Source organism: Dermacentor silvarum, chromosome 1, assembly GCF_013339745.2.
Source record: "Dermacentor silvarum isolate Dsil-2018 chromosome 1, BIME_Dsil_1.4, whole genome shotgun sequence".
Taxonomy (NCBI): Eukaryota; Metazoa; Arthropoda; class Arachnida; order Ixodida; family Ixodidae; genus Dermacentor; species Dermacentor silvarum.
The window spans coordinates 300,453,996-300,700,264 of NC_051154.1; the positions used below are offsets into that span (position 1 = coordinate 300,453,996).

At 47.1% G+C, this 246,269-nt stretch overlaps 1 protein-coding gene and 2 non-coding genes across 3 annotated transcripts; all 3 read left to right on the plus strand.

The window, feature by feature from the left end:
* The first annotated feature begins 50,535 nt into the window (after positions 1–50,535).
* On the plus strand, positions 50,536–243,155 carry LOC119437249 (nose resistant to fluoxetine protein 6). Its single transcript, XM_037704289.2, has 4 exons — positions 50,536–51,135; positions 199,407–199,636; positions 241,113–241,227; positions 243,061–243,155. Exons 1-4 carry the CDS (start codon positions 50,676–50,678, stop codon positions 243,153–243,155), a joined length of 900 nt encoding a protein of 299 aa, XP_037560217.1. The 5' UTR covers positions 50,536–50,675.
* Positions 191,453–191,534, plus strand: Trnas-aga (transfer RNA serine (anticodon AGA)). The gene has a single exon. It is a non-coding gene; the product is annotated as a tRNA-Ser (tRNA).
* On the plus strand, positions 206,793–206,874 carry Trnas-aga (transfer RNA serine (anticodon AGA)). Its single transcript has one exon. It is a non-coding gene; the product is annotated as a tRNA-Ser (tRNA).
* Positions 243,156–246,269: the final 3,114 nt, after the last annotated feature.

A 246,269-nucleotide genomic window follows, 5' to 3' on the forward strand; every position in this document is an offset into this window, starting at 1 on the left:
AGCCGTGATCGCGACAATGAATCGCCAAGAACCCACCGGTGCCATTTTTTACGTTATTTCGGTGTTCGCGGAGCCGATCATTGAGGCAACGCCCAGTTTGCCCGATGTATTGCTTCCCACATGAAAGCGGGAAATTGTACACCACGCGGTGAACCCACTCGACGAACTTTTTCGGTCATGCTTAGTGCACTTATCGCTCTTCAAAAGAGCGGCTCGCTCCTGAGCGCTCAGGAGCGAGCCGGATCTTTTGAGCCGCTCTTTTGAAGAGCGAGGGAGCCGTGGTTCAATAAGTGAACGGCGGTTCTTTCGTTCTTCAGCCGAAGGCGAGGGGGTGAAGGCGACTCTTGCGAGGAAGGGCGGGAGGGCAGTTGCTTTCTCGTACCGCTAATAGATGGCGCGGAAGTCGCACCCAGCAGAAGACCCGGCTCTGACGGAACGCATCGGCACGGCTCTCTGAACGCGAGAGAACCGGCTCCCTCTCTCCAAAAGAACCGCCGCTCATTTTTACTGAACCACGGCTCACTCGCTCTTTAAAAAGAGCAGCTCACAAGATCCGGCTCGCTCCTGAGCGACCCATCTCTAGTATACGTGTTTCGATTTCTCGTGCTACTAATGTCCGCCTCTTCGAATAACCCAGCTCAACGATGAGCATTATGCTACCTGCCACAGGTGATTTCTAAAAATTCCGTAAAACTTAAAAATGAACGCCCTGTATACTAGAAGAGTGCAAACAAGTAATCAGAGAATCCACGCGTTCTGAATCTGTAGAAATAAAGGTTATTGAAGATGTGATGACTTAGTAACTTCAACTCAGTAAGTTTGGCGAGTTGGTAGGTTACCATTTTTACGTATATGTGCCGCGCGACAAGGACAAGGAATGGACGACACAAGCGCTGTGCGTCGTCCCTTCCTTGTCCCTTGTCATTGTCGCTCTGCACATATACGTAAAAATAGTAACTTCAGCTGAGGTATAGAGGTGGCACATGACGCTATGAGAATAAGACGCACAGTTAGATCTGTAGCAGTTCCGCGCGGAAACTTCCCGTTAAAACCGATATGCTTTTGCCATTGGGTACCGTTATTTCTTGCACGTGGAATCGAAAGTCATCACTCTATTGACGCGGCCTTGCCGCAACAAGCTGCTAAATATCACTTATATTTATTATTACCTAGACATTATTCAGATTTAGGTGATGACGTTAGCTCAAAGAAAAAAATTTGTAACGTGAATGGGGCGGTAGGGGTTCGAGTGAAGTGTTTTAATTTATCGGACCCTAACGGTTCACTATATCTGTGATCGATAATTATATCTCTTGACTAACGGGTCACTGACACATTTTCAGCCTCTTGTTTTAAAGTAATAGTAATCCGCAAAATTCACACGCGCGCTCACACACACACGCACACACACGCATAAAATGCACGGGGTGTCCCAACTATATCATGCACCAAGATTTAAAAATATGCAAATGCCACGTAGCTAGAAAGAACCAAGGTAATGTTGCTTGCCGTCGCTTGGCGATGCTCGGATTATTTTTTGCATTCCACCTAATTACATAATTAGTCCTAATTAATTATTCGTTTTCTCAAATATTCTAATTAGATAAAAAATGTCGATGCGAAAATTGTAGAGCCACATGAAAAATTTGGAGGAAGCTTAAGCTTCGCCTTTAAGAGTGTTACGCGATAGCATTCAAGGATCTCTGGCTGCTTATCAGGCTTCCCGGCCAACTGCAGCTTTCTTTTAAATGCGAAGCATTTCTTGCCGGCGGCTCTGTCTATTGTCTCGCGTCCCACACCCCCACAGCGCATGCGTGTCCCCTCCCCCTCTCTCTCCTCTCCTACGCTCCCCCTTTCTCTCCTCTAAGAATCCGGAGGCGTATTTACAATTGCTAGTAGGTACAGCGTTTGACCGCAGGCGCCACGCTGCGCCGCTCGCGCGTACCATGTTTCTAGCCGCCGCCGTTGGAACGGAGGAGGCGTTGATGGAGAAAACGCTGGGCGGGTGGTGACTAGCCTGCTGTTGGGATCGGTGGTATTATAAACGCATCACTGTTTTGATGATCCAAATATAATCTCACTATCAGGGAGGGAGCAGTCTACCTGACTGGAGCAGTATTTGTTTATTTGGGGTGTTGCTACGCTGCGCTCCGCAACACCCCAACGACCGCCGCTTCGCGTCGGCACCCGGTACCACGGCTGCCGCCGTGGCACCGGGGATCAAACGACCACGCTGGCAAAAAAAAAAAGCGTGATATTAAGACAAAAAAATTGTAGCGCAAGCGGGATTTGAACCAGCGTACGCAGGATCGCAAAGCGAGCGCCGTAGCCCCTCAGCTATACAGCCACGCCTCGAAGGGTTGCATTCATGCAAACCATATGATTGCGTTCGAGCGCCCTCGGCGACAGAAACCACCTAGAAACGCGGTACGCGCGAGCGGCGCAGCGTGACGCCAGTGGTCAAACGCTGTACCTACTAGCAATTGTAGTGTTGCAATCCGGAGTGGCGCGCTCGACAGGTGGTGTGACAGCTGCATACTCCGCTGGGGGCGCCACGGTATTTCCGCGGTATGAAACTCTCTCCAATGCAGCGCCGCGATGAGCGCTCAGGCCGCTGCCGCGAAACCATCTCAAGCTCAAGCTAACCATCTCCCCGCAGCTTCGCATCCATACATGGTTCCCTTTAGCGGGAGATAGCAGTAATTTTTTTTTCTTCAACTTAGCCTTCACGCGCGGCTGCCGAGGAGGCGAGTGCCATCATGATGGTGTATTTGCAAGGAACAAAGTGGGGCGCGCCGCTATATGAAAGGTAGAAATTTTGGAAAAGGGGTTTTTGTTTGAGCTTCGGCGTAAGAGAATTATGGTTTCTCGTATATTCCAATTACAATCCGGCGCTATCACGTCTCTAGGTTGTGGTTAAGTCGTACTTTACGATTTTTCTGATGAATGTTACTTTGAGAAATTCAATTTTGTTCTCTAATGCCATGCTCGGTCGGGGTGGTTCGGGATGATTACTTACGCCAACGACGCCGGTGAGCCCGCGATCTCGCCGACACCGACTTCGACGCCACATTTTCTGCGACACGGTGCCCTTAACGCTGTCGCGTTAAAAACTCTCGTAAGAGCTTTCTGTTTGTCCAGTGCGTGCTACATAAAAGTGTTTTTTCCGAGCGTCAAAGAAGCCCGCAAATACACGCAAAGTGCCTCGAGCGGCCAGTCGCCTGGCAATAGGTGACCCGTAAAATGAGCAATCGCAGAGAATTGTGGGGCGCGCCGTCTGCTAGCAGCTTCCGGTTCGACGGACGACGCGGCGGCATCGGCGGCATGCCCGGCGCACGTGTTTTCTACGCGGTTTCAGCTGTCAGTCGTGTGAAGCTTTCCATCTGCTTTGTTGACCAGCAATGCCGTACAATGCAGCTGCAATAGCAATGCAGCTGATTTCTAGGTTTCAGTTCATTCTGGGCGCGACAATGATGAGCCAAGAAAGGCAAGGATAGGCTTTTATTCATAAACGAACTCTGGTTTTCGTTTCGGCAGCCTTTGTTTGTTTCTACCAGGCTTAGCTCTACGACATTTGCCCCCGATTGGACGCACCATCACAGACATAGTGGAATATTACAGAAACGGGAGACAGAGCTTCCCCGAGCCACACCTCAAGTTAACGAGGAAGGAAGGAAGGAAGGAAGGAAGGAAGGAAGGAAGGAAGGAAGGGAGGAAGAAGGAAACGCAGGGAGGTTAACCAGTTCAGCACAACCGGTTTGCTACCCTACACATGGGAGCGGGATGAGGGGGAATGAAAGATGGGGAGGAGAGAGAGAGCACACAGCACAGCACACACATCGTCAGTCACAGTCCGTCACTCTTGCGTGGTACGTGACATCGCTGTCACAGCCGCTTGTCCAAGCCCGTTTCTTTTAAAAACCGAAGTAGTCCCTTCGTCGCCTTCAGCTGCGATGTCTTCTGTCGACGACATGTGAGAATCACTTCAACTGACATTGGTCTGTTGTCAAGGTGCGCTAGAACGGACGCCAGGGACTGTCTCTGAACATTATATTCAGGACAGTCGCATGGAATGTGTTCTAGCGTCTCCTCGCAAAGACAGGCATTGCAAACAGCGTTGTCGGCCATTCCAATCAGAAATGAATAAGATTTAGTGAATGCCACCCCTAGCCATAAGCGATAAAGCATAGTGGCCTCTCTTCGGCGGAGTCCAGTTGGCATACAGAGATGCATCAAAGAGGGGAGGTGGTATTGAGGATTGCTCAGGTTGGTCTGGCCGCTTGGTGTGCACCATAGAGAGAGCGTGATCTCCTGTGCAAGCACTCGAAGTCTGCTGGCTGCGTCGGACCATGAGAGTGGTATGGCCTCTTCCTGTGTGTCGTCAAGAGCTGCCCGAGCGGCAATATCGGTGTCTTCGTTCTCTATATATGACACCGCAATGACTTGGAAGCCACTGAAATGCCACGTGGTGTCCTTTCTCATGTGATGTATGGAGTACGTATCTAATATCGAAAACGAGCTGTTCGTATGGCCCGCAACGCAGAGCTGATTGCACAGATTGTAGGGCTGCCTTCGAGTCACTGAAGATTGACCATTGTCGAGGTGGTTCCCGATTGACGAAAGTGCAGCGCGAATAGCAGCTAGTTCCGCAGATGTCGATGTCGTTGGGTGGTCAGTCCTGAAGCTGATGGTAGTAGCTCTTGCTGGGACAACCACAGCACCGCACGAACACTGCAGGTTTGTGGAACCATCAGTGTAAATATGTACACTGTCCGCATACCTCTCGTGTAGAAGAAGCAGAGACAGTTGTTTCAGCACAGGTGACGATAGCTCAGATTTTTTCTTGATTCCTGGTACACTGAGATGTACTGGGGGGCTAATAAGACACCAAGGGGGCATCGATGGTTTAGATGCAGCGGTGAAGCCCGAGGGAAGTTTGTCGTTGTACTCGATGATAGTTTTAGAGAACGATGCTTGGCGCCTGTCTGAAGGTAGTGTTGCAAGGTGGTGATAGGGGGCACGTGTAAAATGCCTGATGTGCGTTCTCAGGGCTTCCACCGTAATGTGAGTTTGCATCGGATGGTCCCCAGCAATCGCAATAGTTGCCTCTGTTGACGTGCATCTGGGCAACCAAGGCAAACTCTGAGTGCTTGAGCTTGTTCTGCCTGCAGAACACGAATATTTGTCTTGCAAGTGTTGTTCAGTACACGTAGACTATATCTTAAAAAACCGAGAAAGAGGGCTCTGTAGAGTTTCAGCATTGCGTCTACTGACATCCCCCACGTCTTTCCTGTCAAGTATTTAAAAACTGGGAAATTGTTGTCAGGCGCCGTTTCATGTAGGCTACGTGCGGGCTCCAACACAGGTCTCGGTCAATGATTACGCCAAGAAACCTGTGGGTTCTGACATAGGAAATGGTCCGCCCATTGATTGAGATGACATAAGGCGTCATTGGTTTGCGAGTAAATGCCACTAGTGCGCATTTTTCTGGTGATATGCTGAGACCTTGTTTACACAAGTAGCTCGCTGTCAAAGTTGCTGCTCTTTGAAGCCGCGCACGTATCTGTGGACGTGTGACTGCCGAAGTCCAGACACAGATGTGTCGAAGATAACGAGGGAGCAGCAGACAACATATAGGCAGATCCAGACAGAGTCATTTTCCCACCCCCGATTACTAAACCGCATGTACCCGAGCCAGTACGGGCAAGAATGCCCCGTGTGTCACGAGCCAGGTACACTCCAACACATGATAGCAGAATGTGAATTTAGCCAACTACACCCACCACTCCTCACCAATCCTAACCCCAACATGATCCCCTACCCATCCAACCCCTTAGAGAGCGATGGAAGATCTTGCTGTCCAGCCCCGCCCTGGAAGACCAGCTTTGGCTCGTAACCAGGGGCCAGGCGGCGAGAACAGCATATGGATTCCCGTGAAGTGGGAACCACTTCCATCTGGCGCATGCGCTGAAAAGCTCATGAAATAAAGTTTTTCATTCATTCATTCATTCATTCATTCATTCATTCATTCATTCATTCATTCATTCATTCATTCACTGACTTTTCTGCCTGCGGTCAGTCAGAGAGATAAAAAAGCTATCTTTATCTGATAATTTATCAAGCGTATAGAAGCATTCTTCATCGTCTTTCTGGGATTTTACGTGCCAGAACTAGTTCTGATTATGAGGCACGCCGTAGTGGAGGGCTCCGGAATAATTTTGACCACCTTGGCTTCTTTAACGTGCACTACAACGCAAGCTCACGGGCGTTTTTGCATTTCGCCTCCATCGAAATGCGGCCGCCGCGGCCGGGATTCGGTCCCGCGATCTCGCGCTCAGCAGCGCATTGCCTTAGCTGACTGAGCCACCGCGGGGGGTATCTACAAGCATTACTTAAAAAATCGGGTGCGGAGGCGATGGCTATAGTAGCCTGGTAAATAATACCCTGTGATCGTCGCTGCAACCGATATCGTCAGTAACGGCGCAGCTAGCGTAATTAGACAATGAAGTGCTGAAAATGTTGGAAAACTGAGCGCTGTCAACGGCATTTATTGGACGAAACTCGAGGTTCATTTCAAGTGTTACATATAAGTTTTCGCTTGTTTGTCAACAAGCTGGGGAAATGGCCGTATCGCCGACGTATTGCGGCTGCACACACACACACACACACACACACACACACACACATATATATATATATATATATATATATATATATATACAAATGTGCGTGCGTTTTTCCGAGTGTGAAAGAAGCTCGCGAATATACGCAGAATTGCCGCGCGACTGGCCGCTCGAGGCACTTTGCGTGTATTCGCTGGCTTCTGTCATGTTCGGAAAAGCACTTTTATGTAGCACGTATTGAGCAATAGAAAGCTGTATCGGGAGTTTGTCATGTTGCTCTACAACTTTCTCATTGACACTTTGATAATTAGGACAGTACTTCTCGGGTTAGAAAATTAATTATAATTAATTAATTAAATCTCAGTAACGAAAAAAATACTGGCGGCTACTCCACTGTACTGGAAACAATACGCACTAGGTTTGCTTCGCGTAACGCCGTTCCTCTTTTTTAAAATCATGCTGCGCGATAGCTGGTACACCCTGTATATATATATATATATATATATATATATATATATATATATATCTGCGTTCACGGAACAAAGGTGGGCTAGCTGGTTACGTGTATTATGTATGTATCTCGCTGTGTCCCGTTTAAATTTGCGCCGTCAAACCTTGTTTCATAATACCTCTATATACAGGGTGTTTCAGCGAACACTTTCAAAATTTATTTAAGGTTGCCTGTGGCAGATAGCCCAATTTTAGTTAATGAGCTGGTCTACTCGAAGAGGTGGACATTATTTCCACAAGAAATTTAAATGCATAATCGACTAATTAACAAAAATTCACTCATTAAGTTTTCAACACGATGGCCCATATTGCAATTTACGAATTGTAGCCGTGAAGTTCGCAAGGCGGATCCACTTAGAATTAATTCGCAGCATGAAACCAGTTTTGAGATATTATTTCCCGAACTTTGCGGAGAAATGCATTGGCGTTCCAGTTAATTTTGTGCTTCAATGCAAAAAACGACGTTTTATTGAGAACCTAACTGGAACGCCTATGCATTTCTCTGCAAAGTTCGGGAATTAATATCTCGAAACTGGTGTCATCCCGAGAATTCGTTCCAAGTGGATCCACCTTGCGAACTCCACGGCTACAATTTGTAAATTGCAATATGGGCGATTAGGTAATTAGTTAAAACTTAATTAGTGAATTTCTGTTAATAATTCGATTATGCATTTCAATTTCTGGTGCAAGTAATCTCCGCCTCTTCGAATAGACCAGCTCATGAACTAGAATTGTGCTATCTCCCACAGGCAACCTTTAAGAATTTTCGAAAGTGTTCGCTGAAACACCCTGTATGTGCATGCGAGTACGGAAATAGCTAGTGTTGCTTGAGTCAATGTTAGAGAACGAAATATCTTGGGGAATCATTCCGTGTCGGCCCTTACACAGCTCACCGCCGCCTGATAAGTGGCACGTACTGTACAGTCTGTTTCACACTTAGGGGAAATCTCGGAGCGCATTGCATCGCGATGCGGCGAGCGCTGGAGTCGAGTGCCGGAAGCAGCTCGCGCAGGCGCAGACGGTCGAGGAGCGTTATCTTGATACCCCGTCGACTGCTACGGCGGCGCGCGCTGGCCGCATCGTCGGGAAGCGTGCTACTACCAAGGGCAGTTCATCGTTACTGCGGGCACTGAGCCGATAATGTTAAGTAAACGTTGCGCGCACATTTTTGTGTCTCCTTGTCGCTGCGTATTACGGTAGCACACGCAGTGAAGAAATCGGCGCGCACGCACTTAATATCTCGGCCTTTCGAAAGAACAAACAAAGCGTGCTGTCGAAAGAACTGTGTAGAAACCAATTTTTGCCAATGAAGGCTCAGAGGTTGGCGTCGCACAACATTTAGTTAACATTATCGGCTCGGTGCCCGCTGTATAACGATGAACTGCCCTTGACAGTAGCACGCTTCCCGACGATGCGGCCAGCGCGCGCCGCCGTAGCAGTCGACGCGGTTCAAGATAACGCTCCTCGACCGTCTGCGGCTGCGCGAGCTACTTCCGGCACCCGACTCCAGCGCTCGCCTCATCGCGATGCAATGCGCTCCGAGATTTCCCCCGAGTGTGAAACGTTCATTTTCTTTTTGTTCAGTGATGCTTCAGTTTTTAAAGTGGCAGCCATGCCTCTGATGCTTGTGCACAGCTGACTCGCAAGGAATGCTGCAAGGCATTAGTTACAGGAGTTTACCTTTAACGCTTGAATTTGAGCAGCGATGGCTGAACAGCCGACCATAGTTTTGCTAGGCGCCTGCAACCGGGTAATCTTCTACTGTGATAAAGCCGGACTGCAAGCGCATCAATAGGCTTCAACGGCGAAGCGGTGGTCGCGGCTGTGTTTCTTCGAACCGGAAACAGCGAGCAGAAGGCGCATCCCAGAATCCCTCGCTGTTTTGCGGGTCACCTATTCTTGAGACCGAGTGTTGGGGGTCACGTGATTTGCTGCGGTTGCAAAGGGCGAGACGAGAAGGCCGTGCCTTGATGCGCAGAGTCTTCGAGGGCGCGGGGTCAGTGTTGGAGGGCACAGGATCTGATGAGCTTCAGAGGCACGCCAGATTTAACAAACAGGAGGCGCGGCTGAGTGAAATGGCAAAAAGCACACAACAAGCACGCGACGTTCGCATTGGGACAAGCGCACGCGCGTTCGTCGCTGTCGGCACTCGTCGTCACGCCATTGTTGTGACCGCGAGCGGTCGCGGTCATTGATTGAAGTCTGCTCATGTGTGACTTTCAGCGGGTGACACCACGCGTGCTTTGTTAGTCATTGAATGATCATGGCTTTCATTACTGCGCAGAAAACTACGAGCCTCACGGCGTGTAATTTTAATTCTCATGCTTTGATATGTCTGCCAATTGTTCGTCCTTCGGATGAAGCTGCATATTTTTTTTTTTCTTGGTTACATGGCGACGGCGAACTTGAGGATGAGAAGGTGGCGTGTCGACCACGTCATACCGGCACCGATTTGGCAATGTCGTCGTCGGCGGCTTAACAGAAAGGACGGACACAGCAAGCCCAGTTTTAGGCTTCGAGCTGCGGTCGCGGTAAAAGTTATCAGTGAAATTATCATAAGAACAGGAGCTTTGAAGTCTGTTCGTGGTCCCACTTCCTCTATTTTTTTCCACGTGTTTACTTTTTTTTTGTTATTGTTTTCGTGTTTATTTCTTTTACTCATTCACCAGTGTAGGGTAGCAACCCCGAAGCTTCTGTTCCTATTAAAACCCCTGCCTTTGCCATTTCATTTGTTTCTCTCAAAGTTTGTTTTATTACCACGTATGCAAGCACTGATTGATCTCAATCTCAAATTTTACAATGCATCTTGATGAAATAAATTTTTAGAAAGTTTTTCTAAATTTGATGCTGTTCTCTCGAACTGTCGAACCAATAGTAATCCCGCATCAGCGCGGGCGCGCCATATTTCCGAGCGTTACAAATATTTGCTTTAACAAGCCCACATTGTAACGAGCCCATGACCGCCGTTGAGTACACTTCCTTGTGTAACGAGCAAATGCGTTCAAAGTCCGTCGGTTCTCTAAGGAAGAAAAATGTAAGTGGGCAGCTTCCACTGTCGGTGAAAAGTCGCGATCACACCTTTGGAAAATGAACCTATCTAACCACCTTATTTATTTATTTATTTATTTATTTATTTATTTATTTATTTATTTATTTATTTATTTATTTATTTATTTATTTATTTATTTCACTGTTTCAAGTTTAGCAAAGTACTGCGAAAAAGGGGGCGACCACACAACGCAGGCATACTGATCTCCTAAATTTCGACGGACTTTCCTTAATGTAAACCGCAAGGGATTTGTAATAGTCGAATTATATGGCCTCATCAATCTTTTTTTTTTTTTTGCAGCGTGAGTTTAAGCGAGCATACAAAGTCGCTACGGCTTTTATAAGTTTTGTTACGCTGTCGAAGGCGTTCAATGCGGCGGAATATCTGGATAATTTCTCTTGTATATCATGGATGTTTAGTATTTCATTTAACTCGGGAGAAATTTAATAATGCATTCGCCTAAATTGTTGCAGTACTTATCAACCAACTGATCAACGCTACTATGGTAATGAAGGAATAAGAGTACATCAAAACACGCTACCAGCACAGCAAGGATCGTGTTATTTGCACGGCTGAAGTCCGTTACCGTCTTTAGTGACGGTCTGCGGCGCTCAGAAGCGAGTTTTAAATTGACAGCAACCGCTTTATGGTCGGACAAACCTTTGACTACATGACACTCAAGCGCCTTCTCTAAGAGTTGTTGGTTTAGAAAATTAAGGTAAAGAATTGCATTTTCGCGTGTAGCGTCATGAGCAATTTGTCTTACATCGAAATGAAAAGTCATGGAAAGTAATCCATCACAGAAACCTTTGTCTCTACCTGCAGATTTAGGTGAGTTCCAATAAGTACATGGAACACTTAGATCACTGCATATCATTTTGTAAGAATCAAGCTTGTGTTTGATGATGTATAGTCACTAAAGGCAAGAGGTATGCTATTGCCAGAGCATGGCGGACGATAGATGATACCAGCCATCACTATAAAGCCGGAGAAGCTTCTCTTGCACTATACCCGATTCGGTACGGGAAGTGGTGATAGCATGCAGTGCTTAATGCCGTCTTTGATAAGTAATCCCACACCACCACCTCGACCATCTAGTCGATCACTCCTTAACACCACATACCCAGGGGGGCGCGAATTTTGTGTCTATGAGGCTCTTAAGTACTGGCGAAAGTAGTGTTCACAATAATTTACGGCAAAACTTTGCACCTTTCGTGTGGAATTTCTACTATAGGGTGCAAACTACTTGCTCTTCGTCGTCGTTCTCGTTTTCAACGCAAAAGCCTAGATGTTTTCTTTTCTTTATTTTTGGGGGCTACAAGCGGATTCTGCCTTAGGTACATTTAAAACACAATCATCAATATATAAGCTTACGATTATTTCCATAATCATGGCAGCTCGTGGTCACTATCTAAATTCTCTCGCGCTGGTTGCTGCAGTGAACTATCGGACGCTCGCCCTCTTATTGTCATCGTGCCTTGCTCGTTTCCTCTGTTAGCACCATTGCCTCGGCGAAAAAAAAAGATAAGAAAAAAAAAGGTAGGAGGAAGAAAGTATTTGAAAAGGCTTATGATTAGTCAAGTGAATAACAAAATGTAAGCTGCATTGCGCGAAACATTGAAGATATACAAATAAGCATAAAAACTGAGTGCAAAACATTCCGTGTTCTCCCGCCATTCCGATGCATGATGGCATAGCATGTAGTGGCTGAGTTCCTTCACTTTCCTCGCGCATCGTCAAGCTAAGAAACTCAAATCTTCAAGAATCATTTTCCCCATTTTTTTCTTAAAAATGTTTCCCCCTCTGAAAGTACACAGTGCGTGTCAGTGAAGTGTAGTGGAACGGCTTCGCAAACTTCCTGTTCCAGGGCCATTCGAGTCCAAAGCACCCTTGCCCACTTTTTGAATGCGCAAAATTTAGACCTTTCCTGTTTTTTCTCGTACGGCTCCAGAGGGAAAAGAAAGAGCCAGCACCGTCACCCAGCGCTCAGGCATTTGCCACTTTGATCGAAGGGCTGCGAGCGACAGTGATTTTAACGCGAGATTTATTTATTAATTTTAACCTATTCTATATATTTTCTTTTTGCTGGGACAGTCGCGTGTGATCGTTTAAGCGCAATCAGATGCAGAATATATACGTGGAGTCAGATTTAACACGCTATGCGACGGTAAAGTTTTCGAGTTAGAATTGCGTAAATTCAGGTTCGATGGCAAGCTCCATGGTGGTGACGAAATCGAGCCACGTTTCGACAACCCAAGGCGGCTTTTAAAGGCGAGATTTTATGCCGGGCTGTAGCAGCTCTTGAGAAGACGAGTAAAAACTTTTTTTTTCAAGGTGGACAAAGTAAACGGTGATAATAGTAGTCTTATAGTAAATTTTATGATGGGATTCATTCTCGATTTTAGAGGCAACAGCCGTGCTGTTATCTTTAGGTAACTCTGACTGAGATAACGGCTTAAAGGGCAACTCCGGCTAGTTTTTTTCATTTTTTTTCACCACGTCAAGCTAATAAAATATTTAGGTTTCCGAGACCCTCCTGTTACGCGCCTGATAGGAGAATGGTTCCGCAAATTCGAAAATAATTTAAATAACCAAAAAAAGCGAAAAACGATACCGAAACCTGACCAAGCAGCCGAGCGAACCTCTGCGTGTGACGTCACGAGTGTACCCCCGGCGGGGAAGGCACGCAACGCATGCTGGTCTCGCCCGCGGGGCGAACGAAACCGGTGAAGAGCAGACGCTCTGCTTATTCGTGACCGCGCCGGACCTTCGGAGACCTTCGGGTGACATTGTAAGCTGCACCACCCATTCGGATCTGTCAAACAGTGACAGTTATGATTCAGACGAACTCAACAGCCACGAATCGCCGTCCGCATTCGACCCGCCAACACTAGAGCCAGCGCCCATGCGCAACATATCGCGCTGCAACATGAAGAGCAAGGGTAGCCCTAACCACTGATTGTTATACGTGCTGCTTGGCTATACTACGTGTTTTACCACTTCTCAAGGAACCGCTTCGCATGTTCAATGTGGAGCACGGCTTTCGGCATTTGTATCCCGCACGAACGCCGCTGACAGTCCAAAGCACCGACCGGTCCATTTGTTTACATCGGCAGGTACAGCGACCACTCGTTCGCTCGCTCATCGGTGACATTAATTAATGTCAGAACACGCAGATTTTGTGCATGTAAGCACCGTTACATCACTCAGGGTCGCGCTGATATGAGCGACCACACACTTTCGAAAACAGCGAGCGGGAGACCGTAGTTGGGAAGCGTTGTGCAACCTGCTTATCATTCTTCGTATTTTCGCCACTGCACCAATTAGTGTTCCGCAAAGTAGACATAGAATAGGAGATTGCGCGTATGATCGTTCATTTAGAGAACGCATAGTTTTCTCGCGGAAACGCCGATGCCGCGAAGTATGACATCGTTGGCAGCTGAACGAGAGGGTTGTTCACGCATGCTGTATCGAAGGGGCCTCCGCTTGCTGCCCATTTGGGATACGAGGCACACAGTGCACCTCGTAAGCTAAATAAAGAGTCAGCATAACAATGGGTAAAAATACACCCATGGATGTCCGTAGTCACATTTCATTTAGGGAAGTGCCGGCTAGGGCGACTGGCCGCATTCGAGAACGGCAACGTATATACGGATGTTGATTGCGCATCGTGTCGTCGCTTCTAGCTTTTTGCGTGCGCACTGTGCGAAATGAGGAATGGTTTATTTCAAGTCCGTATGGTAAAAAAACTGAACTACAGAAGCAGCTGTCTTCATCCTAATGGCTTAATTAGCTTCATATCAGTCGCTCAGGTCCACCAGCAGCAGACGCACGAACTCGGCCACAGTGAGAGGCTTAACCTCGGCTGAACGCGATCGGCATCGGCTCAAACTGTGTTTGCGGATGGCGAGGCCTGAAATACGTGCAGCCAACAACGCAACACCGCCTGCCACCCCCCATTACTTGCCCGTCTACAGGGAATGCAACTTCTCGCGGCCGCAACATCTCACGCCAAGCACTAGCTCACGATCGTCCACTCCTGCACGCTCTCGTCCACGGTGGTGCTCTGGTCGCAGTCGGATGCATGATCCCGGCATGCTCTGCGTGGTACACTTCTGACGTCATACTCAATGTGGCCTGTAACTGAGGAGGAGGTAAGGTAGGGTGTTCGAGGCCACTAATTAAATTCGATTGTAAAAAATCTGCGCAACTCTCAAGCCTGCTTTTCTTTAGGACATGACAGAAGTGTTCAGAGGAACATACCCAGCGAATTTCATTGACATCCGTTGACATCGAGAAATCGCCGGAGTAGCCCTTTAAGAGGCAGATTTCGCTCGGGGACGCCAACGTAAATACATGGGAAAGGAGAAACTGTTTTTCTTGGCAACCACTGCACCAAATTTGATGAGGTTTTTTGCGTTAAAAAAAAGAGACAAAATATAGCGACTGCTGGTAGCGAAATTTCGATTTAGGTCGTCAATTTTTTATTAAGAATTGTTGAAAATCGCAAAATTTCAGAAAACGATACTATCAAGTTTGCAACTCTACCTCAGTAATGAAAAGCGATATGATACTTCTGTAAATTGCGTCTAACAGTACACCTAACGCGGACAAAATTGATGTATACATGGCTCTCAAGTATATATACCACATATATGTGAGTAGAACCTTTGCAAAACACTTGTAAACAATATAAGAAATTAATGTAAAATATAAATTGATGTATCAACTTTGTCCACTTCGGACGCTCTAACTGATGCAATTTATAGAACTGTGATATCTGTTCTTGGTGCAGAGCTACGAGTTTGTAAACCTCGTGGTTCTATTTTCTTTTTATTGCGATAGCAATTATATGGACACTTCAACCGGATTTCTGCCGTCGCCGTCGCCGTGAGGTTCCCTATAGATAAAATCTTCGCCGCGCGCCGTATGCCCGAGCGGAAGCGTGCGGGGACGCGCGCTATCACGGAGAGCGAACGCACTCAATCACCCACGCGCAAGCAAGGAAGCGGGAAGCCAGCGCCGGAGGGAGCGCAGGGGGGGGGGGGGGGGGCGCACTTCTACTCTGACAACAACCGCGCTCGTCGCTCGCCTCTATCTCCACACGGCTCTGACCTTTATGCGCCGTGCATTCGCCGCTCAGTTTCAGTTGAAGCGATAGACCGCACGTACCTTCGCCCGCTGCGGCGTATGGGCTCGCTGCCAGCGTTTTGACAGTCGTTGTCTGCAGTCATTCAGTGTGATCTATTCATGTTTGTTTGTGTGCGCTCACACCGCGCTTGTTCATTCAGTTAGTAATAGTCGGGCCACATTTTCCAATGCACGCTACACATGCAATGCTGCCCGGATCGGCAGTGCAGCACTACAGGTGTGTCCCTTCGCAGGCGCTGCCCACGGGAAGCGCTTCTCATCAACAACACCGTTTCACACGCGCCTTCTCGTGGTCATCGAGTCTCTCTTCATGTCGGTCTACTTACGCCGCAGCTCACCTGCTTACTTAATCAGCTCATGTTTACTACAATTCATATTGCTACCAAAGCCGCTCACCTTACTACGTATGACATTGCTGTGTTGCTATCGCATTCATTGCTTCGCCCTTAGGGCGAAACTGTGACATTTTTTTCAAACATACCGATTTTTGAAGATTCCTTATAAAACATTAAAGCCCTAAATCTAAATTCCGTTTCCAGCAGTCCCTAGAATTTTACTTTCTCTCTCGAATGCAACGAATTGAATTAAATTCGGACCAGTGGTTATCTCAGAAAAGTGTTTCTGCGCGTTACATGTATTTGAATGGGCGGCATCGAAGCTGGGCCCATGCTAACGCTTCATCTGATAGGCTATTATTTTACTTTTTCATTTTTTTTGCGATGGGAATCTTAGCAAGAAGGGCAAGAGGGGGTTGTCTCAGAATCTTAGCCAACAAAGAAGGAGTTAAAAAAATCCGAGGACACCTAAGCACTTCTTCATTAATGTCCTAAGCATTAACGTCCAACTGAGCGGTCCTTCGAGTTTTGCGCTGCAAGTAATATACCATAGCGGTACGTGCTGCTCGAGCCAACAAACAGCAGCACCTGTGGTGCCAAGGCTGCATACGACCGACGCGGCGATGCCATCTCCCCATCAAACAACACCTGGCGCGCTATTGCCACAGCAGGTGTCCCCATTCGCCCGCTCTGCCCCGTCGAGGTGCATGCAGCTCGTGACGTGGCGTCGCAGCCGATGGGAACTCCGTGTAGGCGCGCTTGTGACGTATTGTCGCAGCCAATGGCAATGCGAGTTAAGGTGCAGTTACGCTGCCACAAAAGACAGATGCCGGCTTTTTCGCTCAATGGGCCATTTGACGCTTCCGCATACAAAAAAAAGAAAAACTGGTAGTTTCGCCCGCAGGGGCGAAACTACCAGTTAACCAGTTATCCTGTTAAACAACCAGTTATTATAACCTTGACAGCGATAGTAAGGTTTAGCATTGCGCTTGAACTCCTTGACCGGCATTTTAACTGCACGCGTAGGCGACATGTTTTACGCGAAGAAGCACGCAAGGCAACTGCTGCTGGTCAGAAGAAACAGCGCCCTGACAGCTGCCGGGCGTCTCACGCCGCTCGCGGGATGAGAAGCCCCGCCAGTGGCTTTAGAAGCGTCGCACCTCGATATGGTGCACGATATGAGACCGATGGAATACCGTGGGCGTTGGTCAGCGCCTACGTGAAATATTAGATAGCATTAGCTTGACGTTCACTGCTCAGACCAGAGCATTCACGCAGTAGCTCAGCAGGAAAGCTTGTGTGCTTATAGTGGTGTCCACACACCGCCCGCGCCAGCGGCGGAAGCGCTGCCCTTGCTACGCCACCGAGGCGCATGAGCGTATAGCGTTTGTCGTTTTTGCAGCCAAGCGGCACTCCCAGTCTGCAGAGACCCTCTAATAACTCTCCGCTGTGCGAGCCGCGCATGCGCCCTTAACGGGGCTGCACGACAACGGCGGCGGCGGAGGCGCCGTTTACGTGAGCGCGCCTCGAGGATCCGTATAATTGATATAGTAAAGAAAAAAAAGAACATGACGTGAAACAAAATGCCGAAATAGTATCAAACGAGACCGTATACTAGTAGATTATGAAGAAACGCAATGGAAGAAAACGAAACAACGAAAATTTTGTGACAGAAAGACATGCGAGTGCAAGACGAGAGCATACAACTCGCGCTCTAAATGTAAACAAGACGTTACGTGTTCAGCGCTTGTGCTGAAAAGCCTAGATAGGTGCGTGCAAAGGGGCAGTCGTGCTGATTTAATTAAAATTAATTCGTGGGGCTTGACATCTTAGGAGGTAATCAGGAATACCGTAGAGGAGCTCTGCCAATTAATTTTTACCACCCGCGGTTCAGTGGCGTGAATTAAATCTAAGTAAACGAGCGTTTCTGCAGTTCACCGCCATCAAGATGAGGCCGCTGTGGCCGGGGATCGAATTTGCGACCTCGTGCTCCACAGCAGCCACCGCGATTGGTTAGTCGTGCGTGTTATGTATTGTCTAGTTTACTTCAGATATACAGGTAATATCGATAGGAGTGAAATTATGGGATCAATTCATAGGTAACAACAGCGCAGGGTTAGATGCATTGCTCTTTCAGGAAAATAAAATTGAATGGAATGTTTGCAAGTGCCGTTGAATGTAGAATATCTTTTTTTCAGGCAACATTGAGCGAAACGAGACACCAAATCACGGGGAAAAAAGTGCGTGCTGTCGCTGTTCCGACACTTTGGTAAGAACCGTCACCCATCGCTTTGGCTGCTAAAGGCTGGCGGACGGGGGACAGCCCTCTCAGGGATCGAGGTCATGCAGTTATACGGCCCTCAAGGTGCATTTAATAGCGGCTGTAAGTTCGAAATTAAAACGAACCTTCGAAACCCATACCATCTACGATTACCAGCGTATGGAATATTTTTTTCCTCACACATTTAATAAATATAATTTTCCTGAAGGTTCCCTCTGTGGTATGTCGAATAAGGACTTATTTTTTGTAATGCCATTGTCGTATAATTGTTCCTTATAGTTTTTCGAACCTCAGCTCTTATGTTGATTTGTTTGTTCGTCGTATTGTTAGTTACGTTTGTGCACAAAGTTTGATTAGGCTGGTTTGTTGATTTCTGTCAAGTGATCAGGCAGGTAAGGCCAGTCAAGCTGCTCAATCTGCGACTTCGGCTCGCTTTCCTCATCAGGAATTACACACTGTATACATTTCTGAGAAATAAAGTCAGTCAAATGAAGCCTCGGCGCAACGCAGAAAAGTTTTGATTTTATCTAGAGCAGCGATGAATTTTTATAGCAACAGGCCAGGGTTGGCTACACGTTCAAACCACTCTCCCATCTCGCGTATCCCGTACAAAGGCATTTTCAGTCGCCCCAGTTGAATCAACCTGCTTAATAGTTCCAGGGTTGTCAACTCGGCGTATTCGGAAACTGCGTAATGTTCACGACAGTCACGCGCTACCTATGCCTAAATAATCCGTTCGAAATAGTACTTGTGCAACCCCTTCTGTATCTAAATTCGACTAAGTATATGCCTCCTTCTCGCGATGCAAAGCCCGTCGATTAATATTGCATTTCACGTTTACTTCATGAGTCTTCATTCGTTAGTTATCGAAATAATATTCCTGTATTCCTGCCTCTTCCCCTTTTGTAGCAGCTCTCATTTGCTTCCTGGCACTTTTTTTTTTACATCTCTGTTCTATTATCTTTTATTCCACTTGCTCCCTTTCCCCAGCACAGAGTATACCCAGCCGGTCTGAGAACTGGCTAACCTCTCCGTCTTTCCAGTCTATTCCTCCTTCCTTCCTTCCTTCTCATTGGCTGACACTAAACAGTATCTACAGTTCTGCCGAATCTAGGACCTCACAAAAGCAAAGTAAATATCTTGCTAGAAAGGAAAGGAAAAAAACGAAATAAAACAAAACGAAAAAAAAAAGAATCCCCTCACTGTCCTATAGGCCACTTGGCAACAGTCAGCCTAAGATTGCTCGCTAATTATTCGCGCCTCATTTCGTTCGAAATTTTCTGATTTTTTTTGTGCACATCTTACTTTGAGCTGGTTGTCCCTCCCACGAAGCGCGATTACAGATGCAAATTGGCGGCTCTGCAAACAACGATCTCGCGAATGGAGCTGATGAACATTCTTGAATGTTTTGTGGTACTTTTTTTCGTGTGGTTAGGGCAAAATCCTGTGACGCCAGCCGGCGATTCATTTATGGCTTGAGCCCGTATTCACAGCTACGATTTGTGATGCGCGCCTGGTACGTTCAAGCCTACTTTAATAAGGTTTCGATCTTTTCTTCCTTTTTTTTTGGCGAAGGCAAGGGGGGAGAGGGGCAGATAATTTTTATCTTACTGCTTTGCTGTAACCTGATTCCCTAATCGGTTTAGGGCAGTGATTATGGGGGGAGAGCGACATTGTGAAATCAAGTTTTCTGAATTTGCAGCACGTTCATACATTAAACTTGGTGCTTCTATAAAACTTTAAACTATCTTGTACTGAGAAAGAGAATATGCCTATATTAGTAAATAATAATACAAGTATACGTAGAGCTCAAGTAGGAAATGATTAATACTTGAGCGTAGCCGCCGAAAGGTTTAAATTTAGCATGTCCACAACACTAAATAGCGACTAGCAAGAGTGGTTGCTAGTGGTTACTAATACTAATCAACTGCTGCTACCAAAGACCTGGCAGCCCATCACTGCGAATCCTTGTAGAAGTTCTCCAGATTGACAGCTGGTAATAAAGATACCCGGTAGCTGTTGAAGGTTATTCGTGAAAATGGTCTCGCATTAACAGCCCGGACGAGGACGGTCTTCTTTGCCGACTTTAGCGCACACGTTACTACATGCGGAGTGCAAAAGGTTTCTACCGTACTCTCTCTCTCTCCTTAATTCCAGACCAACTCCTTTCCCACTCTCGCGCCCCTCATCATCTCTATATACGACATCGCCAGGATATCCTGAAACTGCACTTTCTTGAACGGAACTCACTGCCAACAAGATTTCGCAGCGTACGAGTCAGGTGAAGAAAAGCAAGGCGACCACGAACCGAAACCGCGGCCATTTCGAATAGAACGTCATAATTTGGAAGCAGGAAAACGGCTGGGAACGTGGGTCTAAAGGCGAAAACTCTGACTCCTTTTCGGAGTTCGGGCGTCCTTTCGCCTTCGTGAAAGTGTGACGTTAAACGAGAGAAAGCGGATAGGGTGTCTTACAGCCGCCAGCCATGTCATGTCGATATTATCGGAGCTCGACGATCCATAATACCAATCTCTATCATTGCGAGTGCTGATGGTATGTATTGGGTACACTGTTAATTGCAAGAGTTTAACGAGATTGAGTGCATGTTGCTGAAAGGGATAGAGAAGCAATTAAACTGCTGGCTACAAGACCACGGGGCTATGCATGTTCTCCAGTTCCCTCGCCTCAGGCAACACGTAACATTCTATTTCGAATGTTCAGTTCACCAACACTTTCTGGCAAGTGGAATTCATCAACATGCATACGGAAGCGTCTTGCTTGCGAAATCTTGCCCTTTGTATAAAGCACACTTTGTTGACGTTGACCCCCATGTGTAATGCGAAAGGAAATATTTTCTCCAGACATAAATCAGAACACGAACTTTTAATGTACTTTGGTGTTGCTTAACAGTTAGAACCCCGAGGCTTGCAGGATGAAGAAATTACATTCGGTATTTTATTTCGGCTCTGGCAATTCGCCAACACTCAGCGGTCCCTCCTTCATTACTATAGCTTTCATCAGTCTCAGTGACTGCTGTTTACGCGTTGTTTTATTTGTTTATGCACTGTTTTATCCGGCGAAATATTTATCGACCGCAGCACCATTTCTAGCCTTTACCAGTGTAATGTGGGAAGCGGTGGCTTCAGTACAGTGTAGGCAGAGTTATACGGAAAAAACTATAAAAATGGACACGTAAAACAGTATGGATCCGTAAAACAGGATTAATGTCATTATTTTTGCCCGGCATATACCTGTGAAACGAACCAACTAGCTCAAAGCAAAGTTTTACTGCTTAAGTGTAAGGGCTTGATCACAATACGCTACCGTGTCATTTAATCACATGGAAGCTATACTCATGCTGATTAGTGCCAACCTAAGTGCTGATAGCTTCAAGTGCGCTGTGTTCTCGCCGCTTAGTCACTATGAAGCGACTAAGCGCTTTGAAGCTATGAAGCTATGACGCAACTAAGCAAGAAAGTGTGCTGCGGCGCTTTCTCCCCCCAGCGTTTTGACAGCGAGTGTGGGCGGTCATCGAAAGATATGTGATCATGTTTGTTTGTGGGCATGTGACACCATGCTTGCTAATTTAGTCAGTAAGCGAATGTTTGCAAGTTCATGCGGCCGATAAGTATACTATCGCAATCGATGCTGAGCCATTTGGACGAAACTTTAAGGTTTTTTTTGTTCAGTCTATACTGCGGTATGGCGGCTAGAAGAAAAGGTGCGTTGACCGAATGTAGATCATCACATCTCCGCATCATGACGCGAAAGTGGCGCTGCTATCGGCAGAGCGGTAACAGAACGATGCACTTGCGCGCATCGTCGTCCGTACGCAGCGTAAACAAGAGCCATGTATGGGGATATCGCTGCCACTGATTTAAGCTGTGATGTAAGCTTCAAATACCTTTCTGAGCAGTGCAAGCAAAGCAGAATGGGAAATTTTGCTATTGTCACAAAACACGAAATCCTCGGATGATTTTTCTAGCTTATATGCAAGAACCTGGCACTGGACAGCTTTAGTTGCTTTGAACATGTCCGCAGTTATATTGAAGCCTAAGGCTGCGAGCCAGTGGGTAGTTCTTTTTCGAGGGGGGGGGGGGGGAGTTACGGTGCAGCCAAGTATTGTTTGAATAAAATAAATTATGACGTTCAACATGCAGGAGCAATTAAGACTTTGTTTATGACAGACACCGCAGCGGGGCACTCTTGATTACTTTTTGACGATATCGGGTTCTTTCATCATCATCGTCAACCTATTTTTTTTTGGCCACTGCTAGGACGAAGGCCTCTCCCTGCGACCTCCAATTACCCCCGTCTTGCGCAAGCTGATTCCAACTTGCGCCTGCAAATTTCCTAACTTCATCATCCCATCTGGTTTTCTGCCGACCTCGACTGCGCTTCCCTTCTCTTGGTATCCATTCTGTAACCCTAATGGTCCACCGGTTATCCACCCTATGTGTAGCGAAGAAGAAGCGCCGGTTAGCCCGGCGCATCTCCAGCGTATGAAATTGAACGAAGTGCTGCTGGTCAGTCAGGCGCATCTGCAGCGCTTTACGCACGGAGCCGGTTCTGATTGCTCGCTAGCTTCTAACTGCCGCACCGAGTTCGACAACTCACTCCTTGCGTACCGTGTCAATAAACACTTTGACATATGCATTACACAGCCTGCCCTGCTCCATTTTTTTTCTCTTAATGTCCATCAGAATATCGGCTATCCCAGTTTGCGCTCTTATCCACACCGCTCTCTTCCTGTCTCTTAACATTAGGCCTAACATTTTTCGTTACATCGCTCTTTGTGCGGCCCCTAACTTGTTCTCGAGCTTCTTTATAAAACTCAAGTTTCTGCCCCATATGTTAGCACCGGTACAATGCAAGCGATTGTACCCTTTTCTTTTCAGCGACAGTGATAAGCTCCCAGGCCGGATTTGGCAATGCCTGCCGTATGCACTTCAACCCGATATTATTCTTCTGTATATTTTCTTCTCATGATCAGAGTCCCTTGTGATTAACTGATCTAGATAAACGTATTCCTTTACAGACTCTAGAGGCTGACTGGCGATCCTGAATTATTGTTCGCTTGCCAGGCAATTGAACATTATCTTTGTCTTCTCTATACTAATATTCAACCCCACTATTACACTTTCTCCGTTAATGCCATCAATCATTTGTTGTAATTCATCCCCATTGTTGCTGAACAGGAAAATGTCATCTGCAAACCGAAGGGTGCGGCGATTTTCGCCGTTGATTCTCACTCCTAAGCCTTCCTAGTCTAAGAGCTTGAATACTTCTAAGCATGCAGTGAATAGCATGGGAGATAATGTGTCTTCTTGCCTGACCCCTTTCTTGACAGGTCAGTTTATACTTTTCTTGTGGAGAATCGATGTAGCGGAGGAATCTTTGTAGATATTTTCCAAAATATTCATGTATGCCTCCTGTACTCCTTGATTACGCAATACATCTATGAGTGCTGGTATCTCTACTGAATCAAATGCATTTTCATAATCCATGAAAGTCATATAGAGGGGTTTATTGTTTCTTGATTTCTTGATTACCTTATTGATGACATGAATGTGATCCATTGTCGAATATCCCTTCCTGAAGCCAGCCTCATCCCTTGGTTGAATGAAGTCAAGTGTCGCCCTGATTCTATTGGAAATTGGTGAATATTCTATGCAATACTGAAAGCAAGCTAATGGGCCGATAATTTTTCGATTCTCTAGCGTCTCCCTTTTTGTGGGGTTCTTTAACGTGCACCTAAACCTAAGAGCATGACTGTTTTGCTTTCCTAGGAATGCGGCCATCACGGCAAGTAATTGAACCCGCGACCTCAGCCTCAGCAGCACCACGATAACCACTAAGCCATCACGGCGGGTTGAATCGTTTGGAGCAAAGAAGTTGGACTCGGAGCTGAACTAACTGCTCCCATACAATTTAGTGTTGATGTCGTTCACCTTTCCTAAAAGATCTTGAAAAACCTTTACTGCCTGGCGTAGCTGGCAACATTTTGTCTACTTTAGCAACACGCGAACTTACCTTGCCGGCAGAGCTATGGTGCAGGCGTCGGTTCCTTGCATAGAAACTCACACGGATCCAATCGAGCTTTATTGAGGTTGATGTAAAAGCCTGATTTCGCACAAACGAAAAAGCGGCTGCTAGAGCCTTCCACTGCCGTATACAATGAGCATGAGGCAACACGTTGGCGAGCTCCGCAAGCGCTGGCACTGGAAGCTTGAAGTCGTAGCAATATTTCAGCAGGTTCATTTGTAGCTTGTTGCTTTTTTGATCTCTCCAAGTGCTTCGGTCTTCATCACGTTGTGTGATCACAGTCCCTAAGAAGGCTTCGCTCTTCTTTTCTCGGGCATTATAGAGATGACCGGAAGCACCGTATCAGTTCATCTATCAATTGTTCTCTTAGGCGACCACATGCGTGAAATCGCACTTGCGGAATTGTTCTTAGAAGCGGCCTTCGCACAAAAGTGGTGTCTCCTGCTGCGCTTGTCGTCGCTGAGAACAATGCTGGTTTAGGCCTCCTGACTTACAGTTCAGCGCGAAGAAATAAGTCTGCGTGTTGATCTTTTTTTTAGGCAGAAATACCTCTGCTAATTGGTGTGGCCTCCAGTGATTCGGCCGCGGAGATGAGCTTCCGCTAACCTTGCCGCTATTTCTTTTTAGTCGTAGAAGCTTCCACACATTTTACCAACTTCCAAACACGCAATAAAAGAGACCCGTAGCTCCTCATTGCAGAAAATGACTGCTACAGATAACAATTTTTTGCTTTGCGTGCTTTATTTGTGGCGAGCCGTCTGCCGCTAGTATCCAGATGACAGGCGCCGCTCAGCACTGTTCTACTGAGCGCAGCGCCACTTTTGCCTCATGATGCGTTGAAGTGGTGAACTACGTCGGCCCAACAACTCCTCTAGCTACCATAACTGCAGCATGTACGCGCATAGGAGGTAGAAAGTTTCTGTTAAAGCACCCTCGGTGAACGTGTTTGTTGCCGAGTAGCACCAATATATTTCTGGCTACTTGCGTGTCTTATCCTGATATATTAGGGCCACAGTACAGTTAAGAAGTCTGAGAACATAAATAACCGTAATGAAAACTATAAAATTGTAGAAAAAAGATCAAAAGAAAACGCAGTGGAGAGGCGTCATGTTTTATTAACGCCGCCATTGAAGAAGTGATGTATACGCACTCACAAATTCAATTACAAGCAGAACACAGTGAAATGCGACACCGTAACAGCTTGGTGATGGATCATCCTGAACGGGCTTCCCGAAGTAAAAGCACCGTTCTTCGCGCCGTAATACTTTCTTAACGGTGCATGCTACGGTACAAGCAGCGTCGATACGATTATCGGCAAATCCCACAGTGGGGACGAAATCCTCCTTGATTAAAAGTACTACTGCTCTTTGCCCATCAATGCGATATGTCAGAGTAACGGATAAAGACAGAAAGCTAGAGAAAAAAAACTTATTTACGAGAAGATGCACAGAGGCTTTCCTCTACTTTAGAGCGTGCCCTGCCAAACTGACGCGCTGCGCGAAACAGAAAGAAAAGATAGAGAATCTGGAAATTGGAAAGGGAACTCTGCATAATATAGACAGTGAGGAAAAAAAAGGGATAAAAAGGCTGCCATCGAGCACTCGTGAAGGAGCCGATAACGATGTTTTCTGGAGGCACCGAAAAAAAGAACAATGTTGTAAATGGCTTGTCGACCATAGTGCACACGAAATCGATTATCATACATTGGCGACCAAGGGCTTGCGCTGCTTCGCTATTAATATTCAGGACCTATTTCATCCTTGTTTTAGTTCCTGGCTTTGGTTGTTATTGATTTGATTTTTGATTAGAGGAGAAAGAGAGAGCAAGAAAGACAAACAGAATGCTGGCAACGCAGGCGAGAAGGATGCGACAGCTTTTTTCGTCGGGATACTACTTTGCCTTCGCTGATTCCTTCACTTTTATTTGACGAACGACACTTGGATGCATTAGATTACAATGACACCGGGAAAAGTTTCCCTTCGTGCGGGTTCAACCTCACCAATTCTTACCTGACACGCTGTGCAGGAAAATTTGCGCACGTGATTTAATTCCCAGCCACCACATGCCCTAACTGCGTATACTCCGCAGCGTTAATATATGTGTTCTAACAATACGAATGAACTTACATTTATGTCAAGTATCCACATTTTAAATACCGAAAAGAAGAGGAAGAGAGGAAAAGACACGTGGCAAAGAAAACATTTTTTTAAGAACTTCGCAAACTTGTACAAATCCGAGCAAATGATAGATCAAACGCAGCGAAGCCGTACAACGGAGTTGTGACACCCTTCGTACGGTCTAGGGACCTGGTTTTCCACTGCCCCGAAATCTATACACAGACTTAAAAACGGTTCACTATGTCCGGTGCGAGTCCGGTCATCCGCTTCACTCTGTCCGAGCTTAGAACTTCTATACTCTCTGCTATATGGTCATGTATGCTGCACCTGTCCTATCGACATCGATGCACGTCTATACATTCCGACGACCTGGTCGCATACGATGCAGGCTGCGTTGCGGGCTGTTCTCAGCGATGGTTGATTGCCGTCGCCGGCATCCGGCTGCGAGCCTTCGTCGACGCCCTGGTCGTACATCTAGTACAGTGGGTTCTTAAAAAAGAAACAAGAGTAAATTTACACCAGCCTGTTCGACAAATGTAACAGGCTGCTCTGGTCGGACCCCGGCTTCTGGGCTCCGACATATATAGGCTGCGTTGCTGGCTGTTTTCTGGCTCACATTCGATACCAACCAAGACGCCACACGTTGTCGCCGTCGGAACTCCCGTTTAACAGCTTCGCTAGAAACCGAAACGGAAGAGAAAAAAAAAACAAAGAAAAAAAGTTTCGACACACAAACATGAATTCATTTTCCATCGTATCAAAATGTGGTGCAGTTTAAACAGAATGAATTTGAACATTAATAAATGCGTGCATGTCAGCTTCACAAAAAAAGTTCATAAACTGCGGTATCGCTACTATCTAGATAATAAAGTTGTTCGCCAGGAATCTTTGTACAAGTATCTAGAAGTGACTTTATCTGAGGATGGATCATGGTCCGAGCACATTGACTGCATTGTACGCAAGGCCGGAGCTTCACTTGGTTTCCTTCGAAGGAATCTCAAGCACTTCGGAAGTCACACGTCAAAGAGGCTGCATACAAAGCCTACATATAAGGCCATTACTTGAGTACGCCTGCCCTGTGTGGGATCCGTCCCATTCTGTACGAATTAAAGCGTTGGAGCACATAGATTATATTGCTGCAAGGTGTATCCTGGGGCGTTAAAATCGGTTTGATAGTCCAACGAAATTAAAAAGAAATCTAGGATGGACTCCTCTAAACGATGGCCGCAAGAATCTTCGTCTGAAGCTTTTTTACACTATATATAGTAATCAAACTGCAATCAAGGCCTCGACATATCGACGTCCTCCATATTACTTATCCGCCCGAAGAGAACATGTGTTCAAAGTTCGGGAGTATGCCCCCAGGAATAACCTTTTTAAATTTTCTTTCTTTCCGAAGACCATATCGGAGTGAAATTTGATACCGGCTGAGGTTGTGAGCCAAAACTCTGTTGATTTCTTTTATTCTGTATTATGCCCCTCGCAATAATGCCAATGGCGATGCGAGTTTTATTTGAATAAAGAATAAAGAAATGCAGAGGTATACTGCAACATTCCTGGACGCATTCGGCCACGAGTTCTAGTGCGTACGCTTCTCGGCCTGGTGGGATGTGCGCGTCAATACTCCGGCTCACCAATTTCGCAGAGCTCATCGAAGGCGAGTGCTCGTGTCAGTCAATTGGCATTGACAGCCAAGGCTACGTCTTGCAGAGTAGGGAGGAGGCCTCGCCCGTTGTCCTCCACTCGTCCTTTCGTGAAGCTCGCGCATTCTATCGACTTCGCACAGGGCGATGAGCAGCGGGCAATGCAGGGAGGGCTTCTTCCTGTTCGGTGTTCTTGTTAGAGGACGCGACCCACAGCCTTTTCGCAATGCTGCCCGCAGTTTTCGGGATAGAGCTATGGTGAATAGCACTGGCAGCTGAGGTTTTACAAAAAAAATGAAAAATTAATTTCACTGACGAAGTCCAAATTATTATCAATGTTTCAGAGCCAGTACAGATTTCCATGTTCGCAATGAAGCGAACATAGTGTCGTGGCCAGTTGATATGCGTAGCATATGTGACGAAAAGAGCGACTATAAGCTTGGGGCATACTGCCATCAGTGCGGCTGATAGTGTTAGATGTTGCCTGTATCAGTAGTGATTGGAGCATGCCTCAAGTTTACCTTTGCTCTCTTCGTCCCATGCTACGCATATAAACTCACTGCGACACTATGTCCACTGCATTGCGAAAAAGGATCCCGTACAGATTCCGAAGCATCAATATTAATTTAGACACTAACTTTTCGTTTTTTGTAAGACATGCTATCTGACCAGACGAGCTTTCGGCGAACTCTGGAGTATGGCAGCTAAAGAACACGAAGAAACAGTGAGGGTTATGAGGAAACACGCGGTGACTAGCGTTTCCTGCTACGCGTGAAATGGTTGCACAGTAAAAAAGCAGGTTACGTGGCAAAATGACAATGAGAAAGGAGGTTAACGTTTCGACGATTCTCACGCCTGCAGACGCAATTGCCGCAACGTGATGGACGAGTAACTCGCACTGTCGTCTTAGGTTAAGTACGCAAAGAAAACAGGAATAAAGGGGGGGGGGGGAGGTGCAATGTGCCGACGAAACGCACATGCTGGAATATATGGGAAACGAAGCTTTAGTAAAGCGGCTACTTAAATTCTTTTGAACTAACGACGATGCGTGCAATTTTGCTTACCTTCATCTTATGCAACGTGTAATATCATGCAATGTTCGTGTTTATCCGCCACAAAGGTCACAACCTTATGGTCACGCAACTTTTATGTTTGTGCAGTAAATCGCTCAGCAAGCTATGCCGAGATGCAAACTCCAAAGCCAGACACATGCATAAAATGGTGATGACAGGTGTATGCACAAAAAAGTACGACACGTAACAGGCAACATTTAGGGATTCTGTACCTCTTGTGTCCCAGTGTGACATACCCATTCTGGATGAGTAGCCATGAATGGGCACACACTCAGTGGCACATACCGAATGGCTAGATCAAATCAAATAATCTAGACTAAAGAATCGATGAAATACAGTTCACAATTCCATCAGCAGATTGGTGAGCTGGTGAGTCAGTAAACATTATAAGTTGAGGCTTAATGTAGCAAGTTATTCATTTGTTACATGAAGCAGACGTCCGCATACTTGGTCAGAATACAAAAATTATATAAGTCCGTTCGCTGGTACCTGAATTCATTCGGCGCACATTAACTTTAGTATAGTATATATCCACAAATATATCCACCAAGATACTGACAAACCCACCGTGGCTGCTCAGTGGCTATGGTGTTGGGCTGCTGAACACGAGGTCGCGGGATCTAATCCCGGCCACGGCGGCCGCATTTCGATGGCGGCGAAATGCGAAAACACCTGTGTACTTAGATTTAGGTGCACGTTAAAGAACCCCAGGTGGTCCAAATTTCCGGAGGCACTAGGCACTACGGCGTGCCTCATAATCAGAACTGCTTTTGGCACGTAAAACCCCATAATTTATTAAGATACTGACCAACACAGCAGCGAAAAGCATCCATAACATCCTACACAAGTGCTTTTCCGATGTCCCCCTCTCTGAATGCGGCCGCTGTAGCGGAGAATCGAAACCATGGCCTCGCGTTCAGCAGCACAGCGCCATATATGGGTCATTCCACGCGAAACGTCCCAGCGCAAAAACCGACCATCGTTGATTTTCTTGAAAAAAATTGGGTAGATGGCTATTGTGTGAATAAGGTTTCACCAAAGTATTTTGGTCGACAAAATTTTTTTGATCACGTGAGCGCTATTTGAAGTTTCCGCAAAGAAGCAATAGTTGGTTGGAGGTAAATTTTTTTCATTCAAGTTTGAAATTAGGTGTAATAACAAAGTTTATTTTAGAGCAGTCTAGGGGCATCCTTCTTTCATAAAATGTAATAACTGAATGCATTTCAAAATTTATCGCGTTTATTTGGCTCAGTAAAAAAGCAAGAAATGTTGCGTATTCAGAATGTTTTTTCGCACTACAATATTCTTTCTTCCTTTTTGCATGTTGCTATTGTGTATGCTAAAAATAATTTGAAATTCTTAAGGCATATTTGTTTTTAGAAAAACACCTCCAAAGTTGGCAAAAAGTTGATTTTTTGCGAGATTCAAGTCACATTTAAGCGTTAAGGCCCTCCAGATAAAAATATGTCAGATAGCTCAATAAGCGCACCGGCCTCTTAGCTTGTGATTTAGAAATTTTTATTCGAGTAAATTTTGTTTGAAGCGAGAAAAAAAATTTTGAAGTCAGCAACCAATATCACCAGTAGTCATTGCGTACGTGCCGCCGCTCCCCTCGTCGTCTGCTCGTTGTCCGCTGCGCGTCGCCGTCTGCCGCTCAGCAGACGGCGGCTAGTATATGAGGGATCATTTTTAAGATTTACGGAATTTTTAAAAATCGCCTGTAGCAGATATAATTCTAGTCCTCGAGCTGCATTGTTCAGAGGCGGACAGTACTTGCACGAGAAATCGAAACGCATATTGAACTAATTAACAAACAACTGCTAATTAACTTCCTAATTAATTACTTTACGGCGCATATTGCAATTTACGAATTGCAGCCGCCGAGTTTGAAAGAGGCGTCCACTTCAAATTATTTTCCAGGATGACACCAATTTTGAAATATTATTTCCTAAAGTGTGGGACGAAATAGGTGGGTGGTTAGTTTTGTGCTTCAGTGCATAGATGAGCATTTTGTTAAATAAATCACAGTTTCGACCGAAAGTCGAAGCATCGATTGCCATAGTAAATTAGTGGACAGCTATAGGAAGTTGGGAAATTTGCAGGCGCAAGTTGGAATCAGCTAGCGCAACACAGGGTTAATTGCAGATCGCAGGGAGACTCATCGTCCTGCAGTGGACATAAATATAGGCTGATGATGACGATGATGATAGGACGTAAGGATGGCGGTTTTATCGGCCGTATAAACTTGTAAACATAGGCATACTAAGTAAATTAACAAGCATGGTGTCACGCGTGCACAAGCAAACATGAACACATCTCACTCTATGACCGCGGAAACTCGCTGTCAAAACGTTGGGGTGAGGCAGCGCGGCAGCAGCAGCGAGCGAATTGACCTTCGTGCCGCCCGGAGTAGAAAGGTCCTGTCCTCCGAGTAGGGAGGGGGAACGTGTGAAGTAGGAAGGGGGGGGGGGGGGGGCGTTCTACTCCGGCGGCTTGTATTTTGAAAGGGATCTGCGTCGGGGACAGCCTCCGCCCTGCGCTGTGTTTTCGCAGCATAGTTCGCGTTGATGGGAGTGCCAGCAGGAAGGTCAATTCGCTCGCTGCTGAGCCGCGTTGCCTCACCCCAGAGTTTTGACAGAGCGTTTTTAGCAGTCATCGAGTGAGATATGTTCATGTTTGCTTATGCATCCATGACAACATGCTTGTTAATTTATTTGGTATGCCTAGGTTTACAAGTCTATACGACCTATAAAACTACTATCCTTACGTCCTATAGCTGTCCACTAATTTACTATGGCAATCGATGCTTCGCCTGTCGGGCGAAACTGTGATTTATTTAACAAAATGCTCATCTATGCACTGAAGCACAAAACTAACCACCCACCTATTTCGTCCCACACTTTAGGAAATAATATTTCAAAATTGGTGTCATCCTGGAAAATAATTTGAAGTGGACGCCTCTTTCAAACTCGGCGGCTGCAATTCGTAAATTGCAATATGCGCCGTAAAGTAATTAATTAGGAAGTTAATTAGCAGTTGTTTGTTAATTAGTTCAATATGCGTTTCGATTTCTCGTGCAAGTACTGTCCGCCTCTGAACAATGCAGCTCGAGGACTAGAATTATATCTGCTACAGGCGATTTTTAAAAATTCCGTAAATCTTAAAAATGATCCCTCATATACTAGCCGCCGTCTGCTGAGCGGCAGACGGCGACGCGCAGCGGACAACGAGCAGACGACGAGGGGAGCGGCGGCACGTACGCAATGACTACTGGTGATATTGGTTGCTGACTTCAAAATTTTTTTTCTCGCTTCAAACAAAATTTACTCGAATAAAAATTTCTAAATCACAAGCTAAGAGGCCGGTGCGCTTATTGAGCTATCTGACATATTTTTATCTGGAGGGCCTTAAGGCTTAAATGTGACATGAATCTCGCAAAAAATCAACTTTTTGCCAACTTTGGAGGTGTTTTTCTAAAAACAAATATGCCTTAAGAATTTCAAATTATTTTTAGCATACACAATAGCAACATGCAAAAAGGAAGAAAGAATATTGTAGTGAGAAAAAAAATTCTGAATACGCAACATTTCTTGCTTTTTTACTGAGCCAAATAAACGCGATAAATTATAAAATGCATTCAGTTATCACATTATATGAAAGAAGGATGCCCCTAGAATTCTCTAAAATAAACTTTGTTATTACACCTAATTTCAGACTTGAATAAAAAAAATTACCTCCAACCAACTATCGCTTCTTTGCGGAAACTTCAAATAGCGCTCACGTGATCAAAAAAATTTTGTCGACCAAGATACTTTGGTGAAACCTTATTCACACAATAGCCATCTAGCCCATTTTTTGTCAAGAAAATAAACGATGGTGGGTTTTTGGGCTGGGACGTTTCGCGTGGAATGACCCATATCTAATGAGTCGTCACAGCGGGATGTCCTGGTAACGTTCTTATTCTTTAGAGATTGGGCAAAATCTGGCTTCAAAAACTAAGCCTAACATCTCCAAACATCTTGCCTAACATATCCGAATGCGTCTTGGTCGACACACAGAAGAGGATCTGCTCTGGTTTCCCCCGTTTGAGAAGGTGCACGTGAGCTGAAAAATTGGCGAACATGGGCAACATTCTTCTATAGCTACGCTATACCTACGTCTGTGGGCATCAAAGCACAGCACGCCATCCTAATGTTATAGTTTTCGCCATGATGGGAGAAAAGCGAGCCTGAAGAGCGAGAAAAAATTGTGCCAGTACCTGTGTTCGCTGTAAAGCGAACAGCTTTGGTTTCACTTTGGCCCTCATTCTATCAAGGAAAGGTCCACAGATTTCCTTGTTTCTCTTGACTTTCAGTTTTTTTCTGCAAGCCTTTCCGCTCTAGTTCTTAGGTGGCAGGCTGGATGTCTGTAAAACTCCAACATCTTCGGTGGCGGGCTGGCTGCCTGTCTGTCCTTCGGTGGCGGCCCGGCTGTCTGCAAACTCCAAAACTCCGATAGGCTCCGACTTGAGCAATCTGATCTGATTCAATAGGCTTATGTCTGGCAGGCAATGTGGACATCTTGAGTCATGCAATCGCAAGCGGGAGGTGGAACAGTATTTACTTTTGGCCACTCATTTGCCTCCATTCAGTGCATCTAAAGGCACCCAGAGTTTTGTCTTAACATTCACCATGGCGAACCCGCTCTGCACCCGCCGTGATTGCTCAGTGGTTATGGTGTTGGGCTGCTGAGCATGAGGTCGCGGGATCGAATCGCGGCCATGGCGGCCGCCTTTCGATAGGGGCGAAATGCAGAAAACACCCATGTGCTTAGATTGAGGTGCACGTTAAACAACCACAGGTGGTCCAAATTAGTCCGGAGTCCCCCACTACGGCGTGCCTCATAATCAGAACTGGTTTTGGCAGGTAAAAATTCCATAATAAAAAATCCCGCTCTGCATGAAATTGACGAAGCTTTTCAAACACACTATATATATATATATATATATATATATATATATATATAAGCAATAAACTGTTGTGAACAACTTCACTACCGTAAGCGTTTAGGCAGTCTACTATCCTTCCGTCCCTGAATAAGCTAAATGAGCAACTTTATTGGTCAACAGATTAAAATTCCGCAAGCCGCCCACAATATCTGAGCCAAAAACAAGAAACAAAAAAAAAACGGGAGAATTGTTAGTAAAGCTGCACATTTTGTCGTAACCGGTGGAAACAAACTTATATCCTTGCATGCACCGTCATTGTTCGATTTTTCACGCCCTCGATCAGTATTTCCGGAAACTTCACATCTCCACGCAGACCATGCCAGCATTCTCTGACGGCTTTAAGACCAGCTCGGCACACGGCCGATACCCTCTTAGCTTCCCGCCGTGTGGAGACGCCCGCTTACTAAATTTTGCATGCGGGCGCTTATCATCATTTCTAATGAGTTACGAAAGAAGCCCTGTGTTTGTTCCGATGCGTTACGTGCGCCTTGTATAAGAACGGGATAATAGAATACGCAGTTGTCTATTGTTGCGTGTTAGCTGGCGATAACTAAAAATAAAAGACGCCGAAAAGTACGAAGTGTTACGAGGTCTACTCCTCAAAACAATGAACTCGCTTGAAGGCAATGCCCTGGCCGCGTAAGCTCTCCGCAGGGGCAAAACGCGTCAAAGGACTGTGACCGTACGCGGCAGCGCGTGTAGCCGACGCCACAGCTTCGAAGTGGCCGTGGGGGTGAATTTCACAGGATTCAATTGCGCGCACTGCTTTTCTCGCGGAAATGTCCGCTAAGAAATACTTGATAGTTTTTTGGTCGTTGAGACTGTTAGCGTTTGGAGCAGTGTTACTTGCAAAAACATTCGAATCGATCCACGTTAAAATTTGAGTAAGAGTGTATGTACACTGTTGTATACGTAAACTCTGCATCAAAGGAATGGGGGAGTAGGGCGAGAACCAGAAAAAGTATTTTCAGCTTCAAACACGGAACATGTTGGTACATACCTTATTCCCAAGACTCTCCTGCCTACCTTTGTCGTCTCCCTCGGGGCATCTGCATCCTTCAAGTCTGCAACTGAAGAACGTTTTATTGCGATAGCAATTATATGGACACTTCAACCGGATTTCTGCCGTCGGCATCGCCGTCGTCGTCGCCGTCGATGGTGAGGTTCCCTATAGATAAAATCTACGCCGCGCGCCGTATGCCCGAGCGGAAGCGTGCGGGGACGCGCGCTTTCACGGAGAGCGACCGCACTCAATCTCCCACGCGCAAGCAAGGAAGCGGGAAACCAGCGCCGGAGGGAGCGGGGGGGGGGGGGGGGGGGCGCACTTCTACTCTGCCAACAACCGCGCTCGTCGCTCCGCCCGCACCGTCTCTTATCTCCCCACGGATCTGACCTTTATGCGCCGTGCATTCGCCGCTCAGTTTCCGTTGAAGCGATAGACCGCACGTACCTTCGCCGCTGCGGCGTTTGCGCTTGCTGCCAGCATTTTGACAGTCGTTGTCTGCAGTCATTCAGTGTGATCTATTCATGTTTGTTTGTGCGCGCTCACACCACGCTTGTTCATTCAGTTAGTAATAGTCGGGCGACATTTTCCAACGCACGCTACACATGCAATGCTGCCCGGATCGGCAGTGCAGCGCTACAGGTGTGTCCCTTCGCACGCGCGCTGCCCACGGTAAGCGCTTCTCATCAACACCACCGTTTCACACGCGCCTTCTCGTGGTCATCGAGTCTCTCTTCATGTCGGTCTACTTACGCCGCAGCACACCTGCTTACTTAATCAGCTCATGTGTACTACAATTCATATTGCTACCAAAGCCGCTCACCTTACTTCGTATGACATTGCTGTGTTGCTATCGCATTCATTGCTTCACCCTTAGGGCGAAACTGTGACATTTTTTTAATTACGTATGCCTGCTATTAAACTTTTCTATTGTTGTTCACACTCCCACTCCTCTCTGTAACGCCTCACGACTTTGAGAATACCTGAATAAATAAATAATTAAGCACCGACAATAGAGAATGCGATAAGAATCGGGCGGTTGGTGGAAAAAACACGTTGAAAGCATCGGCGCCGTCGACACCGCACTGACAATGCTGCATAGTTTTTTTTTCCTTTTTTACACAGTAGCTGACATGATTCGCAACCGCCAAGTTCCCGATATAGCAGTGCTGCAAATGTAAAGGGGAAAACACTTTCGCTCAAATATCGTAGGTGGCATTCAGTCATTTCGCTGGTTACATTAGTTTAGAAGTACTTTTGGCCTCAGAGTTGATTAATCCTTGGCCGGGAACTTCAAAACTACTAGACTAGTCTAAAACGCAAAAGCCTTTAACAGATCAACTGCCTCACTACCTGCGGCTTCAACATTGATTTACACAAACACTTAACTCAAAAAGGGGTGTACGAAAACTATATTTCTAGGTCATCTCAAATGCCACGCTGCCGACACGTCAGGTAAGGCAGGAGCTTGGACATTGTCCAATTGAATGATGGGAACGAATACCCCGTCCCGAAACTTACTACACTGACCAAGAGGCAACCTCGCCATGATAACTCAAAAAAAATAAGGATTATGTATCAAATTTGTATATGATTGAAATATTTTCAATTAAAAAAATCTGGGGCCATCTGAAAAAGAAAAAAAAAATATTAGCATAACCCTTTCGCCAAACACTTGACAATATCCGGTTCAATAAAGCTATGAATTTGGACTGAATAACGCTAGTCTACTTAGACATAGCGAGTCTGAGAGTGCTTAAATGTGCACATGTACGAATTTCGCAACACGCAATAATATACCACATAGAAAGGAAGTTGCGCACACCACAAAGAACATAAAGGGACAACTTACTTATCTAAAGAACGTCTCTATTATCACAAAATGTAAAATAATCATGTTTGCAATCATGAGGAATTTAAGAACTTGCTCTTGAATAGTGAGCACGGTTTCATGAAAGTTTTTTCATTTGAGACTCAGCTATTATATTTAACTAGATTTTTCTAAGGTGTAAGACTGCCGCGTAATACGGAAATTATACTAAAGTTACACTCTCTTACACATCTGGGCCCTCCTATTTGCTTACTAACCGTCACAAGTTCGCGGTAGTAAAAAGTTAACCTGGTTCCTTACCTATGTTACATATGATGTACTTCCGTATTCTCGGACCCTTACTTTTTCTAATTTACATTATTGGTCTGGCCAAAAACATTCACTTCCTGCATGCAAATTAGTTTTTGCAAATGATTGTGTGACATTTGTGTAAGCTACTGAACAATAAATAGTTCACTAGGCCATCTGATTCTGCAGGATTACCGTCATCGCATTAATGACTGGTGTAACACATGGCTAGCGATGCTTAACTAGAAAGCAGTTCCCAAACAAGTATCTCGGACTAAGGAACTTTATCAGCCACTAACAGCCGGCGCACTGGACATATTCCGCGTTGACATATCTAATACAGATTGGTGATGCGAACACCGCGTATCAACTGTTTTTAGACACATTTTGTACAATATCCGAAAAACAATTTCCTTTTAAAGAAAAAAGAATCCATAAATGAATAAGAAAACCTTGGATAACCCGTGAAATACATGCTCGCATTAGAGATAAAAATAAATTGTATAAATTTTTTATCACCAGCAAAAGCATCACCCACCCGAAATGATTTAAGAAGTACAGAAATAATCTAAATAACGACATTCGAAATGCAGAACGGATTTACTACAAAAAATACTTTGAATGTGCTGTAAACCGTTCAGATATAGATAGATAGATAGATAGATAGATAGATAGATAGATAGATAGAGATAGATAGATAGATAGATAGATAGATAGATAGATAGATAGATAGATAGATAGATAGATAGATAGATAGATAGATAGATAGATAGATAGATAGATAGATAGATAGATAGATAGATAGATAGATAGATAGATCCGACGCGTAGAGAAATTTTGACAAACCCGCGATATAATCACTGACTCCAAATATGGTTTAAGAAAAAATCGCTCGACTGAACTTGCCCTGCTTCATCAAAAAGAATATATATTAGAATGTTTTGAACAGAGAAAAATTGTCTTAGGGATCTTTATAGATTACACAAAAGCGTTTGATCGAATAAATCACGATATCCTCTTTCTAAAGCTAGAGCTGTACGGGATAAGAGGTCATGCCTAGCTCCTCATTAAGACTTACTTGTCATCACGGACGCAGTACGTTAAAATTAATCAGTTTAAGTCACCTTACGTCGTGTTGTCTGCGGCGTGCCTCAAGGCAGTATCCTTGGGCCACTACTTTTTAATATATACATTAATGACATCGTAACCATTGATACAGTCGTCCCATTTATAAGATATGCAGACGAGACTAGTATATTTATTTCTAGCGAGAACTATAATAACGTATCAACTCAAGCGAATAACTTACTGCTAAACCTAGAAAAATGGTCTGATACTAACTTGCTTTCTGTCAATGTATCGAAGTCTACAGCTATAATTTTTCATCTTAAAAATAAACCTATGATGGTTTTTGCAAATCTTGTATATCAATCAGGTGTTCTTGAGATAGCACCATCTTTTAAATCACTTCGCGTATACTTTTCAGAAAACACGCAATGGGACGACCACATTAACCCTATCCTCTTAAAAACATCCCGAGTAGTAGGTCTTCTGCTGCGCCACAGAAGCATTCTGCCTCAAAAAGTAAAATTAATCATGTATAACTCTTTTTTTTTGTTCCTATTTAAACTACTTTACACGTGTGTGGGCCACGACCACAAAATCCAACCTACAGAAAATACGAAGCAAGACTAATAGAGAGTGAGGAGGGGCATTGCTATGCTATCTATGGACAGGTGGACCATTAGAGTTACAGAATGAATACCAAGAGAAGGGAAGTGCAGTCGAGGACGGCAGGAAACTAGGCGGGCGGATGAAGTTAGAAAATTTGGAGGTGCAAGTCGGAATCAGCTAGCGCAAGACAGGGGTAATTGGAGATCGCAGGGAGAGGCCTTCGTCCTGCAGTGGACATAAATATAGACTGATGATGATGATGTGTGCTGAACTCATACACAAAACTTTGTGATTCATGTACTGCTGGACTCTATTGCATTTATACCGCACATCTGGTGTTCTACTGAGTGCCATTTTTTGTGACATTATTCACTCTTTTAGCGCATATGTTTCCTTCGCTAAGTGACATGGAGTAGACGGTGCTGCCACAAAGGCGCCAACCTCTCCTATTATTTATTCATTTCAATAAAAACAAAACAAAAAACAAGTCAAATCTTTATGAAAACCGTGACTTCACAAAAGACCTATATCGAAATTCTGTCAACGTCGTCTAAAAAAATGAGAAAAAAATCAATGTCATCCAATGTGGAGACATTGCTTGACGAGTTTAACTTGTCAAATGAAGACGGGGACTGTGACAAACGCATTAGTGCAGCACGTCGAATTACTTTTGACCACCCGAATTTTCTTAACATTCACAAAAAGCACGGTATCAATGAGTGCTTTCGTAATGCGGCTGGGCGCGCGGCTGGGCATCGAACCCGCAACCACGGTAGCAGAGCATCATAGCCACCGTGGCGGGTTCGCGTGAGAAAAGAAGCTGCCCGCTTGTTAAATAGGTTTTAACACACGTGGCTTACTTACTGTCCAGTCACGAACCAAATTCTTATCGTAGCCTGCAGGTGCCTTAATTGTTACCTTATCAACGAACAGCCCTCTTCGCGCACGCGCGAACACAGACACACGCACACACACACACTCACACATACACACACACACGCACGCACGCACGCACGCAGCGGAGACGTTCAGAGGGAAGAAAAACACTAGGCGAATAAAACTTGTTACCGCAATGCGAAAACAAGACGGAGGGCAGTACACAGAGACGCGGAGATGCAGTGGAGTCTATAGCTTTGCTTAAACGTCCATGCAGGAGCGCTTGAAAAACCTTATTCCGGCAAAAGTGTAACAAGCTCGGGCGCAGCCCGCAGGCTTAAGTTGCACCGCGAAATGATTTGTGAAGCCGCTCATGCGCGGCGAACGTAAACAGATCAGTCTTTTTTTTTTTTTTTTCTGTCTCTTTTTTTTTTAGGTGGCGTGAATCGGATGCCCGTCCGGCGACAGTGGAATTAAATTATGACTGCGTTCCTTTCGCAAACCCCGCTCCTCGGACGGAGAAGCCCCTCCCCCCGTTCGGAGAACAAAGGCGCGGAAACAATACCAACACCGCGCCTCTCGCCGCTAAGACAGCAACAACGACACCGCCACCACCACCAGCAGCAGCATGCAGCAGAGGTATGCGTAGAAGCAACCCAAGACTGCCGGCTGCAAGAAAAAAAAATGAAGCAAGAAAAGCAAACGTATGAGACGAAGGTAGAAACTTTTCTGGAAAACATGGTTTTGCGGGGATGCGGATTGAAGAAAGGCCCGAGGGAAGATGCACCGACACGCGCAAGAAGAATGCGCGCGCATTTTTTTTTTTTTCTGCCGCGAGCGGAAACAACGCGCGGACAGTTGCTTCGGAAGAGAACGTAGCTCCGGTTGAAAGGGGTGTGCGAGGAGAGGGAGTTGTTTCGCGTGCCGCTGAGGAAGGCGGCTACGAATGTTGCGTTGTCTCACGCCCCCCTCCACTCCCCCTCTCTCCCCCCCTCCACTCCCCCACCATTCTCTTGCTTCCGCAAGTACCCGCGGATGAAGCTCCCGGCTTGCGCGCCCGACGACGTGCGCTTAAGCAATCAGTGCGCGTTTCTTTCCATTTTTTTTTTTTTTTTCTGTATTTCTGTTCCTTCTCTTTCATTGTAGAAAGCGGCGCTCTCCGTGGTCTCGCCACTGCCGTTGTGTTGCCCGCTGAGAACGGACACTGCCGCTTCTTTTGCCGAGAAGGAAGGAGGGACGGAGGCGGAGAAAATTGAAATTTCCTCGGAGGATTTCTGAGCGAGTAAAAGAGGCAAGGGTGGTGGTCGGCGTGTTTTCTTTCCATCGCCGCGCAGCCTCAGATATGGGTGTGGGAGACTATGCTTATAAACGATATTTGTTTCTCGCGCCTGCGCTGTATACCCTGATTATGGAAACTCGCGGACGCCTCGGGAAATTGCGTCTTGAAACGCGGTGGGATGAGGATTGCTTTCGCTGTGGGTGCGTTCGTATATAGGAATATACGAAGAGGAAATACGAAGCAAGACTGATGGAGAGTGAGGAGGGGCATTGCTATAAGCCCCAGTTGGGAGAAGAAAGAAAAATGAAGTAAATATTCAATCGTGAAACGAAGAAAGTAGAAAATAGACTCGCGCTGAGAATAATTAAAAGTGGAATGCCATCCAGTTGGTTACATTAAGGTGTAGCGTGTTAATTAAGATTTGATTAACCTCCTTTTAAGGAGTGACGCCATGCTTCTGCTTTACGTAAAGGCGTGTTTGGAATGAAGACGAATGAATGAATAGTGAGTTCTAGTAAGTGGCACACACAAGCTCTGCGCTCACAAGTCGCGGTAGCGTAGTCGCGGCGGCCGTCATTATAACACACAGCATCTTGAAATCGCCGAACATACCACCTTTTGACCATGCGCAACGGCCCCATTTCTAGATCCGTGAGTGTTCACACCACACGTGGAAACTATGTCACAGACACAGCGCAGACAGACACAGGCTTGGGGGTCGCTAATGTCGTAGCAGATGTAGCGCCGCAGCGTCTAGGCCGAGCGGTGGCTACTCACGTTAGCGGCGTCACGGTGGCTCCCTGCTGACGTAAAAAGTTATACGTAAAACGACGGTGCGTTATCGGCTGTTTACGTGCGTGCGTGCGTGGAGGGAGCGTAGGCAGGGGAAGTGTGAGGCGACCTTGATGGTGCAGCGTGGAGCCCAACGCAATCCGACGTTGGGATACCGTTTGCGATTTGCATTTAAGTCACCTGATCTAACGGCTCGTGTGATACGCTTCTGGGGTTCATGGTTCGGACTCGGGCGTCTCACTGTGGGTCGCTTGCCTACGCCGCCCCAGAGCACCTAAAACGTGTTAGCTGGCCTGCGCTATACCGGGGCGTTGCACTAAGCTGACTAACCGCACCCACGGCGTCGTCCGTCTCTATCGCCGAGAGCTGCTTGTTGGTGAGGAGATGAGGTCAGGAGGTTTCAAGGAAACAAATGGGTTTATTTTACTTATTTACAACTCACAACGCTCCACGGATATGGAAGCACACTCCATGTCGGAATACTTTACATGTCTGATCTCACTACATGTCTGAGCACACACGGCAGCACACGCATGTCGGCCCCCTAAATTGCACCAAAGATGTCCTCTTATAAAACAGTCGCTTTCCCTATAGATAACTAGACTATCGAATTTGATGACCGTGTCTTGCCCAATCATAATGGTCAAACTGTTTGCAAAACCCAACCCGTGGCGTCGCACCATTCCGCCGGATACGCCGGACTCCGCCTCCGATGTTGTGAGATCACCCCCGCATACGAATCAACCACGCAGCCATTGGGAAACTCACGTCGACGCTGTTCCTACGAAAGTCGCCGACGTTGGCCCCTTGCATCAATTAGTGGGCTTTCCGTGATGGTCAGATTATCGCGATGTGAAAAGTCTGGCCTTGATGGTCGTTACCGCTTCCACAGAATGCGACGATCGCTGTCACCTCGAAGGAAGCTTCTCTGTTGACCAGTCAAATAATAGCCGGTGCCGGGCTCCGCCGTCGTCTAGGCGGGCGCTGATCAGGTGGCCGCTTCGTGGGAAGCACCCAAAGAATGGCCATTGCCGTTTTGAGACGTAGCACAGCCGATTTGCAAAGTTAGAGAGAAATGGTGACTTCGTGAAGTTCCTTAAACTAACGTTCCGGGCCATGAAGCACAGTTGGCATGGCTGAGTTCAAAACTGCAAGCGCCTATATATATATATGCAGAGGTGGCCGTAGTTACTGAGCTGTACGTACTTAACGTCTCTCCCTAATTTCCATATTTGCGACTACTAAAATCCGCTTCCGTGGCATGCCGTCTGAATCAATAAAATAATTTCGGAGAATATGCATCTGGAGCACCGTAGAGCAATGTTCACTGACAGTTCTTTTTCTTGCCCCAGCATCTGCTGGGTGCTTTGTTTTGGACACGAACCCTTAAATACAGCGCATATGTGTATTGGACCGTTCCTAATGGTATACCGACCACAGAACGGTATAAAATCACGTGGATGTCTAGTACAGCGGACATTTCCCTGTATCTTCAAAATATTGATTGAAATCAACCACGAATAACATGAACGCCGAACTAGTAACTAACAACGCACCACTTTTTGCCGAGGCAGCTCCCGAAACACTGCTGCACTGCTTCCGAAACACTGCTACAACTAACGAGTGCTTTCTTCCGTTTTAGGACTTCCGTCTAGAGGAGAGGCACACCCTCAATATTCGCACGCGATAGCTTTTGGAAGTGGAGCAACAAACCAGAGAACAGGCAAGACGCAGTTACGCGCGTTTATTTAACGCTCGCCCAAAATGTACGTGTTTACGGGCCTGGGAATCGGGCTCATTGAGTCGGCGCACGCGATCTGGTGTGTTACAGTGTACAGAACGCGCACTATTCGCGAAATAGCCTGCTACGCGGTCGTTTCCCGAGAGTGCAGCGCGCATCCAACTCAGCCGAACGGTCAAAGGGAGTAAAAAAAGTGCGGAAAAGGGGGAGCAGAGTCGGTGCAAACTGCTCGAATGCACGCTTTGTACGGAATTCACCTCGCGCACGCCAGTCGCGTGCCAATCAACCATCTCGCAACTTGTAAACCGTAATAACGCTCTCAAGCAGCCGACATCCTTACGCGAGTATATACTTCGTTTCATAGGGAGTTTTTGCTAGAGAGATTTCAAGGGCGAGCGTTCTCGAAGCTAAAATACGCGCTATAATACCGAGTACGTGACGCACTGAGGCATGCAGAGAGGCGATATATAACTACACTTTAGTATAACGTTGACGTCACTAGCTTGGACAGCACATCGGGAGATGGTGAAAGGCGTATACGCACTAAAACGGGAGTTCTGGTGGTGGCGTATAGAGCTCTGGGCAGGGATAATGCACTGGTTCTATATCAATGCCCGTTCGTGTTCGCGCATCGCCAGTGGGCGGATTGACGCTCCGCCCACGTTTTTCACCGGGACATCGACCGGTCATGAGCGATGTATGATAGGAAAGGAATATAATCGAGCGATAGAAATTGTTACAATATACCGGCCCTGGTTTTAATGACCGATGCAACGTCATATTCAAACTTGCCCTCAGAACGCCACGCGGAATCCCGTAGCGCTTCTGTCATTATGCAGAAAGACCATAACAATGCTTACCTCAGCAAAGCCGCATGATGTGACAGTGGCCAAGTGTACGTCCTCATTTCTCTCATCCATGTCCGCTAACAAACAACTTCTGCAGTGAGTATAAGTTACTCACAGTCTGCGCAGAAAGAGAGAGGGAGAAAAAAAGAGAGAGCCTCCCGCCGTAGTCGCGACGCGGTAGTTCAACCAATAACGTGATATTAGCCAGTCCCTTTATCCTATCGACCGTTGCTCCTTCATTAAGCACAAGAATTGGTGTACGTATAGCCGGCCAAATCTATAGCTAGCTTATAGAAATGCGTTCTATTCTGCTGTCCAGTGCGTTACGATCGAAACGAACTTGCGAAACGGTCAAGGTTAACTAATGCTCACGAAGCTCGTGAAGATAGCATAGTCATTTGTTTGTTCCTAAATTAAGGTGCTGGGGCACAGAAAGTCGCTGCTCGCGCACGCTAGTTAAAGATTTGGGCGGCTGTACATAAACAAAATATGCACCCGATCGATTCCTTTGAAAAAAGCGGCGCAGCTACAAATGATACCTGAACGTTAAAATTAATTATATGATGGGGTTTTACGTGCCAAAACCACGATCTGATTATGAGGCACGCCGTAGTGGAAGCTAAATCTTCCATCGCGCTCGGGCTGATCTCCGCCTGGGCGCACCGCGCCAAAGTAGTCATCAGTGCCGAGAAGTCTCACTTCCTCTACTTCTCGAACAGTCATTCATCTTCATCTGGTCGCATCCGCCAACCCATTGTTCGCGTGAACGGACAACCACTGAAGTCTCGGACATCCATAAAAATTCTCGGAGTGGTTTTTGACACGCACCTAACTTTTAATGATCACCTGAATTATCTTCGATCTTCTTTCCTCCCGTCTCCTCCTCTTTCTCAGAATCCACTACTCGATGTCGCCATCTGCTCTTCGCCTTCTCTATAATCAGGTTCTGCTACCGTCTCTTACATATGCATCTCCAGTTTGGTGGCCGCCATTTCCTACTTCACAGTTTAAGTCAAAACTTCTATCCATTCAGCGCACCCTGCTATTAACAATCACCGGCGCATTCCGCACAACGAGAACGTCATCTCTACAAGTCCTGGCAAATACCTATACCACTCCCAATAGAATTAGCTCGTTTAAATGCTCAATTTTCACTATTTACACTCAAAGCCATTACCTCCTATGGCCCTACCACTTACTACCCGCAGCAAATCCAATTCCCTCTTAATCCCTGGGACATTCACCCCAGCCGGAAACACCGCTTCCTTTTTCATCGCCTCCACATTCACGAGGTGCCCACAGTAACATCACTCCCAGTCTACCATATCTACATGGATGGATCGTTCACGCCACGTTCCTCTGGTTCGGCATTTCTACTTCTTAACGTTCACGGACAGCTTACGAAAGTTGGCAGATACAAAATCATTGGCGCAACAAGTTCCTATTTAACGGAAACGTTTGCACTTCTGGAAGCTCTCACATACATCCGCTCTCTGTCGAACAATACTCCGGTCCATATATATTCTGACTGTTTATCGTTATTGACGGCCTTATCTTCTCTCACTACCACTAATCCGTACGTCTTTCAAATCAAACAACACCTGTTATCAATCAGTGCTCTCCGTCCCGTCGCTCTCTTTCACGTCCCCGCGCATCGTGGAGTTGAAGGAAACAAAATGGCCGATCACTTTGCGAATTCTGCCGCTTCGCGGGGTCTGTCCAGGTTCGTCCTCACCTCTCCGACCCCCATCAAATCTCAAATGCGCACCTCATCCTATGCGCAGTGGAACGTGGCGTGGACGCGAGACAACACGGACACTGAACTCTTTCGGTGGATTCCCAACATAAATAATATACCTATCTTTTTTCCGCCTAAAAAACCACTTGCACACTTCATTACCGCACATGGCAGGATGCCTTTTTACTATTTCCGATTTAACCTCTCCCCTCATAGCAATTGTGCGTGTGGGATGCCATGCACCGACGTGCAACACTTTTTTAATGAATGTCCTCTCACTAATCATCTCGCCCGACTATTAAAGGACAACTCTCAAACGCGAATAACACCTAATCATTATAATGCTTCACTCAATAATAAGCGGACGCGAGCTTTACTCATTCAACTGTACCACCTCATAGCCTCATTCACATTCCCGGCAACTGCGTAATCAGACCCTGTTCAAGCGAGTGCACTCCCCCCCCCCCTTTCTTTTTCTTTCTTTTTTCCTTTTTTTTGTATTCACTCTCAGCTTTCGTTACCTGCTGTCCTTTGTTATGCCAACAAAGGTGGAGCTTGCCTCCGGGGACAGTTGGGACGGAATGTCTGGTACATGCCATCATCATCATCCCCCTCTCTCACCCCTTTTTCGCTCATGATTGCTTCTTTGAGCCAAAAGTTCACCCCTGGGCTAGCCTTCCAGGCCTTCCATCAATGGAGCCAATGGGTCCTGCTCGGTGCCACGGGCCCGGACTGGCAGTACTGCTGATGCTTCATGGAAGCCTTCATCATGCACACCAACCGTGCTGTCTGGACTTTTCCTACTGGTGTTTGTTGTTGTTGTTTTTTTTTCTCTCTTCTTCTCTTCCTGGCTTTTCTATCTGTGTTATTGATTTATCTATTTAGTTCTTTATTTATTTTTCCCCTTTTCTTACTCTGTATGTATGTCTGTGAAATACGTGTGTGTTTACAATAAAAAGCTGAGACGCGACATGCCACGCCATGGCAGACACTTAGCTCCCACCTTTTGACAGGACTTGCCCGCATATTCTCCGCCTTTTGGGTCGGCTCACCCTCGGCATTCTTTCATGTTTTTTTTTCTCAATTGGCTTTTCCCTAAAAACCTTTTTGGGTTGTACCTATATTCATTTTCTTCTGTTTGGTTTCAGCCTGCGATACGTTAGTGGTGCGGGCTACCTTCATTTTCATTTAAGTTGTTTTTCTTGTTCAGAGGGACCCAAAAACAAGCCGTAGTGGGGGACTCCGGAAATATGGAGCACCTGGGGTTCTTTAACGTGCACCGAAATCTACGTACACGGGTGTTTTCGCATTTCGCCCCCATACAAATGCGGCCGCCCTGGTCGGGTTTCAATCCCACGACCTCGTGCTCAGCAGCCCAACACCATAGCCACTCAGTAACCACGGCGGGTACCTGAATGTCAAAGTAGATCATGCACTCGGGTAGCACGCCCAAGTTGTATACGCAAAATCATGCGAACGTTTCCCAGCCATTATAAAATGGCCTGGCATTAAAACGCGGAATTTCCACAGCCTTCTGTAAAGACACGCAGACGGCAGGGCACGCCACACGGCATCCTCTAAAAAAGCGTGAGGGTTTTCGTTGTTTTTGGAAGCCTTATCAGGGCATATTCACCGCTGAAGACTCGCATGTAACCATTATCAACTTTACAAGCGATCGAGTGTTCGGAAAGGACTGCTTCGTGGCTGCATTGAGCGTCGAAGAGACGGGCAGTGGCACAGAAGGTGATCTGTTGTCTCGTCACATCCGCAAATAATGCATGCGCAGCACTGTTGGTCAAGCCTGCTAGGAAGAAATAGGCATTCGTAAAAGCAGACGCCCAACTACGTTCAGCACAATAAAGTTGTTTTGCGACGGGAGAATTCGGGGGGTAGGCGAAGTCGCGAGTAAGGGTCGAGAGAATGGAAGTTGGTGAAGCACTGTCAATTCCATCGTCGAAATGTGATGCGGTGAGAAAGTGATTGAAGTTGTCGCGCGCAGCATTCATTCTGGGGGGTGTTATATAACCGCCCTCACGGGTCTTGTTTATGAGCCTAGTGCGCCGCGTTATCAGCGCTGTCGTTCTTGACGATTCAGCATATGCAATATGGCAATCGTTGCAACTGTCGAAGAATATCTCGGGAGGCTCAAGACATCGTCCGCGAAGCGCTCGGGTCTAGCACGCGGCGCATGTGCAGAAAACCCGGGAACGGGCAACGCCATAAGGATCTAACTTTTTGTTGCGAGAGCAGTAACGAACTGAAAGAAGGGTCAGCAAGTGTAACTTCCGTAACGCAGCCAGGCTACGAAACTATACTTCCGCAATGCATCCAGATCGACAACGAAATTGCACATGATCCGCCACGTCGATCGAGGCGGCCAAGACTCGTGACGCTCGGGTGATGGTTCCACCTATATACGCAGCGTCTAGAAAAAGCAAACGTCGCGACGCGTTTTCGTTGCAAAGCGTTTGCCAAGACCAGCGCCGTGACGGATGACGATCGCGAGACGCGATCGGCCAACATCGTCAACAACGGCTGAACTATTCGCTAGTTTATGTGCGCGATAAATTTATAACACCTAATTTCTGTTTTTTCTTTCTCTTTTTTTAGCAAGGCGTTCGAAGAGATTTGCTATGAACTGCTTATTTTACAGCTAAGTCTATTAGACTTGACAGTAGCCGCAGAGCTGGCGTAGTGGCTTTGGCGTTGTGATGCAAAGGCCGAGGGAGGAAATCTCAGCCGCGGCGGCCGCATTTAGATGGGTGCGAAATGCAAAAAAAAAAAAAAAAGGCCTGTGTACCGTGCATTGGGGTCGAGTTAAAGAATCCCAGATGGTCAAAATCATCCACAGTCCACCACTAAGGCATGCCTCATAATGAGATCGGGAGTTTCGGCACGTAATACCCCCAGAATTTAAACTTTTGAATTTAAACCTTCACAGTAACCTGCTGAATGTTTGCTTATTGCGTGTGCGTTGTAAATGTTTGCTTATTAACCGCTATGCTCTTGTTATGGCTAAAAGTCATGAGTCGCCATTGACCGGAGTTCGCTCTAGTGGGCCTCATCGATCAGTACTGTGACCCATTTTTTTTCTGATTTACATTATCGACCTACCATCTTTGTTGTAGTCTCACACTCACCTATTTGCGGAGATTTCGTAATATATCATGAAATGATTACTAACGGCGACACTAATGCTCTTCAATCTGATTTGGACTATACGTCGATGGACTGGCCGACGCAGCACCGGGCTCATAGAACTAAATATTAATAAGTGTAAAGTTATGCGTTTGCTCAGGAACACCAATACCCTTCCTACTTATTACCTTCATAGAATTAATCTGGAACCTGTTAACTCATACAAGTACTTAGGTGTCCATATTACTGCGAACTAAAAGCAGGCTTTGTTACTTACGTCGCAATTTTTCCAAGGCACCATCATCTTTTAATGTTACTACTTTACAGGTCATCAGTGTGGCCTATACTGCACCATACACTGCAGTTGTGGGACTCTTACCATGAAAAAAATTATTTTTTCGTTCGAGCTTATCAGAACAATTCAGTGCGATTTATATTTGTATATTATAACCGCACTTTAGCACAATCTCAATGAAAGTTAATCTAGCTCTTCCATCACTTGTGTCACGTAGAGCAATACTACATTTGACCCTGCTTTACATTACAAATTTATCACCATTCTTCCCTTCACAATGACCATTCTTCAAGCTCATTACGTATCGCGCCGCATCGATCATCTCCATAATGTCGGAATTCAATCAAGGAACACTAACACATTCAGTCACTCTTTGTCTCCCTTAACATCGCAGGAATGGAACCACTTTTCTCCAAGACATTGGCGCCATCGCCGATAACAAACTTTTCCGCCAGGCATTAGCGAACATTGTATAATTGGAAATTAATAATATGTAATATTGTTTACATTATTTCACGTATTTGTATTTCGTTGTTCTACTTCCGTTTCCGAGACGACTCCTCTCTGTAATGCCTTTGAGCCTTGTGCGTAACACAAATACATAAATTCGTGCACGCGAATTATTTCGTCAATATTTCCCGAGTTGTGTACAAAAAATATAAAAAAAATAAAAACACGGGCACTGAGTTGCGGATACAATGTGCCTTCTACATAACCACGTGACACCATTTTATTTTTGTACCAAGAGTATTGCGACGCACAGCGTTACTGAAGTACTACTACAGGTTCGACGGGATACCGAGGTGCAGCTTCCGTCAGAAATAGGGAAGGAATAGCTTTTTTCTTCCGCATAGTGCATGAAGCCAATAACTAACTTGTGCACGCACTTTAAACAGGTGATTCACTTTTCTTTACGAAAAACAAAATGCGACTTGACTGGCTGTGCATTGAAAGCCAAGGTGGAATTACTTTGCAATCACCAGGTCCCACTAGAAAAATGTACCAGAGATAGCGCTTCCACTCTGACTTTATTTCGCAATGCAGTCTGCAGCACCATGGAATAAACTAATGTAATTTTGGCACGCTTATTGGCAGTCCATCATAATTGGACTGAAGGAGTTGGGAGGAGCTCTTAAGACACGGTTCCACCACTTGCCGCCTTAGGGTGCGCTTTCTGGCACGGCAGCGTTGCTCGCGAGCGGAGCCAACTGTGCGGAAGAAGCGGCACGTTCAATCCGGAGCACGGATCCGTACGCGCTCACCCTCAGCGAGCGGCGGCGGCGGCGGCGCCGGCAGCACTCCTTAAAAACAGGTCTACGGTGCGGCGCCCGGACCAGAAGAAGGACACCAGCGGCACGATGCGCACCAACGCCACAGCTCAGCGCCGCTCGCCTCCCGCGGCCCTCCTCCGGGCGCCCGGATTGCTCCGAATCGTCCCGATGCCGTCGATGCTGCCGCTGCTCCTGCTACTCCTGGCGGCCGCCGTAGCGCTCCTGGCCGACACCGCGGCTGCGAACCCTTCCATCGGCGACGTCATCGGTCAGATCAGGGAGCGCGCAGCCGCCAACGCCGCTGCTGCCGCGGAGGACGGTGGCAGGACCACGTCCGCGCCTCCCAACAAGACCAGGAACGAGCGGATACTGGAGCAGTGGTCCAAGTTCGAAATTAACCTGCAGGACCTGGTGGATAGCGTGATAAGGAAGGTGCTGCCGACGGTGATACGGCGCAGCTCCGAGCTGGAGGTGTCTCCGGACTGCCGCGACGCCCTGCTCAAAGTGGTCTTCGGCATACGCCAGCTCAAGAGATGGGCCTTCCAATGTGAGTGGTCAAGTCGTATCGTAGTGTCACTATGAGCGCCGTTTGTGCGGGAGATTTTACATTTTACAGGATAGTGGCAACCATTTCGTCATGCGCCTTTTCTTTAAGAGCGAAGCTTTGTTTTTCTATAGAATTTTTTTTTCTTCTGAAAGAGCCGACACTTTCTTCGCTCATTACGCTGATGTTCAAGAGAAAAGCGCGTGCCGAGGCTTTCGGCACTCGCTTAACTCGTGCACTCGGTGTAAGCTTTTCCACTGAGCCCAAGCGAACCGCGGTGACGATTCGGGAAACGTATAATACCACACTTCAGCGCTCACACGACGCCTCTTCTCCAGGATGGCGTTCTGTGGGATCGGTCGTACCAAAACCGGCCCTGTGCACACAAAAGTTTGCCGTTGGCGTATTACCGCCGAGTCTGAAGCCCTGAGCTCGACTTGAACTCGCAGTTGCTCTAGCTGATGGCACCATGGGGCAAACATGTGCTGTACCAGCTGACGATGGCCTGCTAATGCGAAGACAGCGGAGCGCATTTAAAGTTTATTCCGGATGGCGTCACGCTGTTGGCCGTCACGCCACAAGAATTTCTGACTTCGTACGTATCGCCCACGTGAACGGCGGTTCGTGGCACCAGTTATGAACATTGATTTTATTCGTCGGGTAGTTATTCTGGGCTTATTCTGAGCTGTGTTTCTCTCTGTCATAGGCGACGCACAATACCGCGTTTTCGCCCTCATTTTGAGGACGATGCTTGACATGCAGGCGCAATCTGGGCTTTAAAGACGTGCACAGCGACTTCTTGAAGAACGGTACTCAGAGTCGTGCGCGTGCGTCTATACAACAGCTAACAAGATGTCAGCTAGTCTCATTATTTCGCGCATTCACGAACTGGGTACGCATGTTAAATGAACGTTTCGTGGCTGATGCCTCACAGTGCGAACACTACTGCACCAATTCTATAGCAAACCGATTCTGGAAGCCGCATAGTGGTGTATAGTAACTTTGCTTAAGGTTACGTAATAACGCACCGATGTTTGCGAACAGTTTTACAGCCTTCAGCACTGGTAAAAAAAGACCGCCTTACGGCGCGTACGTGTCAACGACGTTTAACGCATACAATGCAGCAGTAACAGGCGTAAAGCCTCCGTGACACCTTCCTGTATATATAGATCGTGAGAGTGATGCGTCATAGTGTGTTGGTTTGCCCGTCCGAACGGAAACCGCTCGTTCGAGACAGTTTGCGTCCGAGTGCGTGGCAGACCACCGCAGCAAGAGCCTCCCGATGTACGCTGCCTTGTACCGTTAGTCCTTATCGCTGTCTCTAACCTGCGTCCCTCAGCGCTTCGCCGCGGGTCACGAGACAGAATCACGCTTTAACGCAGCGCGTGCCCTATCACCTCACTGCAGCGGCCGCGTTCGTTTTACACCGAGAAAACCCGAGCAGTGGGTGGTGGCCTTCCCATCTGGAAGCCTGCGCGCTCAGTAACAACGCGTCTCGAACCGAACTACCACCGGCGCGAATGCACTCCGGAAAGAGACTGCTTCCGGCGCTCCAGACAGTGGCGACGGAGGCACTGCAGCGCTGGCAGCATTTCAGGCACATATACGAGTATCGGAAACAGTGCGCGCGCATTCCAGGTCGTTTTACGGACCGGCCAGAGAGCGCGCACACCTGACTACCGGCCGGCTAACCAACGTCGCGCCCTCTTGAGTGCAAGGGGACTGGCCTATGGGGGAGCGACGGGCGGGGTACACGCCGGTCTGCTTTTTTTGTTGCTGTTCGGTTGTTCCGAATATCACGTGCATTCCAGATCGCTTTTGAATATCTAAGGGGCCCGTGCTGTGTGACCTGGCAAACACGGAGCTCAGTGTGTCGAACGCAATACTCGCCGCCGCCGCCGAGGAAGTAGGCAACTAGGCTTTGTGCGCAGGCACGCCTGTCGAAATCGTCGGCGCGCGCACACTGCGATGGCATATCGCCACGCGGCGAAGAAGGAATCGATGGCGCCAGCCGTTTCGTGGGGTCGCGAACCGATATATTTGCGCCTTAACGCGCCTCCTTCCGCACACATAAGCCGCGCACCTGCGTGTGACACGGTTTAAAGATGGGACGAGAAGACGGGGCTAATGGGGGTGGGGGGATATCAGTATATGATGGTCCCCAGCCTGTAAACAAACAACAAAATGTATTGAGAAAGAAATGCAAGCGCCTAGTGACGTTGCAACGAGTGTTTCTGATTTCAGTTTCCATCGTAGACAGCAGTCCTTGCTTTTTCGGCATTAGTGTGACATAGATTGTGAAGCCAAATTTATTGTGCCGATAACATCTGGCGGCGTCACCGTTACCTATACGCAAGTGCTCCTTCATCACGGCGCACCCTCATATGGACGCTGTTGAGACAGGTACTATCTGGCAAGGCCGCGGAACTGGGTATAGAGAGGAACAACTCCTTTTTCTAGGCAACGCATTAGCCCCGGCATACGGGACGTCGCTAACAGTGCGGCTAACACTCTGCGAAGCGTCCCGGGCTGTCAAACTGTGTATAAGCAACTTGCACCAGCCAGGTGGCGCTGCGCGGATCCTTCACTCCAGTGTCGCCGGCACCAGCCGCTAGGGCTGCGAGGAAGTGGAGCAACGCTCGCGTTAGTGTTGCGTGCTACCCGCCGTGGTTACTCAGTGGCTATGGTTGGGCTGCTGAGCCCGAGGTCCCGGGATCGAATCCCGGCCACGTCAGCCGCATTTCGATGGGGGCGAAAACTGTCCGTGTACTTAGATTTAGGTGCACGTTAAAGAACCCCAGGTGGTCCGGAGTCCCCCACTACGGCGTGCCTCATAATCAGATCGTGGATTGGCACGTAAAACCCCATAATTTAATGTAAATTTTTAGTGTTGCGTGCTCAGCTCTGCCCATCCAAAAACTCCTGCTAGGTAATTTTCGTGGCAGCGCGTGCGAGCGCAACCATGGCCGGTCATCGCATCGCGGTCACCTTAGTTAAACGTTCGGAGAAGTCGTCCACTATTGCCTCGCGATAAGCTATCGTAGCTGTCGTCGCCAATGTGAAACGTGTCTTTACCAATTTTGCGTCTTCCGCTCGTTAGGCTGTGTTCTAGCGCTGCTGTCACTAGTGGAAAGCTTCAATGCAGGGGCCTTTACAGGGTGCCCCCCAGGTAACTTTTGCCAAAATTTTTCATGATGACCTACAATTTCCTGATTGGCAATTTTGCTCTGATTATAATATTTGAGAAGTTAATAAATAATAATAACTAAGTCAGTCATTAGGCGAAATACAAAAAATATAGTGTGACTTGCTCCAAGTGACGGCAGACAACGTTATCTTGGTTGTGTCCGCGGCGACGTGGCACTCGCACATTTTTTTTTTTTTAATTTTGGCACAAGTTACAAGTACACCTGTATATAGTCTGCGTACGGGAGCAGTGCCTAAAACTGCATGTGTGTCACGCGGTTAACAGAGATTAACCAAAATTAGGCCACAATGTCATCACAGGTTCACGACAAAATACGCAAAGGTGCATTGATGGATAATACTTAATCGGAAAACCGGCTTTTGGTTATGGGAATAAAAGCCCGATAGGGTGCCACAGTTATCGCTGTTAGTGCACCGTAGACTTACACGTGACAGTTACAATCTGTATGTAGGAACAGTAGGTTTTAAAAAGCTGAAGAATTCTAGCGGAGAGTCATCGAAGAAAGGAGAGGCAATAGAAAAGAGCTCGCTGCGCATGAGATTATGGAAAAGCTAAATGGGAGGGCAGGGGATTTGAAACAAAGAGGCCAAGTAAGAAAACGCATGGGTCGACTCGCTCGCCGAATTTGCGCGTCGCTGGGTGGCTTGAACGGTACATGAATTCCACGGCACACGTCTGAGAGATATCTTCTGGCGCAGAAATTCGCGTCGAATCTTCCGGGACGATACAAATGCCTGACCGCGATGTAAAAAGATCCATTGAACGTTTTCACAGTGAATAGGGCGTCCATCGAAACTCCCCCGCGTTAGAATGAAAAACGTGGGAAGAGGTGGAAGAAAATGAAAGCTAGATAGACATGGCTACACAGTTTGTGGCATGCGTAAAATTGCATTGAGCGCGCACCCAGAATGCATGAACACGAAAAACAAGGCGCAAGCAAACGAATTCAGCGCTGTTGTCTTTAGCGCGACGCGCAGTGCAGTCTATTAACTTGAACCTCGAGGAAACAAAAAAAAAAAAAAAAAAAGGAACGACAGTGTAGATTTCAGCCATTTCTTCGACTAAGAACTCATTTACTGCGACTGTATAGCGGGCCTTCAGAGCGGACGCCGCCATCTTCTCAAGAAGAACTTGCTAATTCCGATGTAACTCAACGTCGTCTTCGTCCGCTATCAATATTGCCCATGGTTGCCTCCGAAACGCGTGCACAGCCGCCACCAATCTCAGAGTCTACGTTGGGCGCAATCAAAATTACCAATCCCCAAAAGCAGCGTAATATGGCAGTGGTATAGCACGGCAAGCTCCCAACTGCACATTGTCACAGGGGCGGAGATCAAAGTTCCAGTGGCGATATTTGTTTGTTTTTTTCTTCGTCCTCCGCTGAGGTTGGAGCTGAGGATGTGGCCTGACGATGACGACAGGATGAGGACGACTGCCTAACACCGTCGGCATAACGGACAGGACGGACACATGCAAACCCAGTTTCAAGCTTCCTAACTGCCGTCGCAGCGGAAAAAAGTTCCCCGACAGTGACCGCATCAGCCTAATTCGAGAATACGAGAATGCAAGGCTCACACAAACAGCCTATCGCAAGAAACCAAAGAATAAAAAAATAAAAAAAAACTAAACAATAATCGAGGAGAAATGACCGCCGCAACAGCTGAAGAATGTTTTTTTTTTTTTGTTTAATAAGTTTTCATATCCCGTCTTGAGAGCAAAGGACGGAGGTATCTCGCCGCGCGCGCGTCATGCGAAGATGACGAGCCCTTCGCCTTTTATAACGAGATCAGCTGAAGCGTCCTCTGGCGGCACGTGGATAAGAAAGCGTGGCCGAGCTCGTAACGCGAGACCCTGCACCACTTTCACGAGCCGTGTTCGCGCCGACGCTTCCGGACCGCTGGACACCGGCGACGATGATGAGCTGAGAAACGCTTTCAAAGCACGGCTGCGAACATGCGCGGTCGTACAAACGTGCGGAATGAATGTATTTTCTGGTAATTTCTTTTTTTCTCCGCCGAGTTTCCGCGATTAGCTGCGCCTCGGAGCTTCTCCTGCATGCGCACCGTGGCGTTAGAAGATGGATGCACCTCAGGCGAGCAGGGACGATGCGCGAAAAGTTCTTGAAAGGAACAGCGACGCTTATAGATAAAGATCATCATCGAATAGCGGTGGCACAAACACCAAAAGACGTGTTGCTTGACGCGGCGAACGAGAATAAAGTTTCGATGTTCATATTTTGACGGGCAGCATGGTGTTTGGCTCAGTATAGGTCGTTTCGTAGCACACATACCGGTTATAGCACATAAACAGCGTTTTAGCCTTCTATTCTCAGCACTTGCTTCGTCTTTAACTGACGCCATGCAAAAAAAAAAAAAAGACAGAAAAGGAAAGAGAGAAAGCCCGCTCAGAAATTCGCACCCATGCTGAATGCACCTGGCTCAAAATCTGAGGAGGTTCATGCTGGGAACAGACTGAATAGTTGAGACTGTCAATGCGTAGCCCCACTTAGCAAGGGCGAGAGTAGCACGCGCTGGTACCACGCACAGCTTACCATGATTACCGTTACCATACGTACCATGCTCGCGCGCGTGGTTTTTCCGTCATTCTCATGCAAGCATTGTAAAGCTATGCAGCACTCTTTACATCCCAGCTGTTGAGTGTATGCCGAGTAACCACAGGCTCATGCTGTACGAAGTGAAGCCAAGCGCAGGCCCTTTCACACATGGCTAAATTGCAAGTTTATTGTTTGTTTCATTTTTCGAACCTGTTTCGCATTTACCGCTTCCTCAAGCGACCAAATTAAGGACGACGTTATTGCCGCTTGGTGCCAAACATCGCCAGTGCGCATTTGAGCTCCGCTGCGACGTCTGCTGCGTGCCTCGTCACGTGATCAGACACGTGGCCAGCGAATGATATACCAACGTGGGGCGCCCAGGTGAGAACGCTATAGCGTGCTTCTCTCTGTCGTTTGTACGCTTTCGTATTGTCGCGAACGGCTTGAGAAAACAGCGACAGTCCGATATGGGAAAACGAATTAGGGATTTCGCGGCACAAGGCATCATTCGTCACTCGGCTCGCATCCATTTGTTGCGGCGCAATCTAGCCGTGCATCCCAGGGTTGACAGCTCTGTGCGGCAAAACCCACGGTGTAGACCGATTCTGCGTGCGTCCGTTTTGATAAAAGAAAGAAGAAGGAAAAAAAATATATATAACACCCGCGAAGATTAAGCGTCTCGGTGGAGTGCAAGAAAAAAATAAGAATGAAAGTTAGAGTCATCGTGGCGGTTCTTCCGCATTTTTCGCTCCCTCGGTGAGATCATTTGGATGACAAACGATAGCTGTAGGGAATGGTGATTTTGTTGCATCGAATTTCGAGCCGATGGTCGTCGCGTCCCTGAGATTTCCTGCCTTTTTTTTATTTGTTCGGGGTGATAGCGTCTTCATCTGTTTGTTACCTCTTATACTGAGTCGTACGTCACACTGTTTTTTTTTTCGATGTTTCCAAATGTGTCGATTTGCGCGAAATCAGGATTAGTGACATTTTATTTTAATTACCAGATGGCGTTGAATCAATCGCAATCATTTATTATGATAGGCCTCATTCACTGTTCTCTGTGTTTCTTAAGGAACTCGCTAAAATAACTGCGAGGACATCGAGATGCACATTTAGCACCATTAGTCCTCGGCGACTCCGGTGCAGCATCGATATCACAGTTATAGCAAGGACGGCGCGACTCATACTATATACCTAGGCATGGGCCTCGGTGATCACCGTTACACGGGGAGCAAAGCGCTACGTGCAGCGTTGGAGATTTCGGAGGCAATGCCGTATCTAGTTATGACAAATTTTTCGGCGATTTACTTACTGTTGGATTAACTTCATGGCAGAATGATCGTCTCCTGTACACGGCGAACCCATGTTTGATTCTCGTCCGGGGTGAGAATTTTGCTAGCACGTGACTGACATCGTGTGCAGAGCTACGTTCCCACCATTGAAAAAAAAAATGCTATCACGCATAGACAATTCATCGCTGTAATAAAATGTATGTGCACCATGAGAGTGGGCCGGGATAACATAACGGTTCTATTCCAATGTCATTCTTTGTCACGCTTCGTCAGTGGTCAGAGTGGCGTTCCGTCCTCGTTATTAATGAGATTAGCCGGCGCGGAACGGTGGATGATAAGAGTGGCATAGAATCGAGCGGAAGGTATCGCTACATTACATAGGCTCCTGCTGGGGTGATATTTTTGACACACATGTTTCGCTACATTTTCCAATTCCGCCATGTTTGCAGCTTTAGCCAATCATAGACCGCCTTTAGCTGCCCTGCGAGCCAATCAAAGCTGACAAGACTATAGAACTCGACATTATCGCGGAATTCCGAGTTATTCATTTCAACGGTCTCCGCAGCGGAGATAGGCAACTCAGGACGATCCATGCAGAACAGCATCTAGAGCATATATGTGCATGCTAACGCTGACCTATATACACCGGAGAATTACGCGCTCGATAGTTGGGTGTATCGGCTGATCACTTGCGGTATCCTTTATAGCATTCTTCGGCACCCGACGCTATATAACTTGATTGGCTAGGGTTGCAGGGTATGTCCATGGTCCACAGATTTCACAGATTTCTCTGGCTCTCACCTCGTTCACTGAACAACTGGTTGTTTTTCTTTCTGTTTTTTTTTGTTTTTTGCCAGCGACGTGACGCCATGGTCCAAGGATCTTCGTTTCCGAAAACGGGTATTCAGTCCAGCCGGTATAACGCTGTCTGCAGAGGTCGGCGCTGTACGTCGTAACGGGAACAAAGAGGCAGGAGGTGCTTTATACGAGGGCCGTCGTCATTTGACAGCCTCGTATACCTTTAAAGCTTCACCCTCAGCTTCACCTTTATAGGAATTGGTGCATGACACACCTATGCGCTACTCTTGCGGGACCGAAGGAAATGAAACGGGAGGATGAAGCTCGGAGCTGAGAGGTATACCCAGACGACGACGGCACATGTCTTTGAAACAGGCGCTCAGAACGAGGGAGAAGGCGAAGAAGGAAGACACTGAAAATTTAATTATGGATGTTGTACGTGCCAAAACCACCGTTTGATTATCAGGCAGGCCGTAATGAGGGACTCCGGGTTGATTCTGGCCGCCTGGCGTTCTTTAACGTGCACCCAATGCACGTTAAAGTTGAGTTGCTGCATGCAAAAATATGACACGAAGTGCATAGACCGGCCTATTTGTTGGCCGTCCAGTTCCGTCATTATCTCATTTAGACTTTTGTTTTAGGCGAAATATATATATATATATATATATATATATACTTTGGCCTCTGAACCACCCTCGGCATACTTTCCGTACCACCACATCACCGCAAAGCACAAGGGCTATCGAGCTAGAAACAGTTGGCAGGCGCAGCGTGGGACTGTTACGCGCATTTATTCATCACCGCGGGGCTTGACTGTGTTACCAATTTCTAGGAAAAATATCGGAAAGATTGTCTTTGCTTCGTCTTGCCACGAGCATTTTCGCATTCGGCCCTAACAGAATGCGGCCGCCGCGGCCGGGATCAAACCCGCGACCTCGGGCTCAGCTGCCCAACGCCATAGCAACCCAGCAACCGTGGCGGGCAAGAAGTGTGCCAAGAGGTGTGGTGCGGCAAGAAGTATAATGTCCACGTCATGGCAGCGTACAAGAATATCGCCATGCATGTAACAGCGAGCATTGAGCAAGAGAAAGCGCATCGGGCGAGCATGCGCAGTTAAAGCTCCTCGGTGGCTCCAATACCGACCTACGACAGACACAGTTGAGTGTCAACAGTATAGGAACAACAACAGAGCCCCGTGTTGTCCTCGCACTACGTAGTGCGCCACGCTCGATCAGTTGTCCCAGTCAGCAGCACAGCTGTAGCAATAGCGAGCCCTCAGCCGCGAGCGCACTCGGGCCTCGCCACATGGTCCAGTGGCTCGCGGGGGGAGGGGGGGGGGGGGGGCACCACACGAAGACATGAGGGGGGCAGGAAAGGCGGGGGGGGGGGGGGGGTGCGCTTAAATCTCCCTTCATTGCCAAGCGCCGCCGAGCACCGCAAACAGAGGTGGAAGAGGGAGCGTGCGTTTACGCTTCTTCGCGTGTTGCGCCAGTAGCGGTCGCCGCCGCGTCCAAGGAACTCTCTCGCTGGCGACGGCCGAGTGGACGGCGGACTCTCCAGGCCCCGTGGCGTTGGTTGCAGTGGCGGAGTGCCTTCGAGCGTCCACTTCCGACCGCGCCCCTCCCCTCAGAGATCCCTTCCTCCTCCTTCTTTGCTTCCGGAGGCGCCCGGAAGTGCGCCCTTGTTCCCGTTTGGTGACCTCCCCGCTTTCTCGTTTCTTCCACTGGCGGCCAAGTAGCATCGAGTCTACCCCAGACGACGATGGCCTGCGGAGAAAGTGCCCCGAGGGAGGGAAGGGGGGGGGGGGGGGGGGCAGGAGGGGGAGATAGAAAAGAAAAGGTTTTCCGCAGATGCACGCTACATTCGCCGTGCCGCGTTTTTACTTTATCGCCACGTTTTATCTCGCTGTTGAATCTCAGCTCAGAGGCGCGACACGGTGGTGCCGAGTACACAGGCCAACGCGGCAGCCGATCCACTCGCAACGTCCATTAGCGTATTGTCTGGACAAGGGAACCCTTCCACTTCGGCGAAGCATTCACTGCGCGGCGAGCAATTCCTTAGTATACGTGGACTAATTGAGCTCCTCGGGGCCCGCGCCTTAGCTGTGACCCCCTGTATAACCCTCTTTATGAAAAAAAAAAAAATAACAGGTCCTCCACCATTGTCTTCTCGCCTACTACTCTTCGAAATGCGGACTTTGAGGTACTAATTCATCGTCAAACAAATTCGTCGCGCGTGCAAGTCGCCTTAATCCAAAAGCGCTCACGTGCGAACACGGGACTGCGGATTGGCAAATAGAATGGCGTGACCAGCGACCAGGAAATGACTCCGATAACGCGTGACGACGATAGAAGAGCAGAGCGGCTGCCGCGTCGAATCAGATGACGCGGGACAGAAACGGTTCGGCCTACCCCGTCACGGTGGGTCGCTCTAAAGCCCCAACCACAGGCATGCGTCGGCACGCTTCCGCGCGCGCCGACAAGCGAACGCGCCGCTTCGCGTCGGCTGGAGGAAAAGGGCGCGCAACCACAGGATACTAGCTCTGACGCGTGCCGGCGCTCGCTCCTCGGCTGCGGTGCACTGTTGCTTGACCATTTTGTCTTCAACTGTCCAAGTGCGGCCTAAAACAGCCTTCTCTAAACTGAGCTTGAAACAATAAGTCAGTGATCTGTATGCTATTTTAGATATAAAAAAACACGTTTGATTAATGAATGTACGCCTGCCGCAACGGTTTCCTTGAACATAACTGCACAAGCTATCGACATCAGCGATTGCGTTCGCGTTGTCGTCTGCAAGATCACTTTGCAAACACCTGCACGAGCATGGCATGTCACATCAGTAGCTCTCGTACGATCTCTTTTTTTTTTTTTTGTAGTTCGTTGCACAGCCAACTATGTAAGAATTACCTAAGAACTACGTAGGAACTACGCAAAGTATCAGTGAAAAATCTGTATTATAAATATAATTATGCTTGTTGGTGCACGAATGACATGCGTAAGTGGGTTCTGAGAAAATCAGCAAAAAAAAAAAAAAGTTTAAACACTTGTGGCGCTCACAAAGAGACATTTCGAACAGCCAAAATTTACCAGTTTCGTAGCTTGTCTCCTGATTCTTGTTTGTCTAATCTTTCCCATGGAACCTTTAATTTTTCTAGGTTGTTTTGAAGCATCAACACCGCATCGGGAGGCCTTGAAGCACTTATTCGTACTCTTGAAGCACTTATTCAAATGTATGGGCAGCTCATTTGCATAATATGAAAAAAATATATGTAAACAGGTTATTTTTAAAATTTATACACTTCAAGTCCCCACAAAAAAAAAAACGGAAAGAAATACCAGTTTGTTTATTGTTTTCAGCCTACAATGATGTTTCGAATGAGAAAGATATTCAATTTGTTATGTGAGGCATGTAACAATTGCTGTGCCATATATTGCACAACACTGGACTGCAGCCAACCATTATTAAACCCCAGAAGAAATTAATGGCACAATGCATATGATCAAGCAAACAGCGTTTTATTACACTTAATGGATGCTTTAAAAAACTGTCACACTATAATAATATTGCACAAAAGCTACTGAACTAAACTAATATACTAGTACATATTTAAAGATCAATTTCATATTACAGTAACAATAACCAATCAATCAAATGTTTATTATAGGGCCCTGAAACAGCTAGAGGGCCTCTGACTGGTGCACATAAAAAGCAATATGCGAGACAAAATGTACAGAGAACACAAATGTGGACGACAAAACAATGCGAGATAGAGAAACATATAAGGGAAAAGAAAACAAGGAAGCGTAAACTGCAGTTAATCATACATGATTATCTACATATATACAATACATAGGAAATGAACTCTGAAATATGTCAATGCAGGCACAATTCTCATTATGTTTTTTGGCGTCGAGCCATATATAGGACAGTCTTTATTGGAACAAGGCCAGGCAGAGAATGCGGAATGTTACCTGGTATACTGTTGCAGCACAACAAATTGCGCAGTTTTAGGAACGAAAAGGCATGATTTAATAAGTCTTGGATGAGTGACTAACAACTTCATTAATCGAAGGGGTAAGGTGTAAGGGAGTCTAGAGGTGTGAGTTGAGGTACATTTGAGAGTGCTGGACTATGGTCGCCAGAATGGCAAAAGTGGTGTTGGAAGACAGATATCAATTTATTCTGGATGCATGCAGTGATGTCAGAATTAGATTTGCATGTTGTACCTCAATCTACAGAGACATACTCTAGTAGTGGAAGGCACACAGCAGCATACGATTTCAGAAACAGAACAGGTGAGTGGTCATCATGCAATATACGACATACAATTCCAAGAGCGTGAAGGGCACTTTGTGCATATTTAATGTGTGAACAGAAGCTTAGTGTTTTGTCGAAGTACACACCAAGATCTTTGATTTCATCGACACTGGACAGTGGAGCATCCCGAAGGGCGTATGAAAATTGTACATGGTATGTTTTGCGCGTGTAACTTAATGCCATAGTTTTGGAAGCTTTTAAGCGTACATACCATTATTGTTTCTGCACCAGCTTGAGAGTGAGAAAATGTCTTTTTGGAGGTCAATGTAGTCGTGAACACTGTTGACAGTCTTAAATATCCTTAAGTCGTCTGCATACAAAGCCATGCTGTCCATCTATTAAAATGTTCTTAGCACTAACAGAAAGCAGGGAATGCAATACCGATTCAAACACTTTTGACTCAATGCAGCAGATAGATATAGGCTGGTAGTTAGTAACTGCACTCGCAGCACCCGATTTGTGCACGGGCAATATCCATGCTACCTACCCAAGTGCTAAAAGATATGCTAGACTTTAGGGAACTATGGAAGATGCTTCGGACAACAGGGACGCTTCTATACGTCTTAAGCAATGTGGGAGGAATACCATCAACACCACAAGAAAGGGAAGGTTTGAGGCACTTCATACACTTGAAAACAAGGTCTTCATTGACTGATAGCATAAACACTGTGCCAGGCTGAGAAGGAAGGTTACTTGAAGCATCCTTTACACAATAGACACAACAGAAATGTTCTGCAAAGGCATCACCAGTGTTCAAGACATCATCACCATTTTCATCAAGAAGACACCTTTTTGGTGCTCTCTTTGGAAGAAAGACAGCGCACGAAGCTCCAAAAATATTTTGAATTATGTGCCATGCTGGCTTCAACACCATCAATGTGGTTGTAGGGATCATTATAACTATAATAATAACAATAATAATAATAATAATAATAATAATAATAATAATACCTTAGCAGTACCATGGCACTCTAGACAGCTCGCAAGGCTTTTTTAAAAAAGTAAGGCTCATGCCTGCACGCTAGAGCGTCTGATAGTCAGCCATCTAGAGCAGGAATTTGCTCTAGATGACGCGCTCGCTCGCTCACACACACACACAAACACGCTTGCTCACTTGCAGAACACATCACACGCACATACAAGCCAATAACTGGGAAGTCGATGGTGCACAATGCACAGGAGTGCCGTTTCACTATGGTCGCAAGGAATGGGAGTCCTAATGGAGAGAAAGCTCTGTATAAGAATGGAGTTGCGGCGTTGGACTGTACAGGTGTGATGGGGCTCAGGCTGTCCTGATGGCTTGTTCAGACGGACAGAACAAGAAATATAAGTGTTTCCAGAGAGCCACACAGCGCCCTGCAGAATAGACGGACAAGTGCAATTTTGCGCTGGTATTGCAGGGTGCGCCACTTAAGGGCTTTGAGGTGATCCTTGTAGGCTGGCATGAGCTTGCGACGATCGAAAAGATGGGAGTAGAGGGTGTGCATTGCCCGGCGCTGAACAACCTCAAGTTTGTCAGCGAGATGAGTTTGGTAAGGGGACTAAACTGATGAAAAATTAAAAATGATGAGCAGTACTCAAGCTGTGGTGGTACGAGAGAAGTGTAGAGTGCTCTGAAAACCTCAGGTCCCCAGGGAAGGGAGAGAGAGGTCACAAATCCCAGAATGCGACGAGCCTAGTGACTTGTGTGGAAAAGTCGAGAGAAGGGCTGAATATTACACCCAGGGTGGGAAGGGTCCGAACGGTCTTCATGGGGGTGCCACTGAGGAAGTAGGTTGGGTGCACAGAGGTTGTGGTGTGGCTGATATGCATGGCAGCACTTATTTCAGTGCTAACACAAAGTTTGTTATTGTAGGCCCAGTCATCCACCTTTACAAAATGTATTCATTTCATGCGCATATGCTGCACTGCGTATTGGCATAATGTTGCAGTGCAAGTGTTAACTAGTGAATTAAACACATTCTGCGAAGATGCATTAGGAACTTGGTTTTGAGTTAATCTTTTTCCCGACTACAGTTTATAGTATCACAGCGAGATGCATATTAGTGCAAGCTGAAGAGATTTGGGCAGCTTAAGCATACAGACTGCGAAATGCACTGATGACACCTTTACCCCTTCCCTGCAATGCATGCACTCACACCACCTGCTCTTTCCATAAACAAAACAAAAAATATATCAAAAGCCAATTGCAGTTTCACTGACTCAGTACGTGCTGCTTGTCAAGCAGGCATCGAAGCAATCCTGGTATACGCAGTAGCATGCATAAGGTCCTCCTATGCATTGCACACGGTGCACATAGTGCAAACAGATTTTTTTTTTTTTCCAAGTGCTCAACTACAAGAACACATGACAGTGTTGTATCACGTTTCCTTCAGTGTGTCAGCGTTCTTGAGCGCTGCACGAGCGATTTATCGCCAACTAGCCCATAAGACACCTGCACTTGAAAGAAGTGAGTGAAGGAGTACTGTGAACTTGTACTGAACTAGATTTCACACGCCGAATCGAAGAGTGCACTTTCAACTAAACGGATGGCATGGCTGAAGATGTACGCGTATTTCCCATTGTTCGGCTACTAGTGTCTTTCGCTTTCGCAAGTTATCTTTGCCGCTGGAAACAGCGCAGAGCTCGCCCGTTAAACCCGAGTCCCGAGACCACATAATTCACACACGAAACACGCCGCGGTTCACCACCTGAAGTTCCACACGGTTCATTTACACCACACCACACACAGCACGAAGTCAGGAGAGCCATATTTCAAATCACAGCAGCGCAAAACGTAACTGAAATTTCATTTCCTTCGGCAGAGTTTCTCAGCTGGGCTCGTTCACCGCAGGTCGAACTCGACGGACGCGCTAGGCCTACGCGTAATGTAAACAACATCGGCGGTAGACGAGTGCTGATTATCCAGACTTCGCACGTCGAAAGCAAGTTTCCATTCATTTCGAGCACAAGAAAATATACATACAACAAGCACAGGCGTTGCCGCAATCGTCTGCAATCGTGATTAGGTTGGATGTTTTAGCAGACGATCGCACTGAGATCGGCGGAATCCAGCGGGCCGGCAGGTTGGGTTCGGCGGCGTCGTTCGAACGCCCGGCACGAATTCTCGTCGCACTTCCACCACCCACGGTCGTGGGTCGTGTCGGCCTAGTATCACAACACTGTCTTTCAGAAACACTGTCGCGCGCGTCGAGCGTCCGAAGCACTCGGACGATCGTTGGTGTCGGCGCCTTCGCATCGGCGGCCATCATCAGGCGTAGCAGCCAGAGGCTTCGCGGACTCTGATTGGTGGACGCCGGCGACGGTTTGCAGGCTCTGATTGGTGGACGCCGGCGTCGCGTCGGCTCGCGCCGCTGGTTTTCTAGCATCGGCAGCTGGCAAAATCTCCGCGCGCCGGCACGCGCCACCCCGTTCGCGACTGACGCTTTTGACGCATTTGACGCATTTGCGCGTGCCGGCGCGTGGTGAAGCGTGCCTGTGGTTGGGCCTTAAGAAAATGGTGAAAGGATGGCGGTTTTCTAACGACGTGACTGTACTCAGCTACGGATATTACAACGATGTTGGCTTGTTATTACCGCGCTACCCCTACTAATAACGACGTTGCCGCGCGGGCAATAATTGAGCGGGCTAGCTTAAGCAGGTGCTAGCTTGATCCGAATCATCTCCAATACTGTCGATGCTGGTTTTCCACAGCCCGCATCTACTAAGTAAAAACATTGGAAGTGTTTTAATCGCGTGCGCTTCGGTTAAAGCCTGACGGCGCTGCATAATCAAAGCCTTGCAGAGGTTGCGTTGCGGCGCACAGATTAATCTGCTCCAGCTGTGAAGTTTTGAAGTTAGCGCGCATCCAGTGGAACAGCGTTGCTTTTTGCATGGTGCCTCGTACATGCAAGTGGCATACGCACAGTATGGACTAAGTAACGAGCGGTCCACCACATTTAACATACGCGAAGTCTTTACAATACGTACAAACCGTCTAATGAGGCGTCGAGCACAGGCGCTGCAATTCTTGAGAGAGAAACACCCAACTCTTTAGCAAGGCGCAACAGGAAGAGATGAAGGCTCTCATGTGCACGGAAAGCTTGGCGATTCAGGTCTGAAGATATTGGGCTGTATAGAAGAAGCAAAAAAAACTTACATCGGTGCTCGTACCGTAGCACCGCCGGTCTATGCATTCAATTATATTAACGTAATTATGATTGAAGGCCTCGCCAAGTGCGAGTCTGTGGTTGGCGTGGCATATATGTAGTGTAGGCGTCGTAAAGGGTCTGTCTTGTCCATAAAGACGGTTGTGGCACTGGCAGGACTGAACCTATATTGTCCCGCTGTGGGATCTCGTATGGCAGAGGAAAATAGCGATATATGAGTATGCGTAAGTAGAACAAAGCAAACTAACCCAATTATGGTTGTGCTCGCGGACGGCAATCTTCGCCTTCATGTTGTCCACTCTACAGGGCGAAAAGTCCGGCATATTCTGCAGAAACACAATCTTTCAGCGCAAGTGAGCAGAGGCGTATTTTATGACTGCTTGAAGTTCATTTCGTATGACACACACGTGCTCAAAACTTGCACACCGAATATGTCCAGGCTTACAGTGCATGCGCATGTGTTTGCGAACAGTTTCGATGTTATCGCTCGGGAACAACGAGCCTGACCACTTTCGATTCACTTAAACTGCGACGGGCTCATACAATGGCTCATTATTTGACCGTCCTAGATAGTTCGCAGCCGAGCGGCTAATCTTCTGCACTCTCGCATAAGTGAGCTACAGCTTTAAAGCTTTAACACCCGGAAGCTGATTCTAACCCCCAAAGTATAGTTAAATAATACCTTAGAAAAAACACAAAGCAACACCACTCGGTAATGAGTTTGGGGCCGGCTGCCTGCGTGTTAACGGCACAACTTCCGTGCCCTAAGTACATTTTCTTTTCTTCCTTTTTTCCTCTTCTTTGGCAGGCGTGGTAGTAAACCTGACATGATTGCCTGGCAAGGGCTGCGCGAAACACTTCTGAAGAGAAAGTCGCATTCCGTATTCGACTCTCCTGAGCAATAAAAGCGTGCAGTGAACCGAGAGTTGTCATCATCGACATACGGGCCGAACCGAAAAGGCTGCTGGCATGCAAGAATTAGCCACTGCTGGCCTCATGATTAGCCACTGTTTGGGCTATCATATCATTAGCTGTAGCGATTAGCCGGCGTCATGCCATGCCCATCGAGAAGCGGTGGGCTGCAGCAGTGCGGAAACAATATTTTATTTGTTTTAAATCTGAAAGATACAGTTTGTCCACGACGGCTGTGGTGCAGTGGAGGAGAGTGACTTAACTGTGACTGCGCACCCATCTCTCAATGCATGGTGCGTATTTCTTACTATTATTATTTTTTATGCCGCTTTCATCACAGCGCTGCCGCCACGGCTGGGGGTCAAACCGATGCCGCAGGGTCCTTGACAACATAATTACCACAGCATATGAGCCACCATGAGAGTTTCAAAGGAATATTTGAGCATTACGTCACTGTTTAACAGGCATTTCTTGCGCGAACAAGCAGCCACACGGGAACAGAAACCACATGAACGAGAACGTCCATTTAACCTGAACACTAAATATGCTCTAACGTTTTCTTTTTATTCAGTCCGGCGGCTAAGTGCTAGCTCAGCGTGAGCGAAGTCTTTCTTTGGCTCTTCGCACCCAAGTTTGCGGGGACGGCTGTCTTGCTGAATAAACCGGCCGCGCCTATACCGGAGACTGTGAGGTGCGCTGATCATGATGCCAGTGTGCAGTACGTATATTCGCGTGGGTTTGAATGTTTCTCGTAACGCGCGTCAATCCTGAAGACAATGAAACGTCACAGCACCAACGCGGCTTATAGAGCTAACCGTGCAACCAGTGTCCCTATAGCAGCCTACACCGCCTCCAGCCAACCTATCTCAGCAGGTCCTACCGGAAAGCTATCGCGTGACCTGGACAATCATCATCCGATGGTTTCTGGCTAATCTATTTTGTTTTTGGTTTTGTTTTGTTTTTTGCTCGTTCGGTGCCTGATAAGCCAACTCTCGTGATATTCTTCCATATTGATGTACGGTTTTAGGTATGAGCAGAGCCTGCCGCGTCGTGGAGGTACTCCAGAAAGCTGTGCGGCATCAGCCTGTTCCGCAACGTAGGGGGGGAGGGGGGGGGGAGTCAGAAAAATAAAGCGGGGAGTGAAAGAGAGAGAGATCTAAAGACAAAATAAAATAAAGAGAGAAAAGAAATAGAGAGTGGTTCGACCCCGTTCCGTGCGTTGTCCGCGCAGCGAAGGTGATCGTGCGCGCTTTGTCTTCGCTAGCACGCGTCGGACCGCGGAAGGCCGCTGGCCGCTGACCCGCGTGTGCGCCGCGTTTCGCTGTGCGGTGCGGGACAGACACCGGCGACGACGGTCAATGCGAAGGAGAAGGGAGAGACGGCCTGTGGCGTGCGCGTCACTCGTCGAGAAACGAATTTGCTGAATTACACACTGGATGCATTGTCTCGCGGGGGGAGCGCGCTATGTGTTAAGGATGGAGGCGGTGGGGACAGATTTGGGAGGACGGACGACGGGGGGAGGGAGACAAAGTATCCGGGGCTGCTGGATCTCGACACGGAGGACATAAATTCGTGCCGCGCGCGCGCTGGAAAAGTTTTTTTCCGCGCTCCGTCATCGCTGCCGGCTATAGAGTATACAATATAGGTGGAATGTTTCTCACGCCTGACCCCCTGCGCGTCTGTCTCTACGATACTTCATTCTTGAACCTGTCGCCGCCTCTTTTTCTTTCTTTCTTTCTTTCTTTCTTTCTTCTTTCTTTCTTTCTTTCTTTCTTTTTTCACACATGGTGTCAGCAGACTATAGAAGGTGGCTGTCCTAGCGAAGTGATGCGTGAAATCTGCGCCAGGAATTTGGCCGCAATGTTGAAGACCGGATGTCCGGGGAAGAGGCGGTCGCGCGGCCGCACTGTATACGCAGTTGTACAGGGCTGCAGGGGACGGATTTATGGCCAGTCATCGTTGAGGGAGGGTAGTCCTTAAGCGCAGCTGTGATGGGTGAAATTCCCCAAAACTCAGTGGGCATTACTTGCATGCGTTTCTTGTTTAGAGGGAAATGTTCCGCAATATTTCTTATACGACACACTCGGACAATTGCTGCTTTTAATAAGCCACGTCAATGGCTCAACGATTTAGGTCGGGAAAAAATTATAAATGAGACAGAGAATCAAGCATTTTCTTTTACAACGAATAGCTGTTTGGTTTTATTACAGGGGTTTCGTATTCCGCGTTCGTGCGTAACGGTCATATATCCCCATCATGGGGATTGACTTGCGGTGATAAACAGGATGGGAAGGTAAAACATTACATAAAAGCGTGTTCGGGTGGGGCAGCAATGACTGCCACATTTTTCACCCTTTAAGACGCTTATAAGTACTTACTGAAACAATAAAATAAAAGGAAAAGGTGTATCATCATATCATACAGGAACACTGCGTCTTTAGCTCCAGACATTTCATTACTCAGACGTAGGGGCTCAAACAGCTCGCCCCCGTGTATGACTCTTTAAGCACTTACGCAGGCACATGTCTGAGTCTTCTGCAAGGTAGTTCTTTGGCGTCAAACTACGAGAAAAGAACAGTGAAGATACAGCTAAAGAGCCTGCTACAAAGAGCGGCTGGCCTCACGTTTTATTATACGCCGGGGATGTATTCAGCACAAAAGCACAAGACAGTTCGGCACTTCCTTTCGAGTTCCGGTCACTTCAGCCACTTGGCAAGCGGCAACAGAAGTAGCTTGCTAAGTGACTAAGCCGATGAAGTCGGCACGGCCATCGACATCCGATGTCGCCGCGTGCGTTTCACGATTGTGCGATGGAGTGTATGTACTTAAAGCGCTGCGGTCTCCGGCTGTTTCCCCCGTAACCACAATCCTACACCGACATCTCGAGCGACACACCGCGGTATACGAAAGTCAACATACAAAGTGGGATCCGGAGTATTAGGTAACGCACGCATTTATGAGTGTTCAAATAAACAACTCTTTCACGCTTCGATCCCTCGTCCGCGTAAAGCATGTGCCCACGTTTCTTGTGTGCATTGTCGTCGCCGTCATGTATATGGGTTCATATACTCGTCGCAAAAGCAATGAATACCAGTGAGGTGTCTTTTCGTAATATTGCCTTAGTAGCACGAGCACCTACCGTGGTGTCTCAGTGTCTATGGCGTTCTGCTGGTGAACACGAAGAAGCGGGTTCGGATAAATTAAAAAAAAAAATTTCGCACTGTGCAGTTTCGGAACGTTCAGCTCCACAATTAATTTGTTTATCAGTAAGAGCAGACGCGAAATGTGGACGATGATGTACCTTATATACGCGGTACTTTTATATATATTTCTTGGAAGCTAACGATTTCTAAAGAGCTCCATAGGTGATGCGCGATAGAAAAGACATTTCCGCAGAGGGAACTTCAGCAATCTTCTCCATCATGTATGCTGTGCCAACGTTTCAAGGCTGCGATAATTTCTCGGAGCTTAGCTCTGTGATTATAAGCAAGCACTGAAAACAGAGGAAAACGCTCATACCGGCCTCAATTGTAAATAGACAATAATGAAAGCAACACTGGAAGGCATCAGAAGAAGGGACCGGGAGGTGAAAGTAGGCGGCCGTGGCTTAATTAACCGCCCATGACTGTAATTACTTCAGCGTGATTTATTGATAGTAGGTATAAACCAAGCGCCTATAGAACGGCGACGCAAGTCTCCAAGGAAAAGATAATAGAATGTAACAATAAAGCGTTTCCGAAAGCGCCGTGCTAGCTCGAAGCCCTTGTCCGAATTATTTCGGTTAATCAGGCACGATCCGCTCTTTAGGCTACGCGAAATTAAACAAAAATAATGTTGCTGCATACGCACGCATTTTGAGCGATGTATATAATAGGAACGGCGAGATTTGGGCGCCAAACGGAAATTACTTCACCGCCTGGGACATTCGTGTGCAAGGATGCGGCACTGTACGGCCTTGAATTAAGCAACGCCGTCGGTGTATACTTCCTTATTCTGACGAACCAGGAAATGAACTGCCTTGTTTTGTGCTGACGGTATCGATTCGAACAGGCCCGAGTAGTTTTCTTATGGCTTCCTTCTGCTCTGAAATCAAAAGACCATCCATCACTTCTCAGTGCTGGGACGTAGCTGATAAAGTTCTCGCCGTGTGCGGGCTTCACGCTAATCACATCCTTCTTTGTTATATTTTTTTGCATAATATGCCCTACTTGAGTGACAAGCTGGGTCTTAAGCATTACTCTACCATGTTTAGACCATTCTGGCCACATTATTTGAATGCTCGGCGTGTATCGACACAAGCGTCATCCAACTTCCATGGTATACTTGCATTCATACTGAGAACTGAAACTAAAGAGGTGGGGAGGGGGGGGGGGGGGGCAGCGCACAGAGACCGCAAAGAAGTAGAAGGCGACGACACTCGGTCTTTGTGCGCTGCCCCCTTTAGTATTCATTATGAACGTATACCAACTTGCTCAACTTTCGACTTTATTGTATACGTGCATTTCCGTTTATTGTAAACAGGGGCCCCTAATGCTGATGAAATTATGTGGTAGCAGAGTTGTGCTTTTTTTTCTCACTGTACTGTTATTTATTTATTTATTTATTTATTTATTTATTTATTTATTTATTTATTTATTTATTTATTTATTTATTACATACTGCAGATTTTTCGGTCCAAGCAGAGGGGCAATAGAATACATACAAACAAAAGACAATAAATTAGGAACAAGCAAATACAAATTTATACAATCTTTAGTCACACTGTGTCTGTAAACTGTCGTTCCAGTCTGATATTGTTCTGGGGAAAAAATGCAAATTTAAACGTATCACTTCGAGCATAATAGGGTGTTAGTGAGTCCGGATGACGCCGTACGTCTTGTGTGCCGTGTTATTGCAGGCGTTATCTAAGTCGATGGTTTCATTTCAAGCCTGTTGTTGAGAAGGAGGGAAATGAATTCAAGCCTTAGCTGCTTTCGGTGTGATTCAAGAGTGGGTATGGAATTTTCTGTCATTAGTCAATCAATTTCTTAACTATTTAATTAAATAATTAATCATGTGCTTACGCTTACTCTAAGTGTCCACGTTGACGGCGTGGTGTGAGCTACTTACATGCATGTGTGGTCAGTGCAGTGCACAATTCAACGCCGTAACGTGCGGAAAACGAAGGTGACCAACTGCGCGAGATGCTCTGCTCTGCTCCGCTTTCGGCGACTCCCGGTTTAAACTCCAACCGCAACTGTCGACCCTTTGAGATGGCAGCAACCCTTGTCTCCCAGTGCTCTTTCCGATTGTTCGCGTGGAGTGAGAGAATTATGCTAACATGGCGACATATTTTTGTCATAGCCTAGCATAGGTCAACGTGTGTTTGTGAAATGTGCTGGACAAGAGCTATCCGCATGCATCTAATTCAAAGCAGTTTCAAACAACCGGTTATGGGACTGTGAGGGGAAACTACCATCAGTCGTTGGTTATAGCCGGTACATAAGAAAAAAAGTTGTCGCAGTTTCGCCTGAAAGGCGAATCATCAATTGCGATAGCAAATTTTTAGAGAGCTATACGGAGTAATGATATTAGCTTTATCAGCTGTATAAACTTGGACATGCAGCAGCATCGGCAACACGCAGAACTGTTGTCGACGCCATCGGCGTTTTGCCCGCGTTCGCTCAAAATGCGTGCGGCGTTGGTGACTGTTGCCGGAGCCTCTGATATAAATAGGCACTTGGTGCCGCAGCTAAACGTCGCCTCCCTTCCCTCCCCCTCCCCCACGGCCTCTCGCGCGTCGGAAGAAGGCGCGTTTGCTCTACATATATGGTGATTGTAAAGGAGAAAAGAGACGCCTACTTCTGCAGCCCTTAAGCGAGCACGGCGTAGAACGCGCGTTTGTTCTCCGCCGTGCGTTCACTCCCCGTGAAAGACGCGCCCCTCGCGCCCTTTCACTCGCACATACAGCGTTCGGCGCGCGGCGACGATTTCTTCTCCAAATGACGTCATACGGAACCTCACGGCGACGGCGATGGCGACGGCGATGGCGACGGCGATGGCGACGCCGACGGCAGAAATCTGCTTTTGAGTGTCCATATAATTGCTATCGCAATAAAATAAAATGGAATCAGGAGAAACAGAAATTTATTTGTGTAGCCCTACTTCCACGGTAATTCGTACGACCTCAAATGGGTGACTGTTTGGGATGCTATGCAACTTTTTTTTAGTGTCTCAAAATACGGTCTGCGAAGAGGAGAATGCGACACAACGCGTGCGAACATGTACACAGCTGCGGTATGTGTGTTCTATACATGATTACGCTAATGAGTGGCAAAATGCGCATACGGCAATTGTGATATCGTGTCCCGCCGCATTACATTCGGGCTCTGGCTGACACTTACGGCACCTCAAGCTACTGCAACACCCCACAGTCTTTTGGTGAGGCGGAGAATACGTCTTCTGGACAGTACTTGCTCTTGGCATTCTCCGGCACATTTTCGGCGGCGGCATACAGACTTTTGTCACACAATTGCCACACTATTACTAAAGTTGACAATGACCGGCATCACCAAAGTAACCCGACATCCATCGTGCGTGTACCACTCGAGCTAGTTATTATCCTGCGATTAGTGACTATATAGAGCTCACAACCTAGTTTGTTCCTATTTAACTCCAGCAGCGCACGCAAAACAAGTTTAAAAAAAAAAAGCTCAAGTCAATTCTATCTCAGAGGCTGAGATTATATATGTACTTGCATTTTGATGAAGCTCTTACACAGAGAGAGAACTTCTTGCTTTTGCTTATTTCTCTCTTTGGCGGCGCGATATGCACGACACGTTTCTGTAATCGTTTCTCAACTTGCGGTATGCGATGAAGCGACACGCAGTGACTTACAAAAATACTCGAGTGTCCACTACTGCGCTACCTGGCAGACGAAACAGACTACAACAGACGAAAGAAAATGCTTCGTCGAAACGAAGTGACCACGGAAATCAGCGATTAGGCTTTTTGCGATGAAGCTGGTCCGACATTGAGTAACTAGCACGGTCGCTTCGGCGCAGTGGGACTCGAAAGTTTCAACTCAAAAGCAGACGCCTTATAAACAAGTGTCTTCTACAATACGATAATTTACGCCGGTGTACTTTACTTTGGATGCGAGTGAGGGAACCCCAGGTGGTCAAAATTAATGCCGGGTCCCCCACTATGCAGCGGCCATCACCACCCAGTCTGCAGTTTCGGGACCTCAAAATCCACATCATTGAAGTGAATTTGGCTGCGTTCAGCCGGCGACGTGCGCCAAACACGTCTGATGTCAGGGCACGACCACAACACACATGTTCAGCGAGGGGAGCACTTGGTGCAGGAACTGAGCAGTATTTAGAGGTCCTGTTTCACGTTATAACACATGGCTACATGTGTGCAACAGTTCAAATTCAAGAGTGCTGCAGGAAGGATAGTTCCCCCCCCCCCCCCCCCCCCGCAAGTGCGGCTGACTCCCGACTGCTAATCTTCGCCTTATACCGCTCCGATCCTGAAAATGCTTATGACCCGCCGTTGTTGCTCAGTGGCTATGGTGTTGGGCTGCTGAGCACGAGGTCTCGGGATCGAATCCCGGCCACGGCGGCCGCATTTCGATGGGGGTGCAATGCAGGAACGCACCCGTGTACTTGGTGCAGGTTATAGAACCCCAGGTGGTCCAAATTTCCGGAGTCCCCCACTATGGCGTGCCTCATAATCAGATCATGGTTTTCGCACGTAAAACCCCATAAAAAAGTGCTTCTGCATTATAGCGTCACGCGCCGAGGCGCTTGTTTTCGAGACTGCAGCAGCGCGAAGTGTCATGCAGTGCTATATAGACGCGAACACGTAGTGGCGCAGTATAGGCTATGGCGAAAGAAATCCGTTCGTTTGCTATGGAAAAGCCCCTGCGGTGATGGCTGGCAAACTGCAGGCTCTTAGCTCCTGGTTGTTCGTTTCTTCATCATTCTTTCTTTTTTATATTTTTTTAATGTTCCGTATCTCCGCGATGGGGGCAGCGATAACTCGAAAGGGACGAAGCGCGCAGCTTCCGAGAGGATAGGAGGGGAGCCTTGCGTGTCGATTCCCGAAGAGCTGTTGGGGCCCGAGCGCAGTTCTCCTAAATCTCCCCGCGTATATGCGCTTATACGAGGCGCCGATAAGCGCCTCAGATTTAGAAGGAAGGATCCTCGTCGCTTCCTTCAACTCTCCCGTGGTCCTTCCCAGCCAGACCAGCGCATAGTGCGCTGGATATTAAAAAAAAGAAGAAAAAAAGAAAAAAAAAACGAATGAAAGCTTGTTCTTCGCAACTTTCCTACAAGGGGTATGAAACGTGAAAGGGGGCTGAAAGCGAGACTCTGTGCGGGTGCGATAGACGAGGAACCAAAGGAGAACGAAGACAGTCGCGAGATGAAATTGCCGACCGTTTCCATAATGACAGTTGGCCGAAAAGGCGGCCGCCCTTCCGCGTTCACTTCCAAACGCCCCCCCCCCCCCCCTTTTTTTTTGTGTTTTTGCTTGTTGTCCGTTCTGTCTTTCTTGTCATTGTTTCGCGAAACAGCGGCGCGGCTGTCTCCCTTCTGATTCGGGGTCGCGATTCAAGCGTGCGCACTTGCACTACTTAAGGCTCGCATCCGTAGGCGCGGGTCCCTTTAAACTGCGTTCGTTGTGAGCGTTTTCCTTCAGTTTTTCATGGCGCACAATTTCTTGCGTCTTTATATATTTCTTTCTTTTTTTTTCGCGCTCCTTCTTGCCTCGAGCTGCTGCTGTATCAGCCGCAGAAGCTATAGCACCCTTGCAGCCGCGCGACGCAGCCGGTCTGCGTAGAAAAACAGTGTTTCTGGATCAGCTCGCGCTCTGGATGTTCTCGTTTTCCGGTTTTTTTTCTTCTTGTCTTTCTTTGGCCGGTCTCCTTTTCTCTCGTGCATTTCGCACTCCCGGTTCTTTAATGAGCACCGAGAGAGACCTAAAGATGCGATGTAAGGGAAATGCACGACGTGAATGCGGTAGAGCACACATAGAAAAAGTGCTGACATGTGGAAAGAAAGTGACACGCAGCTTCAGAAAGTGCATATATATATATATATATATATATATATATATATAGATATATATGTGTGTGTGTGTGTGTGTGTGTGTGTGTGTGTGTGTGTGTGGTGTGTGTGTGTGCGGTCAAATCGCGTAGTTTTTTATTTGGCTTCTATAGAAACCTGAGCGCCCAACAGCCGAGCCCTCGCGGCCATTCGCGGCTCACACAGGCTCACATGCTAGTTTATGTAAATATATATGTTTCGTCATGTAGGAGTGTAACAAGCCTGCAAGGAATATTGCGTCACCTGCTCGCTAAGAGTACCAGGGAGCGTAATTAAAGGAATATTGCGTCACCTGCTCGCTAAGAGTACCACGGAGCGTAATTAAAGCCGCGTGTCCCACATATGACACTGCCGTGAATGAATCATACACTCTCGCAAAAAACAGCTTTAAATAGCGCCACACAGATCGCAGCCAAACAAGCACAGGACAGAGCACTGTCCTGTCATCACATTCATCGTTACGATGCATTTTGGCTTTGCGAGTCCGCTTTCCTTGCGTTTGAAAGCGCCTGTCGGGGCATTTGTGCTGATTACGTTTGCTTGTGGGAAATATAACCCGCACCGCGCCTTACAACGCGCTCCGATTTTCGAGAACCACGTGGCTCGCAGAAAAGCGCGCCCGACAGTCTCTCTATACTGCTATAAGACGTTACCGTTATAAAAGCGTCCTGGCTAATTAATGCCCATGAACGCATCTGCGGCCGCGATATGCACCCACGAAATTCCAAGTGTCGTATAAACTCCGCGCACAGTTCATGCTCATGCACGTGAGTTATAGCAGCCCGCGCTGCTCTAACATTTATGACTGCCGTAGAACAGCATGATTTTCGGAACAATACCGTCAGGGCAGGTTACTTAAATGCACAAACGCCCGCGCACTGGTCCAGTTCTTGACAGATAAGTATACCAGGCATACGCACGGGGCTCAAACTTTATTTCGGGGACGTCACTTTGTGCTCAAGGAGCGTAAACAATCACGGTGGCTACTGGATGGCGGAAGAGTGGCTTACACCAACACCACCTCGATAGCGTAAGCCTACGCACACCGATCATGACCTCATGATACGTGGCGCGACTGCCATAGAATCTAATGGGGATGCTCCCGCGTAAGCAACAGTGAATTTGACGTCACCGCTTTCGTCACCCCAGCCTTGGCAATGGAAATTTTGGGCCAGGTAGCATGACGTCATAGATTGGAGTCCGTAGGCCTGTGCTATCTAGGTGGTGCTGCATACACACGATTGATAAGGACGGAAGGAATTATAGTAGACGCAACGACGCTGTTTTTAGCTCTGAAAAAAAAAATTGACACTGAAACGTATTCTACTGCCGAGGCATACTCCATCGGCGCTCGACGAAACACTGATAAGCTTTCTAGGTCTGCGCGATAAACTGTAATTTGAGGCTCAAAGCACGCATATGCGCTTCTTCCACTGCGCATCCGCTTATATATATATATATATATATATATATATATATATATATATATATATATATATACCGCATGGAGGAAGCATAACACGCTGTGCTAAAATATCTTGATGCTTGACCTTGCCTTCACTCTAGCAAAAAGGACCCTGAATACACGCATAAAGCCCATAAACGTCTCGCGTGACCCTCAGTGAAAAACGAAGTATAAATTTCTCCCTTGCGTCATTTGCCTAAGCGGTCCGTTTTTTTTTTTTTTTTTTTTTTTCTTTTTGTTGGGGGAGGCGGGATGGAGGGGTTCCTTCTGTGTACTTTCTATGCAAGTCTGGGGGCGTCTGCCGAACGTCTGGGGAAGAAACGGCAGACCTGCTTGCTCCCGCGCACGCACCCGTCGTTCCGCTTCTCACGGATGCTTGCGAGCGCGCGCTCGAGAGCGCTTGTATATACGGTCATGCATCTCTGAACACGACTAACCCGTTGACGAGTGCGCGAGTTTGCCTGGCTGCCTGGTCATATACACAGTGCGGGAGCAGTCTCTCTCTCTCTCGTCCCCGTCTTCGGGACTTGGGCATGCTGGGGCCGCGGCCGAGCGTTTGTGGTTGGAAAGCGCGCGCGGCTCGGCGGCGATCGCGGAAATGCGAGGGCGCAGCCGCTGCAGGAGTGCACCGAGAGGAAATGGGACGCGTTCTCGTTAATCGAGAGGAAAAAGGAGGAGGGAACAGTAAAGGGAGGGGGGCTTCTGTAAGAAACGGCGATAAGCGAGGCCTTTGTGTTTGCCTGCGCGCGTGTGTACCTATGTATGCGTGAACGAGGATCATTGGTGTCCGGCGTGGCCCTCGGATGAACGTGGGAAGGACGTCGCAAAATCAGAGCAGCCTCAGTATTTAACCTGCCAAATATACTACTACTACTACTACTACTACTACTACTACTACCTACTAAGGAATAATAATAATAATAATAATAATAATAATAATAATAATAAGGCGGATCGTGTCCCCTGCTCAGAAACAAATGAGTGGGAGGAGATGAGGAGGCGCACACCAGTTGGCCTCGGGGTGTTTTCGACCCAATTTGACCCCTTTTCGGTTCTTGAGCCGGCGGAGAAATTTCACAACTGCATAGCCTCCAGATTAGATAAGTCCGGCCGGCGGGGAAGCGAACCAGTGACCTTGAAGGTGCTTAATAGCACGAGCAATGCGTCATGGCGCGCGCTCTCAGATGTATAACACGCGGCAGGGTATATCCCCGTAGGCATGGCGAGGAATTCACCTCGTGGGCTACGTGCCTTTGGGGTCGGCGCGCGTATATTGGTTATTGGCTGGAAAAGCGGTAACGGGCTCCGCGGTGACCTCCAACGCGTCATACTTACGCACGCCGCGGCACGGGTGGCCCAGCGATAGCAGTGTGAGCCCATGCTGATCTCACGAGATCTCGTGGTGCTCAGAGCGACACTAATCGGCGATTTACAAGAGCGTGACCCACATGGAGCGCAGTGTGCATGAGGGGCGGCGCACGTACGCCGGTCGGCGCGTACATACTGCAGGCCTGGAGCTGGCCAGAGGACCCCGAGCAAAGCGAACCACACCACTCAGTGCGCCATCGACGCTGCCACTAAGCGCCCGACACGTGCTTCGATGCTAGCTTGCAAGGCGTCACCGATGTCGCTGCAACGCGCTGGTAATGCAGGATGGCGCCTTGCATGTATGCTCGCTCATCTTACATTCATTTGACAAATGAATATAAACTACTTTAATTCGAAAGAACCCCGGATAGGTCCTTGTCATCAGACGAAGGGCGGTCAGCTTCATGTTGCCAATTGCTTTCTTTTTTTTTTTCTTCTCTCTTTTTTTTTCTTTTTTTATCTGTTCGGTGTGCGTCGGTTTCTTGCAGTTGCTGGGGGCCTTTTACACCCTACGTTCGCTGCATGTAGCGCAGAGCTCCGTTTTGTGTAACGGCACAGACACAGCGGGGAAATCAGTGATGTGTGCGACTGTGACAGGGAGTGCTGGAAATATACTGGAGACGCGTGACGCCTGCACCAGCCTGATGGCACTCCTCCCCACCCCACTGATTTGCATAACCAAGCCCAGGCCGGGGTTTTTGGTTATAAAAAAGTGGTTTGTATGTACTCTATGCGTCTAAAGTTATACAGTGGCCGTAATTTGGGGGAAAATAAACTGAATACTTCCGCAGTCTGGGCACTCAGCCTTGTATACGGATTTCCATCCTGTGCTAACAGTATATTAACGCAACATAGTGTTTTACGGTTTTACTTGTCTCCCCCCTCCCCCCCTACTACCCCCTCCCCCACTCCCTTCATTATCAGGGCCTCTGTGCTAGCAGTCCTGTGTTGGAATTCTGCCGTCGGACAATTTTAATAATGTTTATTTAATTATTTATAACGCAGCATACTTTCCTGAAAAATCGGCAGTTCGCAAGGTCGCAAAGCCATTTGGAAGCCTGAAGTACGAAGCTTAGGCAAATCCACGTACTAAGCAAAATTCCAATTCTGCCTGCACCACCCTGCTTGCAGATTTCGTAGACTCTAGCGCGCCACAGGTTCCCTCTAGTAAATGTACGAAACTCTATGGCTATAGGGGCATGCGTTGGCATCCCGGTGGTGGGCGGTGAAGGTTATTTTTTCTTATGAAGTAGGTGATGATGAGGCCGTGGCCTGACAAGGATGACACGATGTCGGTCGGCCTTTGATGATGACGGCGACGGCCATCGCTAGCAGCGTTAAAGGAAAGGAGGACACAGGCAACCCGTGTTTCGAGCTTTTTTTGTGTGTGTGTTTTTACTGACGTCGCGGTAAATTTATACGAGCCTTTCAGGCGAAACAAATGACTTAAGAATGCACCGGACAAGTCACTGCGAAGCATTTTTGCCAGCAGCTGTGCTTCAGTGAACACGATAAGGTGTGTACGTTGTTGTGTAAGGGGTATAACGTTCCTTCCTCGCCGCGCAAATTTGAGCGCGTCCTGACGATGACGAGGTAAGCGCCGGAACGCGCACAAGCGAATCGATAAAGAAACGACAAGGATGCTGGTGACTGGTAGCGGCTGCAGGCGCAGTTTGTAGATCCTTCGAAATGCTGGTACGCACCCACTATCGGTGACTCACTAAGAATCGGGTATGTGAAAGTGAGGTACAAAATAAGAGGAACAATTTTAGAATAGTTAAGTTAGAATCAAAGGATGGAGATTGGAGAGACAGATTTTATGAAAACGATAAAAGTATTACTTGCAATTCAATGTGGTGGAAAAAAATGGCAGTTTAAAAAGAGTATAGAGTTCTGAGTTTAAATCTCATTGACCGTAAAAAAAAAAGAAAAAAAAAGTTTGCATGGCAGTGCTAACGTTCCGTCGCTGTGCCCAACAGTAGAGGCACCCAAGGATAGCAAATCTTCAACAGTTAAATCTATAAATCTAATCCAAGAAGCAGGAGTGGTTTTTCTAAGGTTCGTTTTCTTAAGCTAATTATTTGTCGACAAGTCATTAAAAAATGGTTTATGGTCTCATTTTCCCTACACATAAGGCAAATCAGTGAGGGTGCCACACCAGCCCCTTGTAAATAAAAATTTCAAGAATGTATGCGACAGCGAAGCCTAATAGTAGTTACTTCAAATCTTCTCGTTTGACATAGGTTACTTTGTCAGGGGTACAATAAGTGCTTCCAATCCGAGGAAATTTTTTCTTGTTTTCTGCGCGCTATCAGCTCGGCCGCATTTTTTTTTTCTTTTCACGCGTCTGAGCCATTCTAAGCGCCACCTCAGGGCACAACTATACCCGTATAGAACGTATATCCGGGATGTTGGCTTACGCAGTGTGGTATGATGTCGGAGCCGCGGCCAGGTATTCTCGGCCGCTGGTTTCAACCAGTAGGAAAGCATCAGGCATAGCTTCTAGCTCAGTCTGTGGCATGACGACACTTTATTTTCTCCACAGTATATAGGCAAGAAGCGTTTTGAAAGAGGCGAACAAAGTTCGCGGTATCCACCGGAATGATTTTTAAGCGAAGCTTTATAATCTCACAAGTTTCGGTGGTGGTGGTGGGGGTGGCGGTGTCATGCTGAAAAATTGGAGGGCGCTTAAGCTTCGCCTTTAGGTGTGGACGCGACAGCGTTATCGGGCTCCATTCGCATCAAATTTTTCTTTATGAGTACGCTTCACTGCAACGTACAACGTGGGAAAGCCACCTTACAAAGACCAAGCTTACACTGATCCCCTTAAAGTCGGCTTCAGGTTTAAACACAAATGCATTGCTGGGAAGACATTTTTACAGGAGCAATTTAAGCCGTCTTATATCAAAATGTGAAGGCCCTAGGACCGTTTCCTATTCTTTTATTAACAGTTTGCTGTTGCCCCAAGGCGAGCGCGTTTAAAATTTAGAAAGGCTCAGTTTAAACCGAGCCCTTGAGCGTCCTCAATGTTGCCTAAAAAAATTATGGGGTTTTACGTGCCAAAACCACGATCTGATTATGAGGCACGCCGTAGTGGGGGACTCCGGAAATTTGGACTACTTGGGGTACTTTAACGTGCACCTAAATCTAAGTACACCGGTGTTTTCGCATGTCGCCCCCATCGAAATGCGGCCGCCGTGGCCGGGATTCGATCCCGCGACCTCGTGCTCAGCAGCCCAACACCATAGCCACTGAGCAACCACGGCGGGTCTCAATGTTGCCTAGAACCAAATTACAGCGAAACACCATCAGAATTGGAGGACGCTTAAGCTTCGCCTTTAAGAGTGGAACGCGATAGCATTCATCGATCCCTGGCTGCTTATCAGGCTTTTTTATCGTATATCCAAATTACAATCCGACGCTATCACGCTGTAGGTTGTGGTTAAGTCGTACTTTACGATTTTTCTGACGAATTTTACTTTGAGAAATTCAATTTTTGTTCACTAACGCCTTGCGCCTGTGTGGTCGGGGTGGTTCGGGATGATGTGGTTCGACATGATTATTTCCGCCAGACGCCGATGCTTAACGCCGATGCTTAACGCCGACGCCGACGCCGGATTTTCTGCGACACGGGGCCCTTAACTCTATCGCGTTAAAAGTGGGCCGATCCTGGTGATAGTGCAGAAAGGGTGCAAGCTCAATGGCACATACCCCTGTGGGATCGGGGACCTGTAACGCGCTCTTGAACTACCCTTGTCACACGTGGGACCCAAAGAGACAAAATCACCAGCCTGGGGAGAAAAGGGGGGTAAGCGAAGCTTGCCGTCCGATTCTAGCGTGCGGGCTTCCGAAGCCCAGGCAAAACGTCAGCGAATAGCCGCGGACCCCGAGTTGCGGGAGCTGCCATGTTGAGGCCAAACGTCAACGAAAAGCCGCCGACCCTGAGTTTAGGGCAAACGAAGCGGAACGCCTGTGACAGTGTCGTATTGCCACAAGCTTCGCTTACCCCCGTTGTCTCGACAGGGGAGGGGCTTTGACTTATGCAGCGTGCTCTTTATTATTTACTTCATTAATACCTCTTTCATAATTTTCTTTCAGATACTCTGACTGTTCACTCGCATACTATTCTACTTTTTTCTGGTATTTGCTCTTGTTTTTACTATTTTCGTTTCGCCTCTCGGGATAAGAATTTCTCTTATGATACCTCCTGCCGGCAGATTCTAGGCCTATGCCCCATGGTGGCTACGGGCCATAAATCACCTTCGACCTGCATTTCTGCGCTGTTCGTCTTGCACGTGTCGTAATTATCGTATTCTAAAGTGAGCAACAGGCTACAGGAGCCCCCACGAAGCTGTTGTAAACGCCAAAGACCATGCGATAGTTGTTGTTGGTGCACTTGCATACTGAATTTCCATAAACTTTCTGACGAAATGCATCGATCGCCTTCTTATACTGTCAGAAGCGTCGACCCGAGGTGCTGCAGCATCCTTCGCCTCACCTTTTTTTTAATGAATAATTTAAATGTATGTTTAGAATTGATATCGGCATATAATCAATTTTGGCTGCTGTGACACGTTCCACTGCAGCGAGTTGGACAGGATGTGTTACGAGTGCCGTGTCTGTTATCACAGTGGCGGCGTTTTATCCTACAGCGAGGAAAACAAAAAGCAATGAAACGAGATCGCTTGAACTAAGCACTGCAGACAATGATTTCGTCAACCCAGCCATTATTTATTGTGCGCCATCACGTGGTTTCTCGAAAAGCACCTTTCCATTTCGAAGGTAATATACATATAGTACGTTTTAACCCACACGCCACTGGTATGAAAAATAGTTATTTCGTTGTAGCCCGAACAGTGCTTTCCTGAACATCACATCGCTTAATGACATCATATGGCAACCTAAATCTGCGTACCTTACGAATCATGTCAATACAAAGGAACTGCAGTAGGATGTCGGAGCAGGGTAGATATTTTGACGGAGGCAGTTGACAATGCAGCTGCACGCATCCACCGTCTTGGTTTCTTCTAGAAGAGATGTCCCGGTATAGACGACTTGACCTGCTGCGCAGACCGCTTCCTTCGTCCTCTTCTTTCACCATGGTCTCTTTGTGGCATGGACTGCCTTCCACCGCATTCGGTCGTCATCACCGCAGTGTATAACTGGCTATAGTTCTGAATTACTTCCTTGTTCGGCTTCTCCTACTCATTTTACTTTTTCTTGGCAGGGTATACATTCGGTGTCAAAAGTTTACGGACCGCGGGATCTGTGGCAAAGCTGAATATTTCCGCAGCCTGGGCTCGCAGTCTGGTATTTGCATTTCCATCGTGTACTATAGTGTGTACGAACAACCTAGTGTGGTGCGGTTTTATACTGGCCGCCGTGCACAAACCGCTCCCAAATTGTTCTAAGACCTCGCGTTCCGTAAACTTTTGTCGCCGACAGTATACACGTCTACCGCACCACGTGTAAACACACACACACACACACACGCACGCACGCGCGCACGCACGCACGCGCGCACGCACGCGCGCACGCACGCACGTGCGCTCGCTCGCAAAGTGCGTTGCCTTTGGCCTGTTACGACGCGAAGAACGGCATGGTTGTCAGCGTCCGCGCGGTTATATAAGCGACATCAATATATTCGAGAGAGCCTCCGTGCCAACCGCGCAACCGATAAGCGCCTCCTCCGTGTTCGACGCCTCTTCCCTTTCAGCGTATACAGGCAGAAAGACCTGTGAGGTGAGCCGGCCGCCGCGTCATGGAATTTGCCGGCACCATCTGGCCCATCGACGCTCGACCTGCTTCGAAAAGGAGCCGCGGCGGCTGTTCCGTTTCTCCAAGGAGAAAGTGCTGCCGCGCGGCCGGATTTGTCCGGTCGCGCGGAGGAAGAAAGGGCCGCCACGCACGCCTCGAGCACGTCGTCCGCAAACCCTCGTCGCTAATGAAAAGACTCGCGAGGCGGCAGACACGCTCAAATGGCTCGTGCCGCGCGCAATGTGGCGGCGGCGTTAAGTGCGTATTACTCCTTGCAACATCGCTGATACGTCGAGACACGGGGGGTTCGGAAAAGCACGATATCTCGGAAGGAGTTGAAGGAGCACGGTACAACTCCTTGTCAAAACCGCAGTTGGGCGTGGTTGCTAGAAAGTGAAAGGCTTCGAGGGAAGAAGTGTACGGATAGGATACGCATATTGATCATTTTTTAGTTTTACGGAATGTTTGAAGTTTTCCCTGTGGCAGATAACGTAATTCTTGTCCTTGAGCTGGATTATTCGAAGAGGCGGACATTATTAGCGTGAGAAATCGAAGCACATATTCAACTAATTAACGAGAATTCACCAATTAGCCTAACGCCTTGATTGATCGCGTTACGGCACATATTGCAACTTACGGGTTGAAGCCGGTGAGTTTGCAAGACGTACGTATACCCACTTGAAATGAATTTGCAGCATGACGCCAGTTTCAAGATATTTCCCAAAGTGTCGGACGAAATATACATGGGTGTGCCAGTTACTGAATGAATTCTGTGGTTTTACGTGCCAAAACCACGATTTGATTATGAGGCACGCCGTAGTGCGGGACTCCGGATTAATTTTGACCACTAGGGGATCCTTAACGTGCCCCCAATGCACGGGACACGGGCGTTTTTGCATTTCGCCCTCATCGAAATGCGGCCGCCGCGGCCGGGAGACTTGATGGCGCGACCTTGTGCTTAGCAGCGCCACACCATAGCCGCTAAGCCACCGCGGCGTGTGTTCCAGCTACTTTCGTGCTTGATTGCATAAGCGAGCGTTTTGTTTAAAAATTAAGTGGAACAACAGCGCATTCTTATGGCGATTTTGATGGTGCATACCTCCAAACTGGTGTCATTCTGGAAATCCATTCCAAGAGGATACGCCTTGAAAACTCACCGGCTACAATGCGTGAATTGCGATATTTACCATAAATTAATCATTTAGAATTTAATTAGTGAATTTCTGGTAATTAGTTCAATATATGTGTTTCGATTTCTCGTGCAAGTAATGTCCGCCTGTCTGAATAATACAGCTCAAGGACTAGAATTATATTATCTGCATGCAACGGGCGATTTTTAAAGATTCCGTAGAACTTAAGAATGATCGCCCTGCATATACATGTATAGCACATCATCGTGCGTCTAAGCTGGATCCAGCAGCCGAGCGAGCGTCCTAAGTGGCCACTAAAAGTCTCTCTCCTTTTTATTTTGTCGTCTTACTGACGAAGGAGCAACGAGCTCATTTTCTCCAGCTTAACAAGGCACCACTGCAGGCTGTCTTGTTAGGACTAACATTTCAGGTGTAACATCGACGAAATGCAATGAGCTGAATGCAAGGCAACAAGGTTCGATATCGGCGATGCATTACGTCGCTACAGATCCGTGTTTAAGTTAGTTATACAATGCTAAGTGATGTTGAGAAGATGTTGTCAAAACGACGTCTCCCGTACAAAGAAAATCGTTATAGATAAATTGAGTGGGAGAGAAAGACATGCCGCAATGCGCCACTAGTCGCCATGCACCGTTCGTGCATGGCGACATGGCATTGTCTCAGTGGGTCATCATCTTCACAATCATCGCGCTATGTTATCCTCTATCCTCACTGGTGCTAATACTACGAATGAAGATGCTGTGTGTGAACACGAAGGGTACTATTTTGTAAAGTTTCTTTAATGCGAAGCATTCTATCACTCACGGTTAGGTAGGTAGATTGCTATCTCACCTTGTTTTAAGCCTCCTGAGTGAAAAAAGAGGAAGAAATTAATGCGTGCGATGGTGGAATGGACCCTCTTCATGTCTGCCAGCGCAGCAGCTAGAAGCTCTGACAATCAAGACACACGCTCGCGCCTATTCCTCGCATGCCAAAACCAACTATGGCCATTTGAGACGTTTGGAGCCATACGTCATATGCCAGTCTTTCGCATTCTATCCCTCGTTTCAGCAAGCGCTTTGAGACGCTGCGTGATACTGCACGGTCTCCGGGATCTGCCGACATTTCGCAGTCCTTTGCTCAGGGCAGCTAACGCCATGCACAAGCTGCGCGACATTCTACCACCGGAGAACAAGTTCCATCGTTGCTTTAGCGTATACCATGACATAGACACACCCAATAGTACAGCACTAAATCAGTGTATACTGGTAAACCATTCAACCACAGCTCTGTCTGCATTCGTTTGTTCGGGACAAGGTTGATTCTGAATCTAGAAGATGGATACCACATTACACCCCCCCCCTTTTTTTTTCCTGCTAATTTCAAGCCGGAAGTTTAGCACCAGTGCGTTCCCGTAACGTCACTGATTTCAAAGCATTTTGTTATATGTAATTAGGCGATTATAAGTAGCGGGTGCCACCTAAGGGCGCCGTCCTATTATGATATCATGTTACATCATGCCAACAAAAATTAAGAAAGAACAAGAGGAATAGCTGGCGTTCTTACTGGCGCCGTCTCTTCGGAGGGAAAGCAAAACTAAAAGTACGAAAAAACACTGAGAAACACAGGAGACAGTCAAGACTCCGAGACATTTATCGCAAGTTCTTTATCGATAACGAGTTAACTGCACAGGAATAGATGCTGTTAAAATGCATGACGTCACAGCTAGGGGGTGCGGGAAATTGAGGCCCGGCGTCACCAGGCGTCTTGCATTGTTACGACTTTTCTGGCCTTGCCAAGCCTTCTCTCATGGTCAGAGTGGCTGCTTTCCTATTGCGAGATCGAATTTACTAACACCGCTGCGTATTTCTTTTAGTGACCCATTGAACATATATGCGCAAGCCGCATTTGCATAATTCGCATCGTGTGTTCCATAAACTTAGTGAAAGTTTAGCTTTCAAGGCACGGTATATCTTTCTTTAGTTGCATTCGAGTTTTCAATGAGTAAACAGTAGCGAGAGTTCATGCAATGTCGCTTTATACTCTCAAGCTGGGTCGCCTAGCAGCGCGCCGGCAGCACCGAACTAAGAGTGGAATGTGTTCAGGTGAAAAGATATGCGTACGACCCAGCCCGCAGAGTTAAGGGGCATGCCGAAGTTTTATTTGCGCAGGTCAAAGAAAAACGACCGAGTCGGCTTTTCATGTCACCGACGCCACAACGCTATATACCGCGACCGAGTTAATGGCTCAGCAATATCGATTACACAACCTTCTTGCCCTGAGAACGCGAACGCAAACAGGGGCGCGCTCGTTCAAAAGACTGCGTAGGTTTGCGAAGACGCACATACCAAGCTTGAAAGCGCACTGACTTTCCGCTGCAGGTTTAAAAACTTTTGCGCTTAAGCAACTTCCTTGGTGCTAACTTTTTGATGAGCACGAATCCAGACAGAAATGAAACGCGATCACTGCGGTGGGAGGCCCCGTGATTGGTTGGTTGACTGATTGATAAACTTATGCGTTCTAGAATTGCAAGTGACTGTTTTTTACGCGACTAATGCAGTTCAAAAGTCGCTTATACGAGCGTTCCAAGCGGTTTGAATAGCACTTTGTTGCACGCCGAGTGTTCACCCTTTTCTCTCCCTCTTTCTCAGTAGGATTTATTTCCATTTTTCTTGCTGAAGCGAGGAATGTATATATAACAACGCGTATTTCTATAAACTCTGCGAAGTCTCGGGCAACGAGTGATAAACCGATGCTTGCTTCAAAGGTACACAATAACTGGATACGCGTTTTCCGTTCGTGCTCTTTGACTATGTTGAAAGATCTGTTGAATAGATACAAACAATGGTGGATGCAATTGCGGCACTCCCTGCGAAGTTGGTCGTGAAAACAATGCCATTATAACCGGCACGCCGGATCATTGGGACTAATTTCATTTTTTTAAACATAGTTTTTTTTTCATTTTTTTATTTACTTTTCTCGGAACAAGCGTTTTCAAAATATGCATGATGGCAATGATTTAGGCGCACGCTGAAGAATCCAATGTAAAAATTATACCGACGGCCTCACTATCACTTCTCTCATAGCACCAGTGTCACTTTGCGACGTTCATCCCCACAATTTCGACTCCTGGTCGCGGCTGCAGCATTCAGATCGAGGCGAAACGCGAGAACGCTCGGGTACTTATATTTAGGTGCATGTTGAAGGACCCCACGGAGTAAAAAACAAACTAATCTGGAGTCACTACGGCGTCCCGCATAGCCCCTCCAGTGTTGCATTAGGATTATAAACCCTGTGAACAAACCAATCATAATTTTGATTTGCTGTATTTATTCTAGCGGGGCGATTAACTTGGGATGCATGGGGTGTAAAAAAAAGGGGGACAAAAGGGAAGACCCTCCCAATTAAGGCCTCGATTGTGCATTTTACGAGAAGTCTCTTCTCCGCAGAACGCCTTTTGACAGATTTCATGTGTCATCGTTTTGTTTGGTGTTTTGTATAAACCTCCCGCACTGGAGAGACGATGATCGTCCCTGTTCCGTGCGTGTACAGATGTCATTAGGTATACAATCGATAGTTCGAGCTGTTCCGTGTTTTCGTATCAGTCGTGCACTAATACGGTAATCCTCTGCTTCGAAACTTCTCCCTGTATTAGAAATATTTTCCGTATGTGGTCAAAAGCTTTTCCGCGCGGTAGTTTAGAGTGGCTAAAAAGCTCTAATACGGTGCGTTTAACGGAACGGCAAATTGTTCGGCGCATGGCTACGCGTACGGTGCATGTGTAGCTATGCATTATATAGGCTTGCCTAAATAGCTGGCGTCGCATTCAAGTCGTCGCACTTGGACAACTCCGTCTGTTTGATTTTTAAAAGCCTCGTTATCATTAACGGTGACGCAGCAAGCGTGAAGCATTTATGCGTCATTGGCGCGAATGCCAAGGTGACGCTGTACGCACGAAGAATGCTGACATCCAGAATTCGCCGGAACGAGCGAAGTGAGGAATGAAGTGGAAGTTTCATGATGGGTTTCATGGAATGAAGTGGAAGTTTTTTTTTAGAATTTTCACTTGAGGAGGCACGTACTTTCTGGTAGTGTTAACAATTGCGGGTTACACAAGTAATGGCACCAAGCATTTTTTTTTCCTCACCGGTTTGCTTACGATTGACTATACATAGTCGTATAAAATCAAGTAAGGTTGACTCCATGAATTTTCGTGATTCTCCAACAGTCGCCTTGTCGACATTTGAAGGACGCCATCGAGGACACAATTGTTAAAAAAATACGTGTAGTGTTAATTGAACACAGGCACACGGTCACGGAACTGTTGAGTGTATATCAGCGTTTATTTTCAGTGCAACATAAGTGCATTGAGTTGTAAATGAGGCTGCTAAAGTGCCCTTTGAAAGTTAACCCGATTCTGAAGCGAGCGGTCATAAGGCACTTTCCCAAATTCTAGTCCTCACTAAGCCAGCCCAGCCACTTTGACAAGGGACTTTCACAAAATAATATGCGCCATATATTTGCGCGGGGCAAGGTATAGGACTCACCGTGTTGCCGTCATGCGTACTCTGCCGCGCCAATGAGATGACGCGCAAAGCATTATTGGTTGAAAATTGCAGGACTCCATAATCTCCTGAGGGATCTCCTGGAGAGAGATTGTTGCGGAGACCGTCGTGGCACGATGGGAAACTCAGCCCTTGGAAAGATGCGTCTCAGCTACTTCTGAAGCTTATGATCGAGCAACATCCGCATCGTCATTTTACTCTTCGAAAACACGGCCCTTTGTTGGCAGAGGGGAGGGCCAACGATGGCTCACGCTGTGCTCAAGTTCGCGGCCAGTCTTGCTTTGTTGCTTTCGTTTGAAGGCTGTGGTCATCGTACTCCGCTCCTATAAACGATGGTGCCTTCAACAACTCGCCTACGTTCTGTAGAATCGCTGAATTCTCACCTAGAATACGAAAAGACGACGCTCAATTTTCTTTCATAAATGTAAAAAAAAAAAAATCCAACTTTGTCCACAAATAGAGATGGCTATTCCAAAATCACAGGTAAGAAATACCACAAAGAAAAATGAGGCAACGAAAGTACAAAAGAACTATGAAAAGTCTGTAACACACTGGCGAAACACTGAGGAAGTACGTATTACGGAAGAAAGGGGAAAAAAGCCAACAGACGGAGATTATAAGTCAACAAGAACAACCAAAGCATGGAAAGCTCATGTAAACACAGAAGAAATAAGAATTTCTCATTAACTACTGTTTACAAAGAATTTATCAATTTACTGTCTATGAGAAAATTTCGTAGAGCCTTCAGAGCTAGTCTTCCTTCGTTGGGGAGCCACGAGAGTCGGCGCATTACTTTATAAATAATAGCAAAGGTATAGGTCCACCAATATTTGAAGACCTCGTCCTCCTGCTCCAAAAACACGTAGGAGCTTTAACTAAGACAGCCATATGGTGGTGTTTAATGTCCCAAAGCAACAACTGGGCTACGAGAGAGTGGAGGTCTTCGAATTTATTTTGACCTTTCGGGGCTCTTTACCGGGCTATCAGTGCATTAGATCAGTGTACCAAATAGGTTGTTTTTTTTTAAACTCAGTTCTCATCGGATTTACTACGGCAGCCGCGGCGAGGAATCGAGCCTTTGACTTCGCGCTCGACAACAGACTGGCATAGCCAGCGATCCAACCCGGCAGGCCTCGTCGTTCGGGACGCAAGAAAGGAAGTCAACATCATCAATTGTCTGATTGAAAGACAGGATGACCGGCTATATTTTGTCATATGTGCTGCTTGTCGATTGTTCTTCAATCGAGCAGAGGTTGGCAGATTGAGGCCCTCGCATTCTAGACTAGTAATATAAGTTAACCACGCACAGTCGAAAACGAGCTCGCGGCCACCAGCGCCTACTTTCTTTGCCCCCGAGATCCGAGTTCTTCAGGGGGAACAAGCACCACTTTGGCGAGTCATTGGGGAGTTGCGTTAACGCGTGTACCCTCGGCTGCTCGAAGTTGCTGCGAACGACACTGTCTTACTACAAAACCCTCGCAGACCCTTCCGTGTCACGAAGCTCCGGTTACACCCCCCTCCATTTCTCGTGCGGTATCGCGTCGAATTCGGAGCGAATACTCGGCCGTTGCCTTCTGGCTCCCTGCCAAGCCGTGTGAGTGCATGGTCGATGCCATCAGTGGTGATGACGTGGCGCCGCTTATTGAAGGAGACAACAGAGAGTTGCGTTTTTGAGAAGTGCACGCGGCACGTTTGTGGCTGCGGTCGCGCATGAGTCAAGCTCAGTACTCCCACGAAGTAATGAGATCTTTCAGGCGTCGATCGCTTTCTTCTGCTGTATTAGATAATCTGGAAATTCCTTCGTATAGAGCTCCTAATGCAATCTGTATGATTCTCTGCGGAATCTTTAACTGCATAAGACAACAAAGACAAGAAGGAAAGAAAGAAAGAAGGAAAGAAAGAAAGAAAGAAAGGAAGTAAGAAAGAAACGAAATCCAGGAAGGATGGTAGTACACGGAAGAATAAGACAAGGACGAGTATTACATCAAGAATTACAGTTGTGTATATATGTCGGGTTAACCACGACGAGGTGCATTTCTACAACGTTCCTTGCCTGTAGCGCCGAGCGAAGAAAAAAAAAAACAACTGTTGTTCTTGTTTAGCTTTTTTAGACAACGACACTTCGCACGTTTAGGCTGTTACGCAACGTTTAAAAAATCCGTTAAGACGCGACGAGGATGGAAGGAACTGGCGCACGCGGCAGTCCGGGTCATGCAGATGAGAAAAGACGCCTGCACGACGCGCAGTGAAACAAGATTTTCTTGTCTACTTTAACTGCTCATTAACCCGCACTCTCCACGCGAGAAATAGAAACAGAGGAGGAGAGCACGGCAAGGGTACGGAGCTTTCCTAATGTGGCGAGCGCGGCGTCGGCGGCAAATCACGCTCTCCGGAAAGGTGTAAAAGGGCCGGCGCCGACGAGCGCCGGAACGCGTGGACCCGGCAACGGTCTCTTCCGGCGCCGCGTGCGCATTGTTCTCTCTTCTTTCTTTGCTTTCCTTCGTTCTTCTCCCTCACCCCTCGCACTGCGCGCCTTCCCCGCGCCCTCTCCGTCCATTTTCCCGCCCGCTCACTCCCGCACTGCGTACGCGAGCTCGCGCTGTGGAGGGGATCACGTAACAGCGGCAGCGGGCGGACACGCGAGACTGGGACAAGCAAATCGCATCAGGAAGGCGATGTAAGCGGGCACAACTAGAACCGAGGAAAAGAAAGCATCGAGCCAAACGAGATAACGCGTACCTATAAAAAGTGCACTCCCAGTGAGGGGCGGCGGAATTAGGCGGAGGAGAAGGCCCCGTTACTTTTTTTTCTCTCTCTCTCTCCTTCCATTTCGCCCCTTCTTTGTTCTCTCTATATACGTCTGACCGTCTTATACCAGGAGATGCGCGTCACGTGACGAAAGCAATAGGAGAGGAGGTCTGCAGAGATAGCGCGGAAAAGACGGACAGACCCGTGAGGAGGACGAAACATAGCGGATGCCAAGGAGATGGGAGAAATAAACAAATGAGAAAGCAAGGGATATAGACCCACTTGGCCGCATGCAAAGGAACAGCCCGCATGGCGGACAGCTGCAGTGTACTACAGTCACCGTGCCGCCGCCGGCGTCACCACTGGCCCGCACGCGTACCTCGCTCACCCCGTGCTGTGGACAAGAAGCACTTCCGGCAACGCGTTTATCGTGCGCAGTTCGTTTGCGCGCTCTGCCGTACGCGCGTGCGGTGGCGTCACTCATTAGTAGAGGTTTTCTTTATTTCCTTCTTTTTTTTCTTGCCTTTGTTCGCGATACTCGTGCAGTGGGAGGCACTGTTTTGGTTGTCATAACCGACGTCCGTGTACGTCCCTGCAAAACGCTGCGTTAGTTATGCGGGCTGCACGTGTCTCCGGAGCAATCGCAAATCTCACGCTCCTGGTTGATGTCGCTGACAATTGAGCGGCCGTCGAGCTCAGCGCAGACTCCATGACCTCTCCACCATATAGAGCGTGTACATATGCTCGGCACGTATATTGCGTCTCGAGCACGTCCCAGGAGGGAACAGATAGTGTTCAATAATGTTCGAGATACCCAGTGACCCTTTAGAAGGCATCGTTTGTAGATCGAGACGCTGAACGGGCATGTTCTGGCGCCGCTGCGCCACAGCATGTATTTCTGAGCGAATTTGCTCCCACCGCTTCTGGCAGAGCACGACACTTTTCCGGGACGCGTATAACCACGTGGTGCCTCAAGGGCCCATCTCGCAGGTCGATACAGGGCTCACTGTTTTCGTTTTATTGCGATCGACGGATTATTCGCACACTCGAGGCACCTTCCCGTCGGTTTCCCGCGTCAGTCTCATCTCGAGCACCATTCAGGTGCGGCCGCGCATCCAAAAGAAACTGGCGGCGCTCTTCAGCCCGCGAGCGTTGAGAGACGCCTGGTAGCAGCCAGTGCGATGTTCCTTCTGAGCATCACCAGCTGCCATGCGCGCTGCGTGCCGCCCCAACATGTCACACCCACCTACATTTAGAACACAGTCCGAGGAGTTCGAGCGCAACGGTAAGACCTTGCTGTCACTGTCAGTGTTTCGCCCGTATTCTTAAAAGTAATATGTCCCGGCACATTTGTAGAATTGTTCGGATGGATTCGAAGTGTAAGCCTCGAGAGAGAGAATGCCCGCAAGCGCTCGACGCGAGTGGTTCATCGCCGAGCTGACGCCATCTATCTCATTTCATGATCTGTCATGGCAACAACGGACGAAGCCGACAAAAAAAAAAAGAAGAAGAGACGATCACATGAGTTGTGATCTTCTCTTTTTTTTTTCGGCTTTGTCTGTTGTTGCGATGACGCCACAGACGAGATAGGCAACAACAACAACAACAGCGACCGATCATGAACATAATCCAACTCGCCCAGATTCCGCTATCTATCTGAGTCGTGTGGCCGTCCAGAGGAGTTATACGGATTTAGAGCGCCTTAAGACGTTGCGAAGCGCCGCTTGTTATTCCCGGTATTGAATATATATTTTTTTTCATGCGGTAATGTCATCGGACTCTGTGCTTGTTTGCACTATACTTTTGATGGTAAGTATGCTTAGCGTTCGCACTGGTTCGTGAAGCTTTTTGTTTTAAGCCTGTTGTGGTGTCATATATATGTGCCGCCGACTATGTGTAAGCATGCAAAATTGTGCTTTTCTATACAGCAAGTTATATTTAGCGCTTGCACTGATTCGTGTCATCGTGTCTCGAGCATTTTGTGCGTCATATGTACATACATAAAAAAAGGTCTACTCCCGAAAAACCCGCCGTGGTTGCTTAGTGGTGCTGGGCTGCTAAGCACGAGTTCGTGGGATCGAATCGCGACCACGGCGGTTGCATATCGGTGGGGCGAAATGCACAAAACACACTAATGTACTTAGATTTAGGTGCACGGTAAAGAACTCCAGGTGGTCAAAATTATTCCGGAGTACCCCACTACGGCGCTTCTCATAATCAGATGGTGGATATGACCCGTAAAATCCCATAATTTAATTTAATTATTTTACTCACGAAAAAAAGGCAAAATAAACAGAAAGGTTCATCTTAAAAACTTTTTTAAAGCGCAATGAAAAAACGAGATGCTGTCGCGAGACAAGACGATGTCCGGTCGTTTCTTGTGTCTCGTCTTTTTGTTGCGCTTTAAAAAGGTTCTTATGATGAACGTCAACCAACTAGCCCATCATTTGTCCAAGTCTTGTAGGCAACAGCCGTCATCCACTGAGCGCATGCTATATAGCTCCAAAATAGCGCTCGCCGGAGTAAGCACAGAAACTTCCCCAAGGCACGTGCAACGGCACGTAGTATCTGCACCTTGCGAGCGCAAGTTCGTCGATGTTCACCTGAAGGTGCGATTGATGCGCACGACCCGTATAAGTTAGCGGCATCGTGTGAGAGCGAAACCCTATCACTCGCTCTTTTATGCAAAGAGCCTCTAGATATATATTTAGCTAGGTCGTTAAATTCACCGTGCCCTCAGTGTCGATCTCCTTGCATTGGGGAGTTTAGCAATCGTACAAAAGCGACAAGAAAGCTATGTCTGCCTTCCTGAAGTCACAACCTCTTTTTCTCTCTTGAAGAGCGAGCGGCCACGCTATTATATTTTTGAACTACAATAACCATGCGGCGCAGCGGCACCCAGCAACGTGAAAGACAAACCCGGGGCATTGCTCGCTAATAATAAGGCAGTGCAGCCGCGCAAGCGTTCCTTTACTTCATTTACTCTTTACAGACTTTATTTCGCTTCCCCCTGGGTGAACGAATGCGGCCGCCTATGCTCGTTCTTGCGCCGTGTTTCCTCGGGCTGCGGCGGCGAGTTCTCAAGGAAACGTTTCTAATGATCGCGACGAACTTTTCGGAACAGCTTGTCCCAGTCGCGCTCACCGATTCGGAGCACGCAATCCCGGGCGTATAACACGGGAGAGCGCGGCCCGGGAAGCAGTCGCGGCCGTTCTCCCACGCGGCCGCCGCCGCCGGAAGATCGACCCGCGTAAATCGCCGTAGCGCGCACTTACATCACAGCGACGGAGAGACCGCGGGCCGCTTGACGCCTCGACCTCTGATCCACTACACATCATGATTTCATCTGCTTGTCTCGTCTGATGCATCGTTGTTTTCCGGCTCGGATGGGCAGCGTAGGTCTCTATGGCTGTCATTGTGTTGTTGAGACCGCCCCACTTTCCATAGAGTTCCCTACAAAAACTTACTTAGAAGGGGGAAGCCTGGCGCTATAGTGTTCATGGAAGCTGCAAGCATCGGAATGAAAGTTAGTACGTGGCTTGGCCTAGACAAATTGCAAACTGATCAGTTTCATTAAAAAATATCGCTTCGCTAACGCAACAATTGGCATGCGACTATGCACGTACTATTGCCTTGTTGTGACTATAGGAAATTAAAGATTGCTTCGAAATTTAGGCCAACACGAAGGCAGATAAATGGAATAGTAAACAAAGCCACGAGAACGTCTGAAGTTAGAAGCACGAAAATCAGACAAATCTGTGTACTAACCATCATTGCCATGGTGGCTGAACGATCATGGCAGCGCCCATGTTCCCTGTGGAAATTTTTGTAGTTAACTCCTAATTATGGTTGAGCCCTTATGGCTTTGTCGTTAGTGGAACACGTGAGCGGTCGAATAAGAGAAGTAACAAGCCTGAACGGCCATTGGATGCTCCAAGTACAAATTAAGGAAGTAGGAAGCTTCGCGTGGCTGCGTACACGAGAAAGAAAGAAAGAAAGAAAGAAAAAAAGAAAGAAAGAAAGAAAGAAAGAATGAAAGAACGAAAATGCGTAGCTTCGCCAAAAGTTGCCGCATTACTCCGCGAGAAGAAATTAACTCCGCTTCACGCAGTCGCATCGCTTGCTCAAAACATTTCCAGCGACGTGCGGACAGTAGCCGCTTTGTATTCCGGCGTAATCCGCCCACGGATTTGGAAGGCTTGTCCTTTTTCTCTGGCATATTTCAATTCTCGCCACCTGCCGTCTATAACCTAGGTGCAGGTTTAACTAGCGTTGCGTTATTCAGATAAAAACAATGGCACCTTCGCCTTCACATGGAGGCCAATACCTATTCCTTATAACTTTAATTAAAAGATAATAAAGCTAAGACACAAGCACTTTATTAGCCTGGCTTAACGCCTATTTCCGTATAGCTGTTGTTGTTTGAACGCTGATAAAAGTGGTTTGTTACTCAGTCTGCTATCTGGTTTCTTCAACGCTGATATAAGTGAACACTAATATATACGTGATATAAGCATAAGCGTGGGCGTATTTGAGGTAAAGTACTTTGACGCTGTTTTTTTTTTTTTTTAACAAGACTGCAGAAACACCGTGTCGCCCTTACAGGAGTGCAGAACAACAACCCACGTGCACACTCTCTCATTAACCTTTAATATCCCTGTTGAATAAAACAGCTTATCACTTTTATAATCAGTATACTTAACTCTATACGGCAGGACGAAGGCCCAATTCACTGCGGGCTCCACTTACCCGTCTTGCATCAGCCGAGTTCATCCAACGCCTGAAGATTTCCTAATCTCGTTACAATAACACCCGATCCTCTGCTACCATCGAATGCGTTAATTTTTTTTTCCTCGCACTCATCCTGTTAATCCAATAGGGCGCTCGTTTTCTGTCATAATAACTATACGGCCTTCCCAATTTTACTTTCTCTTCTCAACAGGAACATCGTCAGCTTACACGTGTTTTCGTTTTGATCCGTACGGCCATCTTTGTATCTCTGAGCGTTATACGCGTATTATTTTCCGTTCCGTAGCATGCTGAAAGTCTTCGTGTACTCCAAGTATCGGTCTTATAAGTTAGTGCAGGCCAAATGTATTGATTATACTATATTTATCTGTAGACCTTGATGTTTCTTTACGTCTATTCTTCAATGGGTATATTTCTATCCCCTCCTTCCTGAAAAAAAGATGAACTGTAGGTACAGAAGGTGCGGAGGGCAGGAAAAAAAAAAAAACGCGACCCACAGACCGCCGTCATTTTTAATGCCTCGATTCGAAAAAAAAAAACCTAATTATAATGTTTGCTGCGATTTACGCAATTCCTTTATGAACAAAATTTATGCGAACTTAACACAGAACTGCCTAGATTCTAGGTGAATGCCTAGATTGTATTTTCTGTGCAGTGTGAGTTTATTTCGCCATGTGTCCGGATATATCCGGTTCCGACAGTCTGGCCAGACTCTTTCTGTAATCCGGATACATCCGGACCGGATATTACCTATGTAGGTAGAGCTTTATCATTCGGATTTATCAATAACAAGGTTGGTCGCAATGGACACAACTATTCATCGGTAAGTAATATTGCGAGGAAGCGTTTTTGTACTGGCGATGTTGATGCTGTTCACTAGCTGAAATGAAATGGGAAATGCTGCTATACCAATGAACTTGCTGTCTCAGAATCATATAACAAAAAACATAAGAAAGTAATTGTAAATGAATAGATATAAAGTAGATAGAAGAAAATAAACAAACAACGTTTCGCACTGACTATTAAAAAAACCCGCTAACAAATTACTCAGAAATTAAAAATGCAAGAAAAAGTCACCAACGTAGGCATCACGGATACTGTGCATAAGGAACGCATGACATGAGAACAACATGCGTAGCCTGCGATGAGACTCGCCGAGTTGTAACTAGAATTGGGTTGTCGAAGAAGATTGTTGGGCACGTGGGAGGGGAATGCAAAAGGCGAGATGACCCGTTAAACGCGGTGCTATACGGCAATATGTACTATCGGGTGAATACTTTTTTTCGTCTATAAATGCGACACTGCTCGTTCGCGGAATTGATCTCGACACACCAGCGTATACACTCTGATTTCCGTCGTCGACAACGGGGCCGACGGATATATGGCGGCAAAGAATCGCCATTGAAATTTCAGGGTGGTGGTATCGAGACCAACCCTATTGCGCCATATTGATCTTGCCTATTCTTAAAGAGACACTAAAAAAGAAAAAAAATTAGCCGTATTAGCGAATTAAGGCTTCATTTCGTGTTCTAATAATCAACATACTCGCCGTGGTGGCGTATTCGTTATGGCGTTGCGCTGATAATTCCGAGGGCCCGGGTCGAATCCCGGCCATGGCGGCCGCATTTCGATGGGGGCGAAATGCAATTGCATTGAATGCACGTTGGAGAACCTCATGTGGTCAAAGCTAAGCCGGCGTCCCCCACTACGGCTTGCCTTATATTGCATCGTTCTTTTGGCATGTAAGAAACCTCGGAATAAAAAAAGAAACATCTACATAGTAGCGCGAAATTAACAAAACCAGGGTTTTGAATGAATATCTTATCAGTCGAAACTGTTTCAGTATTTCTCTTTAGTGTCTCTTCAAGAAATTTTTGCACCATTCTTTGAAGCTTAATAGTGGCGACATAAGTGTGTCTTGTTTAAAAAAAAGGCAAATAAATAGATGAAGCGTTGAGAGTGAAGGAGGTCGATCGCATTTGCATACTTGCGAGCTCTCGCAAACTTTTTCCGTAAGTACAGCAAGCCACCTGAATTATTATTTTTGCGCCGGCACTACGTACTAGGCGCAATGCCTTCTAACATAGTCAAGTCTGTCTTTGAGCGTTGGGGCACGCTCACGCACAAACGCATATAAGGCGTTCATCGCTCTGTCTCTCCCACGCTGAAGAACCGGACGATCAATAATCGCGAATGCGTTTATCTTCGTCGATTTCATGGACAGACTTTCTTGGCATTCCTTAAGTATCCGAGGCTCCGTGAACAGCAGATAGTTCTTTTCCTGTGGTATAGTTTCCAGCCCATTCGTTCTTCTTAATTCACTTATATGCAACTTCATGTATTTATACAGCTGCTTATATGCCAAACAGAAAACGGATTCAAGAAGGGAACCAGCTATTCTTGTGAAATTCGGCACGCACAAGTCTCGAGAGCATAGTGGCGATGGATGGAGAACTTTATTTGGTCTTGCAAGGCTATGGGGTGACCCATAGTGGCGAGTGCACACTTAATTTCGCAGGAATGTGAATCGGCACGCAACTCACCCAGCTTTCTATCTTACTGCTGAACCAGCTATGCACGCAGACGGAACTTCATCTTTGGAAGATATAACAATGGCGCTGCTGAAATAAGTAAGGACACTGTCACATAATCGCCAAATGCTGGTTTCATTCAAAGAATGGATGACGAAAGAAGCTGGCATTCAGGTACGCGATCGTCGCCGCTGCCGGCCGTCCTCGGAGCACTCGAACGAAGAGAAATTCAATGCTTATCAGGAGGAGTCTTACCGTAACAAGTTAATCTGGTATAATACTCGGCTTCAGCCTGACTGACTTCAGCCAACCAAGAGAACAGGCTGGCTTCAGGAAGGGATATTCTACGATGGATCGTGTCTGTGTCATCAATCAGGTAATCGAGAAATCTGCGGAGTACAATCAACCTTCCTATATGGCTTTCATATATAGATTATGAAAAGGCATTTGATTCAGTAGATATACGAGCAGTCATAGAGGCATTGCGTAATCAAGGAGTACAGGAGGTATACGTGAATATCTTGCAAAATATCTACAAGATTCCACAGCTACCTTGGTTCTCCACAAGAAAAGTAGGAAGTTACCTATCAAGAAAGGGGTCAGGCAAGCAGACACAATCTCGACAACGCTGTTCGCTGCACGCTTAGAAGAAGTATTCAATCTCTTAGACTGGGAAGGCTTAGGAGTGAGGATCAACGGCGAATATCTCAGGCAACCTTCGGTTTGCAGATGACATTGTCCTATTCAGCAATAATGGGGACAAATTACAGCAAATAGTTGAGGACCTTAAACGAGAAAGCATAAGAGTGGGATTGAAGATGAATATGCAGAAGACAAAGATAATGTTCAATAGCCTGGCAAGAGAACAAGAATTCAGGATCGCCAATCAGCCTCTAGAGTCCGTAAATGAGTACGTTTATCTAGGTCAGTTACTCACAGGGGACCCTGATCATGAGAAAGAAATTTACAAAAGAATAAAATTGGGTTGGAGTACATGCGGCAGGCATTGCCAAATCCTGACTGGGTGATTACCAGTGTCGTTGAAAAGAAAAGTGTACAATCATTGCATTCTACCGGTGCTAACATATGGGGCAGAAACTTGGAGGTTAACAAAGAAGCTCGAGAACAAGTTAAGGACCGCACAAAGAGCGATGGAACGAAAAATGTTAGGCCTAACGTTAAGAGACAGGATGAGAGCGGTGTGGATCAGAGAACAAACAGGGATAGCCGATATTTTAGTTTACATTAAGCGGAAACAGTGGAGCTGGGCAGGCCATGAAATGTGTAGGATGGATAACCAGTGGACAATTAGAGTTACAGAATGGATACCAAGAGAAGGGAAGCGCAGTCGATACGGCAGAAAACTAGGTGGGGTGATGAAGTTAGGAAATTTTCAAGCGCAAGTTGGAATCAGCTAGCGCAAGACAGGGGTAATTGGAGATCGCAGGGAGAGAGAGGCCTTCGTAATTTTTCTAACAGTGCCATCAAAAATGCGCGAGTATAGAGTCCAAAAACTGACATGTCAAATCCGAAGGATATAACAGCTCACACATTTCTACTGAAGCTGATTAGGCTTCCACGTGTAAATGTGAACGGCACGGGGTGTCAGTGGAAGCGACGTGAAATGCAAACGTATACTCTACGTGGCCACCACTACAGGTCGTGCCAAGTCGCACATCTGAAAAAGCGCGGGCACTGGCGTATGAGTTACTTCACCTGCAGCCGGTCTTCTCTCCTACGTCGCTTGCGATTCACATATAGATTAATGCGTATACCCATCGCAGTTCGGTGCTTTTTGAGTCGTATAAATCACTCCGTCGTAAATTATGTCTCAAGGTGGCGCCTGCTCTATGAACAGAATGTTTTATTACGTCGATTACATTGTTCTGCCTGCAAGTACGAGTACAATGGTGTTGCTCCACGAAGAATAAAAAAAAAGAAAGAAAGAACGCGTTCGATGCGGATTTACAGGGGCATTTTAACGAGGCACAAGCTTTCTCAGTAATATAGTCCTTTGTCATGCACTACGCATAACTTCTCGCCGCTTTTGCTACATTACTCGCCCCCTTGCCTCCCATATGAGTATAAATGTTTGACAACTTCGAGTCATTTCTCTTGATTGCTATAGATTGAAAAAAAAAGAGAGAGAAAAGCTGCGTCCGACTGCGTGCGACCCCTACTTTCCAGAATACGTACGAGCGATAGTACAACATGTTCAAATGTTCCCAGCAAACACACAAGACCTAATAGTTGAGCTCCAAGATTTGCATAGTATTGATCACGGAGCACCGCCGATCGTCGTGGGGGCAAGAACGAAAAGTTTAATCTTGTTGGACTCTCGCCACATCGATCGTTGTACCTCGACTGACGCCCGATGTGCCTGGCGCCCATTCTTATTTCGTGTGCTTCACTCCTTGAGCGCCGGCGGCCTCTGTCACCAGGGCTTCCGCTATTGGATATTTCTCTCCGATCGTCATTTCCGATATATGCGACCTCTGACCTCCTTTCTTGGAGTCGGGCTTAGAGAGTAAGAGCGTGAGATCAAGTACAATATCGCGAGGTGCTGAATGCTGATTTGATCGATTAGTTTATAAATGAGATACATTTTGCTTTTGCCTCAACTTGTGTTGTTATTCTTTTGGAAGTAGTTGTGCGATTCTGTATATTGTTACAAGTATGACTCTTAACTTTCGGTTGTAGTTGCGTTTTGTGGTATTGCTTAAGCTTGAGAGAGAGAGAGAAAGAAAATAAAGAAAGAAAGAAGGAAAGAAAGAAAGAATGAAAAGAAAGAAAGAAAGAACGAAAAGGGAAAAAACAGGTGTGTTAACAAGGTAGGTTGCGCATGCTTTGATACCCTGCACTAGGGTTGGGGCAAGTGGGCAGACAATGAAAAATGAAAGGGAGAAGGAATAGAAGGACAAGTGATGCGCGCGCACACACAACCGCGTTCACCGCGCCATCAAAGGCGGTCGCATGCAGGGACGTCTTACGTGCAGCAGTGCGCGTTGCCTATATTTCATGGGCACTTCAACACCTGCCAACAGCTCAAGGCCTTTGCCGACAATGCACCTGATCTGCCCAATGAACAACCTAACATACGCGACGCAACGGTCACCCGTTTAAACATACTTGTCTCCGCCCTGACGAAGACCTTGTGGGAACGTTGGCTACAACCTTGTGTTAAGAGACATTGAGGGGCGTTTAAACGTCTGGGAAGGCGTTTAGGTTATACGCCTTCTCAAAGAACTGCGCATCTTGGGATTTCAATGGCTTCCCTCGAAATATGGGCGTAGACTTGCTCGCGATATACTTACTGCCGGCAACCAGAGCACATATGACTTGGAATTTCAGCATAAACTTAGCGTCGCGAGCTAGAGAAAAATGGGCTCAACCATTATACGTGTCCCACTTGAAGCTACACTGTGCCGCAATTCCAAGAAATGAAAACGAAAATGCACACGCTCCCTCGTAACTCTGCTTGACATGCACTGTAATTCTGGATATCACGCAAGTCCCACTATCGTTATTACCAATCTTTAAGTAGTCAGTTGTTAAACAACTACGAAAAGCCACAAACAAAAGCGTTGCTAAATTAGTAGGGATTAGTCGAAGGAACACCAAAAGTTCTCGTTGGTTTTCGTAAGAATAGCTATGGTTTGCACAGTACACAGCGTTCACAGAATATACGAGGAGTCCATCAAGGGAGTACTAGTAGTGTGTGAGCATGTGTGTGTGTACACACACACAAAAGCGACGGTGGCACATCATATCTATAGTCTTATTTGCAGCGGGTTTCCATTTGCCTTGAACCTAAACTTTCCACGACGTGTGTGTAGCATAAAGGACGAGTCATTTCAGCCGTAGCCACTTGTTGACGTTGCACGCTAACCTGAAGATGACTACTAAATCTTCAAAACGGCCCCCTAGCACAAACTGAATGTGAGCTATATTCGCACTCATTCGTGTGCGGTACATTATGTAACAGACTGATGGTGTTGCCTGTTTTAGGACATGGTGAAATATTTATTACCACAATCCTAGCCTTCTTTTGACCCGTCTACTTTCTATGAGCGTCGCCAAGTTGAAAGTGCTATCCAGATTGGTGTGCGACGATTTCACATCGCAATCGAGCGCCTCGGCTACAAGAAACTCCGTGCCGGACACATTTACCTCATTTTGATCACCAGCAGGTCCCATAATATGCGCCTAAATGCTGGTCCAAGTACCTTTCGCGTGCAGCCCCTCAGAATGCGGCCGTCATGGCCGTGGAAAGAAATTACATCTTAGAACTCGTGATCAGAAGCAGAATTTCTCAGTCGCTGGGTCACCGAAGCGCGGGAGCTCACCTTGTATGAACTTGTTCATGGTTGAGAATCTTATCACCCCGGTTTTCCTTCAGAGGTGGGAAACATTTGTTCCTTAACTTGCCCTAAGGTAATTCAGACTCTTAATGCTCAGTTAATGCCCACAAGTGTCACAACGCTCCTTGAGCGTTGCATTCTAAATATCGACGATGTCAGCGTTAGAGGAGACTAAGCAAGCGCTCATTTGATCATTCATTTCTTGCTGTCGCGACATAGAGCAGGTAACACGAGCGAATTAGGATCGAAGCGGGCGTCCTGGGCGCTGATATGTTGTTACTCAATTACGATAACCGGTGGAAGCCGTCCCGGTAAACTTTCAGGATGGCACGAGACGTCGCTAAACTCCGCGCACTCGTGACAACTGGTATCGGTAACGGTAGGGCGGTAACGCTATGCTAAAGGACTCTAACGTTAGGAAGGGGAGTCGGCAAAACGTGTTGTCGGAGCACTAGGAGTGCCGCGTGCGGTACCGTAGTGTGTTCAAAGGGGCGTACGAATCGGTGTTTGGTGATGGTCGCTACATGCGACACTAAGTGCGCGAACAGTCTTATATCTGGTATTTCGATACATCAAAGAGTAAGAGACGGGTGAACGCATATGCAATGACACAAGAAATGGAGCAACAATTAACGCTCCATAATAGATATAATCACGCGGATAAACAACGAAATAAATGAGCAGAAAGACTGCAAGTTAAGGAACTGGAAATGCAAAAATGAGAAGAAACGCGGTTGAAGGGAGCAAGAAAAAAAAAACAGAGGGAGGAATGAAGAAAGAAAATTATAATGGAATTTGAGGGAGAAAACGATTGTGAACACGGAAAAAGGGGGAATAACCGAAGTATCATCGAAAAAATTTAGAAAATTGTGTAAAAAGCGGGAAAAAAGGGGAAAGAAAGAAGACCGAACCATAAAACGACCCGCTGCTGCTTTCACAACATTGGCACACGTTCTCGTTTGCTCTGGCTTCTTCGTCCTGACTGCACGACCTACGTGGTCTCGCAACCGGGGCAAACGGAGCGTGGCGGTCCCACTGGCGTATCAATGGTTAGGCAAACGCCCCAGGGCCGTGTGCTAGCCTTCCAAATTAATCTCGCGCGCCGGCCGCCCCACTGGGGCCCCCAAAACACCGCCGGGAACGCCAACTACACGCTGCGGCACTTATTAATCAGCACCCCCGTTCGTTTCATTGTCGTTAGGGTTCGCGCTGAGCGCCGGCTTACACTGTGCACGCGATACGTTAACAACCAGCGGCCTCTGGAGCCACTGCCACATTACCGGCGGCTGGCTTTTCCGGAGCGCAGTAGTGCCAGAGAACGCCGAGGCAAACCCGGAAGTGGCGGAGGCAGCGGTGAGCACCGGTGACGTCGGCGGCCCCCCACCACCATCGGGGCGCACGCATCTCGGTCATGGGGCCGAACCGGACGAGACGCGAGCCTTCGTAATCGACACAGGACAGCTCGGTTACGGGGGAAAAAGCAAAATTGTTGGCCTTTTAAGGTTTCACAGCTGCACTGTGGACTACGGATGCCGCAGCCTTGATTAACGAGGCACGACACAAAAGAATAAATTGAGCTGTATCAGCCAATTACCCTTCTACAATACAAAAAAAAAAGGAACAAGAAGACAAAAAAAATTCCTATTGCGCGAGACGGAGCTTGGTACTCCAGAAAAGTGCATAACCGACGCCGGGTTTAAGTTCCAACATCAGCCTGCCATGACGTCATAGAATTCGATGACATCTGCTCGGGCATACTCAAGTTTTTTTAATTATATTATTGGCGAAGATGGACTGCATAGTATTCTAAAGGAGCTAAAGACTGGACGTAGCAAGTTTCGAGAAAGCATGTTACCGCCACAATGGGCCACAATTCGAAAAATTACGCTGAAATCCATGGCGTCACAATGACGTATGAGCTCCGCGGTTTCTGCGCAAAAAATCAAGAAAGAAGGCTTTTTCGACCACACGCCGTGAAATTAAAGAAAATGAAAGAATACTTTATCTGTCTATAAACTGATTGAGTGTTCTCTTTATAATGCCCCTTTATTTTGACCACATACGAGGTTTTTGCACAACAGGAACCCGCATTTATAGGATAGCATGGCCAGTAAATATCTGCAAGTGCATAGCGAAATGATGTAGCACAGAGGCTCTATCTGGGATGCAGGGCGGAAGGTTAAAGAGTAGACGGGTAAGAAACACTTCGCTTTGCTGATGGATCATTTCAGGGCCTGATCTCTAAGCGTCCATTGTACGCAAGAAAGCTTGGTGACAACAACCAATGCTCATTCACGACGGTGAACGAGACGTCAGCGAATCTGACAGCCCAATATCGAGCACATAATAATAATAATAATAATAATAATAATAATAATAATAATAATAATAATAATAATAATAATAATAATAATAATAAACTAAATAAGCTTTGAGAATCATAATCAGCATCATCAGCCTATATTTATGTCCACTTCAGGACGAAGTGATCTCCAATCACCCCTGTCTTGCGCTAGCTGATTCCAACCTGCGCCTGCAAATTTCCTAACTTCATCACCCCACCTAGTTTTCTGCCGTCCTCGATTGCGCTTCCCTTCTCTTGGTATCCATTCTGTAACTCTAATGGTCCACCGGTTATCCATCCCCAGGCATTCGTAGTATACTGCTCGTAGCATACTGCGCAGTATAAGGCCAGAGGTAATAATCGATGAAAGAGCAATGCGACGGCGCCAAGGAATGCACAATCCGCCGAAATAAATAGAGATGACTGCCTGTTCAGTAGCCGCGATGACTAAGACGCTGGTAAACATTACACGCACATGCTATTCATTCATTGCTTCATTGAAACTAATTTTTGTAGCTTGTTAGTTAAGTTCATTTCACAGTTTTTCAAGGCGACCCATATAAGTGACCACCGCTAGCGAGACTTCCCTTACATGCAGGCCGGTCTTCTCAAGTATAGGGTTCAAGGTTTCAGATCACCGAAGGTGTCCGACCAATACTAGCATATATACAACATGGCATCACCAGCGGCCGCGAATGAGGAAAGTCAGGGGCAATCCAATGAAAGACAGCACGCATACGGCTGAAATGTTACGAAAACCAAGAAGATGCCGTAGAGAAGATACGCCTGAAAGAGTGTACTCTTGTAATTGGCGTAATCAGTGTAATTACAGATGAGAGTAAACTTTGAGGTAAGCGGAAGCAAGGCTCGAATTGAGGCCACGGTGACGCGTGGTCGCGAAACTCTCCAGGTGTATATAGCGCGCTCGACAAAGGTCGCACTTGGATCCATGATCTTAACTTTGCTAGCATTTCATTTATCGGATTAAAAAAATCTTACCCATCGCCCACGGGAAGCCCACTTCACAGGCCTGACCTGAGCGACAGCGACAGTAATTTTGCACACGTACCGTGCATGGTGAGCTCGTAGGAGTTTAATTATCTGATATTCTCTCTTGGACCGTTACTAACCAGCTTTCCAGGTTTAGGCTAATTTCCCTACACGTGGGGACGGTGCTTTGGCCGGTTAACGGCCAAACAAGGCGCTGACACGAGCAAAAAGCAATTTTGTTTCCAGCTAAACCTATACCTCCCTCGCAAACCCAATTATCAGCGCTAATTAAGGGAACTAGCGTGGGTAACGAATCGTTATCCTATTTTGCTTTTGAACTATGCATGTAAGCCTCTTAGATGTCTCCAATAAATGACAGCTGCGTGCGTGCGCAGAGGCTAAATGCAAGAAAAAAAAATGACAAAGGTTTCAAGGAGCTCGTTATCGCGACGCCCCCAGAAAACAAGTGCTTGATGAGCTGTCCTATCTATAGAAAAATAAGTCCTTAAGTCTTCATTTTCACACAAAAGTAACATTTCAATAGCGATCATTTTCTGTCGAGAAGAAGGTCAGCTCGGAGCACTGCGGGATTTGAAAGTGGAATTGGTAAACATCAAACGCGTGTCCCAGTATTGTTATCTATGTACGACACTTCATGCAAAATGTAACCTGAAACACAAGCCAGAAACAGTTCTTAAAGGCATGCATCGACGCCCTGGTGTCATTTCCCGCTCACTAAGGCTTTCGCTCTTGCAATGTCGCGCTACAAACCTGGATTGTTAGCATACAATGTGTTAGTATTGAACCAGGGTGACGTATCTTAGCATACTCCAGCTCATCTCAGCCTCTTCCGTGTTATATTTGTCGCTTCGCGCCCGCAGCGAGGTAGGTCGGCCCCTATAATTCGGATAGCCTAAATTCACGCCGCGCTGTAGGCGCCGAAGCTCGCGAAAAGCGCCAAGCAAGTGCTTCGCAACTTTGTAGAATGCTTCCTGTTGACTATTTAAATACATTTGGTCTCATCAAACCATAACCATGGACGTGTGCTGTGACACCTCTTAAAGGACTCAGAAAAGTAAGCGCTAATGCAGGAGAGAATTTGCGTGCGAGAACTTTACTAGTCTACTACTTTGAGTTCTTAAAATGCATATCGGATCATCGCCGACGATAAGGTAACATTTAGCACACAGTGTGTGGGTAATGAACTAGGATAACGCATCTTAGCATACTGCAACTCATTTTCTTTTTATTAATGAGAAGTGATGCAATATTGCAATGGACCGCCTGGAAGGACGAAACATGAAACTCATTTGATAGTTTCATAGAAGAGACATTAAGGAACAAGGAAAAAAATTAAAAACTGTGGACAAATTTTGTTGCGATAGTGCCCAGTTGCCCGCACGCTACTGCACGCCGAATGAATAGGATTAGGGGAACAGGAGAGAGAGAGAGAGAGGTGTATAGACTCGTGATCCAGGGAGCGCGCGCATAAGCTCGAGACAGCAGCCCGCGTGCAATGCCGATACAACTGCCTCGGGAGACATTGAGCCGGATCACTCGGTTTTTCCTACGGCGGGAACTATTGGCCATTGCTTTCTCAAATTTATTGTTTCGTTTCAGCTCGACGGTATTACTGCGAGGCCATGCAGCGCGCTCATATTGCACTTTCCCTATGGGTATAGACGCAAATGCCAGCCACGGCCATTACCACTACACCTTCATTTCCTCCTTCTTCTTTTCTTTTTTTTTTGTGCCCGGAGGAGACAAATCTTCGGTAATCTGGTCTGCCTCATTCCCCCCCCCCCCCCCTATTCTCTTCCCCTCTGACGGTCTCCTCCATCGGACTGTCAGCGCGCGTCCCCGCGTCGTGTGTGAGCTAAAAGGCGATCTAGTATATCCTACAAAGGGGTAGTAGGAATGGTTGAGCAGAAGAGGCCCATATATAATTTCTTGCATGGGCCGCGTTCGCAAAGCTTCTCGTTCGTAAGAACGGAAGAATCTCAGTGCCTCCAACGTTGGTCCCACAAGTTTTAGATCTATATCAGGACAGCCCTCATTCAGGCGGCCATGATGGCTTTTGGAGAACATACATGTAGCTTACAAAACGATTTACACGGCCAAAACTGAAAGAAGACGCCAAGAGATATGTACAATAGTGCCGTGCATGCCAAATAACTAAATAGAAATTTAGGCAGCCTACTCAGCAGATGACCTTGCCTAACTACTCGAAGACAGCATTTGAAGTTGGGCACTTGGACTTCCCCGAGCTCCGGAAAACGTCCGAAGGTGTAAAGAAAACCCCAGCGTTCCTGGTGTGTGTCGACGAGTGCACCAGGATGGTGGCGGCGAAACCGGGAGGAGAGGACGCTAACAGCGGTCTTACTTTCATGAGCCAAAACAAATGTTTCAGAACGTGAAAGTAATGGTGTCCAACAACGGTCCAGCATTTAGGAGCCGTCGACTGCAAGAGTGGGCGCAACAGTGCGGGATCGTGCTGACGTTCACTGCACGATATCATCCAGCAGCTAGCGGCTTGGCTGAGAGAGCCATTGGTGATCTGAAGCAGTACATGGGCATGTATCCGGCATTTCGAGGGGAATTGAAATGTTACCTCGAGGCTGCGGTATCCCATCAAAACCGATTCTACACAACGGGCCTAGGATGTACGCCAATGTTCGCCGCTACTGGGAAGCCTACGTATCTTCCAGCTGACACGACATTGGGCGTTGACAAGACGGTACGACTTACAGAAGTCAAAAGAAAGGAGGAAAGCCAAGCGAAGAACCATGCAAGAATCAAGCGGAACTTCGGCAAAAGGCTAAACCCCTGTGTTACTTGAACACAAGGGTTTCTGGGTGCTGGTGAGGAAAGGACTCCCCGGGTCACACTCCATACACAAGGGACCATATCGGGGGGTGAAAACAGGAACAGTCAAACAGGAACAGTCAAAAATGGTTTCGTACATTGGTCCGAACGACGCTGTAGAGTCATCCCTCCATAGCCAACGTTTTCAAGTATAGTCCCAGGAGGAATGAAAGCAAAGTTGGGGGCAGTGAAGCGACTTGACATAGAAGTAGATAGAAACAGAAGAAGGAGCGGTAAAGGGGGATAATACAGAATAAGTGACGAATGGCGACGTGGATCATATTTGATCTGTGTTATTATTAACAGTATCACTACATATGTGTTTTTCTGGAAGGCAGGGTGACCAGCAGCATACATGACGACCACGGCGCGTCACACAGAGAAAAAAAAAAAAAAAAACAGCGAAAAGATAGATATGCAGAAGCTGGCGCCTCTACGAAACAACCCTTTGCATCGCCGGCGCGTTGGGTTCTAAACCCGATCAACGCGAGCCTAAACCCACATCGAGCACTGTAATAACACTGTGACACGCATTTGACAACTTTGCGACGCTGAAAGAACCGAAACATGCAACATGAAGAAGGAAATACGGGCTCAGAGCCCGTCCTGCCTTCGTCGTGTTGTTTGTTTATGTTATTTAAGCGCTGTAAATATGTAAAAATAGTCGAACTAGCCAGTCCAGCTTTCTGCCTTAACCACTGTAATACGCTCCCCCCCCCCCCCCCCCCCCAGCGCTAACACCGCCCCCTTCCCTTCACATACACACTCAGAGAGAGAGAGAGAGGAAAGAGAGAGAGTATGACTTAAAAATTTGAAGACATGGTCCTTTTTGGCGATGTCACGTGGGTTTGCCGTAAGTGGGATCTGAGTACGTGTCTGGCCTCTTTTTCAGAAAGCGGCCTTTTCGAGCGTTTAGACCGTCGTAGCGAGTCGCAAAAGGCATCGAAATGTAGGTGTCAACGAGACAAGAAGCGATAATTAGTCGCGGAATATGCAAAATTAACGGTACGGGTGGAATTAGCGCCAATATAGTCGAAATTTATCAACATTGCACTACAGACTGCACAATATTCGGGATGGGCCAACCTGGCCTGTCTGGTAAAAAAAAAAAAAGGGATGAAAGAAATGAAAAATTCTCGACATGCATAAATGAAATAGAGGGTCCGGAAAAAATGCAAGGTCTGACAACGTAACTAAGAAAATAATGCAAATAATGCGAAAACATCACGTGATCATGCAGAGAGAGAGAGAAAAAGGTAAAGGAAAGACAGGGAGGTTAACCAGAGGTTATCTCCGGTTGGCTACCCTGTACCGGGGGGGGGGGGGTAAAGGGATGCGAAAGGAGAGAGAGAGGAAAATAAGTAAAAATAAAGAATAAAAAAAGGAAGGAAAGAAAGAAAATCACACACGCACACAAAACAGAACTGTTTCTGTGGGCACTGTCACGCAGTCTGCGAAGGCGTTCTCGTGTTGCATAGTGTGAACGTTCCATCCTATGTAACACAGTGCAGAGTCACAATTTGTCACTGAGTCCGGTGTCTTTCAAGTAACGCAGCAGTGCCTTCAGGGCGGCTCACACCATTGTTTGTGTAGGCCAGTTTCCAAGGATGTTCTTTTCTGTTATTGGGCGTTTGTCGAGTTGATCTATCGTCGCTGAGAGAGCTGCTCTCTGCGGGTTGAAATGAGGGCACTCACAAAGAAGGTGTGCGATTGTTTCATTACAGCCGGAGAATTCACAAAGTGGGCTATTGGCCATTCCGATAATGAAGGAGTACGCATTTGAAAATGCTACTCCAAGCCATAGACGGACCAGAAGTGTGCAGTCCCGTCGTGGAAGGTTGAACGCAATACGGAGCTGTAAATTAGGGTCCAGGGCATGAAGGCGTGCACTTGTGAAATCGGATGAATTCCATTGCATCAATGCTCACGCGCTCACGCAATGCTCAATGCTCACGCTTAGCTCACGCGCAAGCGCGGAAAGTCAAGCGCGGATCATGCAACTTTGCATTATATATATATATATATATATACCACCTGCCGTGGTGGCTGTCACATATGTTGGGAGGGTGGGGGGAGAAGCGTTGACAGAAGCGCCGAGTCGGCTCCAAACGTCGCCTTTCATCAGTTTTTTTTTCTTCTCTTTTCTTCAGTAAAAAATTAAATTAAATTGCGTTTAACGTCCCGACACTGCTTTGTGGGCCATGAGGGCAGCTGTATAGGGGAGTCGGCGCCAGTTGTACGCGACATGTTATAGCTTCAGCACAGCATACACCTATACAGTAAAGGCGATGCGTTGTGTTGTCTTTAGTATATATTCGTCTATGTTACGCTGGATCCAACATGCGTGAAGGTAGCGTCGACCGTATTAAAGAAGAACGGGGGATCAACCAAAGTCCCATGTACATGATAAATGTATTTATTAAAATTAAATTCTGGGGTTTTACGCGTAGCCAAAATTGCGATATGGTTATGAGGCTTGTCGTAGTGGGTGACTGCGGAATAAGTTTGACCACCTGGGGTTCTTTAACGTGCCCCCAATGCACGGGACACAGGCGTTTTTGCATTTCGCCCGCATCGAAATACGGCCGCCGCGGCCGGGATTCGATCCTGCTACCTCGTGCTTAGCAGCGCAACACAATAGCCGCTAAGCCACCACGGCCAGTGGTATATATATATATATATATATATATATATATATATATATATATATATATATATTCCCCGAGCTCGAATACTACATCACTAAACAGTCAATCAAAAGGCGCCGAGTGTTGCCGGGGTCCTGACCACTCGTATGTCGAACCGAACAACGCGATTAAAATTTAAAAGCGTCAGACACGTGTATACAAGCACACAGAAGAGCCGAGCAATTCCCGCGTCTCAAGTTTGCCCTGACCGGCGGCCAGCCAAGACGCCTTCGAGAAGCAGGAACTGACTCTTCGTTCGCAGCTTCGAGCAATGAGCCTGCACCGCGAGGCAAACATCGGCTTACACGAGACAGTTGCCAGGACAAAGTAAAACGTAGAAATAAAAGAAGACACTGGGCGTTGCGGAATTGGGTGCAAACCAGAAAGTTAGATAACTCTGAGGAAAAACCGAAGGAAAAAAAAAGCGCGTATCGCGCTCCCTTCTTTCACCTGCCCCGCCAGCCAACAGCGGTTACGTAAACGGGAGCAGCAGCATGCAGTGCGCGTACGTTGTAGGCGGTGGCGGAACGCCGGCACTGATCAATAACAACTCGCTCTGCTGAACTAAAAAAAGACGAAGAGCAGGAAAAAAATGCGCGTCCTCCTCAGCCCAGTTGGTGGAAGGAAAGGAAACAATGCTGAGGAGAAAGAAACCTCCCTCACTTCGAAACGAGACGTAGTACGTATAGGCTACGCTGGCTTCCTTTCACGCTTCCCGCTTTGGTATAATCCATAATGCCTTGCCGTACTCCTCCTCCCCCCGCCCCCTTCCCCCTAGTCAAAGCTTATAGAAACCAGAGTGACAAAACAGACGTAATCAAAAGAGGGAAAGAGGTAAAAAAAATGATCAGCGGAGATTGCTGTGCTCGGGCGGCCGCTATTGAACCGCGAGTAGAACGATAGAGGTCGATCTATTAAAAGCAGCCGGTCCAGATTAGGGCGCCCCGTGCGTGAGCGCGCGTGGTTGCATAAAAACGCGCGCCTGTACTCTGCCTGACTGCGCCCCCTCCCCCGACGAACTGTTGCCTTTTGCGGATGTTTCCGGCTAAAGAGGCGTTTGCTTGTGTGGCTGGTCGCGCGCAGCATTTCGGAAGCTGTTTTGGTTCCTCCTACCTCCTCCGCTGGTCTCTCACGCACGCACGCACGCACGCACGCACGCACACACACACACACACACACACACACACACACACACACACACACACACACACACACACACACACACACACACACACACACACACACACACACACGCACGCACGCACGCACGCACGCACACACACGCACTCACTCACTCACTCACTCACTCACTCACCCACTCACCCTCTCTTTCTCTCTCTCGGCATATGGCTAACTTAGAGTTCGCTTATTTATAGCTCCAAGCTAGCTTATATAACTCGGTCACCGCCGCCTCGAGAAACGAGTCACTGGCCGCCTATCGTTTCCTGGCGCGTGCGTTTATTTATTTATGATTCTTCTTCTTTCTTCCCTTTTCTTTTTTTATCTACCAGCGCGACAATTTTCCTGCATACTCATCTGCCCTCTTTTTTTTTTTGTCACTTTAAATGGACTTCGTTCTTCGAGGTGTAGAGTTTGCCCGACCCAGTTCTTCTGTAGTGTTTCTTTTTCTTTTTTTTTCTCCTTTTTTTTGCCTACACGCGAACAATGCCCGGTATATACTATAGTAGATGGTAGCTGGAAGTGAGACGGGGTTTAGGCTGCGTAACGGCGGGCGTCAATTTGGCTTTCGCTAGAGCACCAATTAGGCGAATGGCGTTTCGCGCCTCAGCGGCTTCCGATGACTTGGCCAGCGATTAATCTAATTTGTTGCGCTTTTGACTTCGGCCGCGGCTTCACCCCCCCCCCCCCTCTCTCCCCCTATCATGCAGTTTTTTGTTATCGTTCTGATTACTTTGTACTCCTATTAGATTTATACTTTTTCCCCTCTGTGCACACGCCCACCGCCGCTTCATTGGAATGAAACCGCTGGAGCGGGTAATAAAACTGGTGAACTGAAGGCATTTGCTTGCTTCTTTTTTAGCTTAAGCAGGAAATGGTGCACGCGTGTTTGCCTATACGCTTAACCGTTCTGAGTCGCGCGCATGTGCATTGCGCAGAGAAAACAATTTAAATTTTGTTACCATAATGTCGATTATGGTAACGTTATCATAATGTTGATTATGATTATGGTAACATTACCATAATGATTATGGTAACGTTACCATAATGTCGATTATGGTATCAAGTTATTTGCGCGCGCCTCTCGGCACCTCGCCCAACTACCATCGGCGAATCGCAGATGCAACACCGAAAGTTGAACCGGGCGCGAATTAAAGAGAAAATACGAAAGGCTATATAGTGACGGAGAAGTGAGCCTTTTCGCGCCACATTTAGAACAGCGTGAGATTCCGGATAAAGCGCTCCCAAGACCAACTCTGCATAATACGGATGCGGAAGTGATTCCGTTTGCGATATACACAGCAAGGCCACGTGGTTAGCACCTGCATCCATTCACCGGCAGTGGTTTTTTACTCTTCGGACGCCCCTCTCGGACGAGCAGGAAAAAAAACGAGCAGCAGTTCGGCTCACGGAATGCACGCTTCCGGCATCGAAAATAGGCGGGCTGATACGTGCCTACTGAAGCGGGCGCGGGAAGTGGACATTGTATCCGTTGCGTGCACAGAAGAGAACGGAAGATGTAATACGGCGTCAAGTCTTCTCTTTAAGGAACACACAGAATGATCGAGAGAGAAGGAAAACCCCCAACATCTGAGAGACAGCATCCTCTCGAGCCGCGTGATTACTGATGTAAAACGTGTGAAAAGCAATGTGAATCTCCTCCAAAAAAAGAAAAAAAAAAAGCTATGACCTCATACCGTCACGGAGAGCAAAACACCCAGCCCCTTGAAACTCGTTTTACTGCTCGAGTTCACACATGTGATTCAAAGTTGCAGCGCAGGTCCAATCAGAACTGCTTCAAGATGTTAGCGACACGCTTTAAATATAATTATATTAATCCGTTCTTTTTCTTTCAATGCACCGTTTTGTCTTGCAGCGTTTTTTTTTTTGTATACATTGGTCTTCCACGTAAAACAGCGTTAAAAAAAAAACTTGGCTATTGCCCAGTGGTTAGCTCGTCCGACTCTCAATTACACCTGAGCGCAGCGGCATGGATCAATACCCGTCGGTGCCCGGATGGGAACGATTTATTTGTACCTGCAATGTTGGGGGCTTAGTGGTTAATGGCGTTCGGCTGTTTTGAGCGATTTCCGACCACGGCGGCTGCTTGTGCGTGGGGAGGATATGCAAAAATGCTCATGTACTTAAATTTCGGTTCGCGTTAAAAAACTTTAGTTGCTCAAAATTAATATTCAGCCTAGCCTTACGCGTCCTGAAACCACTGTGCTGTTTCGGAACAGTAAGCCACGTTTTTTTTTTTTTTTTTATTTAACGATATACTACCTTCGTGTCAAGATGAACGCGTTCGTCAATACGAACACCACCCCTCTCCTTACTGAGCCACATCGTCCAGCAATGCCTCTTGTTAAGCGTTGAGTTTTGTTGGCTTTTTCTCGATGCTGATCATTGGAGTTTATTGGCACAAGGGCCCCACATTGGCTTTTCTTGGGAGTTACGTTCAATTTCCACTTGACTCGCAACGGCTTTCACTGCATTGTCGATTCGTACTCGGAAAGCACCGGCAATGGTGCAAAAACGCGCTTTGAACTTTAATATAGATAGAAGGAAAGAACTTGCTGAATTGCCGAGCGCGGTAATTCGGATAGTAAAGCGATTACGACAAAATAAATTTAATTAACGTTACTTTAGCTGCAAATGGGACAATATGTAGTACAACATGACGAGTAGGGATGTGCTTCGAATCTTGCGGTACACGTACGGGGAATGAAGATATATTGAAGTGCGAGCAAATTATGGGCCGGATGCAGGCGACCATTGCTCAGAACTTATTGGGCGCTCTTGTTTAATAATCTAGATAGATAGATAGATAGATAGATAGATAGATAGATAGATAGATAGATAGATAGATAGATAGATAGATAGATAGATAGATAGATAGATAGATAGATAGATAGATAGAAAAACATATATCCACACTAACACAATCAAGGCGCCTGACCAGGATAACAGTCTTTCATATAGACCCGTGAACCAAATTGCTCAATTAGACGAACGGAAAACTTTCCACGTATTCAGTGGATGCAAACCGTGAGCCGATAGCCGCAGTGCGAGCGACGCCGATATGTTCCCACTAAGCTCTGCATTCACTTCTGGAGAATGTGAGATGATCTTCTTATGCGTCCGAGCCTGGTTAAAGGGAGCACGATTGTGGCGACGCGGTCATTCCGCAGAACGCTGCTGCTGGTGTTTATACTGCAGCTTATCTGAACGGAGCTTGATCTTTTGGCACATGTCCGATGTGCGAGCCGCCGTTGAGCATATCAAGCATTATGGTAGCACACCGGCTTGATTATAGGTCGATGTCGGAGTGCCGACAGCAACAAAGTGTCGCTGGCTTTTCTATCAACCCATACCAGCTCGAAACAAGGCGCTGAAGGCGCGGGCTGTGCAGTCCTCGATAAGTGCTCAACACTTGCGCAGTCGACCTGCCGGCGCTAGCCTGCGGTAATTAAAGAAAACGAATGCTGCACGTAAAAAGGCGGGCAAACGACGTATAATTCCCAAAACATCGAGAAGGCGCGCAGCCGAAGCTTCGGCTGGGGAATCGTCAGTTGTGGAGAAGGGGGAGGGCGGCTCGAGGAGTTACAAAATCCCGTAATCGATGATGCGTTCCTCGCGACCGCTGCTGGGCCTAAGGGGCCGTGCCACCTCTGCTCGCCGGAGAGAGGGAGAGAAAAGTGACATTTCGATCTGCTAACGCGAAGCGCCGGCTGGTCGCGGCCCCGTTACAAAACTACGTCAGCGCGCGGACGCGCACGAAAAATAAAAAAAAAATGAAGGACAGCACTGGGGCCCGCTCGCGCGTTTTCGCGCACGCAAATACACACATAAGCGTCCGCCACAAGCCTCCGAAAAAAAAACCCGCGCCAAACAAGTACAGGCGAATCGCGATAAGAACGTGCGCGACGACGACGACTGAAAAGAAGGGTGAAACGAAAGCGAAACCATGGAGGGAAGGTAGGTTTGGAGGAGGAGGGGCGGGGGGATGGGTTCCCGCGAAAGCTCGAAACGAGAGAGGAACTCGCAAGGAAATATGTAAGCGACGAGCTCCAGACAATCTATAAAGGTTGTCGAAGCAGCGGCGGCGAAACTGATTCCGCTGCGGAGGGGAGTAAGGAGAGGGGGGGGGGGGGGGGTTGAACTGGATCTAGCCTTGGCACCGCTTCGGCGTGACAAATGCCTCGCTACACGCTGTGCCGATCCCCCAGCGGCGCGCAGGCGCCTCGGCAGCAGCAAGAGAGGCGAAAAAGCAATAATACAATAGGAAGAAAAGGCCACAAGCGGGAATGGGTTCGCCTCTGTAGAGACGAAATGGTTTTCATGCGGCCTGCAGGTGTTACCGCCGTTACGTAACTGCCGTCTGGAGACGCTTTTCTTTTCTTGCCCTTCTTTTCTCACACCCACCACCTCAACTCGAACCTGCCTACGAAGGCCGCACCGAGAGAAATAATGGCTGTACCGGGATGAGGAACTCGGGCTGTCGAAAATGAAAAGTATTAGTTTCGGCTTTGTTTCGGCGCTGGCTGAAGACGCAACGCCCTTAGGAGGGTCTGACTTTCTTCAATGCTCGCGAGGACAGATTTTCCTGATGACTTCAAGGGGGTAGCTGGCTGGGAGATTTAATAGGAGCAAGGACTGTTAGAACGAAAGTAGGAGAACACAAAACGACGACCAATAGGTAACAAAAATTGTGATCGCACCGAGAAAAGTCTAGCAGCGCGACAATTAGATCGTTCCGCACAACATTCCCCGTAGCCGACGTCCCATCATCTGCGGGAGGGAAGTTGCGTTCCCCCTACAAGCCGTTCCTTTAACTATTACAGTCTGGGACAGGTCAAGCCTGCAGCAGCCAGTGCGCCCCTTCGAAGGGTACAAAAGTTCAGGGTAGTCGACGTTTAGGAGAAACACCTAACTCATTAGCATTCGAGCGCTCGTAGCAGCGTAAGTTTGGCATGAAATTAAATTCGGCAGACTGATATTTCATTGATAGGTAATCCACATTATGCGTCGTATAAGGTACCTTTGCGCCCACGAAATAGAACAAATAATGAACTGGTACTGTGTTGAACACCAATGAGGCGTTTACTCTATAAGTGGACCACCGTGTGCGACTGCGCTTTACGCTATAGTGTCTATAGCAGGTTAACGTTCATTATTGAGCAGTTTGTTCACCGGGTTTCTTTACGAGTGAACGACGTCCGTGCAAAGTGACGGAAACAAAGCTATAGTTGGTTGCTTGTCGTCAAAGCGCCGATCCAGCGGTATACGAAGGCCTATATGGTACACGTGCTACAGTCGAATCCGGATATATCGAATCTGAAGGGGTTCACAGAAAAGTTCAATATATTCGATATATAAAACAAAAATGTTATACAAACGTTTTCAAGGGGATTTTACTGCTGTTCGTTATACACAACAATTCGTTATATGCGGCCTCGATATAACCGGCTTCGACTGTATATGCGCAGAGACCGGACAATTTTCACGGACTCGGTGGCTGCTCTGCGCGTCTCCAGTGCACACAATCGCAGCATCTCTTCTTCCTCCAGTCACCTCCTCTTCCCCGCCCTAATATTAGCCAAACTTTGAGAAAGGCCCGGAACACAGCCCGGTCAGGTGTTTTTTTTTTTGACCCGCAATGTTTCGCCTGAAGTGGCGTCTATTCTGACGCACGAGCGTTCATCGGAAAACAATACAGACGTCCCCTGCTTTGCCTGCAGGTCTCTGCGTTCTCCCTTTTTCTCTGCACTGCATCGCGTTCTTCCCAGCGCCAATTCCTCTCGGAAAATTGCGAAATGCGGGCGCTAAAATTTGGATCAAATCTTCCGCGTCCTACTTCGTCACTGTTTTCTTTTTTTGTATCTTTACTGTTCTTGTTTCTTTATTGCTGACACACGTGGTGCGGGTCAAAGTGTGGCCCCACGGATCCATTCAGCAACGATCGCGCGCTCCCCAGCCACGCGAGTCGGCACTGGATTCAAAGGCGACCCATACACTGCCGTCCGATGAAGCCAGCGGGAGTCGATATATAGCTGCGCCAAAATGCAGCTGCTAGAGTTCCTGTGGGAAAGGTCTTTCGCCTTTGATTCCCGCCACATAAGACTGCAGTGTTGCTGGGGAAAAAACAAATCCATGTGAGCAGAAGAAAAAAAGTAATACCAACGAGAAAAATAACTTGAGCTTAGCACTAAGTGCACGCATGCAGAAGCACGCATATAAAAGAAAAAGAAGAAAAAAAAGAAAAGAAAGAAAGAAAAAGCGACGGAGGATCTGAAGCCTCGGAAGTTAAGAACAGGCGCCTATTGGAACACGCCAGAAACGAAATATTTGCTGTTTGCATTTCCTTGGCGACTATTTGCAGCAAAGAAAAAAAAAAAAGGTATGGCCTACAAAAAGCTCTTCCAACTTTGTCCTTTGTGATGTGAACGAGTGTGCGCGAGGTGAGATTGCGGCGTCCCTCCTGTTGCAGCACGAACTTATGATAGCGGGGATCTGTATTGTTCTGGTTGGTTGGTGCTCTTGCGTTATGTTAAGTACAATAACAGAACCAGGTTAAAACTGGCGGAGCCAGTGGGCCCTATTTATTTAGAAAGGGGGCGGCTATAGTTCTTGCGTACTTAGATGGAAACTAAGACAAAAGAACGTTGCCTGTCTTCCAGCTCCTGTATGCGACTTGTATTGGCGGAGCCGGGAGACGCTACGCAACTATTAGACGATGCGACAAAATCAGGCACAACGCTGTGCAACCATGTGCAACGCTATGTAACTACGTATATAACTTTACAGAATATTTTCGATTTCTTTTCTAGGACAATAAAAAATTTTTATAAAAAAGCTATCATAGCGCTCTTGCAGAGGAGTTCCTAGGCGAGGTGGACATACTTTGCCGCTAATAACGTGAGCTTCAGAAAACTAATTAACACAAATTAACAAGACTAAGTAGACACGTAACGTCCCCTGAACACAACGGCGCGGAACAGCCACCTTCTTCTATAGAACTGTAAAGGACATCTCTTATCACATGAATGGTCCAAGTTCAATGTCACGCCACCGCGTGCTCATTTTCGTTGCTTAAGTACGATCTCTAGTAATGCCCTATGGTGCTGTTGTTGGGCATAAACAAATTAGCGATGCTTTAGAATGACTTTTGACTGTTTGCGGCTTTGTCCTTCAATGAGTTTGGCACTGAATCCACTGCTCTTGTGCAAAGTGCTTCGGACCACTTGCTTAGTCAGTTTTATTACCGCTGCAAGGACCACGCGGGGAGTCAGTGCAAACCGTGCTACATACCGACTCACACTCCGATAATGTTATGAACGTCGCTAATAAGACCGTGAGTGCGCGGCGAATCACGCCCTACATCGAATTTTGTGCGTCACAGAAACAGCGACGATCATTGCAAAGTATAGTTTCGGTGAAAACGTTTGTCAAAGCGTTTTTTTTAAAGAAAACCCACATTTAGGCATTTAAGCACAAAAGTAACTGAATCAGCAATGCATTTCGTCGGACACTTTGAAAGATATAGTCTCGAAACTGGTGCAGTCCTGAGAATTTTTTCCAAGTGGATACGCTCTTCTAAACTCACTAGCTACAATTCTAGATTAAAATATGTGCCGGTAAATAGTTAATAAAAACTTATACTTTTCTTATTGTTTAACAGACATACACACACACGCACGTTTAACATCCGTTTAAGGAAGTTTTCGATACTACAATGACCGAGTGCTTTCACCCATTTCAGTATTTCGGTTTGGCGCGGCCACATGAAAATATAACGCAGAGTCGCTTGAATAAGAGTTGCCTGGAGCAGATTCCGGTAGCCCTTCTTTTTCACGGGAAGAAGTCATTGTGGCGCGTGCCCATTCTGAGATCAGAGCAGCGGTAACGACGAACACGGCACAGAGAGAAAAACAAACAAACAAACAAACAATTAGATGAGGATGGCCGCTCATGCGCAAAGAATGCTTATAACATTTCATTTTTTTCGTGCGAGCACGCAGTCGCATTGTAAACGCTAGATGTTATAGTATACGAACAGCCTCCAATTCTCCGAGGCGCGGTGGGTCAAGTTACAGGGACACAGGCGAGATAAATTATTTCATATAGATTAGTAATGTACCCCTCGACCATACCAAAACAACTCCAGTCTTAGCCTGAGCGGAGGCTTGGTATACGCGAGAAAACTAAAGACAAGTGGCGACGCCGCGCCCAAGTTCCCGCACCTGCTCTCCATAGCGTCATGGATTTTGACGCCGTCTGCTCGGGCCCCCATAATTATTTATCGGCGAATGTGGACTACAGGGTTATTGTAAAAGCGACAAAGGACTGAATTGAACAAGTTTGAAGACCGTATATACGGATCCAGAACAGCCCAAGTAAGAAGAAAAAAAAAAGAAAAAGAAACCTTTGACATCTGTGACGTCACACTATCGTACGCTGGCGGGTAAGCATTGGCGTGAAATTCAATAAAAGGGAACATGTGCTGTTTTAATAATCCCCCTATGGCCGCGAAATTGACGCAGAGAGCTTTTTTTTAAACATTACTTTTCAGACTAAACTGACTTAAGTGTTTATCATGAGTGGCCCTTTCACGCACTCGTTGAAACAACGATAATTTCTTTTGTCGTTTACGAGCAGTAGTAAGTCCTACAGGACAGCACCCCAGAACACCATAAATATGACAATATGTACGGGACCGTACATATTGCAACGTAGCATATTTGACACGTATACGGCGCTCTAATGACCTCCAGACAGCACAATTATGTTAGCGATGTAGTTTTCAACGCATCAGTGCAGCCACTTATGCTCAGAGTGCAAAGGCTAAATATATTTCTCCATGGTGCGCTTTCCACCAGCCCCGTTCTCCACTTGATAAGGGAGAGTTATTCGGTCGCTATGTCTCAGCGACGCACAGAATCAAGTTTTACACTTACTCAACCGCGTAGGAAGTACAGGCTTAGTTGTCCTCTCGACTTTCGAATTAATGAAAACGACAACTGCCGACGGGCGCCTAAATGATGCATACATCCTCGTGGCATTTCTATCTGTTCGTGATGGCGCGCATAAGCCCTCGGACGGCTTCTGCCTTACGCGGCACGAAGCATTACACGGGGCGTGCACTTGGGACTTTGGAGGCTCGTATAGTGACTGCCGTCACTGGCATGCAAGGCCACTATGTTTCTCTCTAAATATTTAAGTGGCGCCATTGCGTCACGCTAACGCTCCGAGTGTCTCGGGAGAATGCACCCGTTGCGTTTCTTCTTTTTTCCCCCTTCGCCACTCGCAGATCAGCATCAGTTAGGGAAAACAATTGAATCTCGAAACGTCGACCGCCGTCACATTCCTGGCCCATAGGTTTCCGCAACACGCGAGCGTGGGATTAGCATATACCGCGTACACACACTCGTGAAAGAAATGGGATAACGGGATGGGATTCCTGGGTCGCGCGTGAAACTTGCTTTCATCGCTCGACGGTTCTGTGTATGCGCGCCGCCACCCACCATGCGCACTCACGTGTCGACAGAAGCGAGCGAAATGGGTGCACGCTGCACGAAAGCGGCCGGGGCGGGTGGGGTTCTAATCCTCTATTTACGAGCAGCGGACAACGTGCCCGCCATGTTGACCGGGCCGCCAGCGAAATGCACGCGCAGCCGTCAACGTGTCCTGGCGCGCTTGCGAACGCCCCTCGCTGACGCGAGACACTCACTCGAGCATTGCCACTCCGGATCGTATGCCGTCGTCTCCATCGGTATGCGTGAGTCCGTATGGCAGTCGTTTCCCTCGGTCGGTCCTCCAGTGTTTCCGCTCCACGAGAACAAACTTCCGATCATTTGTAATACTCGACGCGAGCGGCGCATACAGGGCATACAGTTGCCGACCGTTGCAAAAAAAAAAAATCCACTATAGCTCTGATCCTGTGGGAACGAGCCGAAGTCATTTCGGACATAAAGCGTCTCGTATTGCCCAAAGTAGCAGAGAACAGCAGTGCCTTTCATGATGGTGGGACGATGGCCTCCAGAACGATGAGCGCGTCAGCGTATTATAACTTCCTTTCAAAACACTATCCATTCGTCCAATCTACATGGCTATTCCCAATTTTTTAGGCGAATAGCTTTCTTTAATTGGCTCTTTCGCCTATTTCCATGGTTGGTCGATGGTCGGATTCAGCAAGGAAAACGTTTGTTCATTATTTCGTTCGCTTGTTCTACCGTTCGCTCGCTCGTTCGTTAGGTCATTCGTTTGTGAGTGTGTGCGTGCTTTCGTTCTTTCCTTTGTTCTTTCGTTCCCTCGCTCGTTCTTTCTTTCGTTCCTTCGTTCGCTCGGTCGCTCGTTCGCGCGTTATTTCTTTCTTTCTTTCGTTCGTTCGCTCGTTTGTTAGTTCGTTCTTGCTTTCATTCATTCTTTCGTTCGCTCGCTCGCTCGTTTGTTCTTTCTTTCGGTTGTTCGTTCGTTCGCTCGTTCGTTCGTTTCGTTTTTTTTATTTGGTTCCATCGCTCGTTTGTTCGTTCTAGCTTTCGTTCGTTCTTTCGTTCGCTCGCTCGCTCGTCCGTTCGTTAATGTGTTTGCTTGTTTTGGCGATTCGCTTACATGGACAGTCATCGTCCATAGTTTCTGCAAATTTTTTTATTTCATATCTGCTTGTCTCTGCCATTGTGTCCAGTCTTATTCGCGCTAAAGAACTCAGATCAAGATGCCATACCAACAAGCCCACATTACTACTATGGTCTCCCAAACGACCACGGGCTTCAATACGAAGGCGAAAAAAGGAAGAAGAAAGCAAGAAATGACAAGAAATGAATGAAACGAGCAAAATGGAAGGGAACTAGATCGACAGCGATATTCTCCCCAAGAAACCGCTTGGAAATGCAAAGAGCTCTTCGTTTTCGGGATCTTTGGGAGAAAGTACTTCCCCAGCCGTGTCGCCCAAGACAAAAAAAAAAAAAAAAAAAAAAACTCTGCGTATTATTTTTTGTATTGAACAGCACTGAAGGCGGGAGAGCTACAAATCTCTTGCTGTACTGAGCGAGTGTCACGTGAAAAAGAGATCAGCTCAGGGAATCGCGAACACTTCTTGCAGGTCGCAAACTACTTCTCTTGGAAACGTACAAGAACGGAGACGTTTATAAAGAACCACAAGGAAGCTTTGACAAGCGTGGAACTTGAGTGCCCTCGGCAAGAGAGAGAGAGAAAAAAATAGAAACGACAGATAAATCGGAAATGGCTATTTATCGCCGATATGGCCCGCTCACGCTACAACACAATCGCTTTTCTTCTCTAGCGGCGGACACCCCATACCTGCAAGAACATCGCAGGAGCCGTGAAATAGAGTATGAAGCCTAATGTTAATCGAAAGGTGGCGCTGTGAAAGTTGAGTACTTAGCACGCAATTAGGATATGATTCGCCGTCATTTGCGTGCACCCACTTATGACTCGCCTTATAGGTATGTTCGTGTCACTTTTTTTTTCGATTTGGTCGAGTTTAGCGTGGCGAGGACAAAGCGTTAAGTTTTACGAGCGCTGTGAACAACTGAACGCGGCTCCAAGGAAGTGGAAACACTTTCAGCTAAACACAGTTCTTGGTGGATTACGTTACCATATGTTAACCAACTACATCGCGCTCGCGAGTCGCATTGTCACGACTAGCGCGCCTTACATCGTACAGTTACACTTTTTTTTTTAACTCGAAAGTTTGCCCAGCAACATAAAACGAGGGCTGCATGTGTAAACGAGTGAAGTAAATTGTTCGCTGTGTTCAATGGATCTACGGCGTGGACCATAGATCCACAGGGAATCCGTGGCGGGCGGCTCGCGTGCAGAAATTTTGAGAAGTACAGTGGCGCCTTGATGAGCACAGTCCGAGACAACCAACTCCACAAGAGGGGCGTTATAGATCCGCTACGCCTCGCAAACTGCAATGGAAATGAATTGTTTGTCCTTGAAACGTAGTCAAGCGCCTCCTCATCAATAGCAAGGCACGTCCGTATATTCGGTGCGGCACGCCCAGAAACAAGGCTCACAAGGGCAGCAACGTAGTACAAACAGCGAAGGGGAAATGAAGCGCTCTGGTGGCAACCCCGCGTAGACTGGCAGCCGTGTTTCAGTTTCGGGCCAGTGGAGCGCTCAAGGGCGCACTTGTACACAGGAATTCTTTAAGGATATATATGCTTCAACGATAGCGGAGGACGCGCTCCGGGAGAGAGTGTAGCGCGACGTACAGAGCGCGTTAAAGCCGCATGCGAAGGTCGCTTTGTACTGTTGACAAGTGACCCGGTATTGCAGGCGTACGGAGTTACGCTAAGTCGTTAGCCTCTTCTTTAACAGAACACTTTATTTTCGCCAATCGACGCCTGGGATGCTGGAGCTAAGCTTACTCCGTGTGAACTGGAGGTCGCTTCTCTGCAGTCATGGTCGCGGCGATGCGCGCAGTGGCCAACCCAACTGCGTCTGTGTCGTTCTTACGCGTCTGCCTTTTCATCGTCTGTGTGCGTGGGATAGTACGGCGGGCGAGCAGCGTAGCGGGTTCTGTAAATGCGAAACTATTCTTGAAGGTATGTAATTTCGACAGAGTGCTTGAATTCTCTTTGCGTGCAATGAATACAAGAGAGCTTGCACGCGGACGCCTTTTTCTTTTTTGAAATTTCATCTGTGCCATTTATTCTTCTCTTTATTTACTCTTCATTTATTCTTCCTTTCTGTGCGTCTACGTATTTGTACGCTTCCACACCAAGCAGCGAAAATTCTCCCCACCAACAGGTGGTAGCAGAGCTGCAGTAGCAGAGTTATAGCTTCCTGCTGCTGAGACACCTCCAGGATGCAAAGGGGTGTTCATGGAAGTATGAAGAAGTTGAAGTGCGATGGCTGATTGACGAACGAACGAACGAACGAACGAACGAACGAACGAACGAACGAACGAACGAACGAACGAACGAACGAACGAACGAACGAACGAACGAACGAGCGAGCGAGCGAGCGAGTGAGCGAAAAAATGAACGAACGAACGAACGAACGAACGAACGAACGAACGAACGAACGAACAAACGAACGAACGAACTGCAAAACAGCTGGCGGCACAGTTTGAGAGATTGCAGAGGATGGTTGTTTGACGCTGATGGTAGGGTGGATTTAATCAATTATTAAGAATTGTCAGAGTTGACTAAGGTACCACTTTGGGTATGGTTGGGATGTCGTTCTTGAAGACTGGACTCACGTAAATATGACAGTAACGGCTGCCAGAGTAAGTCGTTTAAACGGGATTGGAATACCACCGCCGTTGTGGTTCTCTATGAGCAAGCAAAACTCGTTGCCACCCTAGAACCAACCCGGAATTATATATAGTATAGTTGGCGCCGTGTTTTGTAAGAATTATTTTCCAGAGATTGCTCTGATTGCTTACAATACTTCCAAGTGGCCAATCCCGGCGATAACGGGGATGCGGTTTGACGCGAACCAATGACGAAAAGCAATCATTTTTATCGGAAGCCTCCCACTACCTAATAGTAGTCTCTTAAATGGTAGACGCCTTGCTCGGTGCAGCGAACATTTGTCCCTCAGGTTGCATAAAATTGTATGGTTGCGCCTCCTTCGGATTCTTCATGATGTTCGTTTTCACTGCTCTTTTATTCGTTCACACTGACTCACGCTATTTATTGTGATGTGCGCGGTATAATCGGGAGATTCGCAACTGTAGCATAGGTGTTGAAGTTGTGTTTCTGTATTCCGGAGGCAACTTGGAGTGATTGATGGTCGTGGGCATTTCGGTACGTGTAGCATGTGAGCTCACGTATTTTTTTCTACTGCCTCTCAGTGCCATAGACTCGCATCGGTGATTTTAGCTGCGAGTCTATCAGCCATTTTAACCCGATCGTGTACGCGGCTCCAGGTACAGAGATGAGACCAAGATGGTGGCCCAGACTTTAGTACAGTGGCTAGAGTAACTATAGTAATAAGCTCAAGAATCGTACAGCCTTTATCGAAAGTGTACAGGTCACCGCGCACCTTGACTACGTATGTCGATCGGCTGTGTGGTGCAGTTCCCGTGACGCTTCTGACCAGTGGCGCACCGACGGGGGGTTCGGGGGTTGTAACCCCCCCCCCCCCTGAGGCCGACTTAACCCCCCTCTTTTGTTTACCCTATTTTCTTTCCTTGCGCATTTGAGTACTGCAACTAAGATGTTAGACGCGCAATCGTCTGCACTCTCACAAAAAGCGAATTTTTTGACAATTTCCTGTGAAGAAATTGAAATTAGTGCTATTTAGATGGTATTGGCAAACTGTCAAACCCCCCCTGGCAGAGATCCTGGGTACGCTACTGCTTCTGACATTCCACACCTCTGGATGGTGAATGCGACAGTTCTTACCCAGGGCGTTGGAACTTATGGTGCGTGAGCGGAACTCTCTTAAGTAGCCTGTAGTCAGCCTGATGGTCGCAGACGACGTAGCCCGTGTACTTTTTACAAAGAGTGTACACTTGGTGTGCTTTTTTACTGCGCATAGAACGACGTTACCAATCTGCATAAGCTACAGCTTTTTTTTTTTTCTGCGTCCCGATCTTTCTCTGGCGGCGGGGCGCTGAGAGCCGTCGGCTTCTCTTCTTTTCCTGAAATCAGCGTCAGGGCACAGCAGATACAGCGCCTCAACCCAGCAGCCTCTTGGAAGGTTTGCGTGCGGAAAACCTACAGCGACCGAACCAGGAAGGAAAAAAAGAGACACCTTTACGTTATGACCGAATGGATGCAGCGGCTCCGTTCGTTCACGTATATGGGATCATCTCTCAGTGGCCAACGTCAAGACAGCGCGGCGCCGCTTCCATTATTTCTTTTTCTGTCTCAGGCCAGCGGAGCGATCAAGGGCGCTGGCGCGACTCGACCTTGCCTATATAATGTAGCTCTTGAGCGAGGCATTCGCTGCTTTGCCGCTCGTCTCGCAACGTCCTCGGGCCCGCGTCACGGGACGCCACCGGTGTGGGATCACTGGGATCATCGTTGCGTGGAACGCGTGGACACGCATGCCGCTCCCTGTACACACAGTCTGGGCGGGCATGATGCGGGGAGTCGACTGCCGTCCGACGACGGCCACCTTTCCTTTCATCATCAGCCATCGATCTCTCGGTAAACGACGTGGAGCGGGAGCCGGCGTTGCGCGACGGCGCTTCTTGAGAGACACCTGTGCATAGGTTGCGCCATATTGCCGCGAGGCTTCGTATTGATATCTTAATATTTTTTTTTCCGTGGCTGTGATCCTGTGTCTGTGCTTCCTGTCTCTCTCTCTCTCTCTCTACTTTCTTATCTGTCTACCTCTCCCTCCCCCGTCACCCAGTGTAGGGTAGTAAACCGAATTTTCTGTTCTGGTTAACCTTCCCGCCTTTCCCTTTCCTTTCGTTTCTCTGTTCCTCTTGTCGCGGCTTTCTATAATATAAAATGGTGTTGGGGTGTGTACCTTTCTTTCTTATGATATGGTGCGGGTCGATATAAAATGTCTCGCTGTTCTTTTCGATTATCTTTGCCCACTTATAATGTGTAGGCTGTTCGCAATCGTATTGGTTTTAAGAATTTCTCCATTATTCCCAATTTGTCCCATTATTAACACATCCTCGTTAGTAGTATAGCATTTGATTAAGCTCTTCCTTAGCGCTTCGCTTCAAGTATGTCAATAAAGATTCCAACATGTGCATTGGACCTGCATATCTTTTTTATTTCAACTTTAATTAGCGTTGCCTTCCTTTCGATATATATTTGCTTCTGATTATTACGTGGCGACATCATCGTTACATTGAATTTTCCATTGAAGTTCCACTGACCCATCTCCGCATCCTCGTTTGAGTGGCCAGGATCCTTCGATCTTTTGCATTTTCCAAAGGAAGCGCTTTCTACTCCATGGTGCGTGCACTGCCGGTTTCATCACTGCCTCTCTGCACTTCGCTACCCAGACAAGGCCCCCAGAAATATATCGCTTTAACATTCCTTAATTGTGCTGGCGGCCAATTCCTTTCCGCGTTTACGTTTTATTAATCGTCCTTGATCCAATGTACCTGAACTTAGCTGCCCTTGTGACTGTCCGTGTCATCCAGCCTGTCAACCTCGCGTCTACGAATTCCTGATATAGCAGACCATGTATGCTCTGTTCTATTATTTCGTCTCACTCTCGAGCCTTTCTCGCGTTAACATCGCTACCCCTTCGCCAACTTTACTTCTGTCCTAGCTTTCGACGTATGCGCTCCAGACAACGTCATTTCACAAAGCGTGTTCCACGGAGGTCCTTCTGTCTCTGCATCCGTGACCAGGTTCATTAGCCGTGATGAGAAAGAAACGGCTCATGGAGTGCAAAGTCTATAAAACGGCTGCCGCGTACATGGCGAGAAGTGCACGCCGGTGATCGTAAGAAAAATGTAGGCAACTACTTCTGTAAGAATCCGCGGATAACAAAATATTAAACCTGTTGATCGAGCTCCAAATATCAGCGTTATGTTGAGCCGTAAATGTTTGCGCACCGTCAATTTCCGTATTTCGCGAGAGAAACAATATAAAAATCACTAATTAACTTCTATGGACGAGTACACTCGACTCAACTTCTAGTATGTAATAATGAGCACTGTCTCTGCCACTCACATGCATTAGAGCATACGGCCGGATTATTAAAGGCAACTAGACTTTTGGTCTTACATGTCGGCGAACTCGAGCCAGGAAATCGCGTTCGGCTTTTGAAACGATTTCATGCTCTTTGGCGTGAAGGAGCCCGAAAAGCAAGTATACCTGGACATCTGATGCCCAGCACGTGTACTTTTTCTATTTGAAAAAGACCCCTGTCTGGTTTGAAGTTACTGTTTATTTCCTTGGTAAGGTAGTTAACTGTAACGACTTGACTACCATTGCCCGTTTGTATAGTTGTGGATGTAGACCTCTGCACGGGAAGTGCCGGGTCGATAACAAACTGCAATTATAGACTTCTATCAGAGTGACACCCACAACCAGTCTGCAGGCTATAACGAAACTTTGTGAACAGCTTTATTGTGCATGTCCGTGGCTGTGGGTGTACATGCTGCTTGTGCGCTCGCGGGATCACTGTGCGTAGCATAATTATTACCAAGTAGCTGGGTGATCAGTCAGGCTAACATTACTCGGGCTTCTCATTAAAATATGCATCTCTCTCACATCTCTCTCTCTCTCTCTCACCCACTCAACTTTACACATGAAAGTAAAAAAAGAAAAAAAAGAAAAGAAAAAAAAAGAAGTAAAAAATCTTCGTGTAAGATTTCACGCTATTATCTTCCAATTAACAGCGGCATTTTTAAATGAATAATATGAAAAGCGTTACCTTCGCAGACGTAAGGCAACCGGCGTAACTCATACGTATTACGCCGTGCAGCCGTATAGTCCTAGGCGGGTGCGTTTCATAATTACTGCATCTGTCAGCCGTCATTGCTTGTGCGAATCTGAACGCCATTTCATTTTGTCAACAGAAGCACGCGAAGAGAGAGAGCAAGCAAGGAGAGGATAGGCAGGGATGTTTACCAGACGAGCTTCCGGTTTGTTACCCCACACTATGCGTAATGGAAAGGGCGAATAGAAGGAGGAAAAGCGGAAGAGAGTGAAAACTGCTTGCAAGCGGTCACTCAGGCCAGTGCGCTTCAAGAACTGCATCAGTGCACACATAGCATTTTGCGCCAGCGACGGCAGTGGCTACGGTCCGAGTATCTTTGACTGATTTCTAGTGCAGCCGGTTTAAGGTTGTCCGGAGAGAGAGGCGTTGGACGTCGTAGCTAGGAGAGATACGCAACAGGTGCTCAATGGTTTCTCGCACTCACAGGAATCGCACGTCGGGCTATTGGCCACTCCAGTACGCTAGGAGCAAGCGTTCGTAAGCGCCACTCGCAGTCATAAGCGGTACAACAACATTGCTACCCAGCAGGAAAGGCTAGATGGCACTTGTAGCCGTAGCGAGGGGTCCAACACACGCAGTCGGCAATTAGAGACACTCGGATAACTCTAGAAAATTTGTGTCTTTCTTTCGGGCAAGTAGACGAAGTTCTCTGGTAGCATTCGTCCTCATCTGTGAAGCAACTGACGCTGCTATTACTGCACGAGACATACCGAAACCGCATACATATTCCTGCGGACGTTTCGACGTCGTCTATACCAGCTCAGCATCCGCTTTCGTGGTTCTAGCAAAGCAGATCATAGCTATATTCATGGTGACACCCCTAACGACATCTACGGCGGCAGAACTTGCAGCCCTCCGTGCCACTCTGAACTACGTCCTCGATGAACCAGCACAGAAATGGATCATGTTTTGTTATTACAAAGAAGCTCTTCACATCCTCCAGTTTGCTTTTTGTCGCAGAACATACGAGCAGATGGCATCCGACATCGGAAAAATATGCCATCTTGCTCTAGAAACAGGGTACGCCATCCCCATTTCAGTGGCTTAATTCCGGCTCACTTTGGCATCTCCGGCAACGGCTTGGCTGACAAGGCTGCCCGGTCAGCCCATGAAAACACCCAGGCGCTTCCAATACCTTTGGCGAGGACGGGACACTGCCAGGTAACTTTGTCTGCTTGCCCGAAAATAAACAACGCAAGTTTTCTGAAGTTCTCAGAGTGTCTCCAATTGATCAACTGTGTAAGCTGGACAAACATGCGAACTTCCTTGAAAAACTATCTCACTGAGAAAGAAAAAAAAACTTCGTGCATACATCCGTGTAATATCCCCACTGCTACATTCCGCAAAATGTATAGCAACAAGAAAAAAAAAACAGAAAAATAGGAAAGGTGCGGATATACAGTAACTACACCTTCATTTCCCTCGCGGCCGTCAAGTTGTCCTGCAGGTCTCTGCTACTTGAGTAATGCCTTATTGATGCATTTCGTGCGCGAGGGACCACCGAAGGTATACTGAGAGGCCGGTTTCTTTGCCATAGTATTTCCGCGTGTTTTCAAGCCGAAAAGCGCCGCACTTACACACGGAAAGGTCAAAAGCGAGAACTTAAATTATCCCACATAGACAAAATTCTGAGACATTCGCTTGCAAAAACCCTGAAAACTTTTATGCTGAAGTAGCATGACTGATGCAGCACTGTTTTTAAACTGATGATTTTCGAGTTTGTTTCTTCTCTTCACTTCTATAAAGTGTCTTCAGAGGTATGCACGGCATCTGACTTCTTTCTCGCCTTCTTTGCTAGCAATACTTCTTGTGCCTTTGTTATCCCGCCACGAAGTTCTTTCTTTCTTTTATTTCGTAGCCTGATCGGGCGTTTGTTCCAACGCTCTCTTCCCGCATTTCCTATCTCTTGCGAGTTTCCCGTGCCCTGGAATGTCGCATTCTCAGGTCATTTAATCTATTACGCAAGGCAGCTTCCTCGACTGTGTTTCATTATTTCAACGTCTTTCAGCTTACGCCACTCGGTCATCTTGTTTCATTGTTTACCTGTTGTCTCCGTAACCAATGGTTCGCCGTTCGCTATAAGCGAAGGGCAGCGATGCGTGGCTGATGCGATCGTGCCACGTGTCCACACAGGATTTTGCACTTCGTTCGAATCTTTCCTGCAAGACAGTGGGCATTCAATTTGTGCGCTTCGTACCCTGCTTTTGTAGCTGATCGGCTGCAGTGACCTCGCAGGGTTGTGGTTAATTTGACCAAAAGAAGACCGTATGCAATTGAACAGTCGCTTGTACTGTCTTCTTTGTACCCATGTTCTCCATGTATGCTTCAAAACTGATCGTTTGATTGTGCCCATCCAGGTCCCATATGTCCATAATTTTGTCTACCATGCCCAGCTATCTTTAGCAGTAGTAGTAGTGCTTTTACTTTCACTTCTACAATTTCTACTCCTATTATTGCTACATAATATCGGTACACTTTTCTCTTCAACGACAGTGGCATTCTCCCTGTCAGGATTTGGTAGGGCCTTCCGTATGCACTCCAGCCCAACTTTATTCTTCTATAAATTTCTTTCTCATGATCAGGGTCCCCTGTGAGTAATTGATCTAGATAAACGTACTCCTTTACAGACACTATAGAGGCTGACTGGCAATCCTGAATTCTTGTTTCCTTGCCAGGCTATTGAACATTATCTTTGTCTTCTGCATATTAATCTTCAACCCCACTCTTACCGGTGCTAACATATGGGGCAGAAACTTGGAGGTTAACAAAGAAGCTCGAGAACAAGTTAAGGACCGCACAGAGAGCGATGGAACGAAAAATGTTAGGCCTAACGTTAAAAGACAGGAAGAGAGCGGTGTGGATCAGAGAACAAACGGGGATAGCCCAGTGCAGAGCGGAGGAATGAATGAAAAACTTTATTTTCACAAAGGAGGTTTCCCGGCATAGGTGGAGCCGTCAGTCCAGGGCCCCTGTGGCCTTTGCCATCTTGCGAGCTCTGTCGGTCAGCTTGAGCTGTTCTTCAGGCTTCGAGCAGGATAGCGCAGCCTCCCACTGCTCCGGTGTTGGTGTTTTGTATACTGGCGCTACATTTGGTTTTTGGCAAGCCCATGTAACGTGGTAAAGCGGAGGAACTGCCTACGCTCGAGTGCTCTTTTGTATAAAGTTTATGCTCTCTCTCTCAAGGGAACTTAAAGGCGTGGTGACCCCATACTGGTGGTGAGGCGGGCTGGTTGTATACTATGTATACACGCAATTAAGTTCCCAGGTGTTTAATTTCGAGGACTGTAGCAAATAGATCTAGTAGCGGAAAGCCTTTTACACATTCACGTAATCTACACGGCAAGAACCAGTGAGCCTACCAGACTGTAAATCCACTTGATTTCGGCAAATACATCTCTGTTTTCCGCAACGTATGCGTTTGCGGGGTTGTGAGCTCTAACTCCCGCTTCTTCACGTCACAACATATAACGGCTGCTGACGCTGTAGGGGTGATATTAATGAAGCATCGCCGATGCCCGGCACGTCACGAAGCGGCACGATCGTTCTCTTATGTTTAAAACCGCTAGCAATTACGACCTTCTTCTGACAAAAAGGACAAAAAAATGATATTGTTGAGCAGCCCAGTGCCCGGGAGCCAATGCATGGTTATTACCTCATGCCAACAACATTGAGTCAGCGGGCATCCACATATTTCTCGTCATTTATACATATATGTCCACTCACCCGCTGGGGAAGGTGGGGGGGGGGGGGGTGTGATCATCTCTTCGACCCCCCCCCCTCCCCCCATCTTAAGAGCACACACAGCGAGACTTGGGATCCTACGTGCTGTTCTTTCGGTTGCTTGCTTTCGCATTCATTGCACACTCATAACGACAATCACCGCGAAGCGGAAATGGACAGCGCAGTGCCTTGAAGCTGTATAGGATACGAAGCCTGGTGGATATGTGTTGAGACACCTGAGACGCCGACAAGTGTCTGCGTCAGAAGAAAATATAATTCGCCGGGTCTCTCCAACTGTCGATGGCGAAGAGCGTGAAGAATTACCAAGGGTCACCGAGTTATGTGAGCCGCTTCTTTCTTTCTCTCTCTCTCTCTCGGGTCTCCCACTGCCTCTATATATTCTTTTTTTTTCTTGCTATTTCTCTCGCGCGCAGACTGTGTCTCGTCACCGTTGTTCTTTTTGTACCTTGCCTCTTACCTTCTGTGCCAGCGGTTCTTGGACTCAATGGAAGAGAAAGCGGTCCGTCTGTGCTCGTTCGGAGCATGCGGAAGTGCCCCAAGCACTGTTCCGGCAGTCGAGGACAGCGAACGAAAGAAGAGGGCGCGTTTCTTTACCTCTCTCTATTTTTTTCTTTTTCTTCCCCTAGCCGTTTACTGTCGTTTCCCCCCGTTTGTGTTTATTTCTTCCTTCTTTCGAGCGCGGTAACTTCTTTGGTAAGGAATGGGGCACGCAGTGGGGATTGAAGAGAAAACGCGCGACGCGTCGTGGCCGGCATTTCAAGAAGCGAGCTCGTTTCAAGCGACGACCACAATCGGAGCTCTCTTGCGTGGGGCGCATGACAGGAATTTCAAACGCGGAGCAGGTCGTCAACGCGCACGCACGCGCACACTCGTGTAACACGCCCATGCATGTACATACTCGCACACACATGCAACTCACACACGTGTACGCACGCACGCACGCACGCACAAATACTCATGCGCACACAAAAGCCATCGCGCTCGCGCGAGCATGCTATGTGTCTGACGGTCTTATGCTGGCTGACCGTCTTATGACGGTTCGCTGTTTCGTGGTTAAAAAAAAAGAGAGAAAGAAACATACACACACAAATTTCGATCGTTAATTTACCCTGAGGGTACAGTCTCGCGCATTGCGCGAGGAAGGTGAACGGTTAAATTTCTTGTTCCGGGAAGCATTGTTGTGTTAACGAAGCGCGAACGTGCGTTACAAGCTTAGTTACACATGTGTCAAATACAATAAAAGGACAGCGTGCCACAGCGAAGAGTGGTGCAGAGAACGTGCGGAAACAACGTCGCGGCAATGAAAAGAAGCTTACGAAATGTCAGTCTCTAAGGGGTTGGGCAAAACGGATCGAAAATGAGATCAATAATTTATCGTGACTATATAAGCTTGCTTGCATGGTAATGATTTCCATTCGTCCCTTGGCTTCTTCCCTGAGGCCACAGTGCCGAAAAGCAACACATGCCAGGGGTATTTTTTTTTAGCACTACACAGAATTAAAAAAAAATTACCTTCGGCCGACTAATTCTAATCCTTGGACTGGATCGCTCGAAGAGGGAAATACTATTTGAGCAATAAATTAAAATGCATAATTGAAGAATTAAGGTCAATTCACTAATTAACCTTTTATTTAACCACCTTACGGCACATGTTGCAATTAACGAATTGTAGCCGGTGAGTTTGCAAGGCATGCCCATGGGAGAATATGGCACCGGTTTCGAGACATAGGCAGTGAGACTTGCGGTAAATATGCCCTGTTGTGCAAGGCTTACTTTTTTAACATACCGATGTTTCATGCACTGAAGCACGAAAGTAACTAGACCGCCAATGTATTTTGTCACACGTTTTGGGAATTAATATATCGAAACTGATTATAGAGAAAGAGTAGGAGTGAGGATAAACGGTGGATATCTCAGTAACCTACGTTTTGCAGATGACATTATCCTGTTCGGCAACGCTGGGGATGAATAGGAACAAATGATTGAGCACCTCAGCCGAGAAATTGTAGGAGCAGGGTTGAAGATCAATATGAAGAAGAAGGAAAAAAAAACGGTAGCGTAAAATATCCCGTCAAGAGAACGAGTGTCTATGATTAGAAGTCAGCCTCTAGAGTATGTGCCAAGAGTACTAGATCTATTACTCAGAGGGGATCCTGATAATGAGCGCATACGGCAGGCATTACCAAATCGTGACCAGTAGCTTACCCGTATTCTTGAGAAAAAAAAATGTACAATCATTTCTTCCACCGGTGTGAACGTATGGGCACTTGGAGGTTAACAAAGAAACTTGAGAAGCAGGTAAGGACTGCGCAACGACCGATAGAAGGAAAAATGGTGGGCGCAACGTTAACAGACAAAAAAGAGAGATGTGTGAATTAGAAAGCAAACGGGGATAGCCAATATTCTAGTTGATACTAAGAGGAAAAAATGGAGCTGGGTAGGGGATGTAATGCGCAGGGCCAGATAACTGATGGTCTATAAGAGTTACAGAACAGTTGTCAAGGGAAGGGAAATACAGTCGAGGACGGCAGAGAATTAGGTGGTTCATTTCTTTATTTATTTCCATACCTTCGAGGCCATAAATGGCGTTACAGAAGGGAGCAGGTGTAATATATAAGCTCACACGTCTTAAAAACAGATGCTGGAGCAATAGCGAAAACCGCAACTATGAGAAAAGTAAAAACACCTAATAAAAAAGGTCGATCGTAAGTAAAAGTTTAGAAAATCTAGATCATGAAATATAATTTTTAACTGCACATTTAATCAAAATTGGTTCTAAAATTGTGACAATGGGAATGGGTGTGGTGGTTCCCTCCTTGCTAGTGAGCGGAATGAAGGAATGAACGAATTTATTTGTAACGCAAAAAAGGAACATGGACTTTATGGCGATGTTGTTGTACGTGATGATATGTAGGATGGCTCTGAGAACAGGTTACGTCTGAGATTTCATTATCATAGTAAATTTTATATAAAAGACACAAACGTGCTACTTTTCGCCTAACTGAAAGCAATGGGAGACCTAAGGTTACCTTCATAGACGACACACTGTATCTACAATGATAATTACGTACAATGAAACGAGATGAAATTAGATAATTTGCAGGCATAGCTTGGAGTCAGCTAGCGCAACACGGGGATAATTGGAGTTCACTGGGAGATGCCTTCGTCTTGCAGTGGGCATGAAAAAAGGACGTTGATGATGGTGCTAATGACGACGAAGATGGTGATGGTTACGATGATTGGACGGTATTGAATCTGGTATCGCCCTTAAAACTCGTTCCAAGTGGATATGGCTTGCGAACTCTTCGGTTACAATTCGTAAATTGCAATATGTGCAGTAAACTAAATAACTAAAATTTTAATTATTGACAACTTCTTAATTAGTTGATTATGCACTTTGATATCGCGCCCAAGTAATGTTTGCCTTTGCGAATAATCTAGCTGAAGCACTAGAATTGTGCTATCTGTCCCAGGCGATTTCTTTTTTAAAGTGTATAGTCTAAAATATACGCCCGTTATAAAAGCGTCCCTTTTATTCTTTCATTTCCGGTTTCTTTCTTTCTTTATATTTATTTTTTCTTAGCCTCTGTGTGTTTATTTTCCTCCTTGTCTCCGGTAAGCTCCGCGATTGGCGTTTGAATTTGTATGATGCATGGCGCTCTTTGGCCCATAGCTGGCCCTTGCGCCATTAAACCCCACACATCATCATGTTTCTATGATGCCCTTAACGACACGGGGAAGGAATAAATCTTGACTCTGACCGAGGCGAAGGCGATTTCATATGTATTGTCAGACATAAATTTGCACCTGATTGTTTTGAAAACCAACGCCATAACTGTAGTGGCGTTCTGTCGGAGCTGCAGGTTCAGGCGAAGACGGCCATCCAGAGGGTTCTAGCCACTTTAATTGCCTATTATTATCGCGCATTGCCATTTATAGCCATGGTATTGCCTGTTCAGACCAATAAGGTGTTCTTAGAAAAAATACTATTTGTATTTCTTTGACCGTAAAATGTTGACTATAACAGCAGCGAACTCGACGGTCATACTTACCCGTTTTTCATTTCCCGCACAATTCGACGCAATGTGAGGTCGGGAAGTTCACAGGCGTTTTCCCGAATTTCGACCGTCATCAATCGCGCACGAGAGATGATCAAATGTTACTAGATTGAGTCTTAGAGAGAACTCTTAGCGCACTGTAGAGAAAATCATTTCGGATGCCTACCTCACAAGTCATCGCAGCTGAGGGCTACGAGGGCACTGCTGAAGTTTTTAAGGTCAACAGACCTGCACAAGCGACTGTAGCCGGAATCGGTGTTCGTAGTGGTACAACTGTTCTGTGATGTTGTGTGTAGTGATAGTGACCGGCTGTGATTGTGAGTCTACGTTTTCTTTCGCTATCTCTCTCTGATTTTCCATCTCTTTACATCCCCCTCACCCATTGTCGGTGTAGGGTTAACCTCCCTGGTTCTGGTAAACACCTCCCCGCCTTTCGCCTTGCTCCTGCCCCGGCGCAGAGCCGGGTGCAGAGCATGCGTGTGTAAGCAACGATAGGGAAGCACGAAGAGGCGAGACACGCGCTCGTAGCGCACCACTCAGGATAGACAGTGCAGAACGACGACGAACAAAGAAAACACGCAGAAAGATAACGAGCGGAAATGTGCACAGCGAACGTGACGCTCTGACGGTAAAACAACTTCATAGACATTTGAGATGTCATTCCACGATGCCGACACGCACACTCCGCTCATCTTCTCAAGCAATCATTTGACATGCGAAAGAGGACGCCACGTACCATGTCTCATTCAACCATTTACCGGTTAATTAGGGTGTACCGAAGTGTGTGTGTGTGTGTGTGTGTGTGTGTGTGTGTGTGTGTGTGTGTGTGTGTGTGTGTGTGTGTGTGTGTGTGTGCACGCGCGCGCGCGCGCGTTTGTATCTCTGTGTAGGTGTGCGTGTCTGTGTGTGTATGTGTGTGAGTGTGTGTGTGTGTGCGTGCGCGTGCGTGCGTGCCTGAGTAAGTGCAACGGGTATGTCTGAAGAATGGGCACACACACCCAGTGGCACACGACTAGTTGCACATACTCAGTGGTCCAAGTTGTGGCGTGAAAGAGGTTAGACATACAAACATAAGGCAAAGTGGGTCAAGTTCTCAAAAGATACTAATCGCATTAAAGAAAAAAATGTAAGAATTTATATACAGCTTGCATGAAAATGTTACAACGTTTACAAGGGTTGTGAAAAAAAAAGTCCTGCTTACAAGTAAGTGGTATATTTCATAGCCGTGTATCATATATAAATTTTTTCCCGCGCTTTAGATGTATGAATAGGTGCATTTTAGTAAATTGGGATGTCGTTTCTTTTCGATGAGTTACAGAATTTTATAAACTTGATACTCGAGTTTTCTGAAATTTTGCACTTTTGCAGAAAGGTGCAGGGGTTGCCGCGAAAAACGACTTCTCCGTTCGCATGTATTTACATAGAAGCTCCGGAGTTAAAGCTTTCTCTTCGCAGCCAATCAACACATCTCATTCAGGGACTTCTTGCTGGAAGAGATTATACTTAGAAGGACGAAACTCTACTGTGAAGACCCGCCGCGCTCGCTTATATAGTGGATATGGCGTTGCGCTTCGAGTTCGAGGACGCTGGTTCGATTCCGATGGGAGCAGAATGCAAAAAAAAAAAAAAAAAAAAAAAACGCGCAAAACGCTTGTGTACCGTGCCTTAGGTGCGCGTTAAGGAACTCCAGGTGGTCAAAATTAATCCGGAACCACCCACTACGGCGAGCCTCATAACCCCCCGTGCATTTGGGGAACATTAAATTTCACAATTTCACATTAATTAGCTCTCCCACGAAGAGCTAACTTCTTGTTAAGGAGTCCTCTTCAGCACGCCGTGTTAACCACCAAGACCTAAATTTACGAGTACATAAAACACATTTCGGAATTCAGGACATTTCCCGCTCCTCTAGTTGGCCGCCTACGACTGACCTTTAAAATTTGTTCCATGATATAAATAGTTAGGTAGACATTCGTGCACTGCCAGTCGGCGAGCCAAACAGAGAGACGACTGAAAATTAATACACCCACGTCAGAATCAGTCCATTCAATACAGGTTCAGATAATTGAGCCACCTGATCTCTGGTCGTTTAAACAGCTCAACCACGATCTTAACGAGCGCGTCGTCTGACAAACAGGTTTATATATCATACATGTAATACACACTTCTATGCGAGAGGCCAGTTTTGAAAGCAGCACTATCCTATAGCAACTTGTAACTTGTTGAGCGACGCGATTTTCAGACGAGGTGAAAGCTGACTCTCCGGGCAGAATACCGCCGCTAGCATATTCCAATTATTCCTCAAGTTTCTTCGAAAATCGCTTTCCTTTTATCTCTTTTCATGTGTCGCATGGAAATGTGGATAAGTTTTATATGTTCAAATAGTATGAATTTGTACGCATTTTCTTTATAGAGATGCATAAATAATGGCGGTCGGTGAATACCAAACTTTTGTAATACGAATCGAATGCGACTAGTAAGTATCGAATATCGAATCCAATATCGAATAGTCAAACGCAGCCGTATATAAGTATTTGCAGTAGGAGTATTTATTTCTGCATAATGAGGGACCACGTCTGTACTGACGGCCAAAAAAACACAAAAAACAGCTTACTATTAAAGACAAGAAAGCAGTCTTAAACATAAGATTACGAATGCTCATTAAATAAAACTGCACGAATGGCCTCTCAACGTTTTTAGAGCCTGGTTGCAAGCAAGCTTTCCAAGAAATAATGGCTGCTGTATGGAATAGAGATTTACAAATACTCTAAATAAAGGGCTGTCGGAAAAAGAATGGAGTTATCGTAAAAGGGGGAAGAAAAACTGGTGAAGGATTTGTGGGCCGTAAACACATGTAGGAGGGCCAGTTGCAAGAGAAAACCTCTTTGGTCGTAGCGTAAAATATAAAAATGCTAGTTGACAAGGCCGACTAGACGGCCAAAAACATTGACAGACTACAAGCAAAGCTAACAGTTTGTCATGCGGGCTTCCGACGTGAAATTGAAAACAAAACTTTCATTCTCCATTTTGTTTCATCATTCCTTCAAACATTTTGTCGTTGTTTCAATTCCGATAATTTGCGATACCCTGTTCAGCAGATGAAGAACAGTAACAAGACTCCAGCAGGCGGTTGTTGCGAGGTATTCGGTTAGATTCAAATATTCAACAATATTAAATAATTCCTCTGGGAATACGAATACCAAAAGTTAGTGTCTAATATTCGATTCGTATCGAAACTTCGAATAATCACCCATCCCTAGTAAATAAGGAGATGTTGGCACTAGGAGGTGGTGTCGGCTATACTGCTTTTCACACGAGAAACTCTGAATATATCGAGTAACAAAACGTCACACGGGTATAAAATAAATAAATCACAACTCGAAATAAACCGATGATTAATGCATGAAATGTCGAGTAGAGAAATAATCTCAGATTACAATGCCACATACACTATGAGCATTTAAAATGTAGACCGACGGAGAACGAAGGACAGCTCAATATATTACGAACACTGCAGATATATTTAAAATTTTGCAGATATATTTTAAAAGTGCGAGCTGGACGACACTCCTGCGTTGATTCGTCGATACGTCCTTCAACACCCTCACTAGCGTGTTACAAATGGATACGCCATGTTCGCGATGTAGAAGCTTGCCGCGTTGCGTTTGAACATTACTATACGCAGATAAATGGTTGGCTGCGTCCTGATATGCGAACGTAAGTGCGGACAGCCCATCGCGTGCTTCTTGTGATCCATGTGAGACATTTGAGCAGACGACAAGTGTCCAGGCTCATCGCACCATGCTTACTTTGTTACATGAAACTGACTTGGCTTCGCGTTGATAAGGTTCTTTTTTTTTGCGAGGGACGAGGCCTTGGACTTTCTTTTCCTATTATATTTGAGGACAATGTTTTCGTTAGTTAGGGCTACCTGCGCTACTCTTCTTTTTTTTTTTCTTTTTTTTCGGCTTCCTAATGTTGAGCTATATTCTTGCGCTTGTTTTACTTGAATCTTTGTGGCCTCTCATCTTTTTATGCCTTTCCTCTCTCCTTGTCTTCTTTCCCTCTTTGTCAATATATATATATATATATATATATATATATATATACGTTTCCAAAGAAAAGTATGGATAATATATCCCTGTGGTATGTTGACGATGGAGACGAATAACAAGCACCGCCTCGACTTTTGCATTTTAGCCTGACAGCGTTAACATCATCAACTGTCGTGGCGGAAGCCTATTATTTTCATCGCGCCAGTATTTGCGCCTTTGAGCGTGACGTTGACCTAGCGGCCCGAATTGATGGTACTATAAAGATAATCCATTTTATGCCTCTGACTTGTGGTTCATATTGCATGACGTAAAATGGACGACGTCGTGGGAAGCTATAAGGCATCGAGTATGACCGGCGAAGTCGTCGTCGGCCTGCGAAGGATCAGTGGATGTAGTGTGTGAGAATGAAAATTCGCGGCTTCAGCTAGAGCAGTGCCATGCAGATCAAAAGCATATTTTTGAAGCAGGGCCGCGTCTTATATTTGGTAACTACACTTTTCATTTTCCAGTCTTTTTTTCCCCCTTCGTCATTGGAGGGATAAATGATAAAAATGAGTAGAATCTGAGGAAAATAAGGCCTTGCGAAATGTAGCTGCACTTTTGGACTCTCACAGAAAGCTTTGGTGGTGCGTAACGGATGATGCCTAGCGTCCTGCTTTAATTTCACTGCGTGGTGTTTGTTCTCACGTAAAGGGGAAATAGTGGGCCGAAGAAATCAATAGAAACAATTGACCTCTTGAAGCATGATGCAGTTATACCGGTAATAGAACGTCCAGCGAATAGCGATGGTCTTAAACCAGAAAGAAAGTATGAAATTAACAGAAAGAAAAAAGAAGTGGGAGTAGGGGGGGGGGGAGAAAATTGCTCGGAGGATGGGGCCTCCGGCAGATATCGCCGCTGATTATAGGCAGTCCGTATACTTAGGCTTTTCCAGAGTTGACCGCAGCGCTGCAGAACACACAGCCTATATAGCGATGGGTGGGAGCAAGATTTGAGGGGCGCGATAAATATTCGCCGTGACACCTACGATAGCTTATCAAGAAGAAAGAGCATCGGAGATGTTTAAATGTCCAAGTGATCAGGCTCTGCATAGGATTGGACATGTTTGCGATTGCGATCAGAAGCGCAAATGTTCCAGAGCTTACGCTCAGCAAACATCGGTAACACTCAGACGAACGATGAAGCGTGGGTCATCGTTGTTTTTGGAATGGCGTCTCAGTTTCTTCGCATCCCTATCGGCAACCAGCGCTGGAACATCGCGTTCCTACAACAGCGCCATAATGCACAGCCTAGCGAGCGGCGGAAACACTTTACAGTAGCACATGCTATATACTTTTGCATCAGCGAATTCACCGCTTATTTTGAGGCCCATGTGTCCGGCTTCTGACCCGACTGGGCACCGGCATGCTAGAACGTAGGAGCGCATGCGCTACTCAAAACGTACGTGACCATGGACAGTGCTGGGATGGACGCATCGGGCTAAAGCAAACGTTGATGCAGGCGCACATCTCTTATCGTGAACTATATCATGCAATCTCCATGGCCTCCCTATCGGACGGTATCAGCATATCTTAGTTGCGCACTCAAATTGGCCTAGTGCCTCCTGGCCAGCGCCTGGTTCCCCATATAGGTGTCGGGAATCGATGACGCTGTGATAAGTGAAAGCGTCCAGTATCGAAGGGCACGCACATCTTTCTTTTTCTTACGGAGGGGTCTCTCCTGCGAGGGGTCTCTCCTGCGTCACTGCTGTGCAGGCGGTCTCCTGCACAGCAGTGACCGCCTCTCACTGTCAGCGTTCAGAACACCCCGCAAGCTTCGCGGGCCCTTTTTAATTGCTCATAACACACCTGCAAAGACTCCGTAGGTGGAATTGTATGAATATATCGGAGATTTCTCCTTCCTCGAATGAGCGCGTGAGCAGTCATTCTTAGTGATACGTGGTCGTAAAGAGCCGTCAATGCTGTTAGCAGACTGACCGGCATTGTCCCAGAGCTATACAGAAAAGCCGGAATTCCGGCCGCAGCTCATCCGTTGTGCAAAGCGATCATTCCAATAGGCACCGGTACTCATATCGATGGCTTGGCACCCCTTTTGTGTTACTTGGGCTTCAGTTTTGCTCTGTAGCTCCAAAATAGACCTTTGCAGAATTACAAATTGATATAGTGTTTTAGCAGACTATAGTACACCTTGTATAACAATGGCAACGGCACCATGCTGGCATATCAAAATATAATGGATGACACGTACATTACTCATTTATTGTATAATTATTCGTAGTAGCATTACTCATAACGCATATAAGAGGTAACACACTGGCCTTTACATATCTTTTTTATTATTATGCCGCTCATTGCGTACAAATGCGGTCGACTTGAGTGATGCCCTTAGTATCATCTTACTACAGAGCAACTGGTGCTGGTATCTGCGTTACCGTTGCATTTTTCGTGTTTTTCTCGAGTGAATATTTATCCACCATTCAATTATGCGCTACAAGCGCGCACATGAGGTGCCATCTCTCTCGTCGTAAATGGTGAACTATTTTCTGCCTATAGTTCGCGGCCGTTCGTGAGGGAGTAGGCGTGTCGCCGCCCATATTGCGCGCGGAGTTGTGAATTTGCCATTTCCAGCAGCCACTCCGAGGTGGGACGAGATGTTACCGCTTGAGTAAAGGAAACGGTATAGAAAATAAGAAAGAAAAAAAAAACAGGAAAGAAAATTTTATGAAAAACCAACCCCGGTTGCTAACCAAAGATGTGTTCAGCATGCTTTGGGAGGTGGTCATTGGGGCGAATGCGAGAACCTCCGTGCCACCACGTGGTATACTATCGTGTGGTGGGGCGCTTTTTTACCGCTGTGTTAACTGCGCAATCTTCGTGATCAGCCCACAAAAATGGGTTAGACAGTCACAAGAAATCGTGGTTAGTTCCCAAATACTACTAAACGCATTAAAGAGAAAACACGAGGGGAAGCGTCTCAAGCTAACCGGGATCGATGCCGTCTCCTCGAGCCGATCGAGAGAGCGTTTACGGTTCTAGGAAGAACAGAACGGGAACAGTGGGCGCGTGACCTCCACTTCCGCCTTTGAGCACACGTGGTGTTCGGTCCGCTCCCTTTTGTGAGGCGACAGACAGTCGGCCGAACGGCTCGGCGGTGGCAGGTCGGCGTGCGTATTTGGCGCAGCGCGCAAACGCTGTCTGTCACGAACGCCATAAAACTTGAGTGCGCTCGCCTGCCAGCGCGATGCGAGGAAGAATGCCGGCGGAAGTGGACTTGCGCAACGTCTTCCGTACGTCGCCGCAACCGCGCTTGGCGCGCCGGGTAACGAAAAAATAACGTAAAAGTGAACTTAAGGGTAACGCCTCAAACGACAAACAAAAAACAAAGAGCTCGTTGGACGATGTCGGAACGAACCAAATGGGCCGAGCGACGAAGTGACGCAGATACGAAGCCGGCTGCGGTCGCGCATCTCTGTAGGCCGGCAGGGAGGTACAGATGTTTGAAGATGATTCAGAAACTATACACGTAAGTGCATACGCAGGCATACGGTAGTGTGCGAACAATGAGCTGGAACACGCAGTGCATTCGCGTCACTCTTCACTCGGCTTCGGTGAATTCTATTCAATAAAAAATCGAAGGAATTATCTCCGCGAGTTATTTTGTCAAATTTATGTTTGGTCGAACACAAGGCGAGTGCGTGGGCCGAAGTTGTTTTCCTCGACCGGTGGCGCCAAAAAGCGGAAGCGGATGCGCTGAGCGGCAACACCGAGAATGCGCGGCCTGTATGCTCAAAAAACTGATACGTGAGTCTCGTACCTTGCGATGCCCTATAGTTCAGAGTCCATGGCTCTCACCAGTGGCGGATACTCATGCGGCCGCCGATGACCGAAACGCTCTTAAGAGAACGTTTTATAAGTACGGGCCTTCGTGAGAGGCGCGCACACCTGTCTTACTTTTTTTTTTTATTTAAATGCGCTGCTTGAGCTTGCTTCTCGTTCAAGCGTATAGTTAAAGCAGGAAAACGGTGCGTGTAGCTTTAATGTGCCACTGACTTCGCGCGCTCGGGTCGAGAATAGTTGGGAAAAACGCTTTCCATACACGAACGGTGATGTCCGGTTAAAGGACATATATTGTCGTGCAACGACACAACTAAATATGAACAAACGTAGATACACGTCCCAGGCGCTAACACGTAACTTTTTCGTTAGTCGCAATCTTATGAAGCCAACAAACAATGAAGCCAAGGAAAGCGTGGAGTAAATTACTTCTGCCTTTCATTAAGTCTGCCCTTTCAACTAAAACAAGCAATTTACTCCAATAATTTTCTTGCGTTCACTGTCCGTTGGTTTCAGATCTTCGTTAAGCGCTGTCATACATTGACCGGCAAGTCGGACCTCTCGTAACATACGTTTCACCTTTGTAAAACCTCGGTCTCGCACATCACTGCACAGAAGCTTCAAGAACGTCCGTCAATCTATACCACCACGAGTACTCCTGCAGAAATGCGTCCCATTTCGTCTGACGATTTTCGCGGTAGCCGCCACGGATAGACCCTTCAGACGAAAGAGAGGGAAAGAGAGAGAGAGCGAGCGAGAACCGCGGGCGTTGTTCTCCCCGTGCTCGCGGCCGTGTTTGATTACCGGACGCGCATACTATACATCCTTGAATTCCGGACGCTCGTACACTTCCGCGTGACCCCTTCCGAGCTGGCGTTGACAGCCACGTTCCGGAGTTTGTCCTCGTGCGTCTGCCGCTTGTGTAACAGGTTGCGCGCTTACCGTTAGAGGGCCGTGGTGCTGTGCGCACACGTTCGTTTTTTTTCGTTTTTTTTTTGCGCGGTCTTCTTTTGTTGCTGCTGCTTCCTGTGTATGAATGGCAGTAGTTGAAGAAGGTGGCGAAGCTTTGTGCAAACCTCTTAGGGGACAATGCGCCTGTGGCGCCATTGCAGCCGATATCGGACCTTGTGTTTTCCTTTTTCTTCCTGTTGATCGCAATGCGTGACCCAGAAACGCGAGCGCCTATTCCACATGCTCTCCTCTGTGGGAAAAAGGCAGCTGCCGATCGTCTCTCGATGAGGACGGCTTCGGTGTTGCTGCGAGAGGTCGGCTACGAAAATCACGGCGCACTGCGTCCTGGCCAGAATTGGATGAAGCGCCAGTTTTGACAATGTAGTCTATGGTAGATCGAAGTACTGGTCAGTCAGTCGATCGCTCAATTATACACATTATTTGTAAAATATTTCTTTACAGAAAGAAAAAAAAAGAAAGAAAACACAGTGATACCCGCGGCAGGTGCTACAAAAGCAGTATAAGGTACCTTGGACAGCTCCCGCTGTAAACGAGCGCAATAATATCTAGCCAGAAAGTAACGACGTAAAGAAACCTTGGTGTGCGAAGCATGGCGATCTGATGGCGTGATGTCATCTCTAATTATTACACACTTTTCAACCGGGTGCAATTCCAGAAGAATAGATCCGGGAAGGAATAGTTGCGAAATACTCTCCCAACACTTGAGGAAGAGCCATCAGCCAGTCAGAAGGAGGGAAATTTATTTGTCTTCCTCTCCCAAATAACTCGGTGCGAGCTTCCAATCTCTCTAAGCACGTGCACAGTTCGGCATGGAATGGCTTCTCTACGCAGGCTGACGCTGAACCGGTAGGAGACAGTTGCGTTAGCGACAGGATTGGCCAAATTATTGCCCAAGGTCTTCGAGCGGACTGCGCTGGAAACCTTTCAAGGCAACGCGGGGCGTCGAGTTACCGGCTTGCTAGAAAACAGGGTCTCTGAAGTTATACCGCCGCGTTACTACCAAGTCCTTAACATTTATCGCAAACTCAACGGGAGATCTCTGCATTACCAAAATCGGACACAGTGGCCATTCAGCACGCTGTCCTGTCTGTGACAACCGCGGTACTTTTTGCTGGTTGTATTTTTGCTGCACTACAACTCGCGCGAGTGGACACGACACAAGTGAAGACAGACGTTCGATATTCCGAAGAACACCGCCGGTAAGTAGCGTACGTTCCCCTCTGCGTCACGGTGCGTTGTAGTCTCGGTGGGGTACCAGAGAATAATTTAGGGCTCGTCTTACGCGTTTCCTTCCCTGTTGACTCATGCCGACAGGGAACGAGCATTAGGCCCATCTATATCGACGCGGGCCTTGCGGAGAGCGGCGACCGCCTTTCCACCTCCTATAGGTTGCGCTGGACCAACGGCGACCAGCGCATTTGCGAAATACGGATCGCGATGCGCTGGGGCTGACACTTTATCTCGTCACGTGACCCGAACGACCGTCCAAATCACTCTCCACACCCGCATGTCGCCACACATAATACACTTCCTCGCTCATTCGTCCGTTCGTTCGTTCGCTCGCTCGCTCACTCACCAATCAATCAATCAATCAACCAATCAATAACTCTCGTTCACAGTGGTGTGGCCGACACAATGCATTTACTCTTTAAAATCCATCGTGTAAACCCCGCGTCCTGTGCGTGTGGAGTGGCGTACAAGGACGCAGCCCACGTGTTTCTCGACTGACCCCTATATGCCCGGCAATGTCAAAAACTGAGCGACAAACTCAGAGCTTTGGTGAAATAAATATTGCCACTTGGGCCGATGCTTGGACCATTGCCAGAGAAGGACCTTGAAAGGACAGCTTTCAGTTCAGTGAACGACATATATTTATGAGCACGGCCATGTGCTAAAAATACTGAGGACGATTTTACGGAGTGACTCTCCTTCGTTGTTAATGTTTCTTTCTTTCTTTTTTTTCCTTCTTGTATGTGCTATTGCTTGCGCATGTTAAAGTGTCATTTTTATTGTTTTTTTTTTCTTTATCGTTTATTCATTTCTAAAGCAAACTTATATTTTGCATACAAGTGAAATGGAGTACCTGGAGGCGTTACTGCTTCCAATCTCCCCAATTTGACCCCATTTTAACTTTACGCTCCTTGTCGAGGGGAACACACACAGCGTGATCACAATCAATTATGCGCGCGGACGATGCCATTCGGCACCTGCCAGATGCGTCAGTATATAGTATTCACAGGGCGGCGCGGTAGAAGCATACGGCAAGAGCAAATACTGAAAACACTGACGCGGAGAAGACGGTCAGGAAAAGAAAAAAAAAAGAAGAAGAACGGCTGCGAAGAAGTGGCCGCTGCCGGAACGCTGCCACTTCCGGTCTGTTACTTCACCGGGCAATCTGCCGGCGACGCGGGCGCCCGCGCCGACGTCTCCCGAGCGCGCGCAACACTCGAGGGACAGACGTCGTCTTCGGTGTCCGTCGCCCACACCGGGGTCGTCGTCTCAGTCCCAGTCCTCGAGCTGCACCTCAGCTTCCCAAGAAAGCGGTGCGGGTCAGCGAACCTTGCGAGACACTCCCGCCTTTCCGGTTGCTACTGATCCCGCTGTGTCTTCCTCATTTTACTTGATTTGCCCCCCCCCCCCCCCCCCCCCGCCGCCCGTCTTGATGCGTTCAACGCTCTGACGCGTCAGCGAACGCGAAATCCTAATTTAGCTTTCTCCTGCGCGAGCCACTGCACCTCTGGCACCATGTTTACGCTGGATGGCTTCCGAGCGGTGTATATGAGACTGTTGCCGCTCTTTAATTACTTCAGGCCCCAAATGCAAGTTTGATATCTGCCTACTTGTGCGTGTCAGCGAACAGCGCATCACGCATACGCTGGCTAAAGCAGCTACTAAGTGGTTCGTTATGAGAAAAGGAAACGTTGAAAACACACCTCGTACCATCTCACTCACTCACTCACTCACTCACTCACTCACTCACTCACTCACTCACTCACTCACTCACTCACTCACTCACTCACTCACTCACTCACTCACTCACTCACTCACTCCATTACACTTAAGGGAACAGGGTAGGGCAAAATTTCGCAAGAAATCGATACTGTGTTTGTTGGACATTTGGAATCCCCAGTCTTCCCTGAACAATGCTGGTTGTGTCATTTACGTGTGCGTGATTTATTTACCGGGAAAATAACCTTTTCTAAAACCTAGGTGGTGTCCGGCCATGCCCCATTTTGCACATATACGTGATCTGTACCTGTCATGTGTAAAAAAAAAAAAAAAATTCAGAATGAGAAGCACACGCTTTCTCTAGGCTTAGCGGAGTAGTTGTTACTCGTCTGGCAACACCAACAAGCTGCCTAGCTTTCCATATTTAGCCAAATCCTTAGATGCTGCCGGTATCACTTCAAGGCCAATTATCTCAAAACATCAATTTTTGTGACGTTTGATCCTTTTTCTCAGGAACCACAAAAGCTAGAAGCATTATTTTTCCCACTACTAAGACTACATACAGGAGAGTATACTGAACTAGAATTATGGAAATTAATAGCGCCAATTTTATCTGAAAAGCTATTTATTGTCGTCCATTTTGTCTTGAAAATTGGGAGGGTCCGCTAAAAACAAAAGCAAAAAAGAACTAAACTATATATAACAATAATTCTAGTTCAGCAACGAGAACACAGATAGCTGAATACAATGATACAAAAATGAATCCTTTAAGCCTAGCAGGTCCTGAGAAATGAATTGTAAGATTACTTAAAGTATTGAAAGTATTGAAAAAACGGTCACGTATATAGGCTAAAATACATGGAAGGTATAGGGACTACCTCGTTCCCTTAATAGGCCGATGAGCCAACCCTCTTTCAATAAAGCTGTACCATACCATTCACCACAATTGTCACAGCTTTGTTGTCGTGCAATTGTTATGTTTGTGCATCACATCGTTCACAAGTCAGGCCAAACTGTAAAACTCCAAATCAGCCGTAGCCACGTTATGAGACTTCTACGCTGCGATGTCGCAAGGATTAAGGTATTTATGATGCTTCTCGATGGAAGAGTGCATGGTGATGACAGGTGTATTCACGGATAAGCCCGACACGCACTAAGCAACATTTAGGTACTCTGGAGTTCTTGTGTCGCAATGGGTCATAGCCATTCTGGAGGATTGGCCAAGAACGCGTACGACCCCAGTGGCATATATATACCGAACGGCTAAAACAACGAAAATAACGTAAGTCGAAGAATCCATCAGATATAATTCACCATTCAGTCAACATGTCGGTGTTCGTTAGCGATATCTGTTAGCTAGCCGACATTATATATTAAGGTTTTATCTAGGAAGTCATTCTTATGGACAGTCAGAGCGAATTTTCTACGTCCCTGTCGCCATGATCTGCTGCATATTTTAGGTATATATATATATATATATATATATATATATATATATATATATATATATATATATATATGTATATACTATGTTTATATACACCGTGTATGTCAGGGAGATGCTATCAATATTCAACTGCCAAAATTGCTATTATGACCCCGTCAAGGTCTTCGAAGACCTTCCTGACTAAATTTTTCCACATAATTTTAAAAAATTGTCGCCCGCAAACAAAATTCGGGAAACATTACGTTCACAGCGCGTGCCTTTTATCGTAAATCGTCACCAGCTATTAAACAGTGCAAAGGAATGTTGGCGCTCACAATGTGAACGTGACGTAATTTCACCGGCGCTCGCGCTCTTTACGCATGTAATGCAATGACGTTTGTGCGATGCCATTAAAGGCGCTGCGAGGCGTGTTAAAGTTTTTAAGGGTGCCGGAAATTTTCATTATACGAAACACCGTCCGAGGAGTTCAAGAGCAACGCTGAACTTGCTATCACCGTCAATGCATTGCTTTTCGGGATGAACTGTCTTTGCTTTTCCTTTTCTTTTTTTAAATTCAGTTCACTGGTACATTTATTCGGCACACATATAACCCCTATAGATATATCCACTAATAAATCCGCCTAGATAACGACGAACCTATCGGCACCCAGCAGCCAGTCAGCCAAGCCAAACCCGGGTAAATATAGGCAAAGAAAACTTCGCTTTAAGACAGCGCCTGCCTTAACACAACGGGAAATGGAAAACGAATAACATATATACTAGTTGAAGCACTGTCTTTTCCCCCCTTTCACTGCAGAAGCGTCTTCGCTCAGAGAATCCGCCGCTCAAGATATACGACTGAGAGGCGTTGACATTCGGCCCTCAGTCGCCGAATATTTACGCGGCGAACATGGTCTCGCCTGGGAGCGCAGCGCGCGATAGAGCACACCAATCCGCCATTCATGGCAGAGACGGCTGTGGATGGTGGAGCGAGTGGAATGTCGCAGACTTAATTTAGAAATGGGAACGTATGACTCGTGTCTACAGCCGTTTTCGGCTTTCTTCCTGGTGTTCGTCGAGGGCTCTGGCGTTCTGGCACCCCACACGTGGTGGAGTCCCATGCGTTTAGAAAATGCCAGCACAAATTTGAAGTTTGTTGTTTCCTATGTATAGTGCAGGGGAAAAAGGACCTCCGAATGAAATGCCACGAAACGCGACTTAAAAGCGTTCGAGACCGCCGGCCCCAATTAAGCACGGCAAATGACTGCCCAGCACAAGTGTCATATGTGTACACATCACGCGTGTATACACACGAGGTGACAAATCGGCATATTATACGCAGGAACAAGAATATAAGTAACTAAATAATAGGCAGACAACCGGCAAATAAGTGAATAATCTGTCTCAACGTTAATATTCAGGAATTTGTTGTCACTGAAAGAAAGACAAATACCATACCTACCAAGTCACATTGTTAATACTAACAACATATTAGCATGAGAAGTTAGGAAGTTAAGGAAGTGAAGCTTAAAGTGCTTGCGGGACAGCATAAGAATGCTTGTGGTATTTCGACGTGACAGGGGTCATAAACTGCAGACGTTGCTTCCCATAATCACAGCGACGACATCACCTGTCACAAATCCACAAAGTTGGCGTTGAAACAACTATATAGCACGACACGGTCGTTATTATAGGAAATTTGTTAGCACACATGCACGGGCGGCGTTTAAAAGAACGCAGGATTTCGTAAATGAACGGCTGAAGAGCCGGACGAAGCGATGTGCGAACGAGCCAAGGTAAGAAGCATCAAACAAACGACAAATGAAAATTGGGAAGCAACGGTGCGGATGGGAAGAGGAACTAAGTTTGGGGGGTTCTCACTGTCGTGAAAACTGCCTCTGGGCGGTTTCGATGTGAAACCGAAGTAGTACTACTACGCTTACTTGCACATAGCAGTAACTAAAGAAAGAAAGGCATAGAAAACAGTGAATGAATACATGGGCAGTTAACCAAGTGGAGTGGTGCACACGTATAAGCAGCTGTGAAGTGTATACATCGCACTCGGTAATGATAGTCCTGAAAACTCAAGAAATAGCTTTAGAACACGCGTGTTCGGCCTGATTAGTGCCACGCAATTTCAACACTCTCGTACACGCAGGCCAGCGATGTTTTAGTCGATCACATAATTACATTATGTATCTGGGAAGTTCATTCTTTCCGAATACGATGGCTTGCTGCTTTCTCGCACACTTTTGTGAACACTAGTCTAGTCAAGCTCAAAGAGCGAACTCTCGATTGTGTGTGAGCGGCAGCATGAGGGAGACCGAATGAGATAGTGAAAATTGTGAGAAGACGAGATAACCTGAGGAGACGTTGCGTTAATTCCACATATCCGCATATGACTGAGTACAGTGCGTTCTGAAAAGACACACACACGCACATTACACAACAAACAGACAGTTGGGTTTACATCCCTCAAGATGATTAAAACACGTAGCACGTACGTTCATGCAGGAAAATAAAATTTTAAAAAGTACCATACCGGCAATCACCGAAACTTTTGTTTTCCAACAAATGGTCCAATGTGTCCGTCCCTTATGAAAATTGTTATGTCCTTTATGATTACTGTATGTTTCCTAGGGGTCACATGAGGAAACATACTTTATGTTTCCTGCGTGTTGAAATTTGGCCACTGCTTTTATGTTTCCTTCATGTGTCCGTCCTTTATTTATCCTTCATGTTACCGTACTTTATGTATCCTAGATGTTGAAATTTGGCCACTGCTTTTATGTTTCCTTCGTGTGTCCGTCCTTTATGTATCCTTCATGTTACCGTACTTTATGTATTCTAGATGCTGAAATTTGGCCACTGCTTTTATGTTTCCTTCATGACTCCCACCTTTATGCACCCTTCATGTGGCCCTACTGAAAAGATCCTGTATCCTGCATTTTCTGTAGACATGCATAGATGAGTTCTCTGTGCCCATTTTATATTTATGCACATTGTGTGAGTTTTAAAGATAAGCATATATGGTTTATTATAAGCATACTGATTGGAACTCTGCTAGGGCACAGAAATTCACACAATATTGTTCTATAATAATAATTTTAGTATAACACTTGCAGTACAACTTGTACTTTCCTCACAGCATGCAGTGTCGCTGTTCTAGATGTTTTTGTCACAAATGTAAAGTGTAATGTTCGGATGCAGAGATGTCACGTTGGATAAGTGCTTGCACTTTTCAAAAGAAAGTGTCGACAATACTTTGCAAAGGTTTCTCTGAAACTACAAGTAGTTTATTGAACTATTTGCATGTTACTTCCATATGCCACATCGGCTCACAGCAGACCTTTGGAATGGGGTGCTTGGATGAGAGCTCACAAGACACCTGAAAAATAAAAGGCCAAGCGTTTTCACTTATGCAGTAAATTTCATATATCCAAGACCAGTTTGGCCTGTATGCACACAGCTAAGAAACGTGCAGAAGTGAAAACGATTGAATTGAATTTTATTCCGCAGCAAGAAAAAGTTACGAGGACAGGTAAAAGCTGTGAGAACAGCTTGAGGAGCCCTGACCTCCTAGCACACGGGGAAGCATAAAAGCGTGCGGCTAAGGGAGTACAACCTACTAACAGGAAACACTCACAGGAGTTATAAAACGTCACTTGAAAAGGGGATTATAAAGCTGTCATAAATAAAAAGGAAATCATCGTATTATACAAACATTAAATGCAGTTGTTTTGGTGATGTGCTAGGTATGGCAATGTCAACACTGAAGCTTTAAACTAATTATTTTAAACAGACTGCGTTGTTACTATCTGCCCGAGCGTGTTTTTTGCTATCTGCTCGAAAGTTTTTTTTTTTTTTTGTTTTTTTCTCCTTTTCGCCGAGCGTAAAAGAAGCCCGCGAATACATGCAAAATTGCCGTGCGACTTTGCGGGTATTCGCGGGCATCTTTCACGCTCAGAAAAACACTTTTATGTAAGACTTACGGAGTAAAAGAAATCTGTATCGAGTTTCTCATGTCGCTCTACAACTTTTTCATTGACACTTTTAGTCTAATAATAATAATTGAGAAGTTCATTAATTAAGACTAATTATCTAATGAGGCGGAATGCAAAAAATAACCGAAGTATCTCCAAGCGACGGCAAGCAACATTACCTTGGCTCTGTCAAGCTACGTAACATTAGCATAGTATTAATGTTTGTCCCAAGTTAACTGAAACACCCTCTATAAGCGACAAGAATGCGCGCAAGCGCGAGACTTGCTTACCTTTCAAGATGTGAAGTCATCAAACGCTTCTTGTCTCGAAGGCACTTCGGTGCCGACGCTCTTTCTGGAGCAAACACTGTCTAATTGCCGATGAACTACAGCACACGAAAGCACAACTTTCAACAATTTCTTCCACAGACCATGATTCGAAGCCACAGCACCACGTTTTTCACGAGAGAACCCGTACTGGCGAGAACAAAGGAAGCTCGGATGGGCGCTGTAGTAGACTCTAGACACTGGCGTTTCACACGAAACATACGATGAAATGATATCATTACACAAGTCCAGAGGTTTCATGATGATTAATACACACGACAAGGACCACAGTTTGTCGAGACACTTCCAAAACATGATTAAATTACCGCCTTGCTGCAACGAGCACTCTTGCACACACGTGGCCCAGCGGGCCCAGCTCAATATAACACCCAGTAATTTTACCGGGCATGGACGTCACACTGCAGCAGTGCCACACTGCGGTAAACAAGTGAACGTAGCCTCCGAGATCTACATTCGCTTCTAGAAAATGTAGTTTGCAAAAGCACGGCCTTCGAGATTTAATTTTGTTGCGCGGAGGAAGTTGTAGCTGGAAAGAAGGCCGGTATTTAAACAGAATTTATTAAGTTCAAAGTGCTTGGGTGTGCAGTCTTTTTTATAACGCATATACAGCAATTTTAGGCGAACCATGCGCTAACTATTGCTGGCGGACATGAGCCAATCAGCGCTCAGCCCGTGCACCTCTGCTCCGTCTGCTTGCAATGGCGGACGGCCTTCGGCTGCTATGACAACCACCGATGACAAATTCGTGATCACCGCCCATATACACGCTTCTTATGGCGCCAAGTGTCGTGTTTTAGAGAATATGTGACCTCATCTTGAATCGGTGGAACCATATTTCCTCGTAGCGTAAGGAATAAAGACGACAAAACGTGCGGATGGCTTGCTTGCTGCGGCAGCTGGAGCTTCGGTCGAAGTGAAACAGGCGTACTGCTTGCATGCACGCGTAAACAAACAAATATGGCCATGCTCCGTACACATCTTTAACGACTCAGCCAACTGACAATTAAAAATTATTCAGTTGCGCGCCCACGCAAGCATTTACAGGATCCGCGCTGCCCTACTTATACCCCTGCGAATGTCAACACAGCAATCACACGCAGTTTTGAAAAGACAGGCATCTTTGAGCAGCGACCGCACGTTTTGAATTTGTGAGTGAGCGAATTTCAGCGTGTAATTTGCGTAGAGCAGAAAAGGAAAGGTAGCTTCACGAAGTCGAGGGCCGAAAAAACAGAGCCCCCCCCCCCCCCCCTCCATTATTTTTCCTGGATACACCAGGAAAAATAATGGTTCTAATAATAATAAAATAATAGTTCTAGCCGTAGCATGTGTTACGTTCAGATAATTACTGTGTGCACTCTATGTTACCTCGATGTGCACTAGAGGGAGTGCACAGCCAGGTAACATAGAGTGCACACACAGGTAACATCCTGCCGTAAACACAAAGGACACATCCTACAGGAAAGATTCAGTTTGCTTCCTCGAGTCGTACGAAAGACTGAGTAAACATGCGGTACACACGAAGTATGTTTCCTCAAGGTCACATAAAGGGCAAGGAAACATAAAGGTCACATAGGGCACAAGAAGGAAACAGACAGGAAACATAAAGGTCGTGGCCATTTTCATAAGGGGTCTTTGTAAAGCGAATACATGAAAAGCGTGCCGCCGAGAAATTGAGCCCATGAACAGTTTACTTAATCCTTGCGCTATCAAGTATAGTTTATCCCCCCCCCCCCCCCCCCCCCCCCCCCCCCCCCCACTGAGTACCTAATCCAGAATACATCGCTTGTAGTGCGGTACGAACACTGTAGGAAAAAATGCAAAGAAAAGGAGGGGGTAGGGGCACCCATTACCATTACCGTTGTGTTCCATAAAAAGCAAGAAAAATTCTGCCGTGTTTTCCTTATCCGTGCACTTCACGTCCTCCTCCTCGAGCAAATCTAGGTCGTCCGCGTTTGTTTAAAAAACTGCGCTTTCTTGCTTTTCGCTAATATGCAGGGCCCAAATTCAAATAAGCATTTCGCTAGGTAGTAGTGTTTGTCATAGGGCGGGTGCTTTCGCTGATGATATACTCGCTGTGACTATTGGCTGGTGCTTGTTCTTACTATGTCATGGAGCGTAGCAACCGTTCTGTGAGATATGGACCCAGACCTCCAGCGAACCGGTGATCATAGAGTCGGCGCATTGTGCGCTATAAATTCGTCACTAAACTCGTTGAGAGAATTTTCGAGTGAATACTTCGTGAAGTTCATATAGACTATCATGACCGACTGAAACGCGAACTGATGGATTGAATACCAGATACGCTTTCATGTTAGCTCTATATCGTTCGTCATCGATTCGAAATCAGGGGCCGAATTCATGAAGCTTTGCGTTCGTAAGAACTGTTGATCATTGGGTGGTCGGCTTCTTTACAAATATATATATTCGCAACAACAACAACAACAAAGATGCTGCTATAAAGATGCCGTTTGTTGTGCGAGACATGTAAGAGGAAACGCTGTTCATTGCTACTCTTATGATGGTGTTCATATTAGGGCACACAGGGACTAGGACTTTCTTTCGCCTTTTTTTTTTCCTAGCCTACAAGTTGGGTTTAACGAACAAGGGACGAATTCACAAAGCTTTTCGTTTGCATAAGAGTTGTTTATCATTCTTCGGTCACCTTCGCTAATACCCTGTCCGACATTATGATTGGCTGGCAGTTTTTCTTTCGAACCAACAGTTAAATCTAGAGTAGGATTTATTGGCTAGAAAATATTCTCACAACATAACAATGAAAGGCATGCGAGGAGTGAGTGGTTGCTCCGCCGTGCCAGTTCTTTGGCACAGAAACGGCAGTCAAAAGAAGCACTAGAAGAATGCCATAGCTTGAAAAGACGACTCAGATAAGAGAGCGAAGAGAGGTATGTAAAGAAGCACAGTCGCATTCAGGTGGATGTGAGAAATATGAGTGTCCTTCGAAACCAGACTTGACATCCGCAGGCGACGCGTGAGTTGACGACGGTGCGTGCTTATGAAACAGCACCGCCGAGGAGAAATGAGACGCGCCGAGTTACGTGTTTACGCCGCGGAGTGTCCGAGGAGGGCTGCGTGAGCTTTTGTCACGTGTTTCCTTGTTTGATCGTCGCAGAGCATGCACGCTCCTTCTAGGGAATGCTTGGCTGATCACGTGACACGCACGAAGCGACGTGCGCGAACAAACGCGCTGCGCACGCCGCAAGCGACTATATAGGCGACAGTGTGACAGTGTGTTTGCTGAAGAAGAAGTACCAAAGAAAAAGAAGAAAAACACGGATACATTTTTTTTCCAGCATCATGCGATGCGGGGCCAACGAACTCTAGCGAGTCCTCCCAAGCACGTCAGTACGTATTCGTATAGGGCGAACGTCACGCGCCACCATCGTGCACAGAACGTTTTCAGTGAAAATTCGGTCGACTCCCGTCATCTCTCGGGCAACGGGTCGACCGAAACTCAGCGGCGCGATTTTTTTTTTTTTTTTTTTTTTGTGCTGGAGGACTCGTTCGCTTTCATTCGAGCACTGCGGCAGCCCTCCTTATACTCTTTTCTCCGCGGGACAGGGCCATTACGACGTTTGTGCCGCTATCGACTTTACATCTAGATTATTATTCGGAAACGCGAGAGCCCTTTCGGTGTTTTCCTGTTCAGTTCGTCTCACGTCGCTTTTGTTCTTGTTTCTATCTTGAAAAAATGAAGACACAGTATTGCACATAAAATAAAAAAGGACGAATAAGACAACTACGAAGAAGAAGAAGAAGACGATGAAGATGAAACCTTTTGCTCACAACGGTATCAACGAGAAATGGTGACGCGCGAACGCATCTTTCAGCGCATCATTGATGGGCGAAGCAAAGACGTCGGCTGCGAATTCTTTTTCCGAAGGCTACGAAGTGGAGCGGCAGCTGCATCTTATGCTCATGCATACGTGCACGAACGACAGCGCGGGACGTGTTTGAGCAAGACTGGCGATCCAATGACGCGGCCGTCGAATGTAACAGGGCGGTAAATTGCGCTTCTCCTTGATCAACAACTCTCACTACTGCAGCCGGCGGGAGTACTGTACAGGCACTGCTTCTCGCCTTCATTTCCGCTGCATAATGGCGGCGGTTGGCTACATGCTCGGTTGACACGTTGTGTACGCTTGGCTGGTGACGCTCGACCCAAGGACTTGAGTTCACCCAATACATGGACGAACTCGCGGATTCGGCCTATTCTTGGAGTTCACGCTTTCTTGCAGGCTGGTGAAGTAGTCATTTTTTTATCGTGGTTACAGACCAGGGGCCGTATTCACAAACTCTTCGTCCGTAACAGCTATTTGCCATTTGCTGGCTGCCTTTGCTAATAATATGTCCAGCATCAGGTTTGGCTGGCATTTACTCTGCTGAACAATTCTAGCGTGAGAGGTTTTTCGTGAATACGGCCCATGGTATGAAGGCTGAGAGGGAAGAGAAACTTAAAAAAAATTAACAGCTTGCAGTTTCGCTAGAATGGCTTGAGGAATTATTAGGTGATTCGTTCTGAAGCAATTCCCTCAATTAGTTGCTAGTGTTTTGACTGCGACACGACGGCCACTTATCGACCTTCATTACGTTCAGAAGACCGCAGTCGAGCGCGCACTTGCGTTCTTAGAAAAGTTAAGTGCGCCTGAAGACGTTTTTCTCGTAGTTCTTAGTGGCATTTTTGAGAATATTCTCAGCGTCAGCATTTGGTGTGGTTCATTAGAAAGGATTCGCAGCCCTCTGAAACAGTCTTTACATTGTTATTTTAACCCGTCGTGGTTGCTTAGTGGCTATGGTGTTGGGCTGCTAAGCGCGAGGTCGCGGGATCGAATCTCGGCCACGGCGGCTGCATTTTTATGGGGGCGAAATGCGAAAACACCCGTGTACTTAGATTTAGGTGCCCGTTAAAGAACCCCCCAGGTGGTCGAAATTTTCCGGAGTCCCCCACTACGGCGTGTCTTATAATGAGATCGTGGTTTTGCGGGTAAAACCCCATAATTTAATTTTAATTGTTATTTTACAGCCAAGCTGTTAAGGGCTTACTCTTCGATGGCCGCGTCCGGCAGTAGAAAAAAAACTCTCATTGACCGTATGCTGTATGCGCGAGTGAAAGCGCGCGAGGGCGAGGGACGCGCGCTTTCACGGGGACCGGACGCACGGCGGAGAGCAAACGCGACTTCCCAGTGGAAGGGGCGCGGTGGGCGAGGAGGGCATCGAGGCACCCTAGACTGTGCGTGCCTGCTCTGCCACTGCGGCACATGCGCGCAGCCCTGCCGGCCTCTGCCGCCTGTGTCGCCGACTCTCTGTGGGATCTCGCCCGCCTCTCACCTAACAGTGTCGTCAACGGCGTTTAGCCGTTCCGTCACGTAGCCAGCGTTTTGACAGCCGTTGTGGGCGGTCACACAAACAACGCCCACAACTGTTGTCGATGGCGGCGGCGTTTTCGCACCTAACGCGAGCGGCGTAGGTGACGTGTTTATGAAGAACGTGCCAACCTTTGCCGTAGACCCTATGGCGGTGTACCGTAGCGACCATAAAGCCATGGTCCCTGTGGTCACTAAATAAATGAAAACAACCGGATCATATATATTTCTCATTCTTTAATAGTTCAATTAACCAATTACACCATCACATCTTAATAGTCATAATTGAAAATACACAATTCCCACTATACTACAGCTTCGCTGGTCTTCCATCTCCACCCCAGTGAGAGGGCTGACAGTTTTTATTTTTTGCTGCTTATGTGTGCGGCGATGTGCGTCCTCTGCGTGCTATGTTTGATAAAATGGCGCTTGTGCAACCTTAAAGCACCTTAAAACATTGCCATCTTTAGATTCTTAACTTATTTACAGATGCTGCTGCAGTAAAAAATGAAACAAATATAAACACGCCTATACCGTTGGTAGGAACACCCATAATTTCTCCCTGATAGGATAACAGATATAATATTAAAACAAATGCCGACACCACCGATGTAAAACTGTCAACATGTCCCGGACACCGTACGTGCATGAAGGAATTAAGGCAGTGAACTGCGGTATTATTGAATCACGAAAATTAAGTTCACATTTCCCGTATGCTTCCGCTGCCAGTAAGTGCTCAAGTAAGAAATCAGAGCCACGCTGTAGCAAGAATCGAAGAAATGGCCTAGTGACTTCGCATAAAGTAACGATCTGGGCGTCATTTTTTGTCCTCTCTGAAAATACTGGCAAGAAGCACAGATTAAAAAAATGAAGATGACCTAATTTGTTAACAAGGACAAGCGGGCTAGTTGGCGCATTGTTTCAGTATGCATAGTGGATGTGCGCAGGTTTCCTACACAGACTGGTCGGGAATTTTCGGAAGCCTTCCAAAAAAAAGTGAACGGTGGAGTGAAAGTGAAACATATGTGGAAGCCCCCCATCAATTAAATTAAATTATGCGGTTTTGCGTGCCCGGAGCACTATCTGATTATGAGGCACGCTGTAGTGGGGGACTACGACATAATTTCGACCGCCTGAGGTTCCTTAACGTGCACCTAAATATAAGTACGCGGCTGTTACCGCATTTCGCCCCCGTCGTAATGCGGCCGCCGTGGCCGTGATTCGATCCCGCGACCTCGTGCTTAGCAGCTCACCACCCTAGCCACTAAACACCTTCAGTTAAAATCACCAATAAATGCAGTATGGGTACGGATTCACTAGGTTATATTTCGATAGCAATTTTATGGACACTCCAAGCGGATGTCTGCCGTCGGCGTCATCGTCGCCGTCGCCGTGAGGTTCTGTATATAGTCCAACGGCGATGAAATCGTCGACGCGCGCCGTATGCTGTACGTGCGAGTGAAATCGTGCGTAGGACATGCGCTTTCACAGGGAGCGAACGCACGGCGGAGAGCAAAAGCGACATCTAATTCCGTCGCGCGCAAGGCCATGGGGGGATGGGAGGGAGGGAGGGAGGGAGGGAGGGGAGGCGACGTTTAGCTGCGGCACCAAATGCGTATTTGGTGCCGCAGAGGCGAGAAGGTGGTAAATACTTCCGACGCTGCTCGACGAGTCTCCTGTTCTGATCTCGTCGAAAACCTCCGAGCTGCCTGCCCACAGAGGCACCGGCCACAGTCACCAACGCCGCGCGCGTTCGGTGCGAACGCGGGAAAAACGCCGACGGCATGGACAACAGTTCTGCGCGTTGCGGGTGCTGCTGCATGTCCAAGTTTATACAGCTGATAAAACTACTATCCTTACTCCGTATAGCTCTCTACTAATTTGCTATCGCAATTAATGATTCGCCTTTCGGGTGAAACTGCGACATTTTTTTGTTCGTAAAGGTTCTGTGCCATTGGCCTTCACTAATAACATGTTCAATATCACCATTGGCCGGCATCGACTCTTACGAACAGTTCTAGTATGGTAACTTTCCTGCGAATACGGGCCACGATTGAATACAGCAGTGAACGAAAAAAAAAAAATCGAAAAAAACATACGCGCTTGTTGCGTGTACCCTCCTGGACCTTTCTGACTTCGTGATGAATCCGTTATGTATTCGAAGAGGGGCCGGATTCGATCGTCACCATGCTGTGTAACGTGACAAGCACCGTGTGTGAAAAGGATGACTGCGTCCACTCCGACGTGATATTTATAACCTATACGCATTCCTATCTGCGGTATGAAGGCCTGCGCCGCGAAAGATTTCTTATTTCCGATGCGCCCACGCTCAAGAGGGCCCAACAAGAGAAATGCGACGACACGGCGCCGAATTCGATCCCCCACCGGCTAAGCACCAAAACGCGCAACGTCTGACGCGAAGACACGCGCTCCGCTGTCTCGAGTTATTCAAATTCGGACGCGCGTGAAACGCGAGAGAAGTGGTAAGTCGTCCTTGTCTCGCTGCGCGTTCCCTGTAATTTAGCGTTTCCTTTTTTTGTTCACTCACTCGTTTCTTTCGCGAGCCCCATTTTCGGCTCCGTGAAATCAAACCAAGTCAAACGATGCCTCTGCGCCGAGCGTCCTACAAACGCAGTCATGCACGTCTCACGCGGTTGGCGCATAGACGCCGTGTGACTGGCGCCTTAAAAAAAGTAGAGAAAGAAAAAAAAAAGACAAGAGGTAGAAAAAAAATGACAAGTAGGGGAGACACAGGCACCACTTATTCTGCACCTTAAATGTCTGCCTTGCAGCCTTGATTCGAGCAGGGCAAAAGTGCGCATCTTGACGATATCGGCATGACGCACTTTCATCGCCGTCTTTAAATTTTTTTTTTTTCAATCCAAATCAATCCGCCAAACACGGAAATGGCTCTGACCCCGTGAAACGGAACGGAATGTACGATTTAAGCTCGCATTCAATTTCGCGAGATTTTACTCTCCGCTATGTATAACGTTCGCGTTAACTTATGCCAACTTTTTTGCGCGTGAGCGAACCGTCACCAGTGCCTGCAAGAGTGGCAGCGCGAGAGATTTATTCAAGGTCAAGAGGGGCATCACGTAGAACTCGCGTTGACCCGGTTAGTTGTCGAAGGCGCTGTTGAGTGGCTTCTTTAGACAGGATCTTTCCGGGGCAGTACTTCACAATACGCCTTTGTTATGCATGTATAGATATATTTCATTCGATGTCCCTATAACCCGTTATTTAGTCTCAGTGTCTTATAAGCTGTCCATTTCTGAAGGATAGCGTAATAATAGCCCGTCATTGTTTGCCCCTATTCACCAGTAACTCTTAAAACAGAGACATTCAAGCATTTTTGGCTGTCGTTCTATAGCGCAGACCTATAGGTTCTATAACCAATTCTTTAGGGTGTCGTCGCTCTGAATCGCCAAACAATTTTTTTTTACTCTCCATAACAGGCTTTCAAGGCTTTCGCGGATGCTATTGAATTAAAATAAGTTTCTGAACAAACTAATATTTTCGCTCGCGTCACCAGCAGCTCAAGACTTACCTTTTTTTATTTTTTCCTCCGATGCGGTTAAATGCGAACAAAGGACGTAGTAGACACTTCGTGAACGAATCGCGATTTAGTTGTGGAACGCGCCGGCGCCTACGAACGCATAGGTTGAGAAGTACACCGTATGTAATTCAGACTGAAAACATGCGTGCAAATGTAGCGCAAGACTTTTACTGAATGCCCTTTAAAGCTAAATCGGTACAAGGTGCAAGTAAGTGTTTTATGGTGAGATTCTATTATCCTACTACGCACGCTGCCGCCCCTCGATTACTGTACAACTTTGTTTCGGTCTAATTCTGCGCTGTACCCTGATACCGAAAAATGTATCACCTTGTTTTGCTTTGCTTTTATTATAGCAGCCTGTGAGGCTTTAAAATATGTGGTTGAGTTCCTAATCGTTTTTTATGATTATCACGTGCTAAAAAAGACAATTATTTGCCTTATCAATCACCGCTTGTATCAGTTAGATCACCGGACTTGGTTAGGCTTATGCTTTCCTGCATTTAGTTTATTCAATTTTTGCCTACATTTATTTAGATAAGACGGAATAGTTGACTTAGGAATTATGCAATTGAACTTTGGCCACGCGTCGAAGCTGAAAAATGCTGAAGCTAAAAATTGCAAAAAAAAATACAAAAAAACTTTCAAATGTTTTACAGCTTCTACACTATCTGTTCCCTTGATTGCCGACCCTATCATCACTACGCGGTGACTTTGCGGGCTAACAGTGTTGTTCACCATTCAAATGTCCATATTTCTCTGTTATTTGTCTCGCTTTGTTTAAACGCTAGACCTGCAATGCTTGTCCGTACGCTCACCCACGTTCAAATAATGTTACGTATACAGGTAGTACATATGTACCTGCTACAGCACACCATATTTCAACACCCTCATCGCAACGGCGATTATAATGGTCATCACACCCTTACACCCGGTAGGTGAAGGGGTAATATATTCCTGATCACACCCTTACACACCATAGGTCAAAGGGTAATATATTGTTCAAAACACCCTCAAGGGTTAGGGTGTTATTGCAAATTAGAAGAACCATCATAAGGGTGTAATTCCCTACAAAAACCAGCTTTTTCAAGGGTGCTAGGGGGTTAGTTATAGACACTCAAAAAACCCTTAGGGGCGTAAATTATTTTACAGTGTGGTCTGTGCTGGCATCGTAGGTCACGTTACCCTTATCGCGAGCTCATCCGTGCTGTCGTAACTCCGCAGCTTAGGCACATTTTTGAGCATACGGCGTTTAGCATTGAGCATGTGACGTTTTGTTTTCTTTCCTAACACAAACAACTTCTTTCCAACTCTGCTACGTGCAGCAAATGGCATGTTGTTAGGAAATTCTCAGCATATACGTGCGGGAACCGCATTCTTAGTGGGGTTTCGGCGCTCTTTCTTACGTGCTTTCTTGTTGACCTTTACGCTGCCTGAGGTGAAACCACCAAGAACGGAAGCTAACAACTCTGCACTGCCAAATACGGATGCAGAATGGGCAAGAAATATGTAGGCAGATAAACGTGAGAGTTATTCTACAGATATATGGGGGTGTAGAAACGCAGAAAGCTTGCATCCAGTAGCCTCGCGTGTGTGTGTGCCATTTTGCAGACGGACCGTTACGGATGAAAAATGCACCGGTGACGTGCCGACTCTGCTCCTAACTTAACGTAAGAGAGTAAGGCTTGGCGGTTCCACCGCAGAAACAAGAGGACAGTATGGTTGGTAGACCCACACGTAGCAGCGAACCAGTGAATTTATGTGCGGTTGTGGTCACGTATGGCTGGGAGCGTCGTAGACATGCAAAGGAGCGGGAAAAAGTGTCGTCAGGCCACACAGGCAGTGTTGTCAACGATTTCTTTTTTTTTTTTTTTCGTCCAGGTGTGCCTCAACTTGAACTCTTCCGGCTCGTAAAGATACCGCACTTTGCATGGTGGTGTCATCGCAAAGGCGTGTGGTGTCAGTGTACATAATAATGGTTATGTACATTTTTCTTTTGAAACGTCCACTCTCTTAGGTTCATGCATGGCGTGCGTTGCGGAGTAGATGCACGAGAAGGGGTGAAGAGCATGTAGAGAGTGCTAATGTAAGCGCTATCCCGACAGACTGTCACCTGTTCTTACCACTATAGCGTATATAAACTTTTATTTTTCTTCAAGAAGCTTGTCCTGCGGCTTTGTTTATTTAAATGAAAACGCGGAGGCCCTCCTAGAATGCAAAAATTTCAGTATTGGATTGGCGAAGTTGTTGTCTATGAGCCAACGCCTGTTAGTGCCTGCCCAGTCCTTTCTCAGCTTGGCATCTCTTAACATAATTTCTTGGGGTAGCGCTCGTTCCTATAGGTAGTGCCATAACACCTGGCGAATGTTTGCTGGAGAAGCTGCAACTAAACAGTTTGAGAAGCTCACTGGGTCTTCAGGTGTCGGACTCCAGGCCCAGGTGACGGAAGGTGTAAAGGACGCCCCAGCCCGTATTCTACGAAAGGAAACTTCATTTATCCGAGAACGATTACGGAGAAGAGAGCACACACACGTATGGGGATCAAGGCGCGTTTGTCTTGACGGAGAAGTGATTTCTGGGCAAAAATGACAAAGCAGGTGTATGAATTAAGGGAGCGTATCAGGTGAATTTTCTTACGCGGAATCATATAGCGCACATTTCTGTCCGTCAGATCGTTGCACTTGTTGTAAACATGTCCTTGCACTGGGTGCACGTAGACGGTTCATGGGGTATGACCTGCAAAGAGTGCGCATGTTTTCGCAAACTGACGGTCTTGCATACTTGCTTCAGGTTCGGTACAGTCCTGAGTGAGTGAGTGAAGGTGTCAACTACGTTAATTCTCTCCGGAGCATTGGCGGCTTTGATTGCGTCGTGCACGGGCTGCAGCTCAAGTAGCAAGGCGTCCGGGTATTTTTATTGTGTAGCATCGAGGGTATCTTGAATTTCACGGTGCGTTGGACTGACGAAAGAGACTCGGCTTCCAGCTGAGTCAGCAGCCGCGTCTGCGTACACAGAGCAGTGTCCACGAGCAATGCTATTCTCGGGTGCTTTGAAAGGTTTATTACGTCGCCTTGATAAACCTTTGTTGTTTGATTAGTGGTGATAGTCACCATGGTGGAAGTTCATTTAACGGGATAGCCAGCGGAGGTTCTCCATAAAACTAGGAATCAAGCCAGCAAGCAAGCAAGTCAGACGTAAACTGGCAACCAAGCCAGAAGTGCGCGAGCAGGGGTTGTCAGGTCTAATACAGTCCAGTTCGATTTTGATTTAAGTTTACACTCCGTTAAGCGGCTGCGCGTGCAAAAATCTCCGAACTTATTCATTTACTGCTGTCTTTGAGTGTTGCTTTAAGCAGATGAACTGGCGGAGAGCTCGCGAGACAATGTTCTCAAGGTCCGCTGCCTGTGTATGCGGCGTGGTGGCAGACAGCTACGGTGGACCGAAAGATGGTCGCGACGCAGCTGGAAAACACACACTTGTAATGAAGAAACAGCCGTGTCGTTGTAGTTCCTTTCAGATGCAAGTTCCTTGTCTGGTTAAGGATCAGTAATATATCTCGAATAGTAAGATACGTGTTATGAACGAATTTGCACGTATGCCGTCGAACCCAGTTATAACAAACTGGCTTGTGAACTGAAAATAGTTCGATATATCAAGTAATTCGATACGTCCGAACGAACGTTTATCAAATTTTATTATGAGTTCATTGCACATGACAGAACAAAGCTGTGCCATTGTTCTAAAGCACCCCGTGGAGACCTGTGCAGCAGCACGCGTAACACAAGATCCCGATAGCTCTTTGACTCTCTCTGATTATGGCTCATATCGCAGCCCACGTTATTACGTCCGAACATGCTATGAAACGTTCTCACAACGGCATGATCGAAAAAGAAGGAAAAAAAAAAGCAGCGGGCAGTTTTATGGCGCATCTTGCACGCGCTAGAAGTTCCATACATACAGTGTCCAGTTCATTTTAGGCGATTTATTGTGCATGAATATTTCCAACTAATGTTTGTGTGTTTGTATAGCGCCTGATTCGCTCTACTTTGGTTGGTTATAATTATGCTTGACTGCAGGTAGTCAGCGTTAACAATAGACAAAAAGGGTAATATCAGCAATTTGCAGTCTGTCGCTTGGATAGCGCGCAGGCTTTGCACAGACGTGTTCCACGCAAAGCAAATCATGCATGCCTAGCCTGAAAGCGTGCAGATTTCCGGAAACGTGGTTTAACACGTTTTGTCAGTATATAGGTAGACTTTTGCTCTATAATGAACAGCTTACAGTATGTATAAAAATAGTATGCATAAAAATATTTCTGGTTGCAGTGTTTCGTAGTGATCATCTTCACGGGGAAACAACGGAAGAAACTTCGGAATGAAAAAAACAACAAGGTTAAGCGGATTAAGGATGGAAGAGACCTAGCTTAGGAGGAAAGATAACTTTAACTTCGTATTTCATACTTTTTAATCCTCAATGCCACTTTCGCCCGATTTGATGACTAGAAGTACGTGATACTATAGACAAATAAACAAAGAAAAAGAATGTGCGGGTATATTTCCTGTAGAACGTCTGGCATGTGCGGCTTATGCAGGAGGGCTATGACTTCCATATTTCTTTTGCAAATAGAGGTCTTAGGCGAGTTAAAATCTTGAACGCGAGGATTTCCGGATTGCACTCTTCGTTACCTTTTATCTGAAGCAGGCTAACTGCCATAGCGTGTGCAACCGGGAACGGAAAACTGAAACTGTATTCTAACGTACTCGACCTTTGTCAGTTTCTTCTGTATCTGGCCGTCTGAGTGGATGTTTGCTTCTCGAAACGTCCCAGACTCCCGGCGTTGCACTGCCTCCCGCCACCTGTTTGCATAGTTTTGGATGCTGCTTTCACTTGCGTCATTGAGACCCATCATCCCCTATTTGTTTCACACCCACACTAGATAATAATTACGTGGCGGCGTGATAGGGCGGTTACAGAGCGACGCACATTCGCAGGAGTCGTCTTCGTATTGCCTTGCGTTAGGCCTGCCAACAAAACTGGGTATTGATGGAGCGTTTGTGCATCATCTGCCGATTTCCTTCCGCAAGCAGTGACGTATACTTGTCGTGCAAAGTATCGATAAAACACCAACGCAATGTCGGATTTGAAACTTGCCTGAACTAATCGCCAGTCACAATGGCATAGTCGTTCACACACAATTAATTAAATTAAATTTTAGGGTGTTCCGCGCCAAAACTACGACACGATTATGAGGCACGCCGTATAGCGAGGGACTCCGGATTAATTTCGACCACCTTAGGTTCTTTAACGCGCACCGAATGCACGGTACACTGGGTGTTATCGCATTTTGCCCCCATGGAAATGCGGCCGCCTGGCCGGAATTTAATCCCGCGCCATCGGGCTTAGCAGCGCGGCGCCAAATCCACTACGCACTACGGTGGGTCGTCCGCACCCAAGAACCGTTGTTTATTTGCCGGCGCGTATACTTTCACCACCATATATCATGCTATATGGTGGTCAGCCACTTCAGGAAAGCAGGTCATTCACGAGTGTCTTTCAAATGTCAGCAGCTTAGTCCCGTGATTAGCTGACAAAGCAGCAGAACAGTTTGAGTAACTTCTAGATAAAATGAACAGATAAAAGCACGGAGGCACTGCATGATGCGGACACTGCATCGATACCTCTGCAACTGCATTGTCCGTTAAGGGGCAGATATACTCCGACGTAGCGGGCGCGCGCGCGCGCGCGCGGCACGGCGACGTTACGTCGGCTGAAGCGCCACCCTCTACCGTCCGACGGCTCCCGACCGCCGACGTGACCGGCGGCTCCTGAAGCGCTTGGACGTCGTCCGGCTCCGAATAGATCCGCCTGCATTTCGCGCCGACCGCGCCGAACACGTCAGCACCGAGCGCCCTCTCTCGTCGCTGTAGCTACTCACCGCCAGTACAGAATGACCGCTTCACACGAAAACGCGTGCGAAATCCGCACTACAGTTACTACAGTGCCTAGAATATATATTCTAGGCACTGTATCCGCACGAAACGAGGGAGACACTCCACAGGCACAGGTCCGAGTGGCGAATGGAATTGTTTCGCGGGTTCACGACAGATGGCGCGACGTTCTGCGCATTAACTGCGCGCGCAAGCGCTTCTCCAGCTGCGGCCGCTGCGCCGCGTCGGAAGTGGTTGCACTGTAGAGAGCCGGACTTGCGCCTGGCGCGGTGTCTCGGACGTGACGTATCCGACCGCAACCGCTGCCCGCCCGCGCGCCGAGAACGTCGGAGTATAACAGAGCCTTTAACCAACGGGTATGGTGCTCTGGAACATAAGGCTTAAATATGCGCATATTATTATCGATAGCCCGTGTCATAGGCCCAAGCCACAGCAGGTGATGAGTATGTCCGCCGTCGGAGGAACTTGCAGATGAAATGCCTGTTATTAGATGCACTGAAAAACAACCACGATAACCTCGTTAGCGCACTTTATTGAATAATGGTGAAAAATTTTTCAAAAAAAAACGAGGACCGTTTGGCTCATCGTTATGCCCGAACAGAGGTTCGTTTAGTTTCATGCATGAATGGTTCGTACCTTGCTTTCATTCAACGTGGCTTCCTGACTTCATAAACAGGCCGCCAAGTTAACACAGGGTGACTAATTACGCATTTATGTTCCTGTCAGTAATTAATAATATAGTCCTTCACAGGTCGTATCGCCGATATAAAGCATAAAGCAAAAGGCTCGCTAAGACTGTCCGCGTTTACACTGTAGGTGTTTCAAGCGCGCGCGGCCCACGCGTCTCCCAGAGGTGATCTGCTGAACTGTTCTTTGCGGCCCGCATGGTTCTTCAGGGTTTGCTCCTGCGTCACCATTGGCATGATATGTAAAACGCACACGCAGTGAACTTTGTGACCAAAAGCTTTGGGAGCTGGGTACTCCTGTTCTGGAATTAATGTGTACAACTCACTTGCTTCGGTCCATAATTGACAAAACAGTTATAGCAGGCATTATGGACGTTGGCATTCCACATACTTTAAGAAGAAAACAGCCGTATTCGGCATTATAACCTCGTCGACGAGATCATGAGCAGGACACTTCAACTAAAAGGCACTTCCAGGGTCTTTCTGTGTTATCGCCCCCCCCCCCCCCTCCCCTCCCTGTTTCCTCGCTCCTCCCCTTTTCTCTGCTTTAACTACAATACACCGACACGGCGACTCTTAGAATGTGGTCACTGAGCTTCAGGAAGAAAAAAAAAATGTTCTTTGTCTGCTGTGAGTGAAGTGAAAACGTGGACGCGGATGTGTTAGTAGCCTGAAAGAATTAAACGAAGGCGACGCGGAAGAAGCGCTGGTTCTATACCATTTGCGAGAGGAGAAGAACGCGCCGACGAGACTCAACAAGACCGCTGTCTAATTCCGAGAACAGGACGGGAGAAGGTTTCGCGATCTTTGTTCAAGGTTGGCTCTCGCAATGGCCATCACTCAGCGGTCTTTGTGCAAACACAATCCACTCAGGAGCGCGTCTAGTCACGGCCCTCCCGAGGAGCTCAGTAGAGCCAAGCGCGTCCATCTAGACTCGAGTGGCCGACCGGCCTACTGAGAGCAAAAGTGCTGCGATCCACTTAAAGGGTTCTGCGGGATTGATGCGGGAGGACACGGGAAATACCGAGAACTCCGCGGGGCCCTTGACGATCGCAGTCTTACAGAAATAGACGTTTGCACAGTACGCCGTCGCGCACGGGCGAAGAGGAACAAGTCTCTGAGCTGCCTGATGCGAGAAGATCCTTCCGCTGCTGTGGGCGGCTTTGGCGAAGGTCGCTCGGCAAGGAAGCCCGGAGGCCCAGACGCGTTGAAGGACTCGCAGGTGGTGTACGCAAACTCGGTCTACGCGTATTGGAAGAACGGGAAATAGCATAGTGCGGCCCCGTTCGAGGAAACAGATTGCAGAAGTGCCTGACGCGCGCAGTCTGTGCGACAGGAATTGTGGGAAATAAGAATAAAGTGAATCTCCTTTGCTTTCCACGCCTTGTCCGCTTGCTATATCGTTGTTGTCATAAGGTGTGTTTTTTTTTAGCTACACGATATTACAAAAAAAAAATAAGTATGACATTGTTTTGTTCACTACTGCATATTTTTCTGCAACAGGATCGTATGTGCTGCCATATTGAATTTTATAAGTGAAGCAAGAAGACTGTCAAGGTAATTTTACTATTCATTCTTATTCTTTTGACTAATAAGCAGCAATATTATTAGCATATTTTGTTTATTATATGTATCGAAATTCACAATAAATTCGTTCAGAGCGTAAAACCATGATTATCCACTATTAATATTCATTTATTATATTCTCTTTAGTGTTAGAAAATTATTTTTCGTATCATTTTTCATACAGCCCGATTCATGGCCAATCCCCCAGTGTGGGTTGCGCCAGTTCACTAAGGAGCAACCAACGAACCACTAGTTGACTGGGTGCTGTGCGTACTTGTTCCGGGCGGTAGACGCGCGCAGTGAATCCCAATAAGAACGCAAGTGGCGCTGCGTTATAAGAAACCCATTTTCTGCGGCACACTGCACGCTTTTTTCCCTAGCCGTTACAGTCCTCGGACTCAGCGGGAGGAACTGTATCTAAACACTTGGCGCGGAAACGAAAGCGAGATTGCATTGACAGAGCTTTCGTAGCTTTGGCATTCGGGGACTCAGTGAATCGTCAGGATAGCCGGAGGACATTCGACCAAAGTTTGAAAACAGCAAAGTACTTCCCGTGTTTGTGTATAGAGCACCGTGGGCCGCTGTTACCTATTTTCTGTGATATAGAACGTTGAGACAACCGCTTGTGTGTTCTACTGTTATTTTTCTTTAGTGTTTTTTTTTCCCTGGTTGGCTGCCGAACATTGAGAAATGGAGTGGCTTCGGTATTTTTTGTCTCAATTGCTTCACACCTATATCAAAACTGACTTATAGGAGAGCAGAATGAAGAAATAGCTTTTTTTTGCATATCTGAAAGCTTTCCCAGCGCCATAAGTGGTTCAATGCACACAAGTACGTCGGTTTGAGTGATATACACGCGCTGCGGTAGCTTGATGGTTATGGCGTTGCGCTGCTGAGCTCGAGGTCGCGGGTTCGGTCCCGGGTTCCAGCCGCATTTCGATGGGGATCGAAATGCAAAAAAAAAATCATGCACTTACATTTAGGTACCCATTAAAGAATCCCAGATGGTCAAAACTAATCCGAAGTCCCCCACTACGTCGTGCCTCATAGTCGGATCGTGGTTTTGGGCAGTAAAAACCACATTTGTTTTTTAAAACTTTATTTCGAGCAGTCGAACATGCCTAATGTCAATATCCTTTGATGCGTCACCCCATCACAGTGCTCATGTGGTGGCAATGGAGCGTAGTAGGGGTCAAAGGAGAACATTCTCAAACTACTACAACACTAAGAAATAAAGAATTACCTGCTGTCAAACTCGTCTCTGCTGCCCGTAGGTAGGAAATTCGATATTTTATATCAGTCCTGTGCCATGAATCACTAGTTTATAATTGCCAATTTTGGTATACAATAACCGACCGATAGTTCCAGTGGTAGCGAGTTTCATTTGGCCCTGTTTTGTGAGGATGTGCACCGCCTTTTGCGAGACGGCGCCAACTACAACCGACGCAGTATTCTTGTGCACGGAGAGTAATCGTTTTGTATGCATAAGAGGGGCAAATCTCGGTTCCCTTTTACAAAATGCACGCCTGATCTTAGCTTCGCCTGGAATCTGCAGAAGTGGAATAAGTTTGCGATCTGTCCCCGACGCTGCTGTATTTGCACTCATTAGGGCTGTCATGTTCGGTGAGCTAATGGCAAAGAGTACCTTTCATTCGGCCCCGTATATACATTCTCGCGAACGCGTAGGATAAAGCAGAAACAATTGGGTTGCCTCACAAAAAAAATTAATAAAAGTGCCGCCTTTTAATGAATGACTCCTTTTCTTAGATTCCTCGCTAAGACGTAAAGACGCACTCTTCGCATTCGCCCACTTGCGTTTGGGGCGAAGCTAGTCAGCTTGCTTTTTAACGCAGCTTCGGGCGGCCTCCTTTCGCCACACCTGATATATATACGGCTTGCAGTTGTTTGCAGCACATAAACACTGCATGAACGGCACTTCTGGCAAGTGTCTCTAACCCTGGACCTTTCAAAACACCGACGCGCCCAAACTCCTCGCGACTGGCATTTTACGACTTGTTTTGTGCGCCTCGGGTTTCCTCGTTGTACCAAGATGAGTTGGTCTCTCTCTCTCCCTCTTTTTTTTTCTTTTCTTTTTCGTCTCCCTTGACTCAACCACTTCGTACAGAGTGAATAGCTCGCAGAATAGAGGAAGCGTTGGGTGCGCCGAAAAAAAAAAAGTAGGCTTGCAGAATTTTACGAGCTCCTCAATACGACAGTCTTAACGTTTCGAAACCCAAACGTGTTGCACGTGCTTTCCGGGCTCGCGTTAGCGCCTCTGCATTCTTGCACGTCCTCTTTACTGATTCATTACGACAACTGCAATCGCACGAAGAACAGGAACGGCGATCCTAACTTGCGCAATCCTTTGAGCAGCACATGCGCCAGACTGTAGCCGCCTCGTTCAACGACTATATTATCTGGGTTCTCCTTTTTCTTTATTTTTTTCTGCTATAGTTTCTCTCTTTTTCTGATCTTATCTAATATTTTCTGTTCTTCCATCGTCGTATTGGCTTCCGTTCACGCTGAACACTGTCTCAGAAGGCACCCAATATATTCCGTGCGCTAAGACACAAGGGCCAGCAAGTGTCGAGAGAACAAGCACTGGATATCAACTGCAAGCTTAGTGCATACCATTTACACTTTACACAAATCCTCAGACACTGCGCACTGGTTCGTGCATATGGCGTTTTGCTGTTTGACACGCCGTCTGTGCTTCGATTCACGGCGGCGGCGTGGCAGCATTTCGATGGGAGCGAGATGCTAAAAACCCTCGCGGACTTAGACTTATAGGTATGCGTCAAAAAGAAGAAAAAAAATTAAAAACGGTGTTTAAAATCAACCCGGACAGCTGCACTATGGCGCCACTCACCTGTATCCAGTGTTGCTTTTGTATGTGATAAAAGCCATCAATCATCGAATCTTCAGGGTCCGTATGTATATTTACAAGATGTTTCATTCGCAAGTGATATTAACCGTCGGCCGACCGTGTTCGCTAATCGGATCAGCATCGGATCAGGATCGGCTGGAATTAGCGCTTGCAAACAATTCTAGCGCAATACCTTCTTTGTCAATACGGGACGGCGAGATGTGCGCAAGCTTCGACACATACTATATATCAGAGCAAGCGTATCATTGGCTGCTCACATCACACACCAAGAGTACACTATGCGTTTGGTTATGAGGCACGCCGTAGTGGGGGACTCCGGATTAATTTTGACCACCAGGGGATTTTTTTAATGTGCCCTAATGGACGGGGCGTGGGCGTTTTCTTGCATTTCGCCCCCATCGAGATGCGGCCGGGATTTGATCCGGCGACCTCGCGCAGCCCAGCACCATAGCCACAGGACCATATACGACGCCTTCTGAGTGCAATCGAATGGCCGAACCGCCGCCAGAGAAGAATGCGCTTGTGCTAAATGTGACCATACAGGGTAACATACTTAACATAAGAAGCGAAGTGTGGCCCGGTACACCTGCAAAAGTGTCCTCCGACGCTATGCGACATCAGTGTACCCTGCACAAGGGGAAACGGGAGTTCGCGTATTGTGAAGACAGCGCGTTTTAGCAAATAAATAAATGATTGTCTGTCATAGATGATAGTGACAGTGACAAGAACTTTTATTGGTTTTGAGAAACTGGCCAGGGGGAGCCGAAGGCTCCCTCAGGTCAAGTCGGTGGCTCCGCCCACGATGGCACCGGGAGGCGAAATCCCGTTGCGATGTCGTGGGCCCTCTGAACTGCCTGGAGTTGGATGTGGTGGTGGTCGCTTCTTAGGAACTCCTCCCACTGTTCCTTTGTGGAAAGTATAGAGTTTTATATGGCTGGGCACAGCCAGAGCATGTGATCGAAAGAGCATGAGTCGGCTCCACATTTGAGGCACGACTGCGGGAAGTGCGGGTCTATCCTGCTAAGGGACCGCGGAGTGGGGTACGTGCGGGTTTGTAACATTCTGAGCGTCTCGGCTGCGGGAGGCTATGGGTTCGATTCCCACCGCCGCCGGGCACCCACTGGTTCAAATGGGTACAAGCGCGCCCCGGCCTGGCGTTCGGCTTTCTTCTGGGGTCATGCGCTTGGGAAAGGAGCCTGCGTCCTGAATTCCCGTCGAAACCAACGTGAGCACGGAAAACAAGTGATGTCATAGATGAATCAGTATTTTTACATATTAGGCTGCTTGCATTAGGCAAACACATGTTTAGCTTCGATGTGAATGCGATATGAACAACTGCGAGCATGAGTGAGCTAGGGACGATTGAGTGTCCTTTCGCGCACTTTTGGTGTGTCGCCGCACTGTCGTGTTTCTTAACAAAGATTTCGCTTCCAGTAATGCGCATTTTTATTAACAGGGGGAGACGGCCTGTCAGGGCTGGTGCGTACGTGTAATCGCGATTGGACTGCTGGACTACATGTCACAATGATAAACAGAGAACGTTCATTCTTCGTGTGAACATAGTTTTCTATAGCATCGATGCATCGGCGAGTTGGTGCGGTGACATGCTTTTGTTTGCAGCGCGAAAGGACGAAGGCGTATGGACAAAATACACAGGACGTCCAGTGTATCTCGTCTACGTCTTGGTGCTTTGGCTTTGCAACTAAAGTATATTTTCCGATCTAGTGGCAAGCACAGGAATTAAAAAGGCGTTGTTTCACTGCAAATATTGTTCTGAGCACTTGAAGCATAACGAAATACCCTTAACCGACTGCAGTTTTGTTGAAGCGCTACACAATTAGGTACTTTTAATTGCTTTCACCTTTTTTTTATAGGAGTGACCAATTCGATTACCTATGATCTAATATAACAATAGCGTCGCCAATTGGGCAGACCTTTCGGTATATATAGCTCTGACTGGTCTTGCTGCTCATGCATCTCCGGGAACTACCAGTCGCTTGCATGTTCAGAAGAACCGATGGTTGCGAGAGGCAGTGAAAGCAACGGAGATACATTTTGAATGGCACTTAAAGCCATATTACCGCCAGCACATAACCACCGTCATGACGGGTCAAACAGTGCCGAGGTGATAGCAGCTGTCTGCTGTTACGAGAAAGTAGAAGGAAAACAAGTACGTGCAATTCGGTATCGCTTCATCGGATGCGCCGACTTGGGAGTATTTTGCTCACTCCGATAAGGCCATGCGTAAACTATCTACCAGCATTAAGGTTCCTGTTTGTGCTTTAGGCTGAAAGTGTTGCGTCACTGGCGAATACTAATTCACCCTGAAAGCTAAAACAGCGCTTTTCGGCAGTTACTCAGCACGTCGTCCGCTATCACGAAGGGGAAGCTAGAAGGCGTTCAATGGCGGCGCAGTCACGTGTCCGAAGGATGGAGTGCTCATGCAGGCGGTGCTGTAAATGTTTAATAGCCACCGTTATTGTTATCAATTTCGAGGCCCCTGCGCGAGTTGGTGAAGGAGCTGCCCCTACTTATGGTGCGTTTATATAATCTAACTCAAATTTGGCTTTTTTTTCTTTCGTGTTGCCTTTCTTTTGTTCAGTGCCAGCTTGTTGTATCGTTTTTTTAGTATGCATATATTCTAAGTGAAGATGAGTAGCCAGCGCTGATTAAAGGAGCTGACATCTGAAAAATATCACGCATATATTCAAGAAAATCCAGCACTTCTTCTTTTCCTCTCGATGTATCTCCTCATCTGTAAGCAAATGGTTGCAACACTTCTGGACTTTCCTTAAGAACCATTCGGTTCGTTCGCCTTCTTTGTTGAACTGTTAGTTTTTGGCAGTCCCCCTCCAGCTGTGATTTCTGCTGGCTACACTTCCCAAGTATAGTAAAGATGAAGTCGGATAGAATGTGCAGAAATGAAGCTGAACGGCTGTACCGGGCACTCTCTGCTACCGCACAGCGTAATCTGTTCTTAATATACCGCACTTTTAGTTTTACTGTCCCTATAAATAATATTTCGTTTTTGAAAGATTGGTTATCTAGTCGTCGATATACATGACAATTGAAATATTGGTTAGCTAGTCGTCGATATACATGACAATCTACATGGGGACTAAGACCAAGTAGAATCTTCGTCTTGGTACCACGTGGAGGCCAAACATGCAAACTGCTCGTATGGTCTGCCGAAAAGGAGCAAAGGCAAATAAATCAAACAAGCAAAATTATGAAAAAGAAAAAGCAAACAATTATGTGCTTGTTATTTTTTTGTTTTTTTTTTTTTGTTTGTGGTGTGCCAAAAGTGAAGTTAGCCTTAAGTAATACTTGGAGGGAACACACGCAGTCCTGCAGTCTTTTCGCTATACTTGAGACGCATTCACGAAAAGTGGAAGCAATAAAAGGCCTTGTGCGATATCAGGTTACGCTTTATCAGCTCGCTGTAGACTATCCGCTTTCGTTAAGATTGCTAGTATTCTTAATTTGCGCAGTATAAGAATAGAAAGGCTGTAAAAAAACGGGAAGGTAAACACTATGTGCGCCTGCTTTTCGCCGGTCTCGGTTCCTTTATTCTATTGCTGGCTATATATTTCACTATCGAAATTTGTGCTGATTAATGATTTTAAAATATTGACACTCCATCGTTTCTTTTCTTCGAATGCATCAGTTCGTTGACATAAGTGCGGTCGTTCACATGCTTGTCTAAGTTATATACCACAAAAGAGCTAAATTTTAAATCGTACATTTGAATATGCCAAGTGGGGGGCAATCTGCTTGTACTGGCTGCTACATCCGTCATTTCTAGACTCGGCTGCTGAAACAGTGACAACAATATTAATTTATTACGTTGTATAGCTGCTCAAAAAAAGAAGAAATACGGAAAAAACTTCTGCGTGCAATGCAGCATTGTACTAAAGACTTGCAAGAATTATCGCAAAATCGTTTGATATTTTGCAAACTGCACAAACGAACAAGCAACATGCAAACGTCCAATATGTACAATCACCGAAGAAGAACATAGCCTCAATGAGCTTTTGAACGAAGATCGTGTAAAGTTTCAATTTCCACAACTCACACCTATGTCTCTTTCTTTTCTTTCCCGTCTCGACGGTTCGCTCACGTGTATTCACGTTTTCCCGACTGTTTGTTGACCAAAAGATAGGATAAGGTAGGATAAGATAGGACAAAAGATAGGATAAGCTAACACGGTGCTCAACCTATTTTGCGTCTTCGAAAAGGCGAAACATAAACCAATTTGTACGGCCATTTTATCGATGAAACCGCCGTGTTTCAGGGAACATCTTGCATTATCAAATTTAGCTTTCCATGTTTACTGAGGGCATTACTACAACTTTAAGCGAAAATCAGAAGAGCTTCTGCTCTTCCCTGCATCAGCGGGACATATCCATTGTTTGGTTGTCTCTGCTAGCTGCTTCAGTGAAAGCTCTGAAGCACTGTGCTGTTTTATGACAAGTACCAGCGCGGATGTCCTTCCATGGCACAGGCTAGCGGAGCTGAAGGGCTTCACCCCTGAGGCGCGAAACATCTCCGAGCACTCTTAAGTGTATCTCTGTGAGACGCTCCTAAGTGAGGCGAAAGCTTGTCACGCTGTCAGGAGCCTTGGAGCACTACGAATGCAATGCAAGAGCTACTGCGGGGATAGCAGTTAGCTTCGGTTGCACAATGTGTAACATTTCGGCAGCGGGCGTGCGTATAAAATAGCGTAAGTCCTGAAGTCACGTTAAGTATCGGGCTGCGCTTATCTTGCACACGGCTTCGCGGGCAGCGCTGTGGCCTGCGCAGTAGTGGGGGCAGATAATTGTCTGAGGATCACGCAGCTCTTTGTTTGTTGAATAACTGTTGATAAACGGGAAGGTGTGCTACATTGTCCGGCTATCCCCGAAAAATTTAATTATGGGGTTTTACGTGCCATACGCACGACCTGATTATGAGACACACGCCGTAGTGGGGGACTCCGAAAGTCTTGAACCACCTACCACCTGGGGAGCTTTAGCGTGCACCGAATGTACAGCACGCGGGCGTTTTTTTTTTTTTTTTTTTTTGCATTTCGCCCCCATCGAAATGCGGCCACCGCGGCCGGTATTGGATCCCGCGAACTCGTGCTTAGCCGCGCAACGTCAAATCCACTAAGCAACCACGGCGGGTAAGCCCTACTTTATACGGGTATCTCACTCCGGATTGCAACGAAGCCCACAGTTACTTCCCGTTATTACACTGCCCACATGTCAGCGGCTTTTTAAAGACGAAGCTTGCTTAGCGAGTTACCCCCACTTTTCCCGTATCGGCTATGTTTCTACCCTCTTTCGTGGGCCGATCCCCGAGACAGTGCAGCTCAAAATGTGGGCGGATATGTGCTACTAGGTATGTCTGTGTCCCCGGGACAAAGGGTCGCCGTAACGTTCGGATATAAATTAATGAACATAAATCAAATTTCCTCTGGCGGTATTCGATCACGGTATCGCCATCGCAGAAGCCCGCTACTCTAACCAGCCAGAACAGAACATCCTTAAGAATGTCTTGCATGTGAGCAAGCGCGTGTAAATTCTCGGCGCGTTTTCCGATTGCCGACGGTTTCCCGTCGATCGATCTCACTTCGTGCAACGTCGATATTCGATTCGTGCAACACCACTGGCGGCGCTCTACTGTCACGCCAGCGTTGTCAAACGTTTTGTAGCTGACAGGGCGCTTCTATCCAGTAGGGGTCGTCTTTAATGTAGTGCGACGCCAAGATGTCGCATCCGCTTAGACTTTGAACATCGTCCGAGGAGTCCAAGCATAATGCTTCCTTGCTGCCGCTGTGAATCGTGCGCCCTTTGGGCGAAACTGCCAGTTGTTAAAATACCTAAATCAATAAAATCGTCCGACGGCCGGATATGAGAGAGGACCTGTAGCACGGATACGTGATACTGAAACCATTACACCACGGTCTATTTTCCACCACAATGACGTGCCTCCTAATCAGATCGTAGTTTTAACATTAAAACTCCGCAAATGATTTGCAATTAATTAACACGTCATCATACGTCAAAATGTGAGCCGATGCCGAAAATTGTGCAGTCTAAAAAATGTAAGCCGATACCGAACATAGTGCAGCCTAAAAATGTGTCCCGATCCCAAAGATTGTCCAGTCAAAAAAATGTAAGAGTCCAACCCTTCTCCTGCTCCTCTCACGTCGGGGGTTACGCGATAACAGAGTGTCGTGCGCAGTGACTCCGCCCATATATCTCAAGCCCAACTCGCTCAGGATGAAACTTAGTCTCCCATCGACTTCAACTAGAGGTTGAACTTTCTTTCATCCGTGTTTTACGTGGCTTGTTTGTATTCAGATTTCGCTTTTTCCGGCAGCCTGGACTCTTTTCGTCTCGGGATGCTCCAAACTCGCGCCGCGGGATGGATCTTGACGGAGCCGTTCGCTTTTCTCGGGTGTAACATAACCCTATTGATAACATCGCGTCAAAGGCGACACTCCCGGAGATTGTTTTTCTTTTCTTAAGTATTGCTGTGTTGCATCCTGAAAATGAAATCCCCACCGCAGTGGCGAACAACAAGTGACAAGTCATTCTATGGAAAAGTAAGGGCTCGGGGTGATGCGCAAGTGTGCGAAGCTGCTGCGCACGTGTATGATGAAGTGTGCACGGAGCATTGCTCCCAAGCGCGTCGTCTGTTTCGCGAAAGACAAACAACACGCCAAGGCACGTGGTCCGCTCTGCAGTGATTCCGTGCAGTTGTGTGGGAAACGTACCTTCGTCTTGACCAGTTACGTCACAGAGCACTGCGAAAGTCCGGAGCGTTGCGTGCCTCCCTGGCTTGAATCATTACCTGCAACATCGCTATCTCATATTCTAGCTACTCTATATCCAACTTTTCCACCATAAACCTGTATTGAAGACTGTCATTCTCTTCCTGTACGTTGAAGGCATCTGCAGTGACGTTTCCCAGTGTCTTCTTGGCGGCCAGCAGGCATAACGTCGTCTTAACTTTGCGCTTAAGAGCCGGAGTGTTCCGACTGACGAACGCGCGTTAGTCAGATTTGGCCGCAAGCCAATACTATGCTACCGTGTTCGATCAACAGGCAAGCTGTTTCATTCCAAAAACGAACGAACAAACAAGCAAGCAAGCAAGCAAGCAAGCAAGCAAACAAACAAACAAAACAAACAAACAAACAAACAAACAAACAAACAAACAAAAAGCCATTGTTGAGGTTTCAATTGACAAACACCTTTTTTGGAGCCGTCGCTGTCTTCATTTGAAGAAACGAAACACTCACATTTTCTCGCGCTTCTCGGCTAGAAAATGTTGGACGCATCTGTGGAGTCCATGCATGTTATAGTTATAAAGGTCACTGTCTTGGAGTTACACAGCGCAGCCGAAATTGTCCAGCGTTGAGAAAAGACAATCTCCAAGCTCTTAGGAGTATATAGAAGGTGAGGCACGTCACACTTTGAGTCTACTTCGGTGCGCATCAGCCGCAACGGCAATTAACACCACCATAAAATTCCAATTCCAGCCGTATACATAGCCAATGAGGCGCTAAGACCGCACATGCAAGCGTCTCGCTTTATTGCCAGTGCACGGACCACAGGCTGCATTTGCAAGTATTATTGCGTCTCAACTGTCCTCTCTCTCAACTAACTTCGCACTGACTGCAATAATGTTCTCTCTGAAAAAGTCTCTCGGAACTAAGAAAGCCCTGCTTTAATCTACGGCTCTGAAGTAGCTTATTCTATTGCTGATGCAGACCGAAGGCTCTTTTTTTACGGATAGTTCAGTCTCTTCTACAGGTTCCACGGCCATTGTCGTCATTTGCACTCATTTGGTCCCAATGAAATTCTGAACATCGCACGTGACCGCATCGACAGAACCAGAAGTTGCCATCCGTCGTGCAGCTCTTGATTGCGTCGAACAGGAATCCCAGAATCACCATAGAAAGGGGCAGTGTTTTACGCTTGCCAAACCAATTCTTAAAAGCCTGCATACAACAATCCGCCCCGCAAGTAAAGAGCCATGCATGGGTGTCAAATATAATAAAAATCTACGGACCGGCTTTCAAAGAATGGCTTATTGATTTCAAGAAACGACCTGGTCCTTGTGGTATTGCCAGTTACCAAATATCTGACAGCTGACGAAGCTGCCCGATCCACCCATGACATCACGCAGTCTGTGTTAATACCTGTATAACGAGCTGACGCAGCCAGGGAACTCCGCCGAGGTGCCGGAAATATTCAGCCTCTGTGTTTTTCTTTAACATCCTGGAGGAACTGAGTCGCCGCTTGCGCAATCTTCATCCATACTTGCGGCTACGGCTACCAGCCCGCTTATGCCGGTGCGACGCAAAATTGCTCTGTCGCCCTACAGCTGGGCCTACAACCTTCAAAAGTTAATATTCTTCCCTCACATTACTGGCTGGCTCCCGCTTATGTGACCATGGCAGATGTGAAGATACCATCGCGCGCCTACCTGCTCCGCCACTCTCACTCACTCGACGTTCAACGTGTCTATTTTGAGTGGGTGTAGGATTACCCCCGTGCGAATACCGCTTAAGAGGTAGAAAGAAGCAAAGCCGACTTTAGGATCGCCCGAGGCCTAGTTCTGTAATGATGGAGAACAAGAGAAAAAGAAGTTAGTTGGGTAATACAGGGAGGTCAACCATGGCTGAGCCCGACCGGCTACCCTGCACTGTGGAAGGGAAGATGGAGAGAAGGAAAACTGACAGCACGCGAGCAGGGGTGCGCTCACTGAGAGCTTAGTTCTGGAATGGGAAGCGTGTCGGGGTTAAATGTAACTTACTACGGAAGCCCCGGAAGCCTCCTCTCATACCCCGCTCGGATCCGCTCCTCAATGGACGTCACCGTAACAGACGGCTGCTTTACCGGGCGTCTTCAGCGCTATAGCGTCCGCTGTACTGCACTGTTCATAGCGGCGACAAGCGGAAGACGTGGCAGCTCTAATTCAGAGATCTTCATTTTTTCTTTGCTAATACTAATATTATGTTCTTGAAGCAGCACGCACGTGTTCTCTTGCTTTCGGTTTTTGTAGGGTGCCTCGCCGAATTTCCCAGGCGGCAAGCTCGGAGAGCTTTGTTTTCGGCTGGAACACTTGCTCCTGAGTCCACTTGACGATTGCGTTGTCGACTGTGTCTTTTCCTTTCTTTCCTCTTCTCTTTCTTTTTATTGCGATAGCAATTATATGGACACTCCAAGCGCATTTCCAAGCGTCGTCGTCGTCGCCGTGATGTTCCGTACAAAGTCAAAACACGATAACATCGTCGCCGCGCGCCGTACGCTGTATGTGCTCCGAGTGAAAGCTTGCGAGGGTCAGTCGAAGATCGCTTGTTAATTTAGTTAGTAAGCGAATGTTTGCAAGTTTATATGGCCGATAAAACTACTATCCTTAAATCGTATAGCTGTATACCAATTTGCTGTCGCAATCGATGCTTCGCCTTTCGGGCGAAAGTGCGACTTTTTTGGGGGCACCTTGTTAGGTAACAGCGAGGACGGAGATCGACGGGTGGGGAGAACTTGCGTCTGCGAATGAGTGGTGACTTGGGGCGTAAACGCAGGGCACTCGGGTGCGGCGTTGAGGACAGATATTTTGCGGGATAACTGCGCGCACGCACTGAGGGGGCGCACCTAGAGCTTAACGAATGCGTACAGACTGGAAAAAGGACGGTGGTAGTGACACAGTTATAAAATATACATGAGTGGACTATATATATATATATATATATATATATATATATATATATATATACAGGGTGTCCCAGCTATAGCACAGCACGATTTAAAAAAAGGACGAACAGCGTTACGCGAAGCAAACCTAGTGCGTATTGTTTCCAGTACAGTGGAGTGGCTGCCAGTAATTTTTTTTTCGTTACTGTGATTTAATTAGCTAATTGTAATGAATTATCTAACTCGAGAAGTACTGCCCTAATTATGAAAGTTTCATTGAGAAAATTGTAGAGCAACATGGAAAACTCCCGATACAGCTTTCTGTTGCTCAGTACGGGCTACATAAATGTGTTTTTTTTTTCCGAGCATGAAAGGAGCAGCGCGAATACACGCAAAGTGCCTCGAGCGACCAGTCGCGCGGCTATTCTGCGTGTATTCGCGGGCTCCTTTCACTCTCGGAAAAACACACTTATGTAGCACGTATTGAGCAACAGAAAGCATATATATATATATATATATATATATATATATATATATATATATATCACACCAAGGTAAGGGGCCGAGACCGAATGATTCCCCAAGATATTTCTTTCTCTAACATTGACTCAAGCAACAATAACTATTTCAGTACTCCCATGCACACATACAGGTATTATGAAACATGGTTTGACAGCGCAAATTTAAACGGGACACAGCGAGATACATACATAGTACTCGTAACCAACTAGCCCACCTTAGTTCCTTGAACACAGATAGAGATAATGCGCAGCCGCAATATGTTGGCGATATGGCCATTTCCCCATGTTGTTCACAAAAAAGCGAAAACTTCTACCTACGTACCACTTCAAGTGAGCCTCGAGTATTGATCAAGAAATGTCGTTGACAGCGCGCAGTTCTCAAACATTTTCAGCACTTTATTTTCTAATTACGCTAGCTGCGCCGTTACTGACGATATCGGTTGCAGCGACGATCACAGGGCAATATTTACCAGGCTGCTATAGCCATCACCTCAGTACCGAATTTTCTATACGCTTGATAGATTATCCAATAGAGATAACTTTTTTCATCTGTATGACTGACCCGCAGGCAGAGCAGTCAGTGACGGTGCGTCCAAGCAGCGGCAAATGTCGTAGAGCTAAACCTGGCAGAAACAAAAAAGGCTGCCGAAAGGAAAACCAGAGTTCGTTTTTGAATAAAAGAGTTTCTTGGCTCGTCATCGTCGCGCCCAGAGTTAACTGAAACCTGGAAATGAGCCGCATGAATGGTACGACATTGGTCGACAAAGCGGACGGAAAGCTTCGCACGACTGACAGTTGAAACCGCGGAGAAGAACACGTGCGCCGGGCATGCCGCCGATGCCGCCGCGTCGTCCGTCGAACCGGAAGCCGTTAGCAGACGGCACGCCCCACAATTCCCTGCGATTGCTCGTTTTACGGGTCACCTATCGGCACCGGACTGGATCCATCCGATTGGTGGAGGGAAGGGCAGAAGCTGCATGTTCTCCGCTCCTCAACTGCTCTTGCCCCGAACACTGCTGTATAGGCAATCCGTAACTGTTTAACAACCTACCTTAACTTCTTTGTAGCTGCAGGAAGGAGTCGAAAGAACTTGACTGCGTATTCACGGTTCTTCTGCGCGAAAACGTGCCAGCAGGCCTGATGTGGCGACTGAAATCGACGACAGTGCCTGCCAGGCATATAGTTAATATAACCAACTCTAGAGGAAAAGCTCCCCATATCACCCATGTATTGAAATCGGAAACCGCAAAGGCGCTGCCATGTTGCTATACCCTATGCAGGCGCGCACGCGCAGACGACGAGATGCGATTGAGAGGAGGCGCGCCATCAACGCAATGCCGAGCGTCCGTCAGTATGATAACGCCATCTATCGTTTTGCCTGCAAATGCAGCCTTTTAGACACCGTAAATTTTACATCAAGATTTTCTAAATAGCCATCTGATCTTTCTGAAAAATATGCAGACTGAACTTCAAACGTTGTCCGTGCCTACGTGCTACGTGTAAGTGCTTGCTTTTGCAAATTATTCTCAATATCTTTAGTGCTACAAAAATGAGTCGAAGCAACATGGCGGTGCGCTTGCGGTTCCCGCTTTCTTCGCCCAGCTTTCCTCTAGAGTTTTCCTCTATGCGGCTAGGCGAGCGTCGCTCAAGCCATGGGCTAAGGGCGCCACCTCGCGGCGTGTTACGGAGTTAGCAAGATTACACTTCTCCGCAGGACTACGCGCCGAATGGCGCGGCCGGAGCGGACGGCGCGCTGCCGGAGCTGATCGCGGAGGCCACGCTGCAGCCATATAAACTAGCATGGTGTCACGCGCCCACATACAAACATGAACAGATATCACTCGATTTGAGATCTGCCCGTGTTTTCCACAAACAAAAACGACTCAGACTCGAGTCGCTATTGTTGTTCTTGTTCCTTCAAAACATGACGCATACCCACAATGGGGAATGGGCCAAGAACCGGGTAGTTGTTCGTTTACATAAGAGATTAAAAATAAAAAAAAATAAAAATGTGCAACTGCGAATAAAGGAGTTGTGCGCAATTTGTATGTCAGACCAGATAAATGGATGGTTTAAATTTAAAGAAAGGATAAAAACATTGATTGCAAAATTGAGCATGTCCTATTATAAAGTTCTGCTGTGACCTCGTTCAAAATTCGAAGGTCGCTCGCACGTGCGACCTCAGCGCACGCAAGAAAAAATAGAAGTTTACGAATGATTTTGCACTGATTTGTGATTACTTAATATATGCAGCGGACAGCGGCAGTCGTGGCCGAGCGGTTAAGGCGATGGACTAGAAATCCATTGGGGTCTCCCCGCACAGGTTCGAATCCTGTCGACTGCGAAATTTTTTAAAATGTTTTTTTTTTTTTTTATTTTACGAGCCTGAATGCTATCTTCTGCCTTTTTTTCGGTGAACCCGGTTTCCCGAATTTAGTTCCGTCTTTCACTTCAAATATTATTAATAATGACACGTCGCAATTTCGACGAATCATCGATAGCTTCAAGTTTTACAAGCTCACCACACTTCCCTCCTTTTCATATATTTGTTCGCTTTGGTCTTATTTACCTCTCAACATTTACACTGTGCACGTTTCTTCACGCTGCGTGAGCTTCCGTTGCGGTGAGACCTATAGCGGCAAGAAACGTTCTCTTCCTCGCTCGCCGAGGCCACTCAGTTGGACACGTGCGCTTACACAGACGCGCACGCGCCGCAGAAAAACATAATCTGTAAGAACAGAGGCGAATGGCACAAGTTCGACGAAGCGGCGTATAACGCGACACGTGTATACTCCCTTCGACGACGCATTGTGACAGCGTTCCTCTTCCAAAGCTACGCCATGGGACAGCACCGGATATGAACGGGACGCGGTGCAAATGCGATTCGAGCTCTCTCGTATCTCTCTTGCGATGCCGTGCTTCTCTTGAGTGCAACGAAACTCTCCGTCCACGCTCACCCCTATGGCTCACGGCGTCCGTCGCAGCCTTTCGCCACCAAAGCTCACGTTGGCATGGAAACAAAGGAAGGCGGGCAGGAAACGGCGCGGAACACGGCAAGACGTTCGTCGAGAGCATAAATTCCTATCACGAAGCCGATATGCACGGTGCAGAGGAGAACCGCAGAGGCTACGGCATAAGCGAGGAACAAGACAAAGACGGTGCAGAACGAGGAAAGAAAGCGCCCATTCAGTGAGAAGGCCGAGAATAACAGACGAGCTTGTACACCCCGGGGTGGTCGGGATACTAGACGGGCAGGGAGGGACAAAGTTAAGAGCCAGCCCCGTCGATAACCGCGCCTCAGTCATTGTTCCGCGAGCCAGCCGCATGTGGGCGTTCGCGTCTTCTAGCGTATGCGACGTCGATTCGCCGCCGGTTTCTTGACCGATAAGGACTACGTTTGAATGAACCCAACTGCAGTCGAGAGCCGCGTTGTCACTCATGTACAGCGTTAAGAGTCGCGGGCTAGATCGCTCGTCTCTGTTCCGACCACGTTCGCGACGGAAGTTGTTGTCCGTCGCTCCTCCTTGCACCGTCTTTTACAGCGAAGCTGTTAAGGGCTAGGTTCCAGCAGATCACGTCCGTGTAGTAGACCCGCCGGTGTGTACAATTCAAACACGTCGCGCCACCTTGTGACGTAGTATGAAAACGTCGGGATGGTGGCGTTTTTAAATTTGGGGATCGCAAAACAATTTCAGATCCGTCGCGCCACCTTGTGGCGTCGTATAAAACGTAGGAATGGCGACGTTTTTAAACTTCGGGATCGTAAAAACCTTGTGCACCACCACGTGCTTTTCGCAGGAACTTACGCTTGCATCTTCGTTACGTGACGTAGTTCACCCATGGCGGGCACGTAACCGCGTGAGCGCTAGTATGCCAGCTGCGATTGGCGTATCCGTTTTTAAAAAACGAAAAAAAAAAACGTGACAGTCTCTCCTATATGGTGTGTAGGTTCTTTGTGCGTTAGCGCACATCGCTCCGGAGCTTCCAGCACCCTTGCGACGCTGGCTGAAAGTTGCATCGCTCCAAACGAAACGTACGTCGCTCTAGAGTTACTGTATATGCTCCCTGCGGGAGCAGAGTTGCGCGTAGGTCCGCCATCTTGCCTGGCAAGCAACCAAAACTGTGTGGCGAAGCCGAACTCCGTTTTTGCAGGCGACATGCCTACCGTGTCGTCGGTCGACCGTGGGCGCTTTTCCATCGCGTGTGGACCGCTTTTCCGTCTAATCGCAAACAAAGCGCATGGAAACAGCTCACTGGATAAAATAGTCAAGAAGAAAAAAGGCGCTGCTGATTTTTAACGCGCGGCGTGAGATGCAGCGCGAATATTATTAGTTGTTTTTTGGACTTGTGCGTTCACCTGTGCACCTTCTCGGAACTTTTCGCTTTTCGAGCGATTGGTGCAGTTGGGAACAGAGCACCCGGTCAATAGAGAGGTTTAGCTTGTCCGGTAATCGGGTAAACGCAGGCGTACCGGGGGTTGCGGCGTGTTGGCGGAACCGTAAACGTGAGCGGCCTGTATCGTGCTGCCACCTGGTGGCGCAGAGCTCGAACAGACAAAAACAGCTAATATTGCAGTAACCAAGTGTATTTTACTTCGCTGCTGGCGTAAGTTTTCGGCAGCAACACAATTACGCACGTAACAGCGAACGCCAAGATCGACCGGATTCGCTTTGAACTTGGCTAGCGTTAACTTGCGTCAATCCAGTTCACTGCAGTGGCGGCGTCGGGAAATAGAAAAAACTGGCCGGAGCATCAGCTTCTCCTCAGTGCACGGTTGCTTGGAACCCACGTGATGGCGTTCGGCCAATGGAGGCACGATCGGCGTTTATAAATCAGACGCGCAACTCTGCTACCTTTGGTAGCATATACAATAACTCTACGTCGCTCCAAAGCGTAGCGCGTCCTTGTGGCGCCCACTGAAGTCTCCGGGGTTTTGCGGAGAAAAGGGAATGGGCGCGGCGGCGGCGGAAGGAGACCACCGACGATGAGCGGGCCGCGGACGCCAAGCGTTACCGTGCTGCCCGCCAGGACCGCGAGGCGGAAAGAAATGCGAACCGTCTATGTGGTCCCGATCCCGCAAACTTGGAACATTTCACCGGAGTAACGGTCAATCAACACATACACAGCTTCGCTGGTCATCCCCCTTCACTGCGAGGAACGGCACTGAATTTTTTATTGCTTTAACGCTTCCGCGAAGTTTATTTCTACCCCGCTCACTAGCTAAGAGTCCGAAGAATGATCGCGCATCTTGTTACACCTGCAGCGCCAAGAAAGTTTCGCCGTAAGCGATCGTCTATATGCCGATGGTATAGAAAGGCAGATGCAAAGGCACACTCTGCATGAAGGTTCTGCAGCGTGGTCCGAAAATAAGTCTCCGAGCACAGTTACGGATAGACGAGTTTCAATTTAGCTTTTACAGCCCGCTCTGCTCAGACTGGCGTATTCTTACAACTTGCCCTCAGCCGCTCAGTGGAAACGCTAATACGTGTGCGCGCAACGCCCGTATGACTGCGCGACCGACGCGCAGTCATATTTGCTTCAAAAATGACGAGGACCAGTAGTCGCACCGTCTTTGTACGCTCAATAGGCTGGCAATACCATAGCCACTGGACTATACCGCGGTATGGGTCAACACCATCCTGTGCTGTGACTGAGTGCATGAAACGTGAGCGGAGCGGACCGCAAGTGACGCTGAGCTGAAACTGTCCATTGAAAACGAAGCACATGACCCGCTTATTTTTGTGCCTCACTCTTTTACTCAGACGGCCACATAAACACACGAACACAATCACATACGCACTGATCTCCACTAACAAGCTCGTTAGCCTCGGCCCCACCAGAGTAACGCTAACAATTTCGATGCCGGCAAGAACCTCGTTAAAATAACGCAACAGTCACGGCGTGCGCAGCCTATATGTTCCTATCTCCCCGGCTAACATCGATTGATTCGTTCCGAGGCCTCCATCTCGGCGTCGTTGACGTGTTATCTGGGATGTCCTAGAGGACAGAGTTTATGACCTCGGCGTGCTTATTTCTTTCCTTCTTTATCGATGGCGTGGCCCCTAACATAGTTGATTCTACACACAAGTTTCAGTAGGTTTCCGTTATCTGCAAAGTAATTATTACTCCTGCCAGTGATAGTGCTAGACATAATCAACTTGCAAAAATAAAAATAAAATCGTGTCAGGCTAGGCAGGTGATGCTCTCGATACGGAGAACTTCTATATACGGCATAGCGCAGACTATACCCCTGGAGGACGCTAACGAAAAAGAGCTCCACCTCTAACTCGTGAAAGGGGACAGCGAGTCATCTTCTTTCTGTGTAAGTGATGATGTAATGCGTTTAAACCAAGGGCTATTTGTGAAATGTCAATAACAACGTCGTTTTCGTGGTCGCCGTGTTTGTAAGCTATGTGACATGAAGGCATAACTTCTCGTTTTGCATAATGCAAATAAAAAATAAGAAAAGTAGAGAGAGAGAGAGAGAGAGAGAGAGAGAGAGAGGGAGTTTGCACATGCGGGTTTTTATCGGGCAATAAATAACGAAATTGACTGTATACTGGCTGCGGACAATCTATTAAACGCAAGATGAAAACTTACGTTTAGTCTAAGTTTGTTGCTGTGGAGTATACACGGGGTGCGGACTATTGTGTGAAAATACAGTAAATAAAAAAATTGTTAGAACATAAGTAAGCGTTCTCACTCTGCATGGAACCCTTCGTTGCTTACTCTGCGATATGGTGAACGTAATGTAATGACTATCTGTAATTGAGAGTCGACGTAACAAACAAACACCAGGATGTCATTATACGCTGTGGCTTTTTCGTTATTATTTCGGTAAATGCGAGGCTGAATGGAGATGTTTCAGGTGTTATCGAATCTAAACGCGAGAAGTTACCTGTGTTCGAGGTAATTTTTTAATGTATTGCCTACCCGCACTTGTACGGACCTAAAATGAGAAAAATAAACCTTCGCACTTAGGAAACGTAGGAAAGAGACTGAAACCAAGACATAACATACAGGTACGCGTGTACGTAGTCCATCTGATTTCTCTTCAAAGCTGCATGTTCTTTTCACACCCTAGCCTCACTTAATGTTCTCTGTCCCGATTGCATAATGCGGTACGTTGCAGAAGCAGGGATACGGTCGCGCAACATTTTGCTCCTTATTGTTTATCGAGAAGCAGGCGCGCTGCGTCCGACTTTTATAATCTTCCTCCCGGCCACAGGAGTTTTGAATTACAACACTCGGTGTAAGTGAATTCTGCTTTGAGTCATTTCTTTTTTTCTCTCTTATTATTGGTTGATAATGGAATATCGATACCCGCCGCGGTTGCTCAGTGGCTATGGTGTTGGGCTGCTGAGCACGAGGTCGCGGGATCGAATCCCGGCCACGGCGGCCGCATTTCGATGGGGGCGAAATGCGAAAACACCCGTGTACTTAGATTTAGGTGCACGTTAAAGAACCCCAGGTGGTCCAAATTTCCGGAGTCCCCCACTACGGCGTGCCTCATAATCAGAACTGGTTTTGGCACGTAAAACCCCATAATTTAATTTTTTTTTTTGGAATATCGATGTGTCCATACGCCTTGCGCGATATATTGCCTCTCCTTCTTTTGCCCCGATGAAAACGCGTACCTCCCTGCATAAATGTGAACCAAGCACATAGCATGCGATTAAGGGTCACATTGCATTCTATCACACATCTGCGGTCTTACTTGCGCGTCGTGTTTGTACAGTGGGCCGAGAACCTGCTAAGGTATACAGCATGCGAGAGCTCTGATACATTTATTGTTTTATGCACTATGATTATCCTTCCTCCACCTTCACTGTATCGCCCGTTTTTAGCACTGTGTTTCCCCTGTTATACGTCACGGATTTTGTTTGTTTGTTTGTTTGTTTGCTTGTTTTCTTGAAGACTTGGTTCCAGAGAGTGCGCCTGACGCCAGAGAGTCATCACGCGTTTCCCTATAAAGATGACTCTTAAATGGTTCCTGTTTTTGGCAGCTGTTGAGGATTGCAATTATTTGACTTTTCCTGAATTATGGATTTTGCACCGCATTGCTTGACAGTACGCCAGACAATACACCAGACATACACGCCATGCTAGGAAGCGTTTAAAGCTGCAATATAGGATACGCCGTAATTCGTTACGCTTTGTTATGGGTAAGGTTGTTGTACGTTGTTATACGCTGTTTACATTGCACATATACGCAATCTGAGAAGGTGTATAATGTTTGGTTTCCACTTTTCCCGGCAGGAATTAAGGCTAAGCCATGACAAAATTAAAAAAAACAAATTGGCTGACATCCCGCCCTGCGAACGTGAATGTCCAGTGAAGCTGTATCAAACACCACACATGGTCGAGCATTGTATTCACGCTGTTCTGCTAGTGTCTTTAATTTCCGTGGTCTACCCATGGTAGTCTTAGAATCAACTGCATGAGTTGCTAGACGGGTCTCCCTTTCATATATGAAAGCGTGGCGATGTCACTAAGTATATATATATATATATATATATATATATATACATACAGGGCGTCCCAGCTATCACGCAGCACGATTGAAAAAAGAGGAAAGGCGTTACGCGAAGCAAACCTAGTGCGTATTGTTTCCACTACAGTGGAGTAGCCGCCAGTAATTGTTTCGTTGCTGAGATTTAATGAGCTAATTGTTATTAATTATCTAACTCGAGAAGTACTGTCCTAATTATCAAAGTGTCAATGAGAAGATTGTAGAGCAACATGAAAAACTCCCGATAAAGCTTTATGTTGCTCAATCCGTGCTACATAAATGTGTTTTTCCGAGCGTAAAAGAAGCCTGCGAATACACGCAAAATTTCTCGAGCGGTCAGTCGCGCGGCAATTCTGCGTGTATTCTCGTCGTTTTCGCATCCATTCGCGCTCTTGAGCGCGCCGACGCTCCAATTGAAGGCGCGCTCTCCCTCTTCGGGGCGAGTGACACGGGTCTTACCCATACCGAGTCCCAGGGTCAACTGACGACGTCGCTAGGGAAATGGCTATGTCAAGAGAGATCGAGACACAGCTATTGGTTGGAAGACTATTACGTTTTATCACTGACGTTTCGACACGCATCGTCGTAAACTAGCGTTTGGGCAGCAGCGTGTGTCGCTCCGGCCCGTTGTTTTTGTCTCTTTGGGTCCCACGTGTAACAAGGGTAGTTCAAGGGCGCGTTACAGGTCCCCCGAAGCCACAGGGGTATGTGCCATTGAACTTGGACCCTTTCTGCATGCACTATCTCCAGGATCGGTCCACCTTGTTGTTCTACGCGTCGTTTTGGCCGCGGACGCGATCCGCCAGAGCCTATCCATATACAGCTTCACTGTAAAAACTGTTTGAAATACCTTTAAAGTTGGCAAAGTTTCACCTAGGTTTTACCGGTTTGTTTACACCAGGGGTAACCCGGGCTTCGAAATGAAATCAAACTTGAAATGACGGGGTGAAGTAGACGCACACTTAATAAGAGAGCTTTAACTCAGGCTTCATGGTCCGCTCCTCTCAAACTGGTGTGTCCTGACAATTTGCAGAGAGCCGCTCAGCGGGAACGCCAGTGCGCGTGGACGCAATGTTCTTTGCCGCCAGCGTAACGTGCAGAACGCTGCCCTCGCTCTACTTAAGAGGCGATCGTGCAGGGCGCGTTCGCTCGTGTCCGTTATCATTTTGCAGCACGCTTATCTGCGCATCGCTCGCGTCTCTCGGGGACAGACTTATAAAAGAATGTGAAATTAACGCAGTTCTCTGCACCACCTGAGCGCGTCAGATCTGAGCGCTGAGGCCTGTATAAGCGACACTCAGCATAAACTTTCCACCATAGCTACCACTCATGACTTAACAGCCTAGCATTGAGACGTAGCCACAGAACAAATTCGAAGTTGGCGTGGTGTTTCATGTCGAAAATAAGCGCTATAGCTACAGCACCAAACAGCGCTGCTAGACCTCGAGCACTGTTCTTTTTTTTCGAATGTTACTGAACCAACTAGCCCAGCTTCGCACTCTTGTACATGACAGAGAAACTATCAAAATAATAGTGCGAATAAGGCAAAGCTACCACTTAGCAAACAAAACTCAGAATAAAATAAAAACACTCTTACGAACGAGACCTCCTAATGTTGTATGTAACACCCTCTGATCTTTTTCTTTCCCTCTATTGTGTGAAACCACGTTGTTAAACGGAGCATCCTTGCGATCGCTTTTCCAGTCCTGGATGCGGCGGGCAAGCCGGCTGGCGGCATCCTGACGGGCACGCTGACGGCCTTCGGTTCCTACGACCAGTGCGTGGCCATCGAAGCTCGAGACTCGCCCCAGGAGGAGCCCCGGTTCACGGGCCGCTACTGCACGGTCGAGCTGCGGCCGCCGATTCCGAAGCGGCCGCGCTACTACACACTCCACGATCAGGTCCAGCTGTTCGACAACATCACCAGGACCAAGGTATCTACACAACGCGAGCTAGTTCACACACAAAATAAATAAATAAATTAAAACAAAAAGAAGTCCCACACCATGGCTATACGGGTGCAAGACTTGAGGTACTGGTGCAAACGGATAATTGTAAGAAACAAAGGTCTTGAATGAACGCCGACCTAGAAAGAAGAGTTCTTTTTTTCTTCAGACCTGTCGTTCTTTTTTTTTTTTGCTTTTTGGCCGTATTCCAGTCGAAATTAAGCACCACGCTGATTACATACCCACCCCATACTTTCTTTTCTTTTTGACGTCCGTGAATTGAACGTGGTGAACGTGGTGAACACGCGATAGTCCGGCGCCAAATTCAGTAGGGACATCACAACATTAACAAAACAGATAGGGGCCGAATTTACAAAGTTGTTTTTCCTGAGTGCCATTGGACGGCCGCCTTGACTGATAATATGCCCAGCATTGCGATTGGCTGGAATACGCTCATACGAACAGTTTCACCGTAAGAAACTTTTTATGAATACGGGCCCAGAAGTGCCGTCTTTGAGAGGTACGTATATAGCTCGCTCTGTCCTGTCTAAATTTAGCATCGGTAAACCATGTATCACGATACTTGTGACCAATGAGTCAAGGTTTCTAGTTTGGTGCCCTAATTTGAGTTCATGCGGTATTATTACTAAGCCTATAGACTATGCCTCACTTTAGACGCCTGCAGCGTGGTGGAAACTACAGGTAACATCAACTGTAATTGGCTCTGGATGCAGAAAGTTAGCTTGCACGTACGAACTGTTCGTGAGGGCCCACGTGTCTAGCAGTGGCCAATCACGTTAGTCGACCGTGCAAAAGCCGAAGCGGCAACAAATCCCGGACCGCTCTTATTGCCTGCGAACTGCATGGTGATTTGGGTCCGCCATATTCCTACACCAACTCTTTCTGGCGCTTTTAGTGAATGTTTATAGAGGGAGCGTGTCTCAGCGAAGTGAAAGAGTGCTAAAGAAGTCGAGCCGTCGTTCTACTCGCGTTTTCTTATTTGGCGCTCTATTTTCTCTCTATACTCTACCGGAGATCACGCACCTATTCGCGGAACAACGCGTCTTATTAGTGGAACATGGTGTAGGACGAGCTGTGTCCAGTGAGATTGCCGTGCGAATCAAGCGAAGAAGAAACCTTAATCTATTGCGGACTCTGGTTCAAGTTCTCTTTGTTTGCGGAGGTGCGCGCTCCCCAGGGGTTAAGGTTTGTTTCGAAGGCTGCCATCGCTGCCCGGATGTGAAGAACGCGGCGCACCAGGAACAGCAGCAGAGTTTGGTGCAGGTCTTCAGGGGGTACAGCTGCAGCTTGTTCAAGTATTTAGGCATGGACGGGAGGATGTTGGCGCACGTGATAATATGGGGTGAGTACAGGGCTGGGCGACATTCCCTGCACGTGCGTATGGCGCTAGAATGCTGATTGCAGACCTCGCAGATATATAGGGTGAACCAACGTGGTGGCTGATCGCGTCATTAGAGACAGAGCGTGTTTGAGATTGTCGGATAAGGGATGCGCGTGAGAAGAGGCAGGTGTGGTTCTGGAGAGATAAGCCATAAACGCGATGGTAGTGAAGCAATTCGCTTGAATTCTTGCGGACGAGCCGTGATGACGGGCATATAATTGCAATTTTATGCAAATTTCTTGAGAAAATGTGCATTTGAACTGACGGTAGTGTGTGTTGCAAAACATTCGCTCAGGCAGTTTAAGGCCACTTTGCACTTCTTCTTTTTCAATTTTAAATGCATTAGCATTTTTATGTTTACCCAACGAGAAAACTGCCCGAGCGTCCCTCCGTCCGTCCTCCGCCTAAGACGATCGCTTTCAAGTTCGCCAGCTGTGGAAGAAGACGACGAAGAACGCGCGAGCAGTGGCACGAGCGCGTCTCTGTGACCACGTGACGTGTGCAATCAGGCACGCACTAGGCACACCTTTAGTAAGCCAGAACTGTGGGGCAGCCGTGGTTTCGGATCGGAACGTCATCAGCGCACCTGGCACCGCCACCTGCAGTAGTTTGCTTGCCTCATCAATTCACGCTGCACTGCCTTCCGCAGCAGTTCGTGTCACCGCAGTGCTGTCGCATTTACCGTAATGGCGCCAAGACGACCGCAGCCGCTGAGCAGTGCTAGGATTACCAGCAGTGTGGAGTGTGAACACTGAACACCGCGTCGCTACTACGAAATGCTTACGCATCATTCAGATAACTTTTTTATGTTCTTTGGCGTCCCGAAACCGCACACTTGGTTATGAGGTACGCTGCAGTGGAGGGCTCCGGATGAACGTTGGCCAACTGGGGGTAGGGGGGGGGGGGGGGGGTTCTGTTTTAAGTGCAAAGCACTTTAGGGGCCCGGGCTGTCGGCGTCGGCGACCGTCATGATCGCGCTCAAAAACAAGAAACAGGGTAAAAACAAGTGCAGAATGGATCAAAACCGGTTCAAAATAAACTAACACGATTCAGAATAATTTAACAGAAACTCGTTAAAATCGCTTCCGAAATGCCAGCCTGGTACTAGAGCAGCGCAGGAGAGGGCGCCACCACCCCACAAGTGCTCGATTACTCCTCACTTGTGCAAGAATATCAAAATAATCACCGGCGCATCACTGCTTCGCATTTCACCAGGTTTCATGTTAGTGGAGCTGCATTAGCACTGGATTTGAATTACACAAGTGCAGGATTTGAAGAGATTTTCTTTACGTGCACCCCGAATCGCCATGGTACAGGCACGTTTACATGGTACAGGAATATACATGGTACAGTCACGTTTTTGCATTGCATACCCATCGGAATGTGATCACTGCGGCCGGGATGGAAACCTCGATCTCGAGCTCAGCAGCGCTACTACATAGCCACTGCGCTACCACGGCGCGTTTCCCATAAAACTCGGGGCGGCAAGAGGAAAAAAAAGCGTCTCCATATCAACGCTTGGCTATACCCGCCTTTCGACACCTGAAATCATTAATGAACGCAGTTGCACAGTAGGCACACTGCAAAATTTTTGTAATTTCCCTGCTAATTCTAGGCTTACTTCACTTTATGGCGCGTGTATTTATTCCAATGTCTTATCGTTTGCTATATATATTCGGGGATTATGGGTGCGGAAGTATTCTGGGCATCCTTTTTTAGTTTTTTTATTTAGAGCTTATATTAATAAAAATATTATTAGCGCGGACGTTATCGTTCCCCCCCCCCCCCCCCCCCCCCCGGTTTAGCTGTCCTGGCGGGAATTCAGATCATGAATGATCTCTAATCAAAGTTATTTATTTACTTACTTATTGCAAATGTTGTCAAGGCCCAGAGAGGAGTGACGAAATAAATGACAACATATGCCTTAAAGGTAAACAAAAGGCGCGGTACCGCAGCCTTGCAGTTAAGAAAAAAAAAGAAAGCGACAGTGTCACCCGAAAGGGCGAGACTGCCGCTTTTTGATAGCGATAGCAAAGTATAGCACAATTACACGAAGTGTGGTTTGTAGTTTTATCAGCCGTATAAATTGCGGTATATATTCACTTAGCAACTAAACAAGCACGGCTTCACGCGCGCAGAGGCAAGCCATTAAGACCTACTCCTATTTTCAAAGCAAAAATGACTCGAACTACAGTCGTCACGATGATGATGATGATGATCCTCTGTACAAATGGCGCATAACCACCGTGGGGGATCAGCCAAGTATTGGGCGGTTTGGAGAAAATGAATAAAAAAAAGTTTAGAAAAAAAAAGCAATAAGGAAGATGAATTCTGCTCGGTGTTCTAATTAATTATTATAAATATAAATGACTGTTTTAGGAAGGCAGCCGATTGGAATCAAGGATAAAGTTATGCATTGCAGTGCAAACATTCTGGTCGCTGCACCCCAATGTGGAAGCTCCAAACAAAAGCAAGACGGGGACGTTCATGCTGAGGCCAAGCTTGTCTATAGGGACCTCGAGCACCAATTTTCTTACTGAGGAGAATCGTCGGAAAGCAAAGCGAAAGTGATCACTAGTTTCTGGTTCCCCGCACTGTATACACAAAGGAGATGCAGCCAAACCAGCCCTGTGTGTATAGAAATTTAGTTTCGGGATGCGGCAGCGTAGCCTCATTAGTACAATCTCTAATTTGCGTGTTTGGCAGAATTTACGACTCCGAAGGAATAGTAGAAGGCGGTAGTCAACATGAGAAGCCATACTTGAGTTATATATTTCGTTCATCATTATTAATCTCTTAAACCTAGCGGCAGTGACATAGGCGTGTGGGGGTACTGTAGGTACTAAAGGGCCACTCAGGGAAGCCTTTGCTAATGAGTCTGCACACTAATTCAAAGGCAAACCTTTGTGCCCAGGCACCCAGATGAAACGAAGCAAACGCAAATGAGACGGAGCCGAGATATAATGCTTGCAAATTTTTGAGTCACTACGCATTGTCAGCTATGAACATAGAGATAGTGAGTCGATGATAATAGCCACTGATAAATGAGAGGGGTTCAATTTGCGCAGTGGTAAAATACAGCTAAGAATTCTACTGTGTAGGTAGGAGTAAAATAAGGAAATCTGATAGAATAGAACCAATCTAGCGAATGAGAAAAAAATTCCTACACCTTCCTTTTCTTTGCTCTGTGAGGCATCTGTAGCTATTATAGCTTTGGTCTGAATATGACTCATGTGATCATCCATCAAGTCATTGAGAATTCGCGAAGAATAAAGTTTTTATTATTTGGGTAGATGTTATCAAAAACAATTTCTAGAGAGACGGTAGTAGACTTTGCTGGAGTTATAGAGTTTAACATTCAATGGCTCGAGTAGTACCCGCGCAATAACCACCTGTGGCGTATGAAAACGGAGCCAATGGACTTTAAAAATAAAGTTGACTGACTAATAACCACTGTCTGGTGTCTTCTAAAAGATGATTCATGCAGTCGCAGAGAGGTTTGGACTGTTAGTAGGCGAAATCCTAGCCCTTAACGAAGGCACTCGCGCTTCCAGGTACAGCACAGCGTTCGATGCGAATTTGGGGAGGCCAAGGAAGAGGCGGAGCGCATCCCGTTCTATTAAAACAAGGGGGCGAATTTTGTAAGCGGCACCTTCAGAGAACACAACACACCCAAATTCTTATACTGGCCTGACATACATGCTGAATATCATTAGCAGTGTGTCTCTTCGCATTCCAGACCGATTGTTGCTCAGCCGTCGTAATATTCCGAGAGCACGGCCCCCTTTTCTAGCAACATACTGAATATGGGGTAGCCAATTGAGTTTACTGTCATAAATCACCCCAAGGTACTTGGTTTATTCAACTTGGGGGATGAATTTGTTCTGATAACAGGGAGTTAGATAAACTGGACTCCTTAGCACAGCACTATTGTTAACCTTGAGAGACAGGTGAATTCTTTCCAGCCATTGTTCAAGTGTTCTGTATAGAGACTGAATGTCGTCTGCAGAAGCAAAACATGCAATTTCATCTGCGTAAAAGTATGTGTTTACGTCAGCATGACAAGGGATATCACTAAGTAATATTGCTACACGCGTGTGGTATATGATTGTTTGAACGAGGCGCGCGGGCGTCATCACTCGAGAAAAGAAGAGGAAGAACGAGCTGGGCTCGCGCTGTGAATCTAACTGGTCAGCGCTGCAACCGCTGTTGTAAATACAACCTGTAAATAGTTGCTTGTCCTACTGACCCGTCCTTCGCGTAACAATATATTGAAAAACAGGGGAGACAAAACGGCCCCTTGAGGTGCACCTCGGGTCTGTCTAAACCTTCTAGAGGTGATACCATTTCTAACACAAAAAAATATCTGCTTCTCAACAAGTCAAGTTCAGCCGGGCGCAGGCTACCACCCTGCGTCTGCTACAAACAAATACGTACCCTTCACTCGCCCGCCTCCACCTTATATTCCCTGAAGTTTACAATGCCTCCAACTGCCGGTGCTGTGGCACTCACCCGGCTACGCTTCCGCATATGCTGTGGGAGTGCCCAGCACAGTACACACACATTAACACCACGACCCTGTCGTCGAGGTTGCGTGAGGCTCTGCGGAGCTCCGCCCTCGACGACCAAACCTGGGCGACCCAGCACGCCCGTGAGGCGGCGGCGAGGCAAGCCCTCGACGTCCCCTCATGGGAGGCTTAGGCCCGGCCATCTTAAAGTGCTGGTTCCACAATAAATGTTTATTCCTCCTCCTCCTCCTCCTCAACAACTCGGCTTTCCATCTTCTAAAGTACTCGGTAAGATCTTGAGTGTTCATTCTCTCCAACAATATTGAATGCTCGACATTGTCATAAGCTTTGGCGATATCTAGCGTGACCAGTGCAGCACATTTGCCGTTGGCTGCCGAGCAAGATGAATTCAACTCTCTATGTCAGCGTGCGCACACCAGATGGACAAGCCTGGTCTAAAACCAATTTGGAAAGGGCTCAGCAGTTCTCTGGTGTTGACGAACTTCATGATTCGGACATGTAATATTCTTTCGATTAGATTAACAAGGTTTGACATTAATGAAATATGCCGAATGTTCTTCAGTGTATATCAGCTACCTTGATTTTTGAGCAGTAATATTACTTCATAGCGAGTTTCCATTGCAATGGTATCCAAGCCTTTTATATAGAATGACTAACCAGAGCCAATAAGTCATCGGGATACTCCTTATTCAAAATTTTGATCATTGCGGTCGTAATCCCATCCGGACCGGCGGCAGAAGCGGGCAAACTTAAAACCACTGAGGCCAATTCTGGTAATGATACCTCCTCGAAATCGTCAACAGATCCAAGCAATAAAGGTCGACAAGGGAGGCAAGATGAAAAGAGGCTCTCAAGCCCATTGCCAATTTGTTCGAAGAACTCAGTAATCTCATTTGGTGTGAGAAGAAGCGAGTCTGCATTAATTGATGGTTGAATCATCTTCCGTGACCACAGAAAGCGGAACAATGCCCCTCTGTTGCGTGTTTGGGCCAAGAAATCAAAATGCCTGATGTTATACTCTTCTTTCGCTTTAAAAACTGTATAACGAAGCCTTCTTCCTCTTCTTCTTCATCTTATTTTGTGACCTCGCGCAAAATTAAAAGGTCACTCGCATATGTGACCTCGGCGCACACAAGTAAAAGAAGAGGAGGAAATTGCAACTCGTTTTGTACAGAGTAGTGACAACGCAGACTCAGTGCAAATGATCGCAGCGGCAGTCGTGGCCGAGCGGTTAAGGCGATGGACTAGAAATCCATTGGGGACTCCCCGCACAGGTTCGAATCCTGTCGACTGCGTTCACAATTTTTTTTCTAACCTGCGTGTTATATTATGCACTTTAAATTGTGGGGTATTACGTGCCAAAACCCCGATTTGATTATGAGGCATGCCGTATTGAAGGACCCCGGATTAATTTGGACCACCAGGGGATCTTTAACGTGCCCCCAATGCAGGGTACATGGGTTGTTTTTGCATTTCACGCCCATAGAAATGCGGCCGCCGTGGCCAAAATTCTGCATTTTGTAGGTGAAGCCACGTATCGTCATGTAGTACCCCATCTTTCACTTGAAATATTAGTAATAAGAAGCCGCAATTTAGTCAAGCGTTGATAGTGTTTTATCCAAGTACTAAGACAACAACACTAAGTCACGCTCCTACTTTTGTAGTTTTATATGGCGCAGAGAAAGCAGTAACCATTCGCTTACTAACTAAGCAAGAAGGGTGTCCCGTGCCCACAGATAAACATGAACCTATCTCACTCAATGACCGCGAGCGCTCGCTCAAACAACGCTGGCGTGATAAGGAGCGCCGGTAGAGGCCAGCAAACGCTTCGTGCGTCCGCTCTGCTTTACCGTGTCTTCGAAACTTAGATTATGCGACCTCTAACACTAGGCGAGCTGAAAGACAGCACGCATGAAACCAGCAGCAATCTCGGCTCGCTTTTCGCCTTGGAACCCGCCGCAGATGACCTCCGACATGCGGCGCTCATGCCGGGTGTGCGCTAAACAGAGAAGGGCGCTGCCGCGCGGACCGCCATGTACGGGCTAAAGCAGGACACGTGCGCTCTTCTCCCCTAGCGCGCGCTCATCACATGAACTGCAACATAGGACGCACTGCAAGATGGTACGCATAAAGCCATCATCCTTCTCGGCTCACCCTCGCACCCGCCGCATACGGCTTGCGGGCCGCTCATTCTTATTGCACTTAGACTTTATATGGAACATCACGGCGACGGCGATGACGAAAAACTTCCTGGAGTGTCTGTATACTTGCTATCGCAATAATATGGGGGCATGTGAGCGATCGAGGCTGGAAGGTGGCTCAAGTTGACGGATGTCCTCGGGACACTATAGCGGCTGAATAAGACCCATATTCACGAACAGATCTTACACTAAGGTTGTTCGTAAGAGCAAGTTTAAGCCAATCCTGATGTTGGGCGTATTAGCGAAGTTGGCCAGACAATAGGAGAGAGTGAATTTGGCCCCAGGTTGGTGGCGCCCTACTGGTATTTTAACTTTGGAAACTATTGTCTCACCAAGGTGAACAATAGACTTCGCAACTTGGGCTTCGTGTCATCACTGATGTATGTATTTAATTTACTGAGAAAGAATGCTTTTGGGGTTTATTGTGGGCGCTACGAAAGTTTCACCCATATCTTCACGGCTGCCATATAACCGTCGTCGCTGATCAGCATTCCCTGAGCTGGCCGTATTCGTTCAGGAATATATGAGCGTGCCCTGGAAGGAAGCAAATAACTTAGATAGGCAAATTTCGTCGTGGATAAGAAGGGCTATCGAAATGCTCTTACCCTTTTGAATATTGCTAGACATCGTTGGAATATACATAAACCGTTGGACTGATAGATACTGGTTTACTGGAATTTGATATATTTTACATGGTAACGCGTATAATGAGGTACGGAGTACAAAGTTGGAATGCTTCCACTTGTTAATAATAGCATGAAACATGTAAAAATGAGTGCATATAAGCATTTTAGTCATAATAACAATAGAAACAGTCGCAAAATGCGCAACCTAGCGAAAATTTTAAACAAGAATTACGTAGATAGAGAGACAGAAAGAAAAAAAAAAAACAAGAAAGTGCAGGAAGGTTAAGCAGACAGACGTTCGGTTTTGTAGGCCGGTTGGCTAGCGTGCACAGTGGAAACGGGATGAGTCCACATAAATCACTCACGCTTACAAGCCCTTACCTTGGCTTCTGGGTGCTTTGTTAAGAAGAATATCAGTGAGTTCGACATAACGGGCAGGCGACCACAAACGTTTCCGCAGCGCGGACGTCGCGAAAAAAGTTAAATTTCGTATCGGTTTCGCCATACAGCTTGGAGTCTTGGTGAGCAATATGGAAGTTACAGCTAGATGTGCACTTCGCCTTTCAATTCGAAGTCGGCTTCGCTGGCCGCGCGAAATTTTATTTTATGGCGACAGCAATTATATGGACAGTCCAAGGGGATTTCGCCATTGGCGTCGCCGTCGTCATCGCCGTGAGGTTCCATATAAAGTCCAAGGGCGATAAAATCGTCGCCGCGTGCCGTATGCTGTATGTGCGAGTGAAAGCGCGCGAGGGACGCGAGCTTTCACGGAGAGCGAACGCACGGCGCAGAGCAAACGCGACGTCTTCCGCCGTGCGAAAGGTCGTGGGGGGATTGGAGGGAGAGAGGGGAGGCGGCTTTCAGCTGCGGCACAAAATGCGTATCTTGCGACCGGGCGCAAGGGGAACTGGCGACTTTCTCCCACGCGAAAGGAGGAAAGCGGGAAGGCAGCGCGGGAGGAAGGGGGTGTGGCTTCTACTCTGCCATCAACTGCGTACTTGTACTTTGCGCAGTTGCGGGTTGTCGCGCGCACCGTATCTTGAAAGCGATCGGCACACGGCTCTTACCTTTGTATGCACTGTGCTTTTGCCGCTAAGTTAAGATGCCTGCAAACGCAGCGTGCCCGACATGCAAGTTGCAGTTGTAAGGCTTGATCGGGCTCAGCAGACTGCTGTGTAGAGAGCATTACAAGCCGCAGCTCGCCGTCGACGCCGGACGGACAGTTCAGGTCGTTCTCGTCAAAACGAGGCGAACAGACTGCCGCGAAGACCCTGTTGTGCGTGGTGCCCAAATTGGAGCTACTCTTGAGCCGCTCCACGAGCTTACGCTTTGACTGTGCTGCGTGTGCCGCGCAGGTCTGTGACTTTTATACTTCAAACACATTTTTTTAAGGAAAGCCTGCAAGAGTTACTCGAATTCTATTACTACAGATTAATTATTTGCCCAGGTGGGCGGATATCGTTTGCAAGAACAAGGAATGTAACCATTTTACTAATTATAAACTTATAGGGTTAATTCACTTCCTAGTTACCAACTTTACAGCACATGTTTACATTATCAAATTTAAGGCAATCGTCATAAAGGTCTACTTTTGTGTTTCTACATCTCGAAATGGCCATGTAAAGCGAAATAACTGGCGTCGAATTATTTACCTGATTACGCACGTGGAACCGCGAAACGCGGCTCTCTGTGCAACCCCTGTGTGACGTAAAAGCGTGGCGTAAAATGAAGCTGTGGTCTCCCATGTTGTTATTGTGACGGGATTCAAGTAACTTTTGTGAGCCTAAAAAAGAAAGTGTTAATCGCCAAACAATATAACATCCTCGCGCAAATTTTGCTCGTAAACTATTTAAAGTTCCCCTGTGTCTGTTACTATGCACCCGAATACCCAATCGGCGGAGCTTGGATACATACCTTACGATTACGCGTTACTGGGCGATAGTTGGCTCATATTGCGCTAATCAAGATTAATGAGCGCGTATTGAAGGCGAGGACTGAGGTAGAAACAAGTAAACAGAACAAACTAATTGGAATGTCAGCGTTTGTCGGGTTTACGTGGTTCTACCTGATCATCGTCTTCATTTTGCGCTCATTAATCTTTATCAGTACGCGATACCATGCATCTACTGGTGACACTCTGGAGAGCATACGTATTAGACCAAAGCGGAGATAAAACAAGAATACGCTTACGTTCTACTATATAAGCAGTAAAATGACTATATATAGTCATACCTTCCAAGGAATTTGTAAAGCGACCTTAAACGCATCACTCATCTTTCCTCATTTCACTAATCTTTCACTCATCATTTATGGATAATCGACAAACCGCTACGGTCCCAATACCTAAGAGAACTTTTTTTTATGGTCTTATATGCTTACTTTATAACAAATTTTTCGGTCATCGTAATCTCTGAAGCGAAATTATCCAACTCAGAATAATCTGGCTCCCAATCAATGACGTCTTCAACCAATAAGAAAAGCAGGAAGCTCTTCGCGTTTATTCGTTAAAAACTTAACTACACCATAGAGCCAGTGCCACCTCATGATAACAACCGATATGCTTGCCAGACGGTTAAAAAGAAAAAAAAAACACACTGTTTGCTTTTACACTCGTATCCCTCAACCCTGTTTGATAGCGACATTGACAGCGAACCCTAGTCCGTGGATTATCATCGGAGAATTCAACGTCGGTGACCCTATTAGGGAAGCTGACGGGCTGCCGACCGGCTTCGTTTGTCTCTGATCATGGATTATACAGCTTTAATGGTATAACCGTGCTTTTCTGTGCCACTTAGCGTTTTGCATTGCGTCACTTCGCGAGTCGCGCAAGCCCCGCCACCTCGGAGACTGGCACTCGTAAGTAAGCGTCTTCGTCCATCGTCCACCTCGACCAACTTTACGTCATTGTGCTCACAGTTGCGGCAAACCCGGACGAGAAAGCGGCGACACGGGCATATATACCGGGAGCTTGGGGTCACGCGGCGAATCGTAAGACCCGTGAAGTCGACAACGCGCAGTCCGTTAGCTATAGGGAAACATTTATGAACGAAAACCTACGCCGAGCCAGTAAAGGCATCTTTACACAACCGAGAGGAACGCCTGGAGGCGTAGCCGACTTCCCCGAGCAGCCGGTCTGGCTCGCCGACTCCAGATATATACTCCGGTGTGCTTCATATTCAATAGAGCGCGACCGGCCGCGCGTTTTCTCGCTGCCGGCAACGTGTTTCCTGTGCGTAATGCTGCGCACGTGTACGCTCTCCTCGATGCCGAATCAAGCATGGCCTGGTGAAACGTGGAAGAATGGCTTAGGGGCTAGGGAACTCTGCTGCTGAGCACGGCGTTGTAACTTCGATTCCCTACCAAGGCGGTCGAAAACGGCGGTTGGGGGGTGAGGGGGGTGGCGCTTCGGAACTTCCCTGCGCGTCACAGTTTATAACCCTGAGCACTGCATCATGAATTCCCTGGTAGTCCAACAGGGTCGTCAACTGGGGCGATTATTTTTCCCAACTCATTATCATGGCCGTAACGTCAAAGCTATATCGAACACGTCGGTTTATTAGAAGCCTGGTGACGGGTTTATATGCCCAAAACAAATATCAAGCACGTGCAAAATAAGGGCTAGCAAGAAATGAGTTCTTCCTCGGTATATGGATTCCAAGCTTATCTATTGTTGCGGAGTCGATTATTAATGGGGAAAATTTTATTTATGCCTGTACACAACGAGGTAATCATGAAACAGAGATGAGCAAGCGTAAGTGCTGCAGTGTGCGGCTAAACAGCAATCATGTTCTTTGTTAACATTATTATAGTGCTCTCTATAAGCCTGCCGTTCAGACATGATCCTGTTTGCCCCATGCAGTGTTTGCCAGACTTAAGTATATACTCCCAAGCTTCTGCGCTAATAACTAGGTTATTACCTAATTCGACAAACCGCTATGGTCCCAATACCTAACAGAACTTTTTTATGGGCTTATATGCTTACTTTCTGACAAATTTTCGGTCATCGTAATCTGCGAAGCGAAATTATCCAACTCAGAATAATCTGGCTCGCAATCAATGACGTCTTCAACCAATAAGAAAAGCAGGAAGCTCTTCGCGTTTATTCGTCACAGTTTATAACCCTGAGCACTGCACCATGAATTCCCTCGTAGTCCAACAGGGTCGTAAACTGGGGCGATTATTTTTCCCAACTCATTATCATGGCCGTAACGCTGGCCTACAATTATGTAGTACCAACAAGGCCGGAAATCAATCCTTGCAAAGTCAAAACTGCACAAGCAAGCGGATACGAAAACCGCACAGTCTGCATGTCGTCGACGCGTGAAGCTCTCAAAGACGAGTTTAATACCAAGCCCACTGCGGTTCCTCAAGATATAAAGTTGCGGTTTCCTGTTTCTCTGCATCAGACCACCAAATATGCAGTAGGACACAAGACCGCCCACACAGCGCCCACGGATAAGCGATTTTCTGTATAAATGTCAAAGCATTCTCTCGCCATCAAGGCTTACGGCAGTTGACGCACTCGGAGATGTGTGGGCGCGGACGGAAACACTGCAACTGTCAAATTATTTGCGTAGATGGGAGGCCTTCTGACATCGCGAAATGAAGCATTTTGTGTGAAAGGGTGCTCGTTCCCCATAAGCGGCGTGGCTTTAAGCAAGAAAAGCGAGAAGTGGGTTAACTGAGCAAGCACTGAAATTTGAGCCGATAGAGTCTTGCGTGTACACGTCACTCCTCTCTGGCAAAAATTTGCTCTCTCGCTCCAGATAAGCGAAAATTTTTGGCGTAAAATCACACAGAGTTGGCACATCAGCAACCAGCCATACTATATAGGCCTCAGTCTGCAAACAGACACGTTTCACGAAACGTGTTCTTTGTAAAGGCAAGATTTTAAAGGCAACCAATGAGGACTTGTTAAACAGCTTTCTCGTGCCGAAATGAATATCATGCGAAGCAGCGCTATCGTTTTTTTACAGTCAGATTGGCTCTACAAACACGGAGTGGTGAATCGAACTAAAGCCGTTTATGGAACTGCCAATTAACTTTGACCCATATTTACGCAGAAAAACTCATACTACAATTTCTTAAGCTCCAGCATAAATTGTTATTTCCCAGTGGCTATATATACATATATATATATACGTAGTACAGATTATAGGAGCGCGGGGCGTGCGGCTTGTATCCAAATACGCAAAATTATTTCTAATGTTGCTGTTAATATTAAAAAAACGGTAACAAAAACGAGCTCAGCCGTACCTGTCTCTGTCACCGAGCGGTTTCACCAACCATAGGTCAAATATATACGCTAAGCGAAACACGAACTCGAATCTTCGCTTCTGGTACGGGCACGTAATTTGTGTTTCCTCTCAATTACTGACTATAGTTCACCACTACTTTGTGTCTTAGCGCGAATTGGCTACTTCGAAAGTCGTGTTGAGGCCCGGGTCTGTGGGCGGAATGTACTTTCTAAATCACGGCTCCAATTTCTGTCTCTTAGAAAAAAGATTGGTGGACCCGCTCTGGTTGTTTAGTGGCTATGGTGTTGAGCTGCTAAGCACGTGAGGTCGCGGGTTTAACCCTTTAACTGCCACTACCGAGATAACTCGTGAAACCACCCTCGCGCACCCTCTGCTACTCCCGAGTATACTCGTGTTGCTTTTTAATCTCACTCCCTGCCACTCCCGAGACAACTCGTGCAAAAAAAAAAAAAAAAAATCCGTTCATGTCCCGCCATTTATGGAGAGGTCAACTAAACACATAGAACTTGTAAATTAAATTTAAGACAACAGATGGAGCGCATGTGTTTACACCCGCGTCACTTCGTCTCGGCAGAGCGCAGCAGCCATGGCGAGTCACCGCGCCACGCGCGTCCGCGCTTTGACGGACGAATAAATTCAAGAACGGTTGATGAATTCTGACGAAATATCTTTACATGTCATGTGGAGTACCATGGTGTGCAATTTCCACTGAACCAACATGAAAAAAAAAAAATACCCGGCAGGGGGTGAGGAGCAGTCAGAAAAAAAAAAAACTTGGCAGTGAAAGGCTTAAATCCCGGCCACGACGGTCGCATTTCGATGGGGGTGAAATGCGAAAACAGCCGTGTAGTTAGATTTAGGTGCACGTTAAAGAACCCGAGGTGTTTCAGGTTATTCCGGAGTGCCCCACTACGGCGTGCCTCATAATAAGGTTGTGGTTTTGGGCACGTGAAATCCAATGATTAAAAAAAAAAAAGAAAGATTGGTGCGCTGGCCTGCAACGCGTCGGCTTAAATTTCTTTCTTTCTTACCACTAGAAATATTTACGTCTCTTCATTTACCTTAGATTCAGGAGAAATAAAAGGATAAAATATCCCGCACGTACAGATAACTTCCAGACAAGCGCACACGTGTTGTAGATAAGCTCCGTGCCTGAAAGACGTGACTGGCTTCATATGTTTCAAGTTTGCGTCAGTTGCCGCAAACGTATACGTTCTTGCGAAAATAATGGATGCTGCTTATTTCGTGAAAAACTCGTAAAATACTATAATACTATATATATTTCGTTGACAACCGCATATATAGTGCACAGACAATAAGCTACGTCACTGCAGCAGCAGCAGCAGCAGCAACAGAAAAATACGTTAAGCGATGTTTACCGGAATTTTCAAGGTGCATCGCTCCGAGCAGACAGTTTATCTTCGTCAGTGTCACGCATGTCTGAGGCGCCCGCTGCATTCACGCCCGGCGGCGCTCAAAATCGATGTCGTTTACCTCTTTCTCTGCCTCCATGACGCTCACAGTATCTGCTGCGAGGAATAAAAACAACGACAGGGCGTGCCTCGGGCAGGTTAACAAAGGAGCGGCGTCTGCAGTGCACAGCGGACATTGTTACGGCTTCCCGTCGTGGACTTGGCACATAGCGCTTTAGGGGGCTGCTAGCCGATCTCGCTTTTCAGAATGTTCAGGCAGGGAGCTGCTTTTGGGAGCAGGCCTGTGAATAAGCGGTGACTTCGGGGCGGGGATATTGTCAGCACGCACGTCAGTCTGCGCCATTGTGTATTCAAAGTTAGTCGCCTGGCTTCGCAAAACACACGCGAAGCATCGGCATGGTCTCGCTAGCGTGGCTTGGCGCGGCAGGCCCAGTACAGACATGCGATACCACCATTTGTGAGAAGCGCTGTCAAGAACACCGCAACGAGACACAGAGCTGTTAAATTTACGGCTCGTTTTGTAATACACCAGATCACATCATCTTAGAAGTAACAAGTGTGGCCTTGACCCCTTTTTTTATTTTGACAACCATCCAAGTATACATTCACGGGAGGCTAGGAGACTCAGCTGCAGATTCTTGGCAGAGCAAAGTGATGCATCTGCATCGTACACCCAGACAATGAACACACCGACTGGAAGTAAACACGAGGAATTGCAGCCCTAGCATTTGGGTCGGTTGTGCTTAACGGTGGCACTAAATTCTTGTGCGAACTGCAATGTGCCTCTTACTTTCTCTCTAAAATAGCCAACAAGATGAGAGAGACAATGCTACTGTTGGCAGCGCATGTCCAAGCCACTTAGGTTTCCTCAGCCTTTCGTCGATGCTTCGCGTCATTGGGTCTTGCACCACAATACTCTTTATCGCTTGCGCAGGGATTTCCCCACGTCCGGACTTAGCATATAGACGCACTGGAACACTGGTACGCTTGCTAAGCCGACGTACTTGTCCCGCCACAGTCAAACTAGACGCAGGTCTTAGACACTGGAGGCGGGGTGTGGGATGGGGAATGAGATGAATAAGGTAATGGTTATATTTTAAAATGATAGCTTTTGCAGGCAGTGTCGACTCTCGATACTTTTGTATGTCAGTACCCCAATAATCCACCGTGAAACACACATACAGACAGCTGTTCAACACGCTTATATAAACCCGCGCTTTGAACCTACCAGGTTGCGTGAAGAAAAACATTCGGATAGATGACATTCCCCGCCCCTTTACCAGGACAGTTCCTGTGAACACCATGTGTGTAAAATTGCCGGTCTGTCATTCAACTGACAGGAGTAGGCATTCGAGAGATTTAGAATTGTCGTCAACGTTCTACCTTTTACGGAATATTAAACTAGTTATCGCGTAGACGGCGAGCAGCAGCGCTGGTGGTGCCATCGAAGCCAAGTTCAAATAAGGTAGCAAAAAGTATTTATTACAATCACTGGCTACATGTGGAACTGAGGTGCTGTAAATGCGTCATAATTATTAAAGCAACATCATCATTAATGTATGGTGGCTCCTTTCCTTCGACAATAACAGTATGCAGCGCAAAAATGTTTCCATAGTGCGTTGTGGTTGAAGAAACCGCTACACGATGTCGTTAGCTGCACTGCTGCTGCCGTCCACGTCTCTGGTGTTTCAGTAATCTCTAAAATGCAGAATGTAGACGGAAAGACTGAAACTTTCTGTTGTACGTCCTAAGCGGGACGTATGCATGTCCAATACACTGGTTTAGCGTGGTGAAAGAAGCCCACGACGCCACTCAACTGCACACTTGCGTGTACGCTCCCGTTTTATTTTCTGCTTCGCCGGCACGAAACAACAGATCGGTAGCGCCGGGTATGAAGGCCTGTTACCCTGGAGTTTTGGGGGCACCATGACGCAACCTGGTGGCGAGAACAAGAGTTAGCTGGGTATAGGACTTGTCTTTTTTTGTTTAGTTTTACCAAATTTTAAGATATTACCTGTGGTAGATAGCACAATCCTAACCCTATAGATATAAGTTACTCGACGAGGCGGCCATTATACTTCTACGAGAAATAAAAATGCTTAATTGAATATTTACATAATTACGTTAATTAAGTTTCTGATTCATTACATTACGGCACATATTTCAGACTACGAATTGTAGCTTGTGAGTATGCAAGGCTTGTCGACTTGGAACGAATTCTGAGGATGGCAGCTGTTTCGAGATATGCGCCGTCAAACTTGCGTAAAAAGGCACTCTTCTTCCACTTACTTTTTTAAGAAAACGCTGTTTTATGCATTGAAGCCCTAAAGTAACTCGAACGTCAATGCATACTTATCGGACACTTTGAAAGTTAATATTGGGGCAAGTAAAAGATTCCCTGGGGGTCAAAAGTAATCTAGAGTGTCCCGCCCTACGGCGTGCCTCAATCAAATCGCGGATTTGGCACACAAAACCTAAGAATTCAATTCGAAGTTGATATCTCGTAACTGGCGCAGCCTTGAAAATTCATTCAAAGTCGATATGCCTTGCACACTCGCTACCTACAATTCCTGGGTTGAAATATGGGCAGTAAAGTAATTACTTTAAGAAGTTGATAATATTATTTATGTTAAGTATTCAATTAAGCATTTTGATTTCTCATAGACGTAATGGCCACCTCATCGAGTAATTTAGATCAAGGGTTAGAATTGTGCTGTCTGCCACGGGTACATTTTCAAAATTTGGTGGAGCTAAAGAAAACAAAAACTGTATATAGGCGCATTGGGTTTCACTGTCAAAGGGATGTAGAACCCGCTTCGCTCGCTTTGTTCGTATTTTCAGGCTTAATTTTTGAACCATCTTGAGCGTTAAACGACTTGAAAATATGTCTCAATCATCGCGGCTAAGACAGAATGTGTCACGGCTCGTCGAAAAGGCGCCCCGTTCTTGGCTATGGCCTTGTGGAAAGCGGGAACAAAGAACAGTGTCACGTCTCTGAAGCTGTCGTTGGCGCTGTTTTTTTTTTTGTTTGTTTGTTTTTTAAAAAAATTCAGGACTGCCACGCACGATAAACTACAAGTTCTGAAGTGAGTTTCTAACGACTGGTCAAATGGGCAGAGGTGCTCATGGAACTACACACACCGTCTGCAAAGCAGGGGCGCGATCTTGTACGCGTTCCAAAATGGAGCGGAGGCGTTCCGTTCCATCGAGCCGCACACGATTGGTCAATTTGAACGTCGCGGTTGAAATTGACCAATCGTGTGCGGCTCGATGGAACGGAACGCCTCCGTTCCATTTTGGAACGCGTACAAGATCGCGCCCCAGGTTACCGAGATGACAAGACAAGCGAAACGAAACCGGTTGGCATGGTACCGGCAGCCAGTTACAGCATGCAGTCACGGGAATGGGGATAAGAAATTAACCTATCGCCTCCACATTAAACGTTGCTGTGAGCAGATGAACGGTAAAGCGGCAAAACAACAGCGCCCGCGCCGTTCTCTCGCTCTCAGCGATATTCCTTCGTGCACAAACGCATAGAACCTAATCGCGGAATTTACGAATTGTCTCTGTCGGAAATACTGCATTTGCCGCAGAAGCTTGATTGTGGTCGACCGTATAACAGCGGCACGTGCTACACCCATTCAACACGTATCAACACGTAATAGTAATCCAGTTGTCAGTGACCGTGCCAACAGCCATTTTCGTGCATTTATTAAAACATAATAATAACAAAAAGCGCAGGCTTATCGTCTCCAAGCTGCACAGTGGACTATGGGGGAAACGGGGGCGCTGGATTAATTTTCACCACCTGGGATTTTTTATACGGCACCACAAGAAAAATCCGCAAGCGTTATTGCATACCACCCCCATCGAAGTACGCCTGTCGTCACCGGGAATTCAAACCAGGGGCGCTATAACGTAAAATGATTCCAAACTGTTTTGATTCCAAACTCCTGACGTCAAATTTACGTAACCACCGACGCAAGCATCGGGCGGTGATCCGCAGCATTGTCTGAACAACCCAATCAAACACTCTCCTCGTTTATGCGAGGTCACCTTCGTTCGCTTTCAAAACCAATAACATTGTCTACACTCAGCGGTTTTTCTTATCTAATTGCCCGACAAGAGGCGAGGAACACGCTGTGGCGAAGATGGTTGCGATGGGGCCGAGCCAGCACAGTGAAAATAGATAACCGCATGAAGAGGGTGGTGCCGGCTTCTCCGATTGGTCCACTTCGCCCTACTTAGCTTGCGGTGGCTGGTCGAAAATCGCGGCGGTGTGCAACGGAAGGATAAGAAGGCCGCTAAAACAGAGCCTCAGCAAGGAAGAGTCGGCAGGGCGATGTCGTATGCGTGCCGAAAGGGCTCGATAACGTTTTACTGCCACGCAAAAAAGGTTTATCACGCGCAAATAAATACATGCTCACCGGCAGGTGCGAGTAGCGAGGGCCTGAGCGATTGGCGGGCAGCCATCTTCCATTCCTTTCGGAACGGGGCAGTCTGTGGCTATTCAGAAAAATTTTCAGTTTTGTTCGGCGTATTAATGCATTTTTTTCGCGACACGTCACTTTGACGTGGTGAGTTTTCGCGGTTTTGTGACGTCGCGTGACAGACAGGCGAAGTAGGCGTAGCCACAATACATTGGAACAATAGCAGAGGGCTAATGGTGATAAGGCGTCGAATCAGGAATGATTATTTTTTGTGTGGTTCAATCATGCATAATCAATGTGTACACGTTATATCAGATGGGGAGCTATCGCGGTTTTCGTGACGTCGCGTGACAGACAGGCGAAGTTGGGAGTGGCATGAAAATGTTTTGACCAATCGTGGAGGCTGATTGCAGAAATTGGAATCAAAACAGTTTGGAATCATTTTACGTTATAGTGCTCCAGCACCTTAGTTATTTTGGCACTTCTGTCTTGTTGTAATAATCAGTATTCATGTGTTTGTGTTGCCATGACTCCATTTAATAGGGGCTGCGGGCTCGTCAAGTTGCCAAATGACAGCTTTTAATCACCGCTCTACCTTCTGTTTACTGAAATGGACGGAAATAAAATGATTTATTGATTGACCTCGTGCTCAGCAGAAGAACGCCATAGCCGCTGACTCACCACGGCGGGTGTCCATTTATTAGCTTGATTAGTACGTCGCATAATTTCTCAGGGTGCTACTGTTATGAGTTGCTGCGGGTGAAGCAAATGAAAAGGCATCGCAACGGTTCATTGCTGCTTGACGTCGCGGTGCTCAACCCCCGTATTAAGATATGCGTCTTAACTTGAAGCCTATGCTTGACTTGGTCTACATATGCCTGGCGTTAACGTGCCGAGGACGTTCATTGCGTTTCCTTCGGCATGTTCACGACAGGCGTCACTTATACCAAGTCGAAAATGGACTTCGAGGTAATATGCGTTCCTGAATACCAGGGTAAGTTGTACTCAAAGGCGTAAAAGGGGTGAAACTGCGTCTACTACTTCTCGCTCTTCGCGTACGTATATTTGGGACAGCATTTTCCGTCTTTGGGGATGAACCGCGTAACTTACCCGTAAGTCCCACCGCATTGCAGCTCAGATCTACATATACACCAGCGCTCTACGCACTCACTAGCAGCAGGTCGGTATTCTACTGCACGAACCAAAACAAAACAAACAAAAAAAAAACAAATCACCGACGATTACGATACTCCCTAATGCGAAATTTGAGCGCAGCTGTATACGTGTTTTCATTTCGCGACATATTGGCTGGCACGGATAATGTGTCTCGGGCAGCACGTTGCAAACGGGGCGAAGTGTGGCGCGACTGCCTCGCTATTCCGGAGATCGCGAGAGGCAGCGCGTGAGTGACGCACGGGCGCGATTCGCAACAGCCACAGCCGACAAATCTGCGCGACTATTGTGACTCCCTCTCGTGGCGATCGTCACCGCACTACGCTTTTCTTCTCACGCTTTCGCCATACCACCCTCCTCCGCTTTCCGCCTTCATGGTTCCGCTGCACCCTTCTCTCCGCTTTCCTCCTCGCGTATTTTATCCCCCGCTGCGATCCGCGTTCGCTTTCACCTTTCGTTGTGCTCGTTCGCTCGCATACGCCACCGCCGCTCGCCGCAGGAACTGGGGAGCTGCGCTCTCAAATGCGCGGCATGAGGGATTCTGTTCGCCAGCGTTTCCACAGCGCCGCTTGGACAGCGCAGCAGGCCCACAGCGAAAGCGTGTCAAAGCCAAAGACGGCGTGTCGCCCCTCTCCATCGCTGTTTCACCTCCTTCACGTAGGCCATTCGTTTCAAGAGCAACTGCGTGCACGTCATTGGGTTTTGCGCAGTTTACACTTCACGAAAAGCTCTTCCACCGTAATCAGATGTGGAAATTCTAGTGGCTTCGTGAGTGAACCCCAGATGGAGAACGCAGACGAGTGCGTGCAACAGACGCTCAATCACCGTGAAACTGCGGAAGTGAGGAAGCAGCCACGTTTTTCGTGTGAATAACTTATTAATCACTATACCTTTGCATGGCATGTTCATCCTTTTTTTTATTAGTGAGGTTTAGAAATAGGGGACCCAACCCAAGCTTAGCGAACACAGTCTGCCGGGCATGCAAAAACACACAAAGGGCCTACAATGGGGTTTGTGTTTCGGTGTTTGCTAAGCCGCCTGGACACACTGTTTCTAAATTCTTTCTGTATCACAGGATCAAATCCCGGCCGCGACGGCCGCATTTCGAGGGGGGGGGGGGACGAAATGCAAAAAACACCCATGTCACGTGTATTGGGGGCACGTTAAAGATCTGGTGGTCAAAATTAATCCGGAGCCCCCCACGTAAAACCCCACAACTCAGTTCAATTATTAAGGCGAAAGCCTTATTTGTCTCATGGTGAGGTCTCCTTCAAGGCCGTATAAAAACCGCGTCGTCGACACGAAATGGTCCTTTTAGGATAAGGAGCGATAATGCGCACAACACCACGATTAAGGGTGGAAGAATGATTAGCAAGTGAACTGAAGTGATAATGGGTATACAGAGAGGTGAATGAGGAGAATTAAGAGTGAATTGATGGCGAATTGAAGGGGTTATTGGGTGATAGGAGTCAAACGAAAGGTAATGATGAGATAGAGTGAGCTAAGATAATGAAGAGTAAATGAGAGTCAATTAAGAGTGAATGAAGGTTAATCAAGTGGTGACGGGGTCAATCAAGAGTGATAAAAATGGGAAATTTGGAGCAATAGAGCAAACCAAGTGTGATGGAAGTAAACCTGAAATGGAGGTAGAGTGAATGAAGATAAACGAAGCAGTGGTAGGGTGAATCAATAGTGAAGGAAGTGTGAATTAAGAGTGAATCAAGGGGTTATAGAGTGGTGGAGTGACTTGCAAAAAGTATATGTGAGATTTGAGGGTCCAAGTAAGAGTGGCTCAGCAAAAAAAAAGTGCTGACTCACGGTTTGAGTTTGGTGAATCATAGGAAGAATGACTTGCCAAACACATTATGACTTGCAAAAATGACTGCCATTTGGGGTTTCAGAGTGACGACGACTCAGCGAAAAAAGTGGTCGTCGTGTCAGTGAGTTAGCGGCGCTCGGGGTTTCGCTTTCAAGCCGTCTTATAGTTGTAGCATAAGGGATCCCTAATAATTTTTCTTTCTGTGGAACTACGCCCAAATCAGAGCAAGAGCTTAATGCAAGAACGCAAGAAAAAGGTTTTTGCCTCGCGCACATTTCGGCACGTGTTCATTCCATATACGCCGCAAACCTATCAGAAACGCGCGCATGCACACGCACGCACACACGCACACACACGCACATACGCACACACACACACACACACGCACACACAGACGCACATGCGCGCGCGAGCACACACAGACGAACATGCGCGCGCAAGCACACACAGACGCACATGCGCGCGCAAGCACACACACACACGCACACACACGCACGCACGCACAGACACACACACACACACACACGCACACACACACACGCACACACACACACACGCACACGCACACACACACACTCGCGCGCGCGCGCGCGTCTTTGTCTTGCTCATATAAAAGGCAGGACAACAAGCATATATTCAGGTGTTGGTGTACACGCTTTCGGCAAGAGGAAGAAGGAGAAAGAAAGGGAGAAGGCTCGGATGTTAACCAGAACGGTGTCTACCCTACGCTGGGGGACGGGAAAGGCAGGTACTCATTATGAATGCATGGTATTTTATTACGCTTACGTAACAATGTTTACGTATGCCCGCCATTGTTACGCCTCGCTTTGTTCTTCTTGTTCATCTTCTCAGGCTCCCAAACTCCTGTCTTGCTTTGGGCGTCCTCGCTGACGCGGTCGAGAGAGAACCATTCCCGAATTTATCCTTACTTTCTCTTAAAAAACGAATAACAGCGCAAAGAACGGGACGTGCAGACTGATACAGACGAAGCGCTCCCCACATCGGCTAAGAGACGCCTGCTCCACCTGTTCCCCTTATAACCAAAACAATACAGCGTTTCGCCTTCGGTGTCCTTCCATGCAAACAACGTCATTATTCGCGCCGCTGGAACAGCCGCCTGCGAACAAAAGGCTGTCACGACCATTTGCTCTCATCCAAGCAACCAGCCAGTGGTTTCCTTGGCTGTCTCCGTCACTGCGAGTGACAGCATCCGACGCCTGACGAATCATCGCAGTTTGGTAACATAACAGCATGCGGGAGAAGAGATTTTCCCCCACCGCGGAGGAAATAAATAGACAATGTGTAACCGCAGTGTGTGGCGCCACCTAAAGCCACCCTGTTGGCACGCACCCTTGCGGACTAGTGCGCACGTGTTGTCGAGAGAAAGAGAGACAGACAGAGAGAGGGAGATTCTTAATGTCTGCGGGAGATCTTTGCCTTGGCACATGCCTAGTACGCTACGCCAGATGACGAAGTTGATGCATGAAATTATCCACTCAAACACAGTAGACACGAACAGGCACATGCGCTAACAAGAAACTATAGGGTATCATGGTTCAGGCTCGTGCCCCGTGTGATGACTGATAGCAGCTCCGCTGCTCGCCAAGCACTAGCAGCATTGCTTCCAGGTCCAAGAATACGTTGGCACTCAAAGGAATTTCCAAGTAAATTTAAAGCGGATTTGAGGACTGCTTTCGCGGCCCCAAAGCGCGTGCAAACCGTATTGGAAAACCCGATCTCCGGTATCCTAAGAACCCGACATGAAAGATGTAGAATCCTATATAAAAAACCCGTTTTTCCCATACTACATACCATGTTATTGAATGTAGGTGTGATGGGGAATGCGGGCATTTTTATGCATAGGGAACGCAGAAAGCATTACGTAAGTGATCTTGCGTATTTCTCACTCTACACAATCTTCATCTTTCTGGGGTTTTACGTGACAAAACCAGTTCTGATTATGAGGCACGCCGTAGTGGAGGGCTCCGGATTAATTTTGACCACCTGGGGTTCTTTAACGTGCACTACAACGCAAGCACACGGGCGTTTTTGCATTTCACTCTATACGCAATAGCGATCGTGTCGATTATTGGTGGCCGTGAGTTGCCTGAGAAAAGAGCTAACTTTCCCTGGAGGGGAGCAGGTGAGGCCGAGATGACCGCTCTGAACGGTCGATCTCAGGCCATCGCACCGTGCGATTCGAGAACGCGTCGCGAGAGGGCGCAAAGTGCGAAAGCAGCAGTGGCGTCGTTCGACCACGCCGAGAGACCCGCTCGAGAAATGCCGGCGGCTCCATTGCTGTCGCGAAACAACAAAGAAAACTGCGACAAAAGCTAAACCAAACGCAGAATGATCGTGCGGTAAGAGGCAGCCGCGACCACGGCACCGCGACACTGAAACGACCTCTGCCATCTTGTTCCCTTCTCCGTCCCGTCTCGAGGCCGTTCTTTCCTTCCTGAAAACGAGGGGGCACGGAAGAATGTACAAGAGGAAAACGCTTCATAACGTTTTTCATACAAAACGCATTTGTCCCGTCGCACGTTCTTTCCCGGCCTTTATTTTTGTGTGTGCGTGCGTGTATGTTATAAGCGTTTTTTGGAGCGGAAAGAAAACTCGTGATCGGCTTGACAAGCGAAGCCGCGGGTGCATAAGAGCGCCCACTTGGTTGACAGAGTGCCGTTACTTTTTCCTCGCAATCTATTATTTCTCCCTTCGCATGCTCGCGCAGTATGCGTCGGTGTCCCTTGTGTTCTATCGTTTTCTTTTTCAATCTCCACTCCTTTCCTTCACGCATGTCTTGCTTGCGTCACTTGCTTGACAGCAGATAAGAATCGCAAATGACGCGCAATGTGCGGGAAAGAAAACATAAACACAAGCAGCTACGAGAGCTTTTGCCCCCCCCGCTCCTAGTACTAAAAAAAGAAAACTTTAACCACGAAAGAGACGAGCTAAGTTTCATGTAAGCGCAACAAATTAAGACGCGTTTCCTCGCCGTTGCGTATGTGATCAAAACATTTTTTTTTCTTACATCTAGTTTCTAGACTCGCTCTGAAGTGACTAGGCTCAGGGTCCGTGGCGCGAAATGTGTACATACATGCGCGGACAGAAATATGCGCTGTCAGAGCGATGTTACGTATGAACGGGGGATCAAAGTAAACGCACGGGCGCCAAGTTGCGAAATATGCATGTAGATCCAAGGGCCCAAACATAATGCGCAGGAATCGACAACGAAACCATAAACGAAGAAGCAAAACTGGGCAAATCTAGACAAGCTATGTATACATGGAAGTGAGAATGTCCTTAGGTTGCTCACTTCACCAGCTGAAACAGCGATATGAAAAAAAAAAAAATTGAGAACGGTGCAGGAAAGCCTTTCTGACGAATGATCCGAGAAATGCAAACGCGGAAATATACGGGTAAGGCGCCCGGGCATTAGGGGACCGTTGTCATGAACGGTCCGTACGTCGAGCGGGGGCGCACCAAGGGGCACCAGCGAAATACGTCGAGCGCGACAGGAGCAAGGCGAGTTCAAGAAAATCGAGAAAGAAAATGAGGAAAATGAAGACTGTTGCCGCATAAAGCAACTAATGATGAAACGTGGCCGGGGGTCGGCGGTGGCGAAGGGTTGTGGAAGAAAATGCGCATCTCGTTTGCATGTGTTCTTCGTCGGTCGGTCGGTTTTATTTCAAACCATGGAGCGCTCGCGGGGGAGGCAGCGCCGACAACGCGCCAGCGAAAAACGTCAAGCTCATCGCTCAGCGTCGTTCCTCATTCAACCGCGCACACATACACGTACGCTGAAGAAAAGAAAGGCGAAAAAAAACAAAAAAACATATAAATTAAGAACGAAGAGCTAAGGATAAGACAGTGAACCGCTGGTCCTATAGTCCGAGATTTGCGTATACGGCAATGCGGCGACGTTAAGCTTTGCCGCGGCACTGCTCTGCTCAGCAGGAAAGACGCATACGGCCCAAGAAGTGACAGAGGAATGATTGTCGAGCGAAAGGAATGGTACGCCGGCGCGAAAATCCCGAGGGCCCGAAACACCTCGTGCCAAAATAAAACTACGCGAGCAAGGAAACGGGGCAGGCAAAAGAAGTAGTGAGGATGCCAAAAAAAAAAAACAAAAAAAATGGTACTACATTGAGAAAGAGGGGCGAATGAAGCAGTACCGCATGCATGTACGACATCAGGAAACGGCGTTCTAGGGGGAAAAAATAAAGGAACAAAGGAAACTAGCTGCTCTGCTCAGAGCGCCTATTTGACATGCATAGAAGTGGCAATAGAAAGAGCAAATGAAATGGCGGCAAAGCAATACTTTATTCGCCGCAAGTGAGCCGAGCTCGTGCAGCTTGCGCCGGTGTCAGCAAGGGCACCAGCCAGGCTGGCGAAGCCAGGGTGCGTTGATTGGCAAAAAAAAAAAAAAAAAAAACGTATTCCGCTGTAAATAGGTGACCTTCATGGTGGCGAATCTGTTGGCGTCGTTGACGTCACAGACCTCGCGTTGACTTATGCGATACGCCTTTTCAAATCACGGTTTCATCGCAATTGCGTTTCACAGCTGATGACCCGTGCACATGTGACTTTATTGGGAGCTGTGAGTCCTTCTCCCTTCCGCCTACTCGTAAGGCATAAGATGGACCGAGGCCTATATGGGAAAGTCGGTAATTGGAAGGCTGATCGCGCTAAGTATGGCTCAGAATGAAAGCTTCACATATAAAGCTCCGCAGCAGGTAAATCAGCAAAACACTGAATTAGTGTTTAGTCTGATAAACTGTTCTCCTTAAAGTTTATTTTCGTTATTTCGTTAAAAGCAAGAGGTTCATTTCTGTGAAGAGAAAGAGGAAGGCCAAACTTCTATTATTTAAATTCCGCGCCCGAAACACCATAACTGGCACGTCCAGTGTAACGGCCAGGATTTCAATTTATATACTCGTATTTTGGCCGTTGTGAAGCAGTCAAAGTTCTCGAAACTTTCTAAGTTGAGTCTTAGGAAGTGTCAATGTGGTCCGTCTTTACTGATGAACAATTTGCGTCACAATCCACGATGTCACTACAGGCTGGTGCGGGGATTTGAAGGCGCCGTTGTCACCCATCCTTAATTTTAAAAATCGATTCCTGTTAATTTGACCTCAGTTAATTTGACATTTCACTTAAATAGAACGCACTGGAAGGTTCCGATCACAAAGCATACATTACTCTCGAAGGAAAATTTGCTTAGTTTGAACGCGAAAGCATGTTTCTTCGGTCACTTCGACCGGCGCCAGCACGCCCTTATGCATGCAGTGGTCACTAAAAGCGGGAAAACACAAGACATTCATCTGACAGCGCTATTGCTTCCCCAAGCGATGACAGCGGAGGCTGCAACCTGTCCTACAGTGATGATGACGACTTGCGCTGTGCCCTGGGCGGTGTCCTTGTTTAGCCATTTTTGTCAAGCGCCGATGATAAAGTTGAGGTGCGTTAGCCATTGGCCAACGACGACATGTACAGTTACTGTAACACCGTATTGAAGTAATCTGTCGATAACGACAGAATACTTCAAACGATAAAAAAGGATTTGAATCCGGTTCATTGTGCCACCCTTTGGAATTCGATCTTGCGGATAATTCGACCAATATTCGCGGTTCCGCGAGGGTCGAATTAACGGGAGTCGACTGTAGCGTATTTTCTTGCTTACCGGCCCTCTTCTCAAGGTGTAGAGTGGCTTTTCTTATTTTTCTATTGTTGAAGGGTAATTTACTAATACAGCTGAATTTGCTTTCATCTTTAGTGTCCGTGATGGCTAGAAATGCGGTACATGAGCGGCGCGATCCACTAGTAGCCACCTCTCGGTGCGCGTCCGCTCGACGCTACGTAATTGAACGTGCATCGCAGTTAAAACATCCATTTTCCCCCAAAACGCTGTTTTACACTAGCATTTCATTGATAAAGAAAAAAAAATTATTTGAGAACATATCCAGGAAGCTTGAACTCGATGGTAATGAAGCTCTTGGTTCCTGAGCAGTTTTATTATTTCGCCGTCACGATGGCACTACGTAAATGCATGCAGAACTGGACAAGGGTAAGCGTGGAATTTCAAACAGGCAGACAAAGAATTTTATTGAAGGTCCCGAGAAGCTCCGTTGCCCCCTCTCAGAGAAAAAGTACAATACATTACTACTAGAAGCGGTCATTCTCGTAAGGCTGCTACAAAGTTGCTTCACACTGACTTATGCATCTGCCATAGCGTTCTGAAGCGTGCCACAGGCGACAAGGAAAAAGTTCCGCACACTATAAGTAACAGCGTCTTCGTAGACGCAAGAAGTCATCGGAGCTAGCATGCGGGGCCGCCTTACAGCCTCAAACCCGTAGTGTAGAACGACGCTCCTCTCGACGCTTCATCTCGACTCCGAAAAGTGGATGGCAGCGCCGCCCTGCGAATGAAGTGGTCACTGCGCTTCAATGGCATTCCTCGGCAATGTCCGAGCGTGGACATGTGCTTTCGACGTCTACTCGACTGCGCTGAAGTGAATGTATGTTTTTAACACCACTTCTCGTCGTAGGAATCGACGAGGATCGTTGCCATTGAAGAGCAGCGCCTTCTTTACTCGAGCGGTGGCGCTATCCTTCACTCAGCAGAATCGGAAGGTGAGCTTCGAGTCGAGGCCCCGTTTGTGAATATGGCGCTTAGTCCGTTAAAGAACCTCTTGCGCCCTATACAGCGAGCTCTGCAGGCAGTACGACAAGTAGAGTGCCTCACACCACCACATACCTGGCAGTATGGGCAGGTCGACAATGTCGTCAGTCCTATACTTCCACGAGGACCAGTTGGCGAGGACCAACTTGCGTATACATGATGCAGTAGGGAAAGCTTCTGCTTTATCGAAGTCTTTGGTCAAGCAGGACCCTTCAGATGGAGACAATAACAAGCCTAAATATTTCCGGACAGCGTAAATTTCGTAATTTTGTTGGCTAATTCTCGAGTTTCAATGCTACTCAACTATAAAAAAAGAAAGAGACAACGCGTTCATGACTTGCCACCGGCGTACGTAATACTTCATTTTTAGATAATATCGACATTTTTTCTTTCAGAGCTCCAAATGATTCACTTAAAAATTGGTTGCGGTGATTAAACTGGTATACATGAAGTAATCCACTTTACTTACACACCATACAAGAGTTTTCAGCGAACTGTTTCTCTTAGTGTCCATATCGCTCCCTCCAGCTCGTTAGTCGAATCCACGGAGTAAGGGCGCGTTCACACTGAGACATTCGGCGTCTGGAGCGGCGCGGAACCCAGTTCGGCGGCGGCGAGATCCGCCGGAATAGCGCTTTCCGCGCCGATCGCTCCTGGACCGATTTTTGCGGCAGCTGCCGCCGGATTCCCTCACCGCGGGCCAATCGGAGCGCGAGTGAGAAATTCGAAAGATGGCGGCCAAGTCCGACGCGCTCGTCATGTCGCAGTCTTCAAGGCTCGTAGCGACATCGGAAATGCTCATCGAATAGGTGCGTGCCCACCCCATCGTTTTCGACAAGCACCATGTGAAGCACAACGGGACCTGACAAAGTGGCGTGACCCAGCTTCTCGCGGTCTTGCAGGACGAACCCCCCGCCACCGCTGGCGTCGTTGCTTTGGCGAATGCTTCTACGCGTCGTGCATCGCCAGTAAGGTGTATGCCAGCAGGCTTAGCATCATCGTCGTTGCAAGCAGTGACGAAGAGCCGCAAAATAAAAACATGCCAACTCTACACGAGAGGAGATAAGTGCGTAGTTTCAATAGAGTGTATATAAAGGCGGAGTGAGTCCAGCGAACGCCTTGGCAAGCACCCATAGGCTGAGGAGAGCTCACAGGCTGAGTAGCTGTCGTCTGCTCGACGCACCGTCTTTGTTGCGTCGTTCGCATCGTTTCTGTCACGCTTTCTCCATTTAGTGGACTGCATTTTGTTGACAAAATCACTGTTTCTATCACCGAGTATGAAAACTAGATGCAGCAGAGTGAAACGCCTGTCAAAGCTCCATGCTGCTGCGGGGTAGCGTCTGCGACGCCACAAGGCGTCTGGCCGACGTTCCGGCGGCGCGGTAGGCAAGCAGTATGAACGACGCGAATTTCGGCGGCAGGAGAAATCCGTTCGCTGTAGACGCCGGATTCGCCAGTGTGAACGTGCCCTAAGATAAACAGGAGCGCCGACTCCGCCGCCGCGCAACGCATTCGCTCGGGACAAACCGTGCAACGCAAATTATACATCGCGTAGCGCCATCTGTCGAGGCGCGTGGAAAACACTCAAAAGCTTGCTTCCATGTAAGCATTCGCTGAGTGGCGGAGACCGGCGGCGACGGCGGCTCAGAACGGGCAGCGCGGTACCCGCAGAGCGTGTCGTCTGCTACAAATATGGACCCTCGGCCGTCTCAATTTAACAGCAATCAAACACAAAAAAATATATGCGCATAAAAAATAAAAGTGCAAATAAACACGTGGTAGAGCTTTTATGCACGCATACGAAACATTTTTAGATGTATTTAGAGGAAACAGATGATAAATTATGCTGTACAAAAAGACACAACAGAAGTACTTGTCTTTCTCTCCTCTACGTCTGCGCGGAAGCGAAGGTACGGTGGCTAGATGGGTAGGTGTGGCGACCGAGCATAGTTCCCCACTTCTCCGCATCATGACGCAGAACTGGCGCTGCGGACAGTATAACGGTTCAGCCGCGCGCAGCGTCGGCTGCGCAGTGTAGACGAGCAGCATGTTTGATAGTATCGCTGCCTCTGCTCTAGGTTTGAAGTACGCGTTTTGAGCAGTGTAGCAAAGCCAGAATAGGGAATTAGTTACTGTCGTCTACTCAGAAGACACGATATGCTCAAGTCAATTTTCTAGCTTGGCGATTGGTCACACTTATTGGTATAAATGCGGCGGCCCTCAAGCCCATTGCATTAAATACGTAGATGCATTTTTTCCATGCATAAAACATTACTTCAGTGGTTTTATACAGTATATGGAAACGTGTTTACATGATATTTAGTAAGTTTCAATGTTTCAATTTCGAGAAATCCAGCTATTGTGTTTATATCGCTGCCTCAGTTACGGTATTTAAATTGTTACGAGACAGATTGTGTTGGTAAGTGCATATGGTTCACTGTTTGGTTGCAATAAAATAAAGCAATACGTCTTGGGCTAGATTCGTGAATATATTTAAAATACAAGAAACGCTCTCGTAACTTGAGTCAGCAGACGCACCAACACAGATAGCCTAGCGCCAGCAAGGTCGCAACGTTGGTCCACCACATCAAAACATTATTCATAGCACAAGCCTTCGCTTCAGGTGATTCCTCTTCTCCCTGTTGCTTTCGCGCGCCATGTTCTTGCCCTTGACAAGAAAGTATAAAGGCGTGTAATTGAATAAAACTTCCCAACATCGTTTGTGAGCTCTTTCTTGTGGCGCTCACAGCCGATCAAATTCTCAGTATTCAGCTGCAGAAAGGATGCAAAGTCAGCGATACTGTTCCTTCGTAACTCATTTAAACTGAAGCACAGCTTGAAGGTGTCTTCGAGCGATGCTAGCAGTTTTTTTGTGCTTCAAAAGGGAACAACAGCCCTGACCTAATCATTCTGTTGAATTCAGTAATGTCCCTGAGCAATCGGAGCACTTGGTTCTTTGTAGGAACTTCCTTGCTACATAGTTTGCTACATAGTTTGCTACATAGAATATAAGCCTATAGAGTCACTTTTCTTTTCCCTGTAGCAGCGCAGCAGTGCTCGATGTGGCAGGCGCTGAGCATCTCATGTGCGTCTTGCAAATTTCCGATGTCGAGGAGCTCATCGACCTACGCTTTTCGATGTACGGCTTGCTCATTAACGTCGCCGATACTGAGCAACCTACTGAGCAGCGCGGGGCGAACATTTCCGCTGTCAGACAGCAGAACATTTCCACTGTCTTTCTCACAAATTTAGAACTCGACTTGCAGTTCGGAGGGAAGCAGTAAGTCTCCTTGGTGGTTTTCTTTGGTGGCCGGAGCAATGCCGCCGCTAATCTCGCTGGTCATTTTTCCGACCTGAAACATTCCACATCGCTTAGGAACTTGCAAACCGTACGAGAGATGCGGAGCTCTTCTCCTTTGAAACTGACACAAACAGACGACATAGAACTATTCCAATACGGGCTTTATTTGTTTTTCTCGCTGCTAGCCCCTACATGTAGCAGAAGACGCGTGCTGCGGAACCGTTCTACTTACCGCAGCGCCAATTTTGCGTCATGACTCGGAGAATCGGTGAACTACGCTCCAAACGCGCCGGTCGGCACACCTACCCATCTAGCCACCGTAGCGAAGGTGCGAAATTTCGTCTTCCTCGCTTTGTTTACCATGTCTGCAGGATGTTTATTCATGCCTGACGGAACAAGGTATCTTGATACTTGTGCGTGAAGAGACTGAGCAACAGGACAGTGTTTTGTTCCCGGCTGTAAATCTGGTTATGGCAAAGGACTCGAAAAGTTTTCGCTCTTCGCTTCGCCATCTACTGCACCAGTGGCGTCAAAAAATTCCTGAAGGTAAGCGAGCGCTGTAAGCAATGGACAAAATATGTGCGCGACACTTCGAGAAGCAGCTTATTTTTGATAGTTACTTCAGCAAAGACAAAGGCGATGTCCTACTAGATGTAAAGAAAGTGCCTCGACTTCGAAGCGGAGCCGTTCCTTTAATTTGTTTAGGGAAGCCTGGCGTAGCTCGATGATGCTGAATCGCAGGAGGAACCAGAAGACGCCAATGCGGAAGGACGAGAGGAGCTCAATTTAAATTTGTCTACAACTACACACAGTGCAGGTGCCTTCTCTTGTCCAGAGACATGCCGTTATTTAGAGAGAGAGAAAGGGAAAGAAAGACAAGGAGGTTAGCCAGTGTAAATATCGGCTGGCTACCCTGTAAATTCTCAGCCTTGCCTCGAGATTATTCCCCCAGTTATGCAGACACATAATCAGAGCTTCTCTTGTGAATAATGAGCAGAAAACACTGGCAGGAATTCCCAATTATTATGTTTAATGAGAATGTGGCGATTCTGCTCGCAAGAGAACCGGGCGACACGAAAAGCACCGCGAGAAACAAAGAAGCAAGCGAAGCATCTTAGCACTTGATGCATGCTCACATAAAAAAGAGTGATAAACGTCAGCTTTTCCATAAAGCCTTCTTTTCGCTGTCGTCTGTCATTGCTTGAGACCACCCGAGCAGCCGTTGTATCGCCTTACCATTTGCTATAGTTTTTCTTTCCGTCTTAGTTTCCGTAATTTGTTTATTTTCTGTTCCTGTGCATTGTAAAGTTCCATTTAGGCCACCTGAGAAATGCCCTGCATTTGGCCTGTACAAAATAAATTAAATAACGTGATACATTACTTGTTTCTCCTGATAACGTCACTCCATGAACCGCAAGAGCTATGCGCGCTACAGGCGTCAGGGCGTGCGCGGAGCAGCTGACAAGCAGGTGCCGCGAGAGAGTCCTCGCGCCTTTGCTCCTTCGGTTTGTTGGGCCCGCCTCTCCGCTGCAGAGTTTGTCATCATTCGTAGCGCCGTCTGGCGAACACGCCGTGAAGCAGGAGCCGGCGTTTCAGAATGTGTCCCTTCCAGACGAGCGGAGTCGGCGCTCCTGTTTTATCTTACTCCGTGGTCGAATCTAATCTCTAAGACCTTGCTTCGCCGTATACGTCAGATGCCAGAAGTGACAAGGCAACGTCATCGACTCCATGTTTTGGGCAACACTCATTTCGAGAGGAACAGACGAAGGCTATAGATTTTTCAAAATTTAAGAGCATGTATATATATATATATATATACATACAACAAATATGCCTGCTTATTACTCGAGCAATTATTGGTTTCAATCCAAGCGTCGTAATCACCACGTCACATTTACTGTCTTTATTCATGGTAACTATTGCTCGGAACAAATGACTCTTGAATGTAGCATAATCAGACACTCGAGTTAATGACATGTCTTCTTGACTTGCACAATAGCACCTAAAAGTCCCTCCTCATCCCTGGAGCATGCCGCAGCCTTTTGAATTTTGGAATTACGCGTTTCAATGAAAGCACAAAAAAAACTAAGAAGTTCGCAGCTTCGTCGTAATAACGCTTGTTCTTATTTTTCTTTTTTAATTCTGTGATTCACTTTCTTGTATCTCTATTTTTTTCTTTAGCATAAAATTATTTATATGTGTGCGAGAACTCCGAACTCGTTAATTAACTTCATCATCATTGTCTCTTTCTAATAACCACCCGACGTTGGCCAATCTTCCATTGTGAGTATATGCTACACGAACACTTCTAGGTTAACTACAACAACAGCTCGCTTGCCACGGCGCCTAAAATAAAGGACTTGTTTAGTGTAGCGCGCTCACGCTGCTCTAAAGTTGAAACCTGTCGTGCTAGGGAAACTGAGTTCCGCGGTATGACCGAGAACAAAGTATCTGAACTCGCGTTTCGCAAGCCATCGTTTGACGCAAACGAAGTGCCTTGTGTTCAGCATTTGTTTTCCGTATTCTTGCTTTTCTGTCAATATGTCACAATTTTTCAGGAAGCGTGGTTGCCTGCATGCTCGACGGCATGGAAGTAAAGTCACCCACGCTCCCGTATGATTTTGCGGCATTTTCGTCGGAAGCCACGAGAACACGGGCAACCCTGTCGTATTATAGCGAGGCTATCCTGATAGACTCGTCCAAGAGTGATGGCAACTCCGGCGACGATTGCGCGACTGTCTTGAGCCAGAAAGCAAAGTGCAGGAGGCTCAGGGGCTCTCTGGACATGAACAAATCTACCGTGAGGGTCATGCGCAGTACTCCAAAGCACACTGCAACATGTTATTGGCTGCGCTCCCTCCGCCAACATGAGGGTCTTCAGCAGGCAGACGCTCTCTGTCGAGCTCGAGAAACTGCTGTGAAGCGTGATTGAAGATGCCCCAGTCAACACCCGGAAAAATGTCGTGGCCGTATACACGTTGCTCATGCGGCGGCGCAAGACTTCCTGAGCGCCGTCAACATGAGTGGTCGCGCCGTCATGAAAAAGCCGTGACAGGCGTCACCTGCGACATCGATGTGGCCATCGTTAATAATCTACTTACTCTGATTAAGGCAGCCAACGATGGACCTCAACTACCTTATCTATCTTGCCGTCCGCAATGCTCGTTGACTAAAGATCGTTTGTAAAGGGAGGTCGCGTGTCAAGGTGGTCCGCTTTTGACAAGATTGTAGCGATTTGGGCCTGTTGGTTGTACATCGGAAATAGTTTGAAGCCCAAAAAACACAGACACAAAAGAGCACATGAGACACAGACGAGCGCACGTCTGTGTCTCATGTGCTCTTTTGTGTCTGTGTTTCTTGCGCTTCAAAGTTTGACAAGATGTTTGGCTGTTTGTTCCGAAGTCGCTTCAGTGCAGTAAATATCTTAAGTTAGTCATATGGAGTGGCGTCTGCGGAAATACAACGACAGGAACCCGTTGTGCTACGCCGCATTCTACAGACAGCTGTCAGGCGCAAGTGTAACAATGTTCAAATTGTTATGGCCTTCACGACGCTTCACGAAAAGACTGCCCTCAGACTAAGCGGGAGCTTTCCTTCCCTTCTTGAAGAAAATGCTTAAGTACCGCTCGTCCGACCGAGAAGCCGCTGCTAACATCAGATGACCTGCTCGTCACAGGTGTGCCTCATGAAATTCTGCGCCCCGCATGCGTAACCTTCCTGACGCAACGCAACTTCCTGATGCTTCCGCTCCGCATATACTGACATACGTATCTCTCTAGAGCGCCGGCAACATAGCAGCTCATAATAACGCGTTAGATGCAGTATGGCCTCTACTGCCAGGGTTAATCTCTGCTTCTGAACTGCAACAAGGATAGGTGCAACTGCACTCCTCATATTCGTACAGGCAAATTAGCGGAGAGTGACCGACAAGTATTGGCGATGCCTAAGTCTTTCTAAATGATGTTGACATGATAGTGGGCAATATGAATAAGCAAACAGCTCGAAGCGCAGTGCAAACGCTGATTGCCCTTTGCCCGTGCTTGCGAACGCTACGTGTAGACGCCCTGGCTAGCCCATTTCGCTTTGTTGGGAAATGCCTAAAGTGTCGCTTTTCCAGTGGAATTACAAGAGACTTGAATCATTGATATGTTTTCACCAACCAATTTCTATACTTGTAATGTGCTAACCGTATGTATAAAACGCAATAAAGCTGCTTAGTTGCGAATCCTTCATTTTATCGACTTGTGTTAAAGCCAGCAAAGCGGCTGTCGAAATGCGCCCAAAACCCATGTGCATACATTTAATTTCCTGTGCAATCTCATGGTCATAATCAATGCGTGCGCCTCCGCATCACTAAGGACAAAATGACTGTCACGCTAACCGCAGCCTACCGCTACTATTGAAGTCAATTCAACGATTAACGACTCCAAGATATTGGAGGGCGACCTGTGGCCCTTTGAATGTAACTGGAGACCGGTTTCGATGCTCATTACTCACTTTGGGAGACTAGAATTGATTACAGAGACCAAAAGCTTGTGGAATTTGTTTCGGACACTAATTCATTATCATTAACAACGGCAGTCCAACGTAACTGCGCGTTTTGATTAAATGTAGCTGATTGGATTTGACTTTGATGTCATGATCTCTTGAGCAACGCGTTCGGTAGTTTTCTAATTTAGAGGCTCGCGACAGTCATCGCACAACCACCACCTTGATTACGATTGGACTGAGCACCTTTTACTTACTTAGATTTGGGTAAACCAATTGTTCCAGACGAAGGTGAAAGAGGCGTGTAGGCAAGGTCTGGCTTGCAGGTTCGAGGGAATGATTACAATTTGGCTGGAAGTGCCAATATACTCCTATACGTAAACAACAAAACGTGCGCATTTCGAACTCAAGCTTGAACGAATTGGAGTGACTCATCGGCCGGCCGAAAAGAGATACAGGCACACCAATTAAATTCCCGGTCTAAGATATGCCTGAGGTACGCGGAAAGAAACTCAAATTCCCCGGCCAGGCGACAGGACCAACGGTGGAAGGCGTTTTGTAATTCACTTAACTCTTGTTAGCTCCTGTCCGGCATAGGGGGGATAGTGCGCAGCCTTGGATCGTCTCCACAGCAACGACATACATTCTGTGCCTTGGCCTAGAGCACTGCACGGGCTCGGGCTTACCCGAAAGCCCGGGCCCGGCCCGGCCCGTGGGTCGGGCCGGGCCGGGTAGAACAGTTTTTTCACGGGCTCGGGCCGGGCTCGGGCACGGCGTGTGCTTTTTGACCCGGGCCCGGGCCGGGCTCGGGTTTTTTGACGCGGGCCCGGGCCGGGCTCGGGCTTTCTGGTGGTGTGCATGTAACGTGCAGCGAGTTATTCTCGGGCGTCTCAACTCTGAAAAACATTATTTTTCGGTCTCTGGCCGGGTTCGGGCCGGTTTCGAGTCTGGCTCGGGCCGGGCTCGGGCCTAAGGTAAAGGGGTGGCGGGCCGGGCCGGGCGGGTGACGTAGATTATTTCCGGGCCCGGGCCGGGCCCGGGTCTCGCCATAAATGTTTTGATCGGGCTCGGGCGGGCCGCCCAACGTAAAAACGGGCCCGGGCCGGGCCCGGGCTGAAAAAATCAGCCCGTGCAGTGCTCTACCTTGGCCCTCCCTGAAGCCCTTTCGTAGCTTGATGTAGCAGAAACATTGCGTTCAGATTATGGGTCCCTGTATGATTGTGGGTACATTTGTCTTTCTACCTTGAGGAACTCGATGCAGCTCTGGCTAGAGAAGGAGGTGCGCGCTCTCTTCCTCCAGCTCTCGCTGGATCACGTGACCTCCAATACTGGACGCACGGGAAGAGGGCGTACATTAGGCCACCATGCTTATCGGCTATCCCCCGCATGCTGGCCCTCGCACCCCCAGCATAGGCGCGTAAGTCACTCATTTTTCTGGGATTTGTCTTTTGTTTGGAACATCACGGCGACGAGGACGGCGAAAGTTTGCCTGGAGTGTCCGTATAACTGCTATGGTAATAATGGTGGGTTGGAGAGCATATACAGTAAGCATTACCAAGTCATGACCAGCAGCTTACCGCTATCATTGAAAAGAAAAGCACACAATGTTTCCGCTCTACCGGCGCTAGCATATGGGGCAGAAACTTAGAGGTTACGAAAGAATTTTGAGAAGGACCACGCAACCAGCGAAGGAACGAAAAATAATAGGCTTAACGTTAAGAGACAGGAAGGCAGCGGTGTAGATTAGAGAGCAAACGGAGTGCCGATATTTTCGTTGACATTAAGAGGAATAAATGAAGTTGGGTAGGACATGTATTGCGTAGGGCAGATAACCGGTCGTCTGTTAGAGTTATAGAAGGGGTGCCAAAAGAAGGGAAGCATAGTAGGGGACGGCAGTGAACTATGTGTTGTGAGGAAATTAGGAAATGCGCAGGCATAAGACAGTGTCAGCTGACACGAGACAAGGCTTATTGTAGATCACTGGGAGAGATCTTCTTCCTGCAGTGCACATAAAATAAGCTGATGATAATGGCACTTCAGGAGTGCCAAATTGATGGCTTCAATATCTACCCCGACGCCATGAGAGACTCTTAGTGAGGTGCAACCACAAGAACACCTGTATCGCCTTATCCCTGGTGCTTTTCTTATATGTGAAAAGCGCATATGATAATACCACGGACAAAGCCGTTCAGCATATTCTGGAGAATGTTGAAATTGGCGGATGAACGTTGTGGATTTGGAGGCACCCATCCTGGAGGTCTTTGTTTTTGTGCTGTGTACGGATGGTCGATCAGTTTAACATTGCACCTGCCGTAACGTCCCGTAGGACGGGGGACGTTGTTCAATCTTACAATCATTGGACTTTTCCAGCTTTCTATGTGGTTGTCAATAGGGAACGCAGGATAAAAGGCCGGGAGAGAACGGTTTATTTAGATGCTCAGGGTTACACATCCCTGAGCCGACTGCCCAAGGGAAGCGGACATGTAGAGGATAAAGAGGGCCGTTACGTCGCTTTCTGTTTACATTACGGGGCGGGAGCTGTGTCGCACGGAAACGTGACTATACACGTACTGGAGTTGACGGCGACCACAGAGCATATTTTTACAGCCGCGCCCTGATGTAAACATTGAGATGCCATGGCGTATATTACTTCACAGCCAAGGTATTAAACACGTACGCGATGCAGTTTTGCCGCAACTTAGATCAAGTTTCCAACACATATCACGGCGCCACTTTTAACCCGCCATAGTTGCTTAGTGGTTATGGTGTTGGGCTGCTAAGCACGAGGTCGTGGCATCAAATCCCGGCCACGGCAGCCGCATTTCGATCGGGGCGAAATGCAGAAAACACCTGTGTAATTTTATTTAGGTGCACGTTAAAGAACCCTAGGTAGTCCAAATTAATACGGAGTCCCTCACTACGGCATGTATCACAATCACATGGTGGTTTGGGCACGTAAAACCCCATAATCTAATTTTTTGAAGGTGGCACTTTTGATAGGCACCGCGAAGATGGTGCTGTGACACTTCCTGCAGCTATGTTAAAAGCGCGAACTGCAAGAAAGCTTCGCCATCTTGCGTTTAATGCACGGAACACCGTATTCATCCGATGAACTTCAAACATCGATTAAAAAGTATCTATCGTCATTACGATGGCAGTCACCATCCTCCATGAAATCTCTAAAGACTTTGCGCACAGTACTGCTGTGTCGGCTGAGGATCGAAGTAGCATTCACTAATTCATGTCGATATTGGATTGAAATGATTGACTCTCCCATGCGGGCGTCACGTACAGATTTGACAATATTAGTAATTCTCATACCACTGTTCCCGCTGCGATGAACCACCCGAGACGCTTTGAGCAGACTGATGATGATGGAAATATACAGCGCAACTTTGCGCAGAAAGTATAACAGGAAGACTGGGCGATCGACGATCGAGAAGTCTGGCCCAGAAAGCCACATGCGCGCTTCTTCGGTATCTGAAAGCAACTAACTTGAGTGTCCGACTAGAGACACTCAGCGTTTTGTCTACTGCACGTCATCGTTGTTAACTTTTGCGTCATCTCTCTTTCTCTATCTGTCTGTCACTCTCCCATTCTCCCTCCTCATGGAGCATGTGTGTACGGAGGGGGGGGGGGGGGGGGCATGGGCGGGAGGGGGAGTGATAATTTAGTCTTTACTTTAGTGCTCTTGGGCGCCGCTTCTTTTAGCTTTTTATCCTCCGGAGGAATGTTTGCGAATGTGCTCTTTAAATGGACGTACCTCATTCCGAATGCCGTTTTTGGTTAAGCAGCCACTTTGTTAATGGTTACTGACGACTAACTATCCTAGCCTAAGCTTGAACTATTCAGGCTTGAAATTTCGCTCAAGCGGAAGGCCGGAACTCAGCCCGAGCTGAAAAATAACAATGCAAGCAACGAGGCGCACAGCGGCAGTAATGGGATTCTTTCATTGCATACGTACTTAGTCATCTCTTTGATTCCGTGTTTACCCGGAAGCGAAAAAAAAAGTAAAAAACAATCTGGCAATGCTGCAATACGAAATAATCATTTCTGAGGGTGTTTATTTTCGTTTATCAAGATCCTGCTGTGGTGTGTATACTAACGACTCACGCTAACTCGCAGGTGACGGGAGAGATAGCCGAGAAGATGCACTTCTTCTACTTCCTCGTGTACCGCTACGGAGTGTGCGTGCCTTCCACCTGCCGACGGGAGGACGTCGAAACAATCGCCGCCAGCCGTGAGTGTTTATGACCGCATCACTGTAGACTCAAGGGCGCTGTCACCTTGTACGCGTCGCTGTTATACAACAGCGATGTTTTGTGGCTCTAGTATTACGAGAAAACAATGACGTGAGTCTCTTTGCTGGGGTGCAATTATACCTACACATTGCCACTACTGCTGTTCCCGCTGCTCTGCAGCTTCCTCACAAAAGCGACGACCGGTATCCCGGGGCCGTGTTCCCGCTGGTAGGCTCGGCCGGCAGGTATCGTCCTTCATCAGTCGGTGCGTGCGCCCTCTTTGCTAAAAATCAGACGCAGCACTCGGCGCAGTACCTTCCCGTCTTTCTCTTGTCTCTGCGAACCGTTTGAACTTATGCAAAACGCGTCTCGTGACGTATAGTTCCTGCGTTGCAAGTAGCGGCTCAAGGCGAGGCTCCCAACGGGGGTGCGCTATCACGCTGGTGTACATATACGTAGCATTGTGCAATAGCAACCGTCGCCCGCCCCGCGCATTTTTGTCGTGCTGCGCAGTTTTGACGTTCCGCACATCCCAGAGGGAGTGCGGAGTACGGAAATGAGCGTCTTCGGCGAGCCAGTAGTGTAGATGAGTCGCAGCCGTTTCTTTGGCAGCCCGGTGACATCAGCGGCCTTTGTCGGATCAACGTGTGCGGAGCGAGCCGTTCGAAGGGATCGTTGCAGTCTGCACAATCTTACGAGGCTCAGTGTCGTTATTTAGCCTCATTAACCGAAGTAGTTTATGCCACGAGCGAACAAATTGGATTCAGTAGTCATTAGGTTTTATTTTGACCACCCCGGTATACCCAAGTGGGCGCAAGGTGCAGAGAAGCTGTTCAATACCATTTCCCAGTACAGTGCTTATAGTGTCATCATTGATTCCATATTGTGTTCTGAGAAGATTTTCTCGCACTTCAAAATTTGGGTTCCCTCTTGCTCGGGGCAGTCAGCTAATGCCGTTGCGTACATCCATACCAAATACAAAATTAAAGTGAATCAGCTGCGGATACAACAGTTTAGTCACTCTAGAAATAATGGTGCGCAACGTGGCGAGATCTCGCCTTTGAATGCACATTTTCTTTTTCTTTTGTAGGCATTTTACGCGCAGCATCTTCCCTGTTCTGACGATGGTGTCGAGCACCGTCTCGTTCAACTCGAAGCTAAACTAGAAAGTGCAAGCCACCACTGGCATGCACTTTTAGTCCAGGAAACAGACCTACATCTTTATATTTAGTTTATGCCGTAGGGCATACTCGAGCCAATAAAACATAAATGAAAAAATGCCATCGCTGATAATACGCACTGGTCAGCTGCTGACATCTTACTACTAATTGGGGACGCATTTACTCCTGAAGTACCTTATATGTTTTGCGTGTAGCAACTCACTTTACCAGGGCGTTCGTCCCGTCGTAATTTTTTTGATTGAAGGAAGTCCAGTTATCAGCTCTGTGAGACGTAGGCAAGGCGTCTGAGATTACAACATGGTTTTGTGCAGTCTTTAGGAGCAATTAAACGTAACCGTCTTCTTGGAGCCATGAAAGAAAAAAAAGGGTGGGGGGGGATAAGACGCATCCGCCGCCATTTTTTCTTCTTTTCTATTAGTCAAAGATGAAAACTCAACGCTGTATATGAGCAAACGTGGCACAATTTTGCAGCTAAGTGTTCAAAGTTCCAATGAAAAGCATCGCAATTCACTTTCGAGTATTCTCCAATTAGTAAACTGAAACTGTTCTTCCACAGCGTGCTTTGTAAGCACTTCAGCGATTTTCTCCACGCAATCTTGTATTTCAGCTGGTGCGTCGGCACGCTCCTTACCATTCTTTTTTCTATTCTAGTCGTCAAGTCCGCAGAGTTTGAAGTCAAGGTTTCCAACTGCGAAGTCAAGGAGGACAATGCGAAGCTGAACGCGGACCAGACAGCCATCGTGTAAGTCTCATGCACCACGGCTCCTCCGACAAACGTGACTAGGAGAAGACTTCGTGACAAAATTATCAGTGTGTCTCGAATTTCCTACACGTGATATGGTATGGTCTGGTGTAGGAAGGGATGGTATGGTAACATATGGTAAGGTATGGTGTGGTAATGTGTGGTGTGGTAAGGTAAATTATGGCATGGTAAGGTATGGTAAGGCACAGTAAGGTATGGTATGGTACGATATGGTAAGATATAATAAAGTGTGGTGGTATGGGTATGGTATGGTATGTTACGTTAATGTATGTATGTATGTATGTATGTATGTATGTAAGAGCGATGGAACGAAAACTGTTAGGCCTAACGTTAAGAGACAGGGAGGAGAGTGGTGTGGATCAGAGAACTAACAGGGATAGCCGATATTCTAGTTGACATTAAGCGGAAAAAGTGGAGCTGGGCAGGCCATGTAATGCGTAGGGTGGATAACCGCTGGACCATTAGAGTTACAGAATGGATACCAAGAGAAGGGAAGCGCAGGCGCGGACGGTAGAAACTAGGTGGAGTGATGAAGTAGGAATTCGCAGGCGCATGTTGGAATCAGCTAGCCCAAGACAGGGGTAATTGGAGATCGCAGGGAGAGGCCTTTGTCCTGCCGTGGAAATAAATATAGGCTGATGATGATGGTGTAAGTATATATGTATGTATGTATGTATGTATGTAGTATGTATGTATGTATGTATGTATGTATGTATGTATGTATGTATGTATGTAGTATGTATGTATGTATATATGTATGTATGTATGTATGTATGTATGTATGTATGTATGTATGTATGTATGTATGAAGAGAATAGGCTGTCGACCTTTACGCGCTCAGAAAATCACGGCTCTTGTTGCACTCGCCATCCGCTATCTATCGATGTCATGTCATGAGCAAAAAAAAAAAAAAAAAACACAGCACGACGACAGGACGTAAGAAGGGGACAGACAACGGCTTTGACAACAGCCAAGTGTTTATTTTTTCAAGCAGCCTAGGTAGTGTGTCACACTCAACAAGAGAAAAAACGAAAATACAGAAGAGAAGCATGCGTGGAAGTAATGGGTCGAAATCCCGGCGATAGGGGTGATTTCGACGAAGGAGTGAACTGGATGGGTAGCTTACGCATGCATCACCACTTTTCTGAATGTGGAAGGCTTCTGATATCAGTCGTGCGTGCTCATAGTAAATAGCCAAGACGGCCGCCATGGCTGCCCACACCCTGTTCCTTTAATGGGAACCCTATAGGATTCGTGATGATGCTACGTGCATGGGACGCGTCCGCGGTCGTCTTGTATTTTCAGCATATTCATCCTAATGAATTGAAATATAATTATTCGTGGAACCACAGTACTGTCTCGCAGACGATTCGAAGTGTTACATTGATGTGCTCTGGCGGTATTCCCTTTATTCTACCTCTACAATGCGCCGGAATCCATAGGATCACTTTTTATATCGTGCCGGAGGCTTTCAACTCAACGAAAATGATGTTTAGAAATTCTGCTTCGTAGTCTAAGGCTGTCTTTATGCAGTACTGTTCTACTCTCATTTGGATCATCGGTATTAGAATACGGAGATAGGAACGTTTCCCGACCATTTATAATTACTTCTGCGACACAAAAGGATTATCCTATTAACACTCACTATTTCCCACGATCGATTTATTCTTCTTCAAAAAATTAGAAAATTCAAATAGCAAAACACAAAATCAGAATATTTCAATTCCAAATTTAACTTTTTCTTACCTCGGCCATTTACTTTACCTTTAGGTATTATTATCATTAAATTCTTTTTACTCTACCCGTTTATGCAAAGGCTGACTGCCTTATTACACACTATTTTATTTCATTTATTTTCGCAATCTTTCCCATCTTCAATAAATTTTTAAAATATTTTGTATCCTATAACTACCCGGCTCGTGGCATGATCCTCCGCAGTGGGTTTGTGCTATTAAACAAGAAATCATCTGCCATCATCATCATTGTCATCATCATCATATTCCGCCCGCGCCAAGGCGAAAGCGCTGAACTCATGCCAGGTGAGTAGACTTATGTCGAAGATCGTCGTCAGCCACGTCGCGGTCATTCATCGAACGTTTCTTTGCGGAGCGAGGGATCGCGACGGTTGGCGTTCATTTGTCTCTTTCGCTGTGAGGGCTCAAATGTGTGCTCGCCGGTTACTGAACGCGCTCATGTTGGTACGCTCCTTGAACTCACGCCCCAAGTGAGCAGACCAGTATCCTGTCGAACGCGGCGTTGGCGATGCTCTCGCAAGCCGTAGTAAAGGCCTCTTTAACAGGTCCTTGTTCAGGCTCACAATACTGAGCTATACAGTGTCAATTGACGTCCGAAAAGGCCACGGGCGAAAGCCCCTCATCGGCAATGTTCTCGTGCAAGACTGTAGGTGAGCGCGGGTGATCTCTCGTTCACAAAGCCACAGGCATGTCGGCTCGTGATGTATTACGCGCGGAGCACTGCCCACCTCAAGCCACCTGTCAATCAGTGTCACATGCACCATTCCGACGAGAACCAGTGAAGTTTTCTTTCCAGTCCAAGTTTCCATGTCGACACTGTACGGATGTCGGTGAGAACGCTCGGAACTTTCGAATGACGATCCTCCATGCGGCATGGACACCGTGCCCTGGAGCACTGCTGTCTATCTGCGTCTCAATGTTCAACGCTTGCTCCAATGTCGCGGAGCTGGAAGTTTCGACACCCTCTCTGTTTTATTTTTGGCTTGTAGCTTCTGTATCGTTCGGGTTATTTTTCTTCCTTACTTCTGTTCTGCGATGTTTCGCATTTCAGTTGAGGCTCCTGACTTGCTTTGGTTCATGGTGTTCTTGGCTCACCCTGATAATCTTAACGCCAAGAGTACGGCGCTGCAACCTGTTCGACCAGGTATTGCAGAAATATAATTCTTGGTACGTCTTCTGTTGGGTGGTGAAAGGTGCTCGTCGTTTGAGTCCCATTTTTTTTCAATCCCTGCTTCCTAACGCTCTCGCTTACAAGCCTTACAAGTCTTCTCGCAGCGATCAGCCAGCATGCTCCCAAGACTAGGATCACTGTGCTTACTTCTGCAAAATCACAATTAGGTTTT

What these genes read in the sequence shown, in the direction of transcription:
- LOC119437249 (XM_037704289.2), top strand. Translation starts at nt 50,676, where the DNA reads ATGCGCACCAACGCCACAGCTCAGCGCCGCTCGCCTCCCGCGGCCCTC. An exon ending in CAAGAGATGGGCCTTCCAAT is followed by an intron (nt 51,136 to 199,406) that starts GTGAGTGGTCAA and finishes TCGCTTTTCCAG; the next exon opens with TCCTGGATGCGGCGGGCAAG. An exon ending in CGAAACAATCGCCGCCAGCC is followed by an intron (nt 241,228 to 243,060) that starts GTGAGTGTTTAT and finishes TTTCTATTCTAG; the next exon opens with TCGTCAAGTCCGCAGAGTTT.